The following is a 288,358-nucleotide window of genomic DNA, read 5'->3' on the forward strand; positions in this document are numbered from 1 at the left end:
TTCTGCCTCTAGAGCAGTATGAATATATAATTTATACTAACGGATCAGCTCAACCCGCTACGGTGGGTAAACAAGCCTATAGTGCGGTGTATGCGATTGTTAAAGGTCTGGCACGATGGCAGATTCAGACCAATGGTCATTAAAATACAATCTCTAGGAGATTGTACAGCTCTGCGAGCTGAACTACAAGCATTCAAGAAAGTGCTTGAGAATACGGACCACGAATTCCCCACACTCATAGTGTGCGATTCGTATTATTGTGTTCAATCTTACAATGAATACTTGCAAAACTGGATTCAAAACGGTTACAAAGATGCAAAAGGTGGCACAATCAACCATAAATTGCTTTGGGAACAAGTAGTTCAGTTGCGACAAGGACTACAAAATGCTCACATGATACATACACTGAGTCATCAATGTGATGGTGTTGACGTTGCAGGGAATTCATTGACTGATGAAGCCTCAAAGGCAGCTGTGCAAACGGCTTCCATAGCTGCAATCACTTATTCAAAAACAAAAATAGACAGCAAAATAATGCAAGCTGTCAATGCTTCAAGCAAGGACAGTGGTAAAACATTACCAAAAGGCTTTCCACTCAAATACTCATACATAACTGATGCGAACAATGTTCCTTTTGCTTGAATCCCTGGAGGGGGGGATAGAGTAATACCAAACATGGAACATATATTAGGACTAACCTCTGCACAACCAGGTGTTTCTGCCACAGTGTCATTATTAAAACAGAGATACTGGTGGCCGTGCATGAGGAAACAAACCAGAAACTATGTTTAGGAATGTGAACTATGCCAAAAGATGAAAGTCTCTACAGTGAAACGTCCTACGCAGACACCCCTGTTAATTTTAGATAAACCATTAGCTTGCGTTTCCCTGGACCACTACGGTCCCTTACAGAGTGATGGTAACTATAAATATATCATGGTCGCCGTGGATTGGTGCTCAAGATTCATTTGGATGTGGCCTCAGCGCTTGGCTGACGCTCGAACTGTTATAAAAGATTTGCGAGTCTTTATCAGCACTTATGCAATCTGCACGCTACATTCTGACCAGGGTCCTGCGTTAAGCTCTCGAGCTTACAAGGAGGCCATGGCCAAATTGGGCGTTGCACTGCGGTACTCTAGTCCATTCAATCCTGAGGGAAATTCGGTAGTGCAGAGAAAAAAACAGGACATAAAGCAATATATAACAGCTAGGATATTAGGCTCGGGTGACGGGTGGGTCAAACATCTAATAAGTGTCCAACTTAGTCTTAACAAATTGCCAAGAAGTTCTCTAGACTCCGTAAGAAGTCTTTTTTGGGACCAGAATGTTAATATCTCGATTGTCAGACTTCAGTGGTAGACCAAAAACCCTTTGATATCAAAGACCGTTTGGCTGTTTTACAGGACTTAAATGAACTAAGAATAAAACAAAGTAACGTGGTCCTGAAGCCAACAACCACTGAAGAAAAACCAAACGTCCCAGCAAGGCCTGTCTGGGTTCCAAAGATTGGGGATCTAGTCAGAGAAAAGATGGCGGACAAGAAGGAATTTGGACCTTCTTACAGACAAACAGTACCTGTCCTAGTAATCCACGGATCAAGAACAGTATTGCTGCCGCCCCTTGCTGGTAAAAAGGAGAACAGGTTCATGTCCATCGACCTGGTCAAACCACATCATGTAGCCGATCATAAGCAGTAGGCCAAGTGGACTCCTCCAATGTAGCAGACGCCCTAATCTGGCTACTATCCAAGAGGTTCAAACTGAGAGACTCATAACCTTTGAAGAATTTGCAGTGCGAAAAGAAGGACTATGCAATAAAGCTATGGAACTTGTACCTCTTGAAACCCAAATAACACTTCGTCAAGAAATGCCTGTGTACAATGCAGTGTCATCTAAATACACAACTGCCTCTGGCTATTTCATTAACTTTGATACGTCTTCTGAGGATCCCAGCGAACCTGAAACAACGCCAGTGAAAAGAACTTTTAAAGAACAAGCAACAGATTTTTTCATCAATTGGAAAAGACTTATCTAGTTTTACCATGGATTGAACTTTGAATTGTGCTTGGTGTGATTTTTCTTCTACTTTGGTTAACTCTGGTAATAACTTTGGGAATGCTGATAAATGTGAGATATGTTAAAAAGGACACAGCAAGAAAGAACATCAACTTTTTACTCAAGCCACACAAATCATCTCATCGTAAACAAAGAGACTTGTCATCAGTGAACATCACAGCCGTTCCTATACCTGGTGGTATAGCTTGGGGCAGAACTGATTATGACATTTTTGGCCCGGCAGAGCTGTTGAAGATTCCACACCAATCAAGATTTCTTTAAATTACTTTGTTTCATCTAGTACCTTTTCTGATGATTGGGACATAATAATATGATGTCAGACTTAGAAATGTCGGCTGTATTTGCAAGTCATGAATACTTAGAAGGTTCATCAGATTATGAATAATGTACTGTTATAATCACTATGGTCATTATTTCTTGAACAAATCTGTAAATTCTAGAAATGTACTGATGTATAACCAATGGGTACATTGTCCTACGCCACCAAAGGGTAGCTCAAAAACATTTTTGGGAAAATTTCCGTACTTTTCAAGTTTTAATGTTTCATATCCAAAATCATTTTTCTTTAGATATGTTAGTAAGACAGGAATGAGAAGTATGTTGACAAATTTTATGCTAAACTGTTTTCTCTCAGTTTCGACTATTGGAAGACAAAAACTGTCAGGGGCACAAAAGACTGGCAAGTGCAGACATTAGAAGCCTTATTTAGAGCCTGCATCTTCCCAGAGCAAATCATGTTTTTGAATGACACTGTCCAACAGACATCTTGTCTTGGGTTAGCCAAGATTAAAGACCTAAACAAACTATCCATACCTGCACCTACACAACTTAGTGATAACACATCAGAGGGGGAAGTCGATGTACATACTATTTTGCTTTGCAACAGAACAGATCCTGATTGGAACAAATGGTTAATCTGGCCCACAGACACAAACAGCTGTGAAGATAGATTCCTGAATAAGACACAAGGGTTCACATTCACTAGGCCAGATCCAAGATATGTTCAGAGACAGCACCCTGGAATAGTAACAACATACAGAGTAGGGAAACTATGCCTTGAATGGCTACATAGATCTACACTAAAGGATGTGAAACAACACTTATCTTTACTTAAAGATGGCGCTGATCTAAGGGACTTCTTGCAAGGACCTACTAAACTGTGCCATAAACGTTTTATATATGCCGGTATCTATGCTGCCTATAATGAATCATGGAAGATTACGCAAGGAGAGACTGCAGAAAGAAAATGAGAAATTGATCGTATTAATTTAGAGAAAACTCTCTCTGTGGTTGACAATCGGTTAACGACTCTGTCATCCAGGATATATTCTTTGGACAGCTCAGTATCCTCTGCCATAGACATAATGGAACAGGACTTGGTCATGTTGCAACATGGTCAGTCACAATTACGTTCTATCATGCTATTAGGCTGGATGTTGCAAAACCTTGGTTCAGGCTATGTGCCTTGGCGTTTAATCAATACGACGTCAGTGTTTTCAGAATGGAATCTCATTGATATACAGATCAAATTGGCACAGAGGGGAGCAGACTATACAGTGCTGAGCATTGAAAAACTGGAGAGATTGCCATTTACAGTCACTGAAAAAACAGCAATTGAATGCAAATACACAGAACAATCACTCTGCCTGTTACACTTTTCTATTTTCAATATTGCCTAAAACGTATATCAGCAGGAACATATGAAAGGTTGGGTAAAGAATACATCAAGATATCCTGGGAATTACCATACACACATAGATGTTGGAGTGGGGGGAAAGAAGTGTTTCTTAGAGGTAAAAATTGTGAAAACGCACTAAGCTGTTCTCTCCTTTGTCAGGGTATTAATTTACACGGGGCCTGCGATGGTTCCTCTAACAACTTATCCTGCCACCTGCAAGGTTTACTGGCTGCAGTGATTGGTCCACTTTTTAGACAACTTTCTAATGGAAGTTACATTATGTTGAACGATCACAGCTGCTGTGGCATGTTGCCAGGTTTACCCTATCTCATAACTGTGTCAGTCAGGGTCACTTGCTGTATGCAAGTATTGTTTCCTAAAACCAAGGGAGACCGGGAGTCACCGTTATGGCCTATACTGAACATCTCTTCTATACGAATGGATACTTTAAGCAGAATGAAAGCCATTCTTTTGCAAAAAACTGTGCCACTGACCTCGGCCAAAGAAACGTATGATCTGCATGTCGCAAGGACTTCTGCGGGGGATACACACCCTATTAACTACAAATTGCCCAATACATTTCTCAGAAATGTTAGGTCGCATTTTAAACATGTGTGATACGAGTGGCATTGTACATGTATTTAAGACCGTTTTTTCAGGACTGTTAGCACCATTTGAAGCAGCCCTAGGAATATTTCCAAACTTCGCGCACTCTGTGTTTGGCGGATTGCCTCTCATTTTAGGAATTGCTGCAGGAATACTATTGTTGCTCCTACTGCTGTGATATGGAAAGCCAAGTCACCGGCCACACCCAGTTCACCGTGGAGATCACTCTACTGGCGATGAAGTGTCGTGAGTGCATCGTACAAAATTTGGGACTACCTTGTCTCATAGAATTGAATACTACATGGTTTCTATCATTCAGACACATTTGGCAAGATTGCATCTTACCTATTCTACGATGCCTGCTATGCAGAGAAGAATGCGTGTTAGACACCTGTCTCACACTCCCATCAGTCATGCCAATGGATGTTGATACTTTGTTGGACCCGGTAAAGGCCCATGCGCAGTGTTGTCCCCAAGGCTACCAATTCTGATGACGGCATTCATTGAGATCTCACAGATGCAAAATGCTACTGCTGAGGTACGATTGGAAACGGGCACACAGGTACCTTCCAGTTTGAGCATTACATCTATGTGCGGTTGATCTTCTTACTGAGGTAATCCAACCTTCACCTACAATGTTAGACCCATTTTTTACTGGCTTAGAAGATTTGATGTTTTCTCCAAACAATAACACTGACTTTTGAATTGGCACACAGTGTTCTGAGAGACTCTGCATTCGACCTTCATTTTTCAAAACAAAGTTCTGACTTTGGAAATCTTTTTTCTATGCTTATTATTTTTCCAAATTTGTATTTTTCGTATTTTGGCACAAAGTATTCTGCTTAAAGTAGAACTATTCATAGAGAACTATAATAAATGTCACCTATATGCTTGGAATGAAACATTGCTTTTAATGCGTACAGCACAAATGCTTTTTCGTGTACAACCAGTACCAAAGCATTTTTATGTATTTTGGGTGGGTTTTTCACACATCATGTTTAGATATGTTTAACGTGTTTAGAATTTAGTGATGTTGTACATAAGAAAGTGGAGTGGGTGTTGTATGGCGTTTTAGATTCCGAATGGATTTTCCCGATTCATGCCCTTACATAGGTAGAATTCTTGTTGCCCTTATATAGGCATAAGAAATCAAGCCCTTATTTAGGCATAGCCCATGCTGCCCAAATGCAGGCATGGCTACTTCCATCAGTTCACCAAACATCACAACGATTTCTTGGAAAATCAGCTTAAGCCGTTAGGGACTTCCCCTTGCTTGAATATTGATTTCTCCAAGAACTCAGGTACTTTACAATGAACAACTATTCCCCAGGGGTTCATTCATGACGTTCATATGCCCGACTTTACGTCAAACATGATATTCCTAAACACCTTTTAGGTATAAATATACCTTCACTTGCTATAGCAAGGCTCAGTGGTTCGGAGCAGTTCGAAGACCTACTTGCCTAACGCAGCTCGCTACGGCAAGTGCCGAAGGAAGCCAACTCTCCAGTTGACGCACTGATCAGGAACCTGCCCTTCTCTGCTGAGAAGCCAGCTCCAGTGTTTCTGACTCCCCTTGCGGGGTGTTGGGAAATCGAGTCCCGAGACAGAGATACCAGACCTCCTTCATTCTAAGGTATGGAGCTGATTAGAACCTAGAGAAACTTTTGGTAGATTCTTGGCAAAACTAAACCTATGCAAAAGACCATATCTATTTCTTCCCTCGTACTAGACTTAGGTTAGGTACATTGGGATAGGCGTATTTTAGAAGCACCAGTTGAGTATTTTAGTCTATGTTATTTATGTATGTATTTTTATATGGCTTAGAAAACATACAATGCTCTTACTGTATTATTTCATATTACTGTATACGCTGTACGCATTATAATTTGCATTCTGGCTAACGATTGTAGGAGTTCACCTCTCTTGCATGAGAAATAAGACTGTTCAATAAACCTTTTTATTGAAAACGCCCGTCTCTCTATTTCTCTGCAACTCTGTAGAAATGAAGCATGCACGATTGACTGAGTGAACTAGTTATCTATTATTTCCACAACTCTGAGAGATATATTCTTATTCTTGGGAAGCAAAGTTGTCATGGTTATGCGGGTGTCAGAAACAAATCCCTTCTTGTGTATTCGAGAAAGGTTATAGAGACCTATTGACTTAAGTCCTACGTCAAATCTTTAGGATATATTATTCCAATGCGTAGAGCCTATTGGGAAAATAGGAACTACACTACAGTCTCATGCTTGTTTCCGGTTCAGGGAAGACCTGGCTTGGCAGTTCGTACTGGACTGTTCCCATGGGGCACAGGGTCAAGACTGATTTGCATATATCTGGGTCTGCACTGAGGTGGCGAAGTGAGCTAAAGAATAATGATGGATTCAACCCAGATCTGTGACTGGGGGTGAGTGTCTGAAAAGTTTCAGCGCTCCATCCATCATCTCCTTGTGACCACTTACTTGTAGCATGGCAGACAATGCACTTTAGATTCAGATACTAAACACTACTTCCCCTTGGTAAGTGGGGATTGTACTGAATCATACGGTGGCTAACATCATTGATGCCATCGTAGTGATGCCTACATGCTGGCATGTGTACCTTTACATGTTGTACTTTCATATGTACAAATGTTCCATACTTGCTCTGAGGGTCTACAAGGTTTTCATTCTGATTGCATCACATTTGTATGTGTTGGCTAATGTGTACATGACAATAGTATTCCGTGATGGGTTTACAGAGTAGATGTAACCACATACAGGGGTGTGTAGACATGGGTGGGTGTCGCACATACCCAATGAAATTCATGGATGCAATTAACCAGGTCAAATTGTCGAGGCAACAACACACATGGTTGGCAGACTTCCAGTACTATCTGGCAAAGTGAGTTTTCACATCATTGAGAAGGGTGCATTCAGTTAGATGGGATGCACATGTACATTTGTGGAGGACCTTTCTGTACCTGGTTAAATGCATCATGGAGTGACATGCTGACATGTTGGGTTCATGTGTGTGTGTCAGCATTCAGTAGTACATTGGTATCTGTGTTTGCGATACAAGGAAGGTACAGTGTATTCCCTTCCTGTTTGTACATGAGCAAGACACCTTTATGGACTGAATATTTCCTGAGCCTCATGTACTTTCAGAGTTCTAATGGCATTGACAATGGCAATGTGAAAAAAGGTGTGCTCACATAACCCAATCTTGACTGGGGATGCTCCTAGGCAGACTTATGTATAATGTTTCTTTGTGCTGAAATCGCACACCACTTGGAACCACATTCTCTCAATTCAGCTCTTCTGCTCTATGTGTGAGACCTACCTAAGCTACTGATGCAGGTTTTAACTACGTCACCTGGCAGTGGATCGATGTGAAAGTGTCTTTTGGGAAGTGTGAACAGTGTGGAATGGGCACTTCCATGTCACCTTCTTCTTGGTAGTCAAATATTGCTACAACTTAGATGTAGAAGGTGCCCAGCAGTTCTACATGTGGTGGGTTAAGGACACCCGTCCATTATCTTATTGCATGGCCTTGTGTGGATAGGTAGTAATGTATTCCATGTGGACTTCCCATTTGATGACATCACGTAACAATGGTATGCTACAAGGGCCTAGGTTGACGGGGTGATGATATCGCCGGCTACCCACATGAGGCTGGATTTAGGACATGGTCCCACATGCAGGTTGAACAGACTGTGGTTATGACACAGTTTTGTGTGACTGTGCACAGGTCATGTAACTTTCAAGAATTTGCTCATGCCAATTTTGGAGGCAATGTAGTCATCCTTCTACATGTTATGATCTGTGCAATTGTGTAATGTGTTGTGTTAGGATCTGATTGCCCAGTGTGTTCACGTAATTGTGGTTACTATCGCGCCAGTGACACAGAAGGAACCAGTGGCCCAGAGGGTGATGGGAGTGTCTTGGAGGAGCCAGACAACACATAAGCATCATCATCTGCTTCGAGCTCTAGTGGCCACTCCCTGGTAGTGGCAGACCCCCTGGTCCTGCATCTGCAACATACGTGTCTGACACCCCTGTTCAATCTCAACCCTCCCTGCTGCTCCCCAGCCACCTGTCCGGGCCCGCTGCTCTACAATGGGAGGAATCTCCTTTGTACCAGGAACCTCACTCCCTGCCCATGTCTCTCTTGCTGGCCTGAGTGTGGAGGAAATTAACATCCTGAGGTAGATCACTGTGGGTCAGACTGTAGTGCTGAATGCCATCCAGGTGCAAAGTCACCAGCTGACACAGATGGTATAATGCCTGGAAGGCATTCACACTGACATGTCTGGCATTCATAGATCTTTCAGGCTCTGGTTTCCATACACACAGCAGCTTTCAAGCAATTCCAGGTTTCCACCCCAACTCCTGCCCTATCCACAATCCTTATTCCTGTACCTACCCAAAGCACACATGCACATAAGCATGCATCCAACTCAACATCCACAAGCAGCACACAACAACAGAAACATAAGAAAAAAGACAGGCACACAACCAATCTCCAGGCAGTAGACTCCCTCACCATAGCATCCAGTGACATACACCCAGGCACCACATCCACTGCACCACACACATCTAAAACACACATCAATCCTGACACCACACCAGAAGACACAGCCATTACATACATACAGGCAGTTACCACACCACCAGTCACAGCCACACCACACATTCAGGCAGACACCGCAACGGCAGACACAGCCACTACATACATACAAGTAGACACCACACCAACAGACAGCCACTACAGACATCACACACCCAGATACCTCACCCACATTACCAGCCACAGACACATCACACATTCACAAGAAAGAGGAACTTTTATCACCCAAACACACAGAGACATGCACAAACAGCACATGCATCCACCTTCAGACTTCACATCCCTCTACCTCTAACACCAACAATCTTGGCTTACCACCTCCCCAGTCTCCCAAAGAACTTTTCCTGTTTGCACTTGACTACTTCCCAGCCAAAGCTGCCCCCACTCCCAAATCCAAAAGATCTTATTTCCCAACCCTAACCTTGCCTTCTACTTCCACTCAAAAACACCAGCCCCCACTTAACACCTCCCTACCCCACAGGGCTGTGAAAAAAGTGAACCCACCTGTCCAGAAACTGACCCAGCCCCTCCCAAAACCCTAAGGACCTCGGGTCCATCCCATCGCAGATCGTTAAAGGCCAAACCCAAAAACTGAAAATACTGCTCCCACCCTAGCCTGACCCATCACTACCCTTCACGCTTACCAAATCCCCCGTATGGTGAAATCTAGCCTTGCCAAACCTGAGCGCAGCCCTCCCACAGACAATCTAACACTCCCAATAAAGAGCCCAGTCCTCCTAAAGATCGACCTAGCCCTCCCAACCTTGATCCCCACCCCAGCCCACCCAAATAACTTCATACAGGTACCTGGACTGCCCGCTAGATGTCCCTTTCCTGGAGAGGTTTCCCTGGCAGCGTTTGGGTAGGCAAGTTAGGTGGCACAGCAGTGTGCTGGACCATATCCTCAGTTTTGGATTTGCCACTGGCCTTTGTTTTTGTATCCCAAATTGCACTCTATAAAAAACAACATGCTTTCTTTAGAAAACCTTTGTCCAGCCATCAGTACTAATGCTACTTGTTGTTATTGACTAATTTGGGAGGTGTGACTGCAGTTGTGTTTATTTGACCGTGATAGCTGATCCATTTGCAGTGGTAAGTATGATCAGACCTTGGGACAAGTTATGGTGTTACAGAGAACAATTGTCAATGTTCAATGGATGTATATGTGGGATGAGTTCCAATTGGTGCTGACATTGCACTGGGTGGGATCTGCTATAGTAAGTATTGCAGCTTGACTTGGCCAATGTCCACTTCTTTTGGCTTGCTGTAATACCTGGGGTGTTGGGTGGATATGTGTTTAATGTGTTTACATGTGCAAAGTAGGTACATATTTCTCCACCCATGAGGGTGTTGTATTGTCCTACTGTGGATGCACATGTACCCTTTTTCATGTGTGTTCTTTCCACATACTATTACTATATGTCTGACAACTGCTGTTGCTCCAGGGTTTTTTTTTCAGGACTTCCACTTATACATTAGCCACATGTGTATGACACTTTGTAGCAATATTGGCTTTCCCTGATATACCTCATGCCACAGGTCCTGTGCAAATGGAGACATTGAAGCAGGTGCAATATGGAATGTGGCCTTGTCCCATTGGCTTCCAGCATTTCCCCTGGTTTGGGTAACCCAAATCTGCAGGGAGTCTTTACACGGTGGCTTTTAAATGTATAGGACAGTGTTTGGGGTAATCCCATTTACCTGACTTTCCTTTTTCATGTGTATGATGTGTGAAGGCACATTACAGGGCTTTAGCAGTGGAGGTGTATTTTTTTCTGAGACATCCATACTGATGTATGTTTGATGTCACAACAGGACCTAGCTTATGAGCAATGTGAGGGTGTCACAGAAGATGATTCCTATGCTATTCATGAGAAGGTGCTGTTTTGTGACACTGTTTATTTATTTATTTATTGGCATTTTTAAAGCGCAGCATATACCCTGGGGTGTCTTGGCGCTGATTAATTTGCCGGCTAGGTGATAAACTGCCTTGCTCAGACCACTGTTCTATACCTGGAAATTATTTATTAAATTGCACACATCAGTACACCAACCTCTGAGATATGCACACATGTAGAGTTTGCAAGAGTGTGCTTGTACATTGTCACTGACCTGGACATAAAGGGCATCATGCAGATGCGATGGGAGCATACAATCTGTGATGGTGCATAAAGGGACCCACATGGATGCTATGCCCTAGCCTTATCCTTGGTGTTGTGGCTCCGGGGGGATGTATGTAGTGTCACTTGTAGTGTCCCTTGCTCTCTTTGCCAATGGATTCAAGATAGCCTGGCTGATGATGAGGGCTGTGAGCCCAAACCGGGTCCTAGGATGCTTGTTTCTGGACCAGGATAGTCATGGCTTGGCAGATCGGGCTGGACTGTTCCCATGAGGTACAGGGTCAGACAGATTTGCATATGGCCATGTCTGAACTGGGGTGGCAGAGTGGGCTAAAGAACAGTGATGGATTAAACCCAGATCTGTTGACTGTGTGTGAGTGTTTTTGGTTTGTTCAGATGCTCCGTCCATCACCACCCCCTTTTGTACCACTTTGTTCACATTAAGTTGGCAGGGTATGCTCAGACGTGAGTCCTTTGCTTTCTTTGCCACTGGATTCAAGCAAGCCTGGCTGAAGACGGCTGTAATGCCAGAAACTGGTCCTAGGAAGCTTGTTTCCGGTCCAGGGAAGGCATGGCTTGGCAGTTCGGGCTGGACTGTTCCCATGAGGCACAGGGTCAGACTGATTTGCATATGGCCATGTCTGAATTGTGGTGGGAGAGTGGGCTAAATAACGGTGATGGATTAAACCCAGATCTGTTGACTGGGTGTGAGTGTTTGATTGGTTCAGATGCTCCCTCCATCACCACCCCCTTTTGTACTGCTTTTTTTCAACATAAGTTGACAGGGTATGCTCAGACGTGAGTCCCTTGCTCACTTTGCCACTGGATTCAAGCAACCCTGGCTGAAGACGGCTGTAATGCCAGAAACCGGTCATAGGAAGCTTGTTTCCTGTCCAGGGAAGGCATGGCTTGGCAGTTCGGGCTGGACTGTTCCCATGAGGCACAGGGTCAGACTGATTTGCATATGGCCATGTCTGAACTGGGGTGGCATAGTGGGCTAAAGAACGGTGATGGATTAAACCCAGATCTGTTGACTGGGTGTGAGTGTTTGATTGGTTCAGATGCTCCGTCCATCACCACCCCCTTTTGTACCGCTTTGTTTGCCATAGGTCGGCAGAGTATGCTCAGACATGAGTCCCTTGTTCACTTTGCCACTGGATTCAAGCAAGCCTGGCTGAAGACGGCTGTACTGCCAGAAACCGGTCCTAGGAAGCTTGTTTCCGGTCCAGGGAAGGCATGGCTTGGCAGTTCGGGCTGGACTGTTCTCATGAGGCACAGAATCAGACTGATTTGCATATGGCCATGTCTAAACTGGGGTGGCAGAGTGGGCTAAAGAACGGTGATGGATTAAACCCAGATCTGTTGACTGGGTGTAAGTGTTTGATTGGTTCAGATGCTCCATCCATCACCACCCCCTTTTGTACCGCTTTGTTTGCCATAAGTTGGCAGGGTATGCTCAGACGTGAGTCCCTTGCTCACTGTGCCACTGGATTCAAGCAAGCCTGGCTGAAGACGGCTGTAATGCCAGAAACCAGTCTAGGAAGCTTGTTTCCGGTCCAGGGAAGGCATGGCTTGGCAGTTCGGGCTCGACTGTTCCCATGAGGCACATGGTCAGACTGGTTTGCATATGGCCATGTCTGAACTGGAATGGCAGAGTGGGCTAAAGAACCGTGATGGACTAAATCCAGATCTGTTGACTGGGTGTGAGTGTTTGATTGGTTCAGATGCTCCGTCCATCACCACCCCCTTTTGTACCACTTTGTTTGCCATAAGTTTGCAGGGTATTCTCAGACATGAGTCCCTTGCTCACTTTACCACTGGATTCAAGCAAGCCTGGCTGAAGACGGCTGTAATTCCAGAAACCGGTCCTAGGAAGCTTGTTTCCGGTCCAGGAAAGGCATAGCTTGGCAGTTCGGAGTGGACTGTTCCCATGAGGCACAGGGTCAGACTGATTTGCATATGGCCATGTCTGAACTGGGGAGCCAGAGTGGGCTAAAGAACGGTGATGGATTAAACCCAGACCTGTTGACTGGGTGCGAGTGTTTGATTGGTTCAGATGCCCTGTCCATCACCACCCCCTTTTGTACCGGACTGTTCACATGAGGCACAGGGTCAGACTAATTTGCATATAGCCATGTCTGCACTGGGGTGGTGGAGTGAGCAAACACATGATGATGGATTCAACCCAGATCAGTTGACTGGGGTAAGTACTTGCAATGTTCAACACTGCGTCCATCATCCCCTTTAGTTGTGCCATGTACAATAGTCACCATGTTGGCACAGGGCATGAGAAGCTTTGTACAGGTGAGTGTCGGTCTTCTATTCCTCTCTTTCCGCCAGCTCTGATTTGGTGGTTGGACCGCCAAGGTCTGCTCATTGGAAAGGCGTATCGTAATTGGCTGCGTGGTTCATAAGGCGGTCCACTCTCTGACTGGCTCTATTGGTCCTTTCCCACACCACCACTGTCGAACTTTACTGGTAGAATCAGAAGGAAAGTGGTGGTCAGATTTCTGTGTATTCGCAAGCATTGTAATCTGAAGGTCAGAGCAACCACGTCCGATGAGACTGCCTACAACAGGACAGCGGAAGCTGATCTGCCTGGCATCCTAATGAGGCCCTGAGTTGTAGATCAGACAGTAAGGAATTGATGTTGGCATCTGGGTTTTTCGCCATTTTTAAAATATATTGATGAAGAGCTACTGATTGCTGAGCTGCTGCAGAGAGGATTCTTGCAGTACTCTGTGAACAGATCTGGAGATGAGAAAATGAAAGGTATAAGTATGTTGTTGGTCCAATGAAGAAGATGTAGTATATGGCAGGTGCTGTTGGTGGTGATTGTGCATATGAAATCCACAAAGTACCCTTTTGAGAATAGCCTCATCCATGGTATTTGTTATATTGTCACTACGAAAGTTTAAAGTCACCAAAGAAGATGTTGTTACAAAAACAGGTTGACACTATGGTGTCTCTGACTGTACAGTCGGGCTGGTCCAGGGAAGGTGGTGGACTTATTGAAAGGTGCTGTTCTAGGGAGTTGAGAGCTGAATGTGGGAGGGGAAGAGAGCAAATGGGTTGTTAGGTGATTGTTGCAGGGGCCTGCAGTGCCATGTTGAACTGTGGATGGCAGAGATGGCTTTATCTGATCTGTTGGTATGGCATTCTGCTGGGTGATGGAGTCAGAGAAGAGTCAGGTTTCAATGATGGAGATGGGTTTAAGGAGGTCAATGGTGGTAAGGTCTGCTGTGTGTGTTCATGCCAAGCTACAGACAGTCTGTTGATCAGGATAAAGTGTAATAGCAGATCTTCTATGCCTTCTGCATGCAGAACTGCAGATTGTACATTGATCAACATGAAGCATAACATGTCCTATGCTTGTCTTTTGTTATGTTGAGAAGAATGCTAATGAAGTAGTTTAGTGTGTATGAATGTAGGCACCGGGTCAATAAGGTGTGTCAGTGTATCAAAGAAGAGGCACATGTCGAGTCAGTTAAGAGATAGCGTAGGAGTGATGCTGACGTCTGCGTCCTTTAACCTTACTATTCAAGTCTTTTTTGGCATTGGGATTTTGTTGATATAGTCTCCTTCAACGATAAGGTAAAATCCCAACAATAACATTTTTGTTTAGTTTTACCTTAACCTGCATGCTTATCCAACCTTGTGTGTGTGCTGATGTTTTGGTATTGTTGCTGTGTATGCAGAGGCCATTCATCCTCATGCAGTTTGTGATTGCTAGAAGACATTCAGTCAATAATATCATCTGGTGGGAGACACTGAGCAGATGATACAGAAACTAGCTATCATCAGCTTACGTCTGACAGTCCCATTTCCTTCCTCAGGTATGCTGGGTTATAATGCAATGGTTAAAGAGGAGCAGTAATAGGGTAGAGAAGGGGACATCTCAGTCTATGTTGATGGGTAGTTTTGAGGAGTATTGACCTAGTTGAATTTGCTGTCTTTACTCATTTATAAATTATTTAAACCAGACCAGCATGTTAGACTTAATAGAACACGACCTTTCAATCAATTTAAAAGTATCTGGCAGTCCACGGCGTCAAATGCCACTGAGTGTTGAAATACGATTATCGCTACAGGCCACCCTGGTCCTCTAGGCTCACATTCTTTTCGGATCACAATTATCGTTGCAACTTTCTCTCTCAAAGGGTGGCAGCCTGATTGGGCATTGAAAAGCTGCTCCCCAGGTTTGCTTTCAAAACGTTTAAATGAGTGGCGGCATGGAAATGGGTCAGACGTTTGCTGATTTGAAGGTTTTAGATTTGTTTTCTTTTTTATTTGGAAGAGAACAGTTTATCAACAGGGTCATAGGGTCAGATGTATCAACATTGCATTTTGAGAGTCCATAATAGCGAATTTTACTGATTCGCTATTATGGATTTGCAAAATGAAATGTATGTAGGTTTCGCAAAATAATTGCAATTCCTACCCATTCCTTATTTGCAACTCACAAATTGTGAGTTGCAAATAAGGAAGGAATGGGAATTGCATGCACAATAGGTACTCGTAAATTGCACATGCAATTTCAAGGGTGCAAGGGTGCCAAATGGACACCCTGCTGCACCCCTGAAATATGCATGTGTGCACATACATGGCCTAAGGGGCTATGTGCCAAAAAGTGCATTTTTATTTGAATTTGCATATTTCTACCAACTTGAAGTTAGTGGTAATTTGCGATTCCTTAAAGCCAGGACACAATTTTTTTTTGCTTCCTACATTTCATTTAAGGAATCGCAAATAGCGATTCCTTAAATGCATTTGCAAAAAAGCAAATCGCAATTTTTGAGATTTTTTATTTATCGAATGCCTTTTAAGATGACACATCCCAAAAGGCTTTTTCCTGTTCGCCAACGGGCCGATTTGCTGAATCGGCCCGTTGGCGAACGTGAAAAACGCTTGATACATCTGGCCCATAGTCTTTCATCAGTGATGCACTGATGCTGAAGGAGCTATCCTCTGCCATGCTTTCCATATTTTGGTCTTAACTTGACTACTCTAGTCTTCACCTATTAATAGAACCAAATGAGATTGCTTATTTCGTAAATGATCAGGTGGGGGTGACAAATGTCCAGGATATGAGTAGAGTTTCTAAAGTATTTGTAGCTCATAACACAGATTTTTGAGTTGGGCGGGGGCGTAAATACGGAGTCGTGTATATATATCAATATCAAAAACTTGATATTTTTGCATCTCAATACTTTTATTTCGATTTTTTGTCCGAACATCGAATTCGCTCTGTAAACTGCATGTGGTGCATCTTTTTATGTAGATTTTTTGAATTTTTTATGAATTCCGATAAGTAGCAAACCTAGGCATATATGTTGATGTAAATCTACATCTCTTTTTTATATATGTATTTTGGAGTACTTAAAGTAATACGTTGTTAGCATTCTTTTGCATACCCTCACACCCCTTTCTGAATTGTCCCCAAATATCTAAAATGGACATGAAATGATAATATAAAATGGCATATTGTTGTAAAATTCGTACAAAAAGGAGGGTTTGTGCTCTGTTTGCACTGTGACTGGACATTGAGGGCCAGATGTATCAAGGCTTTTGCGACTCGCAAAGGCTGAAATTCGCAGAATTTCGGCCTTTGCGACTCGCAAACGGCCGTTTTGCGATTTTTGATATGTAAGAAAAAATCGCAATGTAAGGAATCGCAATTATTTGCGATTCCTTATTTTGCCATAGCATTTAAGGAATCACAAATTTTGCGATTCCTTAAATGATATGTATGACACATTTTTCGTTTGCGAATTTGTGTTAAAAAATCGCATTTTACCATCAACTTGTAGTTGTTGGTAATTTGCGATTTCTTTTAAAAATGCCCTAATTGGCATTTGTAAGGGTGGCATGTGACACTCATACATGCCCGTAGGGCATGTATGTGTGCCACATGCACACACATGTAGATTTGAGGGGTGCAGCAGGGTGTCTTTGAGACACCCCTGCACCCTTGAAATAATTCTCAAATTGCGATTAGCAAATTGCGAATTCGCAATTTGAGAATTATTGCTCTATCATTCCTATGGGCCTCCTGGCCCTTAGGAATGCATTGAAAATTATTCTTTATTTGCGAATTCGCAAAATGCGAAATCGCAAATAAAGAATAATAAGGAATCACAATAAATTTGCGATTTTGTACATACATACCGTTTTGCTAATTCTAAATAGCGATTCGCAAAAAATCGCTATTTAGGATTCGCAAAACGGTATCTTGATACATCTGACCCTGAATTTGGACATTGTGATTCACAAGGCATACACGAATACGCGAAAGATTACTCCTGTAATATTACTTGCCCTATTCATAATTTTATTTAATGATTCGAATGCTACAAGTGAATATTTAGTAACTTTTTGTGTGTCTATTTAGATTTGGTTCAAAATGCAATTTTAATCCCTTCATTTGGCAGGATTGGCGTTTTTGTGATGAAATGGGTACGACAGGTTAGCACCTCACATGTGCTCCCCGATGACTAGAAAGACATTTATTTGCAAGGAAGGAAGACAGATGAAATAAATAAGTGTATTGAATAAAGAAAGTAATCTGCCTGTGTGTGCCTGCTAAAAAAGATAATACAAGCAAACGACAACACATTCCCTTCTGCGTTACATCTATGATGGATGACACCTAGGAGATCTGGGTGGACCACTATAATACTCATAAAATTAAGATAAATCATCAGTGAAGTGAACGTGGGCTGTGTGCCAAAAATAAATCACTGTCGCCTCAAAATTCATTAATCAACCCCTTCTCTTCTGCCTACCGCCTGTCTTGATGCATTTATTAGAACTGTATCATTCTGCTCGCCAGTGATGTGTTTATTATAGAGGGACAGCTCAGGGTAAGCTGGACACAAACAGGAAGTGCGCGCATATCAGAACCAGCTGCCCAATCTGTTTGGACATTTCTTTAAGCAAGGTCATTATATTTTTGGCCAATTCAACAGCACTTTATTAGACAGGCAAGGCACATGTTTTTGTGTTTGCTCTCATTGTGGTGATTTGTATTGCAGCAAACAAGAAGCAAGGTAACACGTTACATTGTAAATAAAAGTTTCTTTCTAAACAGCTTCTTTCCTGTAAAGTAGTGTGAAACACCTTTCGTGAATTCCTCCAGCCATGCTGGAAACCACACTAATGAACGGCAAAACTCAAACAGGCCAAGGACATACGGTTGCCTTACCAGGGGCTGTGTTAATCAGTGGCACTGGTAATTTGAGCAGGCAGGGATTACACATGCACAGACATACATACTCACACTCACCCTTCTACTTGCACACTGACTCACACCCATGCATTTACAAGCACACATACATACACCCATCAGTAACAAGCACATGCACACACACACACACTAATAGACAAGCATTCATACATACACAAACACACACATGCACCAAATATACAAAAAAAGAAAATCTTACTGCGCCACGGAGGAAATGGCAGACCCTTACTCATCACAGAGTGGGATGGGTCAGTGAGAGTTGTTGACTCTGTGGTGAGGTGGCTTTGATTGACACTCAGCCCTGGGCACTTCAGGGCTTAAAATTGAAGCACCCAGGTCTGATTCGACCTGTGATATGCCCCCTGGTAATGAGGAGGAGGACCACAATGTGGTTTGATGCACTGAGATGATCCCATTTATTGCGTGTATAGAGCCTGGCTGCCTGACCTGGACATAAAGAGTTTCTGTCAGGATAACCTTAAGGATTGGCCATGCCTGGGGTTAAATGGATTGACTTTACACACTGTAGGTGCACAAAGACAGGCGCTCTGCATTGAGACAAAACAGCCCATCATGATACAGTCCCTAGATATCTCTAAAATCGTGCAATAAAAATATATTCAAGAATATGTTAAAGTTCTGAGTAGAAAACTCAGTCTAATGGGAGTGAGAAAAGCAGATCAAAATAGAAAAAGAAACATCAACAATAGAAATACTAACTACATCCATTTTTACTGAAACCTATTACCACAGCTAAAGATTCTAGTGGAAAGGTGTCTTCATAGCAAAGCATCCGATGCAGGGAATGTTTGTGGGTTAGCAGGAAACAAGAGGTGAAAGACTATCTCCAGGACCTCTGAATGATGCATGCTGATTGCCAGTGTTTTTTAAGAAAAGATACAAATAGTAGACTTGACCAGAGACCTTAGAGGAGATTCGCGGGAACCCAAACAACTCTAGTGGGCCAGATATCTACGTTCACACTGTTACTATCAACAAAGAGTCATCAGTAATTACCTTTAGTTCCAAAAGCTGGGTAATGGAGTTTTCAGGAAATTTGTGAAGCTATTTATTACATTCCTAAAGTAACATAGCTTCATAGGTCTACAAGAGAAGCAGTGCTCCAGAAACATTGCTGCTCTCAACATCTGTTAGTTTGTGACATCATACTCTCTTTAGAGAGCTATGTTTTGGTAAATTAAGTGGAAACGTGTTATCAATGGAGCGCTTTTCCTTGACAGAAAGGTACCCAGGTTCCAGACTCCCATGCCTAGACTTTTCTACTAATCAAGTCATCTTTTAATCCACAATGCATTTGTGTTTTGTTAAATAAATGTACAGCAAACCAATTGAGAAGATGAGCTGTTTATTACTTCCAGTCCTCAGGCACCAGCAGTCAGCTCTGCCTCACCAACGTTCTAGGGTGAGCTTCATGCTCAACATTCTAAGGAGGGGAAACCAAGGTACAGGGAAGGTGGGGGGGGGGTAAAGGAAGGTACCAACTACAGCATTGCTATTACAGGTGATTACAATTAGATTACACCATGTATCTTGTCCTGTGCTTTGTATTCCTCTTCAACATCACAAGAGGAAGTGACTGGTTAGTTACTTAATGAGTGGCAGTTGTCTGACATCTGTAATTGAACTAATTTCAATAAAGACACATGGAATTCAGGAAGTATTTTCATGATATTAAGAAGAAATAGACATCATGTCACAGGGTGTCAATCTTATAGGGACCCACAGACCCATGACAGGAACTTTTGGAAGCAACCCAAATGAGATTTCTTGTGCTTAGTCAAACATGGTCACTTTTTTCGTTGGAAGGAGCAATACTCTCCTCCATAGCTGCTTACATTTTGTACATGACCATTGTTGTTTCTACAATTGACATGATATTTTTCTCTTTTTCATGGATGTGGTAATGCTTGTACACATAATTTGTTGTCTTGCTGTTTGGCTGTGGGTATCAAAAGCATTCCAGGATACTAGTACAAAAAGCTACAGAAAGGCAATACATGTATGGACTGAACTGTGGTGCAAGTACTTGTTTATACATAACATATCTATTCAGCAAGGACAAGTTGAATAGCACCAAACACACACATTGCTACTAAATGTGGCTCACGTATTTAGCTTGCCCATCTGTCTTTGGATGATAGCTAAAAGGCTGGTAGGTACTGAAATCCAACAAGGATCTTATCCTTTTTCCAGTAAATGGGACGTAATCTAATCCTCTTGATTAGAAATGATGGAATTCCATGATATTTTACTGTGTTTTGCATGAACAACCAGGCTTACTGGATGAGAATTCACTAGATCTTCAATGGTATGAACAGCTCCACTTTTGTTAAGGAAACCACAACTACTCAGATTGTATTTCAGTCAATGATGAAATGCAAGTTGGTCTTGTGACATGCAGATGGAGGCTGGAATAACCTCTGTGGTGCTTTTCTTGACTTATTCTTTAGGCTCACTTCACGTGTAAATACTGTTTAACTTGCATATTTAGAACAGACCCCTAAAGATACCTCTTATGAGATTTAAGGTTTTGTGTTGTCCAGCATACTAAGCCAGGGGATCATCATAATTTTTTGCATGTGTTCTCAAGGCAATGTAAGAAATATACATGGAACCATTTTGATCTGGTAACACTTCATACATCTGCCTGTTTCAGCATTATTGTCTCCCTCTGCTAAAAGTCCTCCAAATGATATATTCTTTGAGTGCATTCATTTAAGCAGCTTAGAGCTGATATTAACATCCTATATATCCATTGTGATTTCTTGGTTGGTATGAAATAACAAAGTTGTAATTGGAAAAAAATAAAGTCCACCTCAACTGGTGAGCTATTTGACTGCACACGTGGATTTCAACAAGTAATGGTGCAGCTTTTCAAAGCAGAAATAGAATATTGCCTCACTGCCTTAAAGGATACTTAAGTAGTCTGGACCCAAATGCAAGGCAAATGCCTCAGATTCAATATGATTATGAATTCAAACTCATTACACTTCTTATCGTTAAATGAAATAGAAACAACAAAAAGAAAAGTTGTTGATAATAAAGTTTTGTTATCTTTTCTTTTTAATCCAAAAACACAAATCTGTTTTCCCACATCACTTCATGTATAAGCAGATCCCACAAACACATACTTAAAATTGTAACCGAGGAAGAAGAATCAAGCAGCGAAAATAATGATGTATTAGTCATGATAAAATAATTATTAAGAACCCTATATTGGTCTACAGTTCCTATATCTGTCATTTGTTTAGTGGAGGCTTAATAAGTACATAAGTATCATTCACACTAAGGGGATACGTTTAGAAAGGCTCTAACAATCTCTAGATAGCGACTTGATTGTAGAATCATTCTGGACTGCACATAGCCATGGTTTGCACATTCCTTTTTTGGGTTACGTTGACACCAAAACACAAATATTTTGAGTTTCATCCCTGTTTAAAGGACGCTAAGATGTGATCACAATCATGCCAGGGATCCTATAGTCCTGTAGTTTGTTTTTCCAGTTACCTTCTAACTAGTAGAAGGTAGCGCATAATGATATAATCTTTGTGTGGTAAATGAAAAATCAATAGGAGTCCATGTGCCGTTATATGGTCTCCTTCTGGCATCAAGCAATGCTCCGTAGAGTGCATCTATTATGTCTGTGGCTACCTGGGTGATTTGAGGGACACAGAATAATTCCATATGTTATCATAATGCTATATAGTTGAGTTGACACTCAATTCCATTAACTTCATAGTAGTTGAATGAAACTGGCAAATACATATTGTGTATAAAGACTTAAATCAATCAATCAATCAATCAAACATTTGTAAAGAATGCTACTCACCTGTGAGGGTCTCAAGGCCCTGTGATGGGGGCAGCAGATACTGATCAAACAGCCAGGTCTTGAGGAGTCTCCTGAAGGTCAGCAGGTCCTGGGTCTGTCAAAGGCGGATGGGGAGGGTGTTCCATGTCTTGGATCTGCCACCGATGGTTGTCCGGCTGATGCGTGGGACAGTGGCAAGGGCGTGGTCGGCGGAGCGGAGATGTCGGTTGTGGGTGTAGAAGGTGAGTCACTTGTTGAGGTATGCTGGTCCGGCATCATGGAGTGCTTTGCTAGCGTGGGTGAGGAGCTTGAAGGTGATCCTCTTGTTGACAGGAAGCCAGCCCAGGTCCTTCATTTATTTATTTATTTACTTAGAGAGTTTTATATAGCGCTACTGGATCAGAGGGTATCAGAGCTCTATACAAGGTAAATATACAAATATGAAATAGTTCACAGTGTGCATTAATCATAAGAATTCCAAAACATTCCATTCACATGGAAAGGAGGTAGCTAAATAAGATGGCATAACCACGTGCAGATAATGGTGGAGGATAAGAGATGGGAGGAGAGGGAACGAATGAAAGGAGGAAGGAGGGTATAAAGAGTAGGAGAAAGAGGGGGTGAGAAACAGGAGGAGAGGAGGTTAGAGAGGTGAGAAAAGGGGTGGGATGAGAGGATGAGGCGTGCGGAGGCGTTTTGTATGCATTGGATTCTTTTCTGGAGTTTGGCCGTGGTTCCCGTGTAGAGGGCGTTGCCATAGTCCATCCTGCTTGTGATGATGGCCTGGGTAACCGTCCTTCGGTTTTGAAGGGGATCCATCTGTAGATCTTGCGAAGCATACGGAGGGTGTTGAAGCAGGAGGAGGAGACAGCGTTGACTTGTTGGGTCATTGACAGAGAACAGTCCAAGAAGAATTCCAGGATGTGTGCGTGGTCGGTGGGTGGGTGTCGGCGATGGCTTTCATCCCTGTGTGGAAGTTGGTTTTGGCAGTGGCGGGGTCTTTGGTGAGAGAGAGGATCAGCTGGGTGTCATCGGCGTAGGAGACTATGTTGAGGTTGTGTGATCGGACGATGTTGTCGAGCGGTGCCATGTAGACTTTGTAGAGGGATGATCCTTAGGGTACGCCACAGGTGATCTTTGTGGCTTCGGATCAGAATGGAGGGAGGCGGACTCTCTGGGTACTGTCGGTGAGGAAGGAGCTGATCCAGTTCAGGGCTTAGGTTGAGGATCCCCGCGTTGTAGAGTCGTGTGCATAGGGTGTGGTGGCAGACGGTGTCGAAGGCGGCCGAGAGGTCCAGGAGGATGAAGGCTGCAGTTTAGCCATTGTCCAGCAGGGCCCTCATGTCGTCAGTGGCGGAGATGAGGACAGTTTTGGTGATATGGTTGCTGCGGAATCCGGATTGGGGTGAGTCCAGGGTGTAGTTCTCTTCGAGGAATTGGATCAGTTGTCTATTGACAATCTTCTCGATGACTTTCACCGGGAACGGGAGCAGGGAGACGGGCCGAAAGTTCTTGAGGTCCTTTGGGTCTGCCTTGGGTTTCTTGAGTTGGGTGTTGATCTCTGCGTGTTTCCATCTTTCCGGGAAGGTGGCGGTCTCGAATGAGCTGTTGAAGATCTTACGAAGTTGGGGTGCGATGATGGAGCTCGTTTTGTTGAAGCTTCCAATCAATGCCACATGCAGCAAGAGAGTGGTATATGGCATCCCTTTAATTACATTATCTTGAACAGGGGTTCAAAAACCTGGTTATTCAGTCAGTCACTCAATCCTTCTTCATTCAGATTAAATCATAAAAGAGTACACAAACTTCATAAAATTACCTAAAAAGACTTAATACAAAATATTAAAATAGGAAAAAAACAATAGATAGGACCATTACACTTATCCTACAAAATCATTGCACATCATTTTCCTAAGTTTAAGTGATTTGTTTGCAAGTTCTATAAATGCAACACAAGACATCAATGATTTCAACCTTTGCAAATCAATATTATTGAGACTATATTGTTGAAAATTCGGAAGCAAGGGCTTTTTTAATGACAGAATCTTGGATGTCTATAGAATTTACATGTAAAAAGAAACTGCATCATGCTTTCAGAGAAATTCTATCACATGGGGAAACCCTGGGATTCCTGAACCAAAGACCCATTCATAAGAAGGCTACCAAAAAAAAAGTATCATATTAAGAAGAAACTTGGTCAATAAAAACCGATAGTTTGGATTAAATTCATACTTAAGGTAAGATGGCATGACTTAAGTTATTAGCGGCAAGTCATGATTAGCTACGGTTCATTTGCCATATTCAACATCATCATAAAATTCTTCATTCGACAAGGCACCATGAATGAAACATAGTAGAAACAATTAAAATCAAGTCATATTTCCAATTTCAAATCATGTAATTTGCCCACCATGATTTTCTGCCTAACTGCTGCCGAAATTAATTTATAGATTATTATACATACAGTGGTGGCTCCTCCACTAAGGCAGAGGAGCTTTGCCCCACTTCTATTTCAGCAGTCCAAAAAACAAAAACAAAATGATAACAACATGACGTTATTATCATTTTCATTTTCTAAGCTGGAGTCGGGCTGGGCTGGCCCTGTGATGCCAGAGAAAGGGAGGAGTAGTTTGCACTCCTCTAAGTTCACATGACAGGTTGGCTGGTCCTCCAGGGCTGGCTAAATAATCATGTGTGCTTGGCATGTTCTCCACTGGGCTGTGTTGTACAGCCCCATGGAGAAAATGCTGAGCCTGACCAGGCAATGCCTGAGCATCCAAATAGGACGCTCAGACCAATCACAATACTGCTCCTGCAGTTTTGTGATTGCCTGAGAGAGCCCAGAAGCCTGAGTGTTTCCGGTGCTTCCAGCAGACAGAGGAGAGGCATGCAGCAGCACAGTGGACAAGGTAATTTCATTTTTTGTAAAAAGATTTTTATCCCCAAATCCCCGTTCCGAGTGAGTCACCACTGTATTAATATAGATTCAGACTGAAGTAGTTGAGGGTGCAACAGGGCACGTCTACATTTCCTTATATTTAGAGACCTCAGAAAAGGAATTGAAAACAATTTCCCACTTGCTCTATAGAGCTCACAAAACAAAAAGCAGTGTAGCATTGATTGAGGGGATTCTGAATCAGAAGGGCACATATCGAGATTTTAAACTCTATACACATCTTTAGGGATAGGAAACCAGAGGAAATGTTATATTAAAATGAAGCCTACCCACATAAAATGTGTGCTGAGGATTTGGATTAAAATACAGATATTGTTCCATAAAATGTGTGGTCAATAAAAGTTGATTATTTGCTATCATTCTCTTACTGCATTCAAAGGTTTCTCCTTTGCTCCATAACATAGCTAGAATTTCAGATCTAACAGCAAGTTAGAAAAAAGTTCAGTCCTCCTTAATATTATACTAACATAAGGTAACCAGGGGGAGTTGAACATTTCATCATGCCTCAGGCAATCTAGAATAACAAGTTGATTAAGGTTAGTTTGTCTATTCAACAAGACAGAAAGCCATGACATTAAAGGGGACCACTTTACATGGTCCCAAGATATAGAACACCAGTTCAGAATGGCATACATATATGGAGGTACTAGTTGGAATGAATAACAGTCTTTGAAAAAGTAATTTTCGCTGAACTGTAGGAAAGACGCATCACTAGTTCCCTAAATGACTGCACAAGAAATGGCTAAAGATATGCACTTTTCTTAATAGATGTTAATCATCCTATCCAGGGGTTTAGAGCCCAGTTTTGCAGAACCCGCCCCCCCCCCAAAAAAAAAGTGTTTGAATTAGCACTTTCTTACTTACGTAAGGTGTGACTAAGTTCCTTTATTGTTGAATGGAATACCCAGGTACATGAAGGTCAGGACACACAAGTCTAGTCTCTTTAACAAATTGAGTATTTGACTTGCCATTCAACCAATCTCAAACCATGGTAAATTTGTGTACAAATCTAGTTGGTCCATTAACAAGGTAAATTCATGCAAAAGCTTCAAAAGGCCCACCATGGTTCTTGACATTAAGACACAATGATTAGCATGTAACAATACTGTGAGTGGCCTGCTCCCAACTATGGGGGAGTCCGTCCCAACTCTTATTGAAGAGTGTTCTCATTAATGTACAAGGTGAAAAGAAAGGGGTGGAATAACACACCCTTGCCTGACCATCCCCCCCCCCCCGGTCTTAATTGGAGAAGTGCACTTGCCTTTGGGACCATATCTGACACATGCTGAAACATCACAGTGACGTTGTCTGAGAAAGTGCACAATAGAGGGCTCCACTCCTATTGCTAAAATACTTTCCCATAGCTTTGATCAGTTCACTCAATCTAGACAGAGCATAAGTCCAAGATGGCTACATGGACACAACAGTTCTTCATCTTGGTATATTTATTGATTATCAGGTTGTGATTCAGACACTGGTCAAATGGTGCCAAGTACCTGCCTAAGCCCATAATGAACATCAGACAGAAAGCATTTTTCCATGGCGATCTGACAAAGCTCTACCTAACACCTTCTTAGGTGAGTTAATCGGATGTATTGGATGGTAACATATGGGGCCTGGCATATCCCTGTTTTTGAAATGGAAACAACAATCAACTCTGACAAAGATTTTGTGGGGCCCTATATATGGAGCGCTTCTCACTACATTAGCTAATAATGGTACCCACAGCTCCATGCTTTCCTTGAAGAGATTTATAGGGACCCCACCATGTCCCAGTATCTTATTCATTGGGCTACATTCAGTGGTGGCAATCATTTCCTCCTTATTATATACTAATATGTCTTTAGTGTCACTCCCACTTTCATTGGGCAGGGTCACCTGTGTCCCTGTCTGCATAGATATTCATACTCCTTGGGGAAAAGATCGCATTTTGATTATCCCTAAAATATGAAGCATTTGCTTTTTGCCAGAAAAGGCACATATTGATCCTGTTACTGGCCTCTCTGAGCTTCTCACAAGCTTTCTGCATAATAACATTCTTCCTCACCTTAATTGCCTGCTTATATTGGGCTCAACATGGCTTGACTTTGTCCACTACACAAGGAGTCTTATTACACACACCTATTAGTTTCCAGTGAGCAGAAGACCAAGCCTCCTCAGACCATTATTCAGAAGATGTGTTCACTGGTATTATAAAGGCTGTCATCAGCTCAGTCACAGTTCTACAGATCACATTGAATGATCTAAGAAACTGACCCAAATCACCAGCTTCCCCAGACAGACCATGACATCGGTCCTGTTCTTGTTCATGAACTGTGACAATAAATAGTCAAAGTCAATATTGCCCCATTTTTATAGAATAACTTTAATCCTGTGAACTTCCCTCAGTGGAATAGATTGATGATATTGAAGTTAGATATAACCTAGTGCCAAGGAAAGAATCAACGGACTGTGGTCACTTAAACAGTTCTGAATGACAGTAAAATTGGAAACCTTGGAGCAATAATATAGTTAAACATACGTCCTCTGCTCTTCCTTGTGAAAGTTTATGTATTCACTACCAGCCACAGGACAAAAATCCAGTAAAATGGCTAAATTGTGTCTTGTCACTTTTGTCAAAATGTCCCCATAAATATTGTGTTCCAAATGGAACCATTCCACTTCATAATGTCCCAGGTTGTCACAAACTGCATTATGAGAAAAGGTGCAAAGCCTCCTATTAGCATCATCACCTTGGTACTCAGCTGAACTGCGCATCATGAAACAGAATTGCAAAATCTTAGAAAGAAGATGGAGGAAAGACTTTGTAGCTGAAAGCAAGCGCACCTATAGGGATGCCATACGCAACTATAGAGAGGAAATGAGGAAGGCTCAGGCAACCTTTTACGAGGCAAAAATTGGGCACACTGCTAACTCCGCTAGAGACACATTTGCCATAATAAAAAGACTTCTTAAATGTCCAGCCCCTCCTCCATCCCGGCGGACCCCGACGGAACTCGCTGCGAAAACCAAGCTGAGTTCTTTGACAATAAAATCCAGAACATTAAAAAAATTCTTCCTCCACTCGACCCTTCAGCGGATTGGCCCACAGTTGACCTCCCCCCGCCACCTACCACTTGGAACATTTCCCCCCCCTCCCTGGAGACCCTCCTATCTCTTTTGCCCACAGTGAAAAGCTGATCCCCAAGAGACCCGGCGCCTATGAACATCTTAGCCAAAGTCGCTTTCACTCTTGGTCCCACAATCACCCACATGATCAATGCTTCGCTCAGCTCAGGCATTGTCCCTTCTCTCTAGAAGGAAGCAATGGTTACAACTCTTCTTAAGAAGCCGCACCTTGACCCTGCAGATTTGGGAACTATCGTCCTATCTCCCTTTTACCAGGAACCATTAAAATCACTGAGAAATATGCAAACCTCACCCTCTCAGAGTTCCTAGAAACCTCCAACCTGCTCCACCCCTCACAAACTGGCTTCCGGCCTAGACAGAGCACATAAACTGCTCTGCTGGCGGTCGCCGAGGAAAGCAGGAAACTGTAGATGCCGGAGGAGCAGCAGTGATCATTCTATTAGATCAGAGGGAAGCCTTTGACACGGTGAATCACCAGGTCCTGATTCACCGCCTGGGCAAGTTAGGAGTATCTGGCACCGCCCTGAGTTGGCTGCGCTCCTTCATGGAAGGCCGTGAGTTCCCAGTCTTTGAAGATGGCATGAGTTCCAAACCTCAGCTCCTCCAGTGCGGTGTCCCTCAGGGTTCAACGATGAGCCAGACACTTTTCAACATATATATGGTCCCCCTGGCATCTATTGTAGCTCCTTTTGGGATCCATATGGTTACCTACGCCGACGACACCCAACTGGTGGTAGACCTAAACCAATCGCACCTCATTCCACGACCTTGAAAGCCTGTCTCACAGAAGTGGTAAACTTGATGGGCTCCTTCCACCTGAAACTCAACGGAGGTAAGACCGAGATCATGACCCTGGGTAACTTTGATAATTCTTCCCTTAGAACCATCTGGCCAGCATGCATGGGTCCAGTCCCATCCCCCAAGCCTGAAATAAAGAGCCTGGGCATCTGGCTGGATTATAAATTGACGTTCCAAGTGCAAGTCAGCAAGACAGTTGCAACCTGCTTTGGCTTAATCAGAATGGCAAGAAAAGTGCACCCCCTGTTTCCTCCCCAAGCCAAGTAAACCATGGTCCAGTCCATTCAGCTCTCCAGACTGGACTATGGTAATGCACTCTACCTAGGATCCCCCACCTCGGTAATCCACAGACTGCAGGTTATCCAGAAATACGCAGCCAGACTATTGACAGGAACGCCAAAACTGTCCTCAGCAAAATAAGCTCTCCATGTCTTGCACTGGCTGTCAGTGAAAGAGCGAATCAGTTTCAAATCCCTTTGTATTGTTCATAAATCACTTCAAGGGCTACGCCCGCCTTTGATCTCAGCCATGGTTCAGCCATACAAAGCTAGGAGACAGCTGCGCTCGGATGACCTTCATCTCATCGAAAACCTCAGAATAAAACGTGCTAAATGTGTTGGCAGACTCTTTTTCCTGAATACAGGAAGACTCTGGAACGCTCTGCCTCTCCACCTCCGGACTGAACGCAGTTACCACTCCTTTACGAAACAGCTAAACACCTTCCTATTCCCTCACAGCATTCCTTTGCTCTGTCTTCCGGACTAGCACTTCAGCCTGGCGCTGGGAGGCCCCCGGGTAGCCATGCGCTCTATAAATGCCCTTTTCATTTAATTTCATTTAATTTCAACGGATTGTGGTCACTTAAACAGTTCTGAAGGATAGTAAAGTTGGAAACCTTGGAGCAATAATATAGTTAATCATATATCCTCTGCTCTTCCTTGTGAAAGTGTATGTATTCACTACAAGCCACAGTACAAAAAGCCAGTAAAATGGCTAAATTGTGTCTTGCCAATTTTGTCAAAATGTCCCCATAAATATTGTGTTCCAAATGGAAACATTCCACTTCATAATGTCCCAGGTTGTCACAAACTGCATTATGAGAAAAGGTGCAAAGCCTCCTATTAGCATCATCACCTTGGTACTCAGCTGAACTGCGCATCATGAAACAAAATTGCAAAATCTTAGAAAGAAGATGGAGGAAAGACTTTGTAGCTGAAAGCAAGTGCACCTATAGGGATGCTATACGCAACTATAGAGAGGAAATGAGGAAGGCTCAGGCAACCTTTTACGAGGCAAAAATTGGGCACACTGCTAACCCCCCTAGAGAGACATTTGCCATAATAAAAAGACTTCTTAAATGTCCAGCCCCTCCTCCATCCCGGCGGACCCCGACGGAACTCGCTGCGAAAACCAAGCTGAGTTCTTTGACAATAAAATCCAGAACATTAAAAAAATTCTTCCTCCACTCGACCCTTCAGTGGATAGGCCCACAGTTGATCTCCCCCCGCCACCTACCACTTGGAACATTTCCCCCCCTCCCTGGAGACCCTCCTATCTCATTTGCTCACAGTGAAAAGCTGATCCCCAAGAGACCCGGCGCCTATGAACATCTTAGCCAAAGTCGCTTTCACTATTGGTCCCACAATCACCCACATGATCAATGCTTCGCTCAGCTCAGGCATTGTCCCTCCACTCTAGAAGGAAGCAATGGTTACAACTCTTCTTAAGAAGCCGCACCTTGACCCTGCAGATTTGGGGAACTGTCGTCCTATCTCCTTTTTACCAGGAACCATTAAAATCACTGAGAAATATGCAAACCTCACCCTTTATGAGTTCCTAGAAACCTCCAACCTGCTCCACCCCTCACAAACTGGCTTCCGGCCTAGACAGAGCACAGAAACTGCTCTGCTGGCGGTCGTCGAGGAAAGCAGGAAACTGTAGATGCCGGAGGAGCAGCAGTGATCATTCTATTAGATCTGAGGGCAGCCTTCGACACGGTGAATCACCAGGTCCTGATTCACCGCTTTGGCAAGTTAGGAATATCTGGCACCACCCTGAGCTGGCTGCGCTCCTTCATGGAAGGCCGTAAGTTCCCAGTCTTTGAAGATGGCATGAGTTCCAAACCTCGGCTCCTCCAGTGCGGTGTCCCTCAGGGTTCGACGATGAGCCAGACACTTTTCAACATATAAATTATCCCCCTGGCACATATTGTAGCTCCTTTTGGGATCCATATGGTTACCTACGCCGACGACACCCAACTGGTGGTAGACCTAAACCAATCGCACCTCATTCCACGACCTTGAAAGCCTGTCTCACAGAAGTGGTAAACTGGATGGGGTCCTTCCACCTGAAACTCAACGGAGGTAAGACCGAGATCATGACCCTGGGTAACTTTGATAATTCTGCCCTTAGAACCATCTGGCCAGCATGCATGGGTCCAGTCCCATCCCCCAAGCCTGAAATAAAGAGCCTGGGCATCTGGCTGGATTATAAATTGACGTTCCAAGTGCAAGTCAGCAAGACAGTGGCAACCTGCTTTGGCTTAATCAGAATGGCAAGAAAAGTGCACACCCTGTTTCCTCCCCAAGCCAAGTAAACCATGGTCCAGTCCATTCAGCTCTCCAGACTGGACTATGGTAATGCACTCTACCTAGGCTCCCCCACCTCGGTAATCCACAGACTGCAGGTTATCCAGAAATACGCAGCCAGACTATTGACAGGAACGCCAAAACTGTCCTCCGCAAAATCCGCTCTCCATGTGTTGCACTGGCTGCCAGTGAAAGAGCGAATCAGTTTCAAATCCCTTTGTATTGTTCATAAATCACTTCAAGGGCTACGCCCGCCTTTGATCTCAGCCATGGTTCAGCCATACAAAGCTAGGAGACAGCTGCGCTCGGATGACATTCATCTCATCGAAAACCTCAGAATAAAACGTGCTAAATGTGTTGGCAGACTCTTTTTCCTGAATACAGGCAGACTCTGGAACGCTCTGCCTCTCCACCTCCGGACTGAACACAGTCACCACTCCTTTACGAAACAGCTAAACACCTTCCTATTCCCTCACAGCATTCCTTTGCTCTGTCTTCCGGACTAGCAGTTCAGCCTGGCGCTGGGAGGCCCCCGGGTAGCCATGCGCTTTATAAATGCCCTTTTCATTTAATTTCATTTAATTTCAACGGACTGTGGTCACTTAAACAGTTCTGAAGGATAGTAAAGTTGGAAACCTTGAAGCAATAATATAGTTAATCATAAATCCTCTGCTCTTCCTTGTGAAATTGTATGTATTCACTACCAGCCACAGTACAAAAAGCCAGTAAAATGGCTAAATTGTGTCTTGTCAATCTTGTCAATAATGTCCCCATAAATATTGTGTTCCAAATGGAAACATTCCACTTCATAATGTCCCAGGTTGTCACAAACTGCATTATGAGAAAAGGTGCAATGCCTCCTATTAGCATTACCCACTCAAATGATTATTATTTGCCCTAATAATTATATTATTTATGCATTTCTAAAATGAATTACCAATCTCTAAATTTTAAAGATTAAAATTATTGGGATAAAAATGAATTAAAACATTTCTGAGTGGCAGGGAAATTAATACATAAAATCTGGAAATGCAGAATCAAAATAAAATGTGGGTGGCCATCTAGAGAAAAGAGTGTAAGTAAACTCCCTTTAGGATGTCCTGCATTAGATGTGCCAGCCGGAGTAACATCAGAAATGAAGTTATTTATATAGATGGTATCCGGCAAAGAATCTGAAAATCAATTAGTAGGCTATCCGAGGTAGGATTATTAAACTTCCTAGCAAGCCAGGCCAAGTTCCACACCATCAAATGGAAATTTGGGCTATTTACTGTGGCCAAATCATGATTCTGCAGCTCACAAAGAGCTTGAATGGGGGCATTATCTATGTCATTGTTACCTGAAATAATGCTTGTGGCATTGTATTCTCTTCCTCTAGAGTAGGAATGGAATTTGGACAATGCTTAAGAGAATGGCATCCAACTTGCTCACTAACCATTACTTTGCCAATTATCCCAAATTTTAGAAAGGTCATACCACCGGGATAGTGGTCCTCTAAATTCACCATCCTCAAAGGACCACCTTCATTTCCAAGTCAACTGAGCTGCTCTACAGTATTGAGGACAGCAAATCTATTATGAATCTCAATGGCAGACAATTTAATAATCCATGTACAACTGGAGTATTAGAATTAAGACAAATAGTGGAATTATAAAAATAATCTGGAGGAGAGGCTTTGATGCTACCTTGTGGCTCATCAAAACAATTTAGCCTGTAAGAAACAGACCATAGCATTACAACGCATACCACTTTAGGGTAAGTGTTGGATAGTGTAGAGTTAAAAATGACTATTCCCACTCCAGAGTGCAGCAGTAGGGTAAGGGTTGGATAGTTGGACATGGAACTCACTCCCCGCTTACCTTCGCCTCACCCAGAATCACCTAACGTTCAGAAAACAACTTAAAACGTGGATATTTGACAAATAATCCCCCTCCACTCCCCAAGCGCCTTGAAACCCTCTGGGTATGTAGTGCGCTATATAAATTTTATGACTTGACTTGACTTGACATAGTGTAGGGGTACAAATTACTTTTCCCACTCCAGTAATGTAAAGGCAGTTGTGTTGTAATGACTGCGTTGTAATGGTAGTGCGTTGTAATGACTGTGTTGTAATGATTGTTTCGCCTCCGAACAGCAGTTATATCATTGAACAAATGTCCACTGTTGTCATGTGCCTTTTCCAATAAGTGGGCCACTTTGTTTTTTTAAAAGCAAACCATCATCGAAAAAATTAGTATACCCACCCTGGTTCCACCTCTTATTTAAACGTGGCTTCCCTCCCCCATTGGTCTACAATGCTTTGCATTTCCCACCAGAATTATTGCTTCGCCATGATGCTTTTATGTTCCATGGACTCCATCCCCCACAACCCATTTCCATTGTCAAAGCGGTCATCCAAACATCGTAATCACATAACTTTGTGAAAACTCCAAGTGATTATTTGACATATCCACAAATTACACTATCATTCGGTCCTCTTGAAGGTTTACCAATTCATGTATATACAACACTTTCTTGAAAGACGAACTACGATGTCTCGCCTGCCGTGTGAAGTCGAACAAAGTTCATGATTTTTCCTTATTTCTCCATCTTTATTCATGCGGGTGCAATCCCAGAGTAGGGCATAATTAACAACATGACAAAGATAGGTTTGCACACTGACTCCTTCTGCTTTTCTAATTGTTTATCCCACTTGAAACTGAATGTGTGTAGCTTGGCTGATGCCATTCCCAAACAGCATCTGGGTCAATAACATTCCCAACTCAGGAGCGCCATCTCCCCCGTTCAAACGCACAGCTTAAATGGCCTGCTGGGCCGTCATCTAATCATTCCAATTTTCACCTTTTAATCCCTATCTTTGAAAAGAACCAGGGTGGGTATACTCATTTGTTCGATGAAGAATACAAGGCCGGTTGTTCTGCAACGGCTGTGGCAGGTATGGACCATTAACATTGCAGTGTAGAAAGCATAACTACTGTATTTTGAGCCGAGCCCGAGCGAGCGCATGAATAGCTAAACACGTTATTAAAGTATTGGTACGAGAGCGGATTGTAGGAGTGTTTTATGAGGTGCAGTTTGCGAATGAGTTGATTGTTGGGGAGTGAGAGGGGAGATGACCTTTGGTTCTGGATTACGGGGGAACATTTGAGCTGAGCGTGGGGTATTTGTATGAGTATTGTGAGGAGAAGGAGATTGAATGTGGTACAGGGGTGTTGTCGGTATTTGGGTCATAAACAGGTTTGGTTTGAGTTAGTGCAGGAGGTTTGTGGGGAGTGAGAGTTGAAGAGTTGAAGAGTTGCATGTCTGGCAGATTAAGCAACATACTAAGGCATTTGTGAATGAATTAGAAGCCACATTAAAATCTTGTTTGCACAAGAAAATGGGGAGATGCCAAACTGTGGGTTTTGGGGAAGTATCGGGTGGGAAATAGAACAAGTTGGGGAATGGTTGAGAATTTCGGCAGTTTTAGGTCTTAAAGCACTATATCAGGAAGTATGTTATAGTATAGTATGGAACATTTTTGAATAAATGCACAATTACCTGGGGAACAGTGATTATGTTAAAAGTTGAAATATTAATAGTTGTTCTGTTTTACTTGTCATTGTAGTGACACCTGACGAAGGGCACCAGAGGCCCAAAATGCAATGGGTTTATAAATAAATAGCATTGCCTAAGACGAATTTGCACTTTTGGTGTTTTTTGCAAGAGGTTCGGATGGCCCAGCTTAAACTCTAGAAACTATGAAAATTAGCAAAACTACTCCGCGTGTGGAGGAAAAAGGTTGAAATTAAGATGAACTAAGATGTTTAATTTATGGATTACAAGGTGAAAATTGGAATGATTAGATGACGGCCTATCAGGCAATTTAAGCTGTTCATTTGGATGGGGGAGAAGGTGCCCCCGAGATGTGAATGTTATTGACCCAGATGCTGTTTGGGCATGGCATTAGCCAAGCTGCACGCATTCAGCTTCAAGTTGGATAAACAATTAGAAAAGCAGGAGTCGGTGTGCATCCCTATCTTTGAAAAGTCATTCTCACTAATCCCAGGTGAATGCACTTTTTAATGCATTTTAGCACAACACCTTACAATCTAAACCTATGGAAGATTAAAATCAGCAGTCCAGACGTTTCTGAAAAAGGAAAAGTTCGATTATGCACACACACATATATGTCAGAAACTCACAATCAATGAATTTTCTATTCACTTGGTGCACTATATCTCATTGGTATTATTGCATCACATGAGTACATAAGGCCAAAATAAACATATATGTGGGCTAACCAATTGTTAAAGAATGGAGTCGCAATTATGTTACTCCACACCCATAGAATTAGTTAAAAACGGAGGCCCTCAATTTGATATCAGACGGACTACCGTCAACAAGCCGTCGGTGGCTGCCCGCCCGACATCCAAGCTATCAGTCCGAATGCCAGATTACAATACCGGCGGTTGGGGCGATGATGGCAGGGGTGAAGACTACATCCCCTGACAGGCTCAAGAATACTACTGGGGTGGCATTCGGACTCTTAGCCTTACCATGAGGGGGGTGCTGGCACTGACAGTGTTGGGATGTCCCTGTCCAACTGTCTTTTCTTGGTAGTCCCACCTCCATTGAAAGTCAGCCAGAAAGGGATGTTGGGGACAGGAAGCAGGGCCCTCATCCCCTGTGGGCCATTGCTAAGTGGCCAGGGGGCTCCACATGTGGTGCCCCCGAATCATCCATTGCCACAAGGTGCATGGATTTTTTAAACAATACCTTTTTCTATTGCTACTTGTGCTGTGGCCCTTTTCTGAGCCATAACAGAAGTCACAATCAATAAGTGCAGTTTCCGACTGCCTAAAGGTGATCTTATCAAAATATGGCAGGTGGAACCACTGACTACTTGTCGGGCGGTCTGAATCCCGATGCAAGGCCTCCGACCGCCATCGTAATGAGGCCCTAAGTTATTAATTTGTTAGTGATTGGACCTAACCAGGTCTGTTTGGCGCCATGGCTTTCTTCTTTGCCCTAATTGTGACCCTAAAACAGCCCAGTTGAACAAATGGGGATCAAGAGAGGTGGATCAAGAGAGGTAGCCCAGTCTGGCCTTCTCTAGACTAGGATGGGCACAGACAGGCCCACTGTTGGCCCGCTCTTCCCCTGGCCAGCACCCAGCCATGCGTCCTACTCTGTGGAAAGCTGAAAAGCACTGTATGTGATGTTGCTGCTTTGCCTTGCCTTCTTTTCATCCATCATGGGCGCTGTTGCAAGGATGAATTCTGGGTGATGTAGTCCTGCCCAAAAGCAACCAACAGCAACACCAAAGTATCTGGTTATTCCCTTTTTGGACAGGATGACATCTCTCTCTCAGAGGACAGCTGCTTTCAGTTCTCTGACTTAGAGCATAGAGTGTGTGGTTTAGGTGGGAAGGGAAAGATCAGATTGTAGAGCAGGAGTGTGGCAGGGTGCCAAAATATTTATATTATTGTGGTCATGCTGTGGCCTGTGAAATTAAAAGGAATAGTTTTTTCTGTACTTACGAGTTACCCTTGTGACATCCCCCTGCCTGCATTTTGCTCCGAGGATTAGGCAAATGGTGGTCAGGATTTTGGGACTTCCTTTTCTAACATTATGTATCTGTTAACCCTTCCCCATTGCAGTTAGTGGAAGATGTACTAGTATAAATGTGTTCCAGGCCACGTAGAGTGTTTGACTCCGGATTTAGAATAGTCTGTCCCCTATCAGTCTGAGTACTCGTTGTGTTCTCCCCTGGCTGCACCCACCCTGTGGAAAACTGAGCTTGTGACAGTTTAAAACAAAGGAGAGGAGTTGGCCTAACGGCTAGGGCGGTAGACCTCGAATCTGGGGAACTGGGTTCGAGTCTCGTCAATGACTCTGAACATCCTGTGATTCTGTGCAAATCACTTAATCTCACCATGCCTAACAAAAGCGAATGTGTCCTCATGTGCAACTGGTGCTATGTAAAGCGCTCTGATACGCGATAATGGGTCAAGTTTGCGCTATATAAAACACCATAAAAAAACAAAAGGGCTACATTAGAATTCACTGACCCGCATGCAATGTACAATATGTGCTCATTGCAGACTAATCCTGCACCAAGTCCATGCCACGAGTGTGCCTGTCTGTCATACTTCAAAACCCAGGGAAGGCAGGGCTGACCTGTGGTTCTTGATTAATAGTTTTAAGAAACTTTACTCTTTGCATCAGCATTGTTTATGATGAAGTATTGATTCAATGCACGTTTGTGATTAAGGGCAAGAAGACCGACACATAGTAAAATGATTCCTTGTATCAGATTAGTCAAACAAACAAGGTTGACTTTAAGCCAGCGTGAAACAAGTGAGCACAAAATTAGGACTGGTTCTTCTAAATAAACCATACTGACATAAAATCTTAAAGGAAACACCAGGTATGACTTAATTCACTGGTGTAATAGTACATATTTCAATTATTAACGCATGTAATCCTGAGGGGAAAAAACACACTTAGGAAAAATGATTTATATTAGCAAATTGAAACAGCCCAGACTGAAGGCCTTCGAACCACTGACATCAAGGCAGTAAATGAACGGTTCCTCTAATTTAAAACATGGCTGTACATTACTAACTCTTGAATATGCAGTATGAGAAAATTTGATTTTGAAATACTTAGCAACTGTTCTTCAAATGTATCTCATCATTTGATGAATATCTGTTATCCAGCACTAACTATAACTGTACATAAGATAGGTAACACTCTTTTGTTACCTAAGCTGGAAAGACAGGCAGTTTATAACCTGGCAGAGAAATAAAAAGGAGCAAACCTAGTAGTTTATGCAATGTAGACGATTGGAGTTGATTTATACAAATCAAAGTAAATAAAGTAACACATAGCGTTTTAAATAGCAACAAATTATGATTTTGTAGAGGGACTACTATGGTTTCCTGTTCAGAATGCTATTGGGAATTGTAGGGAGAGCGTCAGAGAGGCAAACTAAATCCTCAAAATGCAGTGGCTACAACTCATCAAAACAAAATGGCACACTGAATTATAATGGTATGGCCCTACCAGACATATGATCTCCTGCCTATAGAGCCAGTACTTTCAATATGAATTTTCAAATTGGCACTACCATGTTCGGATCAAGGGATTTGAGAACTAAATTAAAAGCACTAAGGGTTCAAGAGAGTGAACTTTGAATTGTCTCTTTTAACACAGCTGGATTTCCTCTAAATTTGGTTACATTTGGTGATGAACTTCAGAATGAGAAGGCAGATGAAGGTTATATCTGTGTTCTGCAAGACACATGGTATATCATGGCCTTGTATAGACCTGGAAACTTTGCACACAGAAAGCTTACTAGTCAAGGTCCAAACAGTGAACCATATAGGAGGTCAGATAGTGTGTAACCCTGTTTCCTTGAGCAGCTGAGTGACTGAACAGTGACTGAAATACCTTAAGATAATATTGTCAAACAGTAACAATGCAGTGCTTACCTTGCAGCCTACACTATTTGCTTCACAGAGATGCTATGGACCCAACTCCGTGTACCCTGCCTTTCTGATCATGACTGCTCATATTCATGAGGAAGATTGGTAAGAGCCAGGAAAGAGGCCTTGGTTTGGAAGCCGTTTTAGTCATCCTCTTGAGCACAGTTGTCAAACCTTAAAATTCATTTCTGATTTACTCTCCCTTCCGAGTAACCCTAAAGTCCTTACACCCTACCTGCGATCAAATACGTGGGCAGGGCCAGCTCTAGGGCGGTGCTACCTGTGCCACCGCACCGGGTGCTGGCTTCCTGGGGGCGCCGTATTTGCAAGTTTCTTATGTTTTTAAAGTACCTGCCGCCGCGTTCCTTTCCTGCCGCAATTACCAGTCCTGACAAAAATGTCAAGTTAACTCCTGTGAATAATGTTCTTCCTGGAGAGAGATTGGAGTTTGGAATAGTTGATGTTATGACTTATGTGAAGGTAATACACAGGGTTAATATGCCTGTTGCAAAGAACGTGTACCATGTAGATTACAGAGTGCATATAATGTAAGTAGATCAGCAGGTTACTGCTTTTAAAAGGGACAACCTTTTGTTACTTGCAATTTAAAACTTAAAGTCCTAATTTAGAATTGTGAGGTATTAACTTTCATCATAGAACTACATACACACTGCAAAGTAGATATTAGAGCATAGATTAAAATTGCAAAAATTGGTTAATTTGTGGTAGAAATCGATTCTTATTATTAAACAAAACTCTCAACTATGCTGTTCCTTTTTTTTCCGACTCTGAGTTTGTGCTTCTCCACACCAAGCACTCCTAAACTATACCGCCTATCAGTATGGAAGACATGTGACTCCTATACTTGTAGTCATTTGACTTATTTAACATTTACTATACATTGATTTACACACCCATAACTGATTGTCTCTGTGTAATGTGTGTGTGATGCAAAGTGTTCTGACATCCTTTAATGGTATGAGTGGCGCTATACAACTAATTGAATGCATCTGAGAGAGAGTGGTTATAGAGACTTGGTCACTGTTAAAGGGTGCTAGTGAGAGAATCCGTGGTAGAGGTGGTCATTGGGGTGAGCCAACTATCATTGTCGCACTGGGCACCAACCGTGCTAAAGCCTGCCCTGTACATGGGGTTGTGATGTACGTTGTGTAGATCTGTTCTCTGATTCCCCAGTTTTTTCTGATGATATTACAATGTGCAGCTACATGCTTCTCTGTGGTTGGGTTCAGGAACAGATATCGCCAAGTTTTCTATGCAGCAATCATGCGTATAGTCGTTCTGTGCGTACTTGTACTTATTGTGCTATGGGATTAATATTGTTAGCTGTGCAGTACTTGGTTTCCCAAATGAAGCGACCATATTCAATCTTTGAATACTTCACAGTAATGGTTTTTTCAAAATCTGAGAGTCTTCAATCATTAGACTGTTTTCACAAGTTCTTAAAATATGCATGCATCCATTGGGCACCTTTAGCACTTGGTGTGACGCAGTTAACTCACTGTCTGTATGTTTTTTCTCTTTTACAGCCGGCAACCAGAGTGCTGCTGTTTTTGATGGCAGGATACAGCAGGATGCAGAGTTGCAGCAGAGATGTCACAGGAATGCTGGATTCAGGTAAGTGTGCAGAACTGGTGCGAGGCTACTACAAGGGAGCTGTTGCTTCTTCAGAAAACTTGAGGCAACGCAAGTGAGTAATCCTCAGTAGCAGCTGGCAGGGCTCAGAGTTGCAGGGCCAGAATAGGAAGCAGGCAGACTTCACTGACCAATCTCAACGCTACAATGCAGCATTGTGATTGGTCTGAGCACCGTGGTTTGGCGCGCAGATGGGGAGTGGGGGTCTGGGCATGTACTGTAAGGTAGCCTGCATGGAGAACATACAAAGTATGCATGGCTGTTTGGCCGGCCCAAGCATGCCTGTGTAACAGTCATGCGCACTTTACAGAGTGCCACCAATCCTTCAGCTGCTTTGAGAGCAGAACAGCCCCACTGCTAAGATGCATGACCAATTAAAATGAAAATAACCTCCGGATATTATAATTTTATTTTTCCTTAATTTCCACTGCTAAAAGCAGTGGAGCAATACTCCTCTGCCTCAGCGGAGGATCCACCACTGTTAATCCTGGGTGCAGTTTAAATATGTGACCGTGCAATCTTGTGAGATCTCTCTAAATCCTGCGGTAGTAGCTAGGTTACAATGGCATTTCAATGCTGAGAGACTTTATATAACCGAGCCTGGTTTGTCACGAAACAGTATGGCTCAACACCAGTGGTCTGAGATTCCGCTGGGCACCTAAAACAGTACACAATAAACCCATCATTCAAAAGTTGGTTTATACTAATGCTGGGGGCTGAGATAACCTGAAACATTAGTAAGTTCCTAGTCTGATGAGTGGGAGGAAGTCTGAGTTCATCTGGGAATATACAGTGGAGTGTGTAGCCTTTGGCAACCATGACTAATAACTTTTGTGTGCAAGGGTCCTATGAGAAATTTGAAAATTACTGTCAATAGGATACAAATCCAGCCTTTTGGCACACACTAGATACATATGTTTGACTTCAACTAATCCCCCCACATGTGAAAGGGAGGTTAGAATTCTTCATCATTAATCTACCTGGCATATGAAGGCCAAACTTTGATGTGTGACTCCCACTGCACAGCTATAAGGCTCCATTAATACTTATGGTATTCATACCACTCTTTTTATATCACATTCTTATGTCAAAGACCCGTTAATAGCTATTTACTCGGTCCCAATGCATTTCAAAATAAGGACCATTCTACAGGGTGGTACACATAATGAAGTGTTAGTTTACACCTAAACATAGAAAGAATGCAAATTGCAATACAAATCTGGGATGAATCACAAAATAATTTTAAATACCAAAAGTTCTCAAGACTAGGCACATAAACAATCCAAACTAATATTAATAATGCATATGCTTAATGGATGCACATTGTACATTAAATATAAAGGAGGGCCACGCGTTCTCATAGTCAACTATCACCAAGAATGATTTCCAATCCATAATTACATCAAAGTAACAAATTCTTTTCCCCACAACAAAGTTGAAATGGAATCCCCAACCTCATATGAAGATAGCAAAATCTCACCTTGATTGAAATACTTATATAACATTCAATAGATACAAAATTTGACATGTCACTAATAAATCATTGTAAATCACATATAATACACAGTGAATGGGTTCTCATCGCTTTGGACAATCTCTTGTCAATGCTATGTTCTGGGGATCTTGGTAAGCATAAATTGTTATCTTTATTCAGTGACTTTAAAACCAGATTTGGAGGATGCCCCTTCTAGATGACAAGGTATTCCTCAAAGACAAAACCTTAGGCACCTCACCCTTTCAAGGAAATGATGTAAAAGTTGATGACATAGGTGAATGAATAGTTTTTGAAGAGAGTATGGTCTGAGACAAAATAAAATGAAAATGTATGAGTGTCATACAGGCTAGTAATGTTTTCCAAAGTATGGGTAATGGTAGTCTGATAGATTACATTTTTATGAAAATGTGGTGGACTGTATTAGCTTTCAAGGTTTTATGTAATGATTACTCCTTTGCTAGCAAATAACAGGAGATGCATTCCACTACAAAACATAGACTAAGACTATGATACTGACAGTTTCTTGGCCTCTTCACTCACATCTTTAGATCTTTGGAAAGGATAATCACTGGTCATAAATAATTCAATAATATGAACTGATGATGTGACAGTTGAAGAATGATTTATTAAGACTAGCACATAAACAGAAACCACCTAAGGTGGTGCAAACAATTACACAAAGGTGATCCTAAAGAAGTGATGTAAAAAACAGTTAGTGATACCTGATCAGTGTGCAGGAAACACATAGACTTGTGGATGTTTATTGCTAGAAGGACTCTGGAACTAGGGATGCTCTGATAGTATTATAATAGCAGTGAAGTGGTATTCTTCATTTGCTCCAATGTGCTAGGGAATTCTTGTTAATGAAATTATTTTATGATGTACAATTAAGGTCAATGTTTTGTAGTTTGTTTCTTTATTTACTGAACATGAAGTATATCAAACCTTAATATTATAAAAATGCGAATGTTGTAGCATCAATTTTTATTCCAGCAGTTTTAATACAATCTCTACACAAAATACGGGCACCTGTTAAAAAACAAATTCTCTTTATTGTAAGAAATAAACAAAAATCATTATGCACAGTATCACACAAGTCTAAATATATTAGACCCTAACCTCCTAAGTATAACTCACATTGGGGGCGTAAATCACACAGTGAAGCATAATCTCACTAACACAAACCGTGATATGCAGAACAACCTCATAATCATAAAACTACATTTAGAGGTATAAAACAGGGTGCATAATCATACTATATGCATTACATTTCCGAGCACAACATCACATTTATCACATAAATCACATTAGGGCCCTGCACCCTATAAATGTAAAAATCCCCCTGGCCAACTGGCCATCCAAGAGGAGGCTCAAATGCCCTTTGTCCACAAACTCAGGCAGTGAAAGTCAAGGGTGCGCTACTGCGCAAACCTAAATGTAGCAGCTGGCACTAAGTGCTGCACAGCTGTGCAGGAAAAGATGGGGGCAAAGGAGTGCTTCTCACTCCTGAGTCCCAGACATGTCCCCTAAAATAAAGCAAGGCCTAAACGGTGCAGCTGCCCACTACTTGCTGGGCAGCTGGAAAACATTTAAATGAGGCATGGGCTCTCAGTGGCCCTTGGAATCAATATGCAAAACGTGGGAGCCACTTTGGCTCTAAAAACCATGTGCCCTGGAGCACACTGGCTCCTGAAGTAATTATGCGCCAAAATAGAGAGAAAGACCTGGCCCCCAAGCACTGTGGAGCGCACTGGCGCTAAGAATAATGTTGCCCAATGTCGGAGGGACACGGGCCCCTCTGGCCTATTAAGCAACCATGGCCCTTTAAGAAAATATGCCCCAAGCTCGGTGGAGCGACCCACTGCAAGATGGGGCCGCTCAAGACTAGGCAATGGCACTGTGCCTCGAAGGAACCAAGCAACAAGGAGCCCCCACTCACCTGACTGGACTCCTCGCTGGGGATCAGTCTCCTCTGCACACGCGGTGGGGGCAGGCCCCGGCAATGTGCCTTGAGCCCCCTCCGCCTTCAAGCTGCACTCGGTGGCACCTGCAGGGTTCTCCCTCAGTCATGGGAGCCCGCGCAGGCAGGTGTCATTGTTCTCCCTCCGGGCGGCCTCAGACACCTTTTCCAGGCTGCCGGGCGTGCGCTGGACTCCTTCCTCAAAACCGGAAGTCCTGCACTCCGTCAGGCACCTGGTGGCCTGACTTCCATTTTCGCTGTGGGCCGCGTTGGTGATTTCTTCTTTGGGGCAAAATGAGGGGTAGGCTCTCTCGAGATTAAGAAGAAATGTAGAAGCGGGGTGGGTAACCGGAGTGGGCACACGCAATAATTATAAGATAAAAACAAAGACGCAGGGTGGGCACCTGCGCACTAAATACAAACAAGCGGCTATTACGCAGAGTGGGCACCTGCAACTAAATATTAAAATAAGAGGGGTGGGCACCTGTCGTAAAAGCACAAAGGGTAAATCCCTGGGCTGGTGATTCCTCTAGCAAAGGCTGCAGCGTGTGCTGCGCAGTCACCAGGCTTTCCCTCTCTTTCAGGGAAAGTCCAGGTCCTTTCAGGGAAAGAAAGCAAAGTGCTCACAGGGCGCTAGGGAGCACGAGGAGTCCTGGGGCAAGGAAATGGAGCAGACAGCTCTCTGCAAAGGAAAGTCCTCCAGTCATCCCAGGCAAGGCAGCAGGGTCCCAGAAAGAAGTCCTCCAGGCATCCAGGGGCAGGGCAGAGCCCAGGAAGGCAAACCTTCCCCTGAACTCCAGCAGCAGCACGCCCCTGGTAGATTCAAGTCCAAGAACAAGAACATTTACTTGGGGTCGCAGCCCCTATATTTATACCACCAAAGCCTTTGTCTCAAAGGTGCAGGCAAGAGGAGAACCAGATACAACTGGTTGAGGAGCACTTGGTTTTGCCCAGCTTCTCTCTCCCTTTCACAAGACAGGCCGGGGACATCAGATGCACCACAGAAGGTGGAGCCAGCATTGTGGAGGGAAGGCACAGCCCTATTCAGGTCCCAGGTGCAACTCCTCCCTCCCATCTACATGAAGATCTCCCTATTCACCACCAGACTTATCCTGGCTCCTGGAGCCAACCACACCAGCCAGCTCCTGTCACTCACAAGCCAGACAAGCAATTCACATCTCACAGAACACAGAAATGCTAACTTCTAAAAGTGGCACTTCTCCACTAGTCACAATAAATCTGCAAACACCGTTGCGCAGCATTTATTCTCATGAGTTCGCACATACTAAACTCGCCCCTGCACACCTCTCATACCAGGAATTACTATGGACACACATGTCCCCCATGTATTCCTATGGGACGGCAGGCCAAGCTCACCACATGCACTCAGAGAGCGTACACACTTTACACTGGGCCACAGTGCTAAAGTGCGCAGAGGCCACAAACTACTAGTAACAGGTAATATTAAAAGGCAAAAAGTTCAGGGGTGAACCTGCCAAAAGGGCCAAGTCCAAGAAGGACCAAAGCCACAAGTGGTTACTAACACCCTGAGAGCCGAAATATATTCTTCCACTTTCTCCTCTTCCATTTGTTTCCTTTTTGTAAAAATGATCTTGCTCTAGCATGATATTGGGCTCGCCAGAAAATTGTTTCTTAAGTTGAGCAACAGCCTCTAAGTCAAAAATCCTTTAGGCTGCTTGACCAAGGCATCCAAATAGAAATGCAAATGTTCATGCAGGGGTATAGCCAACAATATCAATAGTCACCAAGTGATTTTCGAAGAGTCTATAACACTCTGACCAGATGATTGCCGGTCTCCATGGTTAACTTAAAAATGGAGGTGGTTGTATTTGTTGTACATTAGCCATGGAAGGACAATACGAATATATTAGAACAGCAGAAAGAAGAAGAACAGAGTTGAGGGTGTACCGAAGCGTAACACGCTGAAGATTAGTAACCACTAGTAGGTCAGAAGCAGGATGCTGTGTACTGTAATTATGTTTTAAAATAGCAAATGTCTAAAATAATAGGCGTGCGTGCTGCCGAAATACAAAGAAAGTAACACGCTGACTGAATACGCTTACAAGCTTGATAAAAGGCGTATATATTTTGCCAAAATGTAAAAATTGTAACGCGCTGCAGAATTAGCATAAAATGTAACTATTTTTGAAAATTGGCGTGCATGTCGCCAAAATGCAAGAATGGCAACGTGCTGAATCAGCATAAGAAACAAAGATTTCCGGATTGTATGCTGAACTGAGCCCAATTCAAAATGGCATCACATAGCGTGATGATGACAGCGCTCGAATTGATGTGACGAGTCAGCGAAGGAAAGTTGAATGCGAGACTAGAGACCGGTGAGGTCACGACGAGGCGAATGACGCGAGCTTGTAGAGTTTTGAAGAAACTAAAGACATACATACCTCCTGGTGTGTTTTAACAAACAGGAAAGCTCACAGGGACATTGTACTCTTGAAACTGATGAAGATCCAGGAAGAGCTTCACGATGGCAGATCTAGACTCTAAATTGGCGAATTCCATTCACAGCAAGCAGGTAACCGATGGCTTGGGTTAGTGGGTAGAGTTGTTCTTTGCTTGTTGCCAGATGAAATGATGGACAAAGTCAGCATTTCTTGAAGATGAAACTTTTTATTCCACAAAATGCTCCACCCACTACACGGAGCGGCCATCTAGTCCGTTGATCGAACAGCAACTGGCAGATGCTATTCAAAGCCTAACCAGTGACCACTCCATGCGTGAGCCACATTCAAAGAATCACAACAATGTGGTTCTGATGCATCTTGTGCTGCCCGCGAGATGCATCAGCACTGGAACATTAATATCAACATTACATCTATACAGAGAAACACAGTTAACAAGTAGTATTCATAGAGTTAGAGGTTTATCGAACAGATCCATTGAAATCACAGAATTGTGATTTATTTTTATAAACTAATTGTCTTGGAAGAGCTAAGCAATATCCTAGTCTTAGCACTGAAACTGTATAACAGGGACATTCAATAGTTTGTCAAATGGGTTAAAATATGCCTTGTCTATAACTGAGGGCTTTAAGCATTAAATACTTTCTATTTCTTACCTAATTATTCCATATGCTGAGTCACTTGTTATGTACTTTCTTCTACTGATTCTTCTGCCTTCTTGTACCTTCCACCAGCTTTTCACCTGGACGGGTCTTCTTGAGAAAACATAATAATAATAATAATAAAACATTTATTAAGCGCATGGCTGCACAGCTGTGTATCCCCGCGCTGATTGCTGAAAAAAAACTCACAGAGAATCAAGAAAGGAATGGAATCACAGGCTTATTGAGGAAAAAGATGGGTTTTCAGTTTGGCTCTGAAAAGGGTTTCAGAAGGTTCCATTCTTAGGTGTACCGGAAGAGCATTCCAATGTTTCACTCCTGGGTAGCGAAAGGAGCGGCCACCAATTTTTGCTCTGTGGACGCGGGGGAGTTTGAAAAGAGACATTCCTGAGGACCTAAGGTCTCTGGTAGGGCGGTGGATGGTCATGAGGCCTCTTAAATAGGTAGGACCCTTGTTGTGGGCTATCTTGTGGGCATAGCAGAGGCTCTTGAATTTTATTCTCTCCCTAACGGGGAGCCAGTGAAGTTTAGACAATGCCGCCTTGGCAGAAGTTCTTTTGGGAAGACCTAGTACCAAGCGGGCTGCCGCATTTTGTAAGCATTGCAGCTGGTGAAGATGTTTTTGATTGAGGCCTAAAAGGAGAGCATTCCCATAGTCCAGGTGAGGTGTGATAAGTGCATGCACGATAGTTTTCCTGGCTTTAATAGGAATCAGGTCGATGATTTTTCTGAGGATTCTTAATGTGCCAATGCATTTTCCAATGATCTTGTTGACATGGGATTTTCCTGATAGATCAGAGTCGATCATGATCCCTAGGTTCTTGACCTTCTCAACAGGGCGAGGGCATTCGCCCAAAGTTGTGGGCCACCACGCTTGAGACCATAGAGAGGTTTTATTCCCTATCACTAGCACCTCTGTTTTGTCTCCGTTCAGCCGGAGGCAATTACTGTCCATCCACATGGCAACAGCAGCCATGCACTCTGAGAAGTTGGAGGCATACTTCTTAGTGTCAGGAGTAAGCTTAAACATAAGCTGAGTGTCATCGGCGTAGCTAACAATGCCCACCCCAAAGTTCTCTATGATCTGAGCCAGGGGTTCCATATAGATGTTGAACAATGTAGGGCTCAAACTAGAGCCCTGTGGAACCCCATAGCTCAAGGCACGGGAAGATGATTTAAAGGGCGGGCAATGAAGCTGGAAAGATCTATTCGTGAGGAAAGATTTAATCCACGCCAGTCCATGGTCTTTTACTCCTATGTCTGAAAGACGGGACAGCAGCGTGGCATGTAGCACAGTATCGAAAGCTGCGCTTAAATCAAGCATGACCAACGCTGCTGTTTCACCCTCGTCCACCATCTTGCGAATATATTCCGTGGAATACAAGACTGCTGTCTCCGTGGAGTAATTAGGTCTAAAGCCGGATTGAGTAGGGTGAAGAATGTTTTCTGCTTCTAAAAACGCCATTAGTTGGATATTTACTATTTTTTCGATTATCTTGGCGCATTGAGGCAGTAGGGATATTGGTCTGAGATTTTGAAATTGGGTGACCGGAATGTTGGTTTTTTTTTTCAGAGGGATGACCTGGGCGTTTTTCCAAGCCTCCGGGTCATGACATTCTTTGAAAGAGAGGGTAATAAGTTGGCTAATTTGATCCATGAGGGTATGGTCCATGATGTCTTTGCACTTATCTAACAGACACACATCATTAGGGGAGCCAGAATGGATACTGTTAATTATGCTGGACAGTTTTTCTTTGTTGGGAGTTTGAAAGTGGGTAAGAGTGGTTTTTTGAAGAGGGGGTGTTTTCTTGCCGGATGTGGGGGGAGTGGAGAAAGTGGCATGAATTTTCTCTACTTTATTGACAAAGAAGTCCGCAATTTGTTCGCATAACTCATTTGAATACGTATCCTGCGTATCCAGGCTCGACGTGTCCGTTAGTTCCTTATAAATCCGAAATAGTTCTTTAGATGGATTTATAGCCTCTTCAATTCTGTTTTGATAGAAGAGACTTTTTTCCTCTCTTATAAGTCTCTGATAAGACTTTAGTTCTTGTTTGTAGGTCTCCTTAAGTTCCGTGGAGTAGTTCTTTCTCCATTTTCTTTCAGTCGCTTTACAACGGGCTTTAGCTACTTTTAATTTTTCTGAGAACCACGGTTCAGATTTTGTTCTCCTGGCTGGGGGCTTACACGTCCAAGGAGCAATTTTGTCGAGTGCCTTACTCAACCATAATTCATAAGAGTTCCAGGTATCTTGTAAGGACTGACCTTGGGGCGGGGGGTGGGTTTTTAATTCGTCGATCAAACGTTCTGGGGTATAATTTTTCCAATTACGCCGCTTGGCATATAAGGGTTTGTTGACACTGTTCTTAGTCCTGGTCTTAGGTATGTTGAACATGATCATATGGTGGTCTGACCAGATGATTGGGACTGGGGGTTGTATATCAATGCCTTCCCATGTAGCAAAGATAGGGTCGAGAAGATGGCCATGTTTGTGTGTGGGAGAGGTGGAGAGCAGTGTTATCCCCAAAGCGTGTAGGACAGTCTTCAGTAGTTGGGCTTCCTTAGCATTGGGATCTTCAAAATGAAGATTTAGATCGCCTAGAATCATAAAATTGTTGTATTTGATAGCTAGTTGCGTCGCCGTTTCTATTAGCTGGTTGCAAAAGGGAGTAGCGTTGCCAGGAGGCCAATAAATGAGAAGCCCAGTGATGGTCATACAAGGGGTCACTTTAATAGTGAAAGTACCGCTTTCACTGTTAGTGATTCCCTTGTTAGTGAGGGTGCATTCCAGCTCTTTTTTGAAGATCATTGCAAGACCTCCACCACGCTGTATGGGCCTATCAATTCTCAATAAGCTGTAATTCAGCGGGACTGTCTCAAGTATTTCGGGGGATGAGGATTCTTCTAGCCAGGTTTCGGTTAAAAACAGTACATCAAAGTCATGATTTTGTATTAGGTCATGAAGTTCCAGTTTGTGTTTGACCATGGATCTGCAGTTCAGTGACATCAATTTGAGATTAGATGCAGGATGGTTAGAGTTGGACTCGTTGTGAAAGCGGTAATTGCATATATTGCATTGTGGAGGCAGTGCATTGGGGTCTGCAGAGTGCCAGCATGATTTGATAGGGGTCTTACCGATTTCAAGTAGAGTTGCGCGTGTGTAGCGGATTTGCTGGTGAAAGAGCACCATCTCGGGTGCCTGCGCGATGACATTATGACCAGAGTGCCCTGCCCCGCGTCCCGTCTGGTCGTGGACGGGCGCAGACGGGCAGGACTCTGGCTTGACTCCGGCGCGCGATCGGCGCGCACGCAATGCGCGTCCGCTGCGCGGAGCCATGGACGTATGTTTTTAAGCGCTCGAAGCGCGACGTGCAGCGCGAGCCCTCACAAAGATGGCCGCTGCCTGACTCACAGCCAATCTATTGTCCCACCTGATGCCGGTCTAACAATCGACCGCTTCCCAGGACAGGCAAGTTTGTAGTTTCTGACTACATAAAATAGCCCAAGTACAATTTAGCGTGCAGCGCTAGTGTAGCAGGTAATTCTACTCTAATGATTCAGTGCGAGGGGGAGGGAGCGGACACACGGGAAGAAAGTGAAAATTCAGCACACAATAATAAAAAGCAGCCTCCCGGCTCAAGCCTCAGGAGAAGATTAAAAGCAATCAAGTCCCTGCTAGGATTTCCTGGTTTTAAGCGCTCAAAGCGCGACGTGCAGCGCGAGCCCTCACAAAGATGGCCGCTGCCTGACTCACAGCCAATCTATTGTCCCACCTGATGCCGGTCTAACAATCGACCGCTTCCCAGGACAGGCAAGTTTGTAGTTTCTGACTACATAAAATAGCCCAAGTACAATTTAGCGTGCAGCGCTAGTGTAGCAGGTAATTCTACTCTAATGATTCAGTGCGAGGGGGAGGGAGCGGACACACGGGAAGAAAGTGAAAATTCAGCACACAATAATAAAAAGCAGCCTCCCGGCTCAAGCCTCAGGAGAAGATTAAAAGCAATCAAGTCCCTGCTAGGATTTCCTGGTTTTAAGCGCTCGAAGCGCGACGTGCAGCGCGAGCCCTCACAAAGATGGCCGCTGCCTGACTCACAGCCAATCTATTGTCCCACCTGATGCCGGTCTAACAATCGACCGCTTCCCAGGACAGGCAAGTTTGTAGTTTCTGACTACATAAAATAGCCCAAGTACAATTTAGCGTGCAGCGCTAGTGTAGCAGGTAATTCTACTCTAATGACATAGGTGAGTAGGAGTGTAAAAATGGAGCGAAAAAATGTAAACAGTCGTTTGCTTTCTTTCTACAAACTGCTATTCTTTTCTTCATCTCAGTTCTTGAAATATTTCTGGTTCCTTTATCTATTTACATTTCTACTTCATACTTCTTAGTGTAATTATGTCTATATTATGTCTTTACACTTGAATCTTCAATGTCTTGTATTACTTTAATTTCTTCTATTACCACAATCATTTATCTGTTTTCTCCCATTCTAAGATATTTAAGGTATAGGACCCGTACCCTCCAGATATGCCCCCGCTGCCCAACTACCCTAGACATGCAAGATCCCCACATTTGAAATCACCAGAGATTCAGGTGGGGTTAAAAAGGCCATGTTTATTCACCACATTGTATAAACATGACAAGCAATAACATGCATATCTCAAAACACAAGTTATAACATAGCTACATTTATGAGCATATCAGCTCCATCACCTTCCCAACCCTAAGGGAGGAACACCATCTGGTTCGCATCTCGCAACTGGGTATCCTACGCGAAGTGCCGTGCACCTGCCCCTTGGAGGGGTGGATCCCGCCCTTCTATCCTTGTCCGCCATTACCGGGGCCCACCTCTCGACCACCAGGCTGCCCCGGGTCGCCCGGGAGGCTCGAAATCTGATGCCCTAGCCTCCCCAGCCGGTGGTCACTTCCTCCCAGTGGAGAGCTTGCCATATCCCCCCTCAGAGCTGGCCTATGGAGCCCGGCAAGCGGGCTCCCATCCATCTTGTTTAGCCACTATTTACTGATCGCAGGTCTCTTCTGCGCAGAACGCCCCTCAAACCATTAATCTAAGGAACGGGTGGGTGGGAGTTTCGGTAAGCCGGCCCGGATCACGAGAATGGCCAGGTGCCGGCGTTAGCAGTCAGGTATCCAGGAGTGATAGCGGGAACAGAGACCCCAGTCACAGGGAGTTGACCATTGACCCTAAATAGGCCCAGAGTCTCCACCCCCTGACCCTCGGGTCACGCGATATCGCCGGAGCGGAAATGGGTCGGCCGGACGCCGATTGGGCCGTCCGCCCGACCAACCACCAGAGACCAGGAGCGGGCGGGGTCCGGAGAGGCCGGGTCCTAAGTGCACGCGTTGTGATTCTCCGCGCTTGTCATAGGACCCGTACCCTCCAGATATGCCCCCGCCGCCCAACTACCCTAGACATGCAAGATCCCCACATTTGAAATCACCAGAGATTCTGGTGGGGTTAAAAAGGCCATGTTTATTCACCACATTGTATAAACATGACAAGCAATAACATGCATATCTCAAAACACAAGTTATAACATAGCTACATTTATGAGCATATCAGCTCCATCACCTTCCCAACCCTAAGGGAGGAACACCATCTGGTTCGCATCTTGCAACTCGGTATCCTACGCCAAGTGCCGTGCACCTGCCCCTTGGAGGGGTGGGTCCCGCCCTTCTATCCTTGTCCGCCATTACCGGGGCCCACCTCTCGACCACCAGGCTGCCCCGGGTCACCCGGGAGGCTCGAAATCTGACGCCCTAGCCTCCCCAGCCGGTGGTCACTTCCTCCCAGTGGAGAGCTTGCCATATCCCCCCTCAGAGCTGCCCTATGGAGCCCGGCAAGCGGGCTCCCATCCATCTTGTTTAGCCACTATTTACTGATCGCAGGTCTCTTCTCCGCCACAAGGGTGGCCAAGGCCCACAGGTCTGACACCCTCCCCACCTGCGTTCAGAATAAATGACCAAAGTTCTCGGATAAAAGTATCAGTTTCATAGTCCGCCAAATGCACCCCATTCTGGTGGCACATTGCTTCTCCGGAAATCATCCGGTGCAAGCGGCCCTTCACTGAGCACAACTTGCTAGTTCGCCGTTCAATTGCCTCACCGAGACGTTCAATGATCTAGGACGCACTCCTGGGCCCCATGCCCTGCGTGATATCATGCCAGACCAGACTATTTTTGTCGATGGGAACTCATGCCCCAGCCAGGCAAACTTTGCTGGTAGGGCTTCCTTGACAGCCAAGCGCCCCCTGTCGACCTTGTCGTTGCCTCCCAAATGCAAAATAATCCAATCCGGCGATTTGTGCTCTCGTGCCCTGAGCTCCTCGACGATCCGCCTCAAGTGTCTGATCCCTCCAACGCCATGCCATACGAATTCGGTCTCGCCCAATGCGGCCGGTTTCACCACCTCTCTTCGCTGCAGGCGCACCGCCGCGCGATGCACAAAAGAGTGCCCGAGTACCCATACCACGGAAGCGGGCATACTAATCAGAAAGGAGAGAGATGAAGCCCTTAGACACTGCCCACATATGTATTACAACAATTCAGGCCTTACATATCGTTTGTAGCAATCAGAGGTCCAGCGACCTACACTTTTCACCATGTTGGGGGCCAAACCAGGCCCTGCCGCTAAAGTCGCGGCGCCGATCCTAAAGGAATGAGAAGTATAGCCCGCTGCTCCCAGCCCCAGATTCCCCAGAGCCAAACCAAATACTGCCTTAAACTGGTATTGAGACAGGCAATCCCCGTTTTCATGGACGAAAAGAGCCGACCCCCCCCCTGCTGGGCGTCGGGCCTGGTACGCCTGCATACGGGATACGGGGCAAGCAGCTATCCCAGGGGCTGGCCGCAACTGGATGTTGACCCCCTTTCCTGTTTGGTCTGTCTTGGACCGTCTCAACCGCAATACCAGGCCCGCCGGGCAAATGGAGATATCCTTGAGCTGCAAGCCCCCCCCATGGTCTACTCTGGAGGCCCCAACAATCTCACCCAGGCAAAAGGCCCCGTAGAAGGCCAGGCAGAAGGCCGTCCCCAGCATGATTCCCTCGAATGGTGACTGGCAAATAACAGGCAGTACCCCCCAAAATATCAATCAAGGTCGGGAGATCCAAAGACCTATGACAGTCCCGCCGTGACCTGTCTAATCGGGCCCATCCTGCTAAGGCCTTCCTGATCAAGAATGAAGCCCCAGGGTCCCGCTCCCCCGCCAGTTTAGCAAAGAAGCCTATCGCAGCCAGGGAAGCCCTAGCATGGGACACTGTTTTGCCCTGATCCCGCAGAACCTGTAAAAGGCGTACATTGTTTCAGGTGAGAAGACCCTCGCATCACCCAACTGTTCCACAAATGATTTGTAAACATTAAACTGTGACTGATAGGCACGTTTGGTGCGATCACTCAGATCGGCACCTACCAGCCCCTCTAAAGCGGGGCTCCAATTTTCCACAGTGACGTAGGGAACGTCGTCATATGCTCTTCCGCCTGGGGGTGGAACCTCCGGAAGTCCTGCAACCTGGAACGAGACAAAGCGTCAGCAGCATGGTTATCAACACCAGGTATATGCGCAGCTTTAAAAGTCAAATTCAATTTCAAGCATGCCAACACCAACAGCTTCAGCAACCTAAGCACATGCGGGCAAGTCGCCCCTTGTCGGTTAATAACCTGAACCACAGCCATGTTATCCGACCAAAAGGTCACTGCCCGGTCCCTGAAGCGCTCTGCCCAGACCGTAACTGCCACCCAAATTGGAAAAAGCTCTAGGAAAGCCAAATTCTTCGTCAATCCTGCTAAGTGCCACTCCGCTGGCCAGACCGCCCGCACCAGGAAGGGCCCAAGATCGCCCCAAATCCAACACTCCCGGCTGAATCGGTGTATAGGCCTAGCTCAACACTGGACACCGGCGGCGCGGGCCAAACTACCCGCCTGTTGAAATCTGTCAGGAAGTCTCGCCATACCTTGAGGTCTTCCTTAACCCCTGCTTTTAATCGCACCCGATGGTGCTTCTGGGTGAGACACACCATCGCTCTGGCTATAGACCTCGAGAAAGGGCGTCCCATGGGAATAATGCGTAAAGCAAAATTTAGCTGACCCACAAGAACTTGTAACTGATGTAACGTCACCTTCGGACACCCCAAGGCTACCTCAATGGCTAGGGAAAAGGCTCTTACTTTATCCATTGTCAATCTACATTCCCCCGCTACCGTGTCAATTTCGATGCCTAGGAAGGACATGCACGTGTCCGGGCCCACTGTCTTGCTCGGTGCCACCGGCACCCCAAATTCCTTCAACATGGCCACCAGCTGACTCAGGGCCAAAGCGCAGACATCTGAGGACGCGGGGCCCATCACCATGAAGTCGTCTAAGTAATGGACCCCATCTGTACATCCTGACTTTTGCGAAAACACCCATTGCAGCATGGAGCTAAAGGTCTCGAAGTACTTGCAAGAAACCGCACAACCCATAGGCATACATTTGTCGAAATAAAATTGCTGTTGGACCTGAAAGCCTAGCAAATGGTAATCCTCGGGATGCACCGGCAACAAGCGGAATGCTGACTCAATATCGGTTTTCGCTAACAACGCCCCCCGGCCTAGCTCCTTGGGTGCGGATAGGTTGTGAATCATCCGGAATTGTCCCGGCTCCTTCTTGGGCACTACTCCCAGAGGGGAGCACACAAAGTTCTCCCATGGAGGAGCCGGGAACGGGCCTGCTACTCGGCCTAAGGCCCGCTCTTTTTCCACCTTTGTGGCCACTACTGAGGGATGAGTCCTTGCTGAGACTTGGTTCCTACATTGACTCATAGGGGGAACATGAGACGCTGAGATACGAAATCCCCTGGAAAAACCCTCAAACAACATTCTAGCAGCTGCCCTGTCCGGGTACTTGTTCAACCAAAAAATCATCTTTTCAATATTCACTGGAGTAGGCAGTTTAGGCTTGGGGGGGCTTGATATCCTTAGGGGCTGTACCCCCCCGTTCTTTGGATTTCTTGTTGCACTTTGGTTCGGGATGGGACGGGTGACCGCAGTAAGCGCAGGCGTGTTTAAACTTGCACTGCCCAGGGGGCCATGTGCAACCTTTGCATTTGAATGCCTAACATGTGCCTTTCTTCTCACCAGGCCCTCCCTGGGAAGTCCGAAAGGACTGCCTAGCCGGGTGTTCCCTATTGCTTACGCTCTCTAACCAAGCATTGACCTCAACCTGGTCCCAACAAATGGAGGGGTTTTCCTCCTTCGCCTAGCGAAACTCCCTATCGTATGTCAGCCAGGCTGAACCCCCATGAGTGGCGCGAGCCTTTACAATCTTATTAGTATAAAACAACAGCGGAATCGCCAACTCTGGCCTTTTTTCCAACAACACTGTGACATAGACGTGAAAGCCAAACAACCAATTGGTTATTGTCTCCTATATCCTAGGTCTCCGATCTCGGAAGGAGTGTTCTTTCCCCTCCCTGTCCTTGTAATCCTCCTCTCGTCTCTTCGGCCTGATAAGGGAGAATATATCTATGTAGGCACCTTTCCAAATCTTCTCTCGCATTTCCATACTCACATGCGTAGCTAACATCCCTGACTGAGACAACACGTTCCCCTGACTAGTTCCCACCTCGCTGCTCCTCAGTGTAGCGTTACCAGGCTTACCTCCTGTAGGTGGAACCACTATCGCTGTCGCGGGGGCTGAGTTCCAATCGCTACACTGAGTCACGCTTTGCACGACTCGACTAAGAGCGCCAACTGCCTCTGAATATCCTGCAACGCACCCTGTTCTGTGGCCTGCGGGGGCACCCACGGAGCCGCCGCCCCAGCACTCACTCTCTCTAATACTTTTTCCGGGGCTGATAATTGGCCCACTAGTGTGGAAACTGACGCCAGCAAGCTATCCAACGGATCGCGAGGGGCTGCCACTGTGGCCACCGGCTGCGGTGGGAGTGGGACCGGAGGGACCGTGACTAATGGTACTGCGCCTCCCTGGGCTAACGCCTTCAGCGCCTCCCTATTCTCAGACAAAACTGAACCCACTGGGTCTACTGGCGTGGACACATTCGGTATGAGATCAGAAGGGAAAACCCCCTCTGCATCTAACGGAGGTGTGGGGACGGGACCTACTGATCCCTCGTCCTGTTTCCCCCTGGCAGGGCTAGGCCTACCCTTCACCCCTTTCCTTTTAGGCTGCGCCTTGGCCTTCTTTTTTAATGGCGGACAAGCGGCCTTCGGTGTCAGCCCCCTGCGCGGCCGCTCGACTACCTCGGGCCGGGAAGAATCACTCTCATCCCGCTATCGGGAGCCTCCTTGCTCAACTTTTTTAGCAGCAATTTCATAATCTGCGCTAATTCAGGTTCAGAATCCTTTCGCTTTTGTCCTCCCTTTTTTGGCGCCATGCTAACTATATCGCGCTTCGCACTACCTTGCTATAGGACCTAACGCGCCCCGAGTTCCCTGTTCCCGCACCCCTAAGCACCGTTCACGCCGCCCGGCAGGAGCCCGCACCACGAGGGTCCCCGCACACAGCCGTAAGCCCCGTAAGGCAGCAACACTCCAATCCCTTCCCAGCACCCACCGTGACTCACGGCTGCCCACGAGGCCCCCCAGGCACTCGACCCCTTACCTGGCTACACGAACGATGCTCGATCCTTCTGCTTCTAGAGTTTCGGTAAGCCGGCCCGGATCACGAGAATGGCCAGGTGCCGGCGTTAGCAGTCAGGTATCCAGGAGTGATAGCGGGAACAGAGACCCCAGTCACAGGGAGTTGACCCTAAATAGGCCCAGAGTCTCCACCCCCTGACCCTCGGGTCACGCGATATCACCGGAGCGGAAATGGGTCGGCCGGACGCCGATTGGGCCGTCCGCCCGACCAACCACCAGAGACCAGGAGCGGGCGGGGTCCGGAGAGGCCGGGTCCTAAGTGCTCGCGTCGTGATTCTCCGCGCTTGTCATAAGAAAACAAACTCTCTCTTTTATTTATCTTCAGCTTGAGGAAAACAGCATATTTTGGAGGCTTTCATGGCTCCCACCGACACTCATCCGTGGGAAAAAGATTCACTTACTAAACAACCTCAAAATCATAAACAATAAACAGCAAGTTGTCCTTTTGCGAAATTGTTGTACGATTAGTCAAAACACGTGCCTTCACTGATCGTACAACAATTTCGCAAAAGGACAATTTGCTTTTTATTGTTTATGATTTTGGGGTTGTTTACTTAGTGAACCTTTTTCCCATGGATGAGTGTTTTTTGTTAAAGTAGTGTTGGTAGTTAACTTGATTTCTGTAAGATGTACCCGTTTTTTGATTCATCTGATCATTTCAGAATGTATTAGGGGGACTTCTGATCCTCATGTTGCAAGAGAAAAAAAGGGAATGCTTTTGGATTATTGATCCACTCACTCACGTGTCTCGTCACATCCAACTCTTTACTTAACAGACTACATTAGTTTTGTGCCTCATTTCTCTCTGCCATTGTCTATATTTTGGTTTACATTCTCAATGTTGACTTAAACCTTGACTCTTAGTATTCAATGTTAATTACAGATCTTCACTTTGGGCTTCTGCCTATGATTTGTGTGATGTCACTACTTGTTGTTCCAAGATGTTTCTTTTACACTGATATAGGGGTTTTCACTCACGTGAGGTGTGTTTTTCCGCGCCATTTCCACTTTTTAAGCAATAAATGCGAGCCATGTGGATATCTATTTTCTATACTGTACCATGTCTTTTATTCTTTCTCCCCCAGCCCTGAGGAGTCACGAGCCATTGGCTCGGTGGCGAAACACGTGTCGGCTGGTTGTGTTGTTCTTTTTCTTCATGTCACCCCTCCCAAATGGGAGGCTTAATACATTTCTTTTGAAAAATCGATTGTTACGAATCCATCTTGCTTCAACGACTAATACTTTGGTTGTGTTACTCTTGTAAACCTTTAAAAGACTTACTGTTCGTAACGTGTGCACAGGACTTGTTTGTATTCAATTAGGTGGGCTCTGACCACTCCTCACAGAGGTTTTGGGTCTCCTCTGACCGTGTTGCACCATTCTCATATTGTTACTTTATTGTACACCTACCACTACCTGCATAGGCACCATTTTTTTCTTGTATACTCGAAAACCCTACACTGAACCCACATGAAAATATAGGATATTTGGGGCCTGATTACAAGTTTGGTGTCTGAACGCCCAAAAACCGCGCCAGCTAGAACACCACAGCACTGGCAGTCTTCAGACCACTGTATTGCTAGTTGTTGCGGGGCCCACACTGTGGCTGTAGATTCTTGTGGCGGTGGGCAATGGATTTCCTATTTATCAATGCCTGTATGTACATTTCAACTGCACATATATCAAATGTACAAATATGATGATAAATGTGGAAAAATAACACCTACCTGTAGCCCATATGTGGCAGGTTCAGGCAATACGTATATGGTCAAATAGTACTTACTTGTACATCGCCACAAGTAGGGTTGTATTCTTCAGGGTGAAGATGGAGCAGTGAAGGAGGGACCTAGCGAAAGGGATCTATGTCGAACTCTAATGGGTAGAACAGAAGAGAGTTGGGTATGCATCCCAAATCCTTAGTTTCTGCCAACTCAAAGTCAGTGGTCCGATTGCAACGTCCAGCTCATCAGAAAGCCAAATTGTAATACGGATGGTGCAGGAACTCCCCTGTACTACCCTAAGGCAGTTGCTTTTCCCCGACTGTTACCTCAGCAGTCTGCGGTGTGCTGGCAGTGTTAGCCGTTCTGTTGCATGCTTTGCAATAGCCATCTGCTCATTTCATAATATGGCGGTCGGATCAAAGAGTTTGCGGCGGTCAGACCGCAACCGCAGGTACGGCAGCTCACGGATTGCCAAACTCATAATAAGGCCATTAATGTTAGAGTTATTTATAAAAATATGTATAAGGTCTGCAATACAAACCTTTAGCAATGGGATGCAAGGGATGTAGGGGTATTAGGTCGGGAAGTGCATTAATATTCAGGTATTAAATTAAAAACTAAGAATTAAGATTTTATAATAAAAACATAGGATATGTATTTATTTTATTACTTGACAAACCTATTTATAAGGCCTGCAACACAAACCTTTAGGTAGGATGCATTTGATATAAATATATTGGGTGGTGAAGTGTATTAATCCTCAGATTTTAGTTGTAATACCCGAGTATTAATGTTTTAACATCAAAACATAGGATATCTATTTATAGGACTATTTTTTAAATATCTTTTTAAGACTAAAACACAAACCTTTAGAGTTGGGATGCAATGGATATAGATGTATTGGGAAGGGAAATATATTAATACTCAGGTATCAAGTTTGATACTCAAGTTATAATGTTTAAACATAAACATGTATGATATTTAAAGATTTTATTACTTAATAAAAATACTAATAGGGCCTGCAACACAAACCTTTAGGGACAAGATGTAATGTAAGTATTAGTTGGGGGATAGTGTTAATGTTTAAGCATCGAAACATAGAATATTTAATCATATAATGATTAATTTAAAATATTTTAGAGATAGAAACATAAACCTATGTGGATGGGATGCATGGGATTTAGGGGCATTAGGTGGGGAAGTGTATTTATACTCTGGTAATAATTGTAATACCTGTGGATTCATTTTAAACAATATTATACTACACAGTTGTTATCATCCTTATTTATGATATAGGTAGAATGACATTGTAATTTATGTAAAAAAAATTAAAAAAATTAGCAACATTATAAATATTTTTTACCAATATTATAACATGTAAAATGGTTTTATTTTCCATGATAAATACCCACATCACATTTATTATTTCAAATATTTATTAAAGGTATTTTTAAAAATCTAAAACATATTTAATAAATAGTAAAAGACATAACTTCTTTTACAAAAACATACCATAGTTGTTACTAAGAGCATACCATTTTTAAATAATGTGTAGAAGAAGAATGGTTCATTAGTAAAAACAAACTGTTTATTTCAAGGGAGTGTTGATGTCAAAGTAGAATTGGGGTGTTACTATTCGTGGATTACTCGTCTGTTTTTGCCTCTGAACCATTCTCCTCAATTTGGATATTGTGGGCATACTTCTAGCAATGTGTATGGGGATGTAATGGACATCCTTCCTAAAAACTGAGCCACAGGTTACATTGGAGGTGGATGCAGGCAATTTCAATTGTTGGATGGTCTCCCTGACTTTGATCACAAATGCAGAGACACAGAGGTTATATCCTGTGGTTCTTCAAACAGGCCACCCAGAGTAACAACTCTGCCTTTTCAATGGGCTGAAAAATTTTGCACTCACATCCAGTGACTCATGGGCTCATTTAACCTCTCCTTACAATAAAGATACTCTTTTTAAACTTGTTTTTTTATTGAGCAATTACATAGTATGCAATATTAATAAAAAGCGCACTCCCAGGGGCTAGCATCCCTTAAATGCACAGCTGTTATCAGATTACTCCATTTTCATGACAACATTCAAGAAAAGAAACTATGTTTCATGTAGATAGTATATTGACACTAGCGATAATGAAGTACATCACATTTTATATCATCCCACATTTTACATTATCCCAATGCATTTCGGGCTGTTGTTGCCCTTCATCAGGGGTTAAGAATCTGAAGTAAAAGATAAAGTAAAGTAAGGACACTGCTGAAATGGTAACATATCTCTGTCACCAAGATCTTAGTGACAGAAGGTACTGGTTAACAAGTCATAACGGTTTAACATGCAAATTTGCAGTGTCGACAGAGAATCATGTCAGGAAAATTCACGGCCCCATGAAAACACGAGAAAATCTAAATAATATTGTGGTTAAAAAACAAGAAGATAATAACATGATGCTGTGACCCGTAAAAACAAAAATCAAACATTCATGTAATTAATAGTGTGGATACCAAAGTTCTAAATCCAAACAATGAGTGGTGCAGATTAAACATGCTGCCAATTTCTTGGGTAAGCCAATAAATGCTGACTCAAGACGGTTCGAGTAAGCAAAATGCTAAAAGTGCTTCCAAAGGGTATGACTTGCATGAAGAATGTATGCTAGCTCGTAGCTGTTACAAAAAATGCTAAAAGTGCTTATGACTTACCAGAAGACGTGTTTGTTTATTGTCCCGCACTGTCTTTAATAAACGAGGCTGGTTTCTGACAGGAAGCAAAAAAGAAATGCTAGAACATTAAAGACGTACGCATTCTTCAATGTAAAACAGAAGCAGAGGAACCACTATGTTCAAAAGTCATTAGAAAGAGAAGAGTGTGTGTAAACATTGGAAACTGACACATTCCTCAACGTTCAAAAGAAGAAGAACAGCCATATTGAAGTGTGAAATAATGGAGAATATTAATAAGCAGATCAGGTAAAAGGGAAAAAGGTAACAAAAACAGAACAAAGGGAGATCAAATGAATGGAAAAATATCAAGGAAAAATACACTTAAAAAGAATGACGTAAATATGAAAAGCATGATTATTCAATAAACTTCATATACAATTTGTCCTTGTGAAAACAGAATAATCTGATAAATGTTGATATTCAGTATCAAGATGTGCATTTAAGGGACTCTACCCCCTGGGGGTTGCGCTTTTTTCTTTCATTTAAACACACATTTGATCAGAATCCGCTACCTTACTGCACGCCACCCAATTGTGTAACATACTCACTTTGACACAAACCTACAGAGTGCGTGGGCCATTTCCAATTTTATAGTATGCAATATAACAGGTTGGCATGGATGTATGTCGTTACTACGCATGCTTTTACAACGCATGCCTTTACCACGCAACTTTTACAACGCAAGTTGTTACGACGACTTGCTTTGGGGGCCACTGGATAGTGAATAGTTTAATTTACTATTCCAACTCCAGCCCCCGTGGATAGTAGGGAAGGTTTTGGATAGTAAATTAAACCATTCCCTATCCTACAGCGCCCCCCAGCGCAAGTCGTTGTAACGACTTGCATTGTAAAAGTTGTGTGGTAAAGGTAGTTTGTGTTAAAAGTTGCGTTGTAAACGCTGTTCCCCGGTTGGCATACATGTTGACTTTTCAAAAGATATAACAATGCAATCCTATACATCCATCAGTAAAACTGAAAAGATATAATGCAGTGGTCCACAAATCAGGGCCGAGCCCCTACTACATCACACAGCTCTGAGTCCATACAATAAGGATAGCCACAATATTGCAGCAGTCTATTTTCTTTCTGAGACTGGACATACTTAACCTGGTTTCTGTTTTCTATGGTTCAGTGATCTGTAGAAACAATAAAATAGGGAAACTTTTGTGAATACTGTGGTCTAAACAAGTGCTTTATATCTTTTGGTGAACAACCTGTTTGCTAATGGAAAAAGATTGGCATGATTACTTGATACAAAGTGGTGAAGAAGAAATGTATTTTTAGTATTCCTAATGAGAAAAGGTTAAGAGCTATTGGTTGTAGTCCGTTGAATGACTGTTGTTAGCTTTGCTTATCCATAGCTTTTATCAGAAATTTTACCTGGTGTGGTTCTTTTCTTTTCCAATGGAGTCTTGCAAGGGCTGTAGAAAAATGGTTTGGTGTCCCGGTGTGGTTGAATACTTCTTTCTCGGGGGGTCATTACGATGCCTGTCAGCCCGGCTTCTGTGGTCCTATCGGAGGTGGTCAGACCACCGCGGTCTCGTCAAAATTGGTCAGCTTGATTACGATACATGCATCAGGAACTACGACCTGCCTCTGACAAACTGCCGACTTCGACAGTCTATCTCAGACCGTTGAGAAAAACCACCACTATAGGGCAGTGCTGGGATTTCCGACTGCCACCAGGATTACGATGTGAGTTTCTGATGACTTGACCATAGCAATCTGACCACCTGCCTCAAGTCATCGGAAACTGAAGTTTTGGGGTGCATACTCACCCAATTTATTTATTTATTTATTTTCCAGTTCTTATATAGCTCATGGCTACACTGAGCGGGTTTCCTAGCGCTGACATAAATCGTGAGAGGTTGACATACTACTTGTCTAAACAAATGAGTGCTTTCTAAAGCTGAGCAAATTTCTGTTAGCTCTTGGATCATTTGGAAGGGAGTTCCAAAGCTTGGATGCCAAGTAGGTTTAAGATCACCCTCCACTACAAGCCAAAATCCAACTCTTCCCAGCAGTTTCAGCTGTGGATACCTTTCTCCAGGTCGTCCTACACCTGAGCAGATGAACCACGATGTCTATGACCCTGTGGGAGTGGGAATCTAGATAAGTCCTTCAGCAGTATGTATCCTCGTTGCCTGGACTGTGCACATTCTGCCACACTCTAGCAATGTGGTAAATAGTGCACAAGGCATATCCTCAAATATATCATGCGTGCATGTATGTACAATTCACATGTTTTGTGCAATTTTGTACACACTTATAGCTAAATATTCAGGGATTTGTACACTACCATAGATGAGATCGCTGCGATAGCAGTGGCTGCATCGTAATACAGCGGGGTGTACTTGCCCGGCCTTGATGGTCAGAATTGGATCATGCCCACCGTGGCTGGACGGTCGGTCCCACCAACATCGTAATGACCCCCTAGGTTTTCTATAATAACGTAGAAGGGAAAACAGTTGAAATAACAGATTTTTTGTTTTGCATTGCTCTCTTTACATTTTTTGTTATTTATAGGATAACTCACCTGTGTATTGTTGGATTTTTTGCCAAAGATGGATTGTGAATCTGAGCTGGTTTTGTTTTCTTTTACTTTCCAATTTTTTTTTTTAACTTTTAAAGTTTGGGGAAAAGAAAACAAGGTAAGTCACTTGTGGAGTGAACTTAGTAATTTTACCCCCCCCCCCAATCCCTGAGGTAAGTACCCCGTGGAGTTAGAATAGTAATTTTGACCCCCAGTCACTGTCCGGCAACTTCCTTAAGGTGGGTATTTGGTGGACTTGGAATAGTAATTTTGCCCCCCCAGTGACTGTCCAGCACTTTCTATAAGGTTTGCACCAGGCAGAGTTAGATAGTAATTTTGCCCCCCCCATCACTGTCCAGCACCTTCCCTTACGTAATTACCCTGCAGAGCTAGAATAGTAATTTTTCCCCTTAGTCACTGCTGCCCAGAACCTACCCTGAGGTAAGTAATCGGTGGAGTTTAAATAGTAATTTTGTTCCCCCTAGTCAATGTCCAGCACTTTTCCTCAGGTAAGTACCCGACAGAGTAAGAATAGTAGTGATGCATCTCAGTCTTGTCCACACCTTCCCTGTGGTAAGTACTTGGTGGAGTTAGAACAGCGATTTTGCCCTAGTCACTGCCCAGCACCTTCCTTGAGGTGAGTATGTGGAAGAGTTAAAATAGTCATTTTGCCCCTCAGTCACTCTCCAGAACTGTTTCTGAGATAAGTACCCAGAAGAGTTAGAATAACAATTTCCCCCAGTATAGCACCTTCTCTGAGGTAAGTACCCAGTGGACTGCAAATAGTAACTTGGCACCCCAGTGTCTGCCCCGCACATTTCCTGAGTTAAGCAGAGTTAGAATTATAATTTCCCCCTCTAGTCACTATCCAGCACCTTCCTTGAGGTGAGTTAGAATAGCAATTTTGCCCCCCAGTCACTGTTCCTCACCATCCCTGAGGTAAGTACCAGGTGGAGTAAGAGTAGTGTTTTGCACCCCAGTCTCTGTCCACCAATGTCCCTGGAGTAAGCACTTAGTGGAGTTAGAATTGTAATTTTGTCCTCCAGTGACTCTCCAGTTCCTTCCCTGAGGTAAGTACTTGGTGGAGTTAGAATATTAATATTGCCCTCCAGTGACTCTCCAGTTGCTTCTCTGAGGTAAGTACTTGGTGGAGTAAGGATAGTTAATTTGCCCTCAAACATTGTCCTGCACCTTTCCTGAGGTAAGGACCCGGCGGAGTTAGAATAGTAATTAAGCTACCAAGTTACTTGTTTCCAGTCCAATGAGGACCTGGCCTAGCAGTTCAGGCTGGACAGGGTCAAAACGAATTTGCATATGGCTGGGTCTAAACTGGAAAGGCATGGGGAGCAAAACAACTATGGATTTAAATTTAAGCCCATATTTGTGTACTGGGGTGAATGTTTGACATGTGCAGCATTTTGTCCATCATTTCTTCTTTTTGCATTTGTCATTCTGAGTGGAATGGGAATACCCAGATGTTGGTCCTGTCCTCTCCATGCTAATGGCTGATGCATGGTGATGCCCGAAACCGGTCCCAGGATGCTTGTTTCGAGTCCATGCAGGACATGGCCTGGAAGTTTGGGCTGGACTGTTCCCCTGGGGAACAGGGTCAAGACTGATTTGCATATGGCGGGGTCTGAACTGTAAAGCCATGGGGAGCACAAAAAAAAGAAGGATTTACGCTCATATCTTTTTATCGGGGTGAATGTTTGGCATTGTGCACATTTCTGTCCATCAACTGTTTTTTTTACATCCCAGTTACTATCCAGAACCTTCCATGAGGTAAGTACTCAGTGGAGTTAGATAGTAATTTTGTCCCTGTGACTGTACAACACCTTCCCTGAGTTAAGTACTTGGCAGAGTTAGAATAGTAATTTTGCCCCCCAGGTCATTGTCCAACACATTCCGTGAGGTAAATACCCAGCGTAGTGAGGACAGTAATTTTGCACACCAGTCTCTTTCCAGCACCTTCTCTGAGGTAAGTACCTGGCAGAGTTAGATATTAATTTTGCCCCCGGTGACTGTCTAGCACATTCCCTGAGTTAAGTACTTGGCAGAGTTAGAATAGCAATTTTGCTGCTGCCATGGTCGAGCACCTTCCCTAAGGTAATTTCCTGGCAGAGTTAGAATTGTAATTATGTCCCCCCTCAGTCGCTCTCCAGCCCCTTCCCTGAGGTAAGTACCCAGCAGAGTGAGAAAAGTAAATGTGCATCCGAGGCTCTGTCCAGCACCTTTCCAGAGATAAGTAATTGGCAGAATTTGAATTGTAATGTTGCCCCCCAGTCGCTGTCCACCACCTTCCCTGAAGTAAGTACCAGATAAAATGAAAATAATAAGTTTGCAGCCCAAATCTGTCTCGCACCTTCTCTGAAGTTAGTACGTGGTGGAGTTAGAATAGTCAATTTGCCCCAGTCACTGTCCAGCACCTTCCTTGATGTTAGATTCTGGTAGATAGAATAGTAATTTCTCCCCCCCAGTCACTGTCCAGCACCTTTCCTAAGGAAAGTACTTGACAGAGTTAGAATAGTAATCTTTCCTACCAGTCACTGTCCAGCACCTTTCCTGAAGTTATGGTATGTTATGTTATGTTATATTTACTTTTATATAGCGCGCGGCTACTCAAAAAGAGTGTCCCGGCGCTTTGAGTAAGGAGGGCTACAGCACAATAACATAACACGGTTAAAAGAAGAAGAAGACAAAAGGCAGAGAGGGCAGACAAGAAAGCGGCCTACTGGGTAAACAACCAGGTTTTAAGACCTTTTCTAAAAGCAAGTAGGCTGGTGGCTCCCCGGAGTGTGAGCGGCAGAGAGTTCCACAACTGTGGCGCCAGTGAAGTAAGTACCCGATGGAGTTAGAATTGTAATTTTTCCTAAGTCACTGTCCAGCACCTTCTCTGAGGTAAGTACCCAGCAAAGTGAGAATAGCAATTTTGCACCCCAGTCTCTGGCCATCCACTTCACTGGGTTAAGTACTTTGTGGAGTTCAGGTAGACATTTTGCCCCCCCCACCCCCAGTGGCTGCACAGCACTTTCCCTGAGGTAGTACTTGGTGGCTAGTAATTTTGTCCAACACCTTTGCTGTGTTCACTTCTTAGCAGAATTAGAATAGTAATTTTTCACAGTCACTGTCCAGCACCTTCCCTGAGCTAAGTACCCGATGGAGTTAGAATGGTAATTTTGACCCCCAGTGTCTGTTCAGCACCTTCCCTGAGGTAAGTACCAGGCAGAGTTAGAATAGTAATTGTGTTCCCAGTCGCTGTACAGCACCTTCCCTGAGCTAAGTACCAGATGGAGTTAAAATAGCAATTTTGCCCCAGTCGCTTTCCAGCACCTTCCTTGGTGTGAGTTTCTGGTAGATAGAATAGTAATATTACCCCCCCCCCCAGTCACTGCCCAGCACCTTTCCTAAGGTAAGTTTTTGGCAGAGTTAGAATAGTAATTTTCCTACCAGTCACGTTCCAGCACCTTTCCTGAAGTAAGGGGAAAGCCTCCATACCTGTGATGTGGGCAATGCTTGGGGCCCGCTGCCATTGGTCGAGTGCACCTCGCATCAGTAATCAAGCAGGAACATGGAATCTAAAGGCGTTGGTCTGACCACCCCGAGAACCTGGGGGCCATGGGGTACAAGCATTCAGCAGTCTTCTGAATGTGGATCAATGGTAGAGGATTAAGGAGGCACAAACTGACCGAGGCTCAATTGTGAGCTTTTAAATACAAGCAGCAGAACATTCACACACTAATTAAGGAACCCGCACTACAAGTACCAGAGTCCTATGCACATTGGATTCACCACAGCCTATAGAGGGCACGCAATAAAAGAAATACATGACAGCAGTGAGGGGGTCTCACGTGTTTTCTTTCCCACCAGCCTTAGAAGAAGAATGTGAAATTCCAAACGCGTCGGCATTTTGGTAGAGAACTGTGAAAGTGCATCGAGAGGGGAAAGCCTCCATACCTGTGATGTGGGCAATGCTTGGGGCCCGCTGCCATTGGTCGAGTGCACCTCGCATCAGTAATCAAGCAGGAACATGGAATCTAAAGGCGTTGGTCTGACCACCCCGAGAACCTGGGGGCCATGGGGTACAAGCATTCAGCAGTCTTCTGAATGTGGATCAATGGTAGAGGATTAAGGAGGCACAAACTGACCGAGGCTCAATTGTGAGCTTTTAAATACAAGCAGCAGAACATTCACACACTAATTAAGGAACCCGCACTACAAGTACCAGCGTCCTATGTGCATTGGATTCACCACAGCCTATAGAGGGCACGCAATAAAAGAAATACAGGACAGCAGTGAGGGGGTCTCACGTGTTTTCTTTCCCACCAGCCTTAGAAGAAGAATGTGAAATTCCAAACGCGTCGGCGTTTTGGTAGAGAACTGTGAAAGTGCATCGGGAGGGGAAAGCCTCCATACCTGTAATGTGGGCAATGCTTGGGGCCCGCTGCCATTGATCGAGTGCACCTTGCATCAGTAATCAAGCAGGAACATGGAATATATATATACGTATATATATATTCCCCTGTTATAGTTAGTTCAGCTAACTATAACTCACGCGCCCGCAATGCACTGCTGATGATGTCACATATTACATCATTCATGACATGGTCAGTGACATCACTCATGACATCACTGATGACATCTCAAATGACATCCCTGATGACATCATCCTTGTGGCAGTTCTCCTCTCACCGTAATATAATCTTTGATACGCGAGACCCCCTCACTGCTGGGAACTTCATAGGTTTTGTATGAGTAAAATGACCAGCTAACTATAACTGGTGTGAAACCTATGGTTTTTTCAGTGAATTTCAAAGCTTTTTAAAATGCTAATTCCTAACTATCACGTGTGTGAAACCTATGTTTTTTTCAGTGAATTTGCAAGGTTTTTTAGGTGCTAATTCCTAACTATAACGTGGCTGAAACCTATGGTTTTTTAAGCGAATTTCATAGGTTTTTTAAATGGTAATTCCTAACTATAACGTGGCTGAAACCTATTGTTTTTTCATTGAATTTCAAAGGTTTTTAAATGATAATTTTCAAATGTAATAATTGTTATATTTTTTATACTGATTTACTACAACATTATAAATTATTTATTTTTAGATATATTATTTTTTAAATTACATTACATATTTTTAATATAAATTTTAAAAATAGGTTGGTACACCTCTCGGCATCGCAGCCTCCTGGCGTGTTTGCAGAGGGGGAACTAATTCCCCTTGCATACTGGGGGTCCCTGGGGGCCAACTAGCCAACCTGGAACCTCCAGTATGCGCCAGGGGGCTGCATTGCAGAAAGGTGTAATGAGGCCACTCCCTTTTTTACACCTCTCTGCAACGCAGCCCCCTGGCACATTTGCAGAGGGGGAACTAATTCCCCTTGCATACTGGGGGTCCCTGTGGGCCAACTAGCCCACCTGGAACCTCCAGTATGCGCCAGTGGGCTGCATTGCTTTGCCCCGGGGGCAGCAGTCCCCGGGGCAGTGTGGGTGGGACTGGGGAACCCCCACACTTCTTTATCACTATGCCCTCGTGATTTGATCCCCCAGGGCGGTTATTTTTAAAAAAACAGACCAGGTTTTTAAAAGAGAAAAATATTGAGCCTTTTTTGTCCTTGTGGGACCACCTGTGCAAGCCTAAGGGGTCATGGTGTGTCTACCCTGCCCCCTTTTTTTCTACACATTTGTTTTCCTGCTTTCTTGTGCCTCGGTCTACCTAGCACAAGATGGATGTCAACACCTCCTGGTTAGAAATGCTGACAGCCAATGAGCATGCTGCTTTCTCGGGAAGGCATGCTGATTGGCTGCCACTGTCTGTCAACACTCCAAACCAGGAAGTGTTGGAAGCCATCTTGTGCCTCGGTAGAACCAAGGCACTAGAAAGCAGTGAAACAAAGGTGGAAACACACAAAGGGGGCAGGGGGGAAGCACCCTGACCCCCTTGGCCTACTCAGGGGTCCCACAAGGACCCCCACGGCCCCCCAAAAATTGTTTTTTTGTTAAAAAATCGCAGGGGACGCACCGTACGCGTACCTAAGCGAGGTACGCGAGTACCCCGCGATTTTTCACAAAAACATTTTTTTTTTCCTTGAGGGTTCTTTTGGGACCCACTGAGCAGGTCTATGGGTTCAGGGTGCTTCTACCCTGCCCCCCTTTTGAGTTCTAGACGTTTGTTTTTCTGCTTTCCTGTACCTCAGTCTACTGAGCTCGTGCATAGAGAGGTCCACGTACGGTGCGCGCACCGTGTGCGCACGTACGCGGACCCCTGGGCGCATGGTGCGCGCTTATAGATATATATGTGCTTCATTTTCTCAACAACTACTGGAGGGATTTACACCATTTAAACAAAAGGGCGATCTGCGAATCAGACTCTTACATTTTGCCAAATTTCTTGTAATTCAGTTCAGCCGATTGGGCTGTAGCCGTGTCTAATCGTCCTATGGAAATTAACATGGGAAAAACACGTTTTAGGACCCTCTTTTTTTCTCGGTCCCCACTTGACGAATCTTCCCAAGACTTTCAGGGAAGGAGCGGAGCAGAGCGGGCCATCTTCTTTGAGAAATTCACGAAGATTCAACAACCGGCGCCAAAGTTATTCCCAATAGAATGTTGCAGATTTTCTATGGAAAGTAGGTCCTAATTATAATTACCTACTGGCAACCGCCAGTAGGTAATATATATATATATATATATATATATATATATATATATGTATACTGCTTACCACATCCACAGGTATTCTTCCTGAAAAAAAGATCGCAGCACTCGCGGGGTGGTTTCGCAAATTAGTTTATTCGGAAACCATTCTGCATAGTAAGACAAGAACAATCCACCGGGAAGACCTATTGTGGCATCTAATGGGAGTTTAACGGAACACTTTTTGATTTATATTGACTCCTTTCTCTCTCCTTTAGTGGTATCTTTAAAGTCATATTTGAGACACACTAAACATTTTTTGAACTGTATTGAAAGCATTGATTGGAAAGACAGCTATAGCATGATGGTATTGGACATCACTAGCTTATATACATGCATTGCACACGAGGATGGTCTTAAGGGGATACAGAGCTTTTTTAGATAAACATCCTGTTAGATACTATGAACATAACAAAATGTTATCAGAGTTCAACATGTTTTGCTTGAACAACAATATGTTCTTATTAGAGAAACAGCTATATAAGCAAATGTCGGGTGTGGCCATGGGTACCTGCTCCGCCCCCAGTTTCACGAACCTGTTCGTTGGCTAGTGGGAGGAGCTGGTGGCCTGGACCGATGCTAATCAGGAGTGGAACAGCAAAATAATTGTTTGGTATCGGTATATCGACGATCTTTTTATTATAATGGATTGTCCTACCGAATCAGCAGCCACTTATATAGATATACTGAATAGAAATTATGTTAACTTGAGGTTTTCGGGTGAAACTAGTAAGACTTCAGTTAATTATCTGGATCTCACAGTATACATTGATGAAAGAGGTAAAATACAGACCAAACTTTTTAGGAAAGCTACGGCTGGTATCTCGACACTTTATGCTACGAGCAGCCACCCCCAAAAACTAATTGAAAGCATACCATTTGGCGAGCTATTGCGCATTAGAAGGAACAACTACAATGATGTAGAATACCGCAAAGCTGCCAATTATAGTATGCAACAATTTAGGAAAAGGGGTTATAGTGAATCGGTTCTCTTACAAGCCCTTAACAAGGTCAGCAAAATTCATTGTAAATATCTTTTGCAATCCCAGAAGAAAAAGAAAAAGAATGGGGCATTCAGAGTGATAACCACCTTCTCTGAAAATGCAGGTGACATTAAGAGAATATTACATAAAAACTGGAACATCTTACTCATGACCCCATAATTAGGGAAGACTTTCCTACTAATCCTTTGGTCACTTTCAGAAAGGCCATATCCCTTAATAACCATCTAGCGAAAAGCCATCATGTGCGACTTACATCTCAACCCAAATTGCCACCTTTAAAAGGTTTCTATCCTTGTGGCCGTTGCAAGGCGTGCAAATATAGTAAAAGCACACTCACTTATAAGGTACCAGGGTTGACCACACCTAGATGTATACAGAAATTCCACACATGCTCGACCCCTTTTGCCATCTATTGCTTGATTTGTCCCTGTGGGCTTAGGTACATAGGGAGCACCACTCATCCGGTGAAGGTGCGCATTTTGGAGCACATGAGGGCCATGAAAAATAACGATGAGGCCTACCCTGTAGCCAGGCATTATGACAAGGAACACAAATGCAACAGGGAGCTGTTGTCGTACATCTGCCTAGATAGTGTTCCGATTATTGTGAGAGGTGGAGATCGTTTACAGAAACTTAGGCGACTAGAATCTCGCTATATTATAGATCTCCAGAGCAAAATGCTGAAAGGACTTAGTATGCATGAGGAACTATCAGTACATTTGGGATAATATGCTTTGATTATCAATGTTTAATGTTGTCCATTGATATGTTGGAATACAGTTCTTGGATATAATTATGTTATGTTTTGACATGTTTGACATGCAACTGGGATCAGTTGAACTGACATATTGTGATTTTTAGTGTGTCTGTGGATTAGAACTATGAATAATTTTCCATGATGTTGTTTGGCCGGCTGGCCAATATATTAATTTCGTAAATTCTGCTTAGAGTTACTTATGGATTGTTTTAATTAAGATAGTAAGAAGTATAACCACTACTCAGGCCCATACAGGGCAAGATTTTACAACAAATGAATTACAAGGGCGTGTTAAGGGCTTGCCCATACAGGGCGCCAATTTATTATCAATTATATTGGCTCTAGATCTGACAGTACTCCTATTGAGTTATGTACAATGAGATTTTTAAAAAAAAGCCTGTGTATAACTTAGGATATTTACCTAGTTAGATGGATTTTGCACGTTACAAGATGGCGGCACCCATACAATCAGTTTGAGTCCCTTGTCTATGTTGTTGTAACATGAATGTGTAAAGGTTATATAACATCAATGGCCGCCACGTCTCGCTGTGTAACAATTGACGAAGGCCGATGCCGAAACGCGTATTACTATGCCGTATTGTTTCCGAATAAACTAATTTGCGAAACCACCCCTGCGAGTCTTGCGATACTTGAAACGGGTACACCCCCGTTACGTGGGCACCCGCTCGAGAGTGCGGCAGATGTGGTAGCTACGATATATATATATATATATATATATATATATATATATATATATATATATATATATATATATATATATATATATATATATATATATATATATATATATATATATATATATATATATATATATATATATATATATATATATATATATATATATATATATATATATATATATCCTTTCTCCAGCAGCCCAGTTCCAGGCTTAGTTGGGCGCTCTTTTTTGAGATTTTCTCATGCACTCCAGATAGGGTATATACAATGATTAACTCCCAATATGTGGTTACGTTTTCTTTAATTCATTACAGCTCAGCCAGCAGCAACTCTACGCGTTTCGGTCTTTACTGAGACCTTGCTCACGAGACTGACATGGAACCACAATTTTTTCGTGCAATATAAAAAAAACTTTACAAACTTTGTATGACATCACCTCCTGTCTGTGTGAGCTAGCTATTCTGGTACATGTAGTTTTCTGCAAAAACAGACTATAATTGTCTTACTATTATTAAAATTCTATATAATAGTTTGCAGTATTTGGGATGATTACTATGTTTAAATAACTATATTCTGTTGGTTTCATACTGGTGTCATATTCCCTCAATCTATTCTTGATATGTAGCTGTCCAATGGGTTATCTTATATCTGAGTAATATTCCAGCCCAATGATTTTTCTCAATGATTTTTTGTCATCATGTCACTCTCCAGTGGGTATTCCATAAGTTTAATCACCCACATCATGTATTGCCAATACACATGCAATAGTGTTGTCTCCCTATGTTGTCCCCCCAGCTCCCTATTGGTGTCTCACAAAATGTATATACTACTAAATCAAAAAAAACTCTAGTGAAAAAAGAAAGTGTTAAAATCTACATTTAGTCCTCCAAAGAAGACCAGTATCAGCCCTATTCTTATTGTTTTACGTTTCAGTTTCATCATCCCTATTTTTAAAGATGGTAATGTAACTCCTCGTCCTGATTTAATCCATACGGGGTCAATGTTCGAAAGTTAATGATGTGCTTAGATTCCTTTTGCCTGAGGATCTTTTCACGGTCCCCCCCTCTGGGGTGCACCCCTACCGACTCCACAGCATAGAATTTCAGTTCTTTCCAATTGCTTGTGTGTTCCTTCTCAATGTGTTTCGCTACAGCGTTGGCCCTGTTTGTGTTTATAGTAGCTCTCACATGCTCCAAAATGCGTTTTTTCAGCTCACATTTAGTGCTACCCACATATTTCACTGAGCAGGGACATTCTATAATGTAGATCACAAATTGGCTTTTGCAATTGATTAATTGCTGAATTTTCCACGTTCGTTTATTTTCCATTTGTATTTCTTTGATGTTTTGGGCAATTGCACACACTTTACAATTTGAACACTTATATAAACCTTTTGGTTTCAACCAAATTGCTTGTTTTATTGGTGGTTGAAAGTGGCTATGAACCAATTTGTCCCTCAAGTTCATTGCTCTCCAGTAGGTGATATTTGGATGGTCACCCACTATTTTTGCTGTTGTCTCATCCATTTGTAGAATGTGCCAGTTCTTACGCATGATCCTCATAAGTTGTTGGTTATCTGTGGAGTAGGTGGTTATCAACCGGATTTTGTTTTCCTCTCTGTCCCGTGTTTTTTCTTTCAATAAGTCACTTCTATTCATTATCTCTGTTCTTTGTCTTGATTTTTCAATCTCTCCCATCTTGTACTTTCATTTCTTGAAACGTTCTACTGCCTGATTCTGATGCTTCGTCCATTCTTCTTGTTTGGAACAGGGACACGAGGGACGCGGATCCGGTGATGAACGCCAAACTTGAGAAATGCCTGTCTCTGTGTAATTAACAGTTTATCTCTGCGGAGATCGTTGCCGGTTGGTCTTTATAACGCGTGAATTGTTTGCCACTGTATATCAGAGTCAGTGAACTCGGGGACTTTCCTTAACCAAAATACTTTGTGGCAAAACAGTAACGCGCGAAGCAGAAACAGTGGTATTGAATGAACAGGAAAAGCAGAGATGTGAACTATGATATTGATATATCTATAAATTAAGCATGGGTGCAAAATCGGGTTCGCTCGCGGATTTTGCGGATTTTCCCCAAATTCCCGATCCGCGAATTCCAGGGAATTTGCCGAAAATTCACAAATCCGCGAGCGGAACGGATCCGGGGGGCAAAAGTTCAAGCTCAGTGTTTGTAACTATTTTAGAATGGCGCCGGCAAGCTGCCAGCGCCATTCTAAAATAGTTACTAAGGTAGCTTCAACAGGAAGGACTAATAGATAAAGTGAAGCAGGTGCTCGAGTTTAACTGAATTTGAGCTTTATCTATAAGTGCTTCCTGATGAAGCTAACTTAGTAAATATTTTAGAATGGCTCTGGCAACTTGCCGGCGCCATTCTAAAATAAAAGGCAAGGAGTAGGGCAGAGGGCAGAAGGGCACAACAACGAGTGTGACAGAGGGCAGAAGGGCACAACAACGAGTAGGGCAGAGGGCAGAAGGGCACAACAACAAGTGGGGCAGAGGGTAGAATGGCACAAAAACGAGTGGGGCAGAGGGCAGAAGGGCACAAAGTAAAAACGAGTGGGGCAGAGGGCAGAATAGTACAACAACGAGTGGGGCAAAGGGCAGAAGGGCACAAACACGAGTGGGGCAAAGGGCAGAATGGCACAAAAACGAGTGGGGCAAGGGGCAGAAGGGCACAACAATGAGTGGGGCAGAGGGCAGAAGGGCACAACAGCGAGTGGGGCAGAGGGCAGAATGGCACAAAAACGAGTGGGGCAGAGGGCAGAAGGGCAAAAACACAAGTGGGACAGAGGGCAGAATGGAACAAAAACGAGTGGGGAAAGGGGCAGAATGGCACAACAATGAGTGTGGGAGAGGGCAGAATGGCACAAAAATGAGTGGGGCAGAGGGCAGAAGGGCACAAAAAAGAGTGGGTCAGAGGGCAGAATGGCACAAAAACGAGTGGGGCAGAGGGCAGAAGACCACAAAAACGAGTTGGGCAGAGGGCAGAAGAGCACAAAAACGAGAGGGGCAGAGGGCAAAAGGGCACAAACACGAGTGGGGCAGAGGGCAGAAAGGCACAAAAACGAGAGGGTGGCAGTGATGAACCAGAGGGTGTATCGCGGTCTCGCACAAAAAAAACCCTGCGAACATGCAAAGCGCCCCGCGAACACGCAAATCCCGCGAACACGCAAATCGCCCCGCGAACACGCAAAGTTTGTAAAAAAATCCGCAAATTTGCACAAATTCGCAAATTTTGCGGATCGCGAATTCCCAAATCCGCAAATTCCCGGGTCGCAAATTCGCAAATTTCGCCCATGCTTACTATAAATACAGCGATAAATTAAGATGCAGTCAGCACAAATGGATAAAAGAGAAGCCAGTAGAATTGCCCTAATTAATACATGCTTCGATGAAGAAACAGCACCCAGCACTGATGGTGTGACCAGCAGTACGCGTAAAAGTGATACTAAAAACAAATTACATACCTGGGAAAAATTATCCAAGAAGGAGATAAACAAGAGGTCGGAGGTGGCATCGCTTAGAAAATATCCTGAAGTAAAGCGTGTTCGGGGCGGGCTGCGCATAAGTTTGATGACCAACCACCAAGATACGAGCAATGACTTTCTAAGTGAATGGGGCGAGTTTATTTTGAAATCATCGCTTGGTTTTATGGAAATCCTAGTAAAGCACATAGAGATAGCTTTGGAAAAAATAACTAGACAATTAAAGGATTTGGAAAAGGAATTGGGAACATTGGATATGAACCCCGAACTAATCAAATTCAAGGAAGAATTAGATCATTATATAGAAAAACATGAGGAAACAGTGCGAAAGCGCATACAAACAAAATTTCAACGAGACAAGGAGGACTACTATGAGGTCCGTATCATTACATACGCCAGAAAATATGACAGATTAAAACAGCAAGAAAAAGTAGATCTAACAACTAATAATGGCAGTATGTCATCATTAACCTCAACAGATGCAGCACGAGTGGAAGTGAAGTGGAACAGGGTGAAGCCAGGTCTAAATGTTCTTTTTTAGATGAAATGAAGCTGGCTCTGCAACAAAAGAATTGAGAAAAGACCATGGGCACGCCAGCCGCAACAAATCGGGGAAGAGGAAGAGGTCACGGAGCAAAGCGCAGAAACCAACAAGAAGAGGCGGGCGCAGCCCCAAATCAAGGTTTCACTTCAAATCGAGTGGGAACGTTGACGAGAAGTATGCAGCAAAAATGGAATTAGAAACATCCTCAAAAATGATCGAAGTTGAAAATGAAATATCAACAAAAGATGCAAATCAAGAACTACAAGTCATCCATTTGTCTAATACTATATTGACTACAATCAATGGCCTGTTGTAAAAGTTTTAATTCCGATGTAGTCAACTCCGGTCTTTGACTCGCTTCAGACCTTTCACTCGAGTGCACTCAAAAAAAGCCAATATGCGGGGTTGAGTTCAAGCAATTTCCAATTATTTAATGCAGCGCTTCTGCAGCCAGTTTGACAAACGCGTTTCAGGGTTTCCGCCTTCGTCAGTGTCAACTAAAGCTTTACTCATACTGATTTAAATAAACAAACAAACAATAACCATGTTGATCGACATAGAAAGTGTTCTGTGCATTATTTACAAGTGAAAACATAGAAATAAACAGTGGACAATTTGTCCACTGTTTATTTCTATGTTTTCACTTGTAAATTGTTTATTTAAATCAGTATGAGTAAAGCTTTAGTTGACACTGACGAAGGCGGAAATGCTGAAACGCGTTTTTCAAACTGGCTGGAGAAGCGCTTCATTAAATAATTGGAAATTGCTTGAATTCAACCCTGCATATTGGCTTTTTTTGAGTGCACTCGAGGGAAAGGTCTGAACCGAGTCAAAGACCGGAGTTGGGAATGTAATTGCGCGTCTCACCACGTGCCGAGGAAGCACCCGTTACGAGTGGAGCAACGACTGGTGAAAGTGCGTTGAGGAATATATATATATATATATATATATATATATATATTACCTACTGGAGGTCGCCAGTAGGTATATACAGTTAGGACCTAGTTACCATAGGAAATTCCGAACATTCTATTGGGAATAACTTTGGCGCCGATTGAGGGATCTGCCTGTAATTTTCTGTAAATTTGCCTCGCTGCGCTCCGCTCCGTCCCTGAAAGTTTTGGGGGTATTCGTCAAGCGGTGGCCGAGAAAAAAGGGGGGTCCCAAAATGAGTTTTCCCCATGTTAATTTCCATAGGGACATTCTGACAAGGCTACACCTCGAATGGCTGAACGGAATTACACCCGATTTGGCAAAATGGTAGGGACTGGTATGCAGCAGTGCCTTTTGTATGTTTGGTGTAAATCCCTCCAGTAGTTCTTGAGAAAATTGAATCTATAATTTTTCAAATGGCATTTTCTATGGGACCTTTAGACACGGCTACAGCCCGAACGGCTGAACGGAATTACACGAAACTTGGCAAAATGGTAGGGACAGGTATGTCGTAGTGCCTTTTCTATATTTGGGGAATATCCCTCCAGTAGTTGTTGGAAAAATTGATTTGAGCAAATTATATATCTGTATGCCCTCAACATTCTACTGGGAATAACTTTGGGGCTGATTGAGGAATCTGTGTGTAATTTTCCAGAATATTGGCCAGCTCCGCTCTGCTCCTTCACTGAAAGTTTTGGGGGGATTCGTCAAGCGGGGGCTGAAAGGGGGGTCCCAAAACGTGTTTTCGCCATGTTAATTTCCATAGGGACCTTTAGACACTGCTACAGCCTGAACGGCTGAATGGAATTACACCAAACTTGGCAAAATGGTAGGGCCTGGTATGCAGATGTGCCTTTGCTATGTTTGGTGAAAATCACTCCAGTAGTTGTTGAGAAAATTGAATTTGAGCAAATTATATATCTATATGCGCTCACCGTACGCGCACCTTACGCGTACGGTACGCGTACCGTACGTGTACGTGTGCGTAACCTTACATGCGCGAGCGAGTTTCTGATTGGCTGGCAGTCGACTGTCAACATTCCAAACTGTCCAAACCAGGAAGTGTTGGCCACCATCTTGTTTTTCAGGAGAACTGAGGCACAAGAGAGCCCAAAACAAGAGTTGAAAACACGAAAAGGGGGCAGGGTAGAGACCCCCCAACCCTCTAGCCCTTCTCAGGGGGTCCCAAAAGGAACCCCAAGGGCAAATAAAATTCAAGAAAATTGAGGGGTTTGCGCACCGTACGCATACCGTGCGTGTACCCTGCATTAAAAAAAAAATTGCACTTGGTGGTCCTTCTGGGACCCTCTGAGATGGGCTAGGGGGTCAGGGGGTCTCAACCCTGCCCCCTTTTCACATTTTCCACTCTTGTTTTGTGCTCTCTTGTGCCTCACTTCTCCTGAGAAACAAGATGGCTGCTCAGGTGGTCCCAGAAGGATAATAACATATATAAACGTTATCCGCTAATAAAATTAGCATTTACAAAACCTTTGAAATGTATTGAAAAAAAATATAGGTTTCACGCCTGATACAGTTAGGAATTAGCATTAAAAAAACCTTGCAAATTCACCGAAAAAACCATAGGTTTCAAGCCTTATATAGTTAGGAATTAGCATTTAGAAAACCTTGCAAATTCACTTAACAAACCAAAGGTTTCAGGCCTTATATAGTTAGGAATTAGCATTTAAAAAACCTTGCAAATTCACTTAAAAAAACATAGGTTTCAGGCCTTATATAGTTAGGAATTAGCATTTTAAAAACCTTGCAAATTCACTTAAAAAACCATAGGTTTCAGGCCTTATATAGTTAGGAATTAGCATTTTAAAAAACCATTGAAATTGCTCCTATATAGTTAGTTGTACTAACTATATTTGGCGCACCCGCAATCCACGGCTGATGATGTCACATATTACATCATTCATGACATGGTCAGTGACATCTCAAATGACATCACTGATGACATCTCATTTGACATCACTGATCACATCACTGATGATCTCATTCATGTGATAATACGATTAAGTGTGAGCGGGAAATCCGTTACGCTCGCGGATTTTGCGGATTTTTGGGAAATCCGCAATCCGCGAATTTTGCGGATTTCCCGCAAAATCCGCAAAAAAAATCCGCGAACGTAACGGGTTCAAAAGTTGAACCCCCACTCATGCAACTATTTTACAATGGCGCCAGCAAGCTGCCAGCGCCGTTGTAAAATAGTTACAAAGTTAGCTTGCACAGGAACCACTAGATAAAACGAAGCAGGTGCTGCTTTATTTTATCTAAGTGCTTCCTGTGCAAGCTAACTTTGTAACTATTTTACAACGGCGCTGACAGCTTGCTGGTGCCATTGTAAAATAGTTGCATGGCTGGGCACAGGTCTGCAGCTCACTCAAGGGACCCCTGCGCCCTTCGGGGCGATTGCATAGTAACACACACATGGTCGCTCGAACTAGTTGATGCTCAAATTCAGTGACTCATTCATTAGCCCAAAAACAATCGTGTGCGTCGTCGAGGCTGGACAGGTGTGCCTTCTTCCCAAATCTACCGTGGAAAATCAGCTGTGATGCTGGATAGGCTTTGCATCCTTGACTTTCACGAGCGCAATACCCGTGCTGTTCCTGTGACCAGGAGCTTCTTTCTCTTCATCTGCTGAACTGATCTTTCTCTGACCTTTTATTCACACAAGAGGCACATACCCTACTGGGCACATTGTGTTCGCACGGGTTTCTGCAAGTTCGCACGCGTTTTGTACAATTTCGCAATTTGCTAAATTGTACAAAACCCCCGCGAACTCACAGAAACCTGTGCGAACATAAAAAAAAATCCGCAAATTCGCGAGAATTCACAGATTTTGCGGATTGCGAGTTCGCAAATCCGCAAAATTCGCGAACGCGAGATTCGCTAAATTCGCCCATACTTAAATACGATGCACCTCCTCACACTCTAATATAACCTTTGATACACCCAGTGTTAAATACAGACTGCCATTCTTGAAACCATTGACACACCAATACCAGTTACTACATACGCACTCACTGATTCCTAGGTCTACACACACATTCACTCATTCACCCATAGAATCACTCATACATACAGTCACTCATCAATACAACACTATCATATGCACTCATACACCTATTCAGACACTCACACACTGCCACTCATCCATGGAGTTACTCACACACCTAGTCAGTCAGGCAAAGAATCAATCACACTTCTATTTCCTCAACTATACAGTTATACACACAACACCTTACTTATTCAATTATATACTAACACATACTTACTCTCTTATACAATCACTGATACAAGTACACAATGATCCATACAGCCACTCGCACATTCACTGGCTCTCATGTATAGTCATTTATATATGCCAACTCTCACATGCACTGTGTTTTACATATGTACTTACTTGGGCATGTAGCACTGAGATATCCATTCACTCACCAATACACCAATGCACACAGTCAACCGCCCATTTAGCTGTTTCCTCATGCACTCTTAAACTCATACACCTAGTGAATCAACTGCTCACACATCTATGCACAGAGTCACACACCTCCCAGCCACCCACACACACAGTCTCCCATTCAAATACTTGGGCAACCAATCAATAAACCTATATAGCCACTCATATAGGTACTGATCAACACATGCAGCAGCTAACACAACAACAGACATACTGATCCACACATTCAGACAGTTTAGTCACTAACCCATGCATTTAGTAAGACACATTTAATCACTCACTCATACAGTCAGTCACGCACCTACTAAATCCTTCATCCAGACAATAATACATCCATTCATTCTCCAATATGTAAAACATATTTAAACTTTACAGAAACACACAGTCACTGGTTGATGTCATCAGTGATGTCATTTGAGATGTCATCAGTGATGTCAACAGTGATGTCACTGACTATGTCATGAATGATGTAATATGTGACATGATCAGCAGTGGATTGTGGGTGCGCGAAATATAGTTAGTACAACTAACTATATAGGAGTAATTTCAATGGTTTTTTAAATGCTAATTCCTAACTATATAAGGCCTGAAACCTATGGTTTTTTAAGTGAATTTGCAAGGTTTTTAAAATGCTAATTCCTCACTATATAAGGCCTGAAACCTATGTTTTTTTAAGTGAATTTGCAAGGTTTTTTAAATGCTAATTCCTAACTATATAAGGCCTGAAACCTATGTTTTTTTAAGTGAATATATATATATATATATATATATAAATATATATATATATATATATATATATATATATATATATATATATATATATATATATATATATATATATATATATATATATATATATATATATATATGTGTATATATATATAACATTTCTTTTTATTAACAGTTTTACACATTTAATAATATTCTGAAAGAGCTTGGTATGTTGACTTACATTTGTAGAAATCCAGAAAATGTTCTCAAATTTTATAGAGTGCAGGTATTCTTGATAATGTGTGCAAATACAATTTTTTTTTATTTCATTATTGTTTTGGGGTATTGCTAGTAAGTAATGAGAGTGTTTAATGTAAACTTTTTTATTTAATGTGCAGATTAGTTAATATATCACTAGGTTTTTTAAAGTTTTAGAGTTTTTGAGCAGGAGAAAATGGACAGGAGTGTTGTAGATTGGAAAGCGGGACCATATTGCATACAGGGCCCTGGGAGCACTTCTCGTTTTCAGTGCCCTTAGGACATTGTAGTATTGGAAAAAAGGGCTGCAGATGCTTATGCGGCCACATCTGTAATACAGATTGGGCCTTCACATCTATGGCGCTGGCACTATCTTAAGAGGGCGTTACCTCATTTGCATGGGGGCATGGACATAACTTTACCCGGGCGCCCATGACATATTAGGCATGTGGGTTCAGAGCCAAAGAGACCCTCTGGAGGTGCACTGACTGTGTGCCACAAAGAGGTGGCACTCTGTCAGCTCACCCTCTGATGGAAGCTATCTGGATGGGTGAAAAGCAGTCCCATTGACCACCTGGACATTCTCCTGCAGGCATCAAGTCTCTCACTGCACCCGTTGACAGGGAGATCTTTATTCCTTTTCAACTGCAGGTGAGTGCCGCCTGAACTGTGAAAAGAAGGCTGGTTGCTTCAATCATCTTGTCTATCTTCCACTACTGCTGTGCCCTTCTGAGCAGTAGATAGGTTGTAGTCACCCCAGGGGCAGCACATTGATTGAAAAAGGGTGTGCTGTCCTTATTTTTGCATAACACAGCTGTTCATAGGTGCTCCATGGCGTAATTAGTAGCATGTCTCACATTACATAACACTGGCCCAAGCATATATAATATACAGCTAGTGCTTTGGGGCCCAGTTGCAGGGAGATCGAGTAAAAGACTTTGGGGGTCTATATACAACATAGAATTATACCTGGGTACCTGAAGCTTTGATATTGAAGTCTATTTGATGTCACTTGTAACTCATCATTGGACTACAACCACACTATTGACAACCACATGTTTATATTTCTGTTTATGAACTTCATATACGGTCTTTTCAATAACAGATTTTCAAAACACCGTTTTACACAACTCTGAGGTTAAGGCAATTTTAAAATATTGATTTTTCACTACTGTGAAATCACAATAGTCACAAATAGAGACCTTCTGACAAAGCTCGGCTTTCTAAAAGCAAATACATATGTGTTCCACATGCAAAACAAAAGGCACAACTGCAATGAAGAATATATATATATATATATTCACTGAACAAAACCAAAGGTTACAAGGACGTTATAGCTAGGCTCACATTTTACTAATACAAAACCAGTGAAATTCAACAGCTAAAAGTACCTGAGCTAACTATAACCTACCTCCATCAATGCACTGCTTATGACCTCACATATTACACCACTCAAGACATGGTCAGTGACATCACAGATTATATCACTTGTGACAACTCAAATGACTTCACTGATGACATCATCCACAGAACCACTCACACACCCCATACAACCTCTTATATGGCCACTACAAAACCACACTACCACTCACATGCCCATTCACAGACCCATATCAGTAGTCACACACCCACTCACTCTTCTTTAGCGCCCCCAGTAGGGCAGCGGTGTGGCATTCCTTCTGGCCGTTCTTGGTCCCCAGGGCAAACTACTGCTCCAGGAGGTGGGCCCATCCTTTTTAATTTGTAGGGCCTGCCCCGGGGAGGTGGCGGGCCCTGGGCTGAGAATGGCTGGGGAGGATGGCCGCACTGTCACCCTACCAATATTTTTGTTAAAAGATGGCCCCAGGGAGGTGGTGGTCCCCTGGGCCTGGGGGTCCCTGAAGCCCTTCAATACCAATTGATCATGGCCCCAGGGAGGTGGTGGTCCCTGGGGGTCAGTGGATAGTCAGAGAGGTCCCCTATAGCAATAAATTGGCTCAGGGAGATGATGGTATCCTGGGGCACGTGGGGTCCAACAGGCCCCCAATTTAATTTTGGCTTGAGGCCTGAGGAGCTGGTGGTCACTGGGGCACGGGGAGTCCAAGTCCAAGAGGACCCCCATTTTTAAATAAAGAAGCTCTTGGAAGGTGGTGTTCTCTGGGGCATCAATAAGCCCCAGGAGGTGGGACCCGTGAGCCCCACTTCCTTTATTATGCAAACCCCCCGAGGACCAGGCCCACCAGGTGACTGATTATTATCAAAATGCGGGAACCTTCACTTTACTTTGTTTTTAACATTTTCAGTGGTATTCGCAGACCCAGCACAACTCCTGCTGATATGTTTTAAAAAAAAATGCTTTCGGCCCTGGGAGGGGGGGGGAGGTTCCCGGGGGGATCAGAATATTTCCACCCTGTTCTTTTTTTAACATTTTTTCTGGGACTCTGCTCAAGCCCAGTCCCATGATGGCTTCCTGGTTCGAGGTTTTGGCAGCTAATCAGATCTCAGCATGAGACTGGGAGGGATTGCGAATCCTTGGCGTCCCTATATATGCAATTGGAAATTTATTTAACTAACACTGCAAGTTCTACCCCGATTTACACCAAATTACAAAAAGACACTTCCTTGGATCAACATCTAACTTCCTGAAAAATTTGGTGTAATTCCATTTAGCAGTTCGAGGTGTAGCTCTGTATACATTTCCTATAGAAATTAACATTGGGAATATGCATTTTGGGAGAACCCCTTTTTTCTCTGCACCCACTTGATGGTTCACCCTGAAACTCTCAAGAAAGCAGTTGATGACAGTGGCAAACTTATTTGAGAAATTTCGTGAGAATTCATCAAACAATCTCAAAGTTATTGGCAAATGAAAAAATGCTCTTCCTATGAAAACTTTTTAATATTAACAAGGGAACCCAAAAAGGTACCTAGGGACCATGGGCAAACTATCTTTTTTGAGAAAACAACGGTCCTTAGGATAAACAGCATGAACAATACAATGAAATATAGACTGGAATCAGTACTATATCAAACAATTTCAGTACCCAGCCGGGCCTGAAAAACTTTATTCAAATATATACATGGGTAAGCAAGACCACCAGGGGGGTCAAATTCACTATCTGATAGGGTACAAGCCTGCACCTATCCAGAAATCACTCAAAAGAGGTTCAAGAGTGAGAGATAGAAAAATAGAAAAAGAAAGAGACAAGAAATATCAGGCAAGAGGGACGTGGGAGCCAACTGTCCCTTGCATTTACATCAATTTTAAGCAAGTTCGGACAAACAATTACTGTAATAAGATAAACACAATGGCAAAAATTACAGAATTGCTAAAAGTGTCGACGGCGTTTCGATCCCTGGCTCCTAGTGAACTGGGATCATCATCAGGACTTTGTGTTAAGTTGCCTGTTTTGCTATTGAAGCGCCTGTTCAGAGTAGGAAATAAGAAAAGACAAGAAAGGAAAATTCTTATTTAAAATCAACACATATGTCAGACAGTGTACAAGAAAGAACAATTCTTATTTAAAATCGACACATATGTCAGACAATGTACACAGAATTCCACATGTTCTTCTTTCGCAACATGTCATAATACCCACAAGTTGATTGTACACACCTGTTCTCACTGTCATTTCATATTATACTGTTCCAATTTATGGACGAGTGCACAAACGGTACGTGTGATAATAAGTGCCACGGTTTGGAAGATTTTAACCAAAAGTATATATCGACGATATCATGCTAATGTGCTATAGTACTGGTGAAGATTCACCCAAGTGCTTGAACTCTGTATGAAAATCGGGTGTATCTTATATAGAGTAGATTGGTGAGGTGGTTTGTGATCATGCAGATCAGTTGAAAAAATAGGCGTCGAGCAACGAAACAGTCTAAGTGCCTATTTCGAAATACAAGGTAACATGGTGACTAAAGGTGAATAGAGGCTGGTATGAAGAGCTGCGGCGCCGTGAGTAACCAACGGGGGGACAAACCGGTCAAGTTCTGTTACAATGCGGGAGTCAAGGGTGGGGGTGAAATTGGCGCTGGTCAAATTGAGGATGATTCCTAAAAATACAGGAAGTTGGGTTAATACGTACCCGTGCGTCATGCAGCACAAATTGTTTCAAGGGGAGTGCATAATTACCTCAGAGGCTTTGGTGGACAGAGAGTCGGGACCTCAGGCTAATGGCTGTAAGTCACTCGACTGGGTTGATGAAAATTATTATTCCAAATGTGGGCGTGGGCTGGAATTACTCCGCACGCTGGAAGAGATATGGAATTGTTTCAGGTAAAAATATAATTAGGAAGAGGATTAGTTGAATTCCCAGGGGCTTACATCCTTACCTCTGTTCGACAATCGTTTCAATCTTGCTCGCGAATCGAGCAGTGATCAGTCGGCAAGCTCAATGGCACTATTCCGACAGCACGAGAATCCGGAAGTGATTTCGGCATCCAAGCAACCCGGTGGATTTAAGTGGGCGAGGGAAGGGAAGTGAGGCTGCAAGTAACTATCGCGGCCATATTGGAAAGGAGTCGGATTCAGCCCCATGCATGAATCGTCGATCAAAAGCCCGTGAATGATTGATTTAAATAAACAATAACATACAATTTACAATTGTTTTTACAATTTTCGGGACAATATACAACTAATAAGAAGTAACTGTATAATTAGTCATGGTATCCAACTGAAAAACCATCAAGCGTGGGCAAGAATTAACTGGATAGTTAAAGTAATTAACCAACCATTACATATTCATTCAAAAACGTTTTCAGAAGAGTTTTAGTGAGCAATATGCAGAGGAGTTACCGAAGTCCAGCCCAATCTTCTGTTCGATTTAGGCCATTCCGTATTGTGTCCAAAAGTATTATACATTTCAGTTCCTCTTTATTAAGAAGTTGGGACATGTTTCCTCCTCTGAGTGGCAGCTTTTGTACTTTCAAGATGGTCCACCGCAGCTCATCTTCCTTATGCTCGGCATTGATGAAATGTTCCACAATTGGGGCATTAGGAGTTTGGCATCGAATGCGGCTCTTATGCTGGCAGATCCTTGTTTTAACCTTCTGCGTTGTTTGGCCCACATACATTTTGTTACACGGGCATTGAACCATATATATAACCTTACTCGTGTTACAGTTTGAGAGGGAAGAGCTTGTAAAAGTAATGTTGTTAAATACCCTGGTCTTTCCCTCGATGGTTAAATCACATACACTACAATACCACATTTCACATGCCCAACAATGGGGGACAGACCCCATACAGCTTCAAGTGTGGAAGATTGAGTGGGACTTGGCAGTGCTGCTCGGACTAAATGATCCTTCAAATGCTTGCTTTTTTTGAAAGCAAATAACGAAAGTTCAATTTCTAATACACCTGCGTTAATGATTGGCCAGTGGTGGAGTACCATTTTTCTCAGTTTGTTTGATACTGGCGAAAATGTTGTGACGCGGCCAACCTTTCTTGTACTTTCTTTGGAGTAGGTGTAAGCAGGGTCTCCCTGGGTCTATACCAGGCTCTCTTGAGTGCGTTTTTGACAATTCTCCTAGGGTAACCCCTTACTTTGAGTTTGTCTGCTAGGATGGCACTTTCCTTAAAGTAATCCTCCCTGCAGGAGCAGTTCCTCCTAATTCTCAAAAACTGGGAGAACGGGAGTGAGTCACGAAGAGCTCTCGGATGGTTACTGGAATAATCTAACAGTGTGTTCCGCTCAGTAGGTTTTCTGAATAAGCGAGTCAGAAGCACTCCATCTTGGTGAAAGATGGTGAGGTCCAAGAAATCTATGGAAGATTTATTGGATGTGAGTGTAAAATGGAGGCCACAACAGTTATTATCCATCCAATGTAAAAAGTGGCGTAGATCATTGACTTCACATCTCCATCTCATGAAGATGTCATCAATGTATCTACGCCACATGATGATTCCAGAGAAAAAGGGGTTTGATGGAGATAGAACCACCTGACTTTCAATCTCGTTCATGAACAATACTGCCAGATTTGGGGCAAAAATTGCACCCATGCTGGTCCCCTTTATCTGCTGATAAAAGAGACCATTGAATGTGAAAAAGTTTCTTGTCAGGCAGAGTTCAAGGAGTTGTAAGATGAATGAAGTCGGTATTGCATGTGGACGTGGACGCGTGTCTAAGGTTTTCTGAATTACCCTAAGAGCTGCAACCTGAGGGATATTCGTATGAAGGGACTCCACGTCCATGGTGCACAGAGTATCTGTTGCCGGATCAAAAGGATGATATTCAATCAGCGAAATCATGGGCATGGAGTCTCTAACGTAACATGGAGTGGAGGGTACAAATTCTTTGATGAAAAAATCAACAAAGGCTCCTAGTGGTTCAAGGATTGACCCACAAGCTGAAACAATGGGGCGGCCTGGTGGTGAAGTAAGGTTTTTATGGACTTTCGGGAGGGTGTATATCACCGGTGTCCTGGGGCTTTTGACGTTTAGGTAATTGAATTCTTTCTTCGACAAGAAGCCCTCTGCAACCGCATCTGTGGTGATCATATGTATTAATTCCTGAATTTCTTTTGTGGGATTAGATGCTAACCTTAGGTAATGTTCCCTATTGTCTAACTTTCTTTGTATTTCTGTGGTATAGGAGTCAAGGTCTTGGAGGTCAATTCCTCCTCCTTTATCCGCACTTTTGATGACCAATGAATTGTTCATTTTCAGTGTGGTAATAGCCTGTTTCTCCTTCAATGTAATATTATTAAGGGTAAACCTTTGTTTGCTCTGCAGGGTAGAAAGGTCTTTTAATACCAACTTCTCAAAAGTAATTATTTCTGGAGGGATCATTCCAGATGAGGGCAAGAAAGTAGAAGGTGGACGGAAAGGGGTTAAGGTTTTAGTCTCATTGATAGGATGAAGTTGAAAAAATGCCTTCAGGCGGATATGCCTGAAAAACCTCATCAATTCTGTTTGAAGCTCCAAAAAATTGGGTGGAATTGTGGGTACAAAGGTCAGTCCTTTTTTGAGGAGAGAAACTTCATCTTCTCCTAAGGAGTAGTTAGAGATGTTAAATATAGGAATGGTTTCTATCTGTGCGGACACAGAATCTACCACTGGTAGTAATTGTTCCTGGTCCGCCGCTCTCCTGGTGGTTTGACCCATCCCTGGGTTTTCTTGACCCTTCCTCTTTCTGGTGTTCCTTGTTGGCCTCTCTGTAAAAAAGCGTTTGTACCTGTGTTCTGATGTGCACCACCACGCCTGGAGGTGCTGCTACCTTCACCTGCGTCCGAGTTATCGGACGATTCAGCTGAGGTATCTGAAAAGCCTACCAAATTTTGACGTCTATTGTACCTGCCCCAGGGTCTATACTGTTGGGGGTTGGTGTATACCCGATTGGTATAGAAATACTTTTGTAAGTAAGTGTATGTTACTTCGATGTTGTATGATTTTATATCTTTCTTGATCTTATTGGATTTTTTATTTTGTTCAATCCTGTGGTAATCTGCAATGGTTTTGTCCACCTGTTCAAGGAGTTTCTTGTTGTCTGCGGATGTACCTGACTCCTGGATTTGTTTTAGGATGTCTGAGATCTCAACCTCAAGGGATTTCAGTGTCTCGCCGGCAATATCAATGCCTAATGCCAACCAATGTCGTGAACAGGTTGTTCCTATATAACTAAAATTAGATGTATATTTAGGATTATCTGTGAAAATACCCGGTATATTGCGGACTTGTAACCCTAAGGGAATTACATCGGCTTTTAAGTAGTCTGTTAGCATCAATATCATCAGTTGCAAACGGACCTGTTTCTTTTTTAAATTTTCTAACTGTTCAGGGATTGTAGTATTTGCCTGACTGGGAACTTCTGAGTTTTCTGATAGTAAGGAAGGACCAGAGCAAAGTTGTTTCAAATAGTCATCTGTGTAGAGTGGAGCAAAAGCTGACATAGTGCGACACTTAGAATAAGATAAAGGGATAACGGAAAAGGAGGGACAAACAGAGTACGGTCCAGTCTAAAAAATGGATAAAGAAAGGAAAAATTAGGAATTTAGAGAGGAATGAAGTACTAGGAGACCCAGACCCAAGATGGGTTTGGACAATAAAGAGCCCTTGCAAACCAGCGTTTGCACTCAAGTCTTTTTAATAATAACAAGGGAACCCAAAAAGGTACCTAGGGACCATGGGCAAACTATCTTTTTTGAGAAAACAACGGTCCTTAGGATAAACAGCATGAACAATACAACAAAATATAGACTGGAATCAGTACTATATCAAACAATTTCAGTACCCAGCCGGGCTTGAAAAACTTTATTCAAATATATACATGGGTAAGCAAGACCACCAGGGCGGTCAAATTCACTATCTGATAGGGTACAAGCCTGCACCTATCCAGAAATCACTCAAAAGAGGTTCAAGAGTGAGAGATAGAAAAATAGAAAAAGAAAGAGACAAGAAATATCAGGCAAGAGGGACGTGGGAGCCAACTGTCCCTTGCATTTACATCAATTTTAAGCAAGTTCGGACAAACAATTACTGTAATAAGATAAACACAATGGCAAGAATTACGGAATTGCTAAAAGTGTCGACGCCGTTTCGATCCCTGGCTCCTAGTGAACTGGGATCATCATCAGGACTTTGTGTTAAGTTGCCTGTTTTGCTATTGAAGCGCCTGTTCAGAGTAGGAAATAAGAAAAGACAAGAAAGGAAAATTCTTATTTAAAATTGCGGCAGGCCCAGGAACGGACCCGGGGCTGGGGCAACATCCTGGCCCACCCATGCTGCCGGCTAAGGACCGCTAGGCCGAGAGGGGTCCCAGAGTACCTTGTCCCTAGTAATCCGGAGGAAGGCTACCCCGCTTTCTGGGAACAAGTGCGCACCGTGAGGCTCTGGGGACCCTAGGCGCAAACGTGCCCGACCTCCTGGAGCCCTGGCTGGGATCCGGGAGGCGAATGGCACCTCATCGGGACTTCCAGGGAAGCCCGGCTCTCTGGTCGCCCCATAGGAAAGCATTGCGGGCGACCAGATGGCCGAGGGGGTCAGGGGGTCAGGGCAGCCAGATAGCCAAGACCGAAAGGGCCGCCCGAGGCCTTCGCGGCAGGGCTCCCGCCTGCCCACGCAGGGCTTTGGCTTCCCGAGGGGCTCGGAGACCCCGGCTGCTGGCCCTCAGGCACAGGTGGGGATGCTGGAGCTCTCGGGCTTGGACACCCGGACGAGGAATACCGGGGGGAAACCATGGAGCACTCATCCATACCATTGGCCTGTAGACCCGAACGCCCAGGGGAGAATAACCCAGGGACCAATGAAGCCCGTCCCGGGCACCCTAAAGCCACGGACACCATGGGGAGGACTACCGGGGAAACCATGGAGCCCGTCCCGGGCACTCGGCCATGCAGTGGAGAAGTGTGGCCCAATGGTTAGAGCAGCAGACCCTGATGCAGAGGTCTAGCCTGGGACCAGGGTTCGATTCCCCGCCTCGGCAGGTCTTGGGCTCAAAATCCCACGGAACTGATAATTTTCGCCTCGGTGCCTATTCCAATCATGGAGTCCCACTCACCAGCCTGGGAGGCCGTGTCCCCCCTTCCCCTGATTCAGAATCACCACACCACACGGAGGTCCGACTGACCCTCTCGCTAGTAATCCGGAGGAAAATTACCCTTTTTTCTTGTAATCCTTGCACATGAGGTGACAGAGGAGAATCAAGGCGCAAAAGTACCCGACCTCCTGGAGCCCTCGCTGGGATCGGGGAGGCAAATGGCACCTCATAGGGACTTCCAGGGAAGTTTGGCCATCTGGTCGCCCCCATCGGAAAGCATTGCGTGCGACCAGATGCCCGAGCGGTACCGTGCGACCAGATGGCCGGGATCGAAAGTGCTTCACACCTCGAGCCTTCGTGGTAGGGCTCCTGCCTGCCTGCCTGCCTGCCTCCGTCCGCGGCGGACGGGAAAGACCATCCGCCATCCTAATTTACCCCTAAATGTTTTTTGTTGAAATGTCTGGCTTTAAGTTTTGTGACAAGGAACACACTGAGTGTGTATGTGATTTAAGGAATTATATTTTCATCTTTTTCCATAATGTTAGCAGTGTTTGCTCACAGTTTGTATCTTTTAGCTTACAGGGTAGACTTCTTTTGAAAGTGTTTCTCATGCTTGGATTCAATGCTGGTACAGAGATAGTGCTAATAGCTTAATTTGGCTTGTAAATATCCCCCTTTTGTTACAAGTGCCTTGCGCAACCTTTAACATGGGTGCAAGCAGTGAATATATGGAGAGGGATAGGAATAGCAGATAGAAAACAATATGAAATGGTGTGGGAGATGCATAAAGGATTTTACTAATGGCATCAATTGAGATGGAATATAAGATAAAGAGGGGCATATTTACAAGCCCCTTGCACAATGTTTAACATGGGTACAAGCAGTAAATGCATGCAGAGTGATAAAATTGGCACACAGACAAGAATATGTAATGCCTTGAGAGATTCGTAAAGGATTTTACTAATGGCATAAATTGAGATAGAATATACAAAAAAGAGAGGCATATTTACAAGCCCCTTGCGCAATGTTTGACATGGGTGCAAGCAGAAAATGCATGCAGAGTAATAAAATTGGCACACAGACAAGAATATGAAATGATGTGAGAGATGCGTAAAGGATTTTACTAATGGCATAAATTGAGATAGAATATACAAAAAATAGAGGCATATTTTCAAGCCACTTGCGCAATGTTTGACATGGGTGCAAGCAGAAAATGCATGCAGAGTAATAAAATTACCACACAGACAAGAATATAAAATGCTGTGAGAGATGCGTAAAGGATTTTACTAATGGCATAAATTGAGATACAATATACAAAAAAGAGAGGCATATTTACAAGCCCCTTGCACAATGTTTGACATGGGTGCAAGCAGAAAATGCATGCAGAGTATTAAAATTGCCACACAGACAAGAATATGAAATGCCTTGAGAAATGCGTAAAGGATTTTACTAATGGCATAAAGTGAGATAGAATATACAAAAAAGAGAGGCATATTTACAAGCCCCTTGCGCAATGTTTGACATGGGTGCAAGCAGAAAATGCATGCAGAGTAATAAAATTGGCACACAGACAAGAATATGAAATGCTGTAAGAGATGTGTAAAGGATTTTACTAATGACATAAATTGAGAAACCTGACTCATTTTCAAAATACAGCAGTAATGAAGCCTAATATGCTTGTTATGCTTCCCAATACTGCAAACAGAACTCTCTCTAAATTAAATGAACCATTACTCACCTTTAAAATCACTTTTGAAAATGTAGAACAGTGTGAAACACACACCAGATTTTCTTAAGCAGAATCCCTGAACTGCAGCTCAGACACTGGAAACAGAAATGGCACAGTTTCCCACTCATTCTTCTCACTTATTTCTGCTCATAACCAATTAAATGTCTTCCCACACTATTTCAAAACTAAACTAACATTTCAATTAGTTCTACATTTCCACACTTTCAAACTCACATAATATTCACCCATCCTCCTACTGCTCATTCAACCTGTTACCATGGTAACTCAGACCTAAGGAAGAACATAGTTTAAAAGTTCATCATACTATGTTGCAAATGAATCCAGCAAGGTTGTTAGAGCTTTCAATATAACAGCTAATCATGTGCAATGTTCCTTCAATGACCTTTTCTGAACCATTAGAATTGCTTCTTTTAAGAAACAAAACTATGCACCCTAATATGCTCTTTTGCATTTTCAGAAAGCACCAATCATTTCTTAAGCTTCAAGTGCAGTGAATGTCCTCCTCTTTTTTTTCTAAACTGCAAGCTTTCCAACAGCCATTTCATTTACAGCCCTCATCTGAGTACACCAGATCTGCCTTGAACATGCTTTCAGTATGGTTTGTAGGACACAGCTTTGTATTCTGGTCTAAAAGGTATGCAATAAACAGAGGAATTTTAAACCTTGATTTACCAAATGTGGATATTTTATGGATTGGCCAGAGAGGATTGAGATGTCTCCAATTGATACCATTGGTGAAATCCTTCATGCATCCTCCACACCCTGACCTCATAATTGTGCACTGTGGTGGAAATGACTTATGCACTTTGACTGGGGTTGGTCTGGAAATGCTATTGAAGGACATCTTTGGACAATTGATGTCACTTTTTCCTCAAACTGCCTTTGTCTATTCCAATATATGCCAAAGGCAAAAATGGAATTGGTCCAATCAATTTTGTCCGCAGATTGAGAAAGCAAGGAAACATGTAAATAAATCTGTTTCTGCATACATGAGAGACTATAGAAGGGGTTGTATATACCACAACAACTTGCGTTACAACATGCAAGGTATCTATAGGACAGATGGTGCGCATTTCCCTAATGAAGGGAACAGAGTTTTTCTCTATAACATCAGACTCTGCATTGGTACTTACTTGTAGGTACCAAAAAAAACACAATGAACACAACGGCTCTTTTTAGAGCCAACTAACATGTAAACACTCAAATATGATTTTTAACGTTATTTTTTTATAAATTTTTACCGAGGTCCGTGCACCGAGCACTCACACAGCACCCCCTAGCGCGGACCTATCTTGTTTTCTGTTATTTAAAAAAAAACATTATTTTTAACCTTAGGACCCCCTGAGAAGGCCTAAGGGGTCAGGGACACTCTACCCTACCCCCTTCCCATGTTTCTAAGTTATATTTTTCACTCTCTTCTGAAACCACAAAATGGCGGCGATAGGGCTCGCGCACCGTGCATTTACCGAGCACTCACAGTGCATGCACCGAGCACTCACGGTGCGCGGACCTATTGGAATTTGTTTTTTAAATAAAACAATATGGAAATGGACATCGTCTCCTTGTAGATACCTTGTATGTTGTAATGCAAGTTATTGTTGTATATTGAATCCATACTGTAGTCTTTCAGGAAAGCGGAAACAGATTTGTTCACATGATTCCTTCCTTTCTCAATGTGTGGTCAGAATTGGCGTGGGGGGTCATGAGTTCCTACTCTGGTGAAACACACTTGCTGTTCTATATACTTACTTATGTTGTAAACTAGTGCATCAGACAGTCAGAGAGAGAAAGGATGCATGACATGAAGAACACAAAATTGTATCAGTTTGCTACTACCTCATAAATTACATTTAAATAAGTATTTTTCTTTACTAAATTAAAATTTATTTATCAGAATTTTCTAAATCTGAAAGAACTTGTAGCATTTCTTCATCAGGAATTTCATCCGTCAAAGTGTCTGAAAATGATTAGTCAAACTCAACAAGTTCTACACATTCCATTAATTCCATATCTAGTGTTTCATCAAAAAAATCTGCCATGGTATCTCCTTCATGTTCTTCATGATTTGTTTCATCTATAGGATCAATATACACCACAGAATAAGTTGCCTCAAGAAACGTTGCTGTTATTTCAAAGAAGATGTTGGTAGGCTCATCATTTTCATTCATCATTTTTTTGTGTACTATTAAAAGAAAGAGAAACAGCGCTTACTGCATGATTTCCTGCTCTGGTGAGACACACTTGCTGTTCATTAAACTTACTTATGCTGCAATCCTGTGCATCAGAGACAGACAGTGAGAGAAAGGATGCAGGACATGAAAAAGAGATGTCAAATACACATTTAGGAAAATTTTGGGGGCGAAGGGAAATATTTATGAATACACTTACTATGTAACATCAAAAATTATCAGTTTGCTACTACCTCATAAATTACATTTTGATAAGTATAAATTCTCATACAATATTTATTTTACAAAATTCATCTAAGATTGCATCATCAGCAATGTCAATATTAAAAATCTCCCAAAAAGAATCCTCAAACTCAATGATCTCCAAAGCTTCCATTAAATCTTAATCCAAGGATTCATCATAGAAATCGTCCATGCCATCTCCTCCATCATAAAGCTCTCCTTCAGGAACATCCTCAATAACAGTCACAAAAATTTCTATAACGATGTCAAATGACTCTTCATTTTCAGCCATTATTGATGTTAGTGTACTATTAAAAGAAAGAGAAAGACAGTGAAATGGTGCAGGGGAAGAGTGAGATAGGGCAGAGAAAAACTATTACATTCTATTAGAAGAGTCACTACTGTGTAAATTTAACACCAGAAATTGAACACCAAAATTTCCTCACAAAACTACCTCAGACACTATATTCACAAAATGGCCGTGTGTTCCTGGACAGTGTATAGTATCAAGCAAGAATTGGAAATATAAAGCACTGCATCTGATGTTGCCCTACTCAATCCATAAGTATAACAGAAAAACATTATATAACTAACAGTAAACATTTTTCCTATTAACTTAAAGTTAACAACAGAGTTCTCCTTATAAATTAACAACTCACCTTCTAGAAAACTGTTGAACAGTAAATTCTGTCTTAATCTCACACCTCAGAAGTATACCTCAAACACTAAAATCTCAAAATGGCTGTGTTTCCCTCTCATTTCTCATACATATTCAGATACCCAGCCAATCAAATTTTTATCACACACAAAATCAAAACCAAAGTAACATTTTAATTGGTTCAAATTATCAACACTTTCAAACTCACATAACCTTCAACCTACCCCCAATGCTCTCTACCAATTACCATACTAACTCTCCACAAAACACCTACCTAAACCCAAAGGTGAAAGAGTCATCACTCAATGTTGCACTCAACCAACACCTAAACACTGAAACTTGTTATTTTAATGTATTTGTTTTTTGTCTTTTTGAGCCGCAGTCCGTGCACGGTGCGCGGACCCCACAATTTTTTATTTTTTTATTTTCAACCTTCGGGGTCCTTTACAGACCCCATGACAAAACCTAGGGGGCTCAGGAATCTCTACCCTGCCTCCTTGTCAACTATTACACTTCTGTTTACAACCACTATCATCTGCCACAAAAACAAGATGGAGGACAACACTTCCTCATTTCGACTGACTGGAATGTTGACAGACGTCCAACAGCCAATCAGAATTCCGTGCGCGCACGCTAAGGTCCGCGCACGTGCAAGGACAGTGCAAGGACGGTGCAAGCCCGTGCGAGCACGGTGTCCCGCCTATAGATACATAATTTGAAAAAAGTCGATTTTATCAACAATTACTGATGGGATTTTCACCAAATATACAAAAGGCAATTCTGCATACCAGGCTCTACCATTTTTCCAAGTTTGCAGTAATTCCATTCAGCCATTCGGGCTGTAGCTGTGTCTAAAGGTCCTATGGAAAATTGCATTGGACTCAATTTCACATTCAATTTTCTCAAAAACTACTGGAGGGATTTACACCAAACATGCAAAAGGCACTGCTGCATACCAGTCCCTACCATTTTGCCAAATCTGGTGTAATTCAGTTCAGCCGTTCGAGCTGTAGCCTTGTCAGAATGTCCCTATGGAAATTAACATGGGGAAAACACGTTTTGAGGTGAAATATGTGCAAACACGCCCTGTGGCACATTTTAAGTTGGGGAATTAATTCCTCTTTAATCCAGAGGTCCCCTGTGGGACAACTAGCCCTTCAGGTACCTCCAGTATGCGCCAGGGAGCTGCATTGCAGAGATGTGTTCAGAGGCAACACCCCCTTTATGCAACACTCTGCAACGCAGCTTCGTGGCACTTACTGGAGGTACCTGGTGGGCTAGGTGGCCCTTAGGGGACCTCTGGATTGAAGAGGAATTAATTCCCCAACTTAAAATGTGCCACAGGGCATGTTTGCACATATTTCACCTCAAGCCCTGCCCCCTACCTTCGCCACTGTGCAAACACGCCCGTAGCGCGTTCTTAGTTGGGGATTAAGTCCCCTTGAATACTGGGGGTCCCTGGGGGCCAACTAACCCACCAGGAACCTCCAGTATATGCTAAGGGGCTGCGTTGCAGAGAGGTGTAAAAAGGGGCGTGGCCTGTTTGCACGTCTCTGCAAGGCATCAAAGCAGGAGGCAGGGGAGGAGGAGGAAACAGCAACAACTCAAACAGAGGAACTGGAGCCAAAAAGTGGAAATGGTAAATGGTGATATGGACAAAAATGTCATCAATCTTACTGATACCATACTTACAGCTGCTAAATCGCAATTGCTTTCTTTGGGGCTTACCTATTGCCCTGAAAGTAATTTCAGTTACAATCAGTCATGTGTTGACATTACTAAATGTATCCGTAAGTTAAAATGTATCAAATTTCAATAATTGGAAGATTCCAGATCAAGTACGAAATCTGATTCTATCCACGGCATAGTTGCTTCAAATTTACTTGCTATGGATGTTCGCACTTTAAGGCCTTTACACTCTGTGGCCATTGACGAGGATCTAACTGACTGTTGCTGCAGCTGGTGTTATCATCAATAAACCCGCCTGTAGTCCTTTTCCTTTTCCTTCCAAATTTGTTTCTATCATGCCCAAAGACGTTTTCAGTGATATTGTAATTGAAGACCTCAAAAAACGTAATATCAATATGAATCACAAAACCCAACAAACAAAGTACTTACATCATCAATACCTCAAACTTATGAAAAAACTCGGTGATAATCATGAAATCATCATTAATAAGGCAGATAAGGGAGGCAATATTGTTCTTTGGCCAATGCAACAAAATTTGGAAGAGGCAAATAGACATTTGGGAGATAATGTATGCGACCGGAAAGTATCTGTACATGATCTACCAAGGTGAAAGAAACTGTTCGAACATCTGAACCACTGGAAGCAATCTGGACTCCTTGCAAAAATTGAGGCAAACTTTCTCAGAAATGATCATCCGATTACTCAAGTTTTATACTTCCTCCCAAAAGTCCTCAAAGGGATCCCCATCTCCTATCCCCATCATATCTTCTAGAAAGAGTTTGATGGAATCAATGTCCAAATATGTAGACTACTTCTTACAGGAGTTTGTCTTCAGTCTTCCATCTTTCATTACTAGTGACTTCATCAGAAAGTTAAAAGTGGTAAAATGGGAAGAAGATTATCTTTTTCTAGTGATGGATATTTCTTCCTTATACACAAATATCAACCACACTAATGGGATAACAGCTGTTCATTTTTTTCTTGATCAAAGATCAATTCATTTGTATGAGCATAACCACATGTGTGTGTCTATGATTGAACTCTGTCTGAACAACAATTTATATTTGTTTAACAAGGATTTGTATCCCCAATTGAGGGGCGCGGCTATGGGGGCATGCTTCTCCCCCAGTTATGCGTGTCTTCACGTTGGCTGGTGGGAAGAGCATGTCCTCCGAGTTTAACATATGTCGACATGGGATGCACATGTTGTGAATTGATGGTTTTACATCGATGATGTGTTCCCAATATGGAAAGGCACTAGAAAAGAGGCAGAAAAGTTTGTAGCGTCTCTCAATGCCAACAACTTAAATTTTAATTTCACAGCTTCCATCCGTGATCAGTGTTTTGAGTTTCTGGATGTGCAGATTTATATTGACAGAGGCGATATCCACCCAAAACTCCACCATAGAAGCACAGCTGGTAATTCAACATTTCACGCAAGCGGTGCACATCCTCTGCATTTAATACGTAGCATTCCCTATTGGGAATTCTTGAGAATTTGGCGCATCTGCAGCTCTGATTTTGATCTCGAGCAGTGCCAATCTGAAGCAGTTAATCACTTCATTTCCTGGGGGTACAACCACTCTACTGTTACCAATGCCCTTTCTAGAGCCAATTCTCACACTAGAGAACATTCCTTGCCATCTAACAACACCACAAAAAAGGCCCCAATATCACACCAAGTGCCGTTTCCTTTTCTGATAGCACTCTAAAAATTAGACTCATTACCACTTTCAGCAGGCAGGAAAAACAAATACAGAGAATTGTCTATTCTCATTGGCCAATAGATTTGACTGATATTACCCTAGGTCAATTCCTCCTCAAACAACCTTTCATCACTTTCAGGCGTGATGTCATTTGAGATGTCATCAGTGATGACATCAGTGATGTCACTGACTATGTCATAAATGATGTAGTATGTGACGTCATCAGCAGTGCATTGCAGGGGCACAAGTAATAGTTAGCTGAACTAACTATAACGGTCACATTTCTTTGGTTTTGTCCGAGCGAAATGTCCAACTAACTATAACGTTCCTGAAACCTGTGTTTTTTTCAGTGAATTTCAAAGGTTTTATAAATGCAAATTTCTAACTGTAACGTCCCTGGAACAAATGTTTTTTTCATTGAATTTCAAAGGCTTTTAAAATGCTAATTTCTAACTATAACGTCCCTGAAACCTATGGTTTTTTCATTGAAATTGAAAGGTTTTTCAAATGCCAATTTCTGACTATGACTACAAAGGTAGGAAATGTAAATAAAGAGGAAGAAAAGTGCAGAAAGAAGCAAGATAAATGCAGACAGAGGCAAAAGGAGTGTATAAAGATGAAGAAAAGTACAGGAAGAAGCAAGAGATGTACAGAAAGAATCAACAGAGGAGCAGAAAGTCCTCCTGTGCCCTCAACTTTTTGCTGATGGGTATTGGTGGTAACTGACTCTGACCAACCAGCCCTAGAGCCAGTGATATGCAACAAGACAATGAGAATACAGTGAAAATACCTACATACCCTAGGGAACACTATGCATTGGGGTACCCCTGTGATTAGCATGACCTCCTCTGTATTTACCATGAGTTAATGCCTGGGTCATTACAAGAGTAAATGAGTAGTGACCGGATGATTAGAGTGCTACAAGGAAAGTGCATGATGATTTTATAAGTGCTTGGATTTTGGCAGAGAGATTGGATACATGCATGGTGCTGGCTGAGTGATTGGAGGAATGCATGGGTAGTGACAGGGCGATGGCTGGACTGCATGTGTACTACCTGAGTAATTGCAGGAGGGAATCAGTTCCTATGCAGGGGTAGTGCACAGGGGATTTTAGCAGTGCATGTGTTAGTGCCTGGGTCATTGCATAAGCACATGGGTACTTACTGGATGAAGAGAGTACTGCAAGGAGAGTTCATGGTGAATTTATAAGTGCTTGGGTTTTGGCTGAGTGATTTGATAAGTACATTTTACCAGCTGCGTGATTGGGGTAGTGCATGGGTAGTCACAAGGAGATGGCTAGACTGCATCAGTAGTGCTCAGGGGATTGTAGTAGGGCATTTGTTAGTCCTTTGGCCATTGCATGAGTAGATGGGTAGTGACTGGATGATTGGAGTACTGCAATGAGAGTGCATGGTGAATTTTTAAGTGCTTGTGGTTTCTGCGCAGTGATTAGATAAGGACATGGAACTGCCTGGGTGATTGGAGGAGTGCACGGGTAGGGACAAGGACATGGCTGGACTGCATCAGTAGTGCTCAGGGGATTGTAGCAGTGCATGTGTTAGTGCCTGGGTCATTGCATGAGTACATGGGTAGTGACTGGTTGATTAGAACAATGCAAGAGAGTTCATGGTGAATGTATAAGTGCTTGGGTTTTGACAGAGTGATTGGATGTGTACATGGTGCTTGCTGGTTGATTTGAGGAGTGCATGGGTAGTGACAGGGTGATGGCTGGACTGCATGGGTAGTGCTCAGGCTATTGTAGCAGTGCATGAGTTAATGCATGGGTCATTGCATGAGTGCATGAGTACTGACTGGATGATTAGAGTACTGCAAGGAGAGTGCATGGTGAATTTATAAGTGCTTAAGTTTTGGCTGAGTGATTGGATAAGTACATTTTACTAGCTGGGTGATTTGGGGAGTGCATGGGTAGTTACAAGGAGATGGCTAGACTGCATCAGTAGTGCCCAGGGGATTGTAGCAGTGCATTTGTTAGTCCTTGGGCCATTGCATGAGTAGATGGGTAGCGACTAGATGATTGGAGTACTGCAAGGAGAGTGCATGGAGATTTTTTAAGTGCTTGTGGTTTGGCGCAGTGATTAGATAAGGACATGAAACTGGCTGGGTGATTGGAGGAGTGCACGGGTAGTGACAAGGAGATGGCTAGACTGCATCAGTAGTGTTTAGGGGAATGTAGCAGTGCATGCGTTAGTGCCTGGGTCATTGCATGAGTACATGGGTACTGATGGGATGATTAGAGTACTGCAAGGAGAGTGCATGGTGAATTTATATGTGCTTGGGTTTTGGCGGAGTGATTGGATAAGTACATAGTGCTTGCTGGGTGATTGAAGGAGTTCATGGGTAGTGACAGGGTGATGGCTGGACTGCAGCAGTAGTGCTCAGGGAATTGCAGCAGTGCATGTGTTAGTGCCAGGGTCATTGCATGAGTACATGGGTACTGATCGAATGATTATAGTACTGCAAGGAGAGTGCATGGTGAATTTATAAGTGATTGGGTTTTGGTGGAGTGATTGGATAAGTACACACATGTTACATCAGGCCTGCCCCCTGACTTCACTACCGTGCAAACACCCCCCCGGCGGGTTTTAAGTTGGAGGATTAATTCCTCTTGAATTCTGAGGTTCCCTTGGGGTGAACTAGCTTACCAGGTACCTCCAGTAAGCACCACAAAGCTGCGTTGCAGAGAGGTGGTCCATGGCTACGCCCCTTTTTACACCTCTCTGCAACGCAGATCTGTGGCGCTTACTGGAGGTACGTGGTGGGCTAGTTGGAGCCAAGGGACCCTCAGGATTCACTGGAACTTAACCCCCCAACTTTCAACGTGCCAAAGGGCCCGTTTGCACAGTGGTGAAGGGAGGGGGTGGAGCCTGATGTGACATGTGTGCAAACACGTCATGGTGCTTGTTTTATTTGGGGGATTAAGTCCCCTTGAATCCTGAGGGTCCCTGGCGGCAAACTTGCCCACCAGGTACCTCCAATAAGTGCCACAGGGCTGCGTTGCAGAGAGGTGGTCCAAGGCCATGCCCCTTTTTTACACCACTCTGCAAACTAGCTCTCTTGTGCTTACTGGGGGTACCTGGTGGGCTAATTGCCCCTCAGGGACCCTCAGGATTCAACAGGACTTAATCCCCCAACTTAAAACGCGCCACAGGGCGCGTTTGCACACTTGTCACATCAGGCCACGCCCCCTCCATGCACCACTGTGCAAACGTGCCACCTGGTGTGTTGTAAATTGGGGGATTAAGTCCCCTTGAGTCCTAAGGGTCCCTGGGGGCCAACTAGCCCACCACCTACCTTCAGTAAGCACCACACATCTGCGTTGCAGAGTGGTGTATAAAGGGGCATGGCCTAGGACCACCTCTCTGCAACACAGGTCCCTGGCGCTTACTGGAGGTACCTGGTCGGCTAGTTGGCCCCAGGAACCTTCAGCATTCAAGGGGAATTAATTCCTCAACTTACAGTGCACCAGGGGGTGCATTTGCAAGGTGGAGGCGCGGCCTCCGGCGCAATGCCGTTTTTTCTTCCAGAAGTGTGGCTGTGTGCCCCCCTTCTTTTCTCACTTTTGGGACCCTGGGGACCCCATCCCAGGACCTGACCCCTATTGTTTAAAAAAATAAAAACCAGAAAGCGGCCCCCCTCCCTGAAGTCAATTCCTGCCCCAGGGACCCCATCCCCTGCAGCATGGCCAAATATAAATTATTTTAAAAAAATATTTTCAAAATAGGAGGGCTGCGTGGTGCCCCTCCTGAGTCCACTGTTAGCCCCAAGGACCCGATTGTTGAGGAGTCCTGCGAGACTCTTCTGACGTTTCCTCTTGAGCTGCGAACTCCCAACTCCCTCAAGGATCAACCAACCCAATCAGGACTTGGACACTGACTGGACTGACTTCTCCCCCAGGGAAAGGGGAAGTGGACAGAGAGACGCACAACAAATTATACAAGATTATATCTTCGGTTGCTTGCGTCTCTCTCAAGGAAGTGCTCCAGGCCGAAGACCTTTTTCTTAAGGGATGTTCAGCGATGCTTTCACGCTACACTGTGATGCAATATTAATAACAATTACTCAACTGTAGACTTCTGACCTTACTTACATAATCTACTGACATTGTGCTTACTGACCATTAATCCGTCTGGCCCTTGTTCACACTTTACTGGAGTTTTTTAAGTTTAACCTCTGGCTCTAATCTTGACACCTTCAAATAAACAAAACTTGTCAGAATAGCGTAACACTCTAGCTAAAACTTAACTAATTAGATTAATAGGATTAGTTTAAACTGAACTTAGGAACTTCATGCAGGGTCATACCTGAGTCTTTAATTACTTCTTCTGTAAGAGGGTTCTGCAGTAGGAAGACAGGAAATAACAGCCTACCTAAATTCACTCTGCTATCTAAGGTTATTATTCCTGCCTGACCTTATGAATATACCAACCCTTCTTATATAACTCTGTTAATTAACCAACATGTCACAGAATTATTCATACGAATTAGAATTGCCTATTTTACACTTTTGCCTTTATCAAGGCTTGTTTTTGTCTCAGTTATCTGCTTACAGAACTCTTAAAGTTGTACCATGCTTGACACTATGCAGCTATTAACATTAGTCTCTTTCTAAACACTCTTTGTATCACTTTGTCTCACAAGCGCTACTCTTGTGGTTAAGTAATGCCAACGCAACCTTACTAAAACCTTGCCTTTGCCAAGGCTTGTTTTCAGGTTTACTTAACACCTTGAGTAATCTCCTTTTTAAAAGCGTTCCAAGAATTTCCTCTAAATAGATCCTTGCCACATTAGCGCATTGTCTAAATGTCCGTGGCTTTTATTCAAAAAAGAAATCTCTTACTGTCTTTATTTTACAGTTTAGCAGAGCAGCGCTGCCAGGAGTCTCGAACTGTCCACAGCGAAGGAGCGAATAAACAAACCTCCCGGCTGCCTCAGGGAAGCTCTGAAGTCAGGTCGCGTCGTCTTTCTCTGAAGTCGTTCATCACCGACGCTGACAGCCAGGGCTTCAGGGAAGTAATTACACGGTTTAAACTAGGAACAGACTAAAGGGTTTAGAATCGTACACGCAGGGTTTTGCGGAGTACTAGGGTTTAAGGAAGGATCCTACACGGAGCAGAAGCTCTCGCCGGGCACAACGAAAGGCAAAGCGACTGACAGTTGGCAGAAGCGCATATTTATAGCTTCTGTCACGAGCCACTGCGCGCGCCTGTCACCTCGCATCTCCAAGCGCGAGGGCAGACACGAGCCTGTCTCCTAAGAGCGCACATTCTATAAACTTGCTCATCTCTAGAGGAAATGAACAAACAAGCATTGCCAAATGTAAATACAATCATAAACATTACAGAAACGAATTCGAAATAAGCTTTTACTTAACACTAATAACCTAAATGTACCCACAGAACCAGATTAACCCTTCTGATCCCCAAGTGGTACCCAGAGTCAGTATTGAGACAGAACCTAATTAAGACGACCGGTAACACCCCTAACAGTTCCTCCCCCCAAAGGTCGTCTTACAGATCTGGGTTTATCAGGATGCAGAGCATGAAAAGACCTAACAAGTCTAGGAGCATGAACATTTTTCTCAGGTTCCCAAGATCGCTCGGAAGGATCATAACCCTTCCAGTCAACCAAATAAAACAGGGCACCCCGAATCCTTTTGGAATCTAGAATGGCTTTCACCTCATACTCAACATGATCACCGACAATTACTGGCGGTGGTGGGTTATCAGCTCGAGTAGAAGGTTCAAAAGGTTTCAACAGAGAAACATGAAAAACAGGGTGAATAGCATATTCCTCAGGTAAAACTAATTTCACAGATACAGGGTTCAAAACTTTCTTAACTTCAAAAGGCCCAATATATCTAGGTTTCAATTTCCTGGGACCCTCCAACTGAATGTTCCTGGTGGATAACCATACCAACTGACCTTCCTTATACAAAGGAGCAGCTTTACGATGAGAATCTGCAGTCTTTTTCATAGAAAACTTACTTTTGACCCATTGTTTTCTAGCCTTTTCTTGAATATCCAACAGATGAGTCAACCTATCAGTAACTGCTGGCATAGACAATTGTTCATCAGGTAAGAGAATAGGAATAGATCTTGGATGTTGACCAGTGAGAAAATAAAAAGGAGAACAACCCAAAGCTGAATGAGTGGTGTTATTATAGGAAAATTCAGCCCACGGTAACACTTCATCCCAAGGGTGAGAGGAGGTAGTTAATAAACATCTTAAACCCTGTTCAACATGCTGATTCAATCTCTCCGTCTGACCATCCGTCTGTGGATGAAAAGAAGAAGACAGAGCCAACTCGATTCCCAAGAGTTTGCTGAGTTGTGACCAGAATTTAGAAATGAACTGAGGGCCCCTGTCCGAAATAATCTTTGAGGGCAGACCATGAAGTTTCACAATATTAGATAAAAATACAGCACTGAATTCAGTTGCCGAGGGAATCTTATGTAACGGGATAAAATGTCCCATTTTGGATAACAGATCCACCACCACAAGAACTGTAGTAAAACCATTAGATTTAGGGAGATCAGTAATAAAATCTAAACTGATTGTATGCCAAGGGTGAGGAGGAATAGTCATAGGACGAAGCAAACCCATTGGAACCTCATGTAAAGCCTTTTGACGAGAACAAACTGGACAGGCTTTCACAAAAAGTTGAATAATAGAAATCATTTTTTCCCACCAAAAATGACGTTGACACAAATCCAGGGTTTTGTTAATACCTGGATGTGCAGCAATCGCCAAATCATGATTCCATTGTATGACCTTATCCTGTAACTCTCTTGTGGGAATAAACAATTTGTCATTGTGATAGAAATACCCATCTCTAATAGAATTACCTTTTTTTAATAACCATTCATGAACATCAATTTTTTTTAATTCCATCTTAACAGAATCCAAAAAACTTTCTGAATGGATTTCAGCAGCAATTTTTTCTAAAGGCAAAATACTGGGGGGATCCTTAACAGAATTTAAATCTTTTTCACATACTAATCGTGAAAGTGTGTCAGATAACAACTGCTTTTTTCCAGGTCGATACATAATTAAAAAGTCAACCGTATATTCAAAAAGACCAAATTTCGTACGAAAAGCGGTCTTCCACTCATCACCTTCTTTGACTCTAATCAAATGATATGCTCCTCTAAGATCCAGTTTAGTATAAACACTAGAACCCTTAATTTGATTAAGAAGCACTGGAATCAAAGGCAATGGGTATCTATTCTTAATGGTTGCTTTATTAACCTTTCTGTAATCAATACAAGCCCTCAGATCCCCTGACTTCTTCGAAACGAAGAAAAGAGGAGACGAAACAGGAGAAGTAGAGTGTCGAATGAAACCTAACTCCAAAAGCTCATCCAAATACTTCCTTAAATAAACATTTTCAGGTTCGGTTAAGGCATAAATTCTACTACATGGTAGAATAGCACCAGGAACTAAATCAATTCTGCAATCAAAAATTCTGTGCGGTGGTAATTTGGTTGCTTCAACAGGATCAAAAACCTTAGAAAAATTTCTATACTCAACTGGAAGCCTATTATCTTCCGCAGTTAGAGCAGCACAAAAAAGGGGCATCACCGGATCTTTGGTTTCTTGATAACAGTGTAACTTACAAAAAGAAGACTCTAAAGTAACAGTCCTTTTAATCCAATCAATACTGGGATTATGTAATTCCAACCAAGGAATGCCTAAAATGACACCAAAACTTGGAGCATCAATAAGATCAAAAACCACTTTCTCAGTATGCCCATTATCTGCTACCAAAGTCAATGGTTCGGTGTTAAATTGAATCATACCAGAAGACAAAACCGAACCATCAACAGCTCTCACAGATTCAGGTTCTTCTTTGGTAATAAATTTCAAATTCAGTTTATGGGCAAACCCAATATCGAAAAAATTCCCAGTAGCCCCAGAATCCAAAAGTACAGGAATGCTATGTCTTTGAAGAGTAGTTAAGATAAAAACCATCCGAATAGTAAAATGTTTGGGAATATGTGTAGTCACATTAGTGACAAATTTGGAGATCTTAGAAGAAATTTTGCTCGAGGAAACGATCTCTGCTTTCCTCGAGAACTTCAGTTTTCCGACGGCTTAATGGGAAGAGTTTCAACAACTAAAACTTTCTTTTTTGCAGGTTTTACAGAACAATCCTTGGCAAAATGACCAGGTTTGCCACAATATAAACATAAATTGCCCTTACGTCTCCGTTCCTTTTCTTCAGGAGTTAAAGGCCCTTTGAATCCTCCCGGTAAAACAGATTCAGCAAAGACATTTTTAACATCTGACTCTTTTTTCTCAACTTTAACTAAAGGACTTCTAAAATCACTCCTAGTTTTCTCATTCCTACGCTCACCTAATCTGTGATCAAGTCTAACCACTAGATCCTGAAATTCCTTAAATCCATCAGGCAAATTCACTATGTGTGCAAGAGAATCTTTTAAATCATCTTTTAGACCTCTATAAAACAAAGAAATTCTCTTCTCCTCAGGCCAATGAGTTTCGGACAGGAGTCTATTAAAGGTAGTAATATAAGAGATTAAATCCTTGGTCCCTTGACGAAGACTCAATAACTCATTATCAGAAGACTGAATTAAAGTATGTTTAGCGAATAAACTGGACATAGCCAATTTAAAATTCTGCAAATTGTGAAGCAAAGGGTCATTATTATCTACTAAAGGCATGGCCCAATTTGCAGCCACCCCTCCCAGATAAGAAATTATAAATGCTACCTTAGCAGAATCAGAAGAAAAAATTTGAGGTTTACACATGAAGTGCAATTGACACTGACTAAAAAATGTTGCAAATCTGCTATTATCTCCAGTAAACCTTTCTGGGTTAGCCAAAGGAACAGGTGTAGGAGTAACCACAGTAACTTGAACTGGTTGTTTTTCAGCCCGATCTTCTGAAGTATGAGACTGAACAGCTTCAGCGCCAAACCTAGCTGGCGCTAAAACCGGTCTCTTCTCCTTAGAGGAATCCCTCCAGGTCGAGAATCCTGCCCTAGACTCATCTAGCTCCTGACGAAGCGATTGATTCTCTAAACGTAAATTTTCCATCTCCACAGTCAGCTTCTGCACTAACTGTGACAACTGCGAAGCATCCATGAGGGTGAGTTTGCAGACTCAAGAGGAAACGATTTTTAAATATGGGAAGATGGGCTTTGCCTACTGTTGAGGAGTCCTGCGAGACTCTTCTGACGTTTCCTCTTGAGCTGCGAACTCCCAACTCCCTCAAGGATCAACCAACCCAATCAGGACTTGGACACTGACTGGACTGACTTCTCCCCCAGGGAAAGGGGAAGTGGACAGAGAGACGCACAACAAATTATACAAGATTATATCTTCGGTTGCTTGCGTCTCTCTCAAGGAAGTGCTCCAGGCCGAAGACCTTTTTCTTAAGGGATGTTCAGCGATGCTTTCACGCTACACTGTGATGCAATATTAATAACAATTACTCAACTGTAGACTTCTGACCTTACTTACATAATCTACTGACATTGTGCTTACTGACCATTAATCCGTCTGGCCCTTGTTCACACTTTACTGGAGTTTTTTAAGTTTAACCTCTGGCTCTAATCTTGACACCTTCAAATAAACAAAACTTGTCAGAATAGCGTAACACTCTAGCTAAAACTTAACTAATTAGATTAATAGGATTAGTTTAAACTGAACTTAGGAACTTCATGCAGGGTCATACCTGAGTCTTTAATTACTTCTTCTGTAAGAGGGTTCTGCAGTAGGAAGACAGGAAATAACAGCCTACCTAAATTCACTCTGCTATCTAAGGTTATTATTCCTGCCTGACCTTATGAATATACCAACCCTTCTTATATAACTCTGTTAATTAACCAACATGTCACAGAATTATTCATACGAATTAGAATTGCCTATTTTACACTTTTGCCTTTATCAAGGCTTGTTTTTGTCTCAGTTATCTGCTTACAGAACTCTTAAAGTTGTACCATGCTTGACACTATGCAGCTATTAACATTAGTCTCTTTCTAAACACTCTTTGTATCACTTTGTCTCACAAGCGCTACTCTTGTGGTTAAGTAATGCCAACGCAACCTTACTAAAACCTTGCCTTTGCCAAGGCTTGTTTTCAGGTTTACTTAACACCTTGAGTAATCTCCTTTTTAAAAGCGTTCCAAGAATTTCCTCTAAATAGATCCTTGCCACATTAGCGCATTGTCTAAATGTCCGTGGCTTTTATTCAAAAAAGAAATCTCTTACTGTCTTTATTTTACAGTTTAGCAGAGCAGCGCTGCCAGGAGTCTCGAACTGTCCACAGCGAAGGAGCGAATAAACAAACCTCCCGGCTGCCTCAGGGAAGCTCTGAAGTCAGGTCGCGTCGTCTTTCTCTGAAGTCGTTCATCACCGACGCTGACAGCCAGGGCTTCAGGGAAGTAATTACACGGTTTAAACTAGGAACAGACTAAAGGGTTTAGAATCGTACACGCAGGGTTTTGCGGAGTACTAGGGTTTAAGGAAGGATCCTACACGGAGCAGAAGCTCTCGCTGGGCACAACGAAAGGCAAAGCGACTGACAGTTGGCAGAAGCGCATATTTATAGCTTCTGTCACGAGCCACTGCGCGCGCCTGTCACCTCGCATCTCCAAGCGCGAGGGCAGACACGAGCCTGTCTCCTAAGAGCGCACATTCTATAAACTTGCTCATCTCTAGAGGAAATGAACAAACAAGCATTGCCAAATGTAAATACAATCATAAACATTACAGAAACGAATTCGAAATAAGCTTTTACTTAACACTAATAACCTAAATGTACCCACAGAACCAGATTAACCCTTCTGATCCCCAAGTGGTACCCAGAGTCAGTATTGAGACAGAACCTAATTAAGACGACCGGTAACACCCCTAACACCGATCACCTGGGGCTCTGCCTCGTTTTTTAAATTTTCATTTTTGGGGGAGGGGTCCGTGTGGCTACCCTCCCGGGCCACTTCTAGCCCCGGGGATCCCATCCCCTGGGGCCTGGCCACTCCATTGGAGACCAAGGGGTGGCCCCAATGGCCCCACGGTCCCGCCGCATCCCTGCCTCCTGCAGGAGCCGGCATTGCTTTTCCACACGGGGAGCTGCTAACATGCAGCTCCCCTTGTGGAAAAGCAATCTGGTTTGGATTTTGGAAGCGAGAGCAGGAAACCTGTACTTGCTTACAAAATCCAAGCCAGAGTTTTCTATGACAGGACAGGAGCACGCCACCCCCCCCCTTTCATAGCAAACATCATTGTCCTCGGAGTGGGCACCCCGGGACACTGTCAGAGCCGGCCCTGGGTGTTGGCGGTCCACAGGGCCATCAAGGGCTCCAGGAGGGGTGCCACGCAGCCCCCTACCACTATTTAAAGCCCGTGGGAGGTGGTGGTCCATGGGGGTCCGTAACAAACCCCCGCATGTACATACTTAGTGCCCCGGGGAGGTGGCGGTCCCTGAGGCATGAGGGGGGGTTCAAACCCCCCACACAGGTTTTCTTTTTCTTTTTAAAAAGAACCCCGGGAGGTGGTGGTCCCTGTTGCAGCGGGGGGACATGTGCCCGTGAATATTTAAGAAAAGCCCCAGGGTGATGGTCCACGCAACCCCACAACTAGAATAAGGACTACTATATCCTGCTGTGGTCTATGTATCCAATGTTGGACATCTGTGTAAAATTTCGTCCATCTGTGTAAATATGTGTTATATATGTTAATATGTGTGTACAGCACCATGTCACTAAACACGATCAGTCACTAATTGCTTCACAGTCCACGTGCTTTATTGTGTTGGACAGCCGTATCTATTTTCACTGATTCATCTAAAGAGTAAAATAGAACTCGCTCTCTGAACTCTGTTTACCGTTATGTGTGTGTTTACTGATGATTAATGTAATATTTATGACACAAATTAAGTACATTAGAAACATGACTCCCGACAGAACCACTGTTTTTGATTTGCATTCATACCCAGGTTCTGATGGTTACTGGGTTACCCCATTATCTTTAATGGCCAGTGGGATGATGCTCAGTCTTGCTTTAAATCTGCTGCATCTAACTTCTCCGTGATGGACCACTCCTCTTTGAGATGTCACCAAATGGCCTCACCTCGAGGACGATGCTCTTGCAGCGGGGCTTCTCGCTTCAATCCAATCAAAAAAGGTTACCCCATATGGAAGAGCCTCAACAGGTAGGTTGTACTCCAAACATTTATTCACGAAGGCTGCACACAAGAAAAGGTAAGATCGTCATCTTAGAAAAACTGCCAGACGCGTTTCGAGTCCTCTTGACCCGTAATCATTTATTTATTTATTTGCGGGTTTGTATCGCGCTTGAATCGACTCCCGGAGGAGTATCTCTGCCCCCAAGGAACCACAGCAAAGCACAGTCAGAGGGGAGACCAGACAGAAAATAATTTTGGAACAGAAAGGTTTTGAGTTGCTTTCTGAACAGCAGATGTTCCGAGCACCGTCTGAGAGCTAGAGGGAGCTTGTTCCATAGTGATGGAGCGTTAACAGAAAGAGCTCTGCCTCCGTGCCTGGCCTTCTTTGCGCGGGGTACATATAATAGGAATTGATTGCTTGACCTAAGGGACCGTGCAGGAGTGTGGGGTATAAATTTATTTTTCAGGTATGCAGGACCTAGTCCGTTTAAACTTTTGTGGATTAGACAACATGTCTTAAACTTCGTCCTCTGCCGTTCACACGTGAAGACACGACCGGCATGTGCAACTGAATTTATTTGCAGAAAATGAACCAGTGGGCGTGGCCACTTCTCTGGCCTTGTGGTATTTGTAGTTGATTATGATAATTCTCAAGTGAGTCCGTCCTGAAATTAAGGTGAAATTTAAAAATAACTTGTTGCCCCAGTGGGATGATGCTCAGTTTTGCAGAGTTATCCCCAAACTTTTTGCTTCTCCCTCCTATTTTTTCCTGACTTGTTTGTCTTGGTTTTAGGACTCTTGGCACTTTACCACTGCTAATCGGTGCTAAAGTGCATATGCTCTCTGTAAATTGTGCTATGGATTGGTGTTTCCATGATTGGATATTTGATTTACTTGTTAGTCCCTATTAAAGTGCACTGAGTGTGCCAGGGCCTGTGAATCAAATGCTACTTTTGGGCCTGCAGCACAGATTGTGACACCCAAGCGAGTAGCCTGGAAAAGGTACCTCAGACCTGCCATTGCAAAGTCTGCGCGCAGTTTGTAACTGTCATGCCGACTTGGCCCATGCACACACTGGCCAGTCCCTAACCTTCCCCCATTTCTTAAATGTCAGGAACAACTTCTGTACACTCAAAGTACCCATAAGGGCAGGGTGCAGTGTATGTGAAAGGTAGTACATGCCTGGTGTGTGTGGCATGTCCTGATAGTAAATTACAGCCCATTTCAGTTTTTCACTGTTGCAAGGCTACCTGTTCCCCATACGACAGAATGGGAAGTTTGTTTATAACATCATACATACATAACTGGCCCTGGGAACTAGGTGGGAAAATAAAATGTTGTATGCCTGAACTCAGAATCTAACAATGCATCTTTTAGTATAGGTGATTTTTTACATTCTGTGTTTGAAAATACCACTTTTAGGAAGTAGATATTTTCTTGCTCACTTATACTGTGTGCCTCTTCTGGAATGTGGATTGCCTTTCTGGGGTTTGGAAGACAGATGGCTAGGCATCAAGGGTGGCTCCCGATACTCTAAGTAGGTCAGGAAAGAGCTGAATAGACCTGGGCTGTGATGGGGGAAGAGGGAGGAGATTTACTTGCACCTCAAAGGGCCTGGTCTGCCTCTGACAATGCTGTCCCTACCCCTGATGGGAAATCACACCAGAGAAGGCAGAACTGGTTCTGGCTGGGCACAGACACCCTCTGCCTAGAGGATCAGAGGATTCTTGGATTCAAATACTGGGGCCCAGACCCTTGAACTTTAGAACTCTTTTGTGTTGGCCTGCAGTGTCTGCTTCTGTATTGGGCATTAAAAAGACTGGATTGAACTTTCTGCAATCTACTTTTGGGAGTTTCTCCAAGGGCCTGACGTAGCGCTAGCCCCCTGTTCAAGAAGTTTCAGCAAAGACTTCAAGCTCTTCTGCCCTCAGCACTGGGGATTGTGTGTTTTGTGCTGCAACAGAAGAAACTACAATTCCACTGCTGACTCCGTGTCCTGAAATCACTGCAGATGGCACTTCTTCAATGCTGCACTGCAAACCTGGTCTTACCGACGACGCCAGCTGATGCCGCCACCGAGATGCTGCTCGCACCACGACCTGTGGGCATCGCACTCCGCACTGCCTCGCTTCACAACCACGCCTTGACACTGCAGAGTGCAACACCGCAATGCCACACCACCACCCTGGTCTCACCAACGACACCTGTTGACACTGCCACCGAGCCGTTGCTCGCACCGTGACCTGTGGGCACCGCATTCCACACCACCTCACTTCACAATGAAGCCTTGGTATCCCCGACGCCGCCGCTCCATGCCGAAATCGATGCTGCTGCTTGCGCCGTGGTTCAATGGCACAGCTCGTAAAGTTACATGATGCACCACCCTCATCCCGCACCGCAGCCTTGGCCTACCGACGCTGGTGCCATCGACTCCAGTTCGTCAGCCGATGACAGCCCTTCAGCAACGACGACGACACTGCTTGCTCTGTGACCTGCCAGCACCGTGACGAACACCGCCTTCATCTCACACTGCGACCCTGTCTCTCCGACGATGCCATCTGATGCCGCCACCGAGCCGCTGCTCGCACTGCGACCTGAGGGCACCACACGCCACACCGCTGCACTTCGCACTGCAGCACATAACGCCTGCTGATGCCAGAGCTCCTGACTCCAACAGAGAGGAGATCGACCTGGAAAACATGTGACTTCGAGGGTCCCAGTGACTCCTGCAGTGACCTCCGGAACCGATGCCTGCGGTCGCTGTGGTTTCGGAAGCTCAACGAGAGGTCACCGACACCCTGCATTTCTAAAAGTTACTGTTTGCGGGTCTTCCTGACACCGTATCTGGCCCGTGACGTTGCGATCCGCCGGAGCTGTTTGGATTTGTTTGCTCACAACGACGTGATAGCCCCGGACCGAGCTAGCGACATCAAGGAACTGTTTTTGAAGAGCATTTTGATAATTGTGGATTTTTATCATTTCTGGTCTTGTCTTAAGTATATACAAATATTGGATATTTTTCTAAACTGATGTGGTGTACTTTTGTAGTGCTTACACTGTATTACTGTTGGTTATGTGCAAATGCTTTACCCACTGCTTCTAAGATAAGCCTGACTGCTTGTGCCAAGCTACCAAGGGGATGAGCAGGGGATATTTTAGGAGCGTAACTCCCTTATCCTGGCTAGAGTGGTGGTTTCTGCCTGGCTTTGGCACATGCCATAGCCTGCCCAAAATCCCATTTCTAACACTAACTCTCTTTACGATGTCACCAAATGGCTTCACTTCAAGGGGGCTGCTCTTGCAGAGGAGCTTCTTCCACGGCTGGAGCAGACAGCTTCAATCCAATCAAAAAAGATTACCCCATATGGAAGAGCCTCAAAAGGTAGGTTGTACTTCAAACATTTGATCATGAAGGCTGCACACAGGAAAAGACAAGAGCATCATCTTAGATAAACTGCCAGACGCATTTCGAATCCTCTTGACCCTTAATCATTGACGTTCACCCTTGAAGATAAGACCGGCATGTGCAACTGCATTTATTTGCAGAAAATTCCACAGTGGGCGTGGTCTCTTCTCTGGCCTTGTGGTATTTGCAGCTGCTTATTATAATTCTCAAGTAAATTTGTCCTGAAATTAACATGAAATTTAAAAATAACTTGTTGCCCCAGTGGGATGATTCTCAGTCTTGCTTTAAACATGCTGCATCTTACTTCCCCATGATGGACTACCGCTCTTTACAATGTCACCAAATGGCTTCAACTCAAGGATGCTGTTCTTGCAGCAGGGCTTCTTCCGTGGCCAGAGCAGACCGCTTCAATCCAATCAAAAAAGGTTACCCCATATGGAAGAGCCTTAACAGGTAGGTTGTACTCCAAACATTTATTCACGAAGGCTGTACACAGGAAAAGGCAATCTTAGATAAACTGTCAGATGCTTTTTGAGTCCTCTTAACCTTAATCATTGGTGTTCCCATGTGAAGACAGGACCAGCATGTGCTACTGAATTTATTCGCAGAAAATGTCCCAGTGGGCGGGGCCATTTCTCTGGCCTTGTGGTATTTGTAGTTGCTTATGATACTTCTCAAGTGAGTCCATCCTGAAATTTACATGAAATTTAAAAATAACTTGTTGCCCCATAGGGATGATGCTCAGTCTTGCTATAAACATGCTGCATCTTACTTCCCAGTGATGGACTACCTCTCTTTACTATGTCACCAAATGGCTTCACCTCAAGGGCAATGCTCTCGTAGCAGGGCTTTTTCCACAGCCAGAGCAGACCGCTTCAATCCAATCAAAAAAGGTTAACCCCATATGGAAGAGGCTGAACAGGTAGGTTGTACTTTTAAACATTTATTCACGAAAGCTGCACACAGGAAAAGGCAAGAGCGTAATCTTAGATAAACTGCCAGACGCGTTTCAAGTCCTCTTGACCCTTAATCATTGCGTTCACACATGAAGACAGGGCCGGCATGTGCAACTGAATTTATTCGCAGAAAACGCCCCAGTGGGCGTGGCCACTTCTCTGGCCTTGTGGTATTTGTATTTGCTAATGATAATTCTCAAGTGAGTCTGTCCTTAAATTAACATGAAATTAAAAAATAACTTGTTGCCCCAGTGGGATGATTCTCAGTCTTGCTTTAAACATGCTTCTTCTTACTTCTCCGTGATGGACTACCTCTCTAAGATGTCCCGAAATGGCTTCCCTTCAAGGAAGCTGCTCTTGCAGTGGGGTTTCTGCCGAGGGCATAGCAGACTGCTTCAATCCAATCAAAAAGGTATATTGGGACCTCAGGACACAATTGGACTTCATCCTCCGAGCAGTAGTGCGCCAGGAGCTGCATTTGCAGAGTGGTGTAAAATGGGTGTGTGGCCTCGAAACACCTCTCTGCAATGCATCTCTGTGGCACTTACTGGAGGCACTTGGTGGGCTAGTTGTTCCCCAGTGACCCTCAGGATTCAAGGGAACTTAATCCCCCAACTTACAATGCACCAGGGAGTGTGTTTGCACTGTGGTGCAGGGAGGGGGCAGGGCCTGATATAGCTATCCTGCTGTGTGGGACTTACTTGCGGTAATAAAAGGGGTAGTTGGCTCCCAAGGTTGACGTTGTGGGCAAACGACCCCTCCTGTTACCTCCAGTAAATCCCACACAGTGGGATTGCTAAAAGGTGTTTGCAAGCCACGCTCACCTTTCTCCACGACTCTGCAAACTAGAATGCTATGATATAGTTAGAAATTAGCATTAAAAAACCTTTGAAATCGACTGAAAAAACCATAGGTTTCAGGGACGTTATAGTTAGTTAGACATTTCACTCATACAAAACCAGAGAAATTCAGCTGTTATAGTTAGTTCAGCATACTAAAACTCGCGCCCCCGCAATGCACTGCTGATGACATCACATATTACATTATTCATGACATGGTCAGTGACCTCACTGATGACATCTCAAATAACATCACTGATGACATCACTGATGACATCATCCACATGATAATCTGATACACCTCCTCACACCCTAATATAACCGTTAATACACCCACTTTTAAAATAAAGACTACAATTTTTGAAACCATAGACACACCAGTACTAGTTACTACATACCCACTCAATGATTCCTAAGTCTATACACAAATCCACTTATTCACCCATGCAGTCACTCATACATGCAGTCACTCATTAATACAGCATTATTATATGCACACATACACCTATACAGACACTGACACACCGGCACTCATCGATAGTTACTCACACACCTAGTCAGTCATGCAAAGAATCAATTACACTCCCATTTACTCACCTATACAGTTATACTCATACTACCTCACATATTTATACAGATACTAACACATACTTACTCTCTTATACAATCACTGATACAAGCACACACTCATCCATACAGCCACTCTAACAATCACTCACTCTCACATACGGTCATTTATATACTCCAATACTCACATATACTGCCTTTCATTTTGTAGTTACTCACACATATACCACTGAGATGTCCATTCAATCACCAACGTACCTAAACACACTCACCCACCCATTCAGCCCTTCTCAGACATTTACACAGTTTACTCACTAACACATGCATTCAGTAAGACACATTTAATCACTCACTTATACAGTCAGTCATGCACCTACTACATCATCTATTCAGACACTCCTACACCCACTCATACTTCCATGCACCTTGTCATATATATATATATATATTCAATGAAAAAACCATAGGTTATAGGCCATATATAGTTAGGAATTAGCATTTACAAAACCTTATTTTACTCGCATAAAACCATTGAAATTCCATATATAGTTAGCTAACTATAAGCGCTAACTATATATCGCGCACCCGCAATCCACTGCTGATGATGTCACATATTACATCATTCATGACATGGTCAGTGACATCACTGATGACATCACTGATCACAACATCCAGTGATTGTATGTGTCTGTAAAGTTTAAATATGTTTCACATATTGAAGAATGAGTGGATGTATAAGTGTCTGGATGAAGAATTTAGTAGGTGCATGACTGACTGTATGAGTGAGTGATTAAATGTGTCTCACTGAGTACATGGGTTAGTGACTAAACTGTCTTAATTCGTGCATCAGTATGTTTGATGTTGTGTAAGCTGCTGCATGTGTTGATCAGTAGCTATAAGAGTGGCCATATGGGTTATTGATTGGTTGCCCAAATATTTGAATGGGAGGCTGAGTGTGTGTGTGGGTGGCTGGGAGGTGCGTGACTCTGTGCATAGATGTGTAAGCAGTTGATTCACTAGGAGTATGAGTTCAAGAGTGCATGTGGAAACAGCTATATGGGCGGTTGACTGTGCATGGGTGTGTTGGTGAGTGAATGGATTTCTCATTGCTACATGTGCAAGTAAGTACGTATGTAAAACACAATACATGTGAGAGTTGAGATATATAAATAACTGAACATAAGAGCCAGTGAATGTGTGAGTGGCTGTATCGATCACTGTGAGCTTGTATCAGGGATTATATAAGAGAGTAAATATGTGTTATTATATGTTTGAATAAGTAAGATGTGTATAACTGTATAGTTGAGGAAATGGAGGTGTGATTGATTCTTTGCATGACTGACTAGGTGTGTGAGTAACTCCATGGATGAGTGACAGTCTGTGAGTGTCTGTTTATACTGAGTGTATGTAAGGTTATATTAGAGTCTGAAGAGGTTCATTGTATTATCACATGAGTGATGTGATCAGTGATGACAAATGAGATGTCATCAGTGATGTCATTTGAGTTGTCATCAGTGATGTCATTTGAGATGTCATCATTGATATCATTTGAGTTGTCATCAGTGATGTCATTTGAGATGTCATCAGTGATGTCATCAGTGATGTCACTGACCATGTCATGAATGATGTAATATGTGACATCATCAGCAGTGGATTGCGGGTGCGCGATATATAGTTAGCGCTTATAGTTAGCTAACTATATATGGAATTTCAATGGTTTTATGCGAGTAAAATAAGGTTTTGTAAATGCTAATTCCTAACTATATATGGCCTATAACCTATGGTTTTTTCATTGAATTTTCAAGGTTTTGTAAATGCAAATTCCTAACTATATATCCACTATAACCTATGGTTTTTTCTGTGAATTTCATTGGTTTTTTAATAGCAAATATGAAAAGCTTTAAAATGTCAAGTACGTGATAGATAAAAACATTTTCGTATTTATGCACGCTGATGTGCTTTGAACGCTGCCCCCCCCCTCCCCTCTTTTGCCTTAGTAGTACTCTCTCTTTGCAGATACTGAAGGGTAGTTAACGCAGGCCTTTACCCCCGTTGTAATCCGTCGTGCCTCCTTGTCTCTCCATTTGATTGATTGTTGTCCAAGCATTTACTGTTTTAGAATTGGTTCTCTTTGGATCATTCTCTATTTACAAACAAGCACAAAGTCGCAATACTCTGTTTAGTCTTTGCAGATAGTGAAAAATCGTGTAAAAAAATAAAAGTAATCGAGCAAAATCAGTAGGCCACTAATTGGATCTCTTTTTGACCTCGCTAAAATAGAAATATTAGGAACAACCCTTCTTGAGAAATACGAAAATAGTGAGATGAACTGAGCTCCACACCATGAGGGCTGCAAGACAGCTCGGCTCCATCACCCATCCCGCACAAAATAACGACAAACCCTATGCAAATATTAAAAATATAGACAACACACCAGCAAAGAAACAGGGTAAAACATTTTATTAAAAAACTATTTACATAACGTTGGTTTATAAGATGATGTCAGTAGTGGACCGATGTGTGAATAGATCGAAAACAGCACAAGGCTCCAAGATCCGGATAGCAAGCTCCTGGATGTTGGGTGCCATAGTTTAGAGTTCTGAATTTCAGCCTTTTTCAATGCCTGTGCTTTGTTGAATCAAAATGGCGGCTTGACACAAAGCTGACTCAAGCGTTGTTACTGATGCTATGCAGACCAAAACTGGTTTTCAGTTTGTACATTTTTCTAGATTTTTCAATCCAAGTTTGGTTGACTTTGTAGAACGATGGCTTCAGATTTTCAACATACGGTGTGGTGGCGCTGACTGGGAGGGGGCGCTTCGCTCCTGCCCCCTCCCCAAGTAAGATTTTCATACGTGAAAGTACGTTAATGGTTTTGGTCCCTGAGATGCTTCGATGTCACTACCATTCTCAAATAGCATAAGTTCTGGATGTTGGGTGCCATAGTTAAGAGTTCTGAGCAGCGCTTGTAACACTGTCTGAAGCTTATTTCCACCTACTGCAGCTTCACTATTCTCAAAGTAAGTGAGTGTCGTTTGTGGACCTGACTGCATTAGAAAACAATGTGATATGTTACCTTCCTAAACAGCTTGACGGAGGCCCCTGAGGGGCGGTGTGATGGCCATGGACTCGGAGAAGACGCTTGGCTCCGACACCCTCCCCAAGTCTTATAGCACTGGTGTAGCCTGAGATCGCCCCCGACATAGGCGGCCGGCTCCCGGGGTCCGGCGGAACTTTTTGCCTTTTGATGACTCTTCAATTCTGGACCTTGTCCCACAATCCGTTTGACCTGAAGACAAGCTGTAGTGGGGCGCCCCTTTATCGTTTTAGTTGCCATTCCGCCCGCTTTTGCTACACTGTGCCTCTTCCGCCATTCAGCTGTTTTCCGCCCGCTCTTGCGACTACAGCGTCTCGCTCACCATGTAGTTGAGATGCGCCCGCTCTTGCGGTGCAGCGATAGGCGGCTGCCACAGGACTCTCAAAATGGCGGCCGGCTCTTCGGTTTTGGGCCTGGTCCACTAAAATGGCCCTGGGACACCTTGGAACTCGGACGCTTGTCTGCTAGGGCTTGGGTCCCATTCTCGAAAAGCGTCCCCTCAGCCGTGAAGATTCTACAAAAGTCTTGGGGGCCTCCGACTCCCGCAGGCTTCTGGTGGGGAGCGGCTGCCATGATTGCTCGTGGAATGGCCACGACGGAGCTACGAGATGGTAGTGGTCTCATGCTGACGCCAGCTTTAGTCTGAAACATCCAGAAACACTGTAGACTACCAATTCGATCAGTTCCGGTAGCGCCCCAACATGACCCGGAAGAGAAGAACTTGCCCTCCCCTCTTTGACTGATGGTTCTTGTTGCCTGTCCCCTCTGTTGTCATTTAACTGAACTTTTTGGACTGCTGAAAGGGGTTGTGTTCTGAACGCTGGTTGGTGGAGACATTTAGACTATATTCTTGACCTACGTTGTCGCGTAATGCGTTTTATGACACGCCGCGTTAGCGCACCCGGAAGTGATCCGAGGCGCGGCGCGCAGCGCGTAACGTAAGCATAACAGGTCATGTGACTTGTTAATAAAACTTTTCATTGGTTCATTTTACTTTTGTTAATTTAATGATGAAAAGCTTGGTCATATGACCTAAAAATTACGCTTTTTATTATTTTCGAACAATATTTTTTTTTCAAACATATGTTATAATATTCCAGGCTAATGTACTTTCCCGGAAAATTTACAACTGTCTTGCAAGTAAAATATATTCCTTTTTCGAGAAAAAGGGCGTTTCTTCCTTCCATGACGGAGCCGTTGAGTAAAAGAGATTCGGCCTGCTGTCTTAGTCGCCGATACGCCTGATTATCAGATTCTTATCGATCACTTTATGTTGCAGACATGAAAAACACAACTGCCCTTGACCATTTATCTTTACTGCATTCCTACATATTATACCTTTTATCCGTCATGTAATTGGACTGCTTTATTTCACTTGCCTTTTACTGATTCGAAAACAGTCACTAAAAGTAAAAACTTTACAAATGAAAATACTACTACCGTGTTTTGTTTTAAAAACCTTTATTGTGAAAATGTCAGTATACAAATACGGGCCTATAACCACGTGGGCCGGCCACGGAGCAAACTGAAATCGTATATGATGAGGAGACATTTACACTGTAGAAGAACGTAACGAGCGGGCCATTAGGTGACAAGAACAAAGGTGTCTAACAGTTGCGGAATCGGTGGACGTACATTTTGTAATTAAAATACGACAGGGCCACTTACAATAACATTTTCTAGATATACATTTGCGGGCAAAGAGTTACGAGTCCCATTTATACCGGCGCCATTTTGGGCGAGGCCGGGCAGGTCCAAGATATAGTCAAAATGTCTCCACCAACCATCGGCCAGACCAGAACCCCTTTCGGCCCTTTATGCTACAAGATGGTGTCTTCCATTCAGAAAATATTGGTGGCAGCATTTTGAAAGGAAACAGAAACAGCCGTTCTCCTAGTGAGTTTCACATTGTTACATTTAGGAAGAATGTTGAAGAGTAGTATGTGGAAAATCTGAAGCCATTTTTCTACAAACTCTCAATCAGACTTGGATGGAAAAAAAAAACCTGAAGAATGTACAAACTGAAAACCAATTTGTGTCTGTATAGCACCAACAGTAACGCTTGAGTCAGCTTTGTGTCAAGCCGCCATTTTCATTCAATCAATAGCGTCCCCCTGCACACATTCAGGGACCTGGTCGTGTCTTCAGATGAAACGCATTGTAGGAAAAGAAGCAGAAAGGAAAAGGAAAAAAGTTCCGCCGGACCTAGTGAAGCTGCAGCAGGTGCAAATAAGCTTCAGACAGTCTTACAAGCACTGCTCAGAACTCTCAACTGAGGCACTCAACATCCAGGACTTGCCATTCGGATCTTGGCGCCTTGTATTTTTGTTTTGTTTTTGATGGAGGGGAAACAACAAAAAACAGACATTGAAAAAGGCTCAACAGTGCAGGGCGCCTTGTGCTGGTTCCGACCTATTCACACATCGGTCCGCTACTGACATCACCTCATAAACCAACGGGGCACCCCACGCCGACTTTCGGCGCAGCATTGTAGGATGGCCACACCAGTGCGGCAATTTGCTGGACACCACCTCTGTGCCATCCAGATCTCGGCGCGTTCATTCAATCAATAGCGTCCCCCTGCACACATTCAGGGACCTGGTCGTGTCTTCAGAAGAAACGCATTGTAGGAAAAGAAGCAGAAAGGAAAAGGCAAAAAGTTCCGCCGGACCTAGTGAAGCTGCAGCAGGTGCAAATAAGCTTCAGACAGTCCTACAAGCACTGCTCAGAAATCTCAACTGAGGCACTCAACATCCAGGACTTGCCATTCGGATCTTGGCGCCTTGTGCTGGTTCCGACCTATTCACACATCAGTCCACTACTGACATCACCTCATAAGCCAACGGGGCACCCCACGCCGACTTCCGGCGCAGCATTGTAGGATGGCCACACCAGTGCAGCCACTTGCTGGACACCACCTCGGTGCCATCCGGATCTCAGCGCGTTCGAGTCACTGTGCCGGAAGAGTGACCGGAACTCAGCTGAACACGCCGTCTTTCGGCGCAGCATTGTAGGATGGCCACACCAGTACGGCAATTTGCTGGACACCACCTCGGCGCCATCCGGATCTCGGCGCGTTCGAGTCACTGTACCGCAACAGTGACCGCAACTCAGCTGGACACGCCGTCTTTCGGCGCAGCATTGTAGGATGGCCACACCAGTGCGGCAATTTGCTGGACACCACCTCGGTGCCATCCGGATCTCGGCGCGTTGTGCTGCCTTCGGCCTATTCGCACATCGGTCCGCTACTGACGCCGCCTCACGTGCCAACGGATTTTCTACGCTTTTTGTAGCCCTATGTCGCATAACAGGTCATGTGACTTGTTTATAAAACTTTTCATTGGTTCATTTTACTTTTGGTTTCCTAAAGATGGAAGGCTTGGTCATATGACCTAAAAATAACACTTTTCATTGGTTTAGAACATTTTTTTTTCCCAAACGATGAAAGCCCCACCTTGTTTCTGGATCATTCAGACTGAAGCTGGCGTCAGCATGAGAGCACCACCATCTCGTGGCTCCGTCGTGGTCATTCCGCGAGCAATCATGGCAGCCGCTCCCCACCGGAAGCCTGCGGGAGTCGGGGGCCCCCAAGACTTTTATACAATCTTCACGGCTGAGGGGACGCTTTTCGAGAATGGAGCCCAAGCCCTAGCAGGCAAGCGTCCGAGTTCCAAAGTGTCCCAGGGCCATTTCAGTGGACCAGGCCCAAAACCGAGGAGCCGTCCGCCATTTTAAGAGCCATGTGGCAGCCGCCTATCGCTGCACTGCAAGAGTGGGAGCAACTCAACAACATGGTGAGCGAGACGCTGTGGCCGCAAGAGCGAGCGCAACTCAGCTAGATGGCCGCCACCTGGGGAGGCCCGTTCACGCCGGCTCCCCCACGCCCCCCCCCCGGGCCGCCGCACGCCAATTTTCGGAGCAGCATTGTAGGATACCAAAACCAGTGCGGCAGTTTACTGGACATCACCTGGGTGCCTGTCGTACATGTTGTGTCAGCCATGTGACACTGGACACAGACCGCTACTGACGAGGCCTCCCCCCGCACCACCCAGGACGCCCCACGCTGTTTTTCTGTGCTGCATTGTAGGATCCCTAAACCAGTGCGGCACCCAGGCGACATCACCTGGGTGCCGTCCAGAACTCTGCACGTTGTGCTGCCTTGGGACTATTCGCACAACAGACCGCTACTGACGAGGCCTCCCCCCGCCCCACCCGGGACGCCCCACGCCAATTTTCGGAGCAGCATTGTAGGATCCCTAAACCAGTGCGGCACCCAGGCGACATCACCTTGGTGCCGTCCAGAACTCTGCACGTTGTGCTGCCTTGGGACTATTCGCACAAAAGACAGCTTCTAACCATTGTTGCTTTTTGTGTTGAGAAATGTTTAAATGTTTTGTTTGGAAAAATTACCATGTAACACAATACCAAGCCCTGTCAGCTGAAACCCCCAAGGAATCGTGGGGCATATTATCAAGGGGGTTTATCTCCGCTTTTTTGGCTTTAAAAACCATGAAAGCGGAGATAAAATTATTTCCCTATTATCAAGCTGTCGCTAACACCAGTTAGTGACAGCTAAAAGGAGATAGCGACCATCTTGGGCCCCGCTTTGCATGTCAGTGATACTTATCACTAATGACATGCAAAGTGGCGTGCCAAGATGTTAGCGACTGGAAACAGTCCCTAACATCGCTACCTTCTATTACCAACTTTTGGAGATATTCGCGCTAAGCGTGAATATCTCCAAAATCTAACACCTGCCCTGAGCAGTTCTTAGCCATGTTATCCAATGGGAGGTGGATAACATGGCTAAGAGCATTAGGTCGATAATACATGAATATCGCTGACTTTTCTGCGATAATAGCAAGGTTTATCTGCGATAAAAATCGCCGATGTGCGGCGATAATTTTTGTCTCTAAACAAGTTAGAGACAAAAATTATCGCTAGTTGTTCGTAATATGCCCCCGGGTTTTTGCTTGCAGAAATCGGGAGGCGGGAGACTAGCACTGAAATCAGTACTCACACGCCTGAATCAGGAGGATTGGCATGTCTGAATTCTCTACAGCTGGGGCCATAAACTACATCCGCAGGGTTAGGTGATAGCCTGGAACCAGCCTGGCATCTAAAATGGCTGCCGTGCACGACAAAATTGTGGCATTCGAAAAAAGGCAAGATGGCGCAGCCGCTGGAAGAGATATATCAACATATATCAGCCTCCTCAGCCACCCTCAGGAAACATAAGGGATTAGGATATGTCTCCCGCACCCCCTTATACCTAGTACTTTAATTAACGAAGCACAAAATGGCGAATTCCCGTTTCGCTACCAGTTTGCGGCCCAGTTCGCGGCCCGTGAAGCGCTTCTACCGTGAAAAATCATTTTTTTTTTATTTTCCCCACGGGACCCTTTAATAACCCCAACAACATTCCTAGGGGGTCAAGAGGGGGATACCTTGCCCCCTTTCATTAAATTCCCCCTTAGTTTTTCACCTTTTCTTCTCTCTCGATCCTACCGAGAGACAAGATGGCGGCCGCTCCGGACTGTCACGAAGCAAAAAAAAAAAAAAAGCTCACGCACAGCCGCTGGAAGAGATGTATCAACATATATCAGCCTCCTCACCCACCCTCAGGAAACATAGGGGATTAGGATACGTCTCCCGCACCCACTTATAACTAGTAATTTAATTTACGAAGCACAAAATGGCGAATTCCCGTTTCGCTACCAGTTCGCGGCCGCGCTTCTACCGTGAAAAATCATTTTTTTTTATTTTCCCCACGGGACCCTTTAATAACCCCAACAACATTCCTAGGGGGTCAAGAGGGGGATACCTTGCCCCCTTTCATTAAATTCCCCCTTCGTTTTCCACCTCTTCTTCTCTCTCGATCCTACCGAGAGACAAGATGGCGTCCGCTCCGGACTGTTTAGAATGTTGACAGACACCGGAGAGCCAATCAGCTTTCTGCGCGCAAAGTTCCGATAAGCGAAAAGTAAGCGGACCGGATCGCTGCCCAGAGCGCTGTTACAGATATATATCTTGGTTTGAACGTTAATTTCTCAAAAACTACTGGAGCACATATATTGAGACCTAGCAAAGGCACATCGGGCTAACAGTCCCTACAATTTTGCCAAGTTTCGTGCAAATCCATTCAGCCGTTCGAGCTAAAAGTGAGTCCAACCGCCCTATGGAAAACTCAATGCAAAAAACGCGTTTTGGGACCCCCCTTTTTTCTCAGCCCCCCCTTGACGAAACCCCACCAAATTTTCAGGGGCTGCTCAGAAACAAAATGTGCCATTTTCCTGAAAATTTCAGCCGATTCCGTCCACAAACGCCAAAGTTATTAGACATAGAATTTTCAAAAGTCCCATAGGGAAAAAATTCTAACTATATATACCTACTGGCGATAGCCAGTAGGTAATATATATATATATATATATATATAACATTTAAAATTTACAAAAAACACACATTCACTGGATAATGTCATCCGTGATGTCATTTGAGATGTCATCAGTGATGTCACTGACCATGTCATGAATGACGTAATATGTGACGTCATTAGCAGTGCATTGCGGGAGCATGAGTTATAGTTAGCTGAACTATCTATAACGGACGAATTTCTCTGGTTTTGCACAAGTGAAATCTCTAACTATAATGTCCCTGAAACTTTGTTTTTTTCAGTGAATTTTCCAAGTCACTCCTCAGTTAGATTCAGTCTTTGATTAGCCCTGCTAAGACACGTTAATTACTTTGCCTTCTAGCAGGTAGATGGAATGATTTAAGCCTGAACCTCGGAGAAGAAAATGATGAAGCAGAATCTTAATAGAACTGTGACTACTGGCTACTTGGAAAGTCCCAAGATTGTGGGGGGGGGATCCCCCTCCACTAAAAAACCTATGCACAAGTAAGAGACTTTAAAGAACATTCTGGGACCTAGGAGAAACGACATCCAAGTTGAAGCATGAGTGAAAGAAGAGAAAATTCCCGACTCCTGCCGGTGAAAAGGGATTCAAGCCCTCCTGACTCTTGTTCAGGCTCTTCTGGCTACTAATGTAAAAAAAGATTGAAAGTCTTCAGACAACCTAGCAATTGGATTTGCCTCAAGGACCGTGGTACTGGACTTGCCACTCTAGGGGCCAGTAGGAGGATAGGCTTCTTGTAGATCGTGGATCCGCGGTTCTCCATAGGCTTCTGTAGACTGGTCTTGTAGGAGGACGTCCCCTTACTGAACACACATGACTCTTAATGGTGCACAAGCATACTACAAGTGATCTGTAGGGCATGGAGCTGGGTAGTCAAGGCAAAGGGCTAGATCTTCTATGAGGGTTGTTGTGTTATGCATGCTCAAGTAACTCCTGGGCAAAGGAGAAGAACCAAAAGACCAGGCAAAGGACAGCAGCCTAGACCCTGTGCAGTAACTGTCTGCTGGACAGAGGTATCAGAGTGCTGAAGGCATAGGAGGAATCTAGAGTAGGCCCAGAGAAGCAGATGGATAGAAGGGCATGTTTCAACCTCTCCTTCAATAGAAGAAGAGCAGGGGAGGTCAATATTTTGGGGCATAAATCAATATGAAGAGTGCATAACACTACCCTTGTCTCTGTTGCGGGCATCCCCAGGTTGTCCTAGTGCCCCCCACTTAGATTCAGCCTCTCGAAAGGGCAGGGCCTCAAGGGTTTCTCAGATCACCAATATAATGGGAGCTCCAGGTGTGGGTCAGAGTCCCATGAGGATTACAGTGTGCCTCCTTTACTCCCTATGCCTGTGTCTGGAGAGAAGAGAGTCCATCTCACACCTAATCCCACCCATATGGAAGCAGGAAGGGGAGTGAAGAGTGCCAGCTGCTGATCTGGAACGCACACAACTGTTCTGGCTGGGTGGAGTGCAAACTGGGATTCACAGGCTTGGGCTCCCATGAGATTATTAAGTTACTGTCACCTGAGTCAAGGGCACTTGCGAAAAAATCTACGCCCTAGAGCACTTTTGAAAAAAGTAATCTTTGTACTGAAGGGGCACCTGAAGAGCAATTAAAAGAAAAGCATAACTCATTGGAGATTTAAATGGCCCATACAGAAACAACCCCATGTCATAATCACTTCCCATAGCGTCACGCAGCACTAATTTGATTATTACTTTGTGTTGCCTTCAGTAGGGGTAAGGACACAATATAGTGCCCTGAACAATTCTGGGGATCATCTATAATGACAATGTACTCAGGGCTCCATTTGTTTTCTTTGATTGCTGCCCTGAGGGCCTTATTTTGACTTTGGCAGTTCGATGGACTGCCAAACACTTGGTGGAAGTGCAGCTGTGGAGGTCCGACCACCAATAATAAATTGGGCAGTCAGACCACCATGGGACTGGTGCTGCCGACAGGGATCCGTGATCCTTGGTAGTATTGCTGAAGTCTGAGGCCCCTAATATGCTGGCAGTGTTGTTGGGGCACTGCTAACCATATTAGGAGATTCCTCGATACCACAGTTTTCATAGCCGTTGCCTCTGCATTAGGGGATGCAAACAGGGGAAACATGGTGTGCCTCCCCTGTTTGCATGCATCCCCAGTTCCTTCAGGGCATGGGCATGGACTTGACAGTCCATGCGCTGCAAGAACGTGCAATGGTGTTCCCATTGTTATGTCTTACAAAGGCTTACGTAGGAGCCGTAGCACTGCACATCTGTGGGTCAGTCGTTGCAGCACTACCTAACCTAGATTCCTGTCAGAATCTGGCAGGGGGTTGCATTATGGCTTTGACGGTGTGGCAGCAGGGCACTGGCATGGCTGCCCGCTGCCACATCATTTAGGATGGATTCTGCTCACCCATCCATCTACCCCTGGTTTCCTGAAAAGTGAACATATGTACAAGAGAGCCGTTGCCCAGTAATTGAGTTTTTCAAAATTTGTACCGCCCAGTCACCTCTATCTCTAGGGGGTTTTAAATATTTTAGTAATATTGGTTTAAACCAGTAGTTCTTGAATTCCAGAGGGAGGGCCCTGAACAGATACAGCCCGTTTGGTTGAAAAATCTGCTTTATAACATTGCTGCATCTGACTATAGAAAGATGCAAACTGTCCATTCTGTGCAAGTCTTTATTGTCTTCCCAATCATAGGGGCTAGATTGATATCAACTAATTGATCAATCTCGGCCATCATGATAACTCCTAAATACACAGTTCTCTTGACTACCATATCTTCCCTAAACTGTGAGTGACTGTTACATACTACTTGTGTTTTTCTTTGATAGAGCAAATAGCCTGAGATTTGCCTGAATGCCTGACCCTCCTTTTCAATTTCAGTTAAAGCCATCACGAGGCCAAGGGTAACTATTGCCACATCATCCACATGGGCGAGCACGCTAGTATCCCAGCCACTAAATTGCATGGGTACTATCCATACTGATCCATGACTGTCCACAAGTATTTCCAAGAAACCCTATCAAATGCCTTCTCTGCATGTAATAATTTCAAGGCCATAGCGTTCCCAGAGACAGTCGAGGCTTCGAAGAGCATAACGACTCTGCAGGTGTGGTCTGTAGTTCCCTTCCCGGGTATGAGCCTATGCTGTCTTGGCGATACTATATTACCTGTAACTAAGCTTAAGAGTGATGCTAGGATTTTAGAATAGATCTTTGTATTACTAGTAAGAAGTGTTATCTACCTATATGACCCTAGCTTTTGCGCTGGTTTACCTTTTTTCTGAAACAATTATGTTTATCGTTTACCATGAATCTGTGGCTGGCTGACCCTTTTGTATCTGTAGAAGTGTATGCAGCAGCTCTGATTCTAGCTGTGATAAAAAAAAACTTGAAAAACTCTACACGATCTTACCCTCTCTGATTGCTTTCCCTGAGGGCAAATTCTTGATGGCAGCTTGTACTTCTTCCAATGACAGGCGGGCCTCCAATAAATTCTGTTCTTCCACACTAAGAATCCCAAAGAGGAATAGCTCAAAAAACATATCATACCCCCTTCTAAGTTTTCATCCTATTTTTCTTCCTAATAAAGTCTCTCAAAAAATCCACTGAATACCTCCTGAATTATATCAGGGTCGGAGACCAGGACTCCATGAGCATCCCTCATTTACCTTAATCCAGACTGAGTACATTTTTCCCCAGTGCGGACTGCCAACAAGTTTCCCACCTATACACTATATTCATAGCACTCCCCTTTCCAGGTTGTCAGACATGACCCTGGGAAATATTTCAATTTTAGACCCTTGTAGAAGGCTAGGTGAAACAAACATATAGTCCAAGCAGGCATTTGACATGTGAGGAACAGAATAATAAGTATACTCAGTATCTGACTCTTTATGCTTATACAAAGCATCAGCCAGCCCATGGTTATTTACCACATAAACCAGTTACCTAAATAATTTTGCCTTCTGACCTGAATATAAGCTTGACCTTCCCTCTAGCCATCCCCACTTACAATAAAATTAAAGTCCCCACATATTCCTATCGGGGTTGGCCAGAGAGCCAATTCAGTATTTAACCAATCAAAAATTAACGGTTCATCAGCTGCTGACCCATTCACTGAACCAAAGGGAAAATGGCCTTGTGTGCGCTGACACTCAGTAATCATGCACCATCCAAGCATATCTGGCTTTGTGCGGTTGAATTTGCAAATATTTCTCTGCACCATAATTGCTATCCCTTGGGATCTCACCCCCTGGATTGAACACACAAACCAGTTTGAAGCCAATAGTTTTAAGCAGGTGTTTCCTGGATTCTTTCTAAGTGTGTCTCCTGTAGACAGAGTATACCCACCTGCAGTATTTTAGATCTTGAGACACCTTTCTCTTATTACAACTGTCATTCAGCCCACAGATGTTAACAGTTGCTATGTGTATCTTACTCATACTCATTGTTCCAGAAGATGTGCGATGTACTGAGTAGGTCCGGTTGGTTAACTCTGCTCCACTTGCGGAGTTTGTGTTGTTTTTTCTACTCCAAGTAGTTCCAAACACCTTCACAGAGTGGTATGCAGCAGAGGTGTTCCTCTCTCATGGCTCACCCACATTAAGTTGGAGAGTGTGAGTGAGGAAAATCCAAGGATAGTCCACCTCCCAGTGAGATTTCTCAACATGGTTGGTCGCAGCAGGCCGCTACATCTCAAGTTGAGAAACCTGTTACTCCTATTGAGGAAACTGCTGTTTGAGAAGAACAACTATTCAAGCGGCAGAAAGAAGCTGCACCCTCTTGCGCTACCTCTGATGCTGTTCGCGTTGATTTTACAGTCTGGGGCAAATGCCTGGCACTAAAATTCAGCGCAGGCAGCACAACTTACCTCGCTCCACCGCTTGCAGAAGTCCGCTTGACATTGGGATAGGCTTTTTCAAAAATTGCTTGTCACAACAAAAACCTTCCAAACTAAACCAATACATCCCCGGGTCTCTTAACTTGCCCATCTCGTGATTTTCTGAGGATTAGAGGGAAGTAGTGCCTGCAGTGAACTTAAGTCCCAATTCCAAGTGGTGTGTTCGGGAAAAGCCCATCTCAGGAGGCTTATCATAAAGGCCCTAATATCGCTGCCTTCTATTCCCTTTGCGAGGCCCAAACATCTCAGATTATTTTTGCGCTGCCTATTTTGAGAATCCTCCATCTGCTACATTAGGTCAGACATCTGAAACTGCTGTAATTCCGTTTGGCACCAGAGAGCCACTGCATCTAGTTCCAGTTCCGCAGCATGTTCTTCCACAGAAGAAATCCTGTCCACAATTTCGGCACATGTTTTTTTATTGACTTCCTGATGGCCCCTTGTACTTTTTTGGTGTCAAGGCATGCTTGGTGGCTCTCATTGTGGCTCTCTACCTGCAACTCTCTTGTAGAGTTGTATTTAAGTCTCATGGAGGGTTCCCATCCTACCGCAGAAGCTGATGATCATCTTCCCAAGTTTCTATGTAACAAGGTGTCTTCCAGATAGACTTGTCTTGTTTCAGAGTAATCCCATTTCAAGGCTCCAGCTAATGTAGATCTATTTTGCACTTCTCCCTGCTTCTTTGAGCTTTCCCCTCACGACTTTTTTCTCCAGTGTTACTTAAGAGGGCAGTAGCAGATCAAGAACATTTTGTTGAAGGGGATTAGCTGTGGTCTGGGATATTACATTAATGTGTTGCGGCCCCACAAGTTAATTCCGTGGTTCCCTTTTAGCTTTCTCCAGCAGCACATGGGCATCAGACCAAAAAGAATTCAAGGAGTATGCCCTAGTTGCAATTAATCCCCTGCACTCACCTGCTTGCTTGCTGTCACAGCAGCCATCTGGTCCAGAGACCCCTCAGCCACTCCCTCCTGGCCTTCCTCTGTTCCAGCCCAGTCAGAGGTCAGTGCAGAAAGATCAAAATGACCCCCACCTGCCTCCCCTTGGTTGCCTACCTCTTGCATCTGTCATATAGAGTTCTATCTGCCCCAGCACTGATTTCCACTGTAGCTGAGGGAAAGTATTCCGCGATGGTCTGCTGGGTCGATGTCCCCCGTTGCTTGTCTCCTTATTTGGGAGTTTTCTTACTCACTGGCACAGGGGCATCATAATTTTTGCAGGAGTTCAGCTTGGATTTTTTCACCCCATATTTGCTCTGTTCCATCTTCGGGGAAATCTGCCCCATGACCCATGGCCCTTCATCTCTCTTCTGCTTGAGCCATACTCTGCCCCTACAGACGCCGGAGCAAAATGCCACCAAGAGCGCTAACCACCTGCAGCGTGGTCAGTGATATGGATGCAACTGCAATAATTGTTAGCACAATACGAATCTCCACTTCTCAGGCTGCCAACAAAGTCCTGTGTGTGTTCCACAGGGTGAAAGTCTACAGTGCAAGTATAAGAGCATCTGCAGTTCCACAACCTCTTTTTCTATCTTCATTTCCCTATTCTCCCTGGTGAGTTTAGGATGTGCTGAGAGCTAAGGGGAGAGCTATGAACATGCGTGCTACTCGATCGCCATCTTGCCTCCCATCACCTATATACTGAGACCATTTTTAGGTCTCGTGACCTATCAATGCGCATGCGCATTGAGCGGAGCGAGACTATAGGGCTTTAAACAGACTTTAACTAACTGGCGATTTGATGCTGTGCCCGTGCGCTTTTAGGTCAATGCGCAAGTGCATTGACCTGAAATGCGCGTGCACATCATCAAATCGCCATCTGTTCCCCAGCAGCACTCCTCCCATACCTTTGAAGTGAAGCTTAGCTTCACTTCAAAGCCCCCTGCTGCTTCACACTATGGCGTGTCTCTCCCCCATCGCCGCTCTCCCCTCTCCGCCCCCTGCTGCGGCCGTGTCGCATTTCTCCTCCCCCCTCCCCACAGCAATGCCCTCCGTCTTGTTTTCCCAATGCTTCTGCATTATTCCTCGATCCCTGGCCTTCATGCGTAGTGAAAATGCTTTTTTTTTTAAACAATTAGATTTGATTCCAGTGCTCCCGATGCAGTATGCAAATACTGAACAATGAACTTCACCACAAAAAAGCGGTTTGTAAATGCTATTGCACTATCTCCCGATGCGGTCTTAAAATCCTTTGACACCCCAGCTGCTTTGCCACCCCCTCCCTTCCTGCTGGCATTCACCCCTCCCTTCTCGCCGCACAGTCCTTGTTTTAGTATTCCTTTGACCTCGCACCACGCTTACTCGGCCTGGCCCCATTGTGAACAGCATCACAGTTCCCTTACGTGTTTTCAATACACTTAGACCGCTGCGTTGACTTGAGCCCATAATTCCGCAATTCTGACATAATTTGATCAAGTTCTTACAAATGCTTCTGCATTAATCTTCGAACCCTGGCCTTGATGTGTAGTGAAAATGTTTTTATTTGTTGTTTTAAACAATTAGATTTGATTCCAGCGCTCCCGATGCAGTGTGCAAATACTGAACAATAAAATTCACCTCAAAAAAGCAGTTTGTAAATGCTATTGCGCTAACTCCCGATGCAGTCTTAAAATCCTTTGTTGCACTGCCTAACTATAGTAAACATTCTACTATTGGCATGGAGAAGGGCAAACTGAATAATGTCATGGTTAGAAACGCCCTATTAGTGTTTAATTTGTAAACAAATTAAGTGCGGCAAATCATATTATTTTGCAGTTTTAAGGTGCAATTTTATTTCCATCTTCTAACAAACAGCATGAAATCTGTGTAAACAAAAAGCGGGTGTGGTTTTGAAAAGCAAATGCTAACATCCCATCTTGGAACCCACATTGCTGTGTCTTATATTTCCCCAACTACATTGCGCACAAAGCACACTTAATCACCAATTGCAGTTTTTAAACATTTTGGCAAGTTTTTATTTTAAAATTACAAACGTGACCCCAGCTCTCCCCTCCCCTCTCTCCCCTCCCCTCCCCTCTTCCCTCTCTCCCCTCCCCTCCCCTCTCCCCTCCCCTCTTCCCTCTCTCCTTACTCTCCCCTCTCTCCTCACTATCCCCTCCCCCCTCTATCTTCACTCCCCCTCTCCCTTCCTCTCTCCTCTCCCTCTATCCTCACTCTCCCCTCTCTCCTCGCCCATCCCTCTCGCCCCTCCATCTCCCCTCTCCTCCATCTCCCCTGTTTTCACTCACCCCTCTCCTCACTCTCCCCTCTCTATCCCCCTCTCCTCACTATCCTCACTCGCCCCTCTCGCTCCTCTCTCTCCTCTCTCATCACTCCCACCTCTCACCACTCTTGCCTATCCTCACTCTCCCACTCCTCACTCTCTCCTCTCTCTCTCCTCTCTCTCCTCTCCTCACTCTCCCCACTCTCCTCTCTCCCCTCTCCCCTCTCTTCGCCTCTCTCCTCTCTTCTCCTCTCTCCCCTCTTATCTCTCCCCTCTCTTCACTCTTCCCACTCTCCCCTCTCACCACTCTCCCATCTCTCACCACTCTCCCCTCCCTCTCTCACCTCAATCTCCCCTCTCCTCACTATCCTCACTCTCCCCACTCTCTCCTCTCACACCACTCTCTCCTCTCTCACCACTCTCCCCTCTCTCACCACTCTCCCCTCTCCTCACTCTCCACTCCCTCTCTCACCTCCCTCTCTCCTCACTCCCCCCTCTCACCACTCTCCCCTCCCTTTCTCCTCACTCTCCTCTCCTCAATCTCCTCTCTCTCTCCCTTTCCCCACTCTTCTCTTCTCTACTTCTCCCCTCTCCGCACTATCCTCACTCCCCCCACTCTCTCCTCTCTCAACACTCTATCCTCTCTCATCACTCTCCCCTTTCACCACTCTCCTCTCTTCTCACTCTTCTCCTCTCTACCTCCCCCCTCTCTCCTCACTCTCCCCTTTCCTTTCTCACCTCTCTCCTCTCCCCTCCATCTCTCCCCCTCCCACTCCCCCGCCCGCTCTCCCCTCCCCTCTTCCCTCTGTCCTTACTCTCCTCTCTCTCCTCACTCTCTCCTCCCCCTCACTCCCCCTCTCCCCACCCTCTCACCAATCCCTCTATCCTCACTCTCCCCTCTCTCCTCACTCTCCCCTCTCTCCTCACTCTTCCCTCTCCCCTCTTTTCACTCTCCCCTCTCCCCTCTCATCACTCTCCCCTCTCCTCACTCTCCCCTCTCCTCACTCTCCAAACCCTCTCTCCCCTCCCTCAATTTCCCCTCTCTTCTCACTCCCCTCTCTTCCCTCCATCTCCCCTCTCCCCACTCTATCAATCTATCCCCCTCACTCTATCTATCGCCCTCACTCACTAAATCTATCTATCTATCTATCTATCTATCTATCTATCTATCTATCTATCTATCTATCTATCTATCTATCTATCTATCTATCTATCTATCTATCTATCTATCTATCTATCTATCTATCTATCTATCATCCTCACTCTATCTATCGCCCTCACTCTACATATCGCCCTCACTCTATCTATTGCCCTCACTCTATCGCCCTCACTTTATTTATATATCGCCCTCACTCTATTTATATATCGCCCTCACTCTATTTATCTATCGCCCTCACTCTATCTATCTATCTATCGCCCTCACTCTATCTATCGCCCTCACTCTATCTATCTATCGCCCTCACTCTATCTATCGCCCTCTCTCCTCACTCTCTCCTCCCCCTCACTCCCCCTCTCCCCACCCTCTCGCCACTCCCTCTATCCTCACTCTCCCCTCTCTCCTCACTCTCCCCTCTCTCCTCACTCTTCCCTCTCCCCTCTTTTCACTCTCCCCTCTCATCATTCTCCCCTCTCCTCACTCTCCCCTCTCCTCACTCTCCAAACCCTCTCTCCCCTCCCTCAATTTCCCCTCTCTCCTCACTCCCCTCTCTTCCCTCCATCTCCCCTCTCCCCACTCTATCAATCTATCCCGCTCACTCTATCTATCGCCCTCACTCACTAAATCTATCTATCTATCTATCTATCTATCTATCTATCTATCTATCTATCTATCTATCTATCTATCTATCTATCTATCTATCTATCTATCTATCTATCTATCTATCATCCTCACTCTATCTAACGCCCTCACTCTACATATCGCCCTCACTCTATCGCCCTCACTCTATTTATATATCGCCCTCACTCTATTTATATATCGCCCTCACTCTATTTATCTATCGCCCTCACTCTATCTATCTATCGCCCTCACTCTATCTATCGCCCTCACTCTATCTATCTATCGCCCTCACTCTATCTATCGCCCTCACTCTATCTCTTCGCCCTCACTCTATCTATCGCCCTCACTCTATCTATCGCCCTCACTCTATCTATCGCACTCACTCTATCTATCGCACTCGCTCTATCTATTGCACCACCACAGCATCATTTAGCATCACCACAGCATCACTCAGGGGCACCACAACATCACTATGTGTCACCACAGCATCACTGAATGCTACAGCATCACTCAGGGGCACCACAACATCACTGAATGCCACAGCATCACTCATCGCCACCACAACATCACTCAGCGCCACCACAGAATCAATCTGTGCAATCATTCAACAACAACTAGTTCAAATATGTTCTCTAAATGTTTCAAGCTTTATTACAAATGCCACAAAAAGCTGTTAATATTTTACTTCTGTTCTTGGATTTTCGTCACAATAAAATACACTGAACATAATCTTCATAATTTATTTACAAAAGTTTAAGCGATTGCCATTATAAATTACAATAACTTTTATTTCAGTATTAATTAATAAAAAAATTAAAAGCCATTGTTATTTGTAATATCAATACATGTAAGTCATGTAAATACAACACATATTGCATTACAAATGCTATAAGTGTCACATTTGCAAAAATTATAACTATTGGCATTGTAAATGACAAAGCTATCAATTTTGCTATTTTAAAAAGCAACAAATAAATAAAATATTTGTCATTTACAAGACCAATAGCTCCAACTTTTCTAATGCGAGACCTATTGCATTTCCAATGCTTGTTATTCTTACAGTTAGAAGAAAAATGTCTATATTGAATGTGTTGAGCATGACATCTTTACTGATAATACCAGTATTAACAGTGAATCATTGCACCAATTATTGAAACATATTTTTAAAATGGTACCATCCTGAAATTATTTAATATTGATGTTATTGTGTTTTGATGTTGTAGTTCTGCCTTAGGTATTGTGGTGATGCTCTCAAAAAGATAACAATCTTGACTTTTATGAATTGCACCTTGTGTTTAGCAGAGGGGGGTATTTTGATTTTAGGGTTCAGGGTTTACTCGTGCAGAGACAGCTACAGGTGCCTCTAGTGCCGGGTGCCCATGATACATTCAGGGATTTACCTGGTTTTTGGAACCTGTCTTTAGTGCATGTCCCATGTCTCTAATATGGCTGCAGCTCCAGCTGAGCAGGACACGCCTGGGCGGGTACCCGGGCGAAGACCGTGCTAAGGGCTGGTCTGTCAGTGCCGTCGGCGGCCGGCTGAAGCTGGGCAGGGCCAGGTCACTTGGCTTTTTCTGGGACCTCTGGACTCCTGGGTACCCTATAAAGTTTATGGTACGGTTTACATTTTTCCTTACAGTTGACTTTTTTGTATATTGATTGACCCTCAGGCTTTGTTGAAAGTTTATTACAACTTATTATGGCCAGGTGAAGGGTGTATTTTGTCCCTTTTGGTGCTTTTACAGGACTTATGACCCACTAATGATAGTCAAAAGGATAACGGCTGCTGGAGGTGCAGGGGGAATTAATGGGGGCAACACAGTAGCGACTATTGACTCCTTCCTAACCAGGGCAGCCAATGTCACATCAAAGGAGATAGCCTTAACTGAAAGAATGCTCCCTCTGTAATCTGGGAAGCTCGCCCAGGATCTAACTACAGTTGGGAATCATGGGAATGTAGGGCTACTCTCATTCAGGACCTTTTTCCACATGTGCCTATGCATGTGCCTGCGTTTTCATCCATGGTGGTTTCGAATACCGAGCCAACCTTGTCTATGGCAGGAGAGGATTCAGTCCAGTATAGCACCCCTACTAAAAGGAAAATAACTGGTTGTAAAAGAACCCCCGGAAGACATAATTGGTTAAGCCCAGTTTAAAAGCCAACCCCAGCACTAGTTTTGAATCATTGCTAGACACCTTTTTTCCAGGATAGAACAAATGACTTAAGAACTTGTAGTACCTATACAAAAAAAGCTGGAGGGCATAGACGTGGCATAGAGGCAAAGCTTAATAACTCTTTCCAATGGTCCCCCATCCCCTCATCGGGACGGAGGGGGATGCCTTGTTATGGTAGGCAAGTCCCCGCGCGGCTGCCCGACACAGAGTTACCTCCTGCTGCGCCTGGTAGCTTCAATCAAGCAACACAGCAGACACAACATTCGGTCTCGCTGGGAGAGGGGGCATCCCATGGGCCTAGGAATATTGCCTGCAGCACAGGTGGTGCAAACACAAGCACAAGGATTGCAAGTACTAAGGAAGGGCCATATTGATACATCTACCCTTCATCAACCTTTTACGCCAAAAGTTGAAGACCAGAGCATTTTAGATTTGCTTCTAGAATCAGCACGCTTGGCCTTAGTCCTAGTGGGAGTGCCCCACTTTCACGAAGTTCAAGGGAAACCACTGTGGACCTTATACATAAAGTTATTCATTGGTGTAATAACAATTTAGTTAACGGAGAAAATATATCTCCCGGTATTATTATGGTCAGAAGAGTGAGCTGGGGTGGCCGTAGTAGTGGGAAAAAACAAGAAGGGGGACTGTGTCATAGTTAATGCTGGACATCCTGTACAATCTATAGCATTTACTAGCACTCCTCCTAGGTGTAGTTCTGAAACATCAATCAGGATTCTCCCCTTTCAGTATTTCTATCCTTCTGACCAGATATCCCTGAATCATCTTTGGCAGCTCTCTCCCAGACCAACTAATACTGCCAAGGGTAGAAACATAGGTCCTGTTTTTCACTTGTTTAATAGATTTGAACCTCGGTTAAGTGTACAGGGACATGATGAAGATGATTGACTAACATCAGCCCAGGCAATGCCACAGGGCACTAGGCCCATGGCTCTGTCTTTAACATCCCAGTGTTATGTGATTCACCTCCAAAGCAAGTGCCTGCCTGCCCACCTAAGCCAGCTCCAATATCTGATACCCCAGGCCCTCCTTGCATGAGGATATTCTCGTGGAATATAGCAGGCCTAAGGTCAAAAAGAGACAACACAATATGGCAGAGTCTCCTCTCACCGTGCCATATCATTGCCCTACAGGAAACCTGGGATAACACAATAGCTTTTTTCTGGATGGTTTTATTTCATTCTCTAAGTGTGCAACTTCCTCAATAGTGGGCAGAGCAGGGGGGGGGGTTATTTTACTGGTCTCAGTAGAACTAACCTTTATCAGTAGATTGGTAGAGTGTCAATCATCTCATCTATTAGCAGTGGAGCTGACATTTAAGAATCATTCTACATTGTTAGTCATTCATTTTTATAATTCTTTTACCATAAACCTGGAGACAGAGCATTTAGTAGCCCTGGAGGGGCTGCTTGAACAATACAGGGAGGTGAAACACTCTTATGAGCTAATATTTCTGGGTGAGTTAAATATCCATCAATGTCACCTTAATTGAACCCCCACAATGGATTTTGTTTTTTTTTCGTCTTTGGTCACACATTTTGAGCACTCACCATCAGGCACTCATATAGAGGGGCTCCTCTCAGCAAACGATCTGTACTGTTTAGAGAAAACAGAGGTGACCATGCCAGTTCCCATCTACACAGGCAGGGGCTGCACCAGTACCATTGATTATATAATGCTCACAGCACCTCTAGCTCAGACTGTGGTGAAAAATTAAGTTTCCTGCAGCAGCCACAGTGATCATAATCCCCTAATGCTTGAGCTGGGTTATCCGTGTGCTCTACAAGGAGCAGAGGCTGGAGTATCCCAAATGAGGACATTGGTACCAAAGGCCAGGCTCGTAGGCTGAAGTGGGAGAAGGTGATACCGGAAAGATTCCTGGAAAACCTGTTTGACGAATGTTCCTCAGAAATTTCAGCATGCATGGATATAAACACAAAGGATAGAGCTGTCCATGACGCCTTGGATAAACTAACTAAACGGATAGCCTCCAGTCTAACTACTAAGAGCAGGACCAAAGGCCCCAAGGATAAGAGGTGGTTTGATGGTACTTGCACCATGGCCCATAGGAAGTTACTGTCGGCACTTAAACAAACCCAGAGGGATGAGGCCTTGGTTAGGAGTTGTAGGAAGGTTTATAAGTGTGTAGTGCATCAAATGAAGAAGTGTATTAGGGAACAGGCCTGGGAGGCTCTCGGACAAGTTGGTGTTCTGTCTGATAGCTCTAAGTTTTGGGCTATAGTTAATAGTCCCTTCTTTTCTGATACAGCAAACTATAGAACAGACTGTACTATATCTACAGAGCGTTGGGTTCAGCACTTTGAAGGCATGTATAGTGGTGACAATTCAGATGAACCTCAGGCACAGGTGGACCCTGGCCTAGCTTGTATTTCAATTCATTTTAGTACAGATGAGGTTCACAAAGCTATTAGATCAACATCTAGCGGGAAAGCCCCTGGACCGGATGGGCGAAGATTTTTGCATGAGTCTTCAATGCGGCCTGCGTGTGTGGTTTCCCTCCTTCCTGGGCCAAGGCTACCATTATCCACATTTTTAAAAAGGGTTTCAAGGGATAACCCTGCCTGTTATGGACTGATGCCGCTCTTGGACTCGGCCGCTAAAATCATGGGGAAAGTGATACTGGATTGTTTAACAGTGCGGCTAGACCATTTTAATGTTATTTCTGACATACAATAAAGCTTTATGAAAGTCAAAAGGACGCTGGACCAATATTTCAACCTGCACTTGGTGGTTGGGAAATACACAATTGCCATGGAGGAACTTCACATATGACTTTTATGGACCTGACGCCAGCATTTGACTGTGTAAATAGAACCTAGCTGTGGTTGACTCACCTGGATCTGGGCCTGGACTTGGAACTGGTGGCCTTCTTACATGCCGCCCATAATAACACCACAGTGGATGTGAGATGTAATGAGGATGGCAGCGTGACAGACTCCTGAGTGTTCAAGAGAGCGGTCCGGCAGGAGTGCATTTTGGCCCCCTGCTGTTCAGGCTGTATGTGAACCCCTTCGATGCTGATGACGGCTGGGAGCCGTCATGGCACACAGTGCTCGTGTGCTGATGACGTCTCCCAGCCGTCATGACCACGCCCGCGATCGGAATGTGCCGCACAGGAGCGGAATTCCGACCGCAGGCAATATGTTAATAAGTTAGGGGACATCCGGTTGCAAAGACATCCTGAGAGTCGTTCCCAAGATAATCCCCACCCTTTTGTATGCAGGGGACGCGGTCATGCTTGCCAGAACCGCCATGAGTCTTCAATAACTTTTAAATGGTGTTACATTTTATGGACTCCCTTGATCTTTCCACCAATTTTTTTAAATCCCACACCATGTTGATAGGCTCTTGGATGGCTGTCAGGATTACATTTCTTTGTAAGGGGGCAGAACTAACAAAAGTGTCTACCTTTCCATATCTGGGAGTGCTGGTTGATGATCGAGGGTCTTGGTCTGCACAAAGAATCCTCTAAAAGAACATCTTGGAAAATCTAAGGAGTTAGGCCCTTGAGGACTGGTGGATGGGCTGGACCCTATTTGAATAAGAAAAACACAAAAGAGCCTAACCACCTACATTTATACCCAAAATTCAGAAGGGTCGAAAACACCGTTTGTCTACTTTGACCAAGTATTTTTATTTATACCATTTGTTTGTATTTCTTTTTCAGTTTTTTCCAAAAAACATTTACTCAGCAAAAAAGACACATATATAGCCACATATTTACACAAATTTACATTAATATACAATGAAATTTATGCGCAAATAAATGACATTTGCAAAAACAACTTGAAATCAATAAAGTGTCCATACATATATTAAGGAGGACTCTTGGTTATTTCTAACTTCAAACCAGCAAATGCTGATCCAAATAGCCGTCATAAACTGACTTAACTCCTTTGATTTTGAATTGATTTTAGTGTCATATTCTAAGGCACATGATTATTTGATGTACAGTCTTGTCTAACAGTTCTGTGTTTTATGTAGGATGTTTAGAAAGTGGACACTTTATTGATTTCAAGTTTTTTTGCAAAGGTCATTTATTTGTGCGTAAATTTCATTGTATATTAATGTAAATTTGTGTAAATATGTGGATATATATGTGTCTTTTTTGCTGAGTAAATGTTTTTTTGAAAAAACTGAAAAAAAATTACGAACAAATTGTATAAATAAAAATACTTGGTCAAAGTAGACAAACTGTGTTTTCGATCCTTCTGAATTTCGGGTATAAATGTAGGTGGTTAGGCACTTTTGTGTTTTTCTTTTTCCTAAAAGAACATCTTGGCAAGAGCTACAGGGGCTACCTTGGAGTTTGTAAAAAGGCTGGGGTCTAAGCCCATCCCCACCTTTCTTAAGGTGTAAAGAGAAATATGTATTCCTAGGGCCACATATGGGTCTGAAGTTTGGGGTTACAAAGATGTGAGGGATATCCAGAGGGCAGAAAATAAAATTCATGCTCAAACGTCTCGGGTCCCCCCCCCCGCTATTCCAGCATACATTCTACACGAGGAACTGGGCATGGCGTACATCTCAGACCTGATAGCCGTGGCCCGTTGTTGCACTGGTTGAGCTTGCCCCACTCTAAATCAACTTGTCATCATGGACTGCATTGCACACAGGGGGGCCCTACGTATCCCTTGGCTAAATTACATTATGGAGCAAACAAAATGGTTGGGCTGCCTCAATTTGTATGTTAACCCTAGGCCCTTAGAGTAGCCATTAGCGACATTACCCAACAGTTTCTGGCCAATAGGCAGGGACTCAGGGAATGCCATGAGTTAGTTAAGCCCACTGTGAGAAGGTTTGTTACACTGAGCCTGAGCCCAAAGGTACAGCCATACCTGTTGCTTGTCACTAAAGCATTTCATCGCTTTGTGTTAACCAGATTCCGATTGAATCTGGTACCCTGGTTACTAGCCGCTCCTAAAAGCTACATGAAACCTGGAGCCCTAAAGTCCTGCCCTTGTGAGAATTTCTCTGAGCAGGATACACTACACTTGATTTTTTTCTGTGATTTTGATGCCTCCCTACCCAAAATGTTTATACTTCCGTTGCTCAGGAATTGTCGATTTGCTCAAGTGATGCCTGCACTACTATATCTTCAAATGCTTTCTTCTCCTATGGTTTGTTTCGGGTCACAAGTTTTTTTAACAGGGGCCATAAGAAATAGGAAGAGAGTGTCCTTGCAGTAGCCAGGTTCGACCTGTTAACTGTGCTCTGGGAACCATACGTGCCATCTGGTGTCCGTTATGCCAATTCCCTTGTCCATTTATTGAGCTAACGTCTTATTATTCATGCATTTTACCTGTTGTATTATACGATTTTTATAACACTTGGTGAGGGCTTCAAAAATGTGTTTTTAATTTGCACTTGTTTGTATTGTTGGTTTTAGACGATTGACCTGCATCATTTTTTTTCTACTTGTATATGTGAGATCTTTTAATTATTGTATTTTCTATCAAATGTTTGCTTTTATGGATATTAGTGGGCGTATAAAGTATTTCTTGACTTGACTTGACCTAATCGTGCTGCTGACATTAGACTTTGAACAGTAAAAAAGGTTTTTGAAAAATGTATCTGCAGCAGAGGTTAATGATCTGAGGATGAATGGGCTCAGGGCCCCTGATAACTCCCACTACCCATGGCCTTAAGCACCCACAAAGGGCTGAATAAAGACCATGGCCAGGCTCTGAGTCCAACCCCTGTTTTGCAGGGCTGAAGGCTATCGACAGCGGGAGTTGGCAGCTTACAAAACTCTCAATGCTGCGAATGGCTAATGGCTTAGCCCTGTGTTTAACTCTTGTTACACACGGCCGAAGGCTGTGTATAGAGGGAATTAACTGTCTGTGAAGAGCTGGGGCATGGCCTTGCCATATGTCAAGCCCCTCAACCAACCTCTTCTACGCACGGCTGATGACTGTGAGTAGTTGGATTTGGCAGCCTGTTGAGTGAGGGTTGGGCGCAGGGCCACCCCTTTCTACATTTTACTACTGAAATAGAGTTCTCCCTCACCTCTAAATGAGCCACCTGAGCCAGGAGGTTGGCAGAGAGGCCACCCTCCAACTTTAGGGCAGATTTCACCTTGCTAACGACCTCTAAATGAGACCCTTACACTTTATTGAGGATACTCATTTAGGGCCTGATTCACCAAGGTAAATCTACGCTTTTGTGTAATTACTATTTTTTGCTATTCACAAACTCCGAGTTAAGAGTAAGTTTACTATTGTGGAGATTCCTCAGTCGAGGCAGAGAACTCTGCACATAAAAAGATAGAACAGTCTTATCTTTTTATGAGTGGAGTTCTCTGCCTTGACTGCGATGTCATAAACTTAAGCCCTCATTTATGAAATGTTACGCATCACTGCGAGAAAACATCAATGCATCACTTTTCATTGTGCCCTACTTGCGACACCAATGATGCGTCATATTTACAGTATGACGCATCATATCGCAAGGAGTTACAGGTACGTCAGTATTTCTGACTTATCTGTAGGTGCTAAAATGATGCATTGCTAGAGTGTGTCCCAAAAAATATTTAATATTTACTCAGAATGTGTGAATATCAAAAAAATAGTAATCTTACACAGAAGTGCAAATTTACCTTTTTAAATCAGATCCATATAACCTACTTGGTTGTCAGCTTTGTGAATTGCGTCTAAATTATGCACACTGCTACACCGATTTGTGCATGTTAGACATACACTTACTTACAGAAAAAAAAAAACGTTTGCGATCCAGGTTTAATACATCAAGATATATATGCTTGCTTATGAAGCACTTCGATGACCTTGAAACATTGCTTGCCTATATTATTCTGTGGGTCACTTAATGAAGTGGATTCTGTCTGTGAACAAGAGTGTTTTTGCAAAAACAAAGTTGGCCTCTCTTGCAAGGTACATTTTGAGCAGCAAGTTTTTTCTTGTTGTTCAACTCTGTGCTGTTTTAATGGCTTTAATTTGCCTTAATTTAAGTTGTCTGTCTCAAAAGATGTATGAGCATTTGCTATTCTGTATTTGGCATAGCAATTAAGTTGACTTCATTAAAAATATGCAGATATATTTGTGTACGCAATTCAATATTGAGCATTATTTTCTATCACTCCTATTTGTCCAATACAATAGTGCAAGAAAATCAGTCTCAACATCGGGAGGATTTTCCACCAAGATAAAGCACCCGTTGGTGGATTGCCTTCACAATGGCTTTATGCTGCTTTGTTTAGGGGTTCATCTTCATGATTAAGCATTTTAATGAGATTTGTTTCAATGATCCCTTCACTTTGAAGGATATTTTTTGTCTGTTTTTGTCCTGTGAGTAACTGCAAAGAAGCTCGCTTGCATACCACAGAGGTAATATTTCACAAAATGTAATTTGAAAGTCCCCAAAGTATCAAAACTAATGATGTTTGACGCTTGCTGATGGAAATGATGTCTAACGGGATAATAGCTGTTACATGTCCTCATTATGGTTGTCATTTAATATAATTGCATGCAAGATACAGTGCTGCACTGTAGGTATGTCGCAGAAAATCAAATACAGTTGCAGCAAAGGGTAGTGATAGGCATTACATTTAAAAGACCAATATGCTCATTCTCACTTATAGGTCAGATGTTAGCCAAGTCTTTTTGATTTTACCAAAATTGCATGCATCATATACTTACATAGAGTGGCTTTCAGCCAGCCCTCTTCATTCACTGGTCTATTATTGTGTTATTCAGATTTTTCTCCCACTCTCTCGAGCATTAAACATGGATCCGCTCACCCATGCCACAGCCTAATTTAGCTTCACTGTGAGTGACTGCATACTGCCCTTTCTCAAGAAACACATCCAAACACAGGGGCGCTTATTCTAAAACTGCATTTTGTAGTATGTTTAGTAGTATTACAAAAGTACTACTCATGTACTGGAAAATGGTATTAACAAACCTAGATGTGGAGATTTCTTCTTCTGCTCTTATGTGTGGAGACCTTCACCACATGTGAAGATCTCTACACACCTTTGTATATGTTTTTGTATTAAATGTGGAAGTGAGGGGGCTGGAAAATGAGGAAAAGTTATGACTAAGTGGGTGGGGTTTAGGGAGGAGTAAGGAGCTCTTAGAGATGGGTTTAGGGAGGACCATGCACCCACCCACAAAAAAGGAAGCTAATTTTTAAAGCAGTACTACACTTTTAAAACTACTACTACAGCTGAAAAGGTTCTGAAGCATTTGTAAATGTACTCCAACTCAGACTAGCACCACACATGGCCAACCACAGGTACTGCAACACTGCCCCATAGAAGTTATGGCGTCAGGGACATAAAATAATACCTTATAATACCTAAATATATATAGAAAATATTGTGAAAGAAATGAATTCATGTTGACTTAAAAATATATATTTTATAATTGAAAATGTATATATAAATAACAAAAATATGTTAAGATATTTTAATAACTTTTTAATATAAAAATGCACATACACTACTTGTCAAATAATGCAATTTAAATAAATTCTGTACATAAGTTCTAGTAATGTTTGCTTCATAACAAGTAAATATAAACATTTTATTTTGAATGTATTTTTAATAAATCATTAAAAATACCTAATTTAATATATTTAATTCAATTAAATATTTCATTCAAAATTAAGTTAATAGTGCTGTAGCATTTTTTATGTGGTTTTATATGTAATGAATATACAATAACTATTTTTTATTAAGTCTAACAAATGTTTTTAAATTTCCCCATACTTTAATCCAGGGAGTTCTTTGTCTTAACAGCATATACCTCTGCCTATATGTGATAGGTTAGTAGTATTATCTTTCACTCATATATGTTGTTCCACCACTCATTTCAGGGGGGTGAGACATGTAAGTCCACACTTTTTACACTCAAAAATAACGAATAGCGAAAGTAGTAGACTTACCTCAAAGTGTAAGAGTAGATTTCACCTGTAGATTGCTCACATGTAAATCTGCCTTGGTGAATGGGGCCTCAAGTAGTTCAATTTACTGCCAGTGACTACTCTAGAATTCTGTGCTTTTTGAGACCAAAGAATATGATTTGCATGTAACCACTGATAAGTTGAGAAGGCATGGGAGCTTCCCAAGCAATACTGTTTTACAAACAATGACAAAACAAGCAATGACATGTCAAAATGTAGTCAGTCAACGCCAGACCTATTGACCTTGCCATTGAATGTTTTAAATTGTGTTTGCTTGCATCCTTGAATGGATATGTATTACTCACCACATCCAAATCAAAAGGTTTGGAAAATTTTCTTTTAGAAATTTGTATATAAAGTAATCTTATTTCAACTGCACATACAGTACTATAGGAACGTGACCCTTTTTCCGTCTCCCTTTACAAGCTAAAAATAATGTAAATTTCAACTCTCTTTTTTTAATTATAAGACCAGTGCTTGTATCCCTGTGTGGTCAGTGTCAGGGCTGCCCATTGCACTGTGGCAGTTCTGTTATCCACAACGGTGTCGTCAGTGACTGAGTTTATCAGTTCTCTCTGCAGTGTTTGACTTCATCGGCAACTGTAGACTACTTAATTGGCTGCAGCTAAAAGGATCCTCTTATAGTACCTTGATATAGGTTGCTTGTTTGCTTGCTGGCAGGACTCAGTCTGTTTCGCTTCCCCTTTTCAGTCTGTTTGCAGGCCTTTAACCTGAAAAGTGTTGTAAGGTTCTCTTTGAAGTCCCACTTCCTTTAATGTGTATCTCAGCTGCGTTGTGCCTCTAATTTTATCATATAGCTTCTTGTTTTAATCATATGCCACAATAACCAAAGTTTAAGTTCAATTACATAATCACCTGGGGGCTCCTTATTCAGTCCTTGTATCCCAATATTAGAACATTGGAATGTTGGGAGCTCCATTGAAAACAATGGAGTGCTCCAGGCTTCTAATTGCCGGTAGAAGCCCAGAGCTCCAACATTCGAATGTTTGTTCACAGCTGTGGCCGGAAATAAAAGGCCTCATAGAGCCTGAAGGGATTTCATTCCCCTCGGTTTCCGTGAGGCCTTTGTTTTACAAACTAGAACATTCTGCCCTCTAGGGGTGGAACGTTGTAATAGCCTTAGAGCCTTCCGTAGCAGGCTCTACCAGCCTTTGAAGGCCCCCTCCCTTGTTAAAGGGCCTCACCTTTGGATCAGGCCTTTAACGCTGGAGTGTGCCTTTAAAGGCCGGTAGAGCCAGCTACTACGGTTTCCAAGGCTGTGGTAAAAATCTATTACTGGATATCATCCAACTAAATGTATCTCAGTTCCAACAAAAAGAATTTGTTATGCTAAGAACCCTCCTTTCCAGTGTGGACCATGACCTGTAGACCTTTGAAGCAGGTTCCCATGCTTTCTCTTACCATTTAGCCGTCAACCTGGGGGTCATCTTTGATTCCAATAATTTTGGGCGCTCTTCTCACTAAGGTTTTTTTCACCTGTTCCTTAATGCTTAAGGTGCTCCACTGGATTTTTTCATTTTCTACATCCTGAATTTGATGAGTTTGGCAAGTTGAATTTAATGTAGTCGAAAGAGTAATGATCCATGATGAACAGTGTTGAATGTTCTGTAAAGAACGAGAAGTAGTAGCGTAGCTACTCTGTTTCTGTTCCTTCCTAATCGGAAGCCCAGTTGTTGGCGGGTGAGTAATATGTTCTCTTTGAGATCAGAGATAAAGCTGCTATTTCTATTATCATTCTGAAGAAATCTCCATTTGAGATAGGCCTGTCATTGTTTTTGTCTGCTGGGTTTAGATAATTTTTCTTAATGGGTGGTGATATGTAAGCTCTTTTGACTTCTGCTGCAAATGTGTGTTATTGAGATGTTGATTATATTCATGGTTGATATTGCAGTCAAAGTTAAAAATAGAACATTCCTGATGGTTCATGGAGGGCTTAGGCTCACCGGTGGTGAGCAAACAGGCCCACTGATTTCCACCAAGGGATGGAATTGTTGGAGAGACAGTTGCCTGAAGGAATTTAATTGGGTGAGCGTTCTCATTGGATTGATTCCTCTATAGGTGGGTTCAGCTTGAAAGCTGTTTTTTCTGCTTGGTAGTAAGAATTCTGTCTTATTTAACAGTTTTTTAACAAAGTGGTCTGCCATTAGGTCACAGAACTTTTGTGTTTGAGATGCCATCATAAAGGTGCATTCTGGATTGCTGAATTCTTATAGTACTATGAGTTCCTTCATGGGACACATGGCATTTGAAATCCTATTAGAGTATGGAGCCCTTTTCTGCCATTTGGTTAGTAGAATGTTAACTTTCCTGGCAGTGAAGGTATATCTTATCTAATGCACTTTTAGATTTACACCACTGGTTTTGAAGAGAACACAGTTGTATTTTTTCTTCCTTATTTCGTCTTTGATCTATGAAGCCTTTCTGTACTGTTACAGCTGTTTATAAGTAATGAACACGATTATTAGTCAAGTGCTCTATACATCCAGTAATACAATTTTTATTATGGCTATTTGTTCAGTTTTAGAAATTGCCACCACATGAGCTTTGAGTTCTGCCAGGTTGAGATTTGTTCTATCGCCTGTACATTGTTGACAGTGAAGAGGCTTGCTCACAGGTTTTAATGGAATAACATGAATGACAGAAATGAAGTGGAAATAACTCCAGGAGAAGAAGATCAATTCTTATTTCTTGGCTGATTATGTATTACTGATCATCAAATGCAAGTCCTGCTCTGTAAGTAGGAACTGAATTGAGTTGAAGGTGCTTTTGTGCTTCCAAACTAGCTATGTTGCTTTTCAGTTGCGGTGTTTTTGTTTGTCAAACCAAGTGTCCAAGTTGTTGAGGATGCACAGGTTAGAGTATTTTATGTCTATATATGAGATAACATCTCTGAAGTCTCTATTACCATGGTTGTTATGGTAGGAACGTCCCATATATGGACAACAGGTGTGCTCCCTATTCTCAGTGCCTGCCTGCATGTGAAACTGGTGTCCTGACTTTTTCGAGGGCCCTGGTGTCATGTCAGTCTAACATAAGTGCAGAGGCCCTAGGCCTCAGTAACACAAGGTCCAAAACCTGTTACAAAATTACCAAAATTAATAACCAATTAATTAATTAACATTAATTAACCACCAATTAATAATTCATAAATTAAAAATAAGTTACTTCCTACCCTTTACACCTATAAACACCACAAAACACACCTAAAATAAATTACACAATGCCCATCATTAATTACCAATTATTTAATTAAAATTAATTAATAACCAACTATTAATTAATAATAAATCACTTTACACATTTAACACTTTAACATATCAATTAAACAAATATTAACAGATATAAATGAATCAATAATTGTGATATAATTAAATTACTCCCCATCCTATTCCCCTATAAACCCACAACCATCTACAGAACTGAAACGCGAAATTCAAATAAAATAAATTAATAAATACAATATCATCAAATTACTTCCCACCCTATTCCCCTATAAACTCACAACCCACTACGGAATTAAAAGAGCAAAATTCAATTAAAAAAAATTAATAACTCCTAAAAATGTAACACATATTTAAAAAATCCAAACAATTCTTATACAAAAAAATACATCACATACATATAAAATATTTACTAAAATACATAGCAATAATAAAAAAAAATATTTTTAACAAATATATTTTTGCAAACGATATTAAACACTTCGATATTTTTTAAAATCGATTTTACTTACCTTAAGTTGATATTCTTGACCACGATATTCTTGCTGTCAATATTTCTGACCCATGAAATTAATGATTCGATATTTGTGCAACTCGATATTATGTACTCAATATTCTGTCTCCGCACCAGCTATAACATCCCTATAGGATTACCTTATGGAACGCTGGTGCCCTGTGTTCTCTCAATCAGAAATGAAAAATAGATCCACATGTTAATCAGCTATTAGATCAATGATATTTCGTCTATTCTTGCACACTGATCATATATTAACCAATAGCCATTTTATGTGGGTAAGACGGTGTGCGAGGGAAAAAGTGGCAGATGCAGGAGATCGATGTGTTAAATTGCCAGTTTGGTTCAAGTAAGGATTGAGATAGCTGAGAATGTTGGAGGTTGTAAAGAATGTTTGAATGGGTGATGTCATTAACCGTTGAGCATGTAGAGGCCAGTATTGTAGTGCAATCTATGTTGTCAGAGGAGTCTCTTTCCTGCTTGAGGAGATTTAGTAAAGAATTACACGTGTTAGTTTGGTGTAGTAATTCTGATGTTTTTTGAATGCAAGTGGCTCCGGGATAATCAGTGTATAATGCTAGCTCTGAAATAATGGTTCTCTTTGATGGCATAGAGTGACCTACATTACACGAAAAGGTGATGCATGGACATGCATGGCAGAATCTATCCATGGGTGGCAGGAATATATGTCAGTACTTCATGAAAATGATAAATTGGCATTTTGGCACTGATCTACCTCAGAGGTACAGACACACAGACACATTAGTTAGAACAGATATACTTTATGTTTTTTTTTATCAATCCTGAGTCTAGACGAGTGAATGGAGAAGAAGCCCTGCCCTGATAAAAGGTCATCCATCTCTCCATCTTCTTGATCCATTTGGCATAAGGTATGGCAGTGGGACATGGCCACCAACATGTCTGTGGCTCCTGGTAATTGGAGACTATTCGGAGCTGTCTCCTTAACATACTACACTTCACCATCCCAACCCAGGTGCCAAAGTAGCTGAAAATCTTTTTCATAAGTGAGTAGGGTGTAGTATGTTGATTTCTGTGGTAGCAGAGTAAGGTGATCCTTCCAGGTCACCCGGCAGCCTCACCTAAGATAGTCAGCACAGAATACTGATGAGGCGGAGTGTGAAGATCCATGCTTCACTGAAAGCCTCTCAAGCAGCCATGTAGGTTTGCTGCAGAATCCCTACCTGTGGCCCTGGCGTTGCCTCTATTTGTGCCCCAAATACCCCTTGCAGGCACCAAACATGTATGCTTTGAAAATGGAAATGTGTTATTTCAGGACAAAAATTGTGTTTTTTCATGCAAAATACAAGCTTTTTTTTTTTTTAAGTTTGAAGTTTATTGAAATAAAAAGAAGCAAAGACAGAAAATGAAGAAACAATCAAGAGTTATGAGAAACATGAAATCATTCTTACATATTGGCGAAATTAGTGGAGGTAAACTTATGCATAAAAAATAAAATAAGCAATGAATGTGAGGAACATAGGGGGATAAGGAAACATCTTAAATTATAAAAATATATAAATAATATGGTAAAACAGTAGATGTAATGGAGAACATAATAATCAAATAGAAAAATGCATTCATGGTGGTTTACAAACTTCAACAGTACGTATCGGAGATGAGTGAGGAGGCCTAGCAACTTTGGATAAATATTCAGTGAGGGGAAGCCATAAAAGATCACGTTTGATTGCTAAGGAAATGGGAGAGACAAAATTAGTGTCAAGTCTGTGATTAAAGCAAACTGCGTTCCACCAAGCAGTAAAAGAAACATCATTAGCTTGTTTCCAGTGTGATGTAATAAGGTGAAAAGCAATGGCTGTAAAGAGATCAAGTAATGTTTGTTTGTGATGGGATTCTGCAAAAACAGGAGAGAGGGAACCTAAGAAAATGTGTGTATTGGAAAAAGAAACTGTAAAATTGAAAATCTTTTGCAATTGAGACCAAACTAAGTGCCAGAAACGTAAAATATGAGGACATTCGAATAACATGTGTTTCAGATCAGCCAGAGGGGATGGGCAGGACCAACAAGTAGATGGAGTGTCTGGGGAAAAGGATGACAGAGTTAATGGAGTGAATAGTGTACGATTATAAATAAAGAATAAGGTTTGTGTAGTATTTGCAGCTCTGGATGTACTGTGAATCTTAGACCAAATTTTTTCCCATAAAATGAGGGACCATGTGTGAGATAAATCTTTTTCCCAAGCCAACTCAACTTTAGATTTTGTACGATCAGTAGAGGACTGCAGAGATTTATAAATAAATGAAGCAGAAAGAGATTGGTCGAAAGCATTAGAAATCGAAAGATGTGTGGTAGGGATAGAGTTGGAGGTCGGGAGTGAAGAAAGATATTGGGTAAGGGACGGAAGCAGTGATAAATACTGTTTACGGGATGAGGAAGGTAGCGAGAATTGTGTTTGGAGATCATGAAAAGGAAGAGGTTGATTGTCTGAGAGAAGTTGTGAGATCCATTTTAGACCAAGGGAATGCCAGGTTTTCCAATATAAGGATCGGTTACGGATTTTGAGGAGTTTATTATGCCAGATAGGTTGGGTGTGAGTGGAGGAGGCAGATGGGTATGTGGATAATAAATATGGACGAAGAAGAGAGCAAGAGTGAGAGATGATAGTGAGAGATGATAGGGGAACATAGGGATGATACCTTAGAGGAAAAGGATAGTACTTCTTCGAATTCATAAGGATGAAGTAAAGAAGATTCTAATGTGAGCCATAGGGGGGGAATGTGAGGAAGATCAGAAGAGATCCACCTCATGGCTTGTTTTAAAGAAAATGCGTTGTGATATGATTTAAAGTGGGGGAATTTGACGCCACCGAGGGATTTACCTTTTTTCAAGGAAGAAAGAGCTATCCGAGATTTTTTGCCTTTCCACAGAAATTTTAATAGAAGGGAGTCTATCGACTTGAAATAATGATCTGGGATACGGATGGGAATCATGGAAACAGAATAGAGAACTAAGGGCGCTAGCATCATTTTGATGGAGTCCAATCGACCCCACCAAGAAAGGAAGAGAGGGTTCCAACGATTTATCGATGTAGTGATTTTATTAGAGAGAGATTCGAAATTAAATTTAAGAGTGTCCGGAATACGGGGAGCAAACCAGATACCTAGATATTTAATCTTCGTGGGTTGCCAGGAAAAGCCAGAGGAATCAAAGAGATGTTTTTGACATAACGGGTTTAAGGGTAGAATTTCGCATTTGTCGGTGTTGAGGCGATAACCTGAAACAGTGGAAAAAGAAGAAACTTGATGGAGGAAGGAAGGGAGAGTTGTTTGAGGGTTTGAACAATAAAATAAGATATCATCAGCGTAAACCGATAATTTAGCTTGTTTTTGAGGACCATATTGAAAACCAGTAATTGTATCATCGAGTCTGATTTTAGTTAAAAAGGGTTCTAAGGCTATAATAAACAGAAGAGGGGATAGGGGGCAACCTTGACGTACCCCTCTTTGAAGAGGAAAGTAATCGGAAATCATACCATTTACAAAGATTGAAGCGTGGGGGCTAGAATAGAGCAAGGATATTAGAGATATGAATTTAGGGGGAAAACCGAACCATCGAAGAGCTTGAAACATAAAATCCCACCCTATTCTATCGAATGCTTTTTCAGCATCTAGGGAAATAGCAGCGAGGGGGGTAGAAAGGGAGGGAGCTTTACTCAAAATATTAAAGAAGACACGAGAGTTGTCTGATGATAGGCGACCTTTAACAAATCCAGACTGTTCAGGGCCTATAAGTTCTGGTAGTAAGGGATCTAATCGGAGAGCTATAATTTTGGCGAAGATTTTATAATCAGTGTTTACTAGTGATATAGGGTGATAATTTTTACAAAGGGTATGATCTTTATCTGGTTTAGGTATTAAACAAATTAATGCTTCTTGGAAAGTACCTTGAGAGGAGCCGGAAGCCGCAAAGGATTGGAATAACAAATGTAATTTTGGGAGAAGAAGGGAGGAAAAGTGATTGTAGAACTCAATGGTAAAACCATCGGGCCCTGGTGCTTTACCTCGACGAAGGATAGAGATTGCATGAGAGATTTCCGAAGGGGTAATGTCCAAATCTAATGAATGGAAGTCGAGATGAGAAGATTCTGGAGGAGGGATGTCTTGAAAGTATGTAAGAAGATCATTCGGGTCGGGAATAGATTCGGGAGTGTAGAGAGTTTGGTAGAAGAAAACAAATTGAGCTAATATGTCCTTATCTTTAAAGAAAGAAACACCAGCTGGGCCTTGTAAGGATTCAATTTTTGTTCTTTCTTTTCGTATCTTGAGATAATTGGCCAGAAGTTTGCCCATCTTGTTCTGTCCACCGTAATAGCGGGAATTGCATTTTAGAAGAGAATTTGAGGCGGCGTTGGTGGTATATTTATTAAAATCAAATTTGGCAGAAATGAGTTCACGAAGAGAAGATTCAGAGTTTGAATTATAGTAAGCATATTCCAATTTCTTAATTTTATCTAAGAGTTGAGTTGATTTAGAGATTGATTGTTTTTTCTTTTGTGAAACGAAATTGATGATAAATCCTCGTGCAGCTGCTTTAAACGAGTCCCATATCATGACAAAGGAAGATTCTGGAAGATGGTTAAGTGTAAAAAATTCTGTAGAAAAATGTGTAAATTGGGTGCAAAAATTAGAATCAAAGAGTAAAGAATTATTAAATCTCCAGCGGCCTGAGTGAGGGGAGTAGGGGATAAGGTCAATGTCCACAAAGACGGGAGCGTGGTCTGAAATTAGAATTGAGCCTATGTCTGAATGAATGGCGAGTTGTGCTAATGGTTTGCTGAGGAAGAGGTAATCAATTCGTGATTGGGAGTGATGAGTGGGGGAATAGAAAGTGTATTCTCTGAGATCTGGGTTACAAAGCCTCCAAATGTCAACTAAAGCATTATTCTGTATAGAGGAGATGAACTGGGAATGCATTTTGGAAGGGACAAATTTAACTTTTGAATTTCTATCTATAAAGGGGTCAAATACTTGGTTGCAGTCACCGCCAAGAATAACATATTGGTCATTGAGGGTAACAAGTTTATCAGAAATAGCAGGCCAGAACAATTTATCAACACCTGTAGGAGCATAAATATTGAAAATAACTAGAGGTATTTTATCTATAAGAAGATTAACAATAACCCAACGGCCATTAGCGTCGCATTCTTGAGATACAATTGAAACATTTAACTTTTTATGACAAAGTATAACTGTACCATTTTTCTTACCTATAGCAGGAGAATAAAAAACGTGACCCACCCAACAACGCTTAAGTTTGGTAGCCTCCAATTCTGTAAGGTGGGATTCTTGAAGGAGGGCTACATCTGCTTTAAGTCTGGTTAAATGTGTTAAAACTCTTTGATGTTTAATGGGGTTATTTAACCCCTTAACATTCCAGGTGACTACTCGGAATGTAAATTATCAGGAGAGTGATATAAAAGAGAAGATGTAGTAGAAAGAAGTTGAGAAAGGCTGAGAAAAGCAGTAAGAATGCAAAAACGAATTTATAAGAGAAATAGAGAGAGAGAAAAGTTGAGAATAAGAGAAGTGAGAGATAAAGAAAAGAGTAAAGAAAGAAAATAGTAAGAGGAGTAATAGTAAAATAGGAAGCATAGAAAAAATAGGAAAAGGTAGGAGGAAAAGAGAAAACATACCAACAAATACAATAGAAGAAGAGGGGTGACGACGCCAAAAGAGGACGACATCGACAACTGAAACTCACGCGACCGAACACTCGAGTAACCGGATGTATGTCGTTACAACGCATACTTTTACTCCGCGTACCATTACAACGCGGTATTTACAACGCATACCGCTACAACGCATAGCGCTTTGGGGTGCTGGATAGTGGTAAGTATAATTTACTATTCTAACTCCAGTCCCCGTGGACCCTAGGGAAGGTGTTGGATAGTAAATTAAACTTACCTCTTATCCTAGAGCGCCCCCCAGCGCAATGCGTTGTAACGGTATGCGTTGTAATGCCTGCGTTGTAGTGGTAGTGCGGAGTAAAAAATGCGTTGTAACAGGTGAATACCCGAGTAACCAGCATAGGAGCAATTGAGGAGAGCGAGAATACACCAGGGTGAGGTACATGAGGAGGGGATCTGTAGGAAGACAAAAATTGAAAAGGGGAAGTTGAGGAGACATATGAGAACCAAATATATAAATACACAATAATAGATACAATAAATGAGGGTTAAGTAGAACAACTGGGATGTAGAAAACAATTAGATACATTAGGAGACGAAAGAGATAAATACTGTTGTCAAACAGGGAAGACACATGATAAATTAAACTGGTCTTGCAGTATCCATGTTTTCGGCTTCATGAAAACGAAGAAACTCTTCAAGGGCGTGTGGTTCTTCAAAAGTCGTGGTCTTTTCTTTGTAGGTCACCTTGAAGAGGCATGGGTGAAGTAAGCCAAACCTGGCACCAAGATCCCGAAGTCGTGGTCGTAAGTCAAGGAACTGCTTCCGACGGTCAGCTGTTGGTTTAGCTACATCTTGAGAAAGATATAAACGATGACCTTCCCACATAATTTGTTTTTTCGCTTTTGCTGCAGAAAGTACTTGAAGGAGATCAGTATATTGCAAGAACAACATGATGACTCCGCGGGGTTTGGTGGAAACTTTCGGACCAAGTCTGTGTGCGCGTTGAATGTTGAGGGAAGAAGAAGGAGGAAGATCTAGAATTTTCTGTAAGAAGGTTTGGAAGAATTCGGTTGGATTTGACCCTTCTGTGTGTTCCGGAAGATTATAAAGGCGTAGGTTATTTCTACGATTTCTATTTTCCAACTCTTCCGTCTGCCTTCTTAAGAGAGAAACATCCTTCTCCAACATCGAAATTCGTGCGCAAGAAGCCTGAAGAGATTCCGTAGATTGTTCCACCAAAAGAACCCTTGATTCAAGTGTTGACCATTTATCATGGAGAAATTGCAAAGTTTTGGTGGTTTCAGCCATGAATGGTTTAAGCGCACGAAGTTCTTCAAGGATAAGATCCATGGACGCTGAGTGCGACGAGGAACCTGGAGAGGGAGGGTCTTTCTTCAGACGTTTAGTAGAACCAGGTTGCAGAAGCTTACTGGAAATATTAGTTTTAGGAATTGCTCCCTGTGTAGCCTCCGGTTTATGAGGAGCTTGATCATCCATGGTATGCGTCGTAGAGTCAGAGTCTGAGGATTGACGAGAAACGACCTTGGGAGCAGTAAGCTTGAGGTTGCGCAATTTCCCCATATAAGGCAAGAGAAAAGTACAGCAGTGCTGCTACAGAATCCCCCCCCCAAAAAAAAAAAGTAGATTACGTGAAGAATTCCTCTTTTGTATGAAAATCCTCTTCAAAAGAAGTAAAATAGAGTAGAGTGCGCCAGAAGCATGGAAGCCGTGAAGAAAAGGCGCCAACCACGTTGAGAGGTCATTTAGTTGAGGAGATAAGCTAGTGAAAACAACGTGGAGTCTCAATAACACAGAAGACGAAAAATTGCAGCTTTATGAGCATGTTGCAAGAGCAAGTGGCTGATTGAGGCAGAGGATTCACAGAACAGTTCGTATAATGAGGTTCACATGAGTGAAAACCGCTAGTTGAAAGGATCGCGGTAAAGGAAAATGGCGGCCGCCAGAATAGCGAACCGCGTCACTTGGAAAAAGAGCACATTCCGGTGGAATTGAGAGACAGGGAATATAGCGTCCTGCTCACCTCACATTCCGATTATCGATTATGTGCAGTGGTTCGGAGAAGCCTCGGTGTATGTTGAGATAATTGCCGGTGCTCGAGCTTCGTCAGCGGAGCCTCGCCGTCAAGCCGCCATCTTGTGCGGCGCTCAAGCCACGCCCCTCCAAAATACAAGCTTTTATCTGGAGATATGTTTATTTATTCAAAACGAAAAGTCTGTGTTTGATAAACGTGTACATTTTCATAAACAGACAAGCTAATGATGTTCATGAGCAAAAAAATGATTCTCTATCTAAACATATGATAAAAGCATGTAATTGAGTGATAATCAGCACCACTGCTGAAACCATAGCCTGTATTATGAGGAGCTCATTTACAAAAATGATGCATACCAGTGCTGCACCATAAGGAAAGTGCAGCAATGCATTATATTTACGGCAATATGATGCATCCCTGCAATTTCCTTTGTGCTGGTGCCGTTTTAGGCGGCCTGCAAACATTCTAGCGCCATTTTACAAGTGTGCCTGCATTGAAATCAGGTTGCTTTTGTTTTGGAAGGGATACTTTCCTTCACAAAAACAATTCTTACACCTGCCCTTGGAGGAGCACAGTTTTGATGCATTCCCAGATTTACTCTATGTTATAAATTTGTGAATGTGCTAAAAACCCTGGGCGTTGAGTGGGAACACCCAGGGCAACGCCTATGGCCCACCTCTCTGACTCGTTGTGAGGCAATGCAGTGACTTGCGCTGTGTTGGCTCACACCATACCTACTAGGCCATGAGAAGCTCCGCAGGGTGGCTTTCTGTGGCCTTGTAGGTTTGTTCTGCACCCTACGCTGCCGGAACATCAAAAAAGGTGCGTTCCAGCGGTGCACAGTCCTAGTAAAGAAAGCCGCTTAGTCTAATGTAACTGAAAATCAAACCTGTTCAGCCTCCATAACCTTAGCTACAGCCATATTATAAAAGCATTAAAATCAGTCTAGCACAGCCGATATGGCTGAGATTATAAGTTTTGCCTATTTATTTTCTGTCTGACTCATACAGTAAGATTCTCATTTATATCACGTAACTAAGAATGCAATTAGAAGGGAAATTATGGAAAAATTATAGGAAGAAAAATGAAGAAGTGCAAATAGAAGAGATGGCAAAAGATAGGCTACCCAAATTGCACTTTCTGAACTGCATGTTCATTTATTTTACTTAAATACTTTTTTAGGGAAGATTGTGCTGAATGATGAATAATATTACCACCATTTTCTCAAACTGCTCTTAAGAATGGCAGTCGAGCGGACAAAGGCGGCAGGGAATCCCACATGCGCTGCGAATGATACTGGCAGGACAATTGTTACACACTCTCCGTTGATGAACTATTGTCTGCCTAGTGTTTACGAATCAAATAAGGGACTGGGCATATATGCCTTAACACGTTAAACCACAATTTGAAATGTTATACTCGTTTATTGTGTTACTTTATCGTTTTTCACTGTGTTGTATTATAATTTGTCTGTGTATGAATGCTTCATAGTGTTGATCACATACAAATATCAATTGAAAATAAGTGTTGCGACATGATGACATAAAACCAATGGTATAATCTTGTTTTTTTCAAAAAAATTGAAAAAGAAACGTGAAATAAATCACTACGGGCTTTGGAATTTAAGTATAACGTTCAAATGAAGAATGCAGCATTAGAGGCGGCAAGAGCACAGCACAGTCTAACACTATGTCAAGGCTATGCAAAAATAGCTTTGAGCTCAGAAGAATATACTCTAGATAATGGTGTATAAGCCGTGCTGCGGAGGCAGCCCAGAGCATTGACAAGTGTTACGGGCATTAGATGGCTCAGGTGTAGGAACTCCTATAGTCAATATCGGTGATGAAGAAAGTAAAAAAGCCAGAAGGGGAAAAAACTCACACTTGGATACTAACGAAACAAGTATCAATGTGACCCCAGCCAAAACATAGCCACTTATTGTAAAAGGAAAAACGCCAACAAATGTGTCTCAGGAAACCCCTCTAAATAGCAAATTAGACTGTTCAGCGACTACACAACCTTGTGTTCAGAGCCCAAAACAGACAGCTCAGCAAGATGAAGGCACACAGCTGTCCTTCGCCAACCATAGTAAATACTCTATGGCAATTCAGCTTCAGGAGCCATCTGATATGCAAGACCAGCAAGAACAAATCATTTTAGAAGAAGGTAGACCCAAAGAGATGCAACCATTAAAACAACAGCAAGATAAAGAGCCAGCTGTCTAATGGGATATATAGACTATGCTGAACCTCATCTTGGAGTAAGTTAGAGAATTAAAAGCTACACAAGCAAGTGAAATAGCATCCCTTCATCAGCAATTGTCAAAGATTGAAGAAGTAGTAGCTAGTTTTCCACTAAGAATGCAAGTAGTTGAGTCAAGGATGTCACAGTTGGAAGACCAGATGAATGTTATTAAGCAACACGCCACCCAAAGAAGGAAAAATCTTCACTAGAAATTAAAATCGATGAATTGGAAAATCATTCAGGCTGCTCAAATCTATGCTTGGTAGGGGTCTCGGCAGGGTGCGAGGGGGTGCAAGTTCTTGAATGGGTTGAGACATTCATAAAGAAAAATGTACTGCTAGAACACTCAGATGATCTTACAATTATACAGGCACAATTATGGGTGGTGATTTTCAATGTATACAGGATTTAGCAAGAGACACTTCAAACAAAACTAAGAAGCAATTAAAGCCATGTACCAAGAAAGTAATAGATACAATAAAACAGGAGTATAAACAGGTAGACCCATGGCGAGGAGCTCATCCAGAGTTTTTTTGCAACATACCTATTTTTCACAGCGATTTAAATCAGCTCCTGGTGTAAATTATTTTTTTAATTTCTCACTCTCTCAACTGTGTTGGTTCTGAAATATGGGCTAACGCTTTCTCTGACCATTCATTGGATAGTATCAAACTGGAAGCTCAAACTAGGAAGAGGTCCAGGTGGCAGATGGATCGCCGTCTTCTTTCTTACCAGGAATGGGTAGCGACATGAGAAAGTATGTTGGGGATTTTTTTTCAGATAAATAAGGGCAGTGCAACTTTTTTATCAGTTAGGGGAGAATTAAGGCAAGAATCCAGAGCATATGGTGGCATTTATGGCCACACAAGCCAAAAATCAGGTGATACATATAGCTGAACTCCAATCTGCAGTTGATAATGCTTGGAATAGGACTATCAGGCTCGGGACATGAAACTTAGTAGATAGGTAATTGACTACATCGAAGCATGAGTTAAGGGAATTTTTCATCTTAGAGGAAATACAGAGCTCATGGCTGTATCAGCACCAGGTGTGTAGCAGGAAAGCCAGGTGGTGGGGAAATGCCTCACTTGGCCAACCAGGGTTAATCAGGAAGGGACAAGCATTATGGAAGTGATTGAACCTGAGACTGGGGCTGTAGTTTCTGAAAAGGATACGATATCTAAAAATATTCTCCAGCATTGTAATATCTTATATGCAAGCTAGCTCAGAAGATAATCCATATGGATCAGGCGGGTTTGTGGTTGGCAGGTTGATCTCAACTAACACAGGTTTCTAGGTCCAAGCACTTGATTTTTTTAATGTAAATCAGATGCTGGCAGGAATAGTGATGGCAGATGCAGAGAAAGCATCCGACCTAGTTGATGGGAATGCTCTTTGTTTCGACCTAGAAAGGTTTGGATACCCTCTACAGTTTATTAATATGCTCCGTCATATATGTATCAAGGCGCTCAGGCAAAGGTTTTTATGAATTTGAATTTACCAGGAATGGTCGAAATAAACATGGGAACTCATTAGGATTCTCCCGCCTCCTGTATTATTTACTTTTTTGATCAAACCACTGTTAACATTAGGGCCAATATGGGTATAGAAGTACCAATAGCGAGAATGTCGAAGTTTAAACTATTTGCGGATGATATAATACTTTAGCTCAGGCCAAAAGAACAAAATATCAAAGCGATACTGGCAGAATTTGAGCAGTTCCAAGCAATAGGGGGATATAAATCAACAACAACAAAACAGATTAGCTTTTTTTTAACCCCTTGCATGCGTCGGACGGCCCCCGGCCATCCAACGTCACAGTGGGCGTGTTCGTTCCCCGCCCACTCATAAATTCCCCAACACCACAGCGGAATTTGCGTTGTGGTCAAGGGTTTAATATTCCTCTCAGTACTGTCCATTTTAATTTCCAGCAACAGGCTTCCAATCGCGATCCAATTAACTATTTGGTAATAAAAGTAACTAATCAATATACAAAACTTTACAGTTAGAACTATGAAACAATGATGAGAAATATCAAAGATGTGCTGGTCAGATGGTCACTTCTTCCTCTTACTCTTACGTTAATAGGGCATGTAACACTGATAAAAAACTTAGATTCTACCTCTATTGATTTTTCTTTTTATCAATATCCCAATTAAAATGAATAGGGTGTATTTTAAGGAATTAGAGGCACTTTTTAGATGCTTTATCTGGAACAAAAAGGTTGTATGAGTTAAACTTTCCATGCTTCAGGTAGATACCAATCAGGGGGATTAGCATTACCTCAGATGCATATATATTATGAAGCCTCTCTTTTAGATATGATAGTTTGGCTCATAGATGCTAAGGAATCTCAGGATAGTTTTTCTATTGAGAGGATGGTGCTGGAGGCCACATCTGAATTGTCTGTATTTATAAAGATGGCCAAACTTTCAAAAAAGACGGTGTGAAAACACAAGTGCCGAGAAGAGACTAAGGGGGGAAGATGGCGGCCGGCTAGGAAGCCAGGTCGGGAGCTCCGTGTAGAGCCGACCACAGAATTAGAAGATACGGCAGAAAAAAAAGTCCGAAAGCTCCCATGAATCAACACACTTGGTAACTGATGTGACTGGTTCCTCTCACTTTTCCCGCGAGATAATTGCAATTGCATCGTAACAAACAAACAATCCGAAAACAAAGAGGGGGAACTGGAAAAATACTGCCTCGACACGGAAGAAACACGGAACAAAACAGTCGCTGACATAAGCAATAGATGCCCCAGAATGACCAAAGACAGCAGCAATGGTGGCGGGGTTACACTCACCTCTTCACAATTGCGAGATCGCTCCCCGGAGAAAAGCTGAAAGCTGCGGTGATGCTGTCTCCATACATCGAACTCTGGCCGGCCCACAGGAAGCCCGGAAGAGCTTCCAAAGAGCTGCAAGCAGAGTGTCTTTCCTCTTCCGGGGGAAAGAGGGCAGAAACAACAATCACGCTAGAACTCACGCTGAAGCAGGCACAGAGAGCAGCACCGATAACAGGAGCGCAAGAAAGAAAGTTAAGGGGTCCAGGGTGCTGAGAGGGGAGCTGGAAGAACAGAGGCAGGGGAGCTGCTACTGTCTCGGACGAGAAAAGCAGAGAATAGCACGGAAGCTCTGATACATGCGGCAGCCAATACAGCAGTTAACACAGACTGTGTTCTAGAGGGGGAAAACAAACAGAGCACGAACGTGGCAACAGCAGTGGAATCATCATACACCGCATTAACTCCAAGACATGACTGTGGACACGAGTGTGGGTCCGTTCGAAAGACTCCTACCCGGACATCCACAGAGAGAAAGAGGAAGCTAACAAAGCGAGGAGAGGCGGACTGTGAATCGGAGGATGCAGAAACCAGAGGAGCAGAATGCAGAGCAACAGTGGCAGTGGCAGTGTCTGGGACAAGCGTAGCTCCACAACGGATGAAAAGGGTAAGCAGGCTTGAGGGGGATATAGGTGAGGATGGGGAGGAAAAACCCTAAGAGACTGCAGGGAGGAGACTACAGAGGGGGTAACCAGCAAAAGAGGTGTGTGGGGCAGCATCAGGGGGTGAAGGGGAGCACTGGCAGAAGCAGGAGAAGGCAGGTCAAGGTACTGCTTAAGAAACAGACAGTTCTTTAAGCATATCACCCCATTAGTCGTCAAACAGTCTATTGCTCCCCGTAGCACTAAGCGGAAGAACAGGAAATACTCAAAAAACAGACACACACTCACTAACCTCCAAGAGGAAGTCTCTGAAGGAAAAGAGGGTGGTCAGGGAAACTCCAGAACAACCTCTCAAAATAACCCCCTCCCTTAGATCGTTTTTCAAAGTCCAGGAGCAGACACAGGAGCAGGTAAACATTAAACGGAGGGTTCAAGCTGTAGAGTCAGACCCATCCCCAGTAGTAGAACTTACAGTAACCAATACTATTCCTGCCACACAAATAGGAACAGAGCGCAGGATGGGACCCGAACCCAGTAATTCCATCGAGGTAACACCTCAGAATGTACCTAGCTCACCGGCTCAGGTATAGATCTACACTCCGCACCATCCCCGCAAAAAGCTGAGATACAAGACAATGACCCAGATGCCCATTCCCAAAAGGCTTCTCCTACTTCAAATTCAACAGACTAATTCCTAGAAAAAATGCTGGAGGAAATGAGAGCAAAATTTGCAGTCTCGGAGGTAAACCAAAGTAAAATTCGGGAGGTGTGTGAAGTACTAGATACTAAATTTACTGCCCTGAGCGATCGAGTTACAGCAGTAGAGTCAGAAATTGGGACATTGAGTAAAAAAGTAGAAAAAAATCAAAAGGAAATAAGGGTCCTCAGAGACAGCGATAAGATCACAAAAGAGAAACTGGAATCGCTGGAAAATCAGGCAAGAAAAAACAATCTAAGACTCTTAAATATACCAGAAGGCCTAGAAGGGACAGACGTTAAGAAGTTTATAGTTCAACTACTGGAGGAACACTTCCCCTGGACAAAAACGGTAGGGTTGGAAGAGGGCATACAAAGAGTGCAGTGCGATCCCTATGGAAGAAGTAAAGAAAGGAAAAACCCCAGGAAAATACTGCTAAACTTTGATCCTACACACTCAAGGAGAGAATCCTGAGCGAGGCCCTAAAAAATTGCCCCCAGGATAAGGGAGGTTGGTCATTCAGGATCCGGTCAGACATCTCAAAAGCAACCCAGGACAGGCAGTGGGAACTAGGTGAACACATGCAAGAATTAAGAACCCTGGGAGCCACAGTGCAGATGAAATTTCCAGCAGCTCTCTGAATCATGTGGAGAAACAAGATGTATAATATAAGAGAGCCAGATGAAGTCGCCCACTTTATCGAGCAAATAAAGGATCAAGTGAGAGGTCATATGGAACCGAAGCATTAATCATGAAAATTCAAAACAAAATATATAAAAAGGAAGGGAGAAACAGGTAAGAAAATGGACGGCAAAGAAGGACGTTTCACACTACAAAGGTTCAAACACGGAGCTCAAAAGGGGCCAATAATGCAGCCCAAAAAAAGACAACAGGGAGGCTTCCCCAGGGTGGGTTAGTTTTAATCACTTGAAAAACAAAACAAAAAAAATGTACACAAGGGTGGGGAGCAAAATAGGGAAAAAACTGTGAGAAAGGAGAAATCAGGGGCTGCCAAATGTAGCAAAATCCTGCTAGGAAGACACGGCAAATAGGAGGTAAAAGAAAGAATGGTGAACAGAGTTAACATACTGTCATGGAATGTCAACGGTCTCAGAACGCCAAGCAGAAAATGTCGGATTCTGGAATATCTGATGGTGATAGAGTGTGAAATCATAATCTTACAAGAAACACATCTCCTAAAAAAAAGAGTGGGAAGAAACCACAAAAAATCTAAAATGGGTAGATTTTTTTGTGTGCACAAATCAAGATTGTGTTGTAAAAGGAATAGCAATCCTATTTAAAAAGTCTCTAAAAGCCAAAATAGAGAAAGTAGAACTAGATAAAAAAAGGCAGGTGGGCGGTCACCAGGGTAAAAATTCACAATAATCCCTACACTATTGTGGGTCACTATGGGCCAAGCATGGATGACCCAGCCCCACTTCAGAACTTATACACACAACTAATATCTGCCACTTCCCCAATAATACTAGGAGGAGATTTTAACTTAGTCCAAAACATTAAAACTGACCGCTCCCCCCCCCCGCTGAAACAATCAAACCTACCAAAAATGAGAGACTGGCTGGGGATTTGCAAAAGAGATCTAGGTCTGGAAGACATTTGGAAAGGGAAAGGAGACAAAATACATGCTTATACTTTTAGAAATAAAGAACTAAATTTACAGTCCAGAATTGACTACTTTTTGGTAGTTAAATCCCTCGTAAACAACATACAAAGAGTTGAGCACCTGCCGGCTCACTTGTCCGATCATTCTGCAGTGATTTTAAAAACTCAATTGGGAAGTAACAAAACAACCTCAAGGTGGACGGTAGATCGCATCATTCTAAATGACCCACAAAACATTACAGAACTTAAGGCAGAGTCTGTTGCCTATTTTGAAAACAGCAGAGAGGGAACCTCACCGCATATTATGTGGGACGCATATAAGGCAGTAATTAGGGGGAAATATTAAGTCTGGCACCACAGAAAAACAAAACAACAAAACCAGAGATAGGAAAGATAGAAAACATCATAAATAATTTGGATACACAAATAGAGACTGAAGATGATGCAGGTAGAAAAAGAGAGCTGGAAGTTGACAAAATGAAACAAAAGGAGAATCTAGCAGGAATATTAGAGGGTAAAGTGAGAAAGAGATGGGAAGCTAGCAAATTGTTGCACTACGAGTATGGAGAGGCTGCAGTAAATTATTGGCCTGGAAAACGAAAACCGACTCAACCAGGAACAAGATAGTCAAATTCCAGCCACAAGGTGCACACAGAATCAAGCTTAGATGACACTGTAATAATGGAAGAATTCGTAAAATTCTTCACAGAACTATATACAGAGGACACAAATCCTACTCATCAACAAATCAAGGAATATCAAGAAGCTCAAGAACTCCCAAGGCTAACAAATGAGGAAAAAGAAGAATTAAATTCGGAGATCACAAGAGAAGAAGTAACAGAAGTGTTGAAAGGCCTAAAGAGGGGGAAAGCGGCAGACCCAGACACACTTCCAGATGAACTATACATTAAGCGCAGTGTGGTCTTGATCTCCCCTCTCACAGACTTGCTAAACATAATATTTCAAGAGAAAGAGAAACTTCCAGAATCATGGGATGACGCAATAATAAACATTATATTAAAGCCAGGAAAAAATCCAGCAAAATGTGAGTCCTACCGACCAATCTCGTTACTAAATTGTGACTATAAAATATACACACAAATCATGGCAAAAAGGCTAGGGGAAATAGCGGGAACCCTAATCAAGACAGATCAGAAAGGCTTTATGAAGGGCAGGCAGCTGCACAACTTAACACATGAGCTCATTGGGGCCATAGACATAGCAGCGACAGAAAAAACGCCCTGACTATAGTTACCCTTGGCGCGGCTAAAGCCGTTGATAGGGTGAACTTGGCCTTCCTAAATAGTACCTTAATGAAGTACAACCTAGGAGAAAACTTTCAGGGAATGGTCAAAGAACTGTACAGAGCACCTGAGGCCAAGGTTCTAGTTAACGGGGGTCTAACAGAGAATATCAAGATAATGAGAGGGACAAGACAGGGTTGTCCTTTCTCCCCTCTTCTTTTTAATCTATATATTGAGCCCTTGGCAAACAGTCTTAGAAAGCATCCAAGTATTACTCCTTTCAAACATCACGGGTGGGAAAAGAAGATCGCCCTATATGCAGACGACCTAATGATTTTTACTAACAACTACAAGGGATCTATCACATCAATAGAAGAAACTCTGTCTGAATGTGGGAAAGTGTGCGGCTATCAAACAAACCAGTCAAAAAAAGAAATCATGAGCTGGAACTCCACAGTCAACAACATCTACACCAGGGAAAAAATTAGATACCTGGGAATAGACCTAATCAAAGTTCTGGACAAATTGACTAAGACTATCCTTGCTAGGATTACCACGGAGGCCAGGAAATTGCAAAAAGCATGGGGAGGTCTACCCCTTACCTTTTTGGAAAATCCAATCTACTTAAAATGTCGGTACTTCCCAAATTCACATACATCTTCGACACTATCCCACTAGAATTTACGAGGGAAGCCGTAAAGAAGATACAAGGGGAACTCGCAAGTTTCATTTGGTCAGCAAAAAGCACAAGAATAGCCTTCAGCAAACTGAGGAGGAAAAAAGTACAAGGAGGAATAGCAAGCCCAGACTTACTGGAGTATTGTAGGGCCTTTCAATTTAAGAATACAAGGGTACTGTTGAAAAATAACGATCAATATCCAGATTACCTTCAAGCTCTGACAGAAAAGGATGGACACTTCTTATATGAATTTGGGCACCCGAAGTACTTCAAGAAGGTAAAACTAAAGATCCTTGAAGCAGCAGCGAATCTATGGTACCAGATAAGAAGCACCCTAAATATACCATACTATAGTTACTACGCACCAATATGGAGCTCTCCTAGAACACCAGAGTGCCTTAAAGATAGCCTGGCAACTCCTTTAAAATAAGCAGGTATTCAGGAATGGGGCCAACTAATGGCCGGAAATACCATAGTAGATTGGGAAAGTCTTACAACAATGACAAATGCGTCTCTGGCAAAATTCAAGTATTACCAGCTTTCCAGCTGGGCAAAAACTTTGAAGGAAAACAAAAGAGACAACGCTGTGATAGAGAAAGAGATGACAACGAGCACTCCCATAAAAAAAGAAATATCCCGCTGGTACTGGGCCCTCATTCTAGCAGGGGAAGAGAACTTCCTGATTCCAGAGGCAACCTGGGGGAAGGAGTTGCCATGGCAAGTATCTATGGAAAAATGTTGGTCAATTGTGAAGTCTGCTACCTTAAGAAGAAACCGTCTCTGTACAACCCATAGAGCCTACTGGACCCCGAAGAGGCTTTCTAAATTCAGCGGCTCAAACACAAAAAGCTGCCCCAAATGCAGATTGGAAAAAGCAGACGACCTGCACATGTTCAGGCAGTGCCCCCGGCTTGACGAATTCTGGGAGGAAGTGGGTAAGACTCTAGACACAGTACTGGGAAGAGCAACAGATGTAAGTATGGATCTTGTTATCTTTGGGGTGACTAAAAACATGGGTCCAAATATCTTATCAAAAAAAGAGGAGAACCTGTTGTTTATGTTAATCCTGCTAGCACAGAGACAGATAAGTATTAATTGGGTAAGCTCAGCTCCCCCGACACATCGAGATTGGGTAGCCTCAGTAAATAAGATAAACAAGATGGATAGGAAAGGGAGATCCAAAAGGAAGTATAATTTTTGGGAAATATGGGAGGACTCCCAATCTTGCTCGTAAAGAATGATTTACACTATATATTGTAAAGAGCTAAGTCCGATGATTATGCGATGGCAATAAATAAACAGGCAAAGTGCTTGTGAGTGGCCTGGATGGTCAGCTCCCCCAGGATGGACAAATTTATTGATTGTAGTTATGGAAAAAAGGGGACCCCCTCTGAACCTAATAAGAGGGAGACTCCCCAAAGCCAACACTCGGAACACAAAAGGGGCAGTGAAGGAACAGAGAACAGAGAAGCGGGTCCCTGAAAACTCCGTATACCTACTATTGCAGAATGAGGATACAAAACAAAACAACAAATTTTTTTAAAAAAAATACAAGGTACAAAACGCTTCAGGCAAATTGTTGGAGACTCCAAGCATTCTGTCTTTCAAATGATCAATCTGCAGGGTATGGCTATTTGTAGCTAAAGAAATGTAAAGTGCTGGGTCTTCAAATGCCAAATAGCCATACAAGGAATTGGAACACAAATGGATCTAAATTACTGGGACATTTTCTGGTTAGAGGGAACTGCATAACTTCGCAGGATCTTCAAGCTTGGTGCGGAGATTGCTGCAAGTTTTTTCATTTTGAATACCTACAGATGGCAAAATAAAATTAAAATAAATAAACAGATTACAGGCAGGCATGCAACAATCATGGGGAGGGGCAGTCTTAATACTGGAATTTTTCAAGAGTGTCCTTTCAGGCCATACGAAATTTTAGAAAATGTATGTAAAAATGTGCTGTAAAATACACTATTTCCCCAAATTCAGACAGAGCAGGGATCCCCGGATCCTTCTTGAGATAGTGGAGCTTTCTGCTGTCTACCAGATAGTTATTACATTCCACTTCTTTCAAAGCTCACCAGAAACCACTGTTCAACTTGAAACTTTAAACGTTCTGACGGTGTTTCCTCAGCCTAATCTCTCTTACTTGGTAGTGGCTTTTTTGGACACCTCAGCTCTGCTCCTACAATCTTTCACGTCTGTTCAGATGTCGCATAGGTCCAATGTCATTTGCACCCATCTAAGAATCCCAACTCAAAATTACCTTTAATTAGTTTTTCTGATTCTGTTGTCAGTCTCAAAACATCTAGTTCACTTGAAGGGGCCCCTCTCTCTGGGGCTTGTGGCTCAGAACTTTTTCAACTTCTACCATGGGCACACTACAATGGGAGTGCCTCCTGTTTAGGGGTGTACTACTAGATCTAAAGTAGTACCAATACCTGATAAACCAGGAGTTTAGTGACCGAGGGCCTGATTCACAGAACTAATCTAAGACAAAATCCTAAACTTACTACTTTTGGTATTCACAGAAAGCACTTACTACTTTTGGTATTCTCAGAATGCACTTACTACTTTTGGTTAAACTTACTACTTTTGGTTAAACTTACTACTTTTGGTAGTAGTAAAGTTAGGAGTCCAGTTAGGAGTCCTAACTTTACTGCTACTAAATACCTTCTGTGAATACCAATAGTAATACGTTTACCCAAAAGTAGTAAGTTTAACCAAAAGTAGTAAGTTTAATCAAAAGTAGTAAGTGCATTCTGTGAACACCAAAAGTAGTAAGTGCCTTCTGAGAATACCAAAAAGTAGTAAGTTTAGGAATTTTGTCTCAGATTAGTACTGTGAATCGGGCCCTGAGGAAGTACCTGGGATGGTAATAATGACAGTAGTACTTGTGGCTATCAATAACAGAACTGAAGCACTAGGAGGTAAAACTCCCTTGGGGAGACTCTGATCAGTGGGAACACTTGCACCCATGTCTATGGGTTTCTTCCAGCCTGGGGATGGTATTAGGGCAACACCACTGAACTGGACACACACTACGCTGCACCCAATGTTGTAACGACCAATCCCAGTATAACACCTTATGACGCAATTTGCAGCACCTCACAGGATCCCTCACTCCACAGCAATTAGCTGGGCAAATGCAAATTATTGCAAAACAAAAAGAAAACAATAACTCTTGTCTGTTCCGATAAAGAAAAGAAAATAAAAATCAGCAATCACACTAAGGGAAATAGAGAATACTGTTCTTCTGCCACTATCTCAGACACACCAAGTGAATTCTCGAACAGCAGGAAAACACCTTGACTAGTGCTGTCAACTTCAATGTACAAAGAATCACCCGTACACCAATCTTAGTTAGTACATTAATGAGTCCCTATCTTGGTGTGGCCAACAGCGTTTCACTGTCCAAGACCTCAAACTTAACTCATAAATCAAAACCTTAACAACTTAATATCCATCCCGAGATCTCAGAATACGAGGACTCTGATAACCAAACTTCAGCTCTTTTCAGCAAGTGCAACTACAGTCATAAGCACAAGCAATATGCACGAAGGAGCATTTCTGTTTTCACCTTCAACACAAAGCCCTTCTGGAACCAATTTGACAATCCACAGCAAAGCTCACTAACACATCAAAAAAAAAATGCAATGGTTGGCAAAACACAAGCAAAGACGCATAACCCTACCTATACTCGCTCTCCCAGAACACTGCAACCACTTCAGGAACACTACCAATATTCCGAAATGGATCATGGAAACTTGGGAACACAGGCTACGACCGGACAGATTCTAACTGTCTTTGGGGCAAATTCTAACTCTCTACGCCTCAGTGGAAACCATCATGTGCTACTGATTTTGTTACAGAAGATTTGCACCATGTAGAATTCTGTGCAGGCTCTAGTACAAGCTGCACAAGATGGACCTTTATTTCCCGACAGAGGCATAATGCAACAGGCTGGGGGCTTATTTAAAAGCCCCTTATGCTGCCAGCTCATCACTTTTTTTGACACACTGGTGGTGCAGAGTGCAAACTCATACTTATAAAGCCCCGCAAGGCCACATTGCATGTCTTTTCATGTCCTCATAGATATGGAGTAAGGCAAAGCAGTGCAAGTTTCTGGGTTGCCTTACTCTGTGTCAAAGAGGAGTTCTATGGACATTGTAGTGAGTGTTCCCATAGATTTTAAAGCATTCCCAGATTCACAAGGACTTGTAAGCCTGGGAATGTGTTAAAAGCCTACGCCTCTCCAGGGGAGGCATAAAGTGGTGGAATAACTGTATGTCTCCTGATTGTTTCCTATTTCTAAGTGTGCTGCATTCATAGAAGGAGGACAATTCCCCCATTTCTTGTTTTTGTGCAGGAAGGTGTGCCTTCATGCACAAAAGCTATCATTCCTACAACACAGATACCCTTGCACCATGGTGCAACTATGCCTGCGTTGATGAAAGGCAGCCAAAATGGCACCAGTGCAGTGGGAAAGTACAGGAATGTGCAGCGTATCATAAACACTATGTATTCCTGCCCTTTCCTTCTGATCCATGGGAGTGCAGCAAAGTGACTTACTGTGCTGCTGTGCGTCAAAAACTTGTAGTTGAGGCTCCAAGTATCTTTAAGTAATGTGAAATTAAAATTGGCCGCACAATAAGGAAGAACAATGTTGAATTTACAAACCATGATGGTTTATTAACAAATTAGCAAGTTACAAACTCAAATAATCCAAATTGGCTGTAAATCAATAATCAGCACATGAATACATGAGTCATTATAATTCAAAGCACTTCAAAATCAAAAATACAAGGACAAACTGTTTAAAGTTGCCATAAAGTAACTCAGAGTAGTCCAATTTCCCATGAAGAGAAGTACCTTAATTTGCTGCGCTAGAGAAGTCTGGCAGGTTGGGTAGAAGTCAAATAGAAGGTGTTAGCAGATACATCCTCTAATGGCAGACTCAAATGAATCAATTAAAGATTCAGTCAAGCAAATGAGAAAGAAATTAGCCCAGAAGTCTATATCTTTTGAGCGAGAGCAAGGAAAAGCATCTCCTCTAACAGGAGTAGAGAGGGCATCTGAACTAACTAACTTAGCAATGCATAGTTTAAATCATCTCTTCTTCAGAAGGTTCAACTCTCTATGATTCCCATGAAGGGAACCAATCATATGGGCCATAGACACATCGAGAACCTTAGCAACCAGTTAACTGAAATGAAGGCACCCCTCACCTCCCCTCCTCCTCATAAAATAGACCCCACTATACTCCACCTAGACAGCCCGTGACCACACCTTTGATTTTTGGTCAGAGTTCTAAAATCTATTTTTTAATTAACTCAACCACATCAAACTTTATGCAAAATCACACAAGAACACAATTCAACATTTTACATGGTTTTTATATTGATTCCCCATGTTTAATAGAGTCAGCTATTCATTGAGTCACTTAACCCCTCTACCACCACTGCAACTAACTTCTGTGAGCTCAGGGTTGACCTGTACCTGGATCACCCCGTGGCCAACTCTGAATTATCACTCTTATGCAAACATCCCTATGGTTTTCCATCAAAATGCTATTTACGTGAAATAGCTGAACTTATCTGGATGCAGGTAGCTTGATCACCTCAGAGCGATGCTTCCAGAGGCACCGACAGCACCATCGAAGAGCCAGTCTAGGCAACTGGGCCATGCCTTGATCCCTTAGTGCAGACCTTATCCTCTAGTATCCAAAAGGCCATTGTAACCAGGCATCAATGCACATGCATAAATCTGGCCAAAAGAGAGATGGGAGCAAACGTCTGACCTCTGCCAATTGCAGCTTGTCTAGCGAATGCTACAACCACTCCCCTTTGAGGTCTCGATGACACTGATATCATGAGTCTATTATTTTTGTGACATGTTCCGGGCACCCATGAAAAGTTCACACCAACCATGAACTCCCCCCTCCACAGGCCAGCATGGTTCACTGAACATCTCAACCCTGTCCATCAGCTGAGTGACATATTGCCACACAAAAGATAAAAGGTTATTCGCAAACCTTACACTTCCTTCAGCAAACAGGTGCACCCCATCACAAGAAAAAACCTCTGCTCCCATGGGATATGCAATCCAACCAGGGGGGTCTAAAGAGCCGCAAGATTCATTCAGCAACCGGACAGAGTCCCATGCACCAGCAATGTTTTGGCACAATATATGATTAAGCTATCAATGGTTCAGTGAAATGTTTAACTAGCCACATAACTTCACCAACAATGGCCTCAAATACATTCCTATGCCCCATTGAGCTAAATCATTACCCCAAAGATGCAGGATGAACAGAATCAGTGGCGGAAGCCCCCTTGGTACACGTTTCTCGATCATCATCCTTGGATCCCACACTCTGAGTCCTCATTGCCCATACCATCTCATGTTGAAACCACTAGCTTTGGAACATGTTATGAAGTTGCCAGATTGGTAGGCGTTCTGAGCCATCCAGATGAAAGAGTGGCCCAACACCAACACCTCCTGAGGGGGTATACCACCTGCATGCACAGAGAATGGGGAAATAAGAAGCAGCAGTGAATGCAGACCATGTGCAGGCATATATATCTCTTATAACAGTCAGGCCGCCATTTCCCAATCGTTTGCAGCCATTGCCCATCCAAAGCCATCCCAGTTGCCTAAGTGGGCCCCTATGCAGAATGAGTGGGCAATAAAAATGGAAAAGTGTATCCCAGTCGCTGCTAGAGCAATCCTCAGAACTCTTGTAAACTGAAATGTAACTAGGGGGCAACCATCTGAGTGTAAGTACAGTGCGGTCACCAGCCCCTACGGGCATATGGGCTGGTAATACAGGAGAGATTGGGACAAACACAGGGAGTCTGGGGCCCTATGAAAGGTCACTAAGCCCAGGTGGTCCGTTTTGGAAAAGGGCAAGGTAATCACCAATGGCTCACCAGGCCAGCTTATGTGATCAAACCGGAGGCTGCCATCAATGTCTTTCTTGAACTGCCTGACTAACTCCCCCACCCAGAAAACCCCTTAAAAGGCTAGGCGAAAGAATGCCTTAAACAGCAGGGCCTCAAAGTGTGAATGGCACTCATAAGTCATCTTAGAGATCAAGGTAGTAAGTCTCCATACATCAATTGGCCTTCTAAGGAGCTGGTGCTTCCCCTCAAGAATCGGCCATCCTGAAACTAAATGAGGTTGCCCAATCTTTATGCCTACCCAATTTTGCATGTCCTATCTAAGCTTAGTATAGAATGTTACCCAAGAAGACAGCAGGAGAACCTCTCCTCTGTCCCATTGATGCAAAACCACCAAATACTGCTGGAATGCCCCCTCATAGGCTCTACTGGATTCAGGTTCTAAGCTGGCTGCCATGAGGTCTGGTAGGATGGGGCACCAAGCTTCCAAAGATGATCTGGGAAAAGCAAGGAATGAGCTGCTGCCTTCCGGATTGTAGCACCTTAATTCCAGAAGCTTCACATGAGAAAAATCATCAGCAGTGTTAGTGAATCCAACTCAATGGCCTGGAAGTTAATCACAGTGGATGAGCAACATGTCTTGTCCTGAGCCAATGCGATCCCAAAGTGCCCTAGCAAGTCAACAAAACCTTCTACAACCTCAACGCAATGTGATGAGTCAGTGTGGCCAAGGAAAAGTAAGTCATCTAGGTAGTGCAGAACCCACTTGTCGCCCAGTTACTTCTTAAAGACGGACTCCGCGAAGGAACAGTTTTTTTAAATTTGCACAGGAAACTGAGCATCCCATTGGCATACAGCTGTCGAAATAAAATGCATCCTCAAATTGGAACCCCAACAAATGGAAATTATCTAGATACACTGTCAAGAAAGGAAACACTGGCTTAAGATCTGCCTTTTTTAACAGTGCACCTGTGCCTAGGTGCAGCAAAATTGCTATGACTTGATCAAAGAAAGCTTGACTGTGCACATCACAGGATCAATTGCCTCATTCACAGAACTCTCCCTCTGGGCTGGTAGATTATGTCTAAGGTAGAACTGTCCTGGCTCCTTATTGGGCACCAGCCCTGATGGAGAGAACACAACATTCTCAAAACCTGCTGAATAAAATTGAGATCCTGCCCTGCCCTAGGTGCGCTCCTTGGTATTTGTTTGACTAGGCACTGCTTTATTGGAGTGCAGGAATTGATGGTTCTTAAAAAAGCAGACTTCCTTTGGAGGATTCCTGAAACCATAAGTGAAACCATCAAGCAGTGTTTGTACAGCTCTGGGGTTGTTTAAGGACATTGTCATTGTCCTTACTTATGCTTGTTTGCTGTCTCTGAGCGCGGAGATACTCCTTCTGGAGTTTATCCTAGCGCTATACAAACCCGCAAAAAAATAAATAAATACATAAATAAATAAATAAATAAATGTTCAGCCATGGGGTCAAAGCCTGAATATTTACCAGTGATTGAGCTGTCTGAAAAGGAGAGGAGGCATTGCTGCTTTTGCTGGCCCTTCTCTTTCTCTTTTTGACACCTTGAATTCAGGGTGTGATGGCATGCCACAGAAGAAGCAATTCTGTTTACATTTACAAGTCCCAGGTGGTCTGGTGCAAGCTTTTTTGTTTCAGGCCCTTAGGCCCAGCATTTGCCCCTCTTTTTGCCCCAGACCCTGGTCGAGGGGGCTTATGGGAGCTGCACTTTTAGGAAAAATTTGAATTTGCACCGGGTTATGTGCAAGGATTTAAATCACACAGTTAAGACGCTGAAAGAAGATTCAGGTACTAATGAATATTTGTATGATCTATTCTTTGTTTAATTTTATTAATTATATCAAAAAGTTTGTTCACATTTTTATAGCTATTTTTTTTAAAAACTGTGCAAATATTAATGAATTACAAACACAGATAAATCACAATAAGTTGATCAGTCTTTTGTTGAAATACAGAACCAATTCCTCTTTAATGCGTTTCGGCTGCTAGCCTTCCTCAAGAATTCTGTATTTTCTATGTATAACAGTTTGACACTATAATAGAAAAAAACTTGATTTTAATTTATCAATCTTACAAATTTGATTTCATTTCACAGCGTCTCACTGATTCCACTATTTGCATTCACTTTGATTATCTATTGGACTGATATTTACATAGGGAGCTTCTCTAATACCATGTGTCTAATCAAACTAGCTGATTTTAATACTAATACACGCATTTATATGACTGTACTATACCACTATTCACATTCTAAATTTACATCTCACTGAACATTTATATACATATTTACATTATATACAATATTTATTTATTTATTTTGAAAGTTTTATATAGCGCGGACAAGATCCTTGCGGATATCAGAGCACTTTACACAGAAGGGGTACATGAAGGGGCAGAGTCAGACAGGTAAATCAAATGAGCAAACAGTACATCGTCTGACAGGTAGATCAGGAGCAAATAGTACAATCAAGTAAGTCATGCATCGGGTGCAATATGAGCTAACGATCGGTGCATTATAAAACAAGTAGAAGTACAATACTGCAATAAAAGGCATACATTCGCTAGTTGATAATAGTCTAAAAAGGCCATTTCTTAGGGTGCTATATGAGCTAACGATCGGTGCATTATATACAAGTAGAAGTATAATACTGCAATAAAAGGCAGACACTCGTTAATTAATAATAGTCTAAAGAGGCTATTTCTTAGGGTGCTATATGAGCTAATGATCGGCGCATTAAAGCAAGTGGAGGTATGAAACTGCAATAATGGCAGACATTCGCTAATTAATATTAGCCTAAAGAGGCTTTCATAGGGTGTGTTCAAGTAGTGAAAAAGACTAGACCAAGATGGCCGACACAGAGAGAGAGAAGCCAGTCTAAGATGGCAGCCAAATTGTAGGGATTACAGAGTTTGGTTTCCCTTTCTACTCTGGGAATGTCGAGTTAGTCCATCTTCCATGTTGGTTGAGGGGGAGAGCAGAGTTCAGCTTCTATGCTGCTAGATGGTGGCTTATCTCTTTCTTTACAATATTTACAATATTTACAAAACATAGTGCATTTTGAATTTAAAACTTTTTCATTTTGAATCTCATCTTACGGACTCATCAGCGGATAAAGGTGAGTGTGTGAATACATCTGCATACATTTTCCTCTCTGGGAATCACAGAGAAAACAATTGATGAGATGTTGGATGAAAACCAAATTATGTAAGGAAGGGAGCAATAGCCTTTCTAATGGGTTGCTAACGGTGCATATTCAACAGACCTTTATTATTAGCTGGAGAGACTCCGATGATGTGACCGGCAGGATGTTTACTATGTTATTCTAAGGAGTTGATGTTTCCAGAAAAGCTATAAATACAAGAATGTAAAATGTATTGTTTAATATGTCTCCAACTAAAGAGGTTTATAACCAATGATGCAACGTGGAAATTTACCTACTTGATCAGACGACTGAGATGGACATTCTGTGGTGTTCCAGATTTGAATTGTGGAAAGAACTTGCCTGATGATTTCTAGGGCTCGTATTATGCGCCCATGATGATCTGAAACATTACAAATGAAACGGACTCATGTCCTAACTGAAATGGTTTTGAATGCTACAAAATATGGTGAGGGTGGCTGCGAGAAGATCACATACCTGCTTATAAAAGAAACAAGCGGATAAAGCGAAGATCCTGTGGAAGATGATTCATAGGGAAACTTAATTTAGATCAATATCTTCCTTTTGCAGGTGGGAAATGATGAAGTCTGTGAATGTTAAAAACGTCTCCATTAACAAAAAAGTATACTAGCGTATATTATTGAACTAGACAGTGTCTGGAAAACTAGCTAATTTTATTATCAAAGGAAGTTTGTAATGAGAATGAAAAGACCTGTATTTAATGGTCAGTTCCTGATGTTGTTCGCTAATATATCTATCTGGCAAGTTGTATATGGTCGGGCTCTATAAATAAAACATGACCATGCGATGTGTTTGCAGAATGATAATGCTTAAAGACACTGTAAGAATTCCACACGTGGTATATTCTTTTTAAAACCTCGATTGTGCCTATTTTAGTCGTTTTTAGACTCTATGATCTATTTTGCATAGAAGGTATGGACGTCTTTTACAAGTAGGTGCTTATCTATTGTCTATAAACTCTATGATCTGTTTGGCATAGAAAGTATGGAACCCTTTTACACATAGGTACTTTTCCGTTATTTAATCTTAAATAGTGCCTGTGTGAGTGGACACTGGCATCTTCCCATCTAGTACAGTTCAAACCTTATCTCCCATTATGAGACGAGGCTTTGGATGAGTCTAATATTAACAGGAACGTCTCGGACCAGTACTTACTTGTTTATAGCGAGCGGCGTGCCCTTCTGTGTCCTGTGTCTCTTCCGTCTGGGCGAGCGAGAGAGTACAATCTACCAGATGATTTTAAAGATCCCGAAAACGCGCCAAAACCGAAGTCTCGCAAGATGAGATATTAAAAAGCACTTGGTCAATGCCGGGCTGTTTACGATACCATGATGGAAGCCGCCATCTTAAACTGGTATGTGAGTACAGGGCATTAATGTGAAAGTGCTTGTTTCCTCCCGCTGTATTACGCTGATGTATTACAGCTAGTTGATATTGCGAGATGAGATTACCAAGCGCTAATGCAATTGCGGGCTATGTACGATACCGTAATGTGAGCCGCCATCTTGAACTAGTATAGGAATGTAGTGCTCTAAACTAAAGTAAAGCCGATTGCATACCTGTGCCGACCACCGTCATCTGGGCTGATGTGTTTCAGCTTATTGATATAATGTACATGAAATACAATTTTTATAATTTTCGATGTTGAAAATAACTACAGAGGTTTTAAATGGGAACTGGCGTGTCGTAATTGTTTGTCAAAAGTTCATATGCGTGCACATGCTTAAGCTGGAAGAGTCTTCCTAACAGATGAATGGTACTGGCGTAAATGTATTAGGGTGATGAGATGTGAAAATTGGAAAGTTATAGAGAAAACCATTTTTCCGCGTAGTTTCTGATGAGTGGATAAGATGAGATATCTGTGTATACATGTAAATGTTATTTACAGTTAAACTGCTAGACACTTTTACTTTTTCCAACGATTAAAACAAGTTCTAATCAGTAAATAGAAGTGACTATATTGACAAGTTTTGACTTACTAGACAGTTCATTTTATACACAGTTCTTGCATATGTTACAATATCGCTTGTTCCCAAGGTACGTCTATATTCAATCCATCAGTAGCTGTCCCCAGAGTAAATATCCAATAAACCTCTCTTAGTTTTCTGATTTTATCTGAATCTAACCCTGTCTTGTGGTGTACTCTCTCCAGAATGTACCACGACATATAATCTGGTGTATGATTGTTTTGCAGATAGTGAGCGACCAATGGTGCTGTCTGATCTATGTTCTGTCAACCCGACATTCAGTGCTCGTCCTGTCTGTCCTACATATCCTTTCTGACAGGGGCAAATTATTAAATAAATGACATTTGTACTTTTGCAGTTATTGAGATCTGTAGGTCTGATTAGTTGTTTCTTAAAATTCAGAGTAGGACATTGTATAACTGTTTTGCACGATTTGCAGTTAGAGCAGCTGTGTGTGCCTGTGACGGGTTGCAGATCCACAAGAGATTGTTGACTGGTTGATCCATGCGATGTCATACGTGGCCTGACAATATGATCTTTCAAGGATTTGTTTCTTATGGGAGCTGGCCTCTGGTTTCCTGACCTTCATTTGGCGGAACTAAGCATTCACATCGGCCTGATCTCAGTAAAGTGTCTTGCAATTTACTGTTTTTCTCATAAAGGCCCTGCAATAATCCTTAAATGAAGTGCACCCATAGTCATCATGAGCACTAACAATTGTGTTCTGATAACGGGATAGTTGAGGCCCTAGATCAGGGAATTTCTCCCTCATTACCACATTAAAAATAGTGAACAATTTTACCCAATTCATCAGTGTTTAATCAACATTCTGCCTACGAAGGACATGGATGAAATCCCTTGAGTGTAAACATTATTTTCAGCATTTAGTCTCCTCCCTCATCCAAATTTCATTGCTCAAGACAAATGTTTAAATTAATGCCCCACTCCAGATCTAACTAATCTTGCTCAGACTCATTTTACCCAAACCCAAATTTGGTAATACGGTACCTGTAATATACGGTACTTGCCTCATTGCTCTTGTCTGGCTGTTATGGTTACCCCAGGCAATACTGCAGGGCTTTGGCCTTTATCTCCCACTGTATTACAATACGCTGATTGCTGGAGGCCAACACAGTCCCTGCCTGGGCAGCTGGCTACATAGACTAGGGCTGCCCCTGACCACCAGCCCCAAACTGCGCCACCAACCTCCTTGCCTTCTCTATGTAATCCCTCTCAGTTGCCCCAGCCACTAAAATCCCAACACCAAATTGGAGAGGCCACCAATCATGGAGAGGAACAAATTTGAGAGATTAATTACTATACCTGATTGGGTCCCAGAGGTGGCTGACCCTTGTCCCCCCCCAACCCAGCACTAGGTGTGGGGTAGCGACTGCCCCTCTCACTGCTACACAATTATCCCCTCGCTGTGCAATGCATGTGTTGCCTGCTGGCCGCCTACCAATAACAGCGCTGTCTGCTCAGCGGACACTTTGTCCCCAGAATCAGGTGCAGCAGGTGAGATTCTTGACTGAGGCTTCCTCGCCCTTTTTGAACTGGGGAATTGCCGCTCTCAGGTGGGACTGATGGAGCAAGGATTCGCACATAAAGCGACTTGCTCACATTCATGAACCTCGCTAACTTGTAATAGTATTAACCAATCCCGTTTGTCATTAATATCGCACTTTTACAGTACACGCGGGTGTCCCAGAGACGCTTGCCTATGTGTCTATTAATCCTAACAACGCTTGCATACTACAGAATGTCTGCTTCGCAGAAATCCAGTCTGCGCATGCGTCGGTCATACCCATGTGATGTGACGCACTCGCAGTTTTGGAGGGATATGTCGCTCATGCGCATTGTAGCTAAAATGGCCGCTTGTCCCTAAACACGCTCTCTGCTTGCCCATGCTGCTTTGCATTCCTATCTATTTCTGCATAACGTCTAACCGCTATAGTTATTACAAAGTAAGGGGTGCAGTGTAGATTATCATGGTGTACAGTGTATTCATTTTTTCTGTGTTTCTAATTTGTTTTCGCGTACTTTTCAAGTGCCACGTATCTGGGGGCCTGGGAGTAGGGGAGCCTCTCCATCTTAGAAGTCTAAGCGGACCCGATCACGTGACATGAGAACCGAGCCCTGCATCAGTGGAACTCAGCCAGCTGGCTACCGAAGCTGAGATGCTCCTGGGAACCTGCCCCTTAACCCAGGGAGAAAAAGCTGAATTTCACTTGAAATCGTTACATTTGATTCTTTCCACTGTGTGCTCTATTGTTCTCTTCTACACGTATGCCTGGGAACAGGAATGTAAGGGGTGGGTACTGAAAATTGCATATTAAACATGGGAACCCAGAATTTTAGCTGGTGACAATGACCTAACCACCTCTCCTGACCAATCATAAGTTGGGGACCCTGTCACTTGCAACATTTGTGGGTGGTCTAGGAACCCGAAAAGGGTATAACTAGCCTAGTTTTAGCTAGAGAAATTGTCCGACTTGTCCGAATAGCAGACCTGTCACCGACCCTACGAATTCTATAGGTGATTAATACAGAGAGCTGCGGAGCTTTCTGTCCGAAATTTCCACAAACTCCAAGGGGTGGAAATAGTCTTAAGTGCTGGCGAAGCACTTTGCTGGGAGATTCGAGAACCCAATCGGGGTTACTGGTGGATTCCGTGCAGAGAGGGGGTAGCGCAGGCGTTGCATCCGAAGCTGCAGGTGTTGGTCGTGCCCTTTGGTGAGCCAAGTCCTGACCCAAATCCTGAGGGGTATCCTCTCTTGAATGTCCGTGAGCTGTACCTGCTCACCCACTGACGTCCTAAATCCTTGAGGGTCCTTATCCTCGTCTTTGCCAAAGCTGACCCGTGGCCAGGGTTAGTCCTCATTCCTGTCCTAGGTAAATATACTCTATGGGTGTCCGTCTTTCTATCCATCTTCCTCGTACCTTTCAAATAAAGCCTCTATGCGCATGATATTCTCCTTGTTCTCTCTAAATGTCGTATATGTAAACTGTTTATTAGTGTGTTCTATTTTTTCCCTTTCCTGTAGGGCATATTGAAACTGTATTGCTTGATTATTGTGATAAACTTTATTGATGTCTAGAATTTAAGTTTAGTTTAACAGATAGACTAAGATCAGTGTTTGAATCACTTATAGGGTTTTTACAAATTCACTGACTAATGTGTTTTAAGCTTACCCACCTTAGTATAAGGCTGAAACTGAATAGCATGTTCCCTGTTACCCTTACCCGGTAGATTTTCCACTTGCACTCAAATGGTGCTTGCCCTCATCCATAGCTATGTCATATTAGTTATCCTGATTATTGAGGTTTTGATTTGCATCTGTCTTATTCTCTTGTCACTTTGAAATTAATTACTATATAAAAATCCTTAAAACCCTTCAGGTGTCGGTGGTCATTATATATCTATCAAAGTAATTGTTGAATGTATAAAGTATTTTTAGGATTACCTTATCGCCTGTCCTCTAATAGCTCCTGATCCGTCAGGAAGATAAGTGCCTGTGGTAAGTCAGGTACCATGGTGATGGTGTTAATGATAACACACACAAAGTACTGATAGCGGTGTGTAAACTCGCCCAACTCACAAAATATTGTCATAATTTCGTCATGGGCTCAAGTGCGTGAAATCTGGTAAACTCAGAGTCGGGTGACCTGCGCGCTCTATCAGTATTTTCTGGTAGCAAGATGATGGTTAGGACTAGTAAGATAGGTAGATAAGAAAGTTTCTGTTGAACTGTGAAAATAAAATGTGCTGCTAAATATTTTTGCTGCTAAAATTAAGGCTGTTGTTGCATTTAAATGTTATAAATAAGTTTTAGTATATCTCATGAAATGCTGCTACATTATTATATATGACTAACAAATTGTGCGTAAGAGTTTTGTGTTGTTCGGAATCCCCGGGGAAAACAAAATAGCAGGTGGTGAGTAGAATCCACTTGGCTGTGAGGTCACTGGCTATTAGTGCATGGTTAGGCAGAACTGGAAGCGCTAATTACGATTTTTTTTTTTAATTTTGAGGTGTAAATGTTAGCTACGAGTATACTGATGAAACTCCCGTTGTGATATCACCTAGTAAGGGTCACGTGCGGCAGAAGTAATAGGTTCCTCGGAGCTTGAGTGACAGCAAAAGAGCTCGCTGATGAAAGTCTGACTTAGTATATATCCCGGAAAGAAGTGGATTAGTCGGAGGAGTAGCAGGTTCTCTATTGCTTGTGTGAGAGGATAGGCAGAAGAGATCTATCCGTAGTGAATGAAAAGTAGACAAATGTGGTTTACTTGCAGTAAAAGAAAAACCCTCTTTCTTTTTAGAACCCTCAAGCACAGTGGCGAACGTTATACGTCGTTAACTAAACTGAGCGCTTGCACTATAAGAAAAATTCAAAGTTTCCGTTACTTTGTAAGGGAGGGGGTCGGTCGCAAGGCTGCACTGACGTCACTCTGTGCCGCGCTGGTATTGGTTGAGCCAGTGGGAGTGTAGCGAAGCCAGAATTGTAAGGGAGGGATGAGCGCCGAGGAGTGAGACCGCGTCTCACGAAGGGGCCGCGCACCCATTGATCAACAGATTTTGCAACCTCAGTGCTGATTGGTTGCTGTGTGTTGAAAGACGCACTAGCATTGGAAGCCCATAAGTAAACAAAATAAATCAATCCGAGCTTGAGGATAGTTTGGAGAGGTGTATGTGGTATCCCGAATTCTTACCTAATCCGCAAAACTTAGGTTTTCATAAGGAGCAGATGCTAAGAGGTAGACCTTACAATATGTACGGAGGAAAGAGAAAATTGACTCTTGCTGAAAATATCAAGAATTATTTCAAGAAAGACAAACCCATTAGAACTAGGGAGGGTGTGATCATTCCACCTCCTAATACTCCCGCATCCTTTATGATGTTTGACAAAGGGTATCATACCTGTGTGTGGTTGGAAAATTGGGTAAAGTACACTGAAGACGATGGAGTCCTAGCATTTCCTCTCGATGGTACCTTCAATGGTAGAATGTTATTTAACTTAAGGACTCGAATGAATGAATTACACCCCGACCCAGATTAACCCAATATGAAGCTTTAGAAGAATGGGAGACTGAGGCACTAGAACGAGACAGACTCTGGATGGATAAGGGAGTGAGTAAATGGTATCCAAAATTGCAGCGAGAAACAAAGGAGCAAAAGATGAAGCAGTGGAGACAGAATATGATGTTGAGGGACTATTTCTGATGTTTGGGGTAACTGAACAGGGAGAAGGAAAAAAGTCAGAGAAAACTCAACATCTAATGGCCATGGGGGATTCAGAGGATGAATATCTGGAGGATTTGTTAATGAAAAATCCACCTCCTTATGCTGAAGCATCTGGGACCCTAAGTTCGAAAAATCCTTTTTTCTGGCATTCAAGAAGTAGAAGGGTCAGCGAGACAGATGTAACTGGTGCTGGTGGCAAACCCAGTAATAGTGATGAGTTTTGCAGACCTAGTACAGCAGTCCCAAATTACCGACCTTTTGGTGAAGACAGACCAGGGTTAGCAATCCCAACTGCCCCGAGTATATACCCTCCTGTAGTGCCTCAAATAATGCATGACAATTCGACGGAAAGGGTTTTGCATGAACGGGAGAGAGATGCCCTGATTAAGCAGAGAAAGGACCTAATTCAGACCATAGCTCAGATACATCCCAGTCCTGACGCCCTGACAATCCCAGTAACTATTGGTCCTGCCATACCTCTTTACGGGGATAGGCAGGCTAGTCCAAGAACTCCAGTTATTACTCCGATCTCAGCACCCCCAAGGAAAGAGCCGCTCATAGTAGATGATCAGGCAAGTGAATGTGAATCCGTGATCTCCCTAATGGATTTGCCCATAAGGGAGCCTGGAACCAGTGAACCACGGGCAGGGAATCAAGCTAAGGAAGTCCTAATTGAAACAACTTCAGGGATCAGGAGTGCCACCGTGGTGACTCCAGAAGAACTAGATAGATGGACTAAAGCAACAGAGAGGGAAACTCCCCAGCCCAAACCTTTAGATATTTACAGGCTAAGGATAGAAATGGAGGAACTAATGGCCGGAAATGTGGGATTAGACAGGTTGAATACTCTTAACGAAGAAGAGTTGCTGTTCATAAGCAAAAGCCTTACTCGGAATACCAGAGTGCTCCATGAAAAATTAATGGACACTGCTGCTGACATGGGAATTGATGTAAGTCGATCCAAAGTCTTGCAGAAACCCTATAGAGCAGAATTCTCCGACAAGGATTTGGAGAATATGAATGTGTCAGGGAAGAAAATACAGATAAAGGAATTGCTGAACATACTGCAGAAATGGGGAGATCTAGACAAATGGAAAGCCAGATGGGCAAAGAAAAAGGAAGATAGTAAGGTCAAACCAAAGACTTCCGAATACGTGTTAAAAGAAGTAGGCCAAGCAGAAAAATTGTATCCCATGAGAGAAGTGCCAGGTGGGAAATATGTACATGTCCCGTGGTCCCGACAAGACATTGTGTCTTTTACCAATGACTTCCCAAAGTTAAGAGAGAAGCCAGTGGAGTGGTATAGGCAGGTGGAGCGATTTGTGAAAGTCCAAAAGTGTCTCCTGAAGGACCTGGATGGGTTCTTTGACATTGTAGTTCCTGTAGATTTATGGACTGAGTGCAAGGTAGCAATTGATTGGCCCAGTGATGAATATGCGAGGGACTCCCGAACCGGAGCTCCTTCCCCAAATGTAATGAGAAAGTATGACCAAGTCATACAATACCTAAAAGGAAAGGTGCCAGCAAAAGAAACAGATTGGACCCGAATAGACAGAACTACCCAGGATCATAATGAAACTGTGCATTCCTATTATGTAAGACTATTGCAGGTATTCAAGACCTACAGTGGCATCGATAATATTGAAATGAAGGATATGACCCATTTCATTTATCGATTCGATTAGAGACAATAAAATCTGTTGGCAGGGAAAGCCCATAGATGAGGTTCTCAAGTACGCTAAGTACTGTGAAGATGAGATGGAGAACAAAAAGAAGGCCCTCAAGGAGAAAGTTATGTGAGCACAAGTGAAATTGGCTGAGCAACAAGAGAAACAGTTAAGTAAAATGAATAGTAATACTCCAAATACTAACTCTGGTGAAGGAGGGAAGCCCCGAGTAAAAATGAGTAAAGAAGAGGCCAAAAAGAAGTTCCCCTGTCACGGGTGCGGTCAGATAGGGCACTGGAGAGACGAGTGTCCACATTTGCAGGCTGGTAATGCCCCCATAAATGGTTTAAATCCACAGGTGCAGAAAGAGGGGCCACGAAAGAATCAGCAACAGGTAAATCAGCATCCATTGCCTCGAGCTTCTAGACCAAATTACAAGAATCAGGCTCAACAGAATGAGGGGGTTGAGGTATGGGAAGGAGGGAATGAGAGACATGCGGCAACTTCACAATTCCTGTTAAATGATACATTCCTCTGTGATGAACCATACTGACGGGGCCTGAGGGGGGAGGAAGAGGAGTGCGTGCTTGGCGCCTCCTTACCGGTAGACCAGACAGGGCCATACATTGAAGGAAAGGTTGAAGGAAATGATGTCACCTTTCTGTTGGACACTGGTGCTACTCGTTCGACTGTGAGAACAGCGGACGTTCCAAACCTACCCCTCTCGGGAGAAGCTATCCAAGTAGTGGGCGTATCAAACCAGATAATTAGTACTCCTGTAACTGAACCAATGGAGATTTCTATAGGGAATTTCAAAGAAATGCACAGATTTGTTATCTGTGACTCTAGTCCAGTGAATTTACTGGGACGTGATTTGTTGTGAAAAATGAACTGCACTATCTTTTGCACCCCAAAAGGCGTCTAAATTCAGACCCCAGATGAAGACGGCCTGTACAAACTAATGTTGCTAAGGCCCGATGCAGCAGTTAAAGCTCTGACAATTCATGATTTACCTGAAGAACTCCAACAAAGGGTGATACCGGAGGTGTGGGACCCAGTTAAAATAGCCATTAAGCCAAATGCTACCTACCCAAAAACCAGACAGTATAAAATGAGTGCAGAAGTGAAAGCTGGAGTTGCAATCGAAATAAAGAGATTGCTGGAGGCAAACATAATACAGGAAGTAATGAGCAGTCCTTGTAATTCACCCATAATTGGAATTAAAAAGCCTAGCGGAAAGTACAGGGTAGTGCAGGACCTGCAAAAGGTAAACCAGATTGTTGTACCTTGCTGCCCCATTGTGCCAAACCCTGCAGTGATCCTGTATCAGATCCCATGGAATGCGGAATGGTTCACTGTCATTGATTTATGCCATGCGTTCTTTTCCATCTCATTGCATCCAGACAGCAAATTTCTTTTCTCGTTTGAGTTTGACAGTCATGTCTATGTCTGGAATCGTGTCCCCCAGGGGTACACAGAAAGCCCTTCGATTTTTTATCAGATTCTAAAAAGATCCCTTGAATCCTTAGTCCTGCCAAAAGAGTCTGTTTTGGTTCAGTACATAGACGGCCTTCTAGTGGCATCTGAAAGTCAAAGCGACTGTGTTACTGATACCATTGCCTTGTTGAATCATTTAGGCAAGGGAGGACATAAAGTATCACCTGACAAATTGCAGTTCTGTAAAAATTTGGTGAAATATCTGGGGCACCAGATAGAAAAGGGTGTCAGAAAGGTTACTTCAGAAAGAATTAGAATAAAAATTTGAGATATGGAATTACCTAGAACCCAGAAGGAAGTCAGAATGTTCCTAGGGGTGGTGGGATACTGCAGACAGTGGATTGTGGGATTTGCTGTTTGAGCCAAACCTTTGATAAAAATGACCAAGAAAGGAATAGATGATCCAGTTAGCTGGGAAGACGAAAGCATGACAGCCTGGATAAAATTACGAAATTGCCTGCGCTCAGCTCCTGCATTGGGAATGCCCGATTATTCCAAGAACTTTGAATTGTTCTGTGATACACGAGACAATTGTGCACTCTCAGTCCTAACACAAGAACATGGTCTGACCAGACGCCCAGTGGCCTACTTTTCAGCCACTCTGGACCCAGTGGCTGCTGGGTTACCCGGGTGTCTGAAAGCAGTGGCTGCTACTTGCACGAGTCTGGAACAAAGTGAAAACATTGTCATGGGACATCCTGTAACGGTTTATGTTCCACATTCAGTTGTGATTCTGTTGACCCAAACCAAGACCCAGTATCTCACACCTAGTTGGCTGACTAAGTATGAGAGAATTCGTATTGGTACAGAGAATGTGATAATTTCCTGATGCAATATTTTAAACCCTGCAACTTTGTTACCCCTCACCCAAAATGAAGAAGTGGAAGGTGAAATTGAACATAACTGTATTGATTTAACTGAGTTTAGCACCAAACCACGACCTGATATAAAAGAAACGGCCCTTCCCATAGAGGACCTGGTGATTTTTATGAATGGCTCCTGTTTGAAACATGACGATGGCGGGTTAAGTGCTGCCTATGCCGTAGTCACTCTAGAAACGACCCTAGAAGCCTCCTACATAAGCGAAATAAAATCTGCCCAAGTAGCCGAGTTAATTGCATTGTCAATAGCTTGAAAGCAAGGGAAAAATATGAGAGTAACCATATACACTGACAGTCAATATGGTTACAGGGTTGTTCATGACTTCGGCCAGCTATAGTTGCAAAGAGAATTCATGACTTCCTCAGGTACCCCTATCAGAAATGGAAAAGTGGTACAAAACCTACTTGAAGCAATCCAGTTACCCAAAGAATTGGCAGTGGTCAAATGTGCTGCTCACAAATCTGGTAATGATGATGTGACAGCCGGGAATAGATATGCTGACCAAATTGCCCAATATTATGCCCGATACAAAATGTCCCTAAAAATTAAATTAGGGGGAGGCGGAAAAAGCTGCCAAATTATGGTGTTTATGAATGTATCTTCTTGGAGGGAACTGAAAGAGTTGCAGCAAGCAGCAGAGGAGGAAGAAAAGCTAAGATGGGAGACTGAGGAATGTCAGCCAAGGGACAGGGATGGTGTTATGGTTGATAAGACGGGTGTGCCTGTGTTACCAGATAGCATGGCTGCCCCAATGGCCCGGATGATTCATGGAGATACACATATTGGGAGGGATGCAATGTGCCGAATGTTCCACCAAGTGTTTTACAACTCAAAGTTCAGAAACATCGCGAGATGCTTTGCCAGAGGTGTTTAGTGTGCCAGCAGTTCAACGCAGGGAAAAGGACTGTAGTAGAGCAAAGTACAATTGGAAAAGCAGAAGGTCCCTTTGTCAGACTACAGGCAGACTTTATTCAGTTACCCATGTGTAAAGGATATAGATATGTCCTAGTAATAGTTTGCCTATTCTCAAGGTGGGTGGAAGCCTACCCAGCAAAGAAAAATGATGCCATTACTGTAGCCAAGTTGTTACTCAGGGAGCTAATACCTAGGTATGGATTTCCAGAGACAATTGAAAAAGACAGAGGTGGGCACTTTGCCAACAAAGTCTTAAAAGAGCTCTATACAGCATTCAAAATTGAGCCTAAGCTACACTGTGCATATTATTCAGAGGCTTCTGGACTAGTCGAACAAGTGAATGGCACTATAAAATCAAGATTGGCAAAGATGTGTAATTCTACAAAATTGAACTGGATAGAAGCTTTACCCCTTGTCTTGATGGGATTGAGAAGCATTCCAAACCGAAAGACAGGCCTAAGCCCCCATGAAGTACTAATGGGAAGTGTGATGCGACAGGCATGGGTACCTGGACACAAACTGCTGAGTGTTTCTGATGATTTGGTGCTAGAATACTGCAGGCAGCTGGGTGACCAAGTGCGTTCCATCTCTCACCAGAATGGGGAGGCTGCTGTCGAATGGCCAACCACTCCAGCCCATAAACTGAAACCTGGAGATTGGGTTGTGTTGAAGAAGCACACCCGGAAGAGTTGCCTTGGACCAAAGTGTGGAAAACCGAGGCAAGTGATCCTAGTCACTACCACTGCTGTGAAGTGTGCTGGCGCGCCAAAGTGGATTCATGCCAGCCATACCAAGAAGGTAACCGAAGAAGAGGCGGCTGAAGCTGAAGGTGGTGCAGCTGAGGAGACTCCAGACGAGGGTCCGGATCTAGCTGATGTAATACTACCGAGCACCAGTCGAGACGAATGGTTCCCAGCAGACGATCTGATTCTTGATCCAATAAGAACCAGAAAATATTCCTACCTAGATAGAGAGTGGGATAGTGAGGATAAGACAGGACTAGAAGAAGAAGGTCAGGTTATCGCGATTCACGTCAGATCTGATCAGGAAGTAGGTCAAGTAGGGACAGACCAAGTCATTGACACCCCTCCAAAGACCTAATGATTTGAAGCAGCATTCACAAAAGTTCAATCCATATGATTTATAAGTTCATCAAAATTCAGTGCTTGTACATTAAATTCCATGTATCAAACATCGTGATCCGAATTCAAAAGAAGTTTGTCAACAACAGAATGAAGATCCGCAATTTATGAATCCCAATGCATTTCGGGCTAAACCAAAAGCCCTTCCTCAGGGGATCACTCTACAAACAAAAGAAATAACCATCATCAAATCCAGTTCGAATGTCATCAAAGACCAGCATAAGCAACAATGTGCCATCTCACAACAAACAAAGATAGAAACAAACAGTGCTCAATAGAACAGCTAGATTGCCCCAGGTACATGTGTTCATGATAAACAGTAAAAACACGAGTGTGAAAATGAACCAACAAGTGCACTCAAAGGATAAAAAAATCCCAAACCCAGGACAGGCTCGAGACCGCTACGAGACAACAGACTGTCAAACCCAGTGAGTCACCGTCCGAAAACGGAACGGTGATAAATCAAGTCTTTCCGACCGCGTACATAACGGTGTGACTATGCTGGCGTTTAACGCTTGGGCTAATGGGATCTTGGCTAATCTTTCACCACGCTCATATAACTTGATTTATCACCGTTCCGTTTTCGGACGGTGACTCACTGGGTTTGACAGTCTGTTGTCTCGTAGCGGTCTCGAGCCTGTCCTGGGTTTGGGATTTTTTTATCCTTTGAGTGCACTTGTTGGTTCATTTTCACACTCGTGTTTTTACTGTTTATCATGAACACATGTACCTGGGGCAATCTAGCTGTTCTATTGAGCACTGTTTGTTTCTATCTTTGTTTGTTGTGAGATGGCACATTGTTGCTTATGCTGGTCTTTGATGACATTCGAACTGGATTTGATGATGGTTATTTCTTTTGTTTGTAGAGTGATCCCCTGAGGAAGGGCTTTTGGTTTAGCCCGAAATGCATTGGGATTCATAAATTGCGGATCTTCATTCTGTTGTTGACAAACTTCTTTTGAATTCGGATCACGATGTTTGATACATGGAATTTAATGTACAAGCACTGAATTTTGATGAACTTATAAATCATATGGATTGAACTTTTGTGAATGCTGCTTCAAATCATTAGACCTGTGTGTCTCTTTTATGCTGTGCACTAGGGGGTCTACCTCTCCACAGGGGTAGCTTTGTATTAGTCCTTAAACCTCACGCTGACCGGTCCAGACAGCGTCCACCCCTGGTCGCACGCTTCACTGCTCAACTTTTGGACATCAGATTACTAATAGCTGTGCAAACACCCATCTTTTATACTTTGTGAGCCCACTATTGTTCTGTACCGGGGTTTTAGCACGCTACCTTAACTTCAATCATGAATTACGATTTGGTATCGAACATGACCGATCTCAAGGCTGACACCTTCGCCTTCACGGCGGGGGACGCCGACAAAATCTATGGCATGATTCAGGAGGACGTTGCCTCTGCCACCAGCTCCAGGAGCGTAGAGAGTAACATCAAGCAACTGCTCTACTTACTCAAAAAGGAAACCAATCAAAAACTACACGCAAGCACTCTCGTGCGGTATCACCGCGCCCAACGGATCCCCAGGGGCCTACGGGTCCCCCTTAAACCTCTACTATGCAAAAACAACACGAGATTTGTTGAGAGGTGGTACGCCATACTCAACAAATGCTCGTTGGACTTAATTCTACTTATAGTGGAGGAACTGTCCAAAACACTGGAAGACCTGGCTCAAGAGATCAAAGCCGTACGTACCGAGCTGGACAATGCCATCGATCCAGCGGAGCTGACCAAAATGCTGGAGGACGTGAATGCCCAATTGGACAAGCACACACGTGAGACACAAGAACGAAAATTTCGGAAATATAAGAGAGACACCATTGATTATAAGCTCGGCGAGGTGTACACTTGGGCAGAAGCGTACGCCCGCCGACGCCCTAATCGACCTTATAATCCGTATTCTGCAACCGAAACTTCGTCATCTGATGGTGACTCAACAACACGCAAAACGACCAGGCCAACCACTGAGGAAACAGCACAACAACCTGGTACCTCCAACTCTGCGGTTCATTTTTTAGAACTGGATCAGGATCAAAACACCGACCCCGGCGGGGCAAAACCCGCAGAGGCCGAAAAAGAGCAGACGAAACCAAAGAAAGGCAACAGACGCCGATGAATGATCAGGAAAACTTGGTGATCAACATTTCATCGACTCAGCTCGATGAGGAAGAAGTTTGTGTGCTTCAAAAAGGCCAGTCATTTGTTCCCACCACAAAGACCAACACTTTGGAACTCGAAGTGAGTACCTTTAAACTTCTGCGCAATGTACGTTTGAGACATTATTTTCAAAATGTTGTCACTACCCCTTCACGTGATGACGACATGCTAAGAGGACTACGTCCCCACAGTACCTTTATGGCTCCAGTGAGCCACAAAATAATAGACACATTTGAAAATCTTGTCAAAAGTGACATAGCCAAATTACCTTTTCAGTCCAAGGTGAAACGTGAGAACTTGACCAGAGCTGAAAAAAATGTGATATTGAAAATTGCCAACAATTCCTCCATTGTCTGTCAAACTGCTGACAAGGGCGGCGCTCTTGTGATTATGGATGCGACATATTATACTGAACAGATTGAGATACACACATCTGATCTCAACACTTATGCTCCTTTACCTGCTGATCCCACCAATGAGTTTTTGGGTATACTCATGAAAATCATCAACCAAGCCTTTGATAATGGCACCATCAATGACCGAGCACGTCGGTATCTCACACCCATCAACCCCAAACCTCCCGTGTTGTACATGTTACCTAAGGTGCACAAGCACCCCTCTAAACCACCCATGAGACCGATCGTCTCTACTAGAGGCAGCATTCATGAAAACACCGGAAAGTTTTTGGATAAGTATCTACAGCCATTTGTAGTGAACACGAGATCTTACGTCAGGGATACTACTGACTTCTTGATTAAACTGCAACAAGCCACCAGCAATCTTGTTGATCAAGAACTGATACTTTGTACTGTTGACGTGTGTTCGTTATACACGTCCATACCCCATGACCTGGGTTTAATGGCTGTTGAACATGAACTTTCCCACTCCAACCTCGATTCTGACCTACAGGTACTGCTGATGGAACTATTGGTCTTCACTTTATACCATAGTTACTTCTCAGTATCTGACAAATGGTTCCATCAGCTCTGCGGGACGGCTATGGGCAATTGTACGGCGCCGTCGTACGCCAACACCTTTATGAAGTCTTTTGAGGAGACACACATACTGAACCAAACTGCTTGGAGCGACAGTGGGAAACTCTACCTGAGATTCATAGATGACATTTTTATGTTATGGTCAGGCACTGAACAAGCACTTGTGGATTTTTTGAATACGTGGAATACCATCAGTGAGCGCATACAATTCACCTGGAACTTTGACAGGACAACCATTCATTTCCTTGACGTCAAGGTTGAAAGACAAGAGGGTCAAGTAACAACTACCATTTTCCGCAAACCCACGGATCGGAACTCTATGTTACACTACCAAAGCTTTCATCGAGTGGGGTTGAAACAGAACCTCCCTCTGTCTCAACTGATGCGTGTTAAACGCATCGTCACTTCTGAAGAAACCTGTGTGGTTGAAATGGACAATATGGTTGAGAGGTTCAAGGCTCGAGGCTATCCGCCTCAAACTTTACAACAGGCACTTACCCGGTGTGGGAATATGACTCGGGACGAACTCCTACAAGTTCGCACCAAACCTGCCAATGCCCGTATGGTGGTGGTATCCAAGTACACAGTTCTTAGCCAACAGTTCAGAAACATCATTTCCAAACACTGGGAATTATTGAGCCTGGAACCAGATTTCCAGGGAGCCTTTTCACAACAACCCATGTTCGCCTACACAAGGGGCAGGAACTTAAAGGAAATGCTACGCACACCCAAATCCACCAGTCAACCTGTGGTTTACAAGGGTCTGCGCCCTTGTCACAATTGCAGCAACTGCCACAATTGCATTCAGGGTAATGTTGTCAATCATCCCATGAAGGGGTACCCCATAAAATTACAGGTGAATGCCACGTGCAATTCCATGAACGTCATCTACCTCTTGAAGTGTCCCTGCGGCAAGTGTTATGTGGGACACACTGAACGAAAAATCAGGACACGCTTGTTAGAACACAAGAGCAATATCAGGACTGGGAACATGAGATCTACGGTTGCCACCCACTTTTCGGAACAAAATCACTCTATTGCTCAATTGAAATATCTCATCCTTGAGCAAGTTCCAGTGACACACGAGAACAAAAAAACTCTATTGAAGAGGGAAAATTTCTGGATTCGTTACTTGGCGACCATGCAGCCGCACGGGCTCAATGACCGCATGGAATTTTTGTGTTATCTGTGATGTTTATGTTTGTGTCACTCCATGTCTGTCCTTTATTCTTATGAACATCGTGCATTTATATCTTGTTGTTTACTCATGTACGTTTTTTCCATGATTTTTGTTCATACTTCACTTTCGTGTCCTCCCTGGCACACTTTACTGATAACTGTGGGTTTGTTTGCCTGTGGTTTACCTATTGAGTGTTGTTTCACCACTCCAAGATGGCGCTTACGTTTTGTTTTACTGTTGTCCATCTTCTATGTTGATACGCCGTTTCTTAAACCTTCACTGTGCCGGCACGTTTGTTTCGTGATCCGGCTCCGTTCACAGGGTCTGTGTTTCACACTAACTGTAAGTACCTCTGTTCGGGGGACGCATTGTAGTGGCATTTAATCAACGGTGACGGTCTTTCCGACCGCGTACATAACGGTGTGACTATGCTGGCGTTTAACGCTTGGGCTAATGGGATCTTGGCTAATCTTTCACCACGCTCATATAACTTGATTTATCACCGTTCCGTTTTCGGACGGTGACTCACTGGGTTTGACAGTCTGTTGTCTCGTAGCGGTCTCGAGCCTGTCCTGGGTTTGGGATTTTTTTATCCTTTGAGTGCACTTGTTGGTTCATTTTCACACTCGTGTTTTTACTGTTTATCATGAACACATGTACCTGGGGCAATCTAGCTGTTCTATTGAGCACTGTTTGTTTCTATCTTTGTTTGTTGTGAGATGGCACATTGTTGCTTATGCTGGTCTTTGATGACATTCGAACTGGATTTGATGATGGTTATTTCTTTTGTTTGTAGAGTGATCCCCTGAGGAAGGGCTTTTGGTTTAGCCCGAAATGCATTGGGATTCATAAATTGCGGATCTTCATTCTGTTGTTGACAAACTTCTTTTGAATTCGGATCACGATGTTTGATACATGGAATTTAATGTACAAGCACTGAATTTTGATGAACTTATAAATCATATGGATTGAACTTTTGTGAATGCTGCTTCAAATCATTAGACCTGTGTGTCTCTTTTATGCTGTGCACTAGGGGGTCTACCTCTCCACAGGGGTAGCTTTGTATTAGTCCTTAAACCTCACGCTGACCGGTCCAGACAGCGTCCACCCCTGGTCGCACGCTTCACTGCTCAACTTTTGGACATCAGATTACTAATAGCTGTGCAAACACCCATCTTTTATACTTTGTGACCCCTCCAAAGACACCAGAAACTGAAAAGGGACAGATGGTAATTAAGGCTGAAGTTCATGCGGAAGAAAATCAAGGGTTCGAAGTGCATGAACAGGAACAGATAGACATAGACGAACGTGTTCAGGAGACAGAGCCAGAAACAGTTGAATACCAGAGAAAAATCCAATATATTTCATTTAATAAATCCAATATATACCTGAACAAGGCCAGCTTAGAAACCAGGCAGAAGAAACTGAAGAAAGACCTGGAACTAGTCAGACAGGAAGGGAAAAAGACACTGCCAAAACAATAGTGCCACAACAGAACGAAAATAAAAGAGCTCAAGAAGAGGGCCAAACTACAGTAATTGTTAAAAGGCTCAAGAAGAAAAGTGAACCCAGATACATAAAGAGACTGAAATTAAGACTAAAAACAGTGGAAGAGAAAATAGAAGACCGGAAAAAAGCTGCTAGTGAAAGACAGAGAGCCGGAACTCAGCAAAACAGACGCAGTACCAGAATAAAAAGACTAAACAAAAACTACCGAAGTCCTGAATGGACCTATTTGGTGTTGGAAGAAATTGATGATCCCGAAATGAACGACAAAAGCGACCAAGATTCGATTGAGGATCTGAGTCCTGAGGAAGAAGACCCAACTTGAGAGTGAAACTGCGTAAGCCTCATGTGTTGAGAAACCAAGAGGGGTTGGAAAGCCACCTGTAAGCAAAAATGTCTGATTCAAATGTGAATGGAAGACCTAAAGGGAATTGTTGTAAAACTTGCTGTAAAATATGCTTATGTAGTGTAGCAATAGTAATAGTAATATGGATAGGACTAACAGTCTTTATACCTTTTATGAAAAGTAAAGATACTAACTTATACCCTACTAAATCGATGACGCCAGACACAGAAGTTGTACAAACTGAAGAAACACCACTAAGTGTAGAAAGACGTGAAAATTCAGTTAGCCTGAAACAAACACGACCTGACTTAGAAGCACCAGATGAGGAAGGATTACATTTTCACAAAATGAGAAACAGATCACATTTAAATGTCTTTTCAAATCTTTTAGTGCATTACGTAGAAGCTATGGAAATAGAAGATTGTTATGTCTGCATGAAGCTACCTACTTCAGTAGCTGAAGGTGTGACCTATCACCATTTACCCCTGACCTATGGAATTTCCTGTAGTATATTAGCAAGCTTGTTTTATAGAAGCACTTTACAGTACTACTATTCAAACACTGACGTGATTTTTTCTGAACTGCCTATTCGGGGAAACCTGAACATTGTACATGTTAGAAGCGAAGTGACCCGTTACATGGGAGAATACTTCCTGACTATAGGTGACATAGATTTAAATGAAGCTCGCAGAGATAATTTGACTTGTTCATTACATGAGCAAGAGAAAATGTTCTTAAAAATGGCAGAAAAGAGAAGGGAGAGTTTCCAAAGAAAGGCCAATGATAAGAGACAGAAAACTCCTAAATGGGCTGAAAACATGGAAAGCACCTCAAATGGCGAAGCTAATCCTGCACTGTTGCAGGACTTTGAACGGAAAGGGAAACTCTTCCTTCATAGAGAAAAGACTAGTTATTATAACAATGTATTCATCGGTTCCATTGAATGCGAACATAATTACAAGGTAATTGGAGGTTGGGGTTTCAAAAATGGGTCAGACAAAATACATCAAGGAAAAAATTGATCTGCCCCGTATTTGATCAAGGATAGGCTCCTGTAGAGTCCAATCTTTTTCAGTAATCACCCATTTAAGTGCTCACCAAATAATCAAAGTCAGATTAGATTTAGACAAAAGCATTTTTATGGAAAATATATTGTTTTTATTATTATTTCATATTTTTTATGTATAGCATATATGTTCAACATCATTTTTAGAAAATTTCACAATTACAAGATAAAAAGAATACATATACAACCCATCGACCTTCCAACATTCAAACTACAACAATTCATACATCATTTACTGCGATGAGCTATTATGCAATCAGCATTGAATATATCCATATGAAATGTAATTGTACATATATAAAAAATGTTTTTCTGAATGGGGGTCTAATATTATACTAAAAGATGTGTTCTTTCTACAGAGAGCCTGAATATCAGAAGCATTTTTCCCACGATTGAGTACAACCCCTTCCTCCTTTTCCTTTTGCCCTGACGAAGGTGCGGCCTACATTTTGGCCAGGCACCGAAACGCCCGTCGGCGTTGAAACCATCTACCCTGAACCTACTATCATCTATCCCCGGCCTATGGCTGAGAGGAATGTTCAGGATGTTCTCAGAGCAATGTGTCCTAAATTTTACCTGAGTTGAATGCATGAATGAATCTTGTACGAGTATGACTGTCTTTGATGTATGAATTGTTGTAGTTTGAATGTTGGAAGGTCGATGGGTTGTATATGTATTCTTTTTATCTTGTAATTGTGAAATTTTCTAAAAATGATGTTGAACATATATGCTATACATAAAAAATATGAAATAATAATAAAAACGATATATTTTCCATAAAAATGCTTTTGTCTAAATCTAATCTGACTTTGATTATTTGGTGAGCACTTAAATGGGTGATTACTGAAAAAGATTGGACTCTACAGGAGCCTATCCTTGATCAAATACGGGGCAGATCTATTTTTTCCTTGATGTATTTTGACTGTTTTTTTCCCCCGCAGATCTGCCTCACATCCAACCCCGGGGGGCCCCTCACTCTGTGATTTATTAGACAAAAATGGGTCAGAACCTGTGTTTCCCGGAATTTATTATATATGTGGAAACAAGGCTTATTTCAAATTGCCGGATCGCTGGTATGGAAGCTGCTATTTTGGCATTGTCTTCCCCAAAATATACCATGTGAACAACGTCGCTGGAAGCAATGAAAATACTAATGGTTTAGTACGTAGTAGACGTGAAAGTGTAAGAGAAATTATAGGTTATATATTTAGTGCACTGATACCTGGAGTGGGAGTGGTTCTGAATACTGACCGTATTTGCAAATTATCTACAGTAGTGGATCGGTTGTCAACTGACACTGCTGCTGGATTTCTGCTGGTCAATACTGAAATGGTTGCGATCAGATCAATGGTTTTACAGATTCGCCTTGCTCTTGATACCTTATTGGCAAAAGAGGGCGGAGTCTGCAGGATGCTGAAGGCCCAACATTGTTGCACTTACATTCCTGATAAGAGCGTAGATATTAAGAAATATGTACGAAACATAACTAATTTGGAAAAGGAACTCAAACCACTGGAGGTTGATAGTACCTGGAAGAGACTGACTGATGGTCTCTCCTCTGTAGGTAGTTGGTTTTCTAAGATAGGGCGAAGTCTTGTTGGGAAAATACTGCTGCCAATAGCTGGAATAAGTTTGATTGTGTTTATTATAATTATTTGCTGCAAATGTCAAAAGTGCAGAAAGAAATATATGGTAAATAAGAGAGGAGTCAAGAGAAATATTGACAAACTTGAATTAGAAGAGTTGAGAAATCAAATCTATAAAAAGGCCAAGAGTTTCCATCCTAATAAGGATGCTGAGAAGAAGCTCAATAACAAATTTGTTGAAATCGAAATGAGTGATATGTGAGAAAACGAAGTTGGCATCTGTTTCCATTAATAAGTGATGATAGTAAATATCATCAAAGAGGGGATTGATGGAGCAAGGATTCGCACATAAAGCGACTTGCTCACATTCATGAACCTCGCTAACTTGTAATAGTATTAACCAATCCCGTTTGTCATTAATATCGCACTTTTACAGTACACGCGGGTGTCCCAGAGACGCTGGCCTATGTGTCTATTAATCCTAACAACGCTTGCATACTACAGAATGGCTGCTTCGCAGAAATCCAGTCTGCGCATGCGTCAGTCATACCCATGTGATGTGACGCACTCGCAGTTTTGGAGGGATATGTCGCTCATGCGCATTGTAGCTAAAATGGCCGCTTGTCCCTAAACACGCTCTCTGCTTGCCCATGCTGCTTTGCATTTCTATCTATTTCTGCATAACGTCTAACCGCTATAGTTATTATAAAGTAAGGGGTGCAGTGTAGATTATCATGGTGTACAGTGTATTCATTTTTTTTGTGTTTCTAATTTGTTTTCGCTTATTTTTCATGTACCACGTATCTGGGGGCCTGGGAGTAGGGGAGCCTCTCCATCTTAGAAGTCTAAGCGGACCCGATCACGTGAAATGAGAACCAAGCCCTGCATCAGTGGAACTCAGCCAGCTGGCAACCGAAGCTGAGATGCTCCTGGGAACCTGCCCCTTAACCCAGGGAGAAGAAGCTGAATTTCACCTGAAATCGTTACATTTGTTTCTTTCCACTGTGTGCTCTATTGTTCTCTTCTACACGTATGCCTGGGAACTGGAATGTAAGGGGTGGGTACTGAAAATTGCATATTAAACATGGGAACCCAGTATTTTAGGTGGTGACAATGACCTAACCACCTCTCCTGACCAATCATAAGTTGGGGACCCTGTCACTTGCAACATTTGTGGGTGGTCTAGGGACCCGAAAAGGGTATAACTAGCCTAGTTTTAGCTAGAGAAATTGTCCGACTTGTCCGAGTAGCAGACCTGTCACCGACCCTACGAATTCTATAGGTGATTGATACAGAGAGCTGCGGAGCTTTCTGTCCGAAATTTCCACAAACTCCAAGGGGTGGAAATAGTCTTAAGTGCTGGCGAAGCACTTTGCTGGGAGATTCGAGAACCCAATCGGGGTTACTGGCGGATTCCGTGCAGAGAGGGGGTAGCGCAGGCGTTGCATCCGAAGCTGCAGGTGTTGGTCGTGCCCTTTGGTGAGCCCAGTCCTGACCCAAATCCTGAGGGGTATCCTGTTTTGAATGTCCGTGAGCTGTACCTGCTCACCTACTGACGTCCTAAATCCTTGAGGGTCCTTGTCCTCATCTTTGCCAAAGCTGACCCGTGGCCAGGGTTAGTCCTCATTCCTGTCCTAGGTAAATATACTCTATGGGTGTCCGTCTTTCTATCCATCTTCCTCCTACCTTTCAAATTAAGCCTCTATGCCCATGATATTCTCCTTGTTCTCTCTACATGTCGTATATGCAAACTGTTTATTAGTGTGTTCCATTTTTCCCTTTCCTGTAGGGCATATTGAAACTGTATTGCTTAATTATTGTGATAGACTTTATCGATGTCTAGAATTTAAGTTTAGTTTAACAGATAGACTAAGATCAGTGTTTGAATCACTTATAGGGTTTTTACAAATTCCCTGACTAATGTGTTTTAAGCTTACCCACCTTAGTATAAGCCTGAAACTGAATAGCATGTTCCCTGTTACCCTTACCCGGAAGATTTTCCACTTGCACTCAAATGGTGCTTGCCCTCATCCATAGCTATGTCATATTAGTTACCCTGATTATTGAGGTTTTGATTTGCATCTGTCTTATACTCTTGTCACTTTGAATTTAATTACTATATAAAAATCCTTAAAACCCTTCAGGTGTCGGTGGTCATTATATATCTATCAAAGTAATTGTTGAATGTATAAAGTATTTTTAGGATTACCTTATCGCCTGTCCTCTAACAGCTCCCGATCCTTCAGGAAGATAAGTGCCTGTGGTAAGTCAGGTACCATGGTGATGGTGTTAATGATAATACACACAAAGTACTGATAGCGGTGTGTAAACTCGCCCAACTCACAAAATATTGTCATAATGACGTCATGGGCCCAAGTGCGTGAAATCTGGTAAACTCAGACTCAGGTGACCTGCGCGCTCTATCAGGACCCCTAGCCTACTATGCCACTCTTGCACCTCTGCTGGAGCCGAAGCCTCCATTGTGCCCACTCTATTCCCCAAACAATGTTGAATGCGGTAGCACCAGCAACTGGTTCATGGAATCAAGCCTTGTATACACCATTTCCACATCCCTTTCTCTGGTAGGCACCCTATGGTCGCCTTAGGAAGCATGATCCCACTCAAGACAAAACCTGGCTTGCCTTAGGAATTCAGGAGCAAGCACAAAGTAAGGCAGAAAACCCCAGCCCCCGCTGTGCACCTTCTGTTAATTTTGCTAACCAGTATATATTGAAACATTTCTGCTGTGGAATGGAAGGAATTTTAGAGAGTGAAGCAGCTGTGTGCACACTCCTAGTTACTTGTACTGGCCGCAAATCGAATAAGTCACTTCACTAGCGGAACAACAGGGTTGGCTGTCTGCACATTCCCGCTTCTGCTAGGGCGCCAACCCCCACACTGCCACTGGCCACTTTCCTAGTGCACCCTTACACCATTCTGAACCACTACAAATGATGCTGCACAAAGCAACAGCAGCAGCAGAAAGCAAGTGATGGGTGGTCCTTGAGCGGGAGGAGGTAAATAAAAGCCCAAGCCTCAAACTCGCCCATCTTTTTAATGTCTCCCCCACAGCCTCATCCCTTGCCATCCTGCAACCACAGGACTCATGATACTCATGATACCATGGGGACAAGGATCTTACAATGGAGTGTGCCATGCTTCCTATTATAAGGAGGTTTAACAAGGTCCCCGGTCCTGACGTTGCCCCTCGTCATTATCAGCTCCTCTAAGTTGAGGTGCGACTTATGGCAGGATTGAATTCTTGCAATAATGAAAGTTCCAGGCTTTTCCCACAACTTCCACATAATGGAGCCTCTACTGCATGACCTTAGGCTGGACACCTGTAGAAGGAAGATACGATTTGGTCAGGACATTCCCACTCATAGGTGCATTCTCATTAGTTCACTCTCTCGGGAATATGTTTAATTAATATTGCCTGGCACAGCTTGGCTCCTCCAATGAGAAAGAGGAAAAAATTCACAACAAGCAGAGAAGCACGACATCTAAATGTGAACCATTTTCAAATCGAGGCTTACATTAACTATGGTCCACTTTAACATGAATATCACACAAGTAGTTTATATATGTGGTGCCAAATAATGTAACTATGGGCCAGATTTATTATTATTTCACACAACCTAATGTAGCAAGGCTGCTCTACACTGCATGAAAGGGAGGGTGCAGGATTGCACCATATTTAACAAGGTATGGTGCATTCTTGTTCTATGCCCGCGCTGGGGCACCATCTGGTGCCATGCACCAAAGCAGGCACCCTTACCCCATGGGGCAAGGGTGCCAGCGTTGAGGGCAGGATTGTTTTTGTACAGTAAGGGACAACTTCCTGCACAAACGCTATCCTTAGAGGCTTGTCACTCTTTATATGTGTGAAGCAGAGAGCAGTACACATAGAAAGAGGGAAAAAAACGAGGAGAAATAAACATTTTTCTCCTCATTATGCCTTCCCTGGGAAGGCAAAGCATTCTGAAGCATTCCCAGGTTTATTAGTATTAGAAGATCGAGGATGGTGCCAAAATCCATGGATGGATGCATGGGAACACCTATGCACCACCTATAGAATGCCTTCCCAGTGCAGAGTACTGCAAGGCAGAGACGTGTGCTACCTTGCGTTACTCCAGATTTATTTATAAAGCAATGCAGAGCCACGAGGAGTGGCCTTGCGTTGCTTGGTAAACCTGACTTAAGTATTGCGTTGCCCAAGGCCAACACAATACAATGATAAATCTGTCCCTCAGTGAGCAAAAGCATGTAAAAATAAAAATCTTCATCACAGGCAAAACAAAAAGATTAAATGGCTAACATCTTGCCTCAACTCTGATTGTCAATGCTGAAAGACCTTTGTTTGCTAGTTGTACTTTATAAGTTTCATATAACATAACAAAACACAACACAACATAACATACTACAGTATTATGAAGCAGTTATAAATAAAAGAAACGTGAAAAAGAGATGCAGTACTGCTTGCACTGGCTGTACCCTCACTTCTTAAGCGGGGGACTCTTGCGAGTAATAGAATTATTTAACAGTATCCCTTCCAAATTGCGTTTTAAATATGCACCCTTAAACACACTTTTTTCAGACAATATAACGTATTTGCATTTTACCGTCCAGTAATTTTGTAAACCTCTCTTCGCACTCTCTTTAGAAAATGTGAGCCCACTCACCTGCTGGGTGAATTTCTGGGCTGGTCCGTATGTCCCTCCACTTTTTCATTCAATTTACTTCCGCTTGAGATCTGCCTCTACTTATATTTTTGTTTACTAATGTACCGTTAAAAATTAACTTGTCTTTCTTTAAAGAATTAGAAACAATGTTAAGAGGATTTATTTGGGGTAATAAAACTCCTAGAGTTAAACTCCCGGTGGTGCAACTCACAATAGATCAAGGAGGGTTAGCGTTACACCACTTAAAAACATACTACGAAGCTGCATTCTTTGATATAGTGGCAGGTCTTTTAAGGGTGTATCAGACAAGAGACAATTTCTTTTTGGAGAAGATGGTCCAAGAAGCAGGGTCTCAAATCCCTATTTTTTTAAAGACCGCAAAACTCCCCAAAAAATCGAGGTATAAGACGCTGAAAGAATATACTACGCGCTTATTGCTGCTTTTTAAAAAACATGGTTCTGATGGTTCCCAATATCTAAGTTTGTTTGAATGTAGTAAAATAGGACTTCCGTTAAGTTTCTCGAAGATTAAAAAATGGGAATTGTGTGGGTTTCGGGAATTGAGAGACTTGCTAGTCCAAAATAGGGTTATTAGTTGGCAAGAGGTGATAATTAGATCCAACATTTTAAGGCGACTGTCCTTTTTTGAATATCTTCAGATCACTCATTTTATTAAAAAGGAAGGAAGTGGCTTGTTGAATACCCCCAATAATTTACTAAATAACCTTTATGGTAGGAAGAGCAGCGGGATAGGGCAGTGGTATACATTGCTCCATGGCTCTGGCCAATCCCCACTCATTGTTAAACATCTGATTAAAGTAAGTCTCTCGACCCAGTGCTTTTTTTCCTTCAAAGATTGGGAGGCTCTCTGTTTACTGGGAAACAAATCCTTGCGTGCTGCCAACTATAAGAGGATGGCCTTTCTGTCTCGTTGGCTAGCCTATTATACCCCAGAGGCTTTGGAAAAAATGTTTCCTGGAACAGAAAATAAGTGTTTTAGATGTTTAGCACATGGCCAGGGGGGATGGTATCATATTTTTTTTCGCCTGCCCGATGTTGGAGTCATTCTGGAAAGAGATATTCGCGCAAATTGAATTGGCCATTGGAAAACCATTTCCGCCAACGGTAGAAGTAGCCTTGTTTGGAATAAGCAAGGATAGAAGCAATATCAAAAAATCGGAGGAGGTATTTATATTTATATCATGCGCGATTGCCCGCTCTTTAATACTACAAAACTGGAAATCAAACGAAATTCTATCACTTATAAAATGGTTCAATAAGATGAGGAGAACCTGTTTTTTTGAAAAAGCATATGCGGGCAGAGTAGGTTCTATTAAGAGATTTGAAAGGAATTGGAAATATTTTGGGGATTTGGACCAACTGAAGGAGGGAGGAGCAGCAAAAGAAGAATAAAGATAAAGAAAGGGTTAGTACAATTAAAAGCACTAGCACTTCTTTTGGTTATCACTGTATCATAGTTCTTTGCACATGCAGTAGCACTTTATTGTAGGCTTTTGCACTTATTTACAACAACACTTTATAAATTGCGGATTTTGCACAGTCCCTTCTAGATTAAATCATTGTCTGTATTCCCTTTTTGCTGTGCTCGATGAATCTCTTCCCCTTTTCCTAATTCTCATGTCTGATATATATTTCTATATATATGTCTTTCTTCTTTATTTATTTATTTAAAACTGTAAAGATGCATTGTACCACTGATTAACCATTGCTATGTTCAATAAAAAATTTATAAAAAAAAAAAAAAAGATCAGCCGCACACTGGAAGAGGTCATGACTAGATTACAGACAGAGAAGCATGCATGCATCCTGGCAGCCCATTCGCTTTTAAAAGCAGCCCCCTATCCAGTGGCGTAACTAAACTTGAGGGGCCTCCCTGCAAAGTTAATAGAGAGGGGCCCCCACGTTCCGGACCCAGTCAGGAGTTATAAGAACATTGACTTCAGCGCCCGTGCACAGTGCCTCTGGGGCACCCTGGAGCTCAGGGACCCTCTGTGCCACAAGTGCTGCGGGGGCTATTGTTACATCATTGGCTACACATCAAGGATTTAAGTGGTTACTTGGAAAGGTGATGGTGTGACCATGTATTACAAGGAATAAAGTACCCCCTGCAATGGATGATGAGAATATTGTAAGCCACCTTCGGCATTGTTCCGTTATATGGTCATGGAACTCCTCAGTAAATTTCAATATCCTTATAATGTATGGCAGGGGGCTACTTTAACCCATGAAGTACCCCCATCAGTTTAACTATGGCCTAATGTATGCCCCGCTACAATTCACTTCTAAGGACTCTACAGATAGTTCCACTAGTGATATTCTAGACAATGCATGCAATACAAAACACATAGAATATAGTGCAGATGTCTGTGATAGTCTACGCATGCATGAGTAATTGCTGTTTTGGGTAATACATTTAAAATAGTTGTAACTGAATTACCCTTTCATTTACCTGTATATTATGTCCCTACACAACCATTGCTTAATTTGAGCCCGTGGTTTCCGGTGCTCAGCAGCGCCACTTTATTGGTTTCCGGTGCTCAGCACCGGCACTTAATTGTCAACACCACACTTAGCACAGCCTGTCACATGTTGGCTCTGCTTACCGAAGTTATAAATGAGCAAAACAACAGTTGTTTATGAATATACATACAAAATTACTAATATCTGCCTCCACAGTCATTCCTTTAGCTTTGGGGACCTCGAAAAATCTGAACCGTAGCACTTTCTGACAAGAGAGATGGCTAGTAGTTGTTTTGGCAGGGATGACAGGGACGATGGCTGCTGCAAGCTGAAGTGGCCTGATGGTGAGGGCCCTGGCTCTTATTATATTACCAATTAAGCACTTTACATAAAACCTCCCCTTGGTTTATTGTATATGCAGAGGTCACCATGCCTGCTTTCAACTATTAAAAAAAATGCTATCCGTACAGCAGACTGTTAACAAAACAAGATCCCTGTGCAAGGCAACACTGTGCTTGTCGCTGAGAAAAAAAGGCTGGTGTTGTAGGTGAGAATTTTGGGGGAGAGGGTCCACTTCCTTAGCGCTCACCTACCACAACCACTCATATGCAATCACCCCTTCTCATCCTTCACCACTCATTTGACATTCTAGCTATATTTTGTCACTCCACTGCCCCTAAGCAGAGTCCTGATAATGTTTCTGGAGTTGCACACATCCTCTTCCTATGGTTGCCACCGAACTGGTTTTTATAAGGTTATGAGCTGTATTTTAATGTCAAGGTGGCACAACAGAGTCAGATTGGTATTTTTCCCCTTATTAGTTCCTACTTTAAACAGGTAAGGTAAGAAGAAAACACTTTAACCCCTTCGGGGCTGATGACGAGCTGGGCTCGTCATGGCGTAGCCTCCTCGCACGCTGATGACGAGCCCAGCTCATCACGCAAAGTGCGATTTAGAAAATCTCAGCGAGCGAGCGGAATTCCGCTCGCACGCATGAGGTTAAGTGTGCTCTATAGCTGTCCTGAGGACCCCTGATTGAGAAAGACAGAAAGGCCATATTCAAATGAATAAGGATTATTTCTTATAAAGTTCTTTTTCAGAGCAATGTTGGGGCCTTTGCAGAATGTTACATTGTGAACAGATACTGGGCCAGGTGCAGGATTTACATGACACTTGTCTTGCCTCTTATTTCACTACTGGTTCATGTTAAAAAACGATCTCTTTTAATAAGTACTTCTCAGCACAGGGTTATACTGAGACTTTTAATGTCCAAGCTTCCGCATGTTAAAGAAATACACTTTCTCTGATGTTTGCTGCATGGTGTACATAGTAAACATTTTCAGGGCGGGGCTCGCGCACAGGCTCCAACCCCCAGATTCATCAAGAACACATTTTGCTATTCCTTAATGGCGAAAAATACTGACTCGCTATTAAGGAATAGCAAAATGCTATGCATCAAGAAATCACAAAAAAAATAGCGAATTCTAATAATTCCTTAATTGCGACTCACAAATTGCGAGTCGCAATTAAGGAATATCTCCCCATTCATTCCTATGGGCCTAGAGGCCCATAGGAATGAATGGGAAGACAATCTCAATTTGCTAATCGCACTTAGCGATTCGCAAATTGAGATTGAGATTTCAAGGGTGCAGGGGTGTCCAAAGGACACCCTGTTGCACCTCTGAAATTGATGTGTGCACATATGTTGTGCGCAACATGAAACTTTAAAAAATGCACTTTATTGATTTTTTTAAAGTTTTTGCAAATTACCACGAAGTTGTACTTAATGGTAATTTGCGTGCCCTAATAGCGAATTCGCTATTTTTTTCACTTTCATGCATTGCATTTAAGGAATCTCAATTTGAGATTCCTTAAATGCGAAGAATCGCAATTTAGCGAATTCTTAATCAGCAATTTTTGCATTTGGGATGATGCATCCCAAATGCATAAATACCGGTCGCAAAGGGGCAGATTCTGAGAATCTGCCCCTTTGCGAGCGGATTTAAGCTTGATGAATCTAGAGCTAAGATCCGAGTCAGATCCTTGACTCAGCTCTGGCTCGGCTCACCTTGTTAATTTGAGGCAGAATTTAAGGAAAGTTTGCAAAATGAAATAAACTAATGGACACTTCCTTCCTTTTAGTCATGAAACAAGTCTGAGACCTTCAAATTAAAAAAATCCTTCAGATCAGCAGTGCGTGTTCTGAACAAAAACACAACTGCGTGTCTCAAAAGGTTCTGTAAGAACATCCAACTCATCATTAATGAAAGAGACGTTATACCTTGCAGAGATGAAAACACAGAAAAATGTGATCCCGCAGAAAGCCCTACGAGACCCCCTCTTTGACATTGCCAGGGCTTGATACATTGCTCAGTTCTACATTTACTGAAATGCCTGCTAAAAAAAAGTTGTTTTGCACTGTCTGCGCGGTGGCAGCAGAACTGCTGCTCTGCACCAGGACAAATCCCTTCTATAATGACAGTAAATACATCTAGGAGTTCTGACTCAACCATAAATGTCATAAAAAATGCAACAAAGTGCGCCATTATGTTCACTGCTGCGAATTTCACATTTACTAATTGCACTGCCTCTTCCAAGCATACTGTCCTTCACGGTATCATGAAATAAGACAGAGCCGAGCAATGAAAAATAACAGATACTGGAGGAATTCGCCATCAATGGGGTTCTGCCAATTGTCTTTGACATATTATAATATGTAAATTATGCAAACTGTTGTATCTCCATGAGGACAATGCAAGTAGTAATTGTTCTGTAGCAGCCGGAATCTTCTTCATTTAAATTGCCTCTGTGCTGTATAGACGCCGCAAAGTAAATATGCCTATCATCAGCTTCTGTAACTTGCCACTGAGAGAGACAATCATGTTTGTGATTTTCCACTGCAGAGCGATAGTTCTCACTTTCAGGTGATCATGGGGTTTGAAATGTGTGTTGACACTGATCTCTTCACTTAGCTTCCTGGATAAGGGCTCGTCGAAAAGTATTGGATTTCCCCTCAGGCGAAAGTGCTGGCTGGACCACCTGACGTTTAAACATCATTTCGCACGTACATAACCAATTTCCTTGCGCTTTCTGAGCTGTGCCCCCGTCTTCCTCTAGATGTATCTATTGCACACGCAGAGCGAGAAAAAATACTCCATCAGTGGCTGTGGAGGCAGAATCGGCACCATATTTTGACAAATTGCCAAGAGGCGCCCGCGAGGACTGAAGTCCATCAAGATTATGAATGTTACTGTGACATATTCTTTCAGTAAATTCGAAGAAACGTCGGCGTTTTCGTATTTATTTCTCTATTTCGTATTTATGAGGGACAAAGAGTTATTTTTTAGATTTCTGTCTTCGTAAAATTGATTTTGACTTATTCGGTAATATTTTACTGTTTATAAACTTATTTTTGTGTGCAGTTTTTTTTACTGCGTGGAGCAGGCCCTGGAAAGAGCGCCAGGTCGCTGAACATGATAGAGACAATAATAGAGAATTTGTATGAAGACATCAGTGGATCGTGAAAACAGGCATGAGAGCTAATATGTTAATAGCCGATCCAAATACCAGTATGTATAAAGGGGAAACATCCTTTACCACAAAACCATTTCAACGCGGTATGGTTACATCGTGGTTTAACAACGCAAGTTGTTACATCGACTTGCACTGGAGGGCGCTGTACACTAAGGAATAGTGTGAATTACTATTCCAACACCTTCCCTACTGTACATAGACTTGAGTTGGAATAGTAATTCACACTATTCCTAAGTCCAGCGCCCTCCAGCGCAAGTCAGTGTAAAGGCTTGCGTTGTCAAAACCGCAATGTAACATATCACATTGTGATGGTACACGTTGTATCATCATACATAACTGTAAGTCTTCTAACCATGCCAATTAATTAGCAAACCCTTCAGCCCCTTCTTTAAGATGCTAAAAGTAGGCAGCTCGGACACCCATGGGGTGGGGAGTTCTAGACTGTGGTGCACTACAGGGTGAGAAGAATGTGGAGGCGTTTCTTACGTTTTAGGTCTTGCCTGCACCGTCCTTGGGCTGTGCTTGCCAACTCTGTTGTTTTTATTATAAATTTCAAAAAGGATTTACCTCCTGCCTCCTCTCTTTCCTGGCTTCTCATTGTTTCCTGAGCGTGTCACTTACCTTTCCTCCATTTCTATTGGCTGTAGAATACTTTCCTGCATTTGCCACTGCTTATTCCTAGTCTGCTTCTCTTATCAGTTTCCCGCTGGAAATACTGTTAACATCCCCTATGGTGGAACTATATTTCCATAAAGATGTGATTTTTATTCTTGCAGCAAATTTATATAACAATTTATCATGGGAGAGATTAAGTGATTTGCATAGAATCACAGGATGTTGTGGAGCCTGCTGAGACTGGGATGCCACATCCTCTCCACTGCTGTGTTACGTGTCACAGAGCTCTTTCCTTCTTCCAGACCATGATTGATGAAAACAGCTCTTTATTCATTACACAGGCGAAACCGATGCATTACCAATACTCGTTAAAAAGTGGGGTTTCAAAGATGAGCAGTTCTGCTCCTGAGATGGTTGCATTTCAGTCAAGCTATTTTGTTGTATTTAGATGAACTGTTTTACAAACCCAGTAGGTAGTCTCCTAAATGCATCTGCACTCGGTTGGAAGGCAAAAACTGGTGTGATAGCATCATACAGATGCATAACAGAAAGCATTACTATCATAGCCTTTAGTGCATCATTTATTTGGGCCTGCCTGGTGTTTGGAAGATCAGTGAGTGCTGAGTTGCCGTAGACCTGTCTTGACAACACTAAACCTTGAAGCAGAAATTTGAAGTCATATTCCAAACTGAAGTTTCATGTTTTTAAGAATGAAGGGCAAATTAGAATACGTTTCAAATGTGTATGCCAGTTACTATTTGATATACTTAGACTGAAACTGTAGGAAAATATTTGTTTTCGTGGTCCCAACTTTTATTCCTAACTTGTTTTGTTGTCCAAAATGACTTTATTTTTTTACTGCAGCACTGCTAAACATCAGCATAGGGCTTGTGCCTTCCCCTAAAATGTACTTTGCATTTGTTTACTCTATAAGGTTTATTAACATTATTATAATCCCATAGTAAATGGCACAATAAATGAACTCATGGTAAGATAGTTAAATGTTATATGTGGTCTGAGGTCCATTTACATTACAACACCACCTACATATACTACAAATATGGCTGCCAAAATCACTGCTGTTCATTTGCTGGCCTGCAGTTTAAAGGCACTGAAGGTACACATGGCAATGAAAAGTGCTATATCCTTGTAAGAAAACATATTTTTATAGATCAATAATTCACCCAAAAATGGTTCCTTGTATGTCCATAGGGCATGATGACTAATACATTAAAATGGGTACACTATGTATTTTAAAGAAGTACACGGACAGTGACTAAAAGCTATTTTCACTGTATAGATTCAGCTACATTTTACTAAAGATGAAACTGGGTTTGATTAGAATATTTAATTTAGATATTTGCTTGGGAAAATGCTATGGAATTCCTTCAATGTTATTTCCCCCTAATGAGTTAATTATCTGATGTTATGGTGGAATCATATATTTGATAACTTTAGTTGAAAAGTAACTTATATACATATAGGGGGTCATTATGATTGCGGTTTTTCCGCATCCTCAGGGCTGGCGGAAGCCACCGCCGGCCCCGAGGATGCGGAAAAACCGCAGCGGACTGACCAAAGACCCACCGCCACATTAGGATGGCTGGTGGGTCCTGGTTTCCGTCCGCAGCTTTTCCGCCGCGGTCGGATTACAACCGCGGCGGAAAAGCTCTAATATGGTGACGGTGTCTTCCAGACACCGTCCACCATATTAGGATGGCCAGTAAATTATGCTTTTCCGCGGCGGGTTTTCCGCCGTGGAAAAGCATACGGAACTTCACTGCGGGGGCCCGTTGCAGGCCTCCTAGGTGAAGGGGGCGTGGGGGGTGCACATGGGGGGTACCTATGGTACCCCCCTGCATTTGCATGCAGAAAGCGGCAGGCACCGCGCGGTGCCTGCCTCTTTCTGCATGCAAATGCAATGCGTGCATTTTTAACATTGCCGCGGGTGCAGCTTCAAGCTGCACCCACCGCAATGTTAAAAATAGAGGATGTGACCGCCAGGGTGGCGGTCACATCCTAATTGCACAGGAGGGAACTCCGCATGCCATGCGGAGGTTCCCTTCTGCTCTGGGGTCAGTTCTGTAAACCTGGCCTGCAGTTGAACAGGCACAGCATCCGATAGATAAGCTATGCACCCAGACTCCCTGTACTGGCCGAACACGCTGCTCTTAGGCATATACATTGCTTTACTTGTGAGGTACTGGATGCTGAATACCCACAGCAGAGTCTGATATGTAGAAAATAAGCCAGGACTAGAGGTACGACTGACAGGAGCTGGTGCTTTGCCTCAAGATTGCAGCGGAGGTGATCATTTTGGAGCCTCTACAAAGAGTGCAGAATCGAAAGTGAGGCCGGCCTCAGTCGTCACCAGAAAGAAACTCAGTACATGGATTACTTGGGCAATGAGAGTGCGTCGTGTGTGGCTGAATGAAGTTGGGTTGATCACTCCGTTCAACACCCCACTGGGGCTACATTTTGTAATCATACCTTACTAGAAAGTGGGGAGATGGTGCAGGAGGTTTCAGATTTGATCCACCCATGACATTCAAGGGAAGTGGATCAGTGAAGTTAGAGCCCATAAACAATGCATTGTTGGTGATAAAACATGTGGGGACCCTTCCCAACCATTATATGTTGGTTTGTAGTGCATGCCAGCTTGAGGGATTAGCAAATAACCCTCTTGTACTAAGACCCCCACCACCTGCCAGTGTTTGTATTTTTAGTAATTGATACTTACGGGAGAAAAGCTCCCAAGTAGCTGTGTCAATAAATTTGATGATTACCCCCTTTCTGGTCTAGCGCAAACGCATGAATGGCAATTCGCTCTCAGGGGCAAAAGAGAATAGGAGATTTTTGAGGAACCGATGGGTGCACTGCTACCACCCCAACTGCAAGACTGATTGTGTCACACAAGCCCCTTGCCATGGCATTTAAAACAGGGTTGACTGGGACCCCTATAATAAAGAATGATCTACAGAGTGGCCTGGGGGATCTGCACGAAAGACTCTTGAATATGGTTACAACACAAATGAGGGCCTGAAGACGGACCTTGCATCTGATCTTTCTTTCGTATCTGACTAAAGAAATACAAGCCTTGGGAGATCGGGTGGTGTTAAATGAGAATGACATTGTTGACATGAGCCTTAAGTTCAGGAAAATGCAGGAAATCCAGGTCAAGGGAGAAGATCAAATCACAGCACTCTGGGGTAAATGTATGAACCTGGAAGACAGAACGAGATAAGACAACAAACTGATTTAGAAGGAGGCAATATCATTCAGTATTGCAGGTCCCCCTTCCTATTTGTGCTCAATGAAAGTCGAGATACCGGGCATTCGGGCACAGAGAGTGGGAGCATCGATGAACCCGCCTCGGGCAAAACTAAAGGATGGTATAACTAAATTAGGCGCTACCCCGCTGTAAGACAGTAGGATTCAAGAAGCCAGGAACATAGATCACCTGCTTCTTTCAGAAAGAATCTCTCTACTTTTTTTTAATGAATCATAACCCCCCTGAACAAGCAACAAATGTTGTACCCCACGAGTGACAAACTCCATAAGAGGCACATTTACAATAGTGGATATGTTCTACTTTACTCTGTGGTTCAAGCAGGATTCCACGGTTTTAATGAGTCACTCGGTGGAAAAAGTGCAGGAAATTTTAGTACCATCACAAGAAACCCTGATGTCACAGATGGGGGATGCACATAGCACAATACAGAAAAAGCCAGAAAGCTCATGATCACACAGAGAGAAGAGATGACCAATCATCGAAACCACGAGAAAAGTAGAGAAAACAAGTTCACCACTGCAGACATCTCAGAAAATAGAAAAGAAAGAATCTAAACTTTAAAAAGGACCCTAAAACTTTAGGCATCTCATTAGCTATTTATTACTACCATGATCACAGCTCCCCCTATCAACCTATAGCTTAGTTGAGACACATGAGGCCCACAGACTTATGAACCAAGGTGTGAAGCTCTAACTTATGCAGTAGGCGTAAGAAGGGAACTTTAATAGGTGTTTCCTGGTAAGAGGGAAATGGATTGCAAATGCATCTGGTACTGGTGCCCATTTTTAAAGTAATAAATGCTGTTGAGGTCGAGGGGGTGGAGGCAGGATGGCAGGCTACATCATGACTCAACATCGCAAGAGGGATGCATCTGTTCCCCTCATTAGGGACAAGGTTTGAAGAAGTTATTGATCACAGAGTGGTGGGTGGGGACAAGTGGAGGAGAGGACAGGAGAGAGCACACCAGGTGGACGATAGTTAGAACAATATGGTCCAAAGAAAAGATCTCATGACCAGGCTCTGGCTTGATACAGTACTTCCTTGGGACGGCTTTGTGTGCGTCATTAGAATTAGAATACTGCTGTGTTTGTCTGTCACATGGTTAAAGTCATAACATGGAATGCAAGTGAATTGAACTCTCTGGTTAATCACCATATGATATGGAGCTATTAAGAAGGTGGATAGCCCCAGCCCCCACTGTACTTACCTGTGATCAGTCCTCCAACTGGCCACCATCAGCACAGAGGAAACTACAGGAATCCTGAAGACTATAAACTCCAGGGCCCTGTTGAACGCTGCCCCATCCCACCATTGACAAAGAAGCAACCCCCAGCACGAGGGTCCTCACCCCCATCCTCAACTCCTCCATCACTACAGCTTCCTTTCCAGAACCATGTAAACATGCAGCGGTCAATGCCCTCTAAAGGAAGTCCACGTGTTTCAATACCAGACTTGCCAGCTACAGACTGATATCCTTCTTTCAATTACCCTGCCAATGTCCTGGAGAAAGCCATCAACAAGTGCCTCTCTTACTGCCTCGCCAAATATCGTTTCTCGACGCAACACAGTCAGGATTCAGACCCAACCACAGCATGGAAATCACACACATAGCAGCAACAGATGTCATCTAAAAGATCTTTAACAGTAGCGAAACCACAGCCCACATCACCATAGACCTATCAGCAGATTTCAGCACCGTCTCCCATCCCATTCCGATCTGACACCTCCATGAAGCAGGCATTCAGGAACACATCCTTTAGTGGATCTGCACCTTCCTCACCACACGATCCCACAGCATCTTCATGCCCTCTACTCCTCAAAAGTACGGGAACTCATTTGTGGTGTCTCGTAGGGCTTCTCACTCAGCCCAACACTCTTCCACATATACATGAACCCATTGGCAGACGTCATCTGGGCTTTACAACATAAACATCCTCACAATTGCCAACAACAGGTGATGCATACTCTCCCTCTTGAACAAAACACCCAACACCAGGAACAAGTTCACCGCATGCATGACCAAGGAGGCCACCTGAATAAAGTCCAACTTGACAAAAGCAACAAAATTTGGGTCTGCCCTCCAAATGGGAATTCCGTAGCCTGACAAATTGCAATTCAATGGTTACATGCCCATGTGCACTTCGTTATATTGGCATAACCTAAAGGAAGGTGAAAACCAGAATCTCCTAATATCTTAGTAACATAAGATGTAAAAGAGAAACCACAAAACGGTCTACACATTTCATTAGGTACCCTCAGAGAACTAATGATTTTCACCATGTTTGGATCAGCATGGAAGACACTGACACACCCACAGCTTCAATTTTAATGTTGTGGCCTCGCAGTACACATAGTACCTTTCCGCGTACACAGATCTTACCAGAATCCTGTTTTGAGCAATACTCATGGCCCCCTTCTGTGACTAAATGTGTTTCTTATCCTCAGGTGGACCCACTTCCAAGAACTGTTTTACGGTAGTGTTCTGTGTATGTCTGTGGCATGTTATGAATGATTAAACAAATAGCCAAGCACCCTATCCCAACATGGTATTAACTTGGTCCTTAGTATGTGTGCCAGTTATAAACAGTTGTCCACAAAGTTACTTGTCAATGGGGCTAGCTTGGAAGAAATCCTATTGGCACGTGGGATGCTGCAGGGATGTCTCCTCCGACCCCTTTTATGGTTCCTGGTTGTAACACACCTTTTTACGTACATTGTATTACTGACAACGTCAAAAATAGGATTCCCTTTGAACCAACCACTTTCAATATAACTCACTTGCCACGCACCGGGCTATCATTCAAAAGATGTAAAATACTAGGAACACCCCCATAGGAATACAAGAACACAAAATAAAAAAAATATAGTATTCATTTAATTTAGCAACACAGAATCAATACATTAAAAAACTACATCATACCATTAAAAACATTTATCATCATAAAATACATTGCATAACAATCACTTTAATAGTTAAAGAACACCAAATGATAATACATAGAAATAACACGACTGGAATAATACATGGAAGGAAAACTAGGGCAAAGCAATTTTGGGCCTTTGCAAAGTTAATTCAAAATGATGGTAAACAAGGTAAAGGACATTAGGATTTTTTGCCTCTGTACAGCTTGTCCCAGAATGAATTTAACCAGACTCTAAAGCGTCAACGCATTTCTGTGGTGTCACAAACATAAAGCCACCTTCTTCAGGACACATGCAGTAAATGTTCCTTCCTTCAGTTGTATATGTATATATATCTAAAAAAACATAAACAATTCAAGGTTAACAACCATTTCTTTGCAATTGACTTTAACTAATATTGATATAATAATTGCAACTATCCTATTGTCACATATTCCATATTTCAATTGCAGCAACATCACAGAGTTCATTGTATTACCTATAAAGGTGTTCCTTAATCCCTACAAAAGTAGCAAGGCTCCACATTCTTTCAATCTACTTGACCCTTATGGCTCATATCCCTTACATTCTTATTTAAAAACACACACACATGTTTAGTTTATTGATAGGATGCATGCTTTCCCTTTTAGTCTAGCAATGAGACCCCTAGGGTACTGTAAGCTATTTCACAAATTACTTTATATTAAAATAGTACCTTAGTTATATTCCTTTCACTTTTATGGTCCCAAATGGTCTGGTCTCTCAGAACCAGCTATATGTTAAAATCGGTGTGTACCAGTCAGAATAATTAATGACACCTTAGATATTAAGCACCGTCCATGGCCATATAAAGAGGCATAGGGCACAAAACTTTTTATATATTTAAACCCTCACACCTGGTTCTCACCTCACCATCAAGGCTAATGGGTCTTCAAATATTCAAACGTTGGACATGACCTCTATTTATCTGATTTACAGAGTCGTTGTCTAATTCGGTTATCCTGATTAATTGTTCAGCAATCTAAAAAGATACAAACAAAACGATAAAAAGGACATAAGTCTCATAATTTTGATAGTTTAATATGTATGTGAGGGGGGAGGACAAATCCGACCGTGCATTCCGCTCACCTTTAGTCTGTGGTACTATCCCTAATGTTATTTGTAGAAGCTCACATGTGGATTTGATAGTTGTCGGCGCCCCTCGATAAAGGAAGATCCTGCGTTCTGAGATAAATGCAAAAAAACGAGACTATTATTAACATGCCCCGTCGCCTATGTTAAATCCTACTAACACTCTACAGGGCAACTGCATACCCATCGTCTTGATTCGGCTTCAAAAGGTTGTACCGATAGATAATAGATAAGAATAAATATTTTTATTCACTGTGGCTCTTGTGCCCAAAGCGGTAAGGTAATACCCCTGCCGTAAATATGTTTTAGAAGGCTGGGCCCCCAAGTATATAAAAGACACTGCACAAAGCTCCCAAAGCTAAATCCCATGATAAAAAATGGTCAGACTACTCTAACTCAAGTGGGGACCGTAATTTCATATATATCCAATCGCTCGGGAGGTCCGTCTAGCAAAATTAAAGACCACCGCACTGTTGCTGGTTAATCACAGGAATTACATTTTGTGTTCTTGTATTCCTATGGGAGTGTTCCTAGTATGTTACATATTTTGAATGATAGCCCGGTGTGTGTGGGAAGTGAGTTATATTGAAAGCAGCTGGTTCAAAGAGAATATTATTTTTGACGTTGTCAGTATTGGTGCTCTGTCCCTTTGGAACCTCGAGCCCCTCTCCTTGTTTTCAAGGTTTTCTGCACAACCTGTGGGTTGGAAAGTTTGTTATCTAGACCGTGTTCACGGCACGTTGAAGCTATTTAGAGGTAGTTTAATTATGGACCCGTTTAAAACATTTGGGTTCTCTGAGGACCAATATAACAAGATTATTGGTCCCTTTCTACAAATGGGTAACAAACCTACTGTTGTTACAGGTAATAATGCCAAATGGGGAAAAGTCATTAACCTAAAAAAAAAATTAGCATGAACAGAACTCCATGCAGAGGTTCTTGTTCATTACTTTAAAACCAGAGTAATTCCGATTGGCATACAAGTTAGAAATGAACCCGTTTTTTTTATCGAAAACCCTAAATTTCTTAAAATATATGGTCGCACATTGCCAATAAATGCAGTCGTGACTGGATCATCCTTTTAATTGAAACTGCACAGGAGATGATAGTTATTGAAACCAAAGAAATTGAGGAACTTGAAAAGCTTTTACAGGAGAGTACAGCACTAGAGGACGCTAAAAAAAGGCTAGATGAGCTCAATGTGGAGGTCAACGGATATCTGATGAATAAAAAACCATTAAGCTAAAAAAAGACGTTAATTAATTTAGCCTAGAGTTCGTGTATCCCTATACCACAAGGACTTCTATAAGCAGACAGGTGAACAGAGGGGACCAGACAATTCGAACCCAGACCCTTTTTACTCTAGAGGCAGGAGAAAGGGGGTGACCTTTTCAGATACATCTGGTTCAAGTAGCAAAGAGGAAAGACCTTCTGATGTTGATCAAACAACCCATTCCCCTCGTAACAACTTTGGTGATTTTTTAGATTATCGTCAAAGGAGGGGTACCAGGATAAATCAGGGAAAGGGGAGGGGTCAATACCAGCGAAATATCCCGCAGGATTGTCAGAGGAATCCCCCCAGGAGTATCTCAAAGCCTGCAACCAAAGATATTGGCGTCAAATTGTGAGGTAAATAATGCTATCCCCATTATCAATCTATCAGACAGGGTCCTCACTAAAGATGAAATGGAAGTTTTAGGAAGGGGTTTCACATTTGCTCCCACAGCAAAGGTTGATAAATTTACTTTGGAAAAGGATTTGAGGGATTTTTTTTAAAGTCAGGCTCACTAAAAGTTTTGAAAATCAGAGATTACCCATCGGGTCAGTGTGCAAAAATGTGGAAACATTTGAACACACTGTTGAAACAAAAATTAAAAGCATCTTAAGAGATGTGTTCCCAGACCCTAACAACATGTCAGGCAATCTCAGAACAGAATTGAAGGGACTTAAGGAAGACACCAGTTTAACTATTAAACCAGCTGATAAGGGGGGTGGGGTGATGGTTTTTAACACTACAGACTATGACCAAAGAATGCTGGCATTGTTAAGTGTAAGTGACCATTACACAAGGGTACCTCACACGCAGCAAGAATCCTTGAAGAGATTAGTGATGGAGACCCTCAAGGAGGTAGAGTCCAAAAATTGGGTTAGTGAGGTGGAACTCAAATTCCTTCAAATAAGAATGCGATTACTCCTGCGATCTATGAACTTCCAAAGATCCATGAAGACGCTTCCTCCTCACCCATGCAACTAATAGTGAGCGGAATTGGTTCTCTTTTAGAGCCTTTTAGTCAGAACATGGATTCATTTTTGAAGCTTTTAGTAGCCAAACAAAAATCATATGTTAGGGACTCGGCCCATATTATCTCTATGGTCGAGGGCACCAGCTTCAATGAACACAATCAGTGGCTGGTGACCCTCGACATAGAAGCACTCTATACAAACATCCTGCAGGATGACACTATTAGAGTAGTTAGTGAATTGTTGACATCTGAGGTAGTGAGAGGCGCCCATGTACACTTCATCACTAAATGTATGGCTCTTGTCCTCAAGAATATGTTTTTATTTAAGGAAGATCTCTATCTGCAATGCAAGGGCACAAGCATGGGGGCTACCTGTGCGCAGAGCTTGGCGTGTTTGCATGTAGGCAGTTTTGAGGATAAGCACATACACAATGAAGCGGCGCCATTTTATGAAAACATCTTGATGTGGCGCCGCTTCATTGATGATATTTTCTTTATTTGGTCGGGTGAAGAGGCAGCTCTCCTTGAATGTTTGGAATGGTTGAACCTGGGGGACCCCAACATTAAATTCACAGCCCAATATGATAATGAAGCAGTTAATTTCCTTGATATTCGAATCAAAAACACAGGAGGTACTCTTACTGTTGAGCTGTATACAAAGCCAACAGACAATAATACACTCTTGCACTACAGAAGCTATCACCCGCGGGCCCAAAGGGATAATATAACTTTTGGGCAGTTTCTTCGATGTCGGAGAAATTGTACCTTCTTGGAAGATTTTTATAAACCTGCGGAAACCTGAAAAGTAAGTTTGTGGTCCGTGGTTACCCTAAAAAACGTATTAAACAGTCTTTTAAACGGGATCGGTTTCATAACCGCAATAGCATGTTTGACTGTAACCATCTTGACAACAGAAAGAAAAAAGATGAGCAAAAGGATAAAAGACTAGTGTTTGTTGCACAATTCTCTAGCGTCAGCAATAGAGTAAAGAACTTGATCAATGCAAACTGGAGTTTCCTTAACGAAGGTGAGGAGGTTAAACTTACAAAACCTTGTTTGCCCTTAAAAGAAATGACATCAGGAAGAACTTGATGCACACATATAGGAATATCAGACCCCCCACGCAGTTAAATCTCCGAATGGAGAGGGTCATTGGGAACTACAAGTGTGGTACTTGTAGTGTGTGTGATCATTGTCTGGTTGCTAAATCAGTCATCCACAACGGATTTACAATGACCACAAAGGATATTAGTAATTGTAGAAGCAGTAATGTTGTCTACCTGGTGCGTTGCCCTTGCGGGCTGGCATATGTTGTTGAGACAAGTAGGGAAATTAGACTCCGCATGTTGGAACATAGGTCAGCCCTGAAAACCAAAAAACAAAATGCTCCGTCTTTTGGAACATTATAGGACATTGAAACATAAATTCCCTGAATTTGAGTTATATGTCATTGAAAAAATTTCAGGTAATGCGAGAGGAGGCAACATGGAGATTAACAGAAAGAATCGTGTACAATGGTATATCTCCTGTATGAACACGATTGAGAAAGGATTGAATTCAAAGGAAGATTGGATGAGGCTTGTAGGCTAAATTATAACAGTGTGAGGAAGTTTTTCAATTTATGCCTTTCTGCCCTAAAGTACCCGATATATATATAGGTGTTTTTATTGTTACTATTTTTATTTTCATTTTGGCTGTTGCTTTTGATTCATGAAAACCTTCTTAAAGAATATATATTTTTTAGATTATAACATTGCCATCTCTCTAAACATGACCCGTCCTATGCTTTGACATTTGGAAGCTATCTGCAAATTGCAACAGCGCATAAAAAGTTTTGCACTTTGACTGATTACTAGTTTCTAATAAATTGTAATAACATTACCACTAGTATAGCCATTAATTATCCCGCTTTATCCCAGTTTGTCCGCTTCTGCACTAGTTTGGCTTCATTTGAACTAGTCTTAAGATGCCCATCCTGCAAACAGCATCGAGGTAGCCGGGAATTCATTCGGATCTTGTTTGTTTCTAGGGTTCATCCATGGCTCGGCGCACTTTATGACGTATTTAAGGGCATCGTAAATGCAACGATAATTATTTACACCAGCGTAGATACGCGGTGTGGAAGGACGTTCCGAGTAGCACGGAAGCATTACGGTAAGCAGGGTATTTCTGTGATTAACCAGCAACAGAACTTTGGTCTTTAATTTTGCTAGACAGACCTCCAGAGCGATTGGATATGTATGTAATTACGGTCCCCATTTGAGTTAGAGTAGACTGACCATTTTTTTATCATGGGATTTAGCTTTGGGACCTTTGTGCTGTGTCTTTTATATACTTGGCGGGCACAGCCTTCTGAAACAAATTTGTGACAGGGGTTTTACCTTACCGCTTTGGGCACAAGAGCCACAGTGAATAAATATATTTATTCTTATCTATTATCTATTGGTACAACCTTTTAAAGCCGAATCAACATGGTGGGTATGCAGTTGCCCTGTAGAGTGTTAATAAGATTTAACATAGGCGACAGGGCATGTTAATATTAGTCTCGGTTTTTTGCATTTATCTCAGAATGCAGGCTCTTTCTCTATCGAGGGGCGACAACTACTATCACATCCACATGTGAGCGTCTACAAATAACATGGGGGATAGTACCACAGACTAAAGGTGAGCGGAGGGCACATTCGGATTTGTCCTTCCCCCTCACATACATATAAAACTATCAAAATTCAGAGACTTATATCCTTTTTATCATTTTGTTCGTATGTTTTTAGATTGCTGAACAATAATCAGGATTGGTGAATTAGACAATGATTCTGTAAATCATATATTTAGAGGTCATGTCCAACGTTTGAATATTTGAAGACCCATTTGCCTTGATCGTGAGGTGAGAACCAGGTGTGAGGGTTTAAATATATAAAAAGTTTTGTGCCCTATGCCTCTTCATACGGCCATGGATGGTGCTTAATATCTAAGGTGTCATTAATTACTCTGACAGGTATGCACCGATTTTAATATATAGCTGGTTCCGAGAGACCAGACCATTTGGGAGCAAACAAGTGAAAGGAATATAACTAAGGTACTATTTTAATATAAAACAGTTTGTGGAATAACTTACAGTACCCTAGCAGTCTCATTGCTACATAAAAAACAGTTCTAGCTTTTGACTAAAAGGACAAGTATGTATCCTATCAATAAATTAAATACAAGAGGGTGTGTGTTTTTAAATAAGAACGTAAGGGGTATGAGCCATAAGGGTCAAGTAGATTGAAGGAATGTGGAGCCTTGCTACTTCGTAGGGATTAAGCAACAACTTTATAGGTAATATATTGAACTCTGTGATGTTGCGGCTATAGAAATATGGAATATGTGACAATAGGATAGTTGGCATTATTATATCAATACTAATTAAAGTCAATTGCATTGGAGGTAAAGACAAGGTTGTGATATTAAAGGATGTTAACCTTGAATTGTTTATGTTTTGTTAGATATATATATACATATAGAACTGAAAGAAAAAACATTATCCGCATGTGTTCTGAAGAAGGTGGCTTTATGTTTGTGACACCACCGAAACGCGTCGACGCTTTAGAGTCCGGTTAAATTCATTTTGGGACAAGCTGTACAGAGGCAAAAATTCTTAATGTCCTTTACCTTGTTTACCATCATTTTGAATTAACTTTGCAAATGCCCAAAATTGCTTTTCCCTGGTTTTACTTTCATGTATTATTCCAGTTGTGGTATTTCTATGTATTAGCATTTGGTGTTCTTTCACTATTAGAGTGATTGTTATGCAATGTATTTTATGATGATAAATGTTTTTAATGGTATGATGTATTTATTTTTATTTTTTATATATTTTTATTGTTATTTACAGGATACAAATTACATATAATGATAGACATATAGTTACAAGTTCTTGGTTAAAATCACGCCGCAGACTTAACACAAAAAACATGAAACATAGAACATAAACTGTCTAATTTTGGCGGTTGATTTGACAGAAAAGCAATTCCATTTAAAGTTTGGGTTGTGCTTTGACCCTGGTTGTTGTATGGAGATTGTGGGTTTGTTTGGTATGGATCCCGTCTGACTTTTAGTTCTCTCCTTTGGTCAGCTGGAACCTCAGGGCCTGAAGCAAGTACCACTGATTGGGTGTAGAGGTGTGCTTTGACTATGGTGGTTTGAAGGTGTCCATGTTATTGTCTAGTTTAGACCACATCGCTCTGGAGTGGTGTCTACCTGGCGTGTTTCTGAGGGTGGTCATGTCTGCACCTCTTAGGAAGATCACCCAGTTGAGCCAACCTTTGAAGGTGGCCTTGGGGGTGTCCTTCCAGTTTGTGAGTATTATTTTGTTGTTGAAGCGAGGAGAAAGTCAAGGAGGTTTTTGTGTTCTTGGGTCGGGACTTCTTGTGAGATATGTGCTGTAGCTATAGTGGCGAATGTCTCTTTGAGGGTGCAGCCTAGTGTTTTGTTTGTAAAATGTAGCACCTGTTTCCAGAAGTTCTTGACTTTAGTGAAGCTGAAATGAGATGTTCTAGGTCCCCTTTCTCTAATCCACAGTTCCAGCAAATGTCATTATCTTTTAGACCTACAGATGCCAGGTGTGTTGGCGTCCAATAGGCTTGGTGTTCTTAGATGGGGAAGCCCACAGAGTTTGTGTTTCTTGTTCAGACAGTTTAGTCTCGATTTGGCTTTTCCAGTAGGCTGTTTATTTATCATTAAGCTTGGTCATGGTTGGTCGGAGCAGTTTGTACAGAAGTGAGACTTGGTGTCCTATCTTGTTTAAGTTCTCCATGAGCTGGAAGATGGAAGGGGTCGGTCTATGTAGATTTGATTTCGTTAGGGCTGTTTTTATGGCTAGGAAGTTGTAGAGTTTTATGTCTGGTAGGTTGTGTTCTTTTTTCAGGTTGTTCAAGGTGGGTGGTGTTCCTTCCTGTTCTATTTGTATTGGGAATTGAATCCCTCGAGTTTTCCATGTACTCATGTCTAAAGTTTTCCGTCTGTATTTAATCTTGTGGTTCCCCCATAATGTCTCCCACTGAGAGTTTTTCATGCTGACCTCTAGGTTGCGGTCTATCTTCAGTAATGCCTGTTTCGTGAACTTTAGGATCGGGTTGTTGTTGAGTGCCTGTTTGTTCGCAGTGGTAGTGTGAGTGGGGCGGTGTTGTTTAGCATGGCTTTCTCTATGGCTAACCAGGTTGGCGTGTATTTTTGTCTGGGTACAACCCAGTGTATTCCTTGTCTAGCTATGAATGCTAGTTTGAATGTTTTCAGATCCGCTAGGTTAAGCCCGCCTAGTTTTGTCCCCAGTCTCAGCTTGTGGAGGGCTATCATAGCTTTTTTACCCTGCCATATGAATTTGTAGATCATTAGGTCTAGCTTTTTGTGGAAGTCTTCTGTCATGGGCAGGGGGAGCATGTCTGCCAGGTAATTGACTATGGGTGTTACCATCAATTTGATGGTGTGTATGCGACCCCACCATGTGATGAACCTGGGTGACCATGAGTTCAGTCGCTCTTTTACTTTTCTCAGCGTGAGTGTTCTAGAGTGCCCCTTAGGCTTCTTTTGAATTGGATGCCCAGGTATTTGATGGCCTTTGGCTGGCACGCCAGTCCTATGTTCCCTATTACTTCCCTGGTTGTGTGCACATTGAGTGGCATGCAGTTCAATTTTTCCTTGTTGAGTTTGTAGCCTGAGTGTTTGGCTTATGTTTCTATTGTGTTCATGAGTGCTGGTATGGATTCAGATGGGTCGTTTTTTCAGAATTAGTAGGTCGTCTGCGTAGGCAGCGATCTTGGCTGTTGTATTGTTTATTGTTATACCTGTGATGTTTCTGTTTGCTAGGGTGTCTGCGATCAGAGGTTCTAGTGCTAGTAGAAATAGTAGCGGGGATAAGGCACCCCTGTCTCGTGCCTCTTTCAAGTTCGAACAGGTGGAAGATCCCCCATTTATGGCAATTTTTGCAATTGTTTTTTTAAATAGTGCCATGACTTTCTTTGTGTACTTGCTCCCTACATTGTACTCTTGCATGCACTTCTCGAGGAAGTGCCAGGAGACCCTGTCAAACGCTTTTTCGGCGTCTTGCGTAATAGCTACGGCTGGTTGTATTGAGTTAGAGGAGTGTTCGATCACCTGACATAGAATTCTGGTGTTGTCTTGCGACATGCGGGATTTCATGTATCCTACTTGTGTCTTTCCGATTAGCTGGGGTAGTATTTTGTTAAGTCTAGTGGCTAGTACGTTTCCATATAACTTGCAGTCAAGGTTGATTAGCGATATGGGGCGATAGTTTTTTGGCCATTGTGGGTCCTTGCCTTCTTTCGGGATGACTATTATGTCCGCTTGTGACATTGTTTCTGTTACTGTGCCCTCCTCTGCGCAGTGGTTGAATGCTTTGCTCAGGACTGGGGCAAGAAGTTCCTTGAACTTTTTGTAAAAGGTTGCTGTGTAGCCGTCTGGTCCCGGTGCTTTGTTGTCTTTTAATGAGTTAACGGCATTTGCTATTTCGGTTTCCTTGAAGTCTAGGCCAAACGTTCTCGCTTCCTCATCTTGTAGCTTGGGTAGGTTGAGTCTTTTTATGTAGTCTATAGTGCCTGCCTCGTCATTGCTGTTGTCCTTTGTGTAAAGTTCCCCGTAGAACTCCCTGAAAATGTCTAGGATTTCTGAGTGGCGTGTGTGTTTTGTTCTGCTTATCTGTGATGTTTGCTATGGAGCGCGGTCTTTAATGGCATTTGAGGTATGACGCTCATATTTTCCCTGCCTTGTTAGCCTCGCACAGATTGATTTGTTTGTACCTCTTGATCCACATTCCTGCTCTCTCACTGAGGATTCTGTTGTATTCATATTTCTTCCTTGTAAGGGTTAGCTGGAGGTCTGGGTTTGATGTTCATCTATGTGTTTTGCTTTGAGTAGTTTGATGTCCCTTTCCAGTTTATTCAGCTGCAAGTTTGTTTCTTTGTCCCTCCTGGCCTTGATTTTAATCAGGTTACCTCTTATGGTTGCTTTCAGGGTCTCCCACAGGCATTTCGGGTTTGTGACTTCTGTGTCATTTTCCGTTAAGTAGTTTTTGGTTGCTCTCTCAATTGTGTCTTTGTCCTCTTTCTTCACTAGAGTTATGTTGTTGAACCGCCATTTATGGGTAGTATGGTTGTTATGTCTACCTGAAAGGTGTAGGCTAATGCAGGAGTGGTCTGAGACCGTTCTAGTTGCTGTATCTGTATGTTCAGTAAGGTGTGTGATTTAGAGATGAGAATGTAGTCGATTCTGCTATAGGTGTTGTTGGACCCGGGCCCTTATGGCTGGTTCACCCCTGAACTTTTTGCTTTTGATGGCGACCTGGTGTTCATGATTTCTGGCTTGGCGCACTTTTTCCCTGGGTCCCAGAGTGAAAGTGCGTGCGTGTAGTATGGCTGGCCTGCCCTCCCATAGGAATGCATGGGGAATGTGTGTGTCCCTAGTAGTTCCTGATGCGTGGGGAGTGCAGGCTCGAGTTTGGTATGTGTCAACTCGTGAGAGTGAATGCTGCGAGATGGTGTCTGCGGCATGTGTGTGTCTAGTTGGGAAGTGCTACTTCTGGACATTGAGATATGTGTGCAGTGAGGGTGCTGGGGCGTGATTGGCTGGAGCTGGCTGGCATGCCAGGCTCCAGGAAGTCTGGATGGGTCTGCCCGGTGGTGAGTGGGAGATTAGCATGAGTGATGTGTGGGAGGAGTGTACCTGTGACCTGGATGGGCTGGGTTTTCCCCACACAATGCTGGCTCCACCCCCCTGTGGTGTGTCTAACGACCCTAGCCTCCCCAGTGAATGAAAGGGGTGGTTGGCCCATCAAGAGTGCTCCAGAACCAGTTGCAACTGGTCTCTCCCCCACCCTGCACCTACAGACAAAGGATTTCAGTGTATAAAAATGGGGCTGTGTCCCCACTGAATTTGTTCTCTTCTAGGATCTTGAGGGGGCTGCCGCTGCTGCTGGGGCCAGGAGGAACCGCCACTTGGACTGCCTCCCTGCCTGGAGGGCCAGTGAGCTGGCCCCTGGCCCAGCCTTGCCCCCCTGCCTACCTAAGGACCTTTGCTGGAACTCTGCCCTGCTGAGGGCAGCTGAGAGCGCTGTGCTTGTGTTCCCAGCGCCTGGGAGCACGTTGGACTTTCCCTAGTGCCTGGAAGCGCTTCGTTTTACCTTTGGCGCTTGAGAGCGCTTCATTGTTGGTCCTAGCGCTGGGGAGCGCTGTTGTGCACAGCCGGTGCCCACCCGGCATTTGGCCGTCTATTTTTGCCGATTTTCGAAGCCCCTGGCGAGTGCCCACCTCGCCAGGGACCTTGCTGATATTTTTATAGTTGAACTCGAGGGAGCCCACTCCTCGGTCAAGTCTCCCCCAGCCTAGGAGTGCCTGAGACGGGCCGCCGCGCTGCCCGCGACGACCCGGAAGTCCCGCCTCCTGACCCTCAGGGCCGCGCTGCCATTGGCGGCCCCAGAGGAAGTCAGGCGGATTGCAGCGGGACAGCGCCAGGCCAAGGAAGCAGGAAGCAGCGGGAGCCGACCCCGTGCTCCTGCGTGAGACCGTCAGCTTGGGAAGGAGAGCCCCGGAGGAGAGGAGCCCCGCCCACGGCACCAGCGCGACCGAGGCCAGCCCCCACCTCACTCAAGGAAGAGCAGCGGAGTCCCCAGAGCAGCCCGGTGAGTGTGAAGGGCTGGGGAGCTCCATGAGCGCGGGAGGGCTGGAGGCACAGAATCCAGGTCAGAGCGGCCCCGGATGGCAGCGGGCCGCTCCAACGGTGTGTAGAGCCTGAGAAGGCTCCCGGGGGCAATTCTTGATCTTGAGTCCCCCGAGCGGGACTCCAACGAGTGGGCCATTTTTGTGTGAAGCCCTGCGAGGGCTCTTGGGGCATTTCCATTTTCGAGTCTCCCGAGGAGAGACTCCAACGAACGCCCGCAGTGGGTAGTTTAGAGCCCATGAGAGGTTCTTGAGGGCCCAGTCAGTCGTCCTGAGCCCACGAGGCTCCAACGTTCGCACCCTTGATATTTACAACTGTCCAGCACTTAGTGGACAGTTGCTACGTTTAGGCTGGGTGTACTTTTTGGCTTATTACAGCCTGCCCTGACTTTGGGACACAGGGACTGCCACAGGTTGTGGCTCATGTGAAGTTTTGCGCAATTGCTTGTGCTCGCACCGCTGAATGTGTTCTGAACCATCATGTGACTTTCCTTGCATACACCGCTGAATGTAGGTACTGCATCATGTGTTGTCTTGTGCTCGCACCTCTGAATGTGTTTGGATCCATCATGTGTCTTTCTTCCCTACACCGCTGAATGTTAATGCATCATGTGTAATGTGCCTATGCTATATCCCTAGATGTTAGTGATTCCTAGGTGGTTGCTTTTCTCCTAGTACAGGTGTTGCTAGTTGAGGTCTTCTGTTCCCTGCGCAATAGTTGCCTAAGGTGGTTAGGGTTGCGTAGGAGGTTCTTATGCGTTACCAGTAATTACTGGTTGTGTGTTAATTTGTGATACACGTTAATTTGATTCTAAAAGTATTCTATGTGCTATTTACTATTCCTAAAAAGTGATGATTCCTGACAGTGGTCCAGGTGGCCCTGTCTTGTAAATATCCCCCTTGTAAATTCTGCCCGTGCCTGTTGGCACAGTGTAACTAAATGTATGTTTTATCTAATGTGTTTTTGATATAATACAAAGGCTATTTTTCTATAACCTTGTGTGGAGTTTTCCTTTGTGGTGGGCCTTGGGTGTTGTTACTGAGTGCGCGCGAAAACACTTAACCTACATAGCCTCCAAGTTTAGCCTTGACTGCTCGCGCCACGTTACCTAGAGGGCGAGTAGGGGTTATCTTGGCGTGTGACTCCATTGCCCTGACACTTAGAAATGGCGATCCCTGACTGACCTCGACGCGAGTCTTGGCCGGCCAGGGTCCCGTTTCTAACATTGGTGGCAGGCGGTGAGGATCCGGATTTGTGTTTGCGTTGTACTGCAGTGGCAACAGGCCACACTTCAAAGCTCTGCATTTTAGATAATTACATGTTGGGGATTATTGTCCTTTGAAGTTCTAGTATTTCTTTTTCCAAAGAGTGTCCAGTACATTTGTCCCCTGCCCTGCTCCCAGAGTTTGGTACCTGTGTCACGTGTGGTCAGGTTGAGAAATCAGGGGTGGTAAAAACTGCCTTACCGGTCCGAGGGGAGGGTGTGCGTGGATGAATGATGTGTTGCCTGGACAGATTAGTGTGAGTTCTCTTTAGTAGGGAGCTTTCTGAAATACTTTGAACCGTGTACTCTTGCTTCAGCTCTGACAGTTAAGTCCCCTGTGTTGCACGTGTCTGTGAGCATCCTGTCAAGATGGAATCTCCTTTTAACCTCTGTGGTCTGTTTAAGTACAGTATGCATGAGTTGGTGCATTGTTGTAAGGAGAGAGACATCCCAGTGAGTGAGTCAGACACCCAGTCCAAGCTTAGGGATAACATGATCCTGTGGCAGAAGAGTGACTGGGAGCGTGAGCACAGTGAGAGGGAGAGGGCCCGGACCGCGCACCATGAGGGTGGTGGGTCTGAGGGGAGCCCTGAAGAGTCTGATGTGGAGAGTGAGGATGACAGTGGATGGGCGCCAGCAGAGGGCGAGTACCCCCTAGATAGGGAGTCCCTTGCTGGGTCCAGTGTCAGATGTAGCACCCCATCCCTTTCCCTGTCCCCAGAGGAGTGGATGGATAGGAGAGAAGAGAGGGAGCACCAGTTGGCCATGGAGAAGCTCAGGTTAGAGCATGTCAGAGAGATGGCGCAGCTGGGTGTGAATGAGCGGACTGCAGAGGCTGAGAGGGCCTTGGCCAGGGAGAAGATAGCCCTAGAGGGTAGGTTATCCCCTGACCGCAGTCATAGTTTTCTGGATTCCCCAGAGAGGGTTGGATCCAGTGGTGGCAGCAAGAGAGAGTTTGGTGCGGGAAGTGCCATGCCCCGTTTCCAAAGAGTGGTACCTTGTTCCCGAGAGGACGCATACAGGTTGAAGTTCAGGAGCAGTAGGAGACTGCCTCACCAGGATTGGGGAGATTATGTGGATGATTGCCATGATGCACTGATTGATTGGTTAGAGGTTCATGGGGAACCTGATTTTGATGGACTACTCAACCTTGTTATCAGAGAGCAGTTGCTCAATTGTTTTGTGCCAGAGTTGCGCAAACACCTGTTAAGAGGTGACTATGTGAGTCCTTGGGAAATTGCAAAGGAAGCAGACCGCTGGGAAGGTGCCAGTGGTTCTGACACGTCATGGGTGAGTGAACCCGAGAGTAGTGGGTTAGGTATCTTCCAGACCAGTGTGGTGGAAGAGGCTCAGAGTAGCCCAGCTAGGTCCCAGTGTAGCGAGAGGGGTGAAGGGGCTCACGTCTCGTCTCCGTGGAGTAAGAGTGAGTGGGGAACTGAGTGTTCCCAGGTGCCCGGAACCCAGTCTCAGAACCTGGATGGTTTCTTGAGGGAACACCAGGTTAGGGATCTAGGCTGTCCTGTTAGACCCCTTGAGGGTGATCCCCTAGTGTCTAGAGAACCTGGAGTATCTTTAAATAGTGTTCCAGTGGTTCTAGTGCCCGGCAGTGCCACTCCAGTTGGGGGGGCACGGAAGTCCGAAGTGAGGAGTGATTGGGGGAGTTCCCCAGTGGGAGAACCAGTGGGTCAGGGACTACCCAGTTGGGCGAAGTTCCCGGTTAGTGACCATGGTGACACCACTTCTGTTCTGGGGGATCTTCCCGCACTGTCAGGTGGACAGGGGTCGGGAGATCTGCGCCAGACAGACAGTCACACAGCGCATGAGTCATGTGCTAGCCTCAGGGGGATGGTGAGTGAGTCCCCAGAAGTCCTGGAGTGCCAGGCAATTATCCCACCTAGAGGTTTAGACCGAAGGTTGGGAGGCCAGGTTCAGGATCGGCCTGACCTGAAGGGTGGGACTTCTGTAACCAGAGTCCTAGCCAGTGCTTCTTCCAGGGGTACCTCTCCAGTTGGGAGGGTGCAGAACTCTGGAAGGGGGTGCAGAGGGTGGGAGAGCCCGCCTCTGACCCCGGCGCAACCGGAGGGGTTAAACCCTGGGTTGGAATGGCGTTCTAGGGGTACACCTCGCAGGAGGTGGAGGAACCCTAGAAGAAGAGGTAGGGGGAGGAGAGCCTTCCCTGAGACTCCTGGTCCGCCTGAGGTTGTAGACCAAAGGCTGGTGAACCGGTGGCAGTCTAGTCCTGTCTTGCAGACAGGGAGAGTGGAGAATGGACACTATGTGCCAGGGGTTACTACCCCCCACTCGGTGAGTAGGCAGGAACCAGTGGCACCTGGGTGGCCCAGGGCCTGGTCCTGGCCGGGGACAGCTGAGGAGTACCAGTGGGGTAGCCCAGTTGTTCCAGATGGTGGTTTGAGAAGGAATCCCAGGGGTTCACAGTGGCGTGGAACAGGACGGTGTCCCGGCAGTGGCGGGCCCGTGTCCTTGTTCTTTCGCCCAAAGCAGGAAAGTCCATCACGGTGGTGATCGGTCTACCCTGCGTTTTGGCTGGAAGGGGTTTGTGTTGGACCCGGGCCCTTATGGCTGGTTCACCCCTGAACTTTTTGCTTTTGATGGCGACCTGGTGTTCATGATTTCTGGCTTGGCGCACTTTTTCCCTGGGTCCCAGAGTGAAAGTGCGTGCGTGTAGTATGGCTGGCCTGCCCTCCCATAGGAATGCATGGGGAATGTGTGTGTCCCTAGTAGTTCCTGATGCGTGGGGAGTGCAGGCTCGAGTTTGGTATGTGTCAACTCGTGAGAGTGAATGCTGCGAGATGGTGTCTGCGGCATGTGTGTGTCTAGTTGGGAAGTGCTACTTCTGGACATTGAGATATGTGTGCAGTGAGGGTGCTGGGGCGTGATTGGCTGGAGCTGGCTGGCATGCCAGGCTCCAGGAAGTCTGGATGGGTCTGCCCAGTGGTGAGTGGGAGATTAGCATGAGTGATGTGTGGGAGGAGTGTACCTGTGACCTGGATGGGCTGGGTTTTCCCCACACAATGCTGGCTCCACCCCCCTGTGGTGTGTCTAACGACCCTAGCCTCCCCAGTGAATGAAAGGGGTGGTTGGCCCATCAAGAGTGCTCCAGAACCAGTTGCAACTGGTCTCTCCCCCACCCTGCACCTACAGACAAAGGATTTCAGTGTATAAAAATGGGGCTGTGTCCCCACTGAATTTGTTCTCTTCTAGGATCTTGAGGGGGCTGCCGCTGCTGCTGGGGCCAGGAGGAACCGCCACTTGGACTGCCTCCCTGCCTGGAGGGCCAGTGAGCTGGCCCCTGGCCCAGCCTTGCCCCCCTGCCTACCTAAGGACCTTTGCTGGAACTCTGCCCTGCTGAGGGCAGCTGAGAGCGCTGTGCTTGTGTTCCCAGCGCCTGGGAGCACGTTGGACTTTCCCTAGTGCCTGGAAGCGCTTCGTTTTACCTTTGGCGCTTGAGAGCGCTTCATTGTTGGTCCTAGCGCTGGGGAGCGCTGTTGTGCACAGCCGGTGCCCACCCGGCATTTGGCCGTCTATTTTTGCCGATTTTCGAAGCCCCTGGCGAGTGCCCACCTCGCCAGGGACCTTGCCGATATTTTTATAGTTGAACTCGAGGGAGCCCACTCCTCGGTCAAGTCTCCCCCAGCCTACGAGTGCCTGAGACGGGCCGCCGCGCTGCCCGCGACGACCCGGAAGTCCCGCCTCCTGACCCTCAGGGCCGCGCTGCCATTGGCGGCCCCAGAGGAAGTCAGGCGGATTGCAGCGGGACAGCGCCAGGCCAAGGAAGCAGGAAGCAGCGGGAGCCGACCCCGTGCTCCTGCGTGAGACCGTCAGCTTGGGAAGGAGAGCCCCGGAGGAGAGGAGCCCCGCCCGCGGCACCAGCGCGACCGAGGCCAGCCCCCACCTCACTCGAGGAAGAGCAGCGGAGTCCCCAGAGCAGCCCGGTGAGTGTGAAGGGCTGGGGAGCTCCATGAGCGCGGGAGGGCTGGAGGCACAGAATCCAGGTCAGAGCGGCCCCGGATGGCAGCGGGCCGCTCCAACGGTGTGTAGAGCCTGAGAAGGCTCCCGGGGGCAATTCTTGATCTTGAGTCCCCCGAGCGGGACTCCAACGAGTGGGCCATTTTTGTGTGAAGCCCTGCGAGGGCTCTTGGGGCATTTCCATTTTCGAGTCTCCCGAGGAGAGACTCCAACGAACGCCCGCAGTGGGTAGTTTAGAGCCCATGAGAGGTTCTTGAGGGCCCAGTCAGTCGTCCTGAGCCCACGAGGCTCCAACGTTCGCACCCTTGATATTTACAACTGTCCAGCACTTAGTGGACAGTTGCTACGTTTAGGCTGGGTGTACTTTTTGGCTTATTACAGCCTGCCCTGACTTTGGGACACAGGGACTGCCACAGGTTGTGGCTCATGTGAAGTTTTGCGCAATTGCTTGTGCTCGCACCGCTGAATGTGTTCTGAACCATCATGTGACTTTCCTTGCATACACCGCTGAATGTAGGTACTGCATCATGTGTTGTCTTGTGCTCGCACCTCTGAATGTGTTTGGATCCATCATGTGTCTTTCTTCCCTACACCGCTGAATGTTAATGCATCATGTGTAATGTGCCTATGCTATATCCCTAGATGTTAGTGATTCCTAGGTGGTTGCTTTTCTCCTAGTACAGGCGTTGCTAGTTGAGGTCTTCTGTTCCCTGCGCAATAGTTGCCTAAGGTGGTTAGGGTTGCGTAGGAGGTTCTTATGCGTTACCAGTAATTACTGGTTGTGTGTTAATTTGTGATACACGTTAATTTGATTCTAAAAGTATTCTATGTGCTATTTACTATTCCTAAAAAGTGATGATTCCTGACAGTGGTCCAGGTGGCCCTGTCTTGTAAATATCCCCCTTGTAAATTCTGCCCGTGCCTGTTGGCACAGTGTAACTAAATGTATGTTTTATCTAATGTGTTTTTGATATAATACAAAGGCTATTTTTCTATAACCTTGTGTGGAGTTTTCCTTTGTGGTGGGCCTTGGGTGTTGTTACTGAGTGCGCGCGCAAACACTTAACCTACATAGCCTCCAAGTTTAGCCTTGACTGCTCGCGCCACGTTACCTAGAGGGCGAGTAGGGGTTATCTTGGCGTGTGACTCCCTTGCCCTGACACTTAGAAATGGCGATCCCTGACTGACCTCGACGCGAGTCTTGGCCGGCCAGGGTCCCGTTTCTAACAGGTGTTGTGCGGGTTGGAGAAGAAGTATTAGTCTCTGGCATCTGGGTGCTGTAGTCTCCATGGGTCTTGTAACTGAGATCTGTTGCAGATATTTTTCAGGATATTGTTGGAGGCTGGTGGTCTTGTCTTGGAGTGTGACTGTCTGTCTAGTGTGTGATCTAGGACTAGATTGAAGTCACCTGCAACGATGTTTAGGTTGTTTGTGTGGTGCTTTTCTAGCTTCCTGGTAACCCCCTCCCAGAATACTGTGTCGTCTTTGTTCGGTGCATAGATATCGGTTACCTATATTGTATCTTCTCCTCTTTTCAGTTGTGTGTATAGAAGTCTACCTTCATCATCATGTTCTACTCTTTCGATTGTTATTTTGAACTTAGAGCTCACTAGGGTGATTACTCCTCTCTTTTTTCCTACTGCTAGTGAACAGGCTAGGTGGCTTATCCAGCGCGCTTTGATCTTGTTCACATCCTCTGCTGTTAGTTTAGTTTCTTGCAGGAGGATGATATCTCCTTTTGTTTTTGCTAGATAATCTAAGATCTTCTTCCTTTTAACAGGATGGTTCAGACCCTTTACGTTCAGTGATATAACCTTGAGGTCGGATTGTGGTGTCTCTTTGCTATTCATTCCGATGTGGTGTTGGTCATTGTATTTTCAATTTCTGAGTGAGTGGGAAGTATGTATTGTGCCTGCTCTTGTTGGTGGACAAAGTGGTCATGTTGTACTTGACTTGGTCATGATTTCTGTCTGAGATTGCGCTTAGGATATGGATATGACTTACATTACAGACGAGACATATGTAACTGACATTACCAAACAAATAAAACAAACATCTATACTGGAGAATAGCTCTGTAGAACTTTACTTTCTATCTATTAATAATCTATACAAGTTTGTTAAGTCTGCTTCTTTGAAGAAAAACTATTTTTTCACTATTAATAGGCTGTACTATACCCCAAAAAAATGTGCTAAGTTCGCTTCAGATCCACCTCCCCGATGCCCTAAATGTGATATCATAGAAGCAGATGATCTGCATATGTTTTTGAGTGCACACAATTAAAGGGCTTTTGGCAGAATATAGAGTTGGCATTGTTGGGAATTTTTGGTGTAGAGATCACTCTAGATCCAGTCTTGGTTATATTTTTGGTTTGAACCCGGCCCTTATAAATCATCTATCCAGACTGCAAATGGGCCTATTTCTATGTCTGATCTTATTAGCCCGAAGGGAAATTTGTATATTATAGAAGGATCCGGCCCCTCCATTATATGAGAAGTAGGTTCGGGCGGCACTTAATATGGCCAGACTTGATAAAAGTGAACGAAACATCTGTTCGCCCCTGGTTTGTTGGGGTAAAGAATTAAGATTGGTGTAAGATAGTCCGATGATTACACCAAGCCTCGTACAAAGAAGCTGACCTGGTGGGCCCGAAAGCGAATGCATCAACATGGACCCAGGGCGTTCAGGATCAACAGAATGTTACGATGGCAGACGCTTACGGTGCTATGAGGACAAAAAAAGGGGGAAAAAAAGGTAGATACGTTGATTGGTGTTCTCAGTGCTCAGTGTCTTAGATCTGTTTACTTGAGTGAGCTAGATATGTTTGCCCGTTCGTACTCATTGCATAGTCGTCTTTCCTTGAGTGAGGTAGATAAGTCGATTAATGTTCTTGTTGCTCGTTTGCAAGTTTGTTCCTTGTTGAGAACTTTGGATGAGGTAGATATGTTAATTAGTGTGTTCGATACATGGGTTGCCATTCTATTCTGTTTCGTTATCCTGCAATGCTCTTCTTTTTTCGATGATGTAGTCTCTAGTTCCATTTCCTGCGGTTAGGTTACCGTCAGGTACCGGGATAGTTCTGTTGGATCATCGAAGATTAGGGTTGTGCCATTGTGTGTTACTCAGAATCTTGCAGGACCGATGAAGGAGTAGGTGATGTGTTTTTTCCTTGAGTTTTCTCTTTGCGCTAGGAAGCCTTTTCTGATGTCTACTGTGGTTTTGGAGTAGTCTTGCGTTAGTATGATCTTACTACCACGCCATAGCAGGTTTGTGTTCTTTCTCGCTACTCCAAAATGTGCCTCCGTGTGGTGCGATCGTAGGGGCTTGCATATTATCGGTCTTGGTGTTTGTCTGTTACCTTGTTTGTGCGTAGGAATTTTATATGCCTTGTCCAGCTCGAAGGGGTTTTCAAACTTTAGATTTGTTAGTTTCGGGATGAGGTCCAGCAGTATTGCCACACAGGAGCCCGCTTTGTCTTCTTCCCCTTCTGGTATTCCAAGGATTCTTATGTTTCCTTTCCTCTGTCAGTCTTCGAAGTCAGCTGCTTGTTTTTGTAGGTCTGTCGTTGCTTTGGCAAGGCGTCCCATTGTGTTGCTCGGCAGTTGTGACTTGTCTTCAATGTCGCTCATTCTTTCTTCGACTGTGGAGAGTCTGCTGATAGCCATGTGGATGTCTGCTCTGCATGCCGCGAGCTCGAGTTGCATGGCATTGGTAGTTTTTTTTGTTGATTTTGCCAGGTCGTGAACCTCGGCCTGTTTCTGAAGGATACTGTCTTGCGTGGCACTAATATCCGAATTCTGTTTGAAGGGTGATTCTGGGGTGTTTTCTGCTTTCGGCTTCTTTTGTTGTTGAGTCGCCTTTCCGTCACTCCCTGCCAAGCTGCTCAGCCCTCTTTTGGACTGTAAGATCACACATTTTTTTTCGTTGCCAAGTTTTGCCGATGGCATTGATTTCTTGTCTTGCTCTCCTGCTCCAACTGTTCTTAGTGCAGGGTATGATTTTGTGCGAATGCCTCCTGTTGCGCTGCTGTTTTGTGCCTTTGGTGTACGCGTAGTTTCTTCTCGATCTCTAGCTCTCTTAGGGTCTTTATCCGTCTTGTCGGCAGCTTTGGTGCTTGCTTCTTGTTGTAAGAGGTGATCTTGCACTCTGTTGTTTAATGTCAGTCGTTAAGGAACCGGATATCAGTGTGTAGAGCGTTCTCTATTAAGGTCGCAGATTGCGGGCGGAATGAGCATCCGTTCTTTTATCTTTATCCGTTATTTCTTTGCCCGCTTGCTCGCTCTGGCTGTGCCACAGGTCACGCTGCGAGGCCTTTGTGATGTTTGCGTGCTCACCTCTTGTCTGGCTCGTTGTCTGGCCCATTGGCGCTATACCTATTCAAGCACTGGAGGCTCTTGGTCTGCGCACCTATGTGGCCTGCTGTGCTTTCTCCTGCTGGCCGCCTCTTTGGTCCGGTACAGACTTTTATGGTCTTCCCTTTGGTATTGGTTGGCGATTGGCTTGTGGGTCGTGTCTTGTTCCTCACAGCAGCAAGGTCAGCAGGGAGGTCGTACGGCAGTAGCTTTGGGCTTAAAGAACAATATTGTTTCCCTACTTCTCCGTCTGTGCCTCCTTGCGCTCCAGATCTTTTGCTGGTGTTTGCTTTTGAGATGGGTCTTAAGATGGCTGCCTCCGTCAGAGCAGTTTTCGCTTTTGGCTTTGTGCGAAGGGTCCTATTAAGACGGCCGCCTCTTAGCGCGATCCAGATCTTTTAGTTTCAAATGTATTTTATTGAGCCAGTAAGCATGGTAAAGCATCACATTACATAGTATTCGTAATAGGGAAACCACTCGATAACGGCATGCAGGCGTGATTTCAACACGCTGTACAATGTGGCGGAAATTATGGTTTGCAAATGAGAACAGTGCGATGCTCATGAGGCAAATGGTAGGCAAGATTAGCAAACAATTTTGAATAAACAATACTCGCAACTCCCCCCCCCTCAGAATCACCCCCCTCCCCCCTCCCTCTCCAGTGTGCCGTATGTGGGAGAGCCCTTGGTCTCTGGTCAGAAAAGAGCAGTCGTGTTTACCCCTGAGGGTCCTGGACCCCAATACTCGTATCCGTGAGGCGAAGCAATCGGAGATATTTCGGGCAGGTTATTTCGTTGAACTCCTTAGACAGGAGAGATATAAACGGCTCCAGATCTTTTGAAATGTATCCGCAGTTTGTGTTAGGGTGGCCTGGATGCGTTCCATGCCCAGCGTGAGCCAAAGTTTATGCAGCCATCCAGTGTGTGTGGGTTTGGTTAGTGTACCCCAGAGTGATAGGTCATGTTGTGTAGCCGCCTGTACAGCAATGCCCATCTGGTGGCCCCTGGTGGATTTCAAGGGGAAGGTAAGTGCGTTTGGGAGTCCCAGGATGGTGTATGCGGGGAATCTTGGAATTTCGGTGTCAAAAGTTGCATCTATGTCATTCAAAACAGCGTCCCAGTAGCTGCGGACTTCTCTACAGTCCCAGAGGATGTGTGTTAGATTGCCCTGTTCCCCGCACCCTTTCCAGCATAAGTCGCTATGGGATGGATTGCCCTTGTGAAGCCGGACTGGTGTAAGGTGCCAATATGTCGCCAGTTTTACGGCCGTTTCTCTGCCCGCTGTGTTATGTGTAGTGGGTGATGCCCTGTAGTACACCTGGCCCCATTCTTTAGGTGTGCGCGTTCTGCCCAGTTCAGCTTCCCATATTTTCTGACCTGCTGTTTTGCCTAGCGCTAAGGGGGGTGTAAGCATTTTATATAGGTCTGATATGAGATGTCGATCATTATTTTTGGTCAGGAGCCACTTCTCAAAGGGGGTCAGCGGGCGTCCCACCAAGGTGATTATCGCGGGGTCAGTCAGCCAATGGCGTAATTGAAAGTACTGAAAAAGATGAGGGTCTGTGATATCATAGCCGTGTTTGATGTCTGTGAGAGTGAGAAAGCCCTGTGTATCGAAGAGGTCCCCAGCGCACTTGCATGCAGTGCCTCGCCATTGTGTGAAGGCGCGGGGGTCGTTGCCCGGTGGGAATTCTGGGTTATCTAAGATTTGGGTGAATGGAGAGGGAAAGGTGGTCAGCCCTCTTTTGACTGCAACCGTCTCCCAGACTGTAGTGATAGTGCGCGTTATGGGCGAATTTGTGAGGTAAGTCGGTCGGTGCCATCTAGGTAAAAAGGGGACATCCCAGAGGGATCTCTGGGCCATGGCCCTGTCCTGAAAGAGCCACCTTTTCTCTGTCTCGGGTGTATACCATTCCACTAGGTATCTAATTTGTGCTGCTTGGAAGTATTGTTGTAGGTTGGGGATCCCCAAGCCCCCCTCATCCATACTCCTGTGGGACAACTGCTTATGCTGACGCGCCCGCTTGCCCTCCCAGATAAAGTGATGTAGCGCTGTCTGGAGAGCCGAGATGGTGCCACTCGGGGGAGTTACCGGTAGGGTCTGGAAGATGTACAGGAGTTTGGGCAAGGTCGACATCTTCACAGCCGCAATTCTACCCAGGAGTGACAGGGGTTGCTTGGACCAGTGCGTTAGGTCCGCATGGATCTGAGTAGTGAGGGATTTATAGTTAAGAGCAACGGTTGATGCTGTTGAGGAGGTAAGTGTAATTCCTAGGTACGGGAGTTCTGTAGCTATTTGAAGATTACAGCCATATGTGGCGGTCGGGTCTCGATGGCGAGCGTTTCCCCCCTGTGGTAATATTAGGGACTTCCCTCTGTTGATCTTGAAGCCTGCGGCCATGCCAAACGTGTCCAACTCCTCTAGAAAGGCGGAGACCGAGCGGGCAGGTTGGTCGAGAGCGACTATGATGTCGTCTGCGTAAAGGCTGATTGTATGGGGTTCACCGCCGAATTTGACGCCTGTAATGTCTGGGTTGTCTCGGATTTTCTGCGCCAGGGGTTCAATGTAGAGGGCAAACAGAAGGGGGGACAAGGGGCAGCCCTGTCTTGTACCGTGTTGGATGTCAAAGGGGTCATAGTGCACACCTCCCAGCCGGACACGAGCCTGGTGATGGTGGTAGCAGCTGGCGATCCAGGAACGGAAGCGGTCACCAAGTCCAAAGCGTAGCAGCACCTGCTGTAAGTATGTCCAGTCAACGCGGTCAAACGCTTTTTCCGCGTCTATGGCCACAAGCACAGCGTCGGATTCCTGGAAGTGTGCTTTATCTATGAGATGCAGCATTCTTTTGGTGTTATCGCTGCATTGGCGATTGGGCACGAAGCCCGATTGGTCAGGTTCCAGGATGCCGAGTAGGAGCGGGCCTAGTCAGGCTGCTAGGACTCCGGTGAAGAGCTTTAGGTCTAGGTTGAGCAAGGAGATCGGGCGGCATGCTGAGCAGTGTGTTGGTTTCTTGCCCGGTTTGGGCAGGACAATCACTTCGGCCGCTAGCATATCAGGGGGAATAGAGCCAGGACCCTCAAAAGAATTAAAGAGCCGGGTAAGGACAGGGGCCACAAGGTGGCAGAATATTTTGTAAAACCCCGCCGAGAATCCATCCGGTCCGGGGGACTTCAGTGGGCGATGCCTAGATATAGCTGCCGTGACCTCCTCCAGGTGGATAGAAGTGTCCAGCACGGTCGCACTGGACTGGGACAGCTCCGTGATTGTCGCCGAGGACAAGTATGTTTCAGTACTCCTAAGGGATGGCGCGTCAGCTCCGTATAGGGAGGCGTAATAAGTTCGGAACGCGTTTGCGATCTGGGGTTCCTCGGTGAGAGTGTTCCCAGAGTCGTCTGTGAGGTCAGCGATTTTTGCATGCTGGGTCTTAGCTTTGAGGGCGTTGGCCAACAGTCGTCCCGTTCTATTGCCCCCAACATAATACGCATGCCGAAGGCGGAGCGCAGCAAATTCAGCCCTATCCGTGTTGAGGGAAGCCAGCTGGGCCCTGGCAGCTTTCAATTGCCGCCATATCCGTGGTGCGCCCGTGCGACTATGCACCCTTTCCAGTTCAGTAACCTGGGTCAGTTCTCTTCTCCGTCCGAACCTTAGCCTCCTGGGCAGCGATTGCAATCAATTTCCCACGGACCACAGATTTTAGGTCCCCCCATAAGGCTGTCAACGACACCTCCGGTGTATCGTTAATAGCCAGGTAATCAACAATGCATTTGTGTAAGCGTTCTCGGGTTTCCGGCCGTTGCAACATGGTTTCGCGGAGACGCCATGCACTGCGGGGGCAGGAGGGCGTAGGGGCAGTGATAGTCAGTTCTACTGCGCCGTGATCCGAGAGCGCTGCAAGTACAATGTCAATCTTGGCTAAGTTAGAGATCAGCTCCGATGATCCAATGAAGTGGTCTAGTCTGGCGTACGTGTGATGGACGTGAGAATAGAAGGTGTATTGTGTTGCGTTCGGGTGTACGGCTCGCAATAAATCTACCAAACCCCTGTCCCGCAGCCATTCCACCCCTGACTCAGAGAGAGCTCCGGTGTACCCATAGCGGTGTCCCGATCTGTCTTTATCGGAGTCCATGAATAGGTTGAGGTCCCCCCCCCGATAAGCAGAAGTGTGTTGGATGTTTGGAGGGATTCAGAGAGTGCACCTTTCAAAAATGCTTCTTGTCCTGTGTTAGGAGCATAAACTGACCCTATTGTAAGTCCCATGCTGCCTAGCTGGAAAGTGTGCGCGAGAAGACGGCCCTTGACCTCACCCGCCTTGACCCCCACCTTCCCGAAAAAGTGTCTAGATACCAAGATGGCCACCCCGGCTTTCTTTGTGGGAAGGGAGGAAAAGAATTGTTGGGGGAAGGCATGTGAGCGCATCCTGTGCCAATCTTTGGGTAGCAGGTGAGTCTCCTGAAGCAGACAGAGGTCGGCCCCAGAGTGTTCCAAATAAGAGATTATCGCCCTTCTTTTAATGGGGTTGTTCAGGCCTTTGACATTTAGCGTCAATAACTTCAGTTTAGGGTTAGCCATTATCACAAGGTACGGGTCGGACAGCGTTCAGTAGAGCGGTGTCACTCAACTCAGTAGCTGGGGAGTGGGCCAGACATAGCAAGAAGAGCCCCGACCCCCGTGTGGCACATAGAGAGTGTAGGTGTGTACTAGGTATATTCGTGCACGACTGAAGGTGCACCCCCAGAGGGAGGTGTAGCTTTGAGGTGAGGATAAACGACGCGGCTGCACTATGAAAATCATTGTCCCCCCGGCACAATGGTTCCCACCCTGGTTCCCACCCCGACTGTCCCCCCAAAACACCCCAATCATTCACAGTCAGAGGCCATGAAGTTAAACTTTTGCAAACAGTCCACGCACCCCCCACCCACTACCCAGGCCCCAACACCCAAAAGTAAATAGGTATAGTCCCAGTCCTGGTAGTCCACACAGGGCTGTGGTAAAGATCCTCGTATGGGTCATGTCCCGTGGCGGTCACATCGGCCCCGCCCGAATCCCACCCCTCTCTTGGAGATGAGTTAAGCTAAGATTGATCTCCCCGATAGTACAGACTTCACACAGAAGAAGAGGTCTCTTTGGCTACTTCTGCCACTGCTGTCGCTCGTTCCTGCGTGATGATGGAGGCGTCCGGTTTCAGGTGGTGCGAGGGCGATCTCCTGCGTTTCACTGTCTGCCAGTCCCCCTCAGAAGGCCTTTGGGACGAGCTGGGAGTGAGTTCGGCATCATCGTGCTCGATACCTAGCAGGGTGCAGGTGTCCTTAAGTGAGCGTAGCTGGTGCAACTTCCCGTTCCATTTGAATATGAGTCTAAATGGTTGTCCCCAGGAATACGGAGTCTCATGTTGCCGTAGAAAGTCTGTTGCTTTCCTGAATTCTTTGCGTTTTTGCAGGGTGATGGTCCTGGTACAAGGCTATAGAGTTCCCTTGGAATTGAAGAGGTTGGGCCCGCCGTGCTTCTCGTAGAATCTGCTCTTTCAACGGAAAGTCGGGTAGAAAGGCCAATATGTCAGGTGGCGGAGCGGAGGAGCGTCTGGGCAACCCAACCCTATGCGCCCTATCGATGCGTATCTCGAAGTCTTCTGGCTCGCCCAGAACTGCCCTGAATAAGGCCTGTAGGTAGTCAGTGACATCAGACTCCTCCGCTTTCTGAGGAACTCCCCGGGCCCGTACGTTGTTCCGACCGGAGCGGTTCTCAAGATCTTCTGTATGGGCCTGGAGGTCCATCTGTTGGTCAGTGAGTCGCACTATTTCCTGCTGGAGGTGTGTGATTTCCAGGCTCCTGGTCTGATCTGCTTCCTCTACTGCGACCACTCGTTCCCCCAGGCCCTCCACGTCTCGCTGGAGTTCCCGGACCTCTCCCGCCACCTCCTGTTTTTAAGGACCTGAAGTTGTCCCTGAGTGAATTAAAGAGTGTCTCCAAAAAAGTGCTAGTGATGGGCGACTGGTCGTCCGCTGGTTTCGGTGATGTTTTCGCGGTGACCGGAGAGGGTGGTTCCTTGCTCAATTTCGGTTGGGTTTTGGCCAGGAGTTCTGGAAGTGTCTGCGACCCCTTCTTCGATCGCTGTCCCGCCATGTTGTATCCGGGGCCCCAGCGGGTTGTGAGCTCGTCAGTTGGGGCGTCGCAGCGCAGCTATGTGAAGGCAATGGCGAGACGGGACGCCCGGGCGGTCGGTCTTTCCCTGTCCCTGGCCCACTGATGGCGCTGTATGGTCTCCCCGGCGGCGGCCAGCGGGGTGGGTGTACAGGTGCTCGCCGTAGGTGGCAGCCCGGTGTAGGGTCAATGTGGGAAGCGGACGGCGCTGGGGTGCACAGGCGGGTATGACCGCTTGGCCACGTGGCAATGCTGGGCAGCAAAAGTCTGGCGCTGATGCAGGCACGACCCTTCTGTCGCAATGGGGACGCAGTTTGGCAGCTAAGGGTGACCCCACGCAGTAGGCTCGATTTTGCCCCCCGAGTGTTGCGGCTCGGCCCACCTCAGCCCCTCTCACCTGGATATAGCTGCACTGAGTGCCGATGCTGAGGTGTCTCAGGTTCTGGCCTCGGTCCTGTAGTGCCTCGCTGACCCGTTAGGCCGTAGGCGATCAGCCCCTCATGTAGGCCCGGAGCTCAGCTCCGCACAGGCCGGTGGGGTGCCGTGGTGGTGCAGTCCGTCGGCCCCAGCAGCGCTGCCCAGCTGGTGGGGGCCCTTATGTTCTCTTCGGCGTTGCCGGCCAAGCCGTCACGTTGCTGGGCGCCACACAGACCCGCTGCGGCCCCGCCGGGCCCGTACGTCGGGCAGCGCCAGAAGGCCCAAAGCCGGGGGGTCAAGTAGTGCGGCGTCCGGTCGGCGCGCACCTCTCCGCCGGTCGGGCCTTGGGAGCGGCGGTGTGCACCAGGCAGAGTCGTCGAGACAGGGGGTGCAGCAAGGCCGTGCAGGCGGACGCTCCGAGTCACCGCCTGTCCACGTGGCAATACTGGGCAGCAAAAAGTCTGTCACAGATGCAGGCGCGCCCCTACTGTCGCAATGGGGACGCAGTTTGGCAGCTCTGGGTGTCTCCACGCCGGAGGCTCGAGTTTGCCCCCCGAGTGTTGCGACTCGGCCCACCTTAGCCCCTCTCACCTGGTGGTAGTTGCACTGAGTGATGATGCAGGGGCGGCTCTCGTTCTGGCCTCGGTCCTGAAGTGCCTCACGGACCCACTAGGCCGCAGTCGAGCAGCCCCTCAGGTGGGCCTGGAGCGCAGCTCTGCACCGGCCGGTGGGGTGCCGTGGCGGTGCAGTCCGTTGGCCCCAGTAGCGCTGCTCAGCTGGTGGGGGCCTCTGTGATCCCCCCAGCGCCGCCGGCCAAGCCGCCACGTCATCGGGCGCCACACAGGCCCGTCTTGGCCCCACCGGGCCCGCCCGCCAGGCAACGCCAGAAGGCCCAAAGCTGGGGGGTCGAGTAGTGCCGTGCCCGGCCGGCGCGTGTCTCTCCACCGGTCGGGTCTCGGGAACAGCGGAGCGCACCAGGCAGGGTCGCTGAGTCAGGGGGTGCAGCAAGGCCGTGCAGGCGGACGTCCCAGGCCACCGCCGAGTCCTTCAAATCCGGGGATGGTGAACACCCCGAGCCCTACGGGGTCGCGGCGGCCACCATTGCACTGCCGCCTTCTGTGGGTCTCAGCGCCTACGGACCCGCGCCCGGCTCCAAAGTTTCCACACGCTGCCATCTTGGCCACGCCCCGATCCAGATCTTTTGTTGGCGTTTGCTCTTAAGATGGCCGCTTTAGTTTCGCCTTCGTTCTAGCGCTTTTGCCTTTAAAAGCGCTGAGGGCTCACGGTTCGCTTGCTGGTGCTGTCTTTGTGCCTTGGGCCCCTCCCAGTGTAGCCGCCACGTAGTCTATGTTAGTTTCGCTAATGTTCTATCACTCCTGATCTTCTCTGGCTTTTGCTCTGAAGATGGCCTCCCCCTAGAGCTGGTTACACTTTTGGCGTTGCGTTCTAGGTCTTGTCAAGATGGCCGCCTCATAGCGTGATACAGTGCCTTGGCCACCCACCCAAGATGGCCGCCGCTTAGACTATTGCAGGCTTGTGAGCGCCCCTCCTTCGGTAGTGACCGGGGCGGATTGGCGGTGTCGTTATCTCTTCTTGCAGTTTGGTTGGCCCAAAGGCAATACTGTTCTGGTTGGTGTTTTGGGGTACGGTATTATTCTCCTGCTTTTCTCCTAATTGTATCCCTGTTGCTGTTTCCTAAAATGGCTGCCCCCTACTTGTGTTAGTTTCGCTTTCGTTCTTGCGCTCGAGGTCTTGCCGGCGTTTGCGTTTATCCCCGGGTTTAGGCCAAGGGGGGGGGTCCAGCGGGAGCTATTCTTGCTTGCGGCAGTGCGTGGCACTAACCTTGTGCTTTCTCTCAGTGTATCAGCAGGATTAGCGTATACCGCCTCTGCTCTGTCTCCTCTAGATTACCTCCTCCGCCATCTTGCTTAGTTTCCTCTGCTTCATTGTTTTCCAGCTTACTGGTTGGGTTATTCGGTCCGCTTTTTCTACCGCTCTGTGCCTGGCGGGTTCCGGTTGCAAACTCACTGTTTGGTTTCCTCGGTAGAAAGTGAGTTATATTGAAAGTGGTTGAATCAATCTTATTTTTGACTTTGTCAGTATAGGTGCTCTGTCCCTTTGGAACCTCTGAGACCCTCGCCTTGTTTTCAAGGTACATTGTATTACTCACATTGGTGGAACAGGAGCGCTTGATTACCAGAGCTATGAATATTCTGAAAACCCATGGGAAACTCTCTGGCTTCAAAGCAAATCTTGAAAAGTCCGAGGTGCTTTGGGAAGGCGTATCTCCAAGAGTCGAAGACTGATTCACAGCAGTTATTCCCGTATTCTAATCCAATGGAAAATAAAATCTCTTGGGATATGTGCACTGTCAAAACATGGATTATTATATGCAGAAACTTACCCTCAGCTGCATTAATGCCTTTACTAATGACCTACGTAAATGCCATAACCTATTTATATCCTGGCTAGAAAGAACTGCTGCCACTAAGCAGAATGTGCTGACTATTCTGCTTGAGCTTTTTCACGCTCTTCAAGTAAAACCCTGCAAGAGAGATATACTTGGCCTGCAGAATGCCATGGACACTTTTCTGTGAGTAGGTAGGAAAATGTAGGTGCCAAGGAAAATGCTGAACAAGAAGAGACACTCGGGCGAACTGGGGCTATCGGATATTAAAGTATATTATCAGGCATCACAACTCGAAATCCTATTTGAGTGGTCCTTATGTGAAACTGAGTGCCACTGGATCCACATGAATGCTGCAGTGGTAAGTTGTGCCCCGTGAGTTATACCCTGGCTAGCAAGGTTCCCGTACACTATCACTCAGACACTTTGAATTCAACATTGGATATTTGGGACTCAGCCAAGAGAAATAGAAAACTGACCATCTTCCCCTCTCCATACACACCACTTGTGGGCAATTTACATTTTTCGAGAGGAATTACAAAAAGTGATTTTAAGCAGTGGACAGAAAGCAGGAGGCTGCAGGACTTGACAAGGGTGTGAAATTCAGCCCTTCAACCAATGCAAACTGGAGTACAACTGTGAGAAACTGACTATACACTGTTTTCAGTTGAGGCACATGGCCCTCTACTCTGAGAACAAAGAGACAGCAACCAGGCCATTAACAACCCGGGAAAAACTCTTTACTACTTATAAAGGCCCTGAAGGTCTTATGTCTGTCTAACATTAACAACATTTTAACAGATGTGGGTACCAACCTGGGGTGTTTTTCTATCTGGCAATGGGATAATGTTCTGGGTACACCTACACTGCAAAATCTTTGTGCTGACATCCCTTCCTTCTGTAAATGGGCTTTGCTGGTGGAGGTGTGGACATGTTTAAGATATGTTGCATGTGTAGTGGGCTTGGTTTAGCCTAGTGATGTTTGGGAAATATATCCTCATCAGTATCAAGGTAATGTTGTGATATCCCCTGTGACTGGATCCACTGACCACCATGCTCTAAAGTAAACCACGACAGATTAGATGATTGAAGAAGGCAGGTTGGAGATTAATAACAAAGACAAATTTGGCTGCAGAACAACTAATAGTGCTTAAATATAAATCTGTCATTTCAAATGTGCAACATTGGTAGGGCAGGCTTTGAATTTTCCTGGCCATGGAAAAATTTACCAGGGAATTAATGAAATGAGACATTGATATGAAGGGATTTATCTGAAGGAAAAGTATTTTTCACATGGTTGTCCCAAATCTTTACGGTCCCTTTGACTTAGTACTTAGCTAAGTGGACTAGACATTGAAAACTAACCAGATCAATAAGCAACAAATGGTGTGTTATTCACTTTATTCTGGTAAGTACTTGTGGAAATTGGACCATGTTTGGGAATCTACCTGGGAGGTGGTAGAGTGAGGCAGAGAGGGAAGAGGGGCAGGAGATAAAGTGGCCTGTAGATGTTGTTGTGAGCTGATTACTCAATTACTGTCTGTCTCTCAAGCCTAGAGAGTTTTCCACAGGGTTTCTAGTTATATGAAAATCAGTAAGCATTTACTAGAAAAAAAGAGTTCTGTCACTCATCATACCTCCGGAGACAAAATTACATTCCTGACTGGACTTGATAGCCTGACCTCTGAACCCAGGAAAGCAGAAATGTTGTCTATAACTGACTACTTAGCATGCACTCACGGCATGGGAGGGGTACATGACAGCTAGGAGAACAAAGGACTACTGTGACATCACTTCTTATGACTTGCTGATCCCAAATGAGATGAATAGGATCTGTTCCCATTCATTACCAGAGCTCTCCTAGACCCTTTGACTCAAAAAGGAGCAGGAGGGTCAGTAAGTTTTGACCATGTCGGAGGGCAGCAGATCTCATCTAAATAGAGGTGTGGCTAAGGGTCTGCATGGAGCTCCTCAAGAGAGTAGAAGATTTAGCCATCTTGAATTTACCACTTCTGGTATTTTTTTCAGTAAACAAAAAGGCAGTGCTGCAAAAGAAAATTATATTCATCATATATTTTCATTTTTTCCTGTCTGGTAAACTCCTTTTGAATTATATATGTTTATTTATTTAGGGATATGTTTTAAATGCATATGCACCGAAGTCAATTTTGTAAAATGTATGTTTCATTGCAACACAATCATTCAAATTGCTTGAATATATTCCTGTTTTATTATAGCATGATTTAAATATCATTTTCAATAACTGTTTCTATGTTTTTGTAAGATTTCATTGAATGTGATATCTTGCTTTGTCATATCTTAAACAAATACAAGATATCACATAATATAATACAGTGAGAGGTCAAAAGAGCTTCATTGTTAATTTGTTTCAAAAGAGGTTCAGTAGCAAGCAGACAATATATTGAAAGCAAGCATTGTTAGATACAGTGCATCTTCACTCTAGGGATTTGAGATTAAGGGACAAATGTGAGCTACAAACACCTTTCCAATGGGAAGTTATGAAGAAGGCATATTGAGTATTCAGTACAGTCTGGTTTATGTGCAAGTCTCGACTACATAGGCACAGAAAAATTGGTACTGGAGCATAACAGTTTGTATTGAACACTCCATAGGTCAAATAGGTTATTTGGGTATGAACCATCTATGAAACTTCAATGGGCCCTTTTTAGTGCTAAATTAAGCTTAGCTAGCTATGGCAAAGTAGGGCAGAGGATGCAGGAACCTCATTATGCTGACATAATGTTACAATATTGTCTCTAGTTCTTTCTGCTTGCAAATATCATTGTCGTTATTATTGTTATTTATATCATAACTATTATTCATATAGAATGCAATACTATAGTGTTCTGATTTATATAAGATTTTGAAAATATATTCCTAATTTCCAAGTTTTTTTGCACGTGTGGCTGATGATGAGAGAGGGTTGACATTCCACAACTGTACCTGTGAAGTTTCCTTGGCATGGACGCTACCAAATATACACCTCGTTCTTGAAATGTTCAGTGGGTTGCAAGGGGTTGCAGTGCACTGGGTTCTCTGTCTCATTTTGGCATATTGACTAATTCTTCAGTACCAGAGAGTCTAGAGAACTTTCCACCCAGTTGTGTATTGGAAGGTCCAAAAATGAATCAGGGAGGTGGAAATAGGAATCTGAAAGTAGCCACGATTGGGTATGGGAAATTCTTAGAACACTGGCTATTGCACTAAGTAAGATTGCCACTTTACCGCCACCGCTTCAGATCCTTCCTGAACCAAGGGAGCCTACATCTGAAGTAGAAGGCCCCGATTATAGATTCCTGACTCTAGACCTTTACTGGAAGAAGAGGACAAACGCTCAAGGGCTCCTTACTCTTGATGGCACCCAGGGATTGGAAATGCTTTCCAAATTTCAAGTGTTTGGCCTCTTATCTGCTTGTTCATGGACACAACAAGCAGAAGGACTCCTGACTCCAAGAGGGCTCAGCTGACCACAAAGGACTGGACTGTAAAGAAGCGCTGGCTGGAGAGTTATCTCGGGACTTGTGTTCAAAATCATTATGAGGTCACAGAGAAAGTGATTTGTAAAATCACAGGATTTCCAAACACAAAATAACTTTTTTAATGTGCTAAACCCAAACCAAATTGCTATTTGGAAGAGGCATGTTTAGGGCATCCCTTTCAAATAGCCATTCCTTAAGAAATGTATCAATTACAGAAAACATCCAGTCTGCAACATTGACATTTTAAAGATACCTCAAAGGAAATGATAACCAATCCACAAATGCAAATGAGTCACCTTGGCACTTCTTCCATTTTGTGAATGTGAATTTGTTTTTTTGTTGGGGAGTAGAGTGGTCCACTGGCAACTCTCAAACAAACTAAACAAAACTTATCTTAAAATGCATCATTATTTCCTTTAAGGAAGACTGGCTGCATTAAAGAAAAAGTTGTCATTATGTGATCTCAGACATATTGGTCTGCTAACCCCTAGATGCCACTTACCCTGTGATGGCACCCAATCACAAGGAGTCACAATATATGATCTACTTCCCTAATATTGAGAGAAATCAAGAGGAGCCACGTTGCTATATTCACTAGACACCCCAAGAGATAGGAGAGAGGGGAACAAGAACAAGAAGGTGGGGCTGCCCTGCAGCAAGTGCAACAAAACACCCCTGAAAACCCTAAAGGACCCAGGTGATTGTAGACTCCAGAAACTAGCAGAGACATGAGAGAGGAGGGGGGAGGCGGGGCTACCCTGCAGCAAGTTAAGTGCCACCATAACTTGTGCTGCATGGGGGACAACAAGAGGAGATATTTGACTACAATGCCCAGGAAACCCCAAAGACAGGAGAGAGGTAAAGAAGAAGGTGGACCACCCTGCATCAAGATCTACATAGCACCACCATTACTTCTGCTGCATGGGAGACAACAAGAGGAGATATGTCAGTGCAGGCCCCAGAAACTCTCAGAGACAGGAGTGAGGGGGAGGGGAAAGCACTAATACATAGCACCACTGTAAATCCCACTGTGCAGGAGATAACTAGAGGAGCGTGGTGAGGAGCGTAGTGACTACAGCCTATAGAACACCCCCGAGACAGGAGAGAGGAGGAGGAGAAGGTGGAGTCAACCTGCAGCAAGCACAACATAATGCCACTGTAACTACACTATGCAGGAGACAAGAGGAGACAGGTGATTACAACCTCCAGAAACCCAAGAGAAAGGAGCGAGGGAGAGAAGAAGACGGGGTCACACTGCAGCAAGCATTACTACATAGCAACACCATATGTCCCACTGCACAAGACCAATCGAGAGGAGCCAAGTGACTCACTACAGCCCCCAGAAATTCCCAGAGACAAGAGAGAGGGGGAATGGAAGGTGAGGCCACCCTGCAGAAAGCACTACATAGTTTCACTGTAATTCCAGCTGCACTGGAGACAACGAGAGGAGCCAGGTGATTACAGCCTCGAGAAACCCTAAGAGACAGGATCAAGGTTGAGGAGAAGGTGGGGACACCCTACGGCAAGCACTACTACAGAAAGCGACTGTAACTCCTACTGCCCCGGAGACAAGTAGAAAGTAGAAAATTAGAGGAGCCAGGTGACTGCAGCCAATAGAATCCCCCAGAGACAGGAGAGAGAAAGAGGAATAGGTTGGAATGCCACCGGAACTCCCACTATGCAGGAGACAATGAGGGAAGCCAGGCTGGTACATCCCCAAGAAAACACAAGAACCAGGAGACAGGGGGTAGCGAAAGTGTGGCCACCCTGTAGCAAGAGCTCCATAGCACCATCATATCTCCTGCTGCATGTTGGGCATGTTGTTTGAGACTTTGCTTATCGTTATTTGGTGAAAAGTCTTTTTGCTATAGGCCAAACAATGGTATGGTTTTTTTTTGTGATTAGGTTAAGTAATAATTATTAGACATAACGCATCCTTCCACCGGCTTAACCCCCGCCCCTCCCCATCGCGGGTCATTGGGTAATCTTTCGTTTTTGTTTATTATATTTTCTTTCTCCTTACTTATCTGGCTATTTGTAACTGTTGCAAATGGGGAAACAAAAGGCAACATAATGACTTCATGGTCAGAGGAAGCACAAACAGCTGCTCCAAAAGCATGTGAAGTTGCCCACTATATTAAATTGACACACTTATAGAGGTAGTAGAAAAATGCTAAGTAGTGGTAAGGCATCTGCTCTAGACTGTCTAAACCATCTCCTAGGTTACCGGGAATATTTCAGGATAAAAAACACAATCTGAAATGTAGGACGCACAAAAGTTATGCTTTCTGATAATAGGGTAAATGTAACACAACCAAACATATCTGTTTGTAATCCACCCAACACTCCTGTAAGACCTGCACAAATCCCACTTGACCCCACTATCATACGCAGCAATTGGTTTGCCCCTTTAGAGTAGGACAAGGAAGGGGTGAGATGAGACATATGTGTTATTGCCAGTGGAGATGACTCAAACAAAGAGAGTCAGACTGACACAACCAAACTGATAGCAGCTGGTTCGACTGAGCTCTGCCTACAGCAGGAAGTCACTGAATTGAAAGTGATGGTGGCCTCTCTCTCAAGGAGGGTGACAAGTTAGTGAATATAATAAGGACCTTTCATATATGTGGTATAATATGAAACATAAACAGTCAAATCATGATGATTTAGATTGCACTGGGGGTGGAGGTAGGGCAGCCATATCCAGAAGTTCACATATTTCACACAAGTACAGAATCAACAACAAATATTAGGGTCCCCATGCAGTGAATGCGGATGCGATTAGAGCATCGTATCTCAGAACAAACTAACTGTCTACTAAAAGTACTCCATTGAGAAAGCAAAGGGTGAAAAGAAAAAGAAGCAGATCTGAAATATTCACATGTACCCAGATATGGCTTAAGAAGCAAGACCAAATGAGCACCAATAGTTAGGAACCCCGCTCTGTATTAATGGCAAATGTACCAAAACACCCTGCAAAGTGTAGGGAGTATCTAATCTGGCTGATTAACAAATGTATTAATTGGATATTCTAAGTTTGAAAGTGCCACTCAATTATGCGCTCGCACATTGTTTGGGCTAGACTTTACCCTCAGGTGGCTACAAATGCAAGTGCATTTGATTATATGGAAGTTATGTAAAAGAAATAGGGAATTTGTAGATGGCCTTATTAGCATGGACCAGCTTATGACTCCTACTATAAATGCTTCAATACAATTTAAGTACAAATGCCCATCAGGTCTCACGTGCATTACTCAAAGCAATATCACACCAAGGGCACACCTGAGTACTATGCCATCACAGGGTTCAGCTCTAGCACAGGTTTACTAACTGGGTGGTGCAAATGTAGACCTTAATAATTGCCACAGTACACAAGTACCACTGGTAGTAAATGATCTGTCCCAACAGCCATAAAATTATGGGAACCAGAGAGAACAACTTTTAACTGATGCTGACTCAAGGAGGTATTTGAGTCCACCAAGTACACAAGCAGAACCACAGACTGTAACCCTGAATATATTGCCTTGGAATTCAACAGGAATTAAATCCAAAATACCAGTACCACACACTTAAAGCCCTGAAGCAGAAATGTGGGGACAATGGAGATTATGAATTAGTAATGTTCAATAAATGCCCATGATTGTTTTTTTATTTTTAAATCCACAGATCCAACCGCGGGGCTCAGCGCATCCCCTGGTGTGAATCAGTGGCCAGATCTGCGAATATCACCAAGGGTAAAAAAATAAAAGATATAATCACACACTCTCTGAAACAGGTGGACAAACACTTTCAAAGTTACTTGTACACCCTAACAAACACTCACACCTATTCTCACATACATAGAAGCACCCTCATATTCACTGTGACACATTGGCACTGTGACGTTAATACTGTGACACTCTGACACCTGGGCTCACACTCAGAAAGGCACTCTCTCACCCACTCTAACACCAAGGCACACATTCTCAGAAACAGTTTCACATCTATAGAAACTGTCACATACTCACTCACATCCAGAAACACACTTACGATCCCTTGAGCTGAACTGAGGGGGAAATGGAGATTTTGGGTTCAGATCACAGGTTCTCTGACCCCCTGTGTATAAATAAGGTTTGGCTAAAGACTTAGGGCTTGATGTAGGTAATTCTCATTTACAGACTCTAGAATACCGAATTTTAACGATTCGGTATTCTAGAGTCGGTAAATGAGATGTAGTTAAAAATTCGGTATTTTTTACCGATTCTGTAGGATTCGGTAATTACCGAATCGGTATTTACCGATTCGGTAATTGTCATTGATTCCTATGGGCCTCAATTGGTAAATACCGATTCGGTAAAAATACTGAATTTGCAAGGGGGACAGGGTGTCACTTTGACACTCTGTTGCCCTTCTGATTCTGGCTTGTGTGCCATTTGACACACATACATGCCCTTAGGGCATGTATGTGTGCCACATGGCACAGGTGTACATGCACAAATGTGCATGTACACAGGAATTCGTTATTTACCACCAAATAGTATTTGGTGGTAAATAACGAATCGGTAAGGGCCTGTGGCACTGATTACAGTGTAACATACATGTAGGTTTTCCGATTCGATAAATATACCGATTCGGTATTTTACCGAATCGGGAAATGTACAGATTCGGTAAATATACCGATTTGTTACATTTTCAGGCCCCTACATCTCCATCTTCAAATACCGGTCGGTAACGACCGAAATTGGCCATTACCGACCGGTATTTGCCGTCCTACATCTGGCCCTAAGTAATGGGCAGTAAATGCCTAGAAATATATACTTCTTAAAGTTTCCAAAGATCCGCAGATATACCCATGGGCACAGCATGGCCCCCCGTGTAAATCCATGGCTGGATCTGCAGATTCAAGAAATTAAAAAAAGGGATTTACAAGTGTTTGAGAAATAGGGTGGCTCTGAGAAGAGCTGTTGTGTTTATTGTGTATATATGATGAACACATTAACGAGTGGATGCAGAGTTTGAAGTTCTTCATGAAGACTCTGTTGCCTTCATCCATGAAGTGAGTACCATATCTCCCAATTTATTCCATGCATGTCAAAGCACAGGTTATTACTTTAAATGGACCCAATTTATGGTCTCTGAGGAATGCTGAAACAGTGTTCTTAACATGTTTTCTGGCTTTGTCAATTTGTTGACAGAAATGATTAGACAAGATCCATTTCTGCCTTTGACATATGTTGGAATGCACCTAGGCAGTATGAGGGAAAAGTGTAATTAATTTTGCAGAGGTATTCTTCATTAGGATTTACAGTCCTACCCCAGTCTTGTGACTAGGTCATTGTTACCATAGTGCAAAATCATGAGGTCAGGGGGTTGGGAATCCTCAATGTTTTTATTTAAAGGCAGCAAATGATGCCCCTTTAACCCTCTCTGGCCATTCCAAGTAAAATCCACATTAAATAAACGCAGGTCCCAGTCAATTCCAATGTTTCTAGAAGCATCTCCAGCCCATAATTAGGGTTCGGTAGAGTTTGTGGAGTTCTACTTCGTGGAATTCCGTGGAGCAGCTGCCAAATTCCGCAAAATTCAGCGGAATACGTAACTAAGTATTGCTTGGCCGACAGCCAGGCATTGCCAAGGTGTGTCTCTGGGTGCACAGTCATGTTGCAGATACTGTGTCCCTCCCTACCCCACTGCGTTCATTACCCGGGGTCCACGCTGGCCCAGTTCATTGCAAATACATGGCATCTAGATTAGATCTTTCTGGGTAGTGGGGGTGCTAGGCGGGGTAACCCACAGGAGGAGGGTGAAGTGATGATTGGCACTTATGAGAGGCGCCCGTCCCAGCTTGAGGTCAGCAATGAACTCTAAGTATCAGTTGGAGAGGGGCAGCAGGGGTCTGTAGAAAACAAGGTCTCAATATGGTTCAGCATTAGTGAGGGCTATGTGGACACATAGAGGCACAAGTGGTTGAGTTATTGAAGGAAGGCAAAAGTGCTGCATAGGAGAAACCCTTCCGATTGTCACATTGCCGTTCACCGGTAGTCACTGTCTGCCGCTGGAGTACGGAAGGGAACACGCTGAACTACAGTTCCCAGAATCCTTGCGGGCCACGCATTACGTGGGCTGCGTCATCTCCGCGGCTGCAATATCATGGCGGCGACCGGAAGAGAGAGTGCCGATAATTCCTTGGTGTGCTTCGTTGTTGGTGGATTCTGGCCAGCGACTCTGTTAAAGTTTCCAGAGAGGCGGTAAGGGTGCACTTGCACCAAGCTACCGATCGCTTCTTTCCGGGTTTATTTAAACTCGGGGTTTCAGGACCACTCTGAGTTATCAGAGAGCGGTGATTCCTTTTGTCTTCAGATCCGAGTTCAGGATCGATTACCTCTGTTGGAGGAGACCGTGATTCTAATGGTCTCGTGCAGAGATAATCCGTGTTTTGAGTTCTTATTTACATTTATATTTGGCTTCTCTGTTGGTTGGGATTGTTATTACAGTCTCGTGCAGAGAAGCTCTTTGGTGGCAAACTAACAGAAGGTGCCTGCTAATTAAGGCTCAACAGGAAAACGTTTACGCTTGGGATTCTCCAAGACTTTTGATTACGATCATTTCTCTAGCGTTGTCAACACTCTGGGTAGACTATTACATGCCTAGTGACTTCAATTGGGGGTGTACGTTACCTTGGAACTCATTTCTCCATGTTGATCATTATTGCTTTGGATACAAAGACCTCAGTATTTCTTTATTTTCTATATTCAGGAGAGAGTAGGGAGGGCCAGTGCTCACCGTGTCTAAGGTTGAACACTACACCGCAATAACTATGGTATGCTCACATCACCTATAGTAGGGTCTGATGTATTGTTTCATGTATATATGTTTGTAGCTGACCTTATGTTCCTTTTGTCTTTTTTATTGCCTCAATAGTGTGTGTAGCGGCCTTACTTCTGCCCTCTTCTCTCTTCTATGGCTTAAGCACAACTTATTTTGCTTTTCAGGTATGGTGAAGAAGAAAGATAGGGTGACAACATTCAGGATGTGTATAATCGGTTCATAGTATCGTGGAACTTACGCTTATTTCACATTTTGTCTCCTTCAAGATCTCCCTCCCCGCTGTCCCCTTCCCTTCCTGCCCCTTGCTTGATTTCCTTTAAGTCTGTGTTGGTTTACGAACCAGATTTGGGGCAATCTAGAGGTGGGCTTCTTATACTACATGAGCACCATCCTGAGGATTGACCCGTGGAGCCTGACACCGATGACAGGAAAGTTCTGAAAGGCCAGAAGATGTATGGAAGAGCAAGGGGTCATAAAGAGACCGTGAAAAAGCAAAGAGACTGTAAGAAGCAGACAGCTTAAGGAGAGTCAGAGAGTTCCCATAAAGGCCGCTATATAAGCAACCCAGATGAAATAATAGCAGACAACAATCAAACACGGTAAAGGCTACACTCAAATCATCTAATCCAAATATATACACAGTTCGAGAGAAGGTTCTCCTCCCTCATATGCCCATCATTCTCTGCTCTAAACAAATAGAGGGGCAATGCCCTCCAGCTTTCTGAAAGGAGAGAAGGGAACATCAACACCCATAGATAAGGCTTGAAGTCTAAATGAGCTACCCATGACTTGAATTGGAACAGCATCAGTTGTAAACTAAAGATAGCCACCAAGCATTATGGTTAGGCAAACGATGAGCATTACAGTCACAGCGCAGTTCTAAGAAGGCGGGTGTCAACGTTGCGTAGCCAAGTACTGACTACTGTTAATCTGTATTCCTAAATAGATGCTGGATTGGCTTTTGAGAAAGTCGAAAAAAAATCTGTTTGGGATACATGTATTATTTCAAAACTTCAACCACACCTGCTATATTTGCTTTACAAGTGAGGATGGTGCTTGCAAAAACTGTTATGAACTTGTTTAGAAAATGTTGCACATTTTGTTACCATTGTAGTAGAGCAACAGGAGCATGGGTGAAGGGAATAAAAAAGACTAGACAGCAACTTTGTAGTTGCAGGTCTAGTGGAAAAGTTGATAAGATTAGCTGTGAAGATGTAGTGAAGACAGGGTTCTGCTTTCACACATTGCTATGTTATCATAAGCATATTAGAAGCTTAAAAGCCATTTTGCTGTGTTTGCACACAACACTACATGTAACTGTTGTTGTAAGTTAAACTGCTTGCTTTTCTTTGCATGAGAACGGTCTGTTTTTCATATCCCTAGACTTACACTGTAACCTTAGTCTGTACACTGTGTGCAGAATTCTTTAAGGTCATAATACCAATGTATGAAGTTGATTCGGTTTGATCGCCCCACGCTCTAGACGCAATATGCACATAGCTGCAGCTAACTGAAGTTCGAGTGCCTTTAATATTGCACTGCATGCATGATTCGGGCACGAATCCAGACAGAGAGCGTTGTTGATCCTTTGATGTGATTCACCTCTGCTGATCTTGGAGGTATCGGATTCCCCCATTTAAGCCTAACAGACCTTTTATTATTATAAAACCTAGCTCCTAGCAAGGGGAGGGTGGTTCACAAGGTGCTACACTACCTGTTTCCACTATCATTATAACATGATTTCTCCCTTTGTGTTTTATGGAATTGTAACAATGCTGCTTGTTTTAGTTCTAATCATTTACCTGCTTATATTAGCCAAAATACTGCATTTTAGAGCACGTAGTTAAAAATAAACATTTTAAACTTTTCCGTGTCTCTGATTTCTCACGTTGTGGACTGGTTTGAGAATAAAAACTAAAGAGTGTTATTAATTCCCACCATTCCTGAGAGTAAGTCACTTGTTCTGGGTTGTCTAATCTTTGGTAGCTTCGATGTAGTGCGGAGAACTAATGAGACACTGATGCTAGTCGGATAGGGGTTCTGGGTACTGCGGTGAGTTTTTTGGTACACCAGAATTCACTGAGGTCCTGGTTTCCTATGCATAGTTCTGTGCATGAGCAGAATCCCAGCAACATGGTGCACCTAACGTTTGGTCTTATATTTGAGACACTTTAGTTGTGCTTATATCTGTCCACAATACCCTCACTACTGTTTCCAGATAACAGGCGTGACAGATTAATCTACCTATACGAAAGAGTTTTAGGTCCTTTCAATCTTGAGGTTCATAAAAAGGTCCATGTGTGAATAACTACCCTTTGTGTGCTACAATTTATGTAAATTGTTTTTCTTCTCTGTGTCCTTATGGGTGATATTGATATAGTTCAGCATAGTCGCACAGCGCTCCGGCGTCATCTGACACAGTTTGGGGTGCCTGGCGAAGGTATGTCAGTAATATTTGTGGTGAGTGCCGATGCAGCGTTCCCCTTTGAGCTTTTCCTCTCTTCGGTTAGGTTTCCTGCAGTAAAGGCGGATGATGATACATTCCATATGTACACTCCCACTGAGTAACCCGTGAACTACACTCCATATAGGACACAGGAGATTCTGATTTCGGCATGACAACATCGTATTTGGTTTAGTGGCACCCTCCCCACACCGTAACACCGGTTCGGTTAAGTACCTTGTCTATTTCTGGGGCCACTTGGCCAGTCTTGGCATGGTTCACACCACATCCACGTTATCTAAATGTCCCGATTGATGACTTGCTTCAACTTTATACCTCTTTAGTTGGTGTACATAGGGATTTAGTACAATACGTTTCTCGCAACGCCCACGTGGGGGCACCTGGGGTTGCGGCGCAACCAGTTGGACCAGCCGGGATGACAATTAGTCCCGTCATGGTCAATGCGCAAGCGCCCTCAGAATAAGGATGATATGCCTTTTTGGCTTGCTGAGAAATTTGACCAACTGGAGGCAGTATTTCCTAATACGACTCCTGTGGAAAAACACAGGATTCTAACCATTTGTTTGCAAAAAGACTTGGTGCATGAGGCAACCGATTGTGAGAACTAGGTTAAGGTATTTTCAGTATACGAAGTGCTTTGGCACACCGTCTATGACTGTTCTGCCGTCCGTGATCAAGCGTGTTCAGGATGAGCATGGTCCGTAAGCGGCGGTCGATTTGGGAATGAGGCTTGACGGAGTCTTTGACGTAGTTGCTGCTCTCATCCTTACTAACGTCAAGGGAGATGCGATTAACTTTCAGGTGTCTAATGCTTTGCGCCTCGTCACCGATAAATCCCGGAAGTTATAGAAAATTATTGCCTAGGCGTATAAGACCATTGGCCGCAATAGTTTGGGTGTTAAGCCTTTTGCTAAAACAGCAGCTCAACCGCAAACTCAGATGGCTAAGTCTACGAAAGACAACTGTCCAGTTTTTCCTAAACAGAATTGGAAAAATAAAAAACAGGGGAACCAGCAACAGACACAGGGGTTGCGTCCTGCATCACCAATACCAATGTCCACTGAGCGCACATATGATTTGCGCGACAGCGCAAGAATTAGGTCTCCTGATAGATTTCAGGTTCCTGATCAACATTCTCCTCAGTCTTCATAGGAAACATCGGTCTCACAAGCCAGTGGAGGAGAACGCGGCAGAGGCCGGGTGTCCCCCAAGAATGTGAGCAGTCCCGCCCCGCTGATGGTAAAGGCAAGCAGGACGACTTTCCACTTCAACGCCCCCAGTTTCAGAAAAAGAAGGTTGCTGCGTTAACCACGTGGGGGCACCTGGGGTTGCGGCGCAACCAGTTGGACCAGCCGGGATGACAATTAGTCCCGTCATGGTCAATGCGCAAGCGCCCTCAGAATAAGGATGATATGCCTTTTTGGCTTGCTGAGAAATTTGACCAACTGGAGGCAGTATTTCCTAATACGACTCCTGTGGAAAAACACAGGATTCTAACCATTTGTTTGCAGAAAGACTTGGTGCATGAGGCAACCGATTGTGAGAACTAGGTTAAGGTATTTTCAGTATACGAAGTGCTTTGGCATACCGTCTATGACTGTTCTGCCGTCCGTGATCAAGCGTGTTCAGGATGAGCATGGTCCGTAAGCGGCGGTCGATTTGGGAATGAGGCTTGACGGAGTCTTTGACGTAGTTGCTGCTCTCATCCTTACTAACGTCAAGGGAGATGCGATTAACTTTCAGGTGTCTAATGCTTTGCGCCTCGTCACCGATAAATCCCGGAAGTTATAGAAAATTATTGCCTAGGCGTATAAGACCATTGGCCGCAATAGTTTGGGTGTTAAGCCTTTTGCTAAAACAGCAGCTCAACCGCAAACTCAGATGGCTAAGTCTACGAAAGACAACTGTCCAGTTTTTCCTAAACAGAATTGGAAAAATAAAAAACAGGGGAACCAGCAACAGACACAGGGGTTGCGTCCTGCATCACCAATGTCTACTGAGCGCACATATGATTTGCACGACAGCGCAAGAATTAGGTCTCCTGATAGATTTCAGGTTCCTGATCAACATTCTCCTCAGTCTTCATAGGAAACATCGGTCTCACAAGCCAGTGGAGGAGAACGCGGCAGAGGCCGGGTGTCCCCCAAGAATGTGAGCAGTCCCGCCCCGCTGATGGTAAAGGCAAGCAGGACGACTTTCCACTTCAACGCCCCCAGTTTCAGAAAAAGAAGGTTGCTGCGTTAACCACAAGGTATGCCATGGATAGGGAGTACACAGCTTCGGAACCTGATATGAGTGATAACGCTGCTAGATAGCGCAGCAGAGGTTACAGTAGTGCGGCAAGCACTGCGTCCGTATCTGAAGGAAACAGCAACTGACACGTTCATCACAGTTGAATCTGCTGACACTAGAGTGGCTCCCCCTGACAGGCTATATGAAATAGTCCTTTTAATTGAAGGTGACATACAACGTAAAATAAAAGGGATTTTTTGGGAAAATCTGACCTCTACATATGAGATTTTGTAAGCGGAGGTGGACCAACCCCCCACTTTTTATTTTGCCCGCTCCGGGAGGGGAGGAGGTAATCCTCCCTAGTTTTGCACACACTGTGCCAAAGGAGCAGGTGCAGAATTTTGCAGAAAAGTGGACTCTGGTGCTTGCACCAGCTTTGTACCATACTCAGGTTGGATGAGATAAACTTTCGCCCAGACATGAGATTCCATTGCGGTCAATGCCACAGCCACAACCCCAATATCCCAATGCTGCGAGAAGCAAAAGCTCTGTGGCAGAAATCCTTGAACAATTGGAATATCAAGGTGTAGTTCAAACATGTGTGTCACCCATGAATAATCCTCTTTTCACTGTAACCAAACCTGATGGGTCGTACTACCTAGTTCTGGATTATCGGCATTTGAACTCTCATTGTCGGACGTGCGAGTGCAGAAGACCCACAGTTCTGCCCTGGTTGATAGTCTCGTTAAAAAAAGATTTAAGACCATACTTGACATTTCCAATGATTTTTCAGTCATAACCTGTCCTCTATTAGTAGTCAATTGACAGCTTTTACTTCTGGTGGAAAACAAAAACAGTTCAAAAGATAAGCCATGGGCCACAAGAACAGCCCAGGCATCTTTACCACATGTGTTGTCTCTCTGTTAGAAAGCATCAACTATGATGCGTACTCGTATGTTGATGATATTTATCTCACAGATGACAAATTACGGCTACATCTGTGTCACATTGACTGCATTATTGTCATTTTTGCGGAAATCGATTACAAATGTAACTTTGCAAAATCACACATTGCAGAGTACACAGTGTTGTTCCTGAGCTATGAGCTCAACAACGAAGGTAGAGGGTTAACACTGCACTTCTTGGAGAAATGTACACATCTGCGCGCTCTATTAACTTTGAAAAAACTACCATCTTTACTGGGTTTTAGAATTTTGGGCATACTTACATTCTCAATTATTCCCAGCGTATCAAGTGGCTATATTCCTTGATGCAACCTACTTTTACTAAATCTTGTTGGCTTCCAGAACATTCAGCTATACTGCTATCTTTGCAGTCTGATCTTCTTGAATCTAAATACTTTCTGACATGTGACAACCACAGGCACCTGGTAATAAGAATTGTGCCAGGCGCAGTGGGTTTCACGTACTTGATGTTTAATGAAGGTGACACAGTCCCTATTGCTTCCAAGTCACACTTGTACAATTCGACGGAGATGCGCTTTTCTTCTGTCAAAAAAGTTTTGACTGCAGTGCAGATGGCGATTCTAAAAGAGAGAGTGCTGTCGCAAGGGAAACACATGTTGGTTGTTACACCGTATCCTGCCCTTGAATCAGTAACGAAAGCCAGTGTACCGAATTCTAAAGCTTTGCATCCTCATTGGATACAATGGGCAACTTCCTTGATGTCTTAGGATGTCACGTTTATCTTTGATTCCTCATTGCAGACTCAGTAGTACTTACAGTATGAATCTGTACACCGTTGTATCATTTGCACTGACGGTTCAGCGCAACTGGATCTAAGCATGCTTATTCAGCAGCCTGCGCTATAGTGGTGAGTACCATAGTGAATAGTGAATTCAAGTCCGATGTCGTGCACACGCAGACATTAGGGGACTGTACCGCCCTGTTGGCAGAGCTATGTGCTCTGGTGCTTGCACTAGAGTTTGCTGATCCCCGTGTGACTACTCTTATTGTAAGTGACTCTTACTACTGTGTTCAGTCTTTCAATGACAATTTATTCTTTTGGACTGGATATTGTGATTCCAAAGGTAGCACAATCAAACATAAAATGCTTTGGGTTTGAGTCACAGAACTTAAAGAAAGCCCATTTCTCGTGAATGTAGTTCATACTCTTATTCACCAGCGCGTAGCAGTACACATTATTGGTAACAGTCTTGCTCATGAAGCAGCAAAGACAGCAGTGGCGACATATTTAGTAGCAGCAGTTACATGATCCAAAAGTAAGATTGATGATGACAACTTGGCAGCCATTGCTGCAACAGAGAAGGAAGGTAATTACCCTGGAGGTTTCTCTTCTAAATACTCTTATCATTGAAAACCTGATAAAGTTCCCTATGTGAGAATTAACGACTTTGGTGACAGATTGATTCTTAACGAGAACCGCAAGCTCTCCTTGATAACAGCCTCTCATGAGGGCATGGCCTCAGCACATCCCGCGTCTCAGCGACTGTCACTATCTTACTACATCGTTACTGTTAGTGCGGATTGCACAAACAGACAATTATGTCCTTACTTGTGACATTTGCCAGCAGATTAAACCTTCGACTGCTGCGCGTTCGCCACAAACACAGCTGTGCATGTCTAATAAACCACTTGGGTGTGTTTATTTAGATCACTGCGGTCCTTTCTCTTCTGATACTCCGTATAAGTTCATCTTAGTTGCAGTGGATTCATGCACACACTTTCCATGGGTCTGGCCACAACGTAATGCTGATGCTTGAACTGTCATCGGGGATTTGCGTGTCATTGAGGTAATGTTTGAATGTGGCACCCTCTATTCTGAACAGGGTCCAGGGTTTGCCTCTAAGGCATAAAGAGAATCCATGAGGTCTTTGGGGGTGCAGGTCAAATTTTCATCTTCATACCGGTCTGAGGGCAATTCTGTTGTGGAGAGGATGAACCGTGACTTAAAGCAATCCTTGACAGCTAGGGTTTTAGGTGCTGGCAGAAACTGGATGGCCCATTTGTATAATGTTCAACATACACTTAATATTCTCCCTAGAAGGTCTCTGCATGGGCAGACCCCATATGATTTGCTCTTTGGCATAAAAATATTTGTTCCGGACAATGAGGGTCTAGACATGGTGGCTTCTGCCGCACCCTTTGACGTAGATGATCATTCTGCGTTATTACAGAACCTACAAGAGACTCGGGACAGTCTTGCAAAGGAACACTTGCCATGCACAACTGATGCTGCACTTCAGATTCCGGTAGTTGGCTGGCTACCTTAAGTCGGTGACCTGGATCGTGAGAAGGTGGAAAACAAGAAGGAGTTCAGCCCCTCTTATCGTGCACCTGTTCCAGTGCCTGACGTGCAGGGTACAAGAACCGTTACTTTACCTCCACTTCCTGGTCGCAATGTATAACAGGTACATCTCCATTGACAATGTCAAATTACAACGAGTGGCCGAATCTTCTTAGTAGAACTCCAGCGGTCTCTTGTTCAGCAATCCTGAAAAAATCAGCTTTGGCCTCGGCAAATGCAAACTTGCCTGACATTGCCATCAAGATGCATACAGTTACTAATCCGTTATTGAATCCACCAGCTGGTGGTCCCAATGAAGATAATGAGTGTACCTATCCCACTGATGTGTCATTGCCTGGTCTGCATACACGTGTAGTTGACCAGTCATGTTTTTCATTTGACCCTAACTCTACAACATCGAGTTCACCATCGAAAATGTCAGTTTTTGCTTTTTTGTTTAAAAGAAATTTTTTAATTCCCCCTTGGACTTACATTTGGTGGGTGCTTGCCTCCATTTTTTTGTCCATGTCCATTGGATTTGTAGTTGTATGTTTTGTCTAATTAATGGAAATTATCTTACTGAAAGATCTTCAATTAGATTAATTAATGGAACATTGGCACCCCACTCCTCATCACACATCATATAGAGGGACCAGACTTTTGTCAACATCACCGCCTGGCCTGTATTTGTTGGGATTGTAGGGGATGCTGTAAAATTTCAAATTCATGGCCCAACAGAGGTTATTAATGTCCCCAATGTACTTTGTGTTTCTATGGGGGATGTTGTGAAACAAAACATTTGCTCTGGTAATTGGGATGTCCAAGCCGTTAAGGCTCTTTTTTCTGATTTGTAATATTATGCTGCATTCGATGCTGAAGATTTGTACTTGGACTCAGTGAATTATGCAGACTTATTTTGTTACCAGCACAATGGCAATCATTTCCTGCATAGGGCAAATACCTTTAGAAATATAGTTATTTATACACAATGGGAACACTGCCCTGCTCCCATTGAAGGTAGTTCCAAAACTCTATTGAAAAAATGTACATATTTTACTGACTTTAGTCGATCCAATCCTGAAGCTTTTTATTTCAAAATAGCTTCTAAGTCTAGTTCCAAAGTAAGGCTCACACACTAAATTACTGTATTCAAAATCCTTTATGGATGAATTAGTTATAGGGGGCTATGAGCTGTGGAAGGATACAATTGATCTTAAATCAGTTTGGGATTCTGAAAGCTGGCAGGTGCAAGGCACATATGCTTTACATCTTGCGTGCCTCATCAACCACATGTTGTTTTTGAATTCTACTATTTAAAAAACGACTTGCTTTGGATTGGCTACTTCTCTAAAAAAAGGAATGCTCCGGGGCTTATCCTACATGGGGGAATCACACAGATATGTCCCACACAGATATGTCCCTCGATGAATTACAGTCCCAAGTTACTAATTCCTCATTCAATATATCCAGCTTGGATCCCCAGGGTTGGTTGCTATGGCAATAAATTTCAGATTCTTGCCAACATCGTTTTCTGGGTTTAGCCCGAGGCTATACACAGGTTAGGGGGGACCCCCGTTTTGAAAACTCCCATTCTGTTACTACATATTCGGTAGGTAAATGATGTAAAAACGGGCTGAATTATTCCACCCTAGCGTCAGTTAAACTTCATTTGTCCCAATTGACTGACGATGTTGATTTGAATGACTTTGTTAAAGGCCCTGTAGGAGGCAGGTAAAAAATATGGGTATATGCTATTTAAGTTTGGAAATTGTCTCAAATTGAAGCTGCTTCTAGATTGAGGGCTATTGATCAAGCTAATTAATTTAGAAAAAGTGCTTGCTGTCATTGATAATATCATTAATACTCTTGCTTCCAGAATTTACACCTTAGATAATATTGTTTCATCTGTTATGATTATAGTACAGGATGAAGTGTCTGTTTTGTACCATGGTCAAAATCAATTGCGTTCTATAATGCAGTTTGCTTGGACTTTACAAACTTTAACATCCGGGATGGTGCCTTGGGACTACATGAATATCTCATCTCTGTTTTTACCATTTAATCTGACTGAGCAACAACAGTTCATGTCCATGAAGGATGCTACATATTCACTTTTACACATTGAAAAATTAGAACCTTTACCATTTTCTGTTGCTGAATCTAATTCGGCTATATGGCTTATTCGTGAGTTAATAAAACCTGCTTCCCCTTAATTGAATTCATTTCATGTATGAAACACTATGCCCTAGGCAGATATGAACCATTGGGCAGCACCTTCACCCATGAAGTTTGGTCTCAACCATTCATATACAAGTGCCTGAGAGAGGGTAAAGAAGTTTATTTGAAGGGAGAGGTGGGCACTTCTACACCTGATCACTCATTAGTATGCAAGAATATACAATTGCACAGTGTGTGTAACACCCAAGCCCCAAATTTAGCTTGCAAGGGTAATCCAGTGCCAGTTATAGCACCCACTGTTAATGTTACTAGCTAAGGGTAGTTATTTGCTTTTAAGTAATAAAGCTTGCTGTGGCATGCTCGCAGGGATTCCATATATTGTAACCATCTCCCAACGTGTAGTTTGCTGTAAAAATGTGCTTTTCCCACCTTTGCATGGGAGGCTCGACATATCCATCTGGCCTTCCATACCGACCTTGAAAGCAGAGTTCAACAAGATGAGCAGAATCAGGGCTCTATTGTCCCAAAGAAAGTCACCCTAACTTCTTCTTGTGAAGCATTTGTCCTTCAGGCAGCTAACACAGGCATCGAGGCGCATGTACTTTTGAATACTGATCTCCCACTTCATTTCGGCACTCTGATTCACACAATATTCATTGCCTCGTCAACAACTGGCTTGGCACATTTTTTTCAAAGTTGTGAGCTCTGGCCTTGTGATCAGGGGCCCGATGTAGGTTGGTCGGTGACGGCCGAAAATCGGAATTTTCGGCCGTTACCGATCGGTAAATAGGCAAATGGTATGTAGGGGGCATTATTTTACCGAATCGGTAAAATTACCGATTCGGTAAAATAAGTCATAGGTAAATTTACCGATTCGGAGCCACCCATATGTAGGTGGGACTCTACAGAGTCCCAGAAGCCTTAACGAATCGGTATTTTACCATCAAATCCAATTTGATGGTACAATACCGATTCCGGTGTGCATGCACATGTGTGCATGCACACCTATGCCATGTGACAGGCAGACCTGCCCTTAGGGCAGGTATGCCTGCCACATGGCACCCGTGCCTGTTTTGGGGGTGCCAGAGGGTGTCAAAGTGACACCCCCTGCACCCTTGTGTGAATCGGTATTTACCGATTCGGTAAATACCGAATCGGTAATGCCCATTCATTCATATGGGCTTCAAAGCCCATAGGAATGAATGGGAATTACCGATTCAGTATTTACCGAATCGGTAAATACCGAATTCATCCGATTCGGTATTCCAGCACATCTGGAATACCTACATGTCGGACCCATAGATTTACCGATTTTAAATTACAGAATCGGTAAAATTCGGTAATTCAAAATTGGTAAATCTTTCCTACCTACATCTAGCCCCTAGTTTCAAACAATATTTGGTGTGATACCAGCATTTTTCCTTCAATTTTTTCCAGCATCTTCAGCGGGTCACCATTAATTCTCTCCTTGGCTGCCAGTGTGCTGCTGTTAATCTGTGTGTGCCAAAATGGCTGCACAATCTGTGTCACTAAACAGGCTAACCCCGCTGTTCCAGCTTCGCAACCGGATTCCTGAATACTATGGAACACTACCTCTGGCCACTTTGAGTGTAGCCTATGGTTTATCCTTCCGGTTTTCATACTTTACTTGTGTGCAACCAGTTTTCCATTGCCTGGATTGTTGTTTTGAATGGACTTTGGATTTGTGTCTCTCCAATACGGTGTCTCCTGCCCCTGATTATGATCAACTGATGAGTCCCTTAGTGGTCCATGAATTGGACTGTTCTGGTTGTCAGGGGTGGGTGTTACAGGGATGGCCTTAAAATGGCTTGAATCCTTCCTCTCCAATCGTTTCTATCAGGTCTGGGAAGGGGCAGAGCAGTCAACCTTGTTCCCTCTTCAATGTGGAGTCCCTCAGGGCTCATCTTTGAGCCCTACTTTATTTAATATTTACATGACTCCTCTTGAAAGAGTGGTCTCCCCCTCAGGAGTGAGGATCATCAGCTATGCTGATGATACTCAGCTCGTGGTAGGCCTCACCCAGCTGGTGGAACAACCCGAAGTCCTTCATGACTGCCTCGCTAACGTCCATCGTTGGATGTCCCATTCTGCACTTAAACTCAATGATGAAAAAACCGAGCTGATGCTGATGGGCAAATCCAGTTCCACACTCATTGCTAGCTGCTGGCCCCGGTCCCTGGGTGACCCACTACCTCCCAAGAAGGAGATTAAGACCCTGGGAGTTTGGCTGGAGGAAGATCTGTCCTTTAGGACCCACGCCAGGAAGACCGCGGGGGTGTGTTTTGGTCTGTTGCGGTCAGCTCGCAAGGTTCTACCACTGCTCCCTAACTCGTCTAGGAAGCTCTTGATCCGTGGTCTAATCTTGTCAAGGCTTGACTACGGGAATGCACTGTTTCTCGGCGCTCCCGAAGCGATGTTTAAAACCCTTCAACAGGTGAAGAATGCAGCCGCCAAAGTGCTGATGGAGGTTCCGAGAAGACACTCAGCCGCCCCGGCTCTGAAAACACTTCACTGGCTCCCTGTCAAGGAGCAGGTGAAATTTAAAGCGCTATGTACAGCCCATAAGATCTTGCATGGCAAGGGCCCCTCTATCTTGTCCACTATGGCACGCCCCTACAAGCCCACACGCCCACTGCGTTCGGACCAAAGACATCTTCTACAGTCAGCCAGAGTAAAAAGAGCTCGCTCTAGGGGCCGTCGCTTCTCAGTGCAAGTGGCGGCACTGTGGAACTCTTTGCCTTTCAAGATTCGTTCAGAGCCCAACATATTGCACTTTAGGAAACTCTTGAAGACCCATCTGTTTCCGGTGTAGCGACTGAGTTGAGCGTTTCTTCCTGTGTCTACTGCGCCAGGATGCCCCCGGGTTACTGATCGCGGTATAAATTTTATATAATAATAATAATAATAATTTTGGGATTATGGCCTGCGCGGCTGCCCATGGAGTTCTAGGAAAATTGGAATATTTGTGCAACGACACATGACTTCCTGACACAAAATTACCTCAAAGAACACGCAAGTTGTCCTCCGATGGTGCTAATGGCTCCGGCTATCGAACAACATGTATGTTCGTTTACTTTATTAGATTGGATGGCTGAATTCTTTACTGATGATAACAATGACTTCCTCTTGGAGGCTGTTGCAACACACTGTGCCTATACGCTGATGGATTAAATTGTCGATTGTCCGTCCTCAAAGTTTACTGTACTACATTTTTTTTTTACTGCTTTCTTTTCCCTCAGTGATGGGCAGGATACTGCCCCGTCCTGGACTTTTTTTTTAATCTCAAACTTTGAACCTATTACTTCCAAATTATCCGGTTTATCAAGATATGAACTTGGTTCTGTCTCCAGAGAACTTGAACTCTGTGTTCCTAAATTGCTTCCTCTTTTGTTTGTGGTCCGATCAGGGGAGGGTGTAGTGAAGACAGGGTTCTGCTAGCACACATTGCTATGTTAGCATAAGCGTATTTGAAGTTTAAACGCCATTTTGCCACTTTGCCGCTTTTGCACATGACACTACATGTAACTGTTGTTGTAAGTTAAACTGCTTGCTTTTCTTCGCATGATTTCATATCCCTAGACTTACACCGTAACCTTACTCTGTACACTGTGTGCAGAAGTCTTCAAGGTCATAATAACAATGTATGCTATTGATTTGGTTTGATTGACCCCACACTCTAGACACAACATGCACACAGCTGCAGCTAACTGAAATTCTAGTGCCTTTAATATTTCACTGCATGCATGATTCGGGCACTTGGAGAAAAAACCTTTCCAGCCAGAGGGCGTTGCTGATCCTGGGATGTGATTCACCTCCGCTGATCTTGGAGGTATGGGGTTCCCCGTTAAAGCCTAAGAGACCTTCTAATATTATAAAACCTAGCTCCTAGCAAGGGTAGGATGGTTCACAAGGTGCTATACTACCTGTCTCCACTATCATTATAACATGATTTCTCCCTTTGTGTTTTATGAAACTGTAACAATGCTGATTATTTTATTTCTAATCATTTGCCTGCTTATGTTAGCCAAAATACTGCATCTCAGAGCACTTAGTTAAGAATAAACATTTTAAACTTTTCCATGTCTCTGATTACTCACAATTTTGGACTGGTATGAGAATAAAAATGAAAGAGTGTTCTTGATTACCACCATTCCTGAGAGTACCCTAAGTCGCTTATCCTGGGTTGTTTAACCATTGGTAGCTTTGCTGTGGTGTGGAGTACTAATGAGACACAGATGCTAGTCGGATAGGGGTTCTGGGTACTGAGGTGAGTTTTTTGGTACACCACAATTCACTGAGGTCCCGGTTTTCTGTGCATGAGCAGAATCCCTGCAACAAAGAGTTTTTCATATTCAGGAGTATATATGGAATCATTTGACAATAAATAACAAAAAGGAATTTCATACTCCCGGGCAGATCTGGGGATCTGCTCACAAAGTTACAGAGGGTGGGGCTGAGCCCGGCATTGGAATCTGCAGATCCAACAAAAACTGTATCGATTTGGGCTATCTTTTAAGGAGTGTTTAACAAGAGATTGTGATTCACTTTGTGATTGAGTGAACTTGAAAGGAAAGTTGAACAGGTTGCCAATATTTGGCTGCCTTGTATTAGAGTAGGGTACCATTCTTCTGCTTGGTTTGTGCACATTTTTAGTAAGAAGAAATTCAAATCTTATAGTGAAAGACAAATATATAGAACAGCAAACACATATACAATTAGAGCCCAATTAAGAGTTTGTCATTGGGGTGACAGGTCTGCCCAGCCGCCACACCACCAAAACCTGTGGTGAGGCTGTGTTCCAGATCACAAGTGTAACTCATGTCTGGTGGGCTTTTTTGGGAGTTCCTACAAAGGTGCCTTTAAAAACAGGCACTGAAATGAGAACGCCAAAAAGAGTTCTTGCTTGGCATGGACTGAAAAGTCCATGCCATGCAGGAACTGGCGTGCATGCACCATGCATATGTTGTGCCCTTCTGTGTGCATCCACAGGGCACAGAGGCACAGTTTCATCTCCACCAGGGTTTTCATGGAGGAGGAACTGCCATGAAATCGTGTCCCTCACGAGTCAATTGCAAATACTTGATGAAAGGGTTTCAATGCTTTTGCATTTGACTCATAAGGGACATCTAGTAACGACTAGTGGAACTGCAGCTTGATGTAAGAATAATTTCATTGCTTTTTCATTTGACTCGTGAGGGACATCTAGTAACAACTAGTTGACCTGCAGCTCTTTGTAGAATTATTTTGATATTGGATACTATAATATTCACTTCCCACTGCTAATCTTGTCCCATAATGCTTTGCAGGGCCTTTGGTTGGGATTTTTTTTTGGCAATAACTGTGCTTGGGGTGGTCCTAAGAAGATGGGACCACCACCGAAGTTCAACAAGATGTGCTTTTTGTTTATGCTCTTTGTGTTCAAGGCATCTGCTTGGTCCTACCCCTAGGTTAGGGGACCCCAAAATCATCACCTCTCTCTTTGCCTAAAGTTTTCATTGAAAAAGTTCACTTGTGTGAATTGGTTATATGCTTTTTAGCATGTAAAGTTGCTTTGTCAAAGCATCTGAGGATGTTGTTGATTTAGCTGCTACGCGATTAAGCACAGTTTTTGTACTGTGCTACGTGCAATTTGCGGAGTGCAAATTAGTACAAAGTATGTGTACTCCGTTAGCATAGCATAGTACTATGCCCAGGGTTAATTATGATGTCATCGGTTTAGTTACTACAAGCTCTTGGCAATTCTGGAGAAGCTTTCCGCCATAATTGTCCTTTAGGTGAAAGGTTTGCACCTTTCTCCAAACAAGAAACAGTCTAAATATTTCAGTTCAGCCTCTACATGAGCAATGTTAATAATGAATTGGCTGTGGTATGATGAAACAAGCGAGTGTGGTTGAAAATTAATCAATAGAAATTAAGCTTTTCCTTTTCACAACATGTAAATCCATGGATCGCGCTGCAGATGTGCGGATTCACTGCAAGGTTAAAACAGCTCAATTGAGCAAGGAAAAATAAACAACAATTTCAGAATGTTTGAAATATGCTCACCCTGATGGTATAATTTAATTTAGAACCTTCTATATTCCTAAAGTAATTTATTAGGATAATGGTGAATCCGCAGACCAAAAACCACAGACTTCTTTACAACACATAATTGGAATAAATCTGTAGAGTACAACCCAAGGACAATCTACTTAATTAACAATACTGTATTATTGTTTTATTCGAAATCATTTCTTTTCCTTCGTCATATTTTGTCCTTATTGTCACTGCTTTGCGTTTAGTTTTTCTACCCTATTTAGTATATTGCTTCCTTCTTTTTCCCTCATTTTGATTGCTTTCTCCTGGCTATTTGTATATCGTTTTGATTATTTTTTTATTGCTTTTCCCAAGTTTTTACTACTTTTTCCTTTGTTCTTGCCATATTTTCAAAGTACCGATTTATTCTTCTTTACATGTACTCTAAACTACTAACAATGCAGGAGGTTGGCTATCAGGCCTAGCCAAGCGGAGGTCCTGTGAACAACCTACCACATCATTTTAAAAGCCATAAAAATTCACAGAAAAAAAACAAAAGTTACAGGAATATTATAGCTAGGAAATAGAATTTATAAAAACCTTAGAAATTCACTAATCCGTGATGTCATTTGAGATGATATCGGTGATGTAATATGTGATGTCACTGACCACGTCATAAGTGATGTAATGTGTGAGGTTATAAGCAGTGAATTGTGAGGGCGTAAGGTATAGTTTGGGCTGGTAACTATAACTGATGAATTTCCATGGTTTGGTGTGAGAAAATCCAGTACCTAACTATAATGTCCCTCTAACATTTGCTTTTTTTTCAGTGTTTCAGTGGAAAAAATATATATATTATATATATATAAATGGTTATATTTATTTCAATCCAGTTGTGGCCGATTTAAACTGCGGGCACTCAAGGATTCATGATTAAGTAATTATTTATTAAAAAATGCGGAACCCAGCAGCTTCTGATGCATTTCGGCTTAACTCATCCTTTGTCAAGGTAAACAAGCCCCATTCACCATTGAAATAAATAAATGAACATTGATAGTGGCAATTGAAAAATTACTAATGCACTTTGGAATGTACCTTTCTATGCTTGCCGATACTCAAGGTTCATCATAAATCATTTCAATTACCTGATAATCACCCTTATAAAACTGGTGGACAAATTCATATTTAAAACACATAAATACGCATTACATCTTCCAACAGGTGGAACATGAACATGAACACAGGACACTCATGCCCAAACAGTGGGGGTTACCCCCAAATGAATGTTAACACATAAATCTCAAAGTGTAGTGTGCCAAAGGAAAATTGTAATTAATCCATCAATTTAGGTAGCGCTTCCACATCCAGTGGATAGTTACAGAAGGGGTCAGTTATATTTTCATAAATCAATAAAGTATAATAATCAATTTCATTGAGATTAAGATTGATCTGTTTTACTTACACATGATATAGTGAAAGCTGCTGATATTGGAGATGAGGATGAACCAAAGAGATACTGGACAAATGCCCCCCTCCCATCATTGCCAATAATGTATAGCACCTTCATATGATAACTCTGTCTTGTATAACTACAAATTATCCATCATAAGAATCACACTGCTATTCATCACATGCAACAAATAGTGGTAAATATATATATATACATATATATATATATATATATATATATATATATATATATATATATATATATATATATATATATATATATATATATATATTACCTACTTGTTGTCCCCAGTAGGTAGTTATAGGTATCACCTAGTTTGCATAGGAAAAGCACTTAACCGCATGCGCGCTAGCGCAATTCCGCTCCTGTGCTGAGTTTTTTAAAACCGCACTTTACGTGATGAGCTGGGCTCATCATCAGCGTGCGAGGAGGCTACGCCATGACGAGCCCAGCTCGTCATGAGCGTGGAAGGGGTTAATCTTCTGCCAATAACTTTGGCCCAGTTTGACAAAAGTTCACTTAACCATTAAAACTAGTACAACAGGCGGTTTAGCTGCTGTGTTGAAAGTTTTGATGTGATTCATGAGGCGGTGCCGAGGCCGAGATATTGGGGGGGGCGGGTCCAAAAATGTGTTTTCCCCATGCAAATTACCAAAGGAATTTTCGACACATCTTCAGCCCAAACTGCTGAACGCAAGTATTTTTTTAAAAACTTTATTTATTGATTTTCAAGAAACACAAGAAACAGTACAATAAATTAAAAAAAGAACCCGTATACATGGCAAATCATATGTCAGTCCATTATTGAAAGCCTGGAGGGTTCAAGAAATTGAGAAGACCAGCAGGCACAGCAAACAAGCACATCATTCAATGGCAGAGCACACAACTTAAGCAAAAACAAGAGGGGCCTTCATAGAGTCTAGTGGTAATGGTGTTCTGCTGTATTGGATGAGGTTATCAGTGTTAACCAGTGTCAGTGGTTATTAGATAGTCGCTAAGGGGCACCCAAATATCTTTTGGTCGTGAGGTAGGCAGTTGCAGAGTGACATATGTTTCTCTGGTGGAATTGCAACAATCCAGACTGTTAAGCCATGCGTTACTGTTGAGACGAATCCCACTTCCCCAATGCAACACTACTTCTCTCTTGGCAAGCAGCAGTGCAATGGCTGTGTAGCTACGAATCAATTTAGGGACGTCTGCAACATAGCCCATAAGTGCCAACAGGGGTCCAGGTGAAGCGTAACACTTACCATTTGGGAGAGACATTCAAATATCAATATTGCACTCCAATAAACCACTATGTGGGACAAGTCCATGTAAAATGTGAAAAAAACGCTTCGGGCATGTTGCACTGCGGGCAATTGAAAGATCAGATGGGGTCCATTCTGGCAAGTGTGCTGGGGGTAATGTATGCCCTGTGTAGAAATTTAAATTGGAGCATTTTGTGTCAGTAATTAGGGGAGACAAGCTTAATCTGTCTACAGCAATAGTACCATTGCTTATCAGTCAGTACACGACCCAGGTCATTTCTTGACTGTCCTCTTATCTTCTCTCCATGTACAGGCCTCAGTGCCAAACAGGCTTTGTTAAGTTTGGAAATCAGTTTTCCCCCATCAGATGCTGAAATCATTAGAGCCAAAGGAGAGAAGTCATCAGGAACTATGGGATAGGAGGGGATCGAGACACGAAAAGTGGCATGATGGTGATGCATGGAGAAAAGATCCATCAGTGTGGCTTGGGAGAATCTATCATCTTCAGTATGTTAAAGGGTGTGACCATTAGGGAAGACATCTCCCATCATATGTAAGTTAAATTTGCTAAGTGTGTGTTGCACCACTTATTCCTTGGTAGGGGAGATTCAAAGGTTATCAGCCTTTGGAAATAGGAGAGAATATAGTGGGCCCACCTCGAGCAGATGGTTGAGTGGACAATGTCTGGATATAGGCAGGATCAAATCTGATACCACCCTGTAGGATGGTTGATAGCAGAATGTCTTCTGCTTGATCTCTCTCCAGGATGGAGTAGGGAAATCTGGCATCAGGGTAGAACCAATGGAGACAAATTGCCCTGTGCCACTAAGGGTCTGATTCTGATGCGGGTTGGAAAGCTTTTCCACCTAGAGCCTGATTCTGATGCGGTTAGGAAGGCCTCCTAATGGCATTTGCTCCTTCCAAATCAGATCGGGAACGACCCAGGGCCCAATTATGATGCGGTATGCTTCCATTGAAGTCAATATGAGTCCAACCAAATCATATCGGGAAGCATCCGGCTGCATTGTACTCCGCCGGTCGGACTGTCCAAGTCCGAGTGGGTTAGAAACCATTTCCAACCGATTCAGTCGGGAAGCATTTCCAACCCGCATCAGAATCAGCCCCTAAATAGTAAATTAGAAAGTCAGAGACTCCGAAATCTTCTCTATCATAAGAAAGCACAATATTATCCCATCGAATTTGGGGGCGTCAGCCCACCCAGATAAGTCACAGTAGTAAAAATGAGTTACGAAGAGGTATTGGGATATTTAAAGAGAGAGAGAGGAAATGGGGTAAGTCAACCATTTTAATAATGGTGATCCGTACCACCATGAAGGGTGAAAGTCATATCCACCGGTCGACCTGGACAGTAAGTCTGTCAACTGCAGGACCATAATTCAGACGGATCACCTATTTCTTATCTCTGTGGATTATAATACCAAGATATTTAGTAGAATTGTCACACCACTTCAACGGATAGTCGCATAGTACCACCAATGTATTGTCAGTTAGAGGGAAGAGATCTGAATTTGCCCAGGTTACATGAAGGCTTGGGAATCCCCCAAACCAGATAATTTCCCAAATTACAGGAGCAAAGTTGTGAGTGGGCTGGTGGAAAAGCAATAAAATATCATCAGCACACATTTTTATAAGTAAAGGGCCCAGTTGAAAACCAAGACCATGGTGTATATGTTTATCCTGCAAGATATGTACTCATTGGTCCACAGCAATAATAAAAAGTAACGGTGATATGGTGCCCCTCTGGCATATACCCGTTGCAATTGTGAACTGGTGAGTGATTAGTTCGTACAACCGTAGGTGCGCCACATGTTGGATTAGAGGAACGCAGTCAATGTGATGAAGCCCCTAGAGAGCCTAAGCTTGTGCAGCGATTCCCAAATCAAAGGCCATTCCAAGGAGTCAAAGGCCCTTTGGCATCAAGCAATGTGAAAGCTGCACGAGTCTCCGGCAATAGCCTATTAGGTACCACAAACACTATGCGTAGGTTATTAGACCTGGATTGTGTAGAAGGAACCCTGACTGCACAAGGGAAAAAATCTGATAGATCAATAGTGCCAGCCTAGTGGATAGAACTTTGGCTAATATTTTGTTATCAAAATCTAATAAAGAGAGGAGCCTCTATGAGGTTAAAAGGTGAGGGCCTTTGCTGGGTTTAAGCAGGAGAGTGGCCACCGCCTCACGTAAGGAAGACAGCAGTATGCCATCCTTAAGGGCCTCTGCAAACATATCTAAGAGAAGGGGAATGGGAATAGATTTCTACATTTTGTAAAAGATGCCTGTTAGACCATTAAGGCCAGGGGCCTTGGTGCAATCCAACGATTTGATGGCTTGAGCTACTTCTTCTACTGAGAAGGTGCATTCCGAAATTGATGCTGTGCATCCGTGATCCACACCATAGCAACCTCATTGCTATAGGCTGCCCTGGCATCGTCACCCCTGCAGTTTTAGTGGAATATAGCTGTTCATAATAATGGAGTAGGACATCTGTGATGGCAGCATTATTAGAGACTCGTTGGCAGTTGTGAAGGAGGAGCTCTGATATGTAGTCAGGACCGCAGCTGGTTTGGAGGATGAGTACCAAAGTGCACCATGGGCGTTCACACTCACCGTATCTCTGGGCTTGGGCATATTTGTCTAAGTAAGAAATTTCTCTGTCGGCTAGGGAACAACACTTTCCCATCAGTTTAGAGCCGCAGTGCAGTTTAGAACCTCCAGATTGTTGCATGTTGGGCCTATTAATATCTATCAGCTCAGCCTCTACATGTGCAACAATGGTCATTGGATGCCCTGGATGGGCTCCAGGGCACCCCGGAAGTCATGTCTGGAACCCGGGGAATGGAGTACCCGGGTCAGAAATCAGCCCAGGAAGAGAGGCTGTGTGACCCTCCTCCCCCTTTCAACTTCATCCAGGCCACGGAAGATGGGGTCCCCAAGTGTGGAAGCAGCCTAGCCCCCCTCCCATAAGGTTTTTATTAGAGTTTTGACACTAATGCTGATTTCACAGAAATTAAACCTCAACAGGAGGCACTTACAAATGTAAACAAAGCTGGTGCCCCTGTTGAAGCTCTTTTTTTTGGTGATTCCATATTGAAAAACAATCTGAAATGCTTTGTGAAGGAGAATGCATCATTCATCTCGATCAATAACTTTATTTCGGCCGTTATGACCATAAAAGTGCCATAGGCATTCAGCACACATGAAACAGGATAAAACATGCAAGATAAATAATAACAATTTTACAGAGACAGCAAAGATAGTATTTATATAAATAGCAGAGCAACAACCCCCACAGGGCCGAAATATCTAAGTGGAATAGTCAGTTGCTGCATGATGTACAGAATTGAACTTAGTAATAAGTAACAAAGGCATTAAAGGATAAAAACAAGAAAGTGAAAATGCATCCAGTGCATATATTTTTCGCTTTACTGGTTAGGACTAATATCTAGAAGAATAATAAAGGTCTGGCTTAGATGATAAACATATGTGATGGTGCAAGGGCCGCTAAAAGTGCTAATGCCTAAGTGCAAATGAGACAATGAAAGCATGAAGGTGGCAAATCAATTGATTTATCAGTAGCCAACTTGAATAAAATCAATAAAAGGTTCTAAAACTGTTCAAAAAGAAGAGAACCTAGGAGAATGGATAAGAAGTATGTCAGCAAAGGTCTATGCAGTCGAAATTAGACAGGATGAACCGCCATGCATACACTGGTCTGAAATGACTCTTTTCTGGACTTAAGTAACTACATATATAAAACCATTTTTTTAAAAGTGTTATTGGAATTACATCTACTACGTGATCATTGCATGCCTCCTACTAATCCACATTAGGAATTTAGCAACTGCACATACAATTAGAGTACTTGAGTCAGTTTTTAAAATGTGCAGAGCATTTTTGTGGCATCGGGTTCCAAGCCTTTCTGAAACAGGGCCTATCTCAAACAACTATAACTAGGGCATACAAAAAGGATGTGGCTGATGGTCTCAACTGCAAGAGCACAGCTTGGCCAGAGCTGTGACGCAGGAGAAGGCTGGCGCCAGGAGGCAGTCAAGGAATGCACAGGGAGGGATCCAAATCTAAACTGCATGTACAGCTTCCTGTGGATTTGTACTAACCTCCAGGTATTTCTCAAAAGCTCCTAGTTTCAACTCCATAAAGTCTAGTGTCAAACGACCCCAGGATGGATGAAAAATGGCACACAAGGTCACCCAGCCCCAGTATTGTTTCTTAATCAATGCTTGATATTTCTGCTGCTTCCTGTAGAGCCTGCTGATAAGGGGAAAGAGTTTCCAGCTTGCCCCAACGTATGTGTGGAAATGCTGCTGGACCACGCTAGTGAGGGGGGAGCCGTCACGGGTGATCTTGTTACCACTGGGGACTGCATGTCCCACAACGCCCTGCGGACAACACAGGTGAAGCAGTCAACCCACGCCTCTTAAGGTGCTCTGCATTCCCGCAGCGCAGGATGCTCTATTTTTCTGCTGCTTCCTGGGGAGCCTCCGGATAAGGGCAAAGGGTTTCCAGCTTGCCCCAACATGTGTGGAACTGCTGCCGGACCACGCCAGTGAGGGGGGATCCATTACGGGTGATCCGATCGCCGCTGGGAACTCCATGTCCCACAATGCCCTGCAGCCAAACCAGGTGGAGCAGTCAACCCACGCCTCTTAAGGTGTTCTGCACTCCCTCACCGCAGGACACTCAATCTTTCTGCTGCTTCATGGGGAGCCTGCTGATAAGGTGAAAGAGTTTCCAGCTTGCCCCAACGTATGTGTGAAAATGCTGCTGAACTACGCCAGTGAGGGGGGAGCCGTTGCGGGTGATCTTGTTATCACTGGGGACTGCATGTCCCACAACGCCCTGCGGACAACACAGGTGAAGCAGTCAACCCACACCTCTTAAGGTGCTCTGCATTCCTGCAGCGCAGGACGCTCTATTTTTCTGCTGCTTCCTGGGGAGCCTCCGGATAAGGGCAAAGAGTTTCCAGCTTGCCCCAACATGTGTGGAACTGCTGCCGGACCACGCCAGTGAGGGGGATCCATTACGGGTGATCCGATTGCCGCTGGGGACTCCATGTCCCACAATGCCCTGCAGCCAGCACAGGTGGAGCAGTCAACCCACGCCTCTTAAGGTGTTCTGCACTCCCTCACCGCAGGACACTCAATCTTTCTGCTGCTTCATGGGGAGCCTGCTGATAAGGTGAAAGAGTTTCCAGCTTGCCACAACATGTGTGGAAGTGCTGCTGGACCACGCCAGTGAGGGGGGAGCCGTTGCGTGTGATCCGGTTACCGCTGGGGACTGCATGTCCCACAACTCCCTGTGGCCAACACATGTGGAGCAGTCAACCCACGCCATAACAGTCAACCCACGCCTCTTATGGCGCTCTGCAGTCCCGCAGCATGGGACGCACCCTGGCAAAGCCCGGGACAACTGCGGGTCCATCCTTGCCTGTTATTGCCATGAAGGGACAGGGTAGGGCCACCCCCCTTGGCTTCTGATCACGGCGATCAAGGCAACAAAACTGTGAGTTGTTTCATCCCTATTGTCTTTGACTATGTCTCCGGCTTCCTAATTGAAATCCAACCAGCACTTTCTGTACTCGGTCTCAGCTCAAGGGCCTGTTTGAGCTGAATGACATTTGCTATGAACATATACGTTTTTCCTATTCTGTTTCGAGTTCTATCAAGGTTGTCCCTTGTTTAAGTTATTCATCCTAACCTGAAGTAGTTGGGCACTGTTGGAGCTAATTCTTCTCGATTTTACTTTGTTTTTCAAGCTTGGTGGGCAGGGGTGTGGGGGCTGCTTTTACATCAGCACTCTTCCCGTACTCCTCCAAGGCCCCACACATCAATGTGGGGAAAAATACATTGAGGGAGTTTGAACATGGGGGATGAAGGGGTCTGTTCTAAATATAGCAAAACCAAACAAGTTCTTAATTCCGCAGGTGGCAATTGCATTCTTGACTGTATAGATGACCTCCTCGTCGAGTGTGAGGAAATTCTAGTGCCCCCTGAAAACGTACCCTTGACCCGCTGCTCTCCTAGTACATTTAATTCCCTCAGTAACTAAAAACCCAGCCAGCCAAAACTAATCCCAACGATGTTTGGAAAACCTAAAACACGCAGCACAAAAACCTGCTCTTTTAGCCATGTACTAGAGTCCTAAATCCCAATTATTAACCCTGAAACAGTGGAGGCCAGCTCCCTTGCCCTCCCCGCTAGGGACACAAATATTGATCTAGTTAATACAAGTCTAATCACCGACCTCACCCTTTCCAAAAGGTTCCACCCACTTCAGCATTTGCCCATCGCAGCAGTGGTGGTAGTGACCGGCAAGTCAACTACCTTTGCTGGTATGGGAGTGGAACTGGAAATTGACAGAAAGTCCTTAGGGCCCTCAGCACTACATACGAGTGAGCACACAAGTGAACCTCCCTCCATAGACCAGGTCCTGATGGGTCAGGATACCATGAAGATCATATTAGATCTGAGGTCAGAGGTAGATTTTTTAAAAAGAGCTGTACAATATCTAGCGGAGCAAGTTAAATCTTTAAATATCAAAGGCGCCTCTGATGTACACACAAGTAAACATCCCTCCATAGACCAGGTCCTGATGGGTCAGGATACCATGAAGATCATATTAGATCTGAGGTCAGAGGTAGATTCTTTAAAAAGAGCTGTACAATATCTAGCGGAGCAAGTTAAATCTTTAAATACCAAAGGCGCCTCTGATGTACAATCAACCAAACGGTATAGAGTTAGAATATCGAGTTGGAAATGTCGAATTGCACCAATAACAACTTTGACATTTCGAGGAACAGAAATATCGACAGCAAGAATATTGTGGTACAGAATATCAAGTTTAAAGTAAGAAATATTGTTTTTTTTTTAAACATTGAAGTCATTAATATTATTTGCAAAAATGTTGCTGTTAAAAATATCGTTTTTTTAGTTAGTAATGTTATGTTTTTTTTGTCAAAGTATTGCTTTTGTTTTTTAATATATGTGTTAATTTTTTAGTAGTAATTATTTTATTTTTATAAAATGTTGCTTTTTAGTTCCGTAGCGGGTTGTGGGTTTATAGGGAAAAAAGGGTGGGATGTAATTTAATTATATTAAATTAAATATACATTTTTATTTATTAGTATGTATTTGTTGCATAAATGCACTTTTTCAATGTGATTAAATAACATTGAAAAATATTAGCCTTGTTTAACTATATCTTGAATGTTGTTTTGAATAGTCTGCATTCCCCTATTTAACTTCTATTTTATCACTGTACTGGGACCACTTATTATGCACTGTCCAGCACCCAGGTCCCATTGACTCCAGGTTTGACCCTTCTTTGTAACACCATACTAGTATGCAAAGATTTTCCAGCCTTTTGCCAAGATGATGGACAGCTTAGCAGTGGCCCCCAAGCACATTTCCCATCGATTTTGGTGAGGAGTTCTTTAGGCCGAGGATTATGAGGCCCTCAAATAAAGGCGCATTTACTTCATCTAGTGAAGAGGAAAGACCCTTGTTTGATGGAGATTTATGTCTTTGTAATCTAGTTGTCTTCCCTATAGGAGGATTCATGTTATCATATATTTCTAGTCAAAGATGCACTAAAAA

Source organism: Lissotriton vulgaris, chromosome 6 (genome assembly GCF_964263255.1).
Source record: "Lissotriton vulgaris chromosome 6, aLisVul1.2, whole genome shotgun sequence".
NCBI lineage: Eukaryota > Metazoa > Chordata > Amphibia > Caudata > Salamandridae > Lissotriton > Lissotriton vulgaris.